Source organism: Dipteris shenzhenensis, chromosome 18 (assembly GCF_047967505.1).
Source record: "Dipteris shenzhenensis isolate YYH24624 ecotype China chromosome 18, Dip_SZ_1.0, whole genome shotgun sequence".
NCBI lineage: Eukaryota > Viridiplantae > Streptophyta > Polypodiopsida > Gleicheniales > Dipteridaceae > Dipteris > Dipteris shenzhenensis.
The window spans coordinates 38,467,105-38,706,734 of record NC_141613.1 but is presented as its reverse complement, the minus strand read 5'-3'; the positions used below and the strand labels follow the sequence as shown (position 1 = coordinate 38,706,734).

At 44.0% G+C, this 239,630-nt stretch overlaps 4 protein-coding genes across 7 annotated transcripts; 1 reads left to right on the top strand and 3 right to left on the bottom strand.

Moving 5' to 3' along the window:
* Positions 1–36,059: 36,059 nt before the first annotated feature.
* LOC147891206 (ATP binding microtubule motor family protein) lies at positions 36,060–154,926 on the bottom strand. The gene is made up of 19 exons (XM_087389717.1): positions 154,273–154,926; positions 154,005–154,186; positions 152,795–152,921; positions 152,454–152,548; positions 140,433–140,574; positions 125,611–125,676; positions 125,381–125,443; positions 125,034–125,084; positions 124,708–124,790; positions 124,343–124,442; positions 117,084–117,174; positions 116,725–116,939; positions 85,239–86,235; positions 83,850–83,935; positions 83,667–83,732; positions 50,035–50,195; positions 36,666–37,043; positions 36,429–36,504; positions 36,060–36,293 (listed from the first exon to the last, which is right to left on the bottom strand). The coding sequence occupies exons 1-19, from the start codon at positions 154,918–154,920 to the stop codon at positions 36,174–36,176; spliced, it is 3,747 nt and encodes a 1,248-aa protein (XP_087245843.1). The 5' UTR covers positions 154,921–154,926; the 3' UTR covers positions 36,060–36,173.
* Positions 154,927–166,953: 12,027 nt separating this feature from the next.
* CDC25 (Rhodanese/Cell cycle control phosphatase superfamily protein) lies at positions 166,954–180,737 on the top strand. Its single transcript, XM_087389844.1, has 4 exons — positions 166,954–167,170; positions 179,819–179,957; positions 180,037–180,199; positions 180,304–180,737. Exons 1-4 carry the CDS (start codon positions 167,085–167,087, stop codon positions 180,366–180,368), a joined length of 453 nt encoding a protein of 150 aa, XP_087245970.1. The 5' UTR covers positions 166,954–167,084; the 3' UTR covers positions 180,369–180,737.
* Positions 180,738–186,573: 5,836 nt separating this feature from the next.
* On the bottom strand, positions 186,574–189,138 carry LOC147891204 (ACT domain-containing protein ACR9-like). Of its 3 annotated transcripts, none has more exons than XM_087389638.1 (7): positions 188,989–189,138; positions 188,492–188,825; positions 188,193–188,405; positions 188,000–188,105; positions 187,569–187,908; positions 187,187–187,471; positions 186,574–186,877 (listed from the first exon to the last, which is right to left on the bottom strand). In XM_087389638.1, the coding sequence occupies exons 2-7, from the start codon at positions 188,664–188,666 to the stop codon at positions 186,734–186,736; spliced, it is 1,263 nt and encodes a 420-aa protein (XP_087245764.1). In that variant the 5' UTR covers positions 188,667–188,825; positions 188,989–189,138; the 3' UTR covers positions 186,574–186,733. The 3 variants fall into 3 exon arrangements, with proteins under 3 accessions (XP_087245764.1, XP_087245765.1, XP_087245763.1); XM_087389639.1 differs by having other exon boundaries at positions 188,492–188,753; XM_087389637.1 differs by having other exon boundaries at positions 188,492–189,138.
* A 13,353-nt stretch (positions 189,139–202,491) lies between these two features.
* On the bottom strand, positions 202,492–238,710 carry LOC147891203 (isocitrate dehydrogenase [NADP]). Of its 2 annotated transcripts, none has more exons than XM_087390067.1 (16): positions 238,569–238,710; positions 237,455–237,498; positions 237,256–237,365; positions 231,458–231,495; positions 231,271–231,348; positions 231,071–231,124; positions 230,871–230,972; positions 230,576–230,667; positions 230,381–230,484; positions 225,077–225,145; positions 224,864–224,979; positions 224,742–224,776; positions 206,620–206,762; positions 206,022–206,144; positions 205,841–205,936; positions 202,492–202,761 (listed from the first exon to the last, which is right to left on the bottom strand). In XM_087390067.1, exons 1-15 carry the CDS (start codon positions 238,615–238,617, stop codon positions 205,855–205,857), a joined length of 1,239 nt encoding a protein of 412 aa, XP_087246193.1. In that variant the 5' UTR covers positions 238,618–238,710; the 3' UTR covers positions 202,492–202,761; positions 205,841–205,854. The 2 variants fall into 2 exon arrangements, with proteins under 2 accessions (XP_087246193.1, XP_087246191.1); XM_087390065.1 differs by having other exon boundaries at positions 205,846–205,936.
* Between the last annotated feature and the right edge of the window lie 920 nt (positions 238,711–239,630).

Below are 239,630 nucleotides of genomic sequence, written 5' to 3'. Positions count from 1 at the left end.
AGAGATGTGGAGAGGAGACTTTTCAAGGCATACATTTTGTTTGAATATAATGAAAACACCGAAATGGAGAGGAAACAGAAATAGATTTGAAAATCCATAATCCAAAGAACAATAACATGAGAAAGAGAAGTAGACAATGTGGATCTGAAGTATAGGGCCCTCAGCTGTAGAATGCAATGTGGAGAGAGGCTGCAAGATAGACAACAGTGAGCAGGAATGAGGCTGCATTTCTCTAACTGTCCAGTCAAAAGCAGATGCTTTCCTTATCTACCTAACAAGAGACCCTTTCACACATAGAGGCAGTAACAAGTCTTTTGAATGTCTTGAATGCATCAGATAATAGATATGTTTATTGCAACGATGCCCGCCCCCGCACACAGGGATCTTCTATTAACCGTGTCCCATTCTTGCATGCATGGAACAAAAGCTATCTTTTAGGATGGTAGAAAGGCAAACAATTTGCAATGAGGTTGAGCTCATGTCGCTTGGAAGCAGAAGCAGAAATAGGATAGTGCAAGATTACAATTTTTTAAACATTGTGTTCATGTGGAAATGTTAGCATGTTTGTTGGAAAAGTTTCTACCCATCTCGTGTTGAAACTAAGCACTAACGATTTATGAAGGTAGGCTCCTAGATGTAGGCTCGCACTCACTAACATTCTGCTCCTAGGCCTGGCTCTTCTTCAACAGTGTAAGCTTCGATGGAAAGCACTCACCGAGTGACTAATTTTATAATGAACAAATCATCGTCCTACATTAGATACTGCCTTCAAGTCTCTCATGTCACCACTTAGATTGCATCTATGGTTGATAGTAGATTCTCGCATAACTAAGCGAGGACTGCACTCTTAACTCAGTTGATTGAACAAGGAGTATCGCATCACACTTTAGATGAATCACACTTGATTGGTGAACGGTACATACACTACAATGTAAAACAAATGAAAATGCTTAGAAATAAAGTCAGAAAAGTTCCGTAAACAACTCCATTAAACTGAAAAGGATCTCGCACAGATAATCAACGAGCTCAATGCATGTAGAGCAGCACTTGCAAACTTGGACTGTCAAAATCAAGACTCAGAAGACTGGTGGTCAACCTCCAAAAGTCCCGAAGGGAGTGTGAGTTTACTTTCCATTAAACGGAAGTGGGTAGCAACCTTGATAGAGAAGCTGAAGTTGAAAGAGGATGAGCAAATGAGACTAGAGTCCCAAGTTGATGAGGTTTGCCCACAGAACGTGATGCCCAATGATGACAATGAATTGAGGTGTTGAAGAATGTGATGTTTGGTTTATAATCCAACTAAGGGTCAGGAGCCTAGGGTGACCATTTTGGGTTATTGATATGTTGTTTTCATCTCATGGATATGAAATGACATTATTTGTAATGATGCTGCATGTGGCACTTGAGAGAAAAATGCCTCGTGCAAGTGAGTATTAAGATATCACCATGCAAATATTGGTGTATCACACTGTGTTTTCGAGAGGGTGATGGTGGGATTGGAGAGTGATGAAACTTGATTCAATTGAGTTCGAGTGTTAGGACCAAGAGTGTAGCTACAAGGCAAGAAGAAGTGGGATATTTTTAATAGCCTGATTGTTGTATCTTGTTGAGATCGTTTGGCTATTCCTCAGGGTCTCTCAAATATTGTTCATAGGCACTAGTACCTTCATCACTATAAATAAACTCCTCAGTGCCTAGACTCAAACCACTTCTTCTGTGTACTTAGCTTTGTATTGAGCTACCTCAAATTTCTATTTATCGGCCTGTCCTCTTGATTGTCAAGCTTGAGTGCTGAGAAAGGCACAAACTTTGTGGATCTTATGACATAAGCCTTACTCGCCTCGACCTGAAAGGCATTTGCTGCCCTATTCACCCTTTTGAGAAGTTCTTTTGTTGAATCCCCAGTCGGGTCTCCTCGTGTAATTTCATGATCAGATGAGTTGTCATTGGACTCAAAACTGTTAGATGAAACATCCTAATCTAGTTCTCTTTTCCAATGCTCACCTTGTTTGGTGGAGGGTAGAAGCTGTACTTTCTCATGCTGTGGAAGCCTCTCTTGGGAATCCTAGATTGATTATTGGAGGGAAGACACCAGCTTCTCCTCAGGGAAGGGGTCAGATTGTGTAAACTTGGACAACGGCGAGAAAGGGAAATCAGAGCTGAAATCATCATATTGCCTTGAAGAAGAACTGCTAAATGCTTGCATCATCAGAGATGCCGCTGCTTTGCTTGACCGTTTTTGGCTCATTCTCCTCACCGCGATGCTCCCTTGAGGAATGGACCAGGGATTGATCCTAAGGCAAAATCTGGAGTACAGCCCCGTTAGTTTGCCAGTCCTTGTACCTAATTTCTTTGAGAGTGCTAGTTGTAACAACCTGCGTGTATCTGATTGGATTGATTGCAATCAAGTGCCAATCGATTACCACCAGATAGCAACTCTATGGGCACCTTGAATGGCTCTGATGCTCACATATGTCAAGCTGTGTATCTCGAGCATCCTATGGCTCAAGAATCCAATGAGTTTCCTTTTGAGCTTGTCCAACTAGGTTGTTTTTTTAACTTCCATACTTTGGTGGCTCGGACCATATCCTCGACATTGTGATGTCGATTGGTTGCATATACTCCATCGTCTTTTCGTTGGGCATTTTGTAAGTAGCTCATTAAAACGGTTGAGTGGAAGCACATTGTCTTCAATAACCAGCATGCAGGCAATGAATGTGTCATCAATAAGATAAAATGCTCCTTGCAAGTGAGCTGCTTTTTTGTTTGGAAGAAACAAGTTGGCCAGCTCCATAATCGTTGCCTCACCCACGGATGGATTGTCATATTTCATCAAAATATCCAAGTTCAAGTTCTTGAGCATCCGTTGACCTCTTCGACCATACATGGGAAAGCATCAAGGGGCACTCCTTGAACAACAGACCAAAGAGATCAGTAGACCAAACAGCAGACCAAAGAGTGCCTGCGAAGCCAACAAATCAGATAAAGCATTCTTATCCCCACTGATGTAAGCGATCTTGACATGCTAAATCTTGAACACCAAGCTAGAGGCCTACCTCCAATAGTATCTCATAGCTCAATTTAGCACCTGATATTCTTCTCTCAATTGTCCCACCGCTCCCTCGTTCTTCGATCCCCTGGATGCACCATCGAATGACAGGACAACCCGTACTGCAATAATGTGGTGGAATGATAATGACATGCTTAATGAATCCATTTCTAAGCAGTTTTGAATCACACAAGTACAAGCAACACACGTTCTACTCACATAGAAAATGGAATTAGACAAGAGGCAACACATGCACTCAAAGTCAATCCACAGCCTCCCATTCTATGCTCATGGTTAGAGGCTAGGTTGAGAATAGCTAGATTTGATCTTATCTATATTTGTTTGCGTAGGAACAAGATTCCCTTTGAGCTCAAATTAATTGCACCGTATTATTCTTCCCCACATCAATGATCTTGATTGGTCCTTGCCATAGGCACTAGAACTTTCTTGGGAAGAATTCATATTGAGAATCGAAAAACAATACTATGTCCTTCACTTTGAATTCGAAGGTCATAGCCTTCTCATCATGATACGTTTTCTGTTTTTTTTTCTTGAGCTAGTGCACTCAAATACGCTCAGTCCCTATATTCATCTGCACGACCATTGACCTTGGGATTACAGGGAATTACCACTCAACGCACAATAGATAGGCTCTCCACGATCGCTTAGATCACTCGTTCATACAATGAGTACCTTGATCGGTGATTATGGATTTGGATCGACAAATGATTTTATCAACAATTGTTGGTTGTTACTGCTACTTTAGACCCCGAATCTTCACAGCTAGAGTGAACTTTTTTTTTTAAAACGAGAACTTTACAAAAGGTAAAAGCAAAGCTTGAGATTAAGAGTCGAGTCCGATTGTCTAACCTAGTAGCTTGTTGGCATGCATTACATGTCTTAATGTGTTCGGAGGTGCCTTCTACGAACCATAAGTCTTAAGTGATTAGACTAATAAGTCTTAAGTGATCAGACTATGAGTGTGACACTAAAAAAGTTTGAGTTAGCAGGTGCATAGTGTGTGCGTCTCTCAACTACAAGATGTGTGCGTCTCTCAACTACAAGATGATATTGCATGACTAATTTAGACTGGTTTCAAACTTCAAATCATAAAGTGAAAGATAAAAAAACATGTGGGATACAAGTTGGACAGATAGTGGCAAGAAACATGCCAAATATACCTATGATGCATTCCCAAACAATATTGTCTCCTATCTTGAGGGGAAGAGAGATTGCAACCTCGTTGATCAACCACATCATCCACTGTAGAAATACCCAAATGATACCTGAACAATGCCTTGCAAGGCTCGAGCTGAGCCTAGGGAGAATCAAACATTAAGCAAAGGGTGTTCCCTCGCTCAAGAGGGTGACCTAACCAATGTAAATGAACAAGTAGCTGGAATAGGTTGGGTAGAAAAAGGATAGCAATGAATACAACCATGCAAATGTCCAAAGATAACATCTGGAAAAGTAGAAGCCCAATTCAAAATAGTCATATGAGAAAACATTAGTGTCCATGGCTGACATTGCTCCAAAAAAGGTGGGCGACAGCATAGTCGTCCGTGTTAATGCATGAATGTGTAGGTTCAAGATATTCAATCCCCCATGCATCTTAGGTGAACAAAAACGTAAGGGATCTTGAGAAGACGAAATGCCTTATGGTCAAATTTGGTATGCGAAAGACATTCCATAGACTTGGATATAAGTCCAAAGGTAACCAGGGAATACGCAACAAATGAAACTACACATATGGCAACACACACGCATGCGCGCCCACACACACACACACACACACACACACTCATGCATGCATGCGCGCGTGCACACACACACACACAATCATGTTTGCACACATGTTCACGTGCTATAATTCATAGGTGTGGGTGTGATTGTGAGGTGATACTAATCCTTACGATAGCACCATACAAAAGAGATTGGTGGTTTGAATTTGACTTGATAGAGCATAGGTTAATCAATATTAATAAATGTGATTAAAAGATGGTGATTGGTGGCATTCAAAATGGATGTGTGTGTGTGTGTGTGTGTGTGTGTGTGTGTGTGTGTGTGTGTGTGTGTGTGTGTGTGTGTGTGTGTGTGTGTGTGTGTGTGTTGCGCACACGCTCGTGTGAGTGCATGCTTGTGTGTGTGCATGTGTGTGTATGTATGTGTGTGTGTGCGTGCATGCGTGCACATGCATGCATGTGTGTGTGTGTGTGTGTGCACATGCATGTCTGCGTGCGTGCATGGGTGTGTAGCCTGCCTTATTGGTCGTAGAGATATTTTTAAATAGTCAACAATCTCTCTAATCATGCTAGCTATTTATATGTGTGATTACTCAATACCCAATCAACGTCGAGTTGATGGTTACACCTTTTCTTTGGAGTATAGAGCAACACAATAGAACTAGTCATCGTCTCGCTAATTGTTACATTTGAGTGCTAACTAGATGCTAGCATGATCATCGCATGACTAGTGCGCTTGATATATGCAAGACAATTTCAATTCCTTCTATCTTTCTAGTTTGCCTTAAACTTCTTGTTGTTGCATAGGACATTGATCTCATGACTATGGCATGTGCTTGAAGATTTAGTGGCAATAATAGATCTATTGGTACAATGAATCCGTGATGATGAAAGAGGAGCATTGGATTTTTTTATCTATACACACATATAGACCTCTTGCTATGAACATGTTGGGTGATGAACATTTGTTTATGCAGATACTTAGAGGATTAGAGGTGGCCATGGTTCCATAGGAAAAACCAATCCAAGAGAAAGGGGCAACTGATATGTGGGGGATTAGTGACAATGAAGATATCTATGGGTATAATAAATACGTGGGATATGGGTGTAATAAATATACGATTCCCCATAATGACTATTTTGTACTTTGTTTGGTTGATAATAGGATGACAAAATGGAATTTGCTTCATGGTTAATGCACAAAGAGTATTGATTTTGGACATATATCTTTTCTTAATGGTAAACTATACTAGATAGAGATAGCTAGATCAAATTATATATTATGATATCTCTTTTATGTCTATTCTACATTGATGTAGATACATTGGCGGAGTAGTAGAACAATTATATGGATGAAAGCAGAGTGCCAGTTGCACAATATGGTGCATGACAACCTATCTAATAATTGCCCATGATTAGGATTGGTGTCTTGGGGAGACATCGCTAAGGAAGATGGTGGAGGCCTAATTATAATTAGCTAGTGTTGACTAAAGGGCTACAGTACCTTTGCAAATATACATTTAGGTAACCATTGTCTTTGACATATTAGTAGTCCGAGGGATTCGATGTCCTTTCTTTCTTTCTATGAGCTAGTGGATTATACATAATGATTACAATAGAGCTATATGTTAGTAGACCATATCAGCCAAGAGATTCAATGTCCTTTATTTCTATGAGCTAGTGTATATGATCCCCAAAAATTGAGGGATATGCACACACGATTGATATTCAGATGTTACGCATGACATGCTTTGATGATATTGCGACATATGCATCTATTCTTATTCTTATTCAAAGGAACATCTAGAAGCTGAATATTGATATGCCTCATGGTGTTCCTCCTACAAAGGCCACATATTTAACTAAATTTATAGTAATCACATGTGATGAGGTGACATCAATAACAAATGGAGCTTTGCATTGAAGCTACAATCCCACAATAAGAGATTTTTTGTCTAACTTATATGTTTTGTGGATGGTTGTATGCTAATGGAGCTCCTTCAATATCATTTGTATCATTCATACAATCTAATCACGATGGAACTCATTTCGTGGGTGTAAAATTGGTGGTTGAGGGTATAAAATTGATTGTTGTAGAGGATCCATAATTGAGACTCATTTCTTGGGTTGAATGGTAAGGTTGTCAAATCTTTTGTCAAAATGCTAAATTTTAAAAAAGCTAAGGCTATCGAGAAAGCTAGCCTACAAATACTAGGGTTACAAATGTTTATACAAGGTGAAAAAATGTGGTGGTGCTCCTAGGTGAGAAGGATTCAAACACCCTACTAGGAGGGGTAGATGTCAGAGATTGGTTGAGTCATATGTACAGGGCCAATGGAGAGAGACAACTGGCCATTGAATTGTCACCTACCTTGGGTCATCCATAATAATTGATAGTAGACATGGAGATACATGTGGATGTAGACATGATGATGATGGTAGTAGATTTTGTTCACTTGTTGAAGGATAGACATCTAGCTAAAATAGTGCTTTTTTAAATCTTAGCAGCTCCAAAGATCTATAACCCTTTTTGAGCATCAGTGCATTTTTGTGAAAAGCTCAAAAGAACATGATTAGACTCGCATCATTCATGTCCTTTTTTATTAGATGTATTGATATTAAAACTATATTTTTTACCAAGCATGTTTAATATGCAATATTGGAATCAAAATTGAGTATTTTTATGACTTCATTTTATCATGGAAGTTTCACAATAACATGAGTAACCTTGTTTATTTTCTTATGGATATTGTTTGTGCCACTGCATATATACAGTATATGTGCAATTTTGAAAGTGTATTAATAAGCAATAGAAACATGCCAGTACATGTGAAGTTGACATTGTTGGGTATGGTCTTCTAAGGTGGGAGCTTAAAAATGGGCTCAAATTGATACGAATGGCTTTTGTAACATTGACTTCATTTCTTTAAAAAACGAGCTCGTATTAGCTAAGATGCTAGAGGCTTAATTACAGCAAGATATTGTTGATCTACAAGGGTACACTACCTTTGTACATATACATTTAGATAACCATGTTTAGTAGACATATCATCCAAGGGATTTGATGTCGTTTCTTCTATGAGTTGGTGGATTATACATGATGATTATAGTAGACTTATGTGTTATTAGACCATATTGTCCAAGGGATTAAATGTTCTTTATTTTTGTGAGTCGCTGAAGATGGTCTCCAAGAATTGAGGGATATACACATATGACTGATATTCATTATTCGCTCATGATGTGCTTTGATTATATTAGGACATATGTGCATATTTTCTTATTCAATGGAACTTCTAGAAGCTAGTGAATTGAATACTAATATGGCTCATGATGTTCCTCCTACTAAGGCTACACATTTATCTCATTTTATAGTAATAATGTGACATCAATAGCAAGTGTATCTTTGCATTGAAGCTACAATAACATAGTAAGAGATTTTTGTTCTAACACAACTGTTTTGTGGATGGATGCATGTGAGTGGAGCTCCTTCAATATCATTCTGCATGTACTATACAATCTGGTCAAATATGATACTCATTGGCAACTTTCAAACTCTTTATACAACTTCATGCCATCAAATTCTATATGAGCCATGTTTTATCATGTCTTTTCTATGATTCTTGAGAATCCTTGTTGATTTGTCTACAAGTAAAAGATGGGTGTGTTGGAAGTCTTGCACATACACACATTTTGTGGTGGATGATGGAGAAGGCATATTTTCATGCTACTGAAATATGGTTGTGGAGGATGTAAAATTGGTTGTAGAGAATCCATAATTGAAATCATTTCCTAGGTTGAATGGCAAGGGTGTCAATTTTTTGGCCAAAACATTAAATTTAAAAAGGCTAGGACCATTGAGAAAGATAGCCTAGAAATATTAGACTTCAAATGTTTCCTCTACATAAGGTGGAAGAAGGGGTGGAGCTCCCAGGAGAGAGGGACTAGGGTGGGTAGATGTCAAAAGATCAGTTGAGTCATATGGTACAAGGACAATGGAAAGAGACAACCGTCCATTGGATTGTCACCTACTTGGGGCCATCCATAAGAATTGACAATAGACATGGAGATAGATGTGGCTATAGACATGATGATGATGGCATTATTGAGCATCCAACTAAAATAGTGCTTTTTAAAGCTTACTAGCTCTAAAGATCTCTAACCTTTTTAAGCATGTGTGCATCTTTTTGAAAAGTTCAAAGGAACATGATTAGACTCACATAATTAATGTCCTTTTCTATAACCCTATTTGAGGATTTTGGTATAAGACAATTTGTTTACCAAGCATGCCACACATGTAATATTGGAAGCAAAATTGAATGTTTTGATGACTTCACGTTATCATAGACATTTTGAAAAAACATGAGTAACTTTGTTTATTTGCTTAAAGATACTCTTTGTGCCACTATAGATATACACTACATGTGCAACAAATTTTATAAGTTTATCAATAAGCACTAGAAACATGCAGTTCAATGGTGTGACTTATACCTTTTTTATTGTGAATACAATATTTGTGTCAAAATGGCAAGGCAAGGAAAGTGGTTTGTTCTAAGGTGGCTCTAAAATCCAATATGGTTGGTCAATATACCAAATACCTTGGCATTTTTGAAGAAATTGAACTTTCTATTTACCTGTTGCAATTTGTTAAGGTGATAGAAGAAGATAATACTGCTTTTGGATGATTGGAAAATGGTTGTGTGTGTGGGACAAGCGTGAGATTTTTAAGTGCAAAATTCATTATGATGTCTATGTTGGATGGAGTATTTTTTTCAACAAATTTGATAAGAGAGATTTTCTACCTTTTGAAATGACTAGATTTATTAAAGTCATTGGCAATCAACCCTCAAAAGTATGCTACAATGGCATTTGTTTCTAGATTATTCCTATCATCTATGCTTGTAGCACCACCAAAGAGGCTACTTACCATATCCACAAATTGTTCAGACACTTTGTCAATAATGGATGTAATAGAAGATGCATTACTCATGTCGTATACAAGACAATAGGTACTGTAAACTTTCTTGGCATCAAGTTTGAACTTGTTGTAGAGTTATTACGATTGATTTAAAAGCTTTGTTTTGTGTGTTGGTAGGCACCATGGCCCATCCCTATAGGAGGTTTGGTGAACCTTGTGGGTCGTGGACTCATACTTGTGCGAGAGAACGTTTGGCGCACGCGCGCACACACACACACACACACACACACACACACACAGACCCACCCACACACACGCGTGTGTGTGTGTGTGTCTCCTTACTTAGGGTCCCCATACCGGACTAACACTATAAATTGTGTAACGTTCTTATTTGTGATGAGGATCCGACATAAGTGGATTAATGGGACTATATTGGATAATGATTAGGTTCGTAGCTACACTTTTGGAAAAGGATAACATGAACTACACTTTTAAAGACCCTTTGTTATGACATGTATTTATTTAGTCATTTGTGCATAGAGTGGGAAATACATGGCAGTTTGGTTATTAGAAGGAAGGGAATATATGAGGGAATGTTTATATATTAAGACTTCCCATACCACTTTGTTTTATGATCTTTATTGGCACTCTTATTTATATGACAAAAAAATCCATTGGAGATGAGGATAGATAGTATGATCCACACTTATATGGACCTCTTCTTATGGACTCCCAAAGCCACATTTGAATACAACAGGTAGAAGACAGTTGCCTAAATAGCACTTGTTTACCCTATAGTTAACATGATCTCACTGAATTTGATTGGATAGATTGGTCCTTACTATGAAGAATGCCGGACAGACAAGGGCAGCTCGCATGCATAAGAGTAGTCCATGCTGCTCCTTGTAAGTATAAACTCATGTCCCCATATGTAGGATCGCGTGCCCAACATTGAGAGGATTTTTTAGATGAGAAGACAAGTTTTGTTCATGTATTAAAAGCCCCAATAAGTTGGGAGAGGACCCAAAAAGGGGACCTCATATGATTGAGAGCCACATTTGAATGCAATGGGTAGAAGACAGTTACCTAAATAGTGCCCGTTTATACATGATCACTGAGCTTATGCTTACATTATAACACTTACCCTATATGCCTATGCTTATGCACTAATATGCTTATGCTTATGCGCTTATATGCCTACCCTTATATGATGAAGATTTCAAGTGTATCCTTCTTATAGATTGTGTGTGTGCTTATGCTCAATAATTTAAATGCTTATTACTTAATAGCTCAAGTGTATCCTTACACTTATATGTACATTGGATTATAGGTATTCTAGATAGTGTATGTTCTTATGCACATAAGAGTTCAAATGCTTAAGAGTTTAAGTGTATCCTCACATTTATATGAACATTTTCTTATGTACATATGTGTGTTCTGATGCTTATGTGCATTCTTATGTGCTTATGCTCTATTTGGTTATTCTTATACCTTTGCTTATTCTCAAGTGTATCCTTATGTTTGTATGTAATTGGCTTATGTTTAGATGCTTAAGAGCTCAATTCTATCCTTATTCTTATGCTGAAATGCTTAAGAGCATTATTATGTGCTTATGGGCTTAGTCAAATGTTCTTACTGTTTTGTTCAAAATACAAAATGCTTATGAACATGTTCAAATAGATTGTGTATGTGCTTATTCTTAAGAGTTTAAATGCTTATGTGTTCAAGAATCTGATGAAGCCTTCCTTCTTACAGATTCTATATGTGCTTATGCTCAAGAGTTTAAATGCTTAAGAGTTCAAGTGTATCCTTACACTTATATGTACATTTGATTCTAGTTATTCTTAATAGTGTATGTTCTTATGCATAAGAGCTCAAATGCTTAAGATATTCTTGTTATTCTTGTTTATATGTGTTCCGATGTGCATGCTCTATTTGATTGATCCCTATGCTTGTGTTGAAATGCTTTAGAGCATTCTTCTATGCTTATGGGCTTAGTCATGTGTTCTTATTGTTTTGTTCAAAAGATAAAATGCCTATGAACATGTTCTTATAGATTGTGTATGCGCTTATGCTCGAGTGTTTAAATGCTTATGTGTACATATAAGCATATAAATATATAAACATACAAACATATAAACATATGGACACATCAACATAAGAACATATAAACATATGACCATATGAACATATGAACATATGAACATATAGCATATAAACTTATGGCATGTAAACATATGTTTATATAAGCATATAAACATTTAAACATTTAATATAAAAGTCCTTGCCCTCTGGATCGAGTTCCTGAAACCATCATCGATAGCTTGGAGTGCGGTGATGGGGTGAAGAGTTTGGTCCTCCATCCATGCCTTCAGCACCTCTGCAAGTCTATCTCAAGTTGCGTCATCATGGGGCTATGGCTTAAGACAGAAGGAATCCTCATCATAAGGATCGCTCCATCAAGCGTTTGTTGGATGCCAGCAAGAGGTATGGTATGACAATGCTCACAATGTAGCGCAAGCTAGGGCTAAGGTGTCAATAACTAGAGTAGCATGGGAGGGTATAGTCGACAAGAATGGCATGGAGGATGATTGGATAGAGGCAAGGGTTGCTAAGAAGATGGAGAGATGAGAAGCGGGCAAAGACAAGAGACTAAGAGGGCAAGTGGAGCGTGTAGAGAAGAGGAGGGGTCTGCCCAACGTGGGCAAGATCTCCATTTACGATGAGGACACTTCTGAGGATGAGTGAATATTGTGTACTTTGGGTGCTATCTATAAAAACGTTTTCTTCATGGATCAAGGATATCCTTCTTTGTTTTGTTGTTTCATGCAAGGCTTAAGCTAGCTAATCCTAATGTTTAATGTATTTATGCATTATTGATTTTTTAAAGAAAAGGTTTCTTTTCAATTAGCATTCATTTCAATGCCACTACGTTGGCTCTTCATTATGGTTTTGAAATCATTATGACGGATATGAGTACGAGTACAAGAATAAAAACACTAACTTCATCGATTGAGGATGCCATGGTTGCTAATCTTACTTTGATATAATGATAGTAATTAGACTTATGAAGAGCAAATCATCACAATGTGATGTGGGTGGCCACTTGAGCTCATAGGGCCCGTGTCGTGTTGTAGTGATTTGAAAATGTTTTGGAGAAGATTGCAAATGTTTTGAAGAGCAAATCATCTCACAACACTTGTGAGCGATGACCACAAGTCTTTTTTACAAATGATGAGGTGCCTGAGGAAGAGGTGCTAGGGATAGCCATTGAAGATTTACAAATGACAAAAAAAAAAATGACTCCTGTATGGCCCTACTTGTTTGTCTCTCTTTATTAAGAGTAATGGAACACCCAAATCCCTGCCTGTATTCTCTCAACTCGTCCCTTGTAGTCCATGTTCTGGCAATCTGACACGTGTACACCCTTTAGCCACATGTGGAGGAAAATATCACACATGAGTTGGAGTGGATCAAGTCCAACAGTTAGGTGCACGCATGCCATTGGGAGCGAGCCACAAGACTCTTGGGGAAGCATGCACTAAATTTCGCATGGGTTTATCTCAAAGACCTAAAGAAGCTCTAGAGTGTTAGGGATAGGTCTGACATCTTCAAGGAATATCATGTTAAAGACATAATGGCATGTATGCATGTCTTCTTGAGCTGTGGTTACATCAATGAAGAAGAGTACAAATGCATACAATAGGACGTTGAGGAGGAGGCTGCAAGTGATCCACCTAGTAACAAGGAGGAGAGCGGAAGTACAAGTGACAGCAATGCAAAGCAATAGACAATTTTTGGATATACAGTTTGGCTTAATAAAGAATTTGGTTTCCTTTATCACTCTTCCAAAAGATTTTCCATTATTTATATATGGGATCCAAATGGCTCTTGTATTATCCTTGCCAATTGGGGCTATCCCATTGACTACTTCAAAACTAAGCCATTTGTGGCTCAAAACCTATAGGGTTTGGATGGGCCAGATCCATTAGCATGCTCAATGGCTGTTAACATGCCCCCCTTCTTGTTTTGCTGAGCCGCTCGGATCAACTGTGATGCAGTAGGTGGGTGGAGAGGACTATTTGTAGTATTGCATATAGCAGTCCAATTATTGTGGGGTGATCCATGTGAAATAAGCTCGATACTTCCACAAGTGGGTGGCATGCATGTCCTAGAATGTGCAAATGTGATGGCCATGGAGATTTGGACCCAAAGGTACACGCGTAAGTCTTGGAATTGGGAGGGGCTGATGTCAAGGTTGAAGACAATCTGGTTGTTGAGATTGTGAAGTTTATCACATCAATCGGACGACTGTGGGCAGCAGAGCAATAGGAGGATAAGTGGTTGAGGTGCACTATCACCGCGGGGATGGGTGCTAAGCCATAGGTATCATTGAATGACTGAAGGCAAAAGCAAAATCCTTCTTGAGTCACTTCCTTGGGGAAGTTGTACTTAGAGAAGCTATATATGATACTAGGATCTTTCTATTGGAGCTCCCAGAATTGAGCGCAGGAAACATCATCACTCCATGGGCATATAGAGGGGATGGACCCTACGTGCTACGATAGTAGTGCCAAAATTGCTTATTTTTTAAAAAGGGGGTTTGCCAACAGGATTGAAGGTTGGCGTCCATGCTAGCGAGGGGAATGGGCCCACCTGGAGCTAAGTGGTAGCCACCATGTGTGCGCTTCGGGTTGGCTCGCCTCTAATCGTTGAAGGAATGAGTGATAAACATAGTGAGGGAGAAAACTTTCATTATTTCATACAAGTGAAGGTGGGAGCCTTTGAGTTGTGCCTTCTAGTGATGCATGAGAGTGTTATTGGGTAAGTCTTGGAAGGATTGTAGGTCAGGCTGCCATTGTACATCTTCTAGACGATGAGGAGGGGGGCACTGGAGGAACATCATCATCCACATTTGGCATGGGGTTCTCCTCTGCATTCCCTACGGACGAAAGGTCAATCGGCCTGTGGACCAAAATTGCCACCGTAGCAATGTATTGAGTGCTTCATCTGGGAGGTCGATAGGAGCTTTGGAGGATATGGATTACGAGGTCCCGAGCTATGCAGTGCTAGTATTGGAGGCATTAGAGGAGTATTTGGGTTGGTTTGTGCAAGGAAGGGGAGGCAAAATGGGATTGGTGGGTTGCTAAGGGGGGTGGCTATAGTTTAGGGAGTAGAGGAGGTGGGGGGAATACTTGCTGCTCCACGGTGGAGGCCAATATTTATTGTATCTTCCCCTTGAAACATTTCCACGTCAATGGGGGCTTGGATTGTCGCTTTGCCTTCAGATTGACGCGGTTTGTGGCCTCGAGGAGTCTTTGTCTCACCAGGAATTCCCACAATTGCTAGTCCTCATATTGCTCCCTCAGTTGATTATTGAGTGGCTATAGAGTAGAGCGGCTTGGTGGGATCGCACTTGGATCAATTTTGAGTCCTTTGGGGTTAGCCACCACCATTGTCTCTTCTTTTGTTGGAACATCTCCTATGGCTTCTTTGTCAGCTAGCCCATATCCGATTGGTGGCTTCTGTTCCAACATGTGGTAAAGTATAGGCATGTAAAGCATTGGGTTGCCTAGGACATTGCCATGTGTCTTGAGGTCCTCCCTCATCTGAGTACCGAAATAATATGCCCAGTTGGTGAGCTGTGGATCTGCCAACCTTGCAAGGATGTTTGGCACTATAGATTGATGGTGGTTCGTGTGTTTGACCTGGGTCAACAACTCGAGCACTCTTGCCGATTTAACTAGTATGGGCACAGTGAGCTCTGAGAAGTGTGGGCATAGTGAGATCTTGCCAATTTAACCACCACTGTGGGCACTGTGAGCTCTAAGAAGTAGATGTGGCCCTTGCTTTTCTTCCTATCATAGTTGTAGATCTTCCCGAGGGTTCATGCTTCCCCCTTGGAAGTCTCATGAGCTTCCAAGTCCCTCATCCACGGGTCTTCGTCTTCCATGTGCTCTGGGTCAGGGTACCCCATGAAGACTATGGGTCCTAAGTCCGCAAAAATGCCCTTAGTCCCTTCCTGTGGCTCAGGGACTGGTTGTCGCTAGCCTCCCCTTTTCGTGGGCATGCTAGCAAAAGGGTTCTCCATTTTTGCCAAATCCGTTCGGCCTAACCGTCTAAACATGTTGGATATAGTCCCCCTTAATCTGGAGGCTACGGAAGGAGTAGGGGAATGAGATGGAGCTATGCTGGTGTAGGGGGCTTCGAAGGCCCTTGGGCTAGTGGGTTCTTGCATTTCCTCATTCAAGCTCTCAGTCTTGTCTAAACTAGAGGGATCACTACGTCGGGGCCCTAACCTAAGTGAGAGCTAGGAATCGAACTCCTCTATTGGAGCTGAACCAAAACTGGGGTGAAAGGTGGGCTGCGAGTATTTCGAAATGTTGTCCTCGGGCAAGTGCATGTATAAGATCCCTACAAAGGTACACCCTGCTTCAAACTCTGTTCTGTAATTCTTGTCAGAGAATCTATTCCCAAAGCTATCCCTCCAATCAGAGTTAGTTGTATGTCGATGAGTCGTAGGGATAGTCTTAAGGTGACAATTGGTGGGATAGCAGTTGACACGTGTCGATGAGTTGGGTTAAGGTTGGTATGCATCCGAGTCAATGGGTTAACATTAAAGCAAGGTGCAGTGGGATATTCAAGTTGGTAGGATGGAAATATGGCAATGGTCATAGGGTTAACTTTAAAGCAATGGGCGACATGATGGCTTGCCTCGGAGGGATACTAGAATGGCACCAGTCGAAGGGTTAACTGTATGTTGATGGGTCGTAGGGATAGTCTTAAGGCATTGGTCAATGCTTGTAAGGCTGGCGAGATAGAAAACCCTAACACATCATAAATAAGACAGCGGGTTACACAATTGACATGTGTCAGAGGTCGGTGGATAGAGCTAAGGTGACGGATTAGCAGGATAGCGAGCTAAGGTGATGGGTCATCGGGATAGGAATTATTGGGAAACACATTGTCACTGACTCCCTTCCGATGATTCCTAGTAGTTCTCCAATTTGTTCTAGGTATGTGCCTAAACTATCTACCACAAACAAAAAACATCACAAAATGAAAACTTTTGGCACACAAACAAGTGGTACAAGTTGGACTGTCAAGCACCCAAAACCACTTTGAAATTCCACTTCCAATCCACTCCTAATCTCCACTAACAAGGCCTAAGGATATGGGCAATGGGTTTTTTATGGGAGGAAGCTAAACAAACGCAAAAGCATACCTCATATCTCCCCAGCACAATGGCGCCAAAGATGTGTTGTCTGACGGAGACACACGTGTTGTGGGGATGCTAGAAATGTGATGACGGAGCTCCTCAGTCCCGTGCTACTCCTTGTGGGAGCATTGCATAGTAAATCCTTTACTTGTGTCACTCGAGTGCCTACCAGGTCATTGCAATGGGGTTTCCACCGAGAAGAAGTGGGTGAGAAAGAGAGAGGGGAGGAGGGAAGAAGGGAAGGGGATGAAGAAGGAGAAGAAGGTGAAGGGGGATCGTGGCAAACACCAAAGGCAAACAAGGAGAGCAAGTAAACCTCAACCTCAACACATGAGCAAGAAGAAAGCTTGTATTTCTCAAAGGTTGCATATAATAATGAAGACCAAAGTCAACCACTTGGCCTTTTACACATGTCACATTTTGAAGGGAGGGCCAACCTTATTCCTTGTATCATCCCCTCTCTTTTGTTACACTTACTTGGTTCCATATGGTGCCAAGGCATATACTGTTGAGAGACCAACTCAACATCATGTGATCATATGTGCATAGCAGTAACACATATAGAGTGCTATAAAGGAAAGGGTTAGATGCCCTAACCCTAACCCTAACCCTAAAAGGGTTTGTATATATTCTACATTTTCAACTAAATCTAGTGTACAGTTAGTCATTTGTGGTGTGCTCTCTAGCTGTGCCTTCTCTCCTCATCTCCACTCTTCTACTCTCCCCTCTTCATATTTTGTCATGGTATCAAAGCATGCTTATGCCTTCCGCTAAGGTGCCATTTCTTGTGAGAGAGATTAAGTGATTGCAAGGTTCTCTTGAGTGTTCTCCATTAGTGTTCGCTTCTGATAAGAGACCACCTTCCATTTCATTGAGAGTGATCTTCTTCAAGAGTTTGTGAGAAGTTCATGAGAGAAATTTCCTTGTGAGAGAGATAGAGAGTTCTTTGGGAGAGATTTCCTCTCTGTTATAAGAGAAAGAGAGATCTTCTTTCAGATCTATGTGTGCATTGTTCTCACTTCTACGAGCAACTAAAGCCTACAGCCTCCACCAAGCAAAGGCTCTAAGGCTCAATGAGCGACTCATCACCTCGACCGGCTCACACAAGAGCCTCTACAACAACAAACCTTTTATGATGACCTGCAAGCCTCTAATGCCTCTTATGACCTCCAAACTGGCTGTCGGACCAGTCCACGATTTCAAGCTAGCTTAAGTAGCCTTGCAAGAAACAACAAGCACAAGGCAACGGCCAACTATCTGTAGCATGAAAGAGCCTCACAACCCGCCTCTCAGCACCGACTATCTACAATAGGACCGCATAACAACAACTTTCGACTGGATGCTCGCAGGCACACCTAGCCTCAACGACTAAACGAGCGCCCTCCTAAACAACCGAGGTGGGCCTTCAACAACTTCTATCTCATGGCATTCAAGCGACCAGCCAATATTATCTTTAGCACCCATCAAAAAACCTCTCCTAAATGGCACCCGTGCAACCTCCAACAGCCGCCTTCCAGTCGACTTCTCCAGCCCAACGGCCATAACTCCTAAGCTCCCACGTTAAGACGAGATCCAACTAATGATCTGCCAAACGAGACTGCCGACTACTTCCATGAGACGGCTTCCCAAAGCCCATGCTCCACCAACCTCCTCTACTATCGATGACCCAAACTCTGTACCAAAGGCTCCCGGATCTTGGCTAAGGCTCAAGCCTCCCGACTCCATCTACAGGCAAGCAGCCTCAGCCTCCACGCCTCCGAGACTACAACGCTCCAGCTCCCGAGCTTCACACAGAATACAATGCCAGCCACTGGACGAGCCTCACCAGCACCTACGAGATTCTCTTCAAGGTGAGCAAAGGCTACGACTCCATAGCAGCTTCATAGAACGAGACTTCAGTGGGTCTCCAAGGTGCCATCTACTACGAGCTCTCGGTGGCCCATCTACTGCTCTCTCTCGTCCAACAGCTGCAAAGGATCGATGAACAGTGACCGCCTCCATAAGAAACTGCTCCCTCCATAGAAGCTCCTGGCTCACGACCTTCTGCAAAGCCGGCTGTACAACCCTGGCTCACGGGACTACAACGCATGCCCTCCGCACCTCTACAATGCCATATCTAAAATGGACGAACCCCGTCAGATTATTTTCGATTCTTTCCTACTACGGTTGTTTCTAGCCGGGGAGTCCTTAATGAAGTGTCCTCCCAGGCCACAAAGGAAACAGGAGTTGGGGATGTTTTTTGTAGAATACTTTCTGGATCAGCTCTACTCCTTCCCCATCTAGAACTTGGATGGCATTTGGCGGGTCTGTAGCTAGGTCCATTAGGACTCAAGCTTGGGGGTTTCCTCTTGGATTAATGAACCTTTCTGTTTCCAGGGCCAAGAATAGCAGACTTAGGCGAGCGCACAGCGTCTCAACTTGTGGGAAGAGGGAAAGCGGGAGGTCAGGGAATTCTACCCAAATTGGTGCTTTGGAAGGCAGAGGTTAGTTAGGGTTGAAGGTTGGTTCCCACATCTAGACAAACATCAGCTCTAACTCCTAATGGTCCATGAGCCCTTGTGCACTACCTTTGATGCCATTTTGGGCTTTTCAAAAAGAAAAACAATGTAATTGTTCCTTAGGAAGCGAACTCTAGTGACATTCAAACCTTTTCGAGACCAAAAATTCTTGAATAAGGCAGGTGATCGGGGACCGAGGATATATCCTACGAGCGTGCATGAACAGAGCCATTTCATGGTTTCATTCAGCATTCCGTGTGAACTTTCACCGTAGGAAGCTTACCTTTGACAGACCTAGGATTTGGTAGAGTTTTTTCAGCATCTCCTTTTGCAGAGGTGGCGATGGGGGGATTGCAGAAGATCCTCCTTGCTCTTTGAGAGAGCTACTCCCATGCCAACTGCTTCAGGGTCGTGGGGGGCTTTAAATAGGCTTCCACTGCCTCCTTGGAGAGCTCCCACATAGGTTCCTTTCGATGCCTTCAGCAAGGCTCGCCCTTTCTCAATCTACTGCATTGTCTGATGGGGGGGGTTCGATGAGTAGGACGTTTTTATGATTGAGCAACAAAAGAAACATCTTTCGTGTTTTGTAATCTGTTCGTGTCGTTCTAGAAAAGTGACAAAGTGGATATAGATTTTCGTTTGAAACATGTGATGAAATTAAACTTGGGTCCTCATGTAGATGAGATATTTCTTTAGTATTCATTTGCATAAGGACTTAGTGATTTTAATATAACCAAAATTTTGAAAATTACTTTAAGTATATATACTTTAAATCGATAGTATATTTATCTATTCTTGTAAGAAATGTATAGTAATATATTACCTTTTTTCAATTTTAAATAGAGACTTCTTTATATACAATGTTTGTGGTTGTATAGTTCTTATCAATGTTTCTTTCAATTGTTTGCTTTAAACTTGATTGATAACAACTTCGATATTATTTAGAGATGATGCACGTGAAAGAGCAACATATAGTTATCAATAAGAGAAGATTAGATTGTGCAAGTATAATCCTACTTTTTCTATTGTTTGTCCTTGGGATTTATGTATGGCATCCCATGAATTTGTTGACAAGAAAAGGAGTTCCTTTCCAATGGGGTGTGGAGCAACAGGAGTCTTTTCAGCAACTTAAGGAGGCCATGAGTAAGGGCCCAATATTGAAGCCCCTTGATTGGGGTCTCAAGACTTTTATGTAAATCCAAGTGTATCTTTGCATTCAGTTGGTGCTGTATTGCTACAAACAGGAGAGGCTGGTAGAATGCAACCCATCTATTAACCAGCCGACAACTTACAGAGATGGAAACAAGGTATGAAGAAATGGAGCAACAAGCTCTCTCTTTGGTGTTCTCAGTCAGAAAATTTCGCTCCTATTTATTACCTCGACCATTTTTCTTCCTTACCTCTCAGTTTGTATTAGCATATCTAGTTCGTAAGCCTAATCCAGCGGGGAGATTTGCAAAATGGTTATCAGAGCTTCAAGAGTTCTCTTTCTGTTTTGTCACTGAAAATACTGCTAGGTCCACTATGGCAGATTTGCTCACAGGACAGGAGGATCTGGGAGAAGAAAAGAAATGTAAGGAGAACATTAAAGATGAAATGGATACACCACCATCTTTTGTCTTGTATTTTGATGGGGCTTTTAGTCCTTCACACACCAACAAGGAGCGGGGGGGATGGTATTGATGAATTCTAAAGGTCGAGAAGTATGGGCTAGAGGACAAGATCTTCCAGGTATCACCACTAGCAATGCAGCTGAGTATAATGCTTTGATTCTTGGTTTGGAGAGTTGTCTTCAAAGTCAAGTTAAAGAATTGGAAGTAAGAGGAGATTCTCAGCTTATTATAAAGCAAATGCAAGGGCATTACAAGATAGAAGTCCTCATTTGAAGAGCTTAATTAAAAGGCTATGGCACTATGTAGTCAGTTTGATTTTTGCAAGTTTGTTCATATAAACAAAAAAGAAAATCAAAGGGCAGATGAGTTGGCTACTTAAGCCATTGTAGTACAAGACTAGGGGGTGGTTTCTTTGGTAGACACTGGATGGCCAGAACTGCAAGATGTTCAGCAATATGTGGAGGAAGGCATGTTTCCTCGAGGGTTAACTCCACAACAAAAGTAGAGATTGGTAAGGAAGGCTTGTCCCTATACTATTGTTGATGACATTCTTTATAAATTAGGAAAAGATAAGGTGCTCCGTCGGGTGGTCCATCCCATGGAGACTAGCAGAATCCTAGAAATGTGTCATGAATGCTCTGGTCATTTTGCTTCAGCAAGCACAACTAGGAGAATTCTTAATGCAAGTTACTTTTGGCCACGCCTCCATAAGGATGTATATGAATGGTGTCGAAGTTGTAAAGTATGCCAAAAGTTTGGAAGGCGACAGTTGATTCTTGGGCCCTTGAATCCTATTCCAGTATATGGACCATTTGAGAGGTGGGGGTTGGACTTTGTGGGACCACTCCCTCGCTCATCTCAAGGCAAGCATTATTTTATTGGTGGCCATAGATTATGCGACTCAGTGGGCAGAGGCCAAGGCCACAATCAATAGCAAGGCAAGCACAGTTGCAAAATTTCTCTTTGATCAAATTTGTTCACGCTTTGGTTGTCCTTTGGAAATTCTCACTGATGAAGGAACCTCTTTTAGAAATGAACTAATTGAAGATGTGGTGCATAAGCTAAAGATAAATCATAGCATGTCCATGCCATACTATCCCCAATGTAATGGCTTGGCTGAGAAAACAAATGGATTGTTGTGCAATTCAATGGGAAAGCTTGTAGACACCAAGAAAAGGCATTGGGATAGGCACTTGGTAGAAGTTTTATGGGCTTACAGAACCACACACAAGCTAGCTATTGGGTTTACACCATTCCAACTAGTGTATGGAATAGAAGCCATTTTGCCCATTGAATTGGAGATACATAGTCTTCGCACTGTTGTTGCAAGAAAAGAAGCACAAGAGGATGCCTATGCTCAACGCTTGGTACAGCTAGAAGCCTTGGATGAAGAATGCAGATTACATGCCTTACAAAACTTGGAAGCTTCTCAAAAAAGGCACAAGGCCCGTTTTGACACCAAATTACACAAGAAGAAAGATATTGCAAGAGATTTGGTCATGAGATTTGATAGCCATCTAGACTAGCAGAATCCTAGAAATGTGTCATGAATGCTCTGGTCATTTTGCTTCAGCAAGCACAACTAGGAGAATTCTTAATGCAAGTTACTTTTGGCCACGCCTCCATAAGGATGTATATGAATGGTGTCGAAGTTGTAAAGTATGCCAAAAGTTTGGAAGGCAACAGTTGATTCTTGGGCCCTTGAAGCCTATTCCAGTATATGGACCATTTGAGAGGTGGGGGTTGGACTTTGTGGGACCACTCCCTCGCTCATCTCAAGGCAAGCATTATTTATTGGTGGCCACAGATTATGCGACTCAGTGGGCAGAGGCTAAGGCCACAATCAATAGCAAGGCAAGCACAGTTGCAAAATTTCTCTTTGATCAAATTTGTTCACGCTTTGGTTGTCCTTTGGAAATTCTCACTGATGAAGGAACCTCTTTTAGAAATGAACTAATTGAAGATGTGGTGCATAAGCTAAAGATAAATCATAGCATGTCCACGCCATACTATCCCCAATGTAATGGCTTGGCTGAGAAAACAAATGGATTGTTGTGCAATTCAATGGGAAAGCTTGTAGACACCAAGAAAAGGCATTGGGATAGGCACTTGGTAGAAGTTTTATGGGCTTACAGAACCACACACAAGCTAGCTATTGGGTTTACACCATTCCAACTAGTGTATGGAATAGAAGCCATTTTGTCCATTGAATTGGAGATACATTTTGTTCGCACTGTTGTTGCAAGAAAAGAAGCACAAGAGGATGCCTATGCTCAACGCTTGGTACAGCTAGAAGCCTTGGATGAAGAATGCAGATTACATGCCTTACAAAACTTGGAAGCTTCTCAAAAAAGGCACAAGGCCCGTTTTGACACCAAATTACACAAGAAGAAAGATATTGCAAGAGATTTGGTCATGAGATTTGATAGCCATCTAGACAAGCAGCTAGACAAAAAGTTTATCGGCCGATGGGAGGGACCATATCAAGTCAACAAGAAGTTCACCAATGGAGCCTATTAGCTTCAAGATGTTAATGGCATGGTGATACCGGACGCACCAATGAGTATCGCCTTAAATTCTTCTATCCTTGACTACCTTGAGGGCTAGCAGACCCTCTCTGTCACTAGAAAGGATCTACTAGGGGGGGAAAGATGTGACGCCAAAAATTGATATTTTTTATTTGGCATTGGTATTGTTTTTCTCTATGTTTGAGTATCAAGTGATAGCCTAGCGGCTTTCACTTATTTCTATTTTCTAAGATATTGTATGGGATTGAGAGGATGAGTGGAATGGACCTTGGTATAGGGTGAGAGTTATTTGTGTATGGGATATTATGGGGTTTTTACAAAATAGGAAGAGTGAGTCATATAAAGAGGTGGGCTTATGTCCATGTGTTCCAATAATATAAGAGATCACATGCCAAGTGTGTGGAAGGCATGTGGAGGAGTGTGGAGTCAAGATGAATCCTTCTAGAATTCGTATGTGGAATAAGGAGGATGTGGACATATGGAAAAGAGAGGGTCCCTATGGGCTCCATGTGGGGAGACTCTTGACTTTCTCAATATTGTAAGAGTCCCGAGCATCTTTTGATGGGACACATGGCAAGAGCAAGAGTAGCCAAAAAGGACATGGATGGTGACATACGGGCTTATGTGATTGATGGGAAAAGAAATCTACAGGCAGCAATTGTAAATGGGTGAAGGAGGGTGACAAAATCTCTATAAAAGGAGTCCTCCTCTCCCTTGTTCATCATCTCTTCCACCATTAGGCCTCATGTTGTAGCTCTAGTCTCCTCAAGCCTCTTCCATGAGCCTTCTCTCCCTCTTGTAGATATTCTCTTATGTAGACTCTTGAGTCCATCTCTCTCTAGTTCATTCTCTCTCTATGAGTAGTCTTGGAGCTTCCGCTCCCTCTTGTATGTATGAAACCTCTTCTTCTTCCTTGTGTTTGTAATATTTTGAGTTGCATTGGAGTGGAGTCTCACTCTATTGGTAATGAAGGTCACTTCAGGCTCTCTCTCTTGAGTGTCTCTTCCCTTTTTCCATTGATTTCACTTCCAAAGTGCTCAAAAGTGTTGTCTATTCGGCCGCTCATTGCGCATACATGGTTTATCTATTTCCCAAGCCACAAAGGGAGCTCTTCCTTCCCTCCTAGGCAACCTCTATGGGACTTGGATCGTTGATGAAGTCTAAGCATGGAGAGTGTTTTGAGCTAATTGTAAAGGTATCTATGAAGGAGGTGCAATGTTTCCCCGGAGGTACATCGCTCTTCCAAGCTATAGCATAAGCCCACACTTTCCTAGTTGCATCATCAATGAATGTCACATAGTATTCAACCTCGCCTAATGACTGTGTAGGCATGGGACCACATACGGCTGAATGCACCAAATCAAGCCTTTTAAGCTCTTTTTTTTCCCTTCTTTTATGGGCTGATTTAATCTGCTTCCCATAGAGATAGTGCTCACAAAATTCAAAATCAGAAAAAGTCAAATGCGATACAAAACCCAAATGGCATGAGTTTCATTCCATTCTAGCTCATGTGCCCCAACCTGCAATGCCACAAAGAAGTACTTGGTTGCTCAGTGATTGCAAAAACATGATCAGACAACCCTAATACATGTAAGGGATACAAAGTCCCACACTTGGCACCCCTGGCCAAAACCATAGAGCCCTTTTGAATTTTCCAACTCTGAAAGCCAAAAGTGGTTTGAAAACTAGCATCATCTAGCTGACCTGCTGAAATAAGTCTCTTGGTCAACTTAGACACATGTCTCACATTTTTCAAAACAAATGTAGACCCATTTGCAAAAGAAAACTTTATGCCACCTGCTTCCACTATGTCACATGCATAGTTATTTCCAAGATGCACACAACCTGTCTTTCCATTGTCATAAGTGGAGAACCATTTCCTATGGGGAGTAACATGGAATGAAGCACCAGAATCCAAAATCCAATCTTGGGAATATGCATCATCTAAAGTGATGAGCAAGTGCGCTCCCTCTTGTATGTATGAAACCTCTTCTTCTTCCTTGTGTTTGTAATATTTTGAGTTGCATTGGAGTGGAGTCTCACTCTATTGGTAATGAAGGTCACTTCAGGCTCTCTCTCTTGAGTGTCTCTTCCCTTTTTCCATTGATTTCACTTCCAAAGTGCTCAAAAGTGTTGTCTATTCGGCTGCTCATTGCGCATACATGGTTTATCTATTTCCCAAGCCACAAAGGGAGCTCTTCCTTCCCTCCTAGGCAACCTCTATGGGACTTGGATCGTTGATGAAGTCTAAGCATGGAGAGTGTTTTGAGCTAATTGTAAAGGTATCTATGAAGGAGGTGCAATGTTTCCCCGGAGGTACATCGCTCTTCCAAGCTATAGCATAAGCCCACACTTTCCTAGTTGCATCATCAATGAATGTCACATAGTATTCAACCCTGCCTAATGACTGTGTAGGCATGGGACCACATACGGCTGAATGCACCAAATCAAGCCTTTTAAGCTCTGTTTTTTCCCTTCTTTTATGGGCTGATTTAATCTGCTTCCCATAGAGACAGTGCTCACAAAATTCAAAATCAGAAAAAGTCAAATGCGATACAAAACCCAAATGGCATGAGTTTCATTCCATTCTAGCTCATGTGCCCCAACCTGCAATGCCACAAAGAAGTACTTGGTTGCTCGGTGATTGCAAAAACATGACCAGACAACCCTAATACATGTAAGGGATACAAAGTCCCACACTTGGCACCCCTGGCCAAAACCATAGAGCCCTTTTGAATTTTCCAACTCTGAAAGCCAAAAGTGGTTTGAAAACTAGCATCATCTAGCTGACTTGCTGAAATAAGACTCTTGGTCAACTTAGACACATGTCTCACATTTTTCAAAACAAATGTAGACCCATTTGCAAAAGAAAACTTTATGCCACCTGCTTCCACTATGTCACATGCATAGTTATTTCCAAGATGCACACAACCTGTCTTTCCATTGTTATAAGTGGAGAACCATTTCCTATGGGGAGTAACATGGAATGAAGCACCAGAATCCAAAATCCAATCTTGGGAATATGCATCATCTGAAGTGGTGAGCAAGTATGTAGGTAGACTAGACATGAAGAGAATGTCATTGTCACTATCATCAGTGAGACTGCATTAATCTCCTCGATCTTCATTTTTCCTTTGTCCTCCCTTGGACTCTCTTTCTTCTTATTTACACCCCAATTTGCATTCTTTTTCTTATCCTTTTGCTCTCTTTTCAGTTGTAGTAATTCTTTTTATATGGCCCTTCTTGCCACAGTGGTAACACTCAATGTTTCGTGCCCTGGATTTGCTACGAGACTTCCCTCTTTCTTGGGACTTCCCCCTAAATTGTGATCTACCCCTTTGCACATTTAAGGCTGCATCCTGCTTGTTGCCATCCATCGACTTCCGTCTAATCTCCTCGGTCAACAAGCTACCCACAACATCATCAAACTTCAGTACTCCACTAGGTACAGAGTTACTAACAACTGTACGGAAGGTATCCCATGAGGATGGCAATGAACATAAGAGAAATATTGCCTTAGTGTCCGCATAAAAATTCATCTTCTGAGCATGAAGCTAGTTGAAAATAATATTGAATTCATTCAAGTGAGAAGCAATGGAGACCCCTTCCTTCATCTGCAGCTCAAACAACCTCTTCATGAGGTAAACTTTATTAGAGGCAGTTTCCTTCTCATAAGTGGCACACAATTTCTTCCACAAATCTTTTGTAGTCTGCTCATTTACTCTACTGTGAAATAAACTGACTCTATAATATGAAGTTTAATAGTAGACTTTGCTAATGCATCCAACTCATTCCAATCATCCTCACACATATCTGCAGGCTTAGCTTCAATCTCTGCCAAGGGTTTAATCTACTTCTTTTGAATAAGCACATCCCTTATTTGTTCTTTCCAGACAAAAAGTTTCTCCCATCAAACTTTTTAATGCTAAAAAACTCCTTTTCAGTCATGGAAGAGGATGCCATGATGCAAATGAAACAAAATCCCAAATGCTAGTGCCTGCAAAAGAGAAATCACACCAAATACGAGGTGCACCCAATATGTCTACTTTAATGAAGGATAGTGTCACCAAAACTCAAGGCTCAAAGAATCAAAATGCATCTGACTCATGTGCATATACTATGCATCCATATGAGCAAGTCTAGCCTAAAAGAAAATGTCAACCCACAATGACAAAACAATGGCAAATATAATGCCACTAAGAGCCAAATGCCTCAAGCATAAACACCATCCATGGGCATAAGCATCAATAATGTCTCATCCAAAAGATCATAGCACAACAAACCTGTGCATCCACTGCAATATGTCAAAGCTGTCTCTCAACATAAAATAGCATCTGTGTGCTAAACGTCCATCAATAAACATCGCACAAGGCAATCTGGGCCTATCAGCACATCCAACAAGGATCACAATGCATCCAAATGGCCTGTAAAGCATCCAATGCAACCCAATGCAAACCACGAATGAGTGCACATGGCTCAAACTGCAACTAGAGTGATCTGCATAAGATATATCAAAGAAATCACGGCCTTATGACAATGACCGCTAGTGAAAGTAGAACCTGGGATGTCTCAAAACATGGGTGTCACTGCATAATCGAACTCAACAAGACAATCTGAAAATATCTCTCTTCTACCATAACTCCAAAATCTCATCCAAGGATGCAGTAAGAGCCAGTCAACCCTTGCCTTTACTTGCAAAAATGAACCTTCGAAAACTTAACCTTAGCCAAAATGCCACATGGCAATCAATGAGAAGGTCTTGGAAACTTTGAGAAATTTCCTTCAAAGAGACGACGGAAAAACATAGAGACTCACAACTCCCTCGATTCTTCATGAAATGGTAAGCAGCTTTGTAAACATATGTCTCAGGCAGTCCCGGATCCAACAGGACAAACAGCTCTACAAATGGAGGCCCGGATGTTGAGATCCCACTCACACAGGAAATGGCGAAATGAAGACGTCGGACTAGACAGAGATTCACCACAGCTTCAAAAGTTCACAGAACTGGAAGCAACTTTTCACAACTCCCTCGATTCTTCATGAAATGGTAAGCAGCTTTGTAAACATATGTCTCAGGCAGTCCCGGATCCAACAGGACAAACAGCTCTACAAATGGAGGCCCGGATGTTGAGATCCCACTCACACAGGAAATGGCGAAATGAAGACGTCGGACTAGACAGAGATTCACCACAGCTTCAAAAGTTCACAGAACTGGAAGCAACTTTTCAAGTAGAAGTTTTGAACCACTCTGGATCCATTGAGAGTGTCAGAACTGCAAATGGTGGCCAGGATATGGAGATCCAATACACGAAATCCTTGCAAGAAATGAATTTCGTCACTTTTTGCAAGAGCTGTAACTTTTCACTGAGAACTCGGATGACAGATATGTTAAAAGTGAAAATGTAGCTCTCAATCTAATCTACAACTTCCTTGAAGAGTTCAAGTCAAAATTCTATCTCTAACTCTGGATATTTGCGCTACTACATATGTGTGTCTGAGAACATTTGCTTATATCTTGCGCCTTCAACTTTGCAAAAGCCAGCAGAACAAATGCCCAAGAGGATTTTTCCCCTTTCTCTCCAACTGCTATAGCAGCTCCAAAATCTGCAACTTCTCCGACTGAACAAGGATCTTTGGGATGCACCACTCTCTCTCCGGGCTAGAGGCTGCATCGGGCTGCTCATACTACTACTAGGCTCTGCTGCAAAGCTCTGAGGACACAACGGAAGCTGAGAGGGTGAGAGGGAGCTTGAGAGACACAAGTTTTGGTGGGTACAAAACACCCTTATCTTCTATTTCATCCATATATATATGTGTTTGAGTATTGTACATAACCGGGGTTAAGGTATAGTGACCTTTAACCCCCACACAAAGTAGATGCAATTTACGTGCAAATGCAAACCACATCTCTGCATGATGAGATTAGAAAATTGCAAAACACATTAGCATCCATAAAAGATACTCCCATGGGTCCAAGACTTTGTAAGAGAAAATTGCATCCAATGGAGGAAATATCCAAGAAAAGTGGTCACTCGAAGCATCAAGTAAGAGCTTGAAGGAGTGTTTTAGAACTCATGTCTATCCATGATGAACACTCTTGTATGTTGGCATAGAGAAGGAAAATCAAGAATTACAGGTAGCAACCCAAACATTAGATGCTAGATTGGGAGATAGCAAAGCACATGCAGTTTACTATAGATGCAAAACACATCTCTAAATGCTGAAATTTGGAAATTGCAAAAAAAAAAAAGTATTTATGAAAGATACTTCTACCCAATGGATGACATATCTAAGAAAAGTGATCACTAAAAATGTCAGGTGAGAGCGTGTAGGATTGTTTCAAAACTCATGTCTATCCATGATGAACACTCTCATGCGAAGGGGAAGTGTTTATTAATAAAAAAGGTAAATTCTGCTATACAACATTCCAAACTCTAAAATCAGAGATAACATCTGAGCCACTAAACAAAGTTGTGGAACAATTCAATGCGACTAATGCACATGGAGTCTATGACATTGCTTGGCATGCATAAGTACAAGCGCAAATCAGCTCATGTTTTAAAACTTTGAAAGAGCATGCCTTTCTATGGAAACTAAATTTAAATCCCCATTTCCAACACCAACCATTGTCAATAAGGCTCGGCACTCTCTCAATTTGGGTGTACTTGATTTAGTCAGTGAGTTGTAGCATGTACATAGTACATTAATTGTAAAAGGGAATGTTGGAGAATGTAAAGAACTAGAAATCACAGTCAACAACTTCTTTGTGATGGATTCTCAAAGAGTTGTTTAGGCCACGGTCAAGTTTTACAATGTCCCTATGGTGGAAGAATGCCATGGTTAACTAAAGATTATCCTAAAGCTTGATGAAGTGAGGTGGTCAAAGGTTAGATTTTAAAAGAGTCAGTTTGACATTTATCAATAGAATATTGGATTTTGAATTTCCCTTGATGATGCAAGGTAGCTCTTCATGCCATCAAAATAAGAGATTTGGTGGCTAGCTGCATTTTAAATAACACGAAAATTCAAATTTGAATTCAGTAATGGAAAAATGCTTAAAATATTTTGAAGTAAAATGTCATTTGGTTTTGCAAGTGTTGATTCAATTTTGAAGTGTTTCTTTAACAAAACTTATAAGACCATCCTCTTCTTGCATTCATAGCACTTCGCAATATCTGCTAAAAATATGGATTTGATTTGAGCAAGTAGAGGGATACTTCCCAAAAAAAAAAATCCAAAAAAGGATGTATGCATTTCCAAGAATTTCTCTAGAATTGATCTTTTGGTTAGAGCGCCCAAGATTTAACTTGATCAATTGTATAAACACTCATTATCAATTTGCATAGTCTTAAGTAAATACATAGATGTGCATTAATGATCCATCTATGCGATTTCATACAAGGCTTAAAATTTGAGTCATTCCATAGAATTAGGTGGTACATCATGAATCAAAGTATCCATCCTCCAAGCAACCTTATTGACAATATCCTTGATAGATTCCCACATACCATCTATCATACATGGATTCAAGATTTCTCCACCTTTCAAAAGTCTCAAATCAGATTCATGTGATACACTCAAATATTGGGATATTCTTGCTTTTGTCAAACCTGGAGATGAGTAATTTGGATTGTAAACAATTGACCTCATCTATTAAGCTGTGGTCATTCAACATGAGTCATATTTTTTAGCATGGAAACTCTTGTGGTGTACCTTTTTTAATTGTACTTTACAAAGATTAATAAAATGGAAATCTTACTCTTATGAAATAATCCACCAATGCAATAGTTTCAAAGCTAGCACACTTTGAGGATAAAGTTGTCTGTGTGTAATGTGAAAAAAATCCCAAAGGATTGGACCACTAATATGAAAAGCAACAAGATGCATTATTTTAACCATGTCCACCCATCCAAAAAATGAGCTAATAAGACCAATTTAAAATTAGAAAGGCATGCTTCAACAATGTAATGGAATTGTTATTCTTGTCGGAACTTTGACACTAGCATCTCCTATCCGAGATTGAATCACAAATATTCAAAGGTAAGCAAAAATCTTAGAAACTTCAATTTGTTTCCAAGTAACATAGCAAATGATCTCCTTTTAGTATTTTTTGATTTAATAACATTCTAATAATGTTGCTTTAAAAGGGTGACCTGAACTTGCTATTGCATACTGCTTTGATAAAATTGATGGCAATACAATCCAGATATGGGCATTATACAAGGAACTTTAATGATAGCAGGATAGGACTAGCAATTCTATGAACATTGCATTGCTATGAATATTACCACTAGTCCTCATGTAATGTTGAGCCTTCTGTCAACTTTTCATGAAGGGGAATTTCCATTTGTTCCAAGGTATTATCGATGAACAAAAATAGGGCCCCCTAATTGGTGAAAAATACCATTAGTCGCCGAGAAAGTAAGAGGGGTGAAAAGGAAGGGCTCATTAACCTAAGGCACATACAAAAATTAACAAAGTTTCTGGATAGGCATCAAAGGCTACCTTAAAATCTATCGTGGCCCTCCTCTCCATGTTTTTAACTCTCTCCCTCTCCCTGCTCTTCCATCTGCCTTGCTCTGGAGTGTCCCTGTTCTTCCATCTACCTCGCTTTGGAACGTCCATCCCCCTTTCACCAGAGCCTCCCACTCTTGATCCTCCCTTTAATCCTCCTCCCTCCACTTCCCCTTCTATTGCAATAGCCATATCTACGCTTCCCTTTCCGCTACCATAGCCATATTTGGCCTCTCCTCTATCACAACCCTCCCTTTTTCCGCTTGCCTTGCCATAAGCACAGCCCCTCACACCATACCCCTGTAGGTATGAAATAACCAAACGCATTTCTGCGGACCTTACATTGAGCCAATTTTATTAGGGAGACCTTGGTTGAAAAGTGCAAAAGTACTCCATGATTGGGGTAGAGAGGAGATGACTATTAAGACAGAAGGTCAAGATGTGTGTATACCGACCAATTCTTAAAAGATTCCGAGTTGTCATCCAAAGAATCTAGAACTTAAAGATCCATTTCTACAAGATGTTGAATCTCGATTAATGGAGTTGCATATCCTGCTTGTGGGTGAGATAGACATTTTTCAAGTAGTGCTAACATCAAGCAAAAATTGCGCGATGAACAGATTGCTAAACAAAAGGATCTTTTTTCGAGCAATTTTACGGAGGACATTGAGGGAGAAAGAGAGATGGTTGAAGTACCAATAACAATCACGTGTCTCGATGGAAGTGAGTAAATAGTTCCAGTACCTACACAAGAGTTGAATCTAGGAACACAGGATTCAAATCAGTATCACTATTAGATCCTTGGACTTCTAGATCCGTGTGGACACCTCTCCCTCGCAACAGTTTGCTCCTATGTTGGAGAGTACTAGGAGAAAGCTCCTCTTTTGGAGAACAACCACACTTGATCTCAATTCCAGGGTGATTGTTGTTAACTAGTACACTTGACCATGGCCTCATTTGTTTGCTCTTGTTGATGTCACTCTACGGAATGATTTACTCTACTCAAAAGGCCTATAAGGAACTTTTGCGAAGCAAGCTAGATTGTTCAACGGACAACAAAGCTAGGGTAGCTTGGGAGACTCTGATTCTTCCCATGCAAGAAGCAACCCTCACATCATTGATGCAAACTTGCAATGTAAGGCCTATGGAAAGAATTTGCCATTCATTGCATATAATCTTGTTCTCCTTCCAGGGGTGGGGATTGGATGGATAATACCAAGCAGATTTTATGTCAACTCATCTAAGGATTTCCTCCTCCCCTCTTATGGCTACCATCCTAAAAGCTTGGGATAGCTTCAAGAATACTCTTCGAAGTGTCCCCCCCTCTTCTAGAAGAGATTGATGGGCATCCTATCATGTGGAATGACAACATACTAATGAGCATGGCACACCCCTTGGTGTTTCTCACGATATGCAGTGGTCTAGATGGGAGAGAGAATTCGCCTTCTCATTGGGTACTTGGAGGGAATTCAAAAATCTTCCAAATGATCATAAGTTTCAACAAGTCATGAAGAGGAAACGAGAGGAGAATTGAGCACATTGATGTAGACCTACCCTTGGATTGGGCGGTTGCAAATGGCAAGCCTCATCATCATTAGTCTTGGCATGGGGCTTGTACAAGGTCAAGTATCTCACTTTTGGTCATAGGACTTCAATGAGGTTCAGATGTGTATGCCTTGGTTTTTTATGTTCACTCTAGGGACAAGTTGTTTAGGTCTAGGATGAGGATATCCTTGTGGACATTTCCTTTGAGCCAGATAGGATTTTGGGTCATGTGAAGCATAGTTTCTTGGCTTCAAGTTGGTTCCTAGACCCTAACCCAGATTACATTTCCTTGGGTTCATGGAGGATTTAGCTCTGGAGGTGTCCCCATAAAGTATCTACAGTGGGACCCAAGGAGTGAAAGTGGATTGATGCAAGAACCAAGGGAAGAGCCTCCCTTTCTTTTAGTACACAGTTGGTAGTGCCAACAAGTTTCAATTGAACCTTAAGGCTAGAAGTCCACCTTATTGGAAAAACCTTCAAATTTCTACTAACTTGTTTCCCCTACCCTTGAGAACCATTGATGTGACATTTCTCTACTATTGATGTGACATTTCCTTATAACCCTCTCTCATTTTCCCTTAAATCATTATGTCATGCATCATGGGAAAAATGTCCAAATTAGGCTCTTCCATTGTTTTCCCAAAATAGCCATCATTATTTCCCTCCTTTTTTCCCTCCATGACATAGGCCCCTAAGGAACATCTAACATTAAACATACCACACAATGACCCCAATAAAATTCTTATTATACTAGCGACCAAAGAAAGAAGCAAGATCACAAAGAACAAAGAAGACTTCCGATAGAAAACAATGCCACAGCTAGGCGCTAGCCGACACTTTCAACACTTCCTAACATGAGACTCCCGTTACATGCCAACTGACTTGCAGACAGACGTGGACAAAACTATGTAAAGGAAACACATACAACAAGGACCGTACTAAAACTTAAGACCAAAGGCAACTAAGAACAAATGAATGAGCCTTTAAGATAATGTGATGCCTGCAAGAAACAAAGAAACGCAAAGACAATCCATGCCATTCAAGCTCAAGGCTTGACCGGAATAGACGCAGGTCACAACAAAGAATAAAGTGTATGTTTATCTTTAGACGGGTTTACAAAGGAACAGTTATGAAATATAAAGCGATTTGTAGTTTTTGTACTACATCAACATAAACTAACTCTAAACATGCAAACAATCAAAACAAGAGCTAAATTGAAATACTAACAAGGGAAGATCCCATTCTAGGTTTTGTAAATTTTTGGCAAAGAAAGCACATCACTCGCATTTGCATATATTGTATGATGCTATTGTGATTTTTTAACCCAAATTTTATAACATTTTGGAGACAAAAGGGACCGTGGCCCTTAGTTGTATTGATTTGTATTCCCCCATTCTTGCTACTCTAGATTTCTTATTTGTGTCATCTGTGGATCCCAGTTATTAATTGGCCTTTGCTTTTATTTTTTTATCCGATATAATCAAAGATTCTCTTTATATCACATTTGATCCATGCTCCTATTTGCAACTAAACTACGTTCCAATCAAATTTGTATGATACATACATTTACATATCTCCCATAATTATGACACCTATATTAACGTATACAATTGTCTTTTTAGTTTGTTTCCAAGGTTTTATTCAAATTTCAACACCTCGTAGTGATTACCTTAAAATGGACACTGGAGACTTTGTGAAGTGCTTTCATACAAATTACAGTGTGCAAGTTGATGCTACTACAATCTAGCAGTGAGCATGACGTTTTAAAACTTCTGTCAAAGACGCTACTAGCATGTCAAGAGTTTAAATGTTTTATTTTTCCAAAATGCCCGTGCTCTACAAAAAATTCTTTCCTTTCCAATAGACACACCACCTTGCAATCAAGAATAAAATGGCCTCTTCAACCTTGTGTCACAAACTATATACGAACTAACTAAGACTTTAGTGGCAAAATTCAATAATATGCTATTGGCTCAAAAACCTAGTGTTCAACAAGAAATTATTTTCCTTCCAATATGAAGAACCAAGATCACTTCCTGCTCTATTCCTGTGGCAATCCTATCACTCATTTTCTTTCACTCCAGAGCAACTATACCTTCTTGGTTCTGTTGAACGCTTGCAAGCCTAACAAATTACATAATATATCTTCTAATTGCATTGGGAAGGCAGAACCAAATATCATCTAACTTAAACCTTCAGGAAAACTGACAACTATTATTCTCATTCAAATCACTTTGAGCTAGTTATCAACTAAGACAAGAAGGTGAGGCATGGCCTTCTGGACCTGCAATTTTTAATGAAGGTACTTTTCTCGAGAAAATAAAAAATGTAACCTTCTAAACCTGCAAGGTTGGACTAAGAAACACATAAGAAAATATTTCCTTAGGAAGCAATTCTTTTTATGGATTATAAATAAGTTTACATGCTGTACTGCAATGCACTGTGCCTTTTATTCAAGGAGAAAATTCAATGAAGTAAGCGGCCTTGGGTTGATTGACTAATTCTAGGTGGGTGTCCCAAACAGCTAAGGAAATAGCCAAGCATATGACACTAATCCTTATGACGTGTAAGGAGATATGCTAAGGCGGTTGCACTGCTTCCCATTAGCCTTGTGTCAACCTCTCCTCCAAAGGGACCTTTCAAAGGAGGACCACTTTCATCTTGCATATTCTGCATCAGAAGATCTGATATCAGCATCATAAATCACAATATCTTGGCCCGACTATTTCAAGTCTGCAGATACAACTAAAAGCCTTCACAATATCATGAACCGGAAGTATATTCTGAAAAGAATCTTATACATACATCCGTATACTCAAAATTGGAGCTTGTGTTGACATCATCATTCAATGAAAGAGACGACAGTGGATGCAGCTTTCTCCTGAATATAGAAAGGTGCAAGTACAATTCAGACAACATGCTGCAGCATGCCACAAACAGCTGAAACCGCTCATTTTAAAACATCAGGAGACATAAATCAGGCTTCCCTTATGTAAACATCACAAATACAACACCAAATTGTTCGGCATCAAAAGCATGTACCGTCTAGCTGACATTTGTTTGCTCTTATAAAGATGGAAACTTTCAATGTTTTCCTTGCCACCGTCTCGAACATCTGTCAAGCCGTTTGGTTCTAAATTTTCATCATTGATTGGAATCTTGACAGTTGTCTGCCTCTCAGGAGTTGACAAATCAATGCAATCCACATGCCCCAAACACTGCGCTCTTGCAGAAATCTTTGAGCTCTTTGAAAGGCCTTCCTCTTGATATCCAGCTCGAGCATGCCCGGCAGCTTCTCCAACAGTTCTTGCATGTATTATTGCATGAAACCATTTTCGTCTGGATGATATATTCTTTTCTGACAATGGCAACAATTCTCCATCAACGTTCATCTTGTTGGAAATCACAGCCAAACAGTATCTGCTTCAAAGATGCACCAACTGGTATAAGCACACTCCTGACAATATTAGAGACATTCAGTTATGGGTTTGATACCAAAGAGTTAAATCATTAGAAGTGTCGCTTAGAAAGAAATAGGAAAAGAGTTTAATGCTGTTTGTGAGTCACTATAAGGTTAGTGTTCTTAGAAATGAAGCGCATGAGTGAGGACGGGAAGAGGGGAGGTGTTTGAATCTATCCCCATGTACAACATCTTAGAAGACATGCATAACACAGCCAAAATAAATCTAAATTATCAACGGTGTTTGTCAAGTAAAGTTTCAAAAGGAAAAGAGCCTAAAACTAGATATAAATATGTATAAATACAACTATAAATATAAATATAAGCGTGTGTGTGCGCGCGTGCGCACGTGTGTGTGTGTACACACGCACGTGTGCGTCCATGCGCGGGTGCGTGGGTGGCTTATGAGGATACCTACAACATTACTTGATATCGTTCTTTCCAGAGTACCTTCTGTTGAAACTTTTGAAAACAATACAGATGTCCTACTACCACGTCATTCTTTGAATGGAGGCTAGGACCCGATGCAAGGCCCGCTCCCACTCATGTAAGAAATAGCGCCGGGTAAGTGCCTGCTCTTAAATGGCAGATTGCTCCTATATATGGTACCCACAATCCACTATGCCCAACCAACTTGCGTTTATGTAGGTGATTGTGCTTTCCACAAAGGTGGATCCACTGGGATGTTTACAAGCACAACGATGTCCAACCACTCCCTCATTAATCGACACTCAAACAAGCCCCATCAGCAGCTCCTTTGAAGAGGACTGAAGATCCCAGGCTCTCTCTTTCAGACGAGGTACTGCCATTATACAAATCTGGCAGGTAGAGGACGCCCTCCTACAAAATGGCTGGCCCTTTGGGAGGAAAAGGCCATCTAGAGAAAACAGTGCATAGTTGCAAGCCGACAACCTGAGGCGGAGACAGGCTCTCCAAGAGAGGGAGAGAGCCTCAAGCGCCATGTGGCTTCCATCGAAAGATTTGAGTGAGCAAGAGCTCTACCCTGAGTGGCTAGTAGATAGATATAGGTGTGATCGCCTGACCTTGCATGAGAATGAGGCCAAACAAGCTCCTCTCATGCTTGTTGGGTTCCACATGCCAATATTTTATTGTAGGCCCACACTCAAGAGTGCACATCTTCATAGTAGGGAGAGCGTCTCACAGCTTGCTGACTCAAGTGGAGTTCTTTAAACACATCCAGATGCCATCTTGCAGGTTGCCACCGATTTCTATGCCTCCCTTCTTACAACAAATCTTGACACTCGGGCCACAGATGATGCTAGAGTGGTTATTTGGCGACACTTACCTGGGTTGGTGACTGGAGATATGACGCTCTCACTTGATGCACCCTTCACCAACTTAGAGTTCAGGACTGCTCTCTTTGCCCTTCACAAGGGCAAGTGTCCTGGTTCAGATGGACTTACCCCCTTATTTTTTATTACTTTTTGGGATCAGATTGGGGATCACATTACTTCAGCCCTGCAGGGTGTTTGGGACTCAGGTGAAATGCCAGAATCACTTACGGAGGGCCTCACACATTTGATTCCGAAAGGGGGTTGCAGGAATTTAGTGTCTCAATGGAGACCGATTACCTTGCTGAGTACCTTGTATAAAATCTTAGCTAAAGCTATCAGCCTTCGTCTGTAGCCCTTTCTTCCATATCTTATTCATGATACGCAGATGGGATTTGTGCATGGCAGGAGCATCTTTGACAACATCTCATTTTGGGAGGCTTCGGATTGGGCCATGCATAATGGCCACAGGATGGCTATTCTACTCTTGGGCTTTGAGAAAGCTTATGACAAGGTAGACTGGGGCTTTCTAGAGGGCACAGTTATTCGCTTTGGTTTCTCAGATGCATGGATCAAAGGGGTTTCAACCCTCTACAAATCAGCCCACAGCCAGGTTCTTATTGGTGGAGTTAGAGGGGCAGGTTTGAGATTACCAAATCAATCTAGCAAGGATGCCCCTTAACCCCCTTTCTGTAGGAACAAAGTGGAGACACGTTGTGAACACAAGTGAGCAAGAGTCCACACACAAGAAAGCTCCAATAGAAATGTTCAAAATGAAATAATACAAGTACTTGGTATAGTACCCAAGTACTACTAGTTAACCATAGGGTTGACTTTATGCCTACAACACCATATCTTTGTAATGGCTTACAAATCCCCCCTCAAAGATATGGCTGAAAGTACCCTTGAAACGTCTCAGGTGTACCCTGCGGTACCTAAAGTACCACGGTTGCACAAATTCATCCAAATGGATATGCAACCTATGGGAGTACGTGAAAACAATGTCATTGTGAATCACTTCACAACCCCCCTTGACAATGTGAGAATGTCTCTGATCCCCAAGCCATGTCGATGTCGTAAGAAAAGATCTGTTGACAAGGCTTTGGTAAAGATATTCGCCACATTGTCCTCAGATGGACAATAGATGAGATCAGTGAAGCCATCAGAAATACAATCCCGTACATAATGATAATGATGTGTTTCATGCGAACATGAAAGACAGGATTGTTGGCTATGGCAATGCAACTCTGGCTGTCACAGAAGATAGAGTTTGCTTCGCCATCTTGTGCATGATGTAAGTCATGCAAAAGCTTCCTTAACCACATTAACCCCATAGTGGCTGAATTGGCAGCTTTGTACTCTACTTCACTGGAGAAAAGAGAGAGTCGCTCTTGCTTCTTACTGAGCCATGAGATACAGGCTGAACCCAATGAGAAGCAATAGCTAGTAGTGGATCATCTGTCATCAATGCCCCCTGACCAATAAACCACTCAGCTTTAGATCACAATTTGAAGCATAATGCAAGCCAAGAGAGAGAGTGCCATGGACATATCTGAGAACCCTCTTTGCTGTATTCCAATGTGTGATCGTGGGACAATGCATGAACTGGCTCAAAAGCCCTGTCGCGTAGGCAATATTAGGCCTTGTGGAGCATAGATATATCAAACTGCCAACCAACTGCCTCTACAAAGTGCCATCAAACTTTTCAACAGCATCATGCTTACTCAGCTTGAGTCCCTTTTCCAATGGAGTAGCCACAGGCTTACAGTTCTCCATCTTAAATTTCTGCAACAACCCCTTCGAATACTTTGTCTGTGACATAGAAATCCCATCATGGGTCTGCCAAAACCGCTTTGGCAGACCAAACGGGCTTTGTATTTCTCAACTATGCCATCTGAATGGCATTTCACCTTATAAATCCATTTCGTGCCAACCACATTTTTCCCAATGGGCGCATCAACCAAGTCCCATGTGGCATTCTTCTCAATGGATTTAATCTCAGCTTGTTGGAATATGAAGTCAAAGTGAGTCAAAAATGAGTCTAGGGGGTGTTTTATATTCTAGTGAGTCCTAGACATGCCACGTGTCATATTGGGAGATATCCCATAGACATTGTGACTTTCTAGAGTCTAGTGGCACACTATAAATTGTTGTACTTGTCTTGAGTCTTTAAATATCAGTCAACATCAAGCTTCATCTACATGTGAGTATTTTGGTTATTGCCTTGCACTTGAACTTTCTTGCCTGCTTTTCATCTTTCCATTCCGTTCCTAGTTTCTAGTACTAGATTGGTGCTCTCCCTACCACCATGTCTCTTCATTTGGTATCAAAGCCACCTCCAAGAGGTTGAGGTAAGAGGGTAGCCATGAAGCCGCCTTTCCTCCTGCTCATTGGAAGGTCCTCTCTTCCACTTGGAGGGCCAGCTTCCCACTCTCCCTTGAGCTCTTCTCTCCTCACCCTTAGCCTCTCCATGAGCTGATCTACATCGACATTCAAGCTGCCATTGAAAACTTTGGAGCTGATCTACTTTGGAGAAGAAGAGGCGACTGTTGGGCGACTTGTCTTCCTCAATTTTCAAAGTGGTTTCCTCCCGTTTTTTGTCATGAAGACTGTGTTTTGGGCTGGATGACTGCTCTTCTTCAAGTGTTCAGGCTCCTAGCTGCTGTTAGGGCAGGCGCCACCTCATATTGACGCTTCTCCAAGGTCGTTTTCACTTCAAAGAGCTGTTAGAACCAGCTGCCACACTGTTTTTCATGATTTCTGGTTTGGTTGAGGTCGTTTTTCAGATTCCGCCTTCATTTTTACAGTCGTCCACCTCTATTGCTGCTGGAAGACACTCTGAAGAGCAACTCCAGTGCTGAAATCTGGGAAAAACAGTCAAAACTCTGTTTTTTGCCCTAAAAATCGAATTTTGTAATTACAGCTAAAACTTTCAGTAATTTTTGGTGATTCTTACATATTTGACATCCTCTGCACTAGGGCTTTCATATTCTGAGAATAATTTTCAGAAAACCCTAATTTCCTGCTAAACCCTAATTTCCCAATTTTAGGGTTTTCTTGGATTTTAAAGTCCCTTGCATGTAATTCTTTTGGGGATTTTGCCAAAATCATGTATTTTGGCACATTCACTTGGCATTTTGCTCCCTTGATCAGTATTGCTCATCTTTGAGCCTCTCCTTCGACTTTAGTGACTCTCTGATCGGCACATTGAGAGTCATGACATGATCACCCTTGGTAGCTGCTTCTATGGCTTCATTGACACATCTTATGGGGCATCCTCACCATGCACTTCATCGACATTCTTCATCGACTCGGGATGTGCACACATGTGCAGGCAACTACTTGGGGTTCCACATGGGTTCTCTGCCCTTGCTATGCATAAAATGAATGAAATATGCCCGTGTCTAAGGGTACTCTGCCCTAGATTGTCCCCCAAAATGAATGAAATAAATCATGTGTGTTGAGTCAATAAAGGTACTCTGCCTTGGATAGTCCTCCTAAAATGATGTATTTCTTTTCTATTTTTGGTGTGGCTCCATGTCCCTCATTAGTCTTTGGAGCCAGGAGGGGATGTACTGTGGGAGCCATATGTTTTGGCTTTGATAGGTCTATTTGTTGGTGTATTGGTCTCCTAGACCTCTGAGTTGGTCATGCATCCATGCATGATGAGCCTCTGAGCCATGCTAGATGAGCTTTCTATGTTATGCTCACTAGCCTCTGAGCCAAGCTCACTTGCCTCTGAGATTGTGTGGGAACCATGTCTAGTTCTAGACCGTCAGTGCACAGTTTGATGACCGTCATTGTCATGTTCTATTCTTGGTTCCATTCCAGTAGTCTCTCACCTTGCCTTCATGGGGGGGTGTTGGAATATTAAGTCAAAGTGAGTCAAAAATGAGTCTAGGGGGTGTTTTATATTCTAGTGAGTCCTAGACATGACACGTGTCATATTGGGAGATATCCCATAGACACATTGTGACTTTCTAGAGTCTAGTGGCACACTATAAATTATTGTACTTGTCTTGAGTCTTTAAATATCAGTCAACATCAAGCTTCATCTACATGTGAGTATTTTGGTTATTGCCTTGCACTTGAACTTTCTTGCCTTTTCCATCCTGCTTTTCATCTTTCCATTCCGTTCCTAGTTTCTAGTGCTACATTGGTGCTCTCCCTACCACCATGTCTCTTCACAGCTTCCATAGCTTTCTGCCATGCCAGATTAAGCTGAGCATCCTTGAAGCTCTGAGGCCCATTTTCAGCTTCCATCACTGAGAACATCAAAGAAAAATTGACCTTTTTCTGATTTTTCTGAGTGCTGGTTTTCCCCAAAGTAGGCTGATCCTTAGCATCTTGAATGGTCAACCTTGCTCACTGTGATATAGATTTCTCTGTTGTACCACTTGGGGCTGCATCAACATCTTTAGTGGCCTCACAACGTTGATAATGCCTCCAAACATGAGGCTGTCTATTCTCATTAATTGGCTGCAAATCTGAAACATTTGAGGGAGAGCCATCCTCAACATGTGGCAAGCCATTTGAACTATGAGAAGTAGAAAGGGAAGCATCAAGAGACTCCATCTCATCATCCTCAAACTGGATGATGTCCAAAGGGGTGTCATCGTATGGTGGCAAGTCTGCACTAGCGGGCTACATGCACTCATTCTCAACAAAGAGAACATCTCTGCTGATTATTAACTTCCTGGTAGCGGGATTATACAGCCTAAATCCCCTGCTTTCAATGCTATACCCCACGAAAATGCATTTGACACTCTTGTCATCAAGCTTTGTCCGATCTGCATCTGGAACCAAAGCATATGCCACTGACCCAAAAACTCTGAAATGACTAACATTTGGCTTAAAGCCATACAAAGCCTCAAATGGAGTCACATTAACCAAAGCTTTGGTAGGGCATCTGTTCTGAATATAAGTGGCTGTCACAACTGCTTCTCCCCAAAAAGCCTTTGAGACTCTCTTGAATTTCAACATGCATCTCGTCATCTCCATGAGAGTACGATTCTTCCTCTCAGGGCATGTCAAGTGAAGTTTTTGCAAAAAAGAGACTTCTATTAAGTAAGAAAGAAACTCGCTAGAGCAAGCTCCGTGCGGAAATCACAGTTACGCTGAAACGTGTTTCAGAGCCCACAGCCAGGCCTGAAACGCCATTTTAGAGAAGCCCCGTTTTCTGAAACGCGTTTCAGGGTCTGAAACGTTTCAGGGTCTGAAACGTGTTTCAGGGTCTGAAACGTTTCAGGACCCTGAAACAGCTGGCTGAAACGTTTCAGCTAGTCTGAAACGTGTTTCAAAGCCCTGAAATGTGCTGTTTCAGACAACACAGGCTGCTAGGTCTCCAAAATCACGCGAAATCCACCGCCAGCCCCGTTTTTTGTCTTTTTGCTTTCGATTTTGGCCTCCTTCCACTCCTTCAGCCTCATACTCCCTCCATCCTCAAGGTTTTCCAGCCCTCCTTCAGCCCCATTCACTCCTTTCCTCTCCTTTCTCTCCTGCAGCTTGCTTCAGCCCTCCATCATCATCTACTCCCCTCCCTTACTGACGTGGCGTTTTCCCGTTTCAGCCCTCCCAGAAATTCCGAAACGTTTCCGTTTCCGTTTCCATTCCCCGTTTCCGTTTCCCCTAACTATGACAAAAATACAACATGCTAAGCATGTAATAAAAAACACCTCAGAAGAATGAGGTAGAAAGAAACCAAGGCTAAAGCTGAAAATAACAACTCAACCCTGTAGAAGTCTCAGCAAAGAAGGGAGAGTCTCTCCAATCTCTGAGAAAAGCAACTCTCCTGGAGGAGGCTACTCGAGAGGATCCCTGCATGGTCGCCCAAGTGGCCATCAGAGTGTGTACTGTATCTGTCCAAGTACTGGCCAAGATCTGAGAAGGGTGAACCTGAGAACCCTCCAAAGCCTCAGTGCATCTGGCTCTCCAAATGTGCCATGTTACAATGCTAGCTAAGATCTCCCATGGAGAGTCAACCGAGGAATGAGCAGCCCTGAAGAGAGTGGCCGAAACATCCTCTAGAGAGCACAACTCCACAAGGTGTCGTCGGATGTGAAGAGCCCAAGAGGAGTCATGTCTCTCAAAGAAAACCTGGGGCCTTGAAAGAGTGAGCCAAGCCACTCATCCCCAGGTCATATAGAAGGGGAGGCGAACAAAAGTGTTGAAAAGTCTTGCAATCCCCTTCCATATGATTCTCGCCTGTCTGCAATCCCAAAGTCGTGCTGTATTGTCTCCGAAGCAGAAAGGCAACGAGGGCAAGTAGGGTCAAGCCCGAACCTGGATCTCCAATGGTTCACTGCTATCCCACCATGAATAGAAAGCCAAAAGAAGAGAGTGATTTTTCTATTCCGGTGGGATTTCCAGAGCCTCTGCCAAAAAAATTTCTGCAAGTCAGCAGAAATCTGAAAGTTGTCCCAATGAGGAGCCCTGGTAGGCCTCCAACCCCTAGAGCTAAGCTGGAATTTCCTGCCATTACTAACCATGTAACAAAAGAAGGGCATGCCCTTCTCTCGGTGCCCTTCATCTATCCATTCCCATTCCCCAGGGTCCCACTGCAAAAACTTAATTGGGACACCTCCATAGAGCCACAGCCTCCATGAGCCCAGGGCAATGAGAAGCAGGTCAGGATCCAAGTACCACTGTGAAAGAAAGCCATGCTCCACGAAGCCCACTATCCTGACTGGCTGAAACGGTACCTCCGACAAGATATCTTTTGTGGATCTGGACAGCCTGCCCCTCGAAGAAACATCAAAGACTAAGGCATCCTCATGTGTGTCATGAAAAGCAATCACCTGTAAAGGAGCTCCCAATCTGGAAAATGCCCCCATCCAGGTGGAGCAAGAAATAGGCGTGTCATCTGTGTCCACCCAATCCAAGGGCAAGGCTGCATCAATCTGCTGGACTCTCCCTGCACTTCCTCTGAGATTAAGAACCATATGTGCATGTTGGTCTGCAGGAAGCTTCCTGAATGCTTTCCATGCTCCCACGGTAGAAGCAGGGCCCCTCTCCCATCTTGGCCACAGCATGTAAGGAGAAGCTCCAAGTGGTCTGCCATGCTCATCCAAAATACTGTCATTCCACATGATAGGCTGCCTATCAATCTCTTCATGGGTGGATGGGGGAATCCTGCGAAGTGTACTCCTGAAGCTGGCCCATGCTTTCAGGATAGCAACCATAAGAGGGGAAGAGGGAGATCTGAGGTGGGCTGTGGTGAAAACCCATCTGGTCCTATGTGTCCAATCCTCTCCTGAAGTGGGCGTGCGAGATTGTATGCATCTGATAAAGAAATCCTTCCAAGGCTCTTGCCCTGGCATAAGTCCTCTCACAACGACCTTGCAGAGTAAGGCTCTGCACTGTAGATCCGGGTCGATGATATTCAAACCCCCTTCTCTTGTAGGAAGAATCAAGGTCTCCCAAGCCACCCTGGCTGTAACATCAATTGTGCCATCTAGACCACTCCATAAAAAGTTTCGTATGGGCCTCTTAAGCTGAGTGATACAATCCCTAGAGTGGCACCAACAAGAGCAAACAAACCATGTTGTGGCTAGAAGAACCTGATTAACCACCACCACCCTGGAAGCCAAGTCAAGTTTGGCTGAGCTCCAGAAAAGGAGCTTTCTTCTCATGCTCTCCAACACCGGAGCAAACTGTTGTGAGGGAGAGATGCCCACCCCAACCTGGCAGCCCAAATATTTGACAGAGACAGCCCTCTGTACCCAAGTGAAGGCAATATCATTATCCCAATCCAGGGTGTCACCATCACAAATCCAAAAATCATTGGATTTATGCCAATTAATGTGTGCACCTGCAGCCGTGCAAAATAAATCCAATGCTGTCCAAAAGGAAGTGAGTGTCCTGGGGGTCGCATCCAAAAAAACAGCCGTGTCATCTGCCAGCTCACTATCCAGGAGCTCTTCTTCTCGGCGGATAGAAAGCCTCAGCCCATAAATATCAGCTTGAGATCTAAGGTCCGCCACAAACAGAAAAAGAAAAGGGGCAAGAGGACATCCCTGGTGGACTGATCTGGAAATCTGAAACCTATCCCCTCTTACCCCCCCAATGAGCACCTGGCTATGGGCTGATCTGTAGAGAGACGATACTCCTCTAATCCATGCATCTGAAAAACCAAAGTGGGATAGAGTACCCTCTAAAAAATCCCAGTCTACTCTGTCATAAGCTTTCTCAAAGTCCAAGAGTAGAATGGCCAATCTCTGGCGGCTCTGCATGGCCCATTCTGAGGCCTCCCAAAATGAGAAAATGTTATCAAATATGCTTCTGCCATGCACAAACTCTGTCTGCATGTCATGAATCAAATCTGGAAGAAAAACCTATAGCCGCAGAGTGATGGCTTCAAAAATTCCTGGAATGCATGTGGCATGTACTCTCCCCCTCTATCTGAGTTGAGTGTTCCAATCCTAGAATTGGTTTTATTCTCAGCCATAGCTTTGAACTCCTGAAACCAATAGAACACCTCAGATTTTTCCTTCATGAGAAAAAGCCATGTGAACCTAGAGAAGTCATCTATAAAGGTCACAAAGTACCTTGCTCCTCTATGCGTGGGAATAGTCATGGGGCCACATACATCACTGTGCACTATCTGCAACACTCCGGTTGCCTTGACCCAATTCTTGCCTTGTTTACTGAATGGCAAGCGATGCAATTTGCCAAGTGTACACCCCTCACACACTTCATTTGTTGGTTGCTATAATTTTGGCATTCCCTGAGTCATATTATTGTTGTACAAGTAGGACAATGCCCGGTGATGGACATGTCCAAACCTGGCATGCCATAAATCAGCCTGGGAAGTGTTTGCTACAGCCAATACCTTCTGATCATAAGGCTGAGCATCAAGCTTGGATAAGCCTTTGTCATATGTGCCTATTGCTACAACCTCATACCCTTTCTTTGGATCCTTGATCCTGCATTGGTTATCCTGAAATTCGACCAACATATGTGGATCATGGGCAATGTTTGAAACTGAAATCAGATTTTACCTCAAATCTGAAACATACCAAACATCTCGAATATACTTAACTTTCCCATTATCACACTGAATAGGAATGTGCCCAACTCCCAGGATGTCTTGAGAAGCATCATTGGCACAGGTAACCTGTCTGTCATGAACAGGTGTGATGCTCTCAAACCACTCCTGGCGAGGAGTCATGTGCTTAGTAGCACCACTATCGATATACCATGTATCACTTGCAACAAGGGAAGCATCCCTTGATTGATTTTCAACATTCAAATCCCCCCTGGCATCCATCTTCTCACTAAATGCAGCAAACACAAAATCTCTATCACCTTGGGCAAGATGAGCTTCACCATGTGCATCTGAAGCTTGAGTTTCAGTGGGGACAACAAAATTACTGCTAGAGCTGTCTCTTTGCCTTTTCTTTTCATTGGCTATCCTTTTCTGACACTCTGCGATGTAATGTCCTGGCTTCTTGCAATAGTTGCATTTGCCCTTTTTCTAATTTTTGCTTGAATTGCTTGCATTCCCCTCCTTGGGCTGAGTTGTATGGCTGTGTTTTGGCTCAAACTTTTTTTTTGAAATTTGCCCTTTCCACCCATGGCAAGCGCTTGCTCTCCTTGACGAGAGGCTTGGGCAAAATTTGAGCATCTCTCCTCTTCCTGCAACAAAAGCCCAACTAACTCATTGATTCCTACTTTAAGACTCTGCCTCAGCTAGTTGTTTTGCTCAGTTCTGCTCATATTTGTAAGTTTTTGGCCCCTATACGTCTTCTCACTGTCACCATAGTCCTAGTACTTTTTTTTTTTTTAATTTTGGATCTTGAACTCCAAACTTCGAGCTATTTAAAAAACCAGAAAGATACATGTATTAGAGCTCCTAGAGTTAATTTTCATTCCACCAAGAAGATGTAATGCATTGTAATTTGGCTAAGCATCATTGGAAGTACAAAAAATACATAAAGCTTAGCCTTGATAGAAGACAAATCCTAATTCAAGCGCCCCCCCCCCACCCCCCACCCCCCCGGGCGGTCGTGTCACATTTTCTCTAAACCTTAACTCTTGTGTGAGTTTTGAATGAGCTATGTTGTGAATTGTGCTTTCAAATGATCCATTTGAAAAATCCATTATTTTTTAATTCTTATATTTCCTTCCTGTACACCATTTTGTTTCCATATGTGTGGTTCTGATTGGCTTAGATTGTAGACTGTGGAGATTTCTATCCTAGTTGCAAGATGTCTTCAAAATATTTATCTTTGGCATGAAGAATTTTAGGAGCAACGGAAACACCTTTGGCTGGGTATTTTCTTCTGTTTGTTAAATTCATTTATTCAGTATAATGGTAATAGTTTTCTAGAATGTGCATTTTTCCTAGGGAGAGTTAGGGGCAGCTGCTTTTGTGTGGTCTTTCTTTGTTGAGAAAATGAGAGGGGAAAAGATGTACAAACTAGGCAAGACCATGAGTAAGCCTTTATTGAAGAGAAATAATCATATTGAGGAAGTGAAAGCATGCACTAGAGTGTGATGATCCCTACAGTTATGTATAAAATACTAGTGCAAAATTGGATTTTGGAAAACTTTGACAATATGGGAGTGCCATGTGGCAGATTGGCACTTATCTGTCACATACATGTAAACCACCTGTTCTTTCCCAGATAACAGTAACCTGCTGATCCGTAGAGCAAAATACCATTTCCAGTTCCTTTATTACTACTTTTTCTATGTACTTTGGTTGCACACATACAACTTTTGTTGTCACAATAGATTGTCCGAGCATCATTTTGTGAGATCTTAATCTTTTGTATTGAAAATCTTAACCATATGTTGATCCTTCCCACCACAAAAGGAGGCCTCAATATCATAGACCCAGACTTGCAGTGGAGGGCATTACTTTGCAAGTTTGTGGAAAGGGGACTTTTGCTTAGGCAAGAGCCTTGGAAAGATTTATTTATTCTAACCATTCAGGCATATACTCCTTCAGGCGGAGACTGGATGGGTAGCACCAAGTGGATTTTTACTTCAGCCCTCCTCAAGTCTCCTACGTCTCCTCTTATGGCTGCCATTCTAAAAGCTTGGAGGAGCTTCAGAAATACTCTTTGGAGAATTCCCTCTTTGGAGAACTCCCCTAGTTTCTCTGGAAGAGATTGATAGACAGCCGAAATCTTAACCACAATGCCCATGTCGGCTGCTTTCTGTTCACAATGCAATACTGTGTTGTTGCTTTTATGCTGCATTAAGTAAAAGCACTTGGACCATGAGAAAACGTATAAAGTTGCATGTTTGATATTAATACAGCCATGCAACTTAGTTGTATCATGTTGAGTATAGGCAATACCCAAATGTGGAGAGTCTTTCAACACCTCAAATATTTTGGTCCCTCCCTTTGTGATGGAGCATATATTTTGTCATCCATTAAACTTGCATGTTTGACATTAATACTTCATGTTGTGTGTAGACCATACCGAAGTGTGGAGAGCCTGTTAACATCCTCAAATGCTTTTTTGTTCCTCTCTTTTGTGATGGAGTCTAGAATTGTCAAAGTTGTGCTTATGCAGATTGTATTCTCAAGTGATTAACTTTATTAAACTAAATCACGTTAATGATTTTACATCAGAAAATTTATTTGACCAGTCAAAAGAACACATTGCAGGTCTAGAAATACAATCAAAGGCATCATTACACAAACCTTACACATATAAACCGTTGTGGTGAATATCTTTTCTTCAAATTATCGAGATCGAATGCATCCCCATTATCTACAAGTAGATTAGCAAGTCTCTGTTGTGTGGCTTCTTCAGGTTTCCATAGCTCATTTTCAAGTTCTTTGGCAGAAATCCCTAATAACACCTAAGCATTCAAGGATATGAACATGTGAGTTCCATGTGCATGCAAATGCTTAATCTCGCTATACCCATTAGAATAACCAAAACATAAATTTTCACATCAAATATCAAACATCCATTCACAACCAATTAATGCACTAACCATCATGTAAATTACTTACATAATGAAAGCAATGATTGCATTAATAGCCTTTATTGTAGAGATTTGCAATAGACAACAATTTTCTCTTGAAGAAATTATATCTAAGATGGGAGCTTATACTCTTCCGAAATTATTACTGGTGGCCAAAGGCCACTGATGCGAGGAGTCATGCCTACTGTGAGGTATGATGATGCAAGTGAGCAAAGTGGTACTGCCAAATGAAGGTACCATGGTGCAAGTAAGCATGGGGGAACGCGATGCTATCACCTATGCTTACGAAGGATCGGTAGACAAGTTTATATAGAGGTGGATCGAACACTAAAATAGATCATCAATCAAGTTAGAAGAAGGTGACAACATTCACCGAGGACCACTACAAGTTACTCCCACAGGCAAGCTCATAGCTCTAGCTTATTTTCCTCACATTTTGCTCTCCCCTCTTGGAACGATGATATCCTATTACAAGTGGCAATTCCTGTACAGTATGCCCTCTCTTCTTTAACCTCTCCTCTTCAAGTCACATCCTCTTCTCTTCAGGTCAAATCCACTAGAATCTTTCGTCTCTTCTCCCATTGGTGGTTTGTAGCATCGCCTAACTTCCATTGGTCGTTGGTCTATCCTATCTCCTAAGATATTGCTGACAAAGCTCAACTCGTTGATGCCCTTCAGATTCCTTGCATGCGCTGAAGGTCTATCGCTTGATGACACTCAAGTCCATCTTATGGTGTTAATAATTTTCCCATATGCAAGATTCTTTACATTGTCAACCCTCAAAACCGTATGATTACGTTCACGAATCTCACTATGCACAATTGTGGTACTTGAGCCTATTGTCATCGATGATCCCAAGCCCCATGTCATTTGATACTTGTCACTTAGTTGTTGGATGGGTTGCGATGGAAGGGGAGATGAAATGCAAGAGGGCAAGGAAGAAAAGGAGTGTACTTGAAAAATGGATCATGAGAAAGTACAATGGTAGCCAATACATGGCCCCACCAACTTAGAATTAAATGTCCTAAGTTTACCATTTCTAGTTATCCTAGCTGGGACCAATTGTCCTAACTAGCCTACAAGGCCATACTAGGGCAAAAGTCGTAACAAACCCCCCTCCATGGTATGGCTGAAGTATCTTGGATACATCTCAGGAATACCTGGAAACTAAATCATGGTTGCACGTGTTCATCCACGATTGTCACATGCACCCCTGCACCTGGGTGCAAGGTGACACTTGGCTACATCGACAAGCGCTGTACGTGATTTTGTCATATGTCGCAACACCATTGTGAGCCCTAATCCAGGGATAGTCCGGCACGAGCTATGTGGGTCAGTCTCTCAAGCCTTACATCAATACTTGTTCACGCATACTCACTAGAGAACTCGATAGATTAGAGTTTCCATTTTAGGGTGTTATGCTCAAGTCGAGGTAACATGACCTCGGAAGGGTCAGTAGACATTTTCTTTTAGAGGGCCGACTTTTATATTGTATTTGTTGTGTTTCAAGTAAACGATTAAAGGAATCAATGTCAAGGTCCTTGGCAAGAGCGACATGGCACAGACTAGACGAACCTAAGGTCGAGGACCTAGGTGCACCTAAATGTGTAAATTGCCGAGGGGCAAATGGAATTAATGTTTATCCCAAGAGAGGGGTAAAAGGGTGCATGTTAGGGCTTCTAGATTAGGACATGACCCAGTGCCCGCCCTTGTAACTTCTATCACGCCTGTGCTTGTTGGCTTGCGTTCAGTAGGTCTCCTGGGCTTTGGCAATGTGGTCCTTTACTGACTCCATGATCTGCTCATAGGTCTCTGTGATGCGTTTGGCTTCATATACCTTCTCAGATGTCTTGGTGAGAAAGGACTTGAACTTCTCGCCGAAAGTTGCCTCATAGGGAGTCCGACCCACGCTGGAAGAATGGGTGTCGTTCAAGATCCCTTGAACTAGGGGTAAGTACTGTTCCCAGCGGATTGAGCATCTGCAACATAGCATTTCAGAATTCTACAACGGATGAAAACTGCCGGAAAAACTGAGCTTGGTACCAAAGTTTCGAATAGGGCTCTCCAAAAATGACTAGTAAACTTGGAATCCTTGTTGAACACAATGATACAAGGCATGCCACACATCGAATACCACCATCTAAGAAATAAACGAGTTGTGTCATGTGCATCGATGGCACCTTTGCATGGAATTAGCATGACAAACTTGCTAAATCTGTCCACGATGGTCGGGCTCGTGATGTTCCCGGTACCAATAGCTGGTGAAAGGTCTATAACAAAATCCATGCTAATCTACTCAAAGGGTTGGTTCAGAATCTCGAGGGGCTTGAGTAATCCTGGTAGCTTCCCATGAGACACCTTCACTTGCTGGCACACCTGGCAATGAGACATTGATGAACATCACTGGCAAATGAGGCCAGAAAAACTTGCACTCTATCTTCTCGAGAGTGCTTGTGATGCCTCAGTGTCCACCTGCTGAAGAATCGTGCATATCATGGAGTATGGTGGCACAATATGAGGACAACACACAAAGTCGTCCTTTGAAGAATAACCACCCGTCATGTATAGCATAGTCACCTGGGCGTGCGTCCAGCAGGACTTTGTACCAAGGTGTCTGGAAATTTGCATCCGTATGGTACTGGTTGCGCATCTCCTCGATAGAAGACTCCTGGACTATGGAAATAGAGGTGACCATTCCTCCTCTTCTGCTAAGAGCATCTGCCACAACATTCTCTGATCCGAGCTGATACTCGATCATGCTGCCAAACTGCAAAAAAGTCTGGCTCCATCTGGGTTAGTCGATCAAACCACTGAGGGACGGCATGGTCTAAATCCACCACGAGGCCCGATGATCTGTGCAAGCTGTGAAATCCTAAACATAGAGAAAGTGTTTACATGTCTTGAGGGCATGGATGGCTGCACATAACTTCTTGTCATAAACAGAGTATCTGGTCTCTGCTAGAAGTAACTTATGTCCCTCGAATGTGATGGGGTGACCATTCTACTCCAGAACCGCTCCAATGGCAGAGTCGCTCGCATCGGCCCATACACCGAAAGGTTGATCCCATTGTGTCAATGCTAGGCACGGTGCTATAGTAATTGCCTCATTCAACTCGGTGAAGGACGAAAGAGCTGCTGGAGTAAAGGTGACAGGCTGTTTCCTAGCTTTTTACTCCTTGTAAAAGATCGGTGATAATGGGAACTGCAATTTTTGCCAAATCCTTGATATGCTTCCGGTAGGCCTAGCCAATGCCCATAAACATCGGAATCTCCTATGATGTGGTAGGCACATCCCACTCCACAATATCCTTCACCTTGGCTAGGTCCAGGCGAACACCTATCAGAGTGATGATGTACCTCAAATAATGTACCTCCTCCAAGAAAAAACTGCTTTTCTTGGCATTGATGTACAATTGTTGTCCTTCAAAAGTTGAAGAACCTACTCAACGTGCTTCACATGCTATGCTAGATCCTTCGAGAAAATCAAAATGTCATCGAGAAACACAACGACACTCTTACCAACCAACGATTTGAAGATTCGAAGCATCATACAGTTCAAGGACGCAGATGCCCCTGTGAGACCGCAGGGCATCACCACAAACTCATGCTAGGCTTTCTCTATGCCAAATGCCATCTTCTGAATATCCGGCTCATGAATCCGGATCTAATGGTACCCACTCTTCAAATCAATTTTTGAGAACATCTTGGCTTCGTTAAGGCGCTCCAAGATGTAGTCGATCCTTGGCATGGGGAGCCTGCTCTTGATGATAAGCTTGTTCAATGCGCAGTAATCCACACACATCCGAGCTGAATTGTCCTTCTTGACGAAGAGAATTGGAGCTACACACGATGAATTACTGGGGTGGATGAAGCCACTGCGTAACAACTGCTCTAACTGCTGCTCAAGCTCCTCCTCCATCGTCTTGCTGAGACGGTAAGGATGCTTGCTGGGAGGTGATGATCCACACAAAAGCTCAATACGATGCTCCTCTAGCCGGGTGGTAGGGCCAACTGGAGGCAAGCTCGATGTGAGGAAAATGTCCTGGTACTGTTGAAGCAAAGCTTCATGCTCGGGGCAAAGCTTCATGATCGGGGGTCCTAGCTGGAACTTTTGTATTGGTCGCATTGACATAGACAATGTATGTTTCTCCTCCCTTGCGAATCTCGCGTGCCATCTGGATTGCGGAAATCAAAGGGCGAGGCAAAGTGTCTTTAAGCCAATCGATGGACCTACCCCCGTGGTCTAGAATTTTGAGGTTAAAGTACGGGTATATGCCCATCCTCCTACCTTTAGAGTGGCGCTTGAGGCCATCTTATTGCTCTCTGCCTGCTGTCGTATGAATGCCCCATTTAGGGCGATGGTATTGGACGGGGTGAGAGTCAACTTGACTTAATGACCAACTTTGGTGGAAATGATGTCCTCGGAACTCCCTGAATCTGTGAGGATGAGGGCTTTATGGCCGCCGATCTGTCCGTAGAACTGGAACATGGTGGAAAATTGGTGAGAGTCCCCCTTCTGCTAATCTTAATCGATCTCCTCTATAACCACTGAGGTTGTCTTGGCCGACGTCAAAGCTGTGAAAGAACCACTTGACGTGGATCCAAATGCTTGTTGCTTCTTGAAATGTGGGCAATCCTACTTTTTGTGCTCCTGCTCATGGCAAAAAAAATAGCGGTTCACTTTGACATAGGTCGCTAGGGTGGCTGCGTCCAAATACCCTCCATAGCCGTTGCTGTCTTTTGTTGGCCAGTTCTTCTTACGTTGCCCCATGCTGGCCTTCTTTCCTACATCTATAGCGGCAGAACTCGAGGGCTTCTTACTTTTGACTTGCTTGGGTCCTTGACCCTTGTGCATGAACTCAAAGTTATGAGCAAGCTTGTATGCACACTCATAGTCCGGTGGCTGAAAACTACGAATGTACCACAGGATGTTTGTTGATCGCAGCCCATAAAGGAATTTGTTGAGCTTCTAATTTTTCTCCCGCTGCAACTGTACAAACACCTGCATGAATTTATTGGCATAATGATTCACTGACTCAGTGTCCCCCTGGCATAGCTCGTAGAATTGACTCTGGAGCCTGTCCAAGTACTACGGTGTCAGGAACCGTGATCGAAGATCTTTCACGAATTCCATCCAGCTGTAGAAACGTGTCTCCTTGTCTGCATCATAGTGGTCCTTTTGCCACTTGAGCCACCAGGTGACCGCCTTGCCTATGAGGTGCATGGATGCTAGGATGCACCGCTCATTGTCCTTCGTAGGCATCACTCAAAAGTAACTCTTGATTTGATTGAGCAAAAAAGTCAAAACTAAGGGTTCCTGCTTACCATCAGACCATGTGAAGTTGAGCTTTCTCGGAAAGGAAGGTTCGGCTGGCGGTGGAAGTCTGTCCTTTTCTCCCCCTGCTGGTCGGAGTAGAGAAATGAGAAGCTGCCGATCCCGTTCTTCCTTCTCTTCTTGAGTGGTACATTCGCAAAGCTCCTTGTCCTTTTAAGCCTCGCGGTCTCGGAGTTCCTTCGCATCTCGAGCCTCTCGATCGCGTTCGTCTTTTGCTTCCCGAGCTGCCCTTTCGACTTCTCGAGCTTCCCAATAGTGTTCGTCTTTTGCTTCCCGAGCTAGCCTTTCGTGTTCTTCTTTTGCTCCCGGTCGCGTTCTTTTGCCTCCCGAGCTAGCCTTTCATGCTCTCTGGCGGCCTACCCACGATCTTCCCACATCTCTTGAAGTTGGGTCATGCGGGTGAAGAGAGCCTCGAATTGTTGTTGCTGATCTGCATCATAGCCTGCAACATGGCTGTTATGGAAGACATGGGAGTGTTTGCAGGATTCTATGGTAGGGGTGGTGGTTGAGGCACTAAACCCTCCCCCCCTGTGTTGGACTACTCACTAGTGCTCATGGTGTCCTTACCGGATCTTGTTTGGACCGTAAACAATGGGGGTTGTCCCTGACTAAACGGAACCTCCTCACTCCTGGAAAAGAATTTTCCCCTCACACCGCAAGGTGCAAAGACCCACCGAGTCAGTCTTCGGCAACAAGTTCTATGTGATCCTGCAAGGGTTCTTCTTATGGGTTTATGATTCCTAGGAGGTTGTGATTGCTATATGCTTCAGTGAACTTTGTATTTTCGACAACTATTGATAGTTATTGGTACATGGTTTTTCTCGGTGTTTTCCAGTTATGATGATCTGAGTTTATGTTGGGATTGTGTTTCTTCTCGGTGTGTTTGCAAACGTAACTATGGTGTCAGTATAAAGGCATTTCCAGGTTGCTCTACCAGTCTCATCCCATTTTTTTTCTGCCATCATCCTGTTTTTTGCTCCTATGCGCGCTGTCCAATGCCATCATAGTTCTTTGTCTCAACTCCTCTTGAGACGGCATAGAATTAGGTTGCTGAAAGCATGCATGCCTGAATTTCTGTGTGTTTTTCTTCAATTCAACGTAAAGGCAACAAGTTGTTGCTAGCAGGAAATTCCGTAGACAGCACAGTAGAGGAGACAGAGTTTATTCATCTACGTGTGTATTTTTTTTCAAAATTCATGTTGGGCTCAAGCCGATTTTGTACAAGAAGAGCAGATCGGGAAGTCTCTCGAGCCGAGCGGATATAGATGGTCACCATCGTGCTGGGTTCTTTGTCAAGTGAGATGAACTGATCGTGGGCGCAAGTAGGCATGAAGTTCTACAAGATTCTGTCAAACCGGTTACAGTTGCTATCATAGTTCGCAATTGATCTACTAAAAAAAAACGTTGGTAGATGTAGAGAAGGGGTAGGGACAGATTTGAAGAAAGGGGAATAGAGGAGCAGAAGGGAGAGAGAGAGAGGGGAAGAGGGAGAGGAAAGGGTAGGAGAGAGAGAATGGGGTAGGAGAGAGAGGGAGAGATTGAGAGGGAGTAGGGAAGAGAGAGAGACTGAGTGAGCGTAGGCAGGAAGGAGGAAGGGAGAGTAGATAGGATTAGATGTCACATCAAAAAGTACATAGTAGTGGGTGGATGGAGACTTATATAGTCCCTCCACATTTTCCACCTAAAGGGCCTCTAACTTGGCCACTTTTTCCCCTTCATTACAGCCGCAAGCACTATATATGAATCAATCTATATATATAGCAATCTCGGCTAAAAATAGCCATCCAGCCCTATGCTATCCCATAACCCACGTTCACCTGCTATCCAACCCTAGGTACACCATGCACATGACAGCATCATGGATTTCAGGGATCACGTACTCCGAAACAAAGTCTACACCGAGTATCTTATCAAGTAGGAGGGACTCCTTGAGGATGAGAACTCATGGCAGCCAAAGAGCATTGTCCAAGACAATCCCTATCTCCTACCAGGCTGATTATTATTTGTTGTTTGCTGCACCGATTTAACAGCCCGCATATGAAATTTTGAGGGCAAAATCCTATGGCGCTATCTATAGCAGGTTTCTTGCTATATAGAGGGAGGGCCAGTGCTATTGTGGAGATCAGTTGAGCGCTCCTCAACTGATGGATGGGACTTGGACCCAGGCCGGGACTCTGGCCATCTACATGGCAGATCATAGGTGGTGTATCGAAGGTCCTCTAGACGGGCTTAGGTGGTATGGGATGCCTGGGTTAGATACGGGCCTATGGATGAGTCGCCCACGTGCTCGGGAGTGGTCGGGAGGATCGAGGCACCTGCGCTATGATTCTGGTTGGGATTCTAGGTCAGTGATCGGATCAGATCCTGCAGGGTCGTGTCATTTGGTATCAGAGCCGTCCTATCACAATTGAATTCAACGCGAGGTATGCAAAAAAGATGTCTTCCAGGTACGCTTTTTGAGATTGCTCTTGCAAATCTGAATTTCCGCTCATGTATGGGCTGAATTGTTGGCTGATGATGTGCGCTCATGATTGGGAGAGTTGTGGAAGAAATAGAAGTCCATACGGTGTGTGCTCTCTCTCAATTGCTACGTGTTTGGAAATCGAGATTCCATGAGAAGGGTAGGTGATGAGAAGACTTGATGTTTCAGCAAGAGATATGAGTATGTGTTGTTTCTGACCTATAACTTCCCACGCTTGGGTTGTTGATGTGATTGGCTGTGTGGGAAAGAGTAGGCTGGTTAGGGAAAGAATTCGCTCTAGGTTCTCAAGGATGAGATTCCTAGAGACCTAGATTTGTTGCAGTTGAGAAGTAGGAGGAAAGAGAGGGCGTTCGTAAGCCAGAGAACGGTTTGTCTAGGAAATTCAAGCATCGAGATAGGGGCGATATGATTGGGGGAAGGCACTTGGCTTTGGGAAGGAGCATATGGCCTGATTTTAGCGCGTTTTGGCTATTTTTGGCTGGCTGGAGAAAAGCGGGCCCAAATCTATTAAAAGCGAGACTGTTTTTGGTAAAAAAAAGCAGGTTGCTTTTTTGTTTTTCTCTAGCAAGGAAAGCACTTGCTCTAAATCAAGCACCCGCCCTAAATTCGCCTAGCTTTTGATGGCCCTTCTTGGCTATTTATATACCCGGGATTCCTCTCTCTCTCTCACTTCAGCACTTCAACGCATGAAGGCAAATTTCCCACCCTCTTTCTGTCTAAGATCAGCCTATCAGATTCCACCATCTTTCTTGCTATCCTCTACTCGCCTTCTTCCTTGATTCCACGCAGCACCAGATTCTCTCTTGGGAAGAGCACGTGTTTGGACACGGCTGTTTTTCTTCTAGTCCCTCTCCTGTGCGAGATATTTTCCAGCCATGGAAGGACATCAAAGTAATGAGACACCTACGTTGGATTACTGTTTTATTGAGATGGAGGACGAGGCTACATCGGAGATTATTCCTCGTAGACCTCATGACCTGCTACGAGAGATGGATTCCTTGATAGATGAACTCTAGGCAGCTCTTCACTACTATAAAACCCCTCAGTACCAAAAATATATTGAAGAAGGCTCATGCTGTTCTAAATGTAGACAACTTGTTTTAGAGTCTTTATACCACTTCCGAGTTATTGAGAAGCGATGAAGAGGTTGAAATCTTTAGTTTTGACCGACACCCAATTATTTTTGGCTCGACTCGATCTTTTGAACCATGTTTGGTTCAAGATGTTCCCCAATTTTGTATGAATTATGTTCTAAATTGTCTTGTTATTAAATTGACCAGGTTTTGGTTAATTTGGGTTTGATTTGTAACTAAGTGGCATTTATAATTTGTTTGGTTTTTTCAAATTATATAATGTTTATTTTTCTTGCATATATCTTGAAGTTTTTAAGATATATGGTACATTAATGGTGCCCGAGTATTTGTTACATATTAGACCGGATTTAACAAAGGCAATTGGATTTCCCTTTCTCGAATCTTGGTGCGTAGATTCCTGTTTGGTTTCTATTTGAAGTTTTGATCTCAATGTGATTGTGAGTTATGGCGTTTCTTCGAGTTACCGTTTGGACATATGAAGGTTCTTGTTGATTAGACCAAGATGAGTCTTGTTGGATACCTTCTTTGAATCATGTCCAAAGGCGGGGTCATTTTGATTCTCACTCTTTTGGCCCGAGGTCATGGATAGTCAGGATTCAAGAGTTGTTAGGGATGCTACCTACTGGTTTTCTTCTTTGACCTATTGGTTGGGGTATTGTAACACAAGGGGGTGATATAATCACATTAAGAAAAGCATTGAGAACGGATTTGCCACCCTAACTCAATCTGGGATCATCTGAGTTGAAGAGGGATTGGCTACCTGATTTACTCATATTGTCCACTGAGTTTTTTATTTGCAGTATACTTTGGTGGTATGGGACACTAAGGTATGTTACATTTAAGATCTCTGATGTGGTGGTATAATCCAGCGTGAAATAATACCCAAGGACCTCTAGGGTGAAGTACAAGTAGGCTGAATTGAATTAGGAGCAACCTGATTAGATTTTTTACGAGGGCTGACTAAGATTCTTTACCCTAAGAGAAGCCATGTATTTTTTGGGTTCAACCCAGGAGCTCCATAGTCTAGACTCAATCTTAGGGAGGGTTACCGCATCTCTTCTGATGATGGTCTGTCAGTGCCTTGTTTGGAACTTGATGTTCCTAGATAAGAGATCCTAAGAACTGGATGATCATGTGATCGGAGCGGTTTTGTTGTGCACAAGTTTATACAGGATATTCGATAGTGGATCTTGTTTTAAGAGATTTCGGATTGTATGTTTCCGTAGTCTTTGGATCACATAGGATGTTATTCCTATGATGGTTGACTATATTCATGTCTAGAACAGTACCATTGACTGGATATAGCCAACTGAATTTTTATTGATTCCTCATGTAGGGGCATTTCGAGGATAGATCAAGGGGACCATATCTTTGGTAAGGATTTTGCCCATTGATACTTCCATGAAGATTCTTCCATTATGAGTTATGAACGGATACCTAATTGTTATGCGATGGAAAGTCTGTCATGTATTTCAACCCAAGAATTTGAATTACAAGGGTAGTCTGTTGACGGATTTTCTGAATACTAAGTAATTCAAGAATTAGGGTTGATAGAAATTGCAACCCAAAAATTGACCTCGAGGGGTTCAATTGATGGGGTTGTTCGAACAATGATTCCTCGATCTCAACCTAAGATTTTGAGTTCAAGGATATTCAATAGATAAGGTTGATAGAATCATTTACCTTCAGGTACAGATTTTACCATGCTTGTGTACGGATATGTCAACGGAATTAACTCTGTGGATTCAGGCGTTACTTGATTTCTCGAGGAGACTACTCGACGATATGTAACCTTGTTTAGATTGAGAGATTTACTTTCCTTGGGTTGGTTATCACAGATTGTGGCTTTGGCCTTAGATTCTCTTTGATTTGAATCTCATGGAAAGTATAGCACACTCAAACTGTAGTCAGAGTATAGTTATTGGCATTGACTCATCTTCACAGAGAGTTTTCGGGCTTTTTGGTGAACTCAGGAGCGAGTTCTTAGACGGAGGGGAGTATGTCATGTGCATGGTGTACCTAGGGTTGGATAGCAGGTGAACGTGGGTTACGGGATAGCAATTCATATATAGTGCTCGCTTTATATGGAGGGAGCTATTCATAGCATTATGCTATCTATAGCGGGTTTCCTTCTATATAGAGGGAGGGCCAGTGCTATTGTGGAGATCAGTTGAGCGCTCCTCAACTGATGGATGGGACTTGGACCCAGGCCGCGACTCTGGCCATCTGCATGGCGGTTCATAGGTGGTGTATCGAAGGTCCTCTGGACGGGCTCAGGTGGTATGGGACGCCTGGGTTAGATACGGGCCTATGGATGAGTCGAGTTGTAGCCCACGTGCTCGGGGGTGGTCGGGAGGATCGAGGCACCTGCGATATGATTCTGTTTGGATTGAGGACGAGATTCTAGGTCATTGATAGGGTCAAATCCTACGGGGTCGTGTCAGATGCGCTCCGGAACATAGAGTATGTGGCCCTCCTCATCCATAGGTGGTAGCTCAGGAAAGACTTGGACATGCTGTCCGACATGTGGCTTCAGCAAGGACACATGGAAAACATTATGAATCCTGGAGGTCCTGGGCAGCTCCAACTCATACGCCACCTCGCCAACTTTACGGATGATTCTGTAGGGACCATAATACCTGTGAGCAAGCTTCGTGTTAATGTTACCCTTCAACAAGGCATAACGGTTCTTATGGAGGCGCAAGTACACATAATTCCCTTCTTCAAAAGACAGATACCTCTTGTGTTCATCCACATACTTCTTCTGCTTGGCTTGGGCATCTTGCATATTCTTTTTAGCCAATTGCAAAAGGGCATCCATACTCTCCAAGTCATTTCTTGCTTGCTGATTTTTCACAGCCATGTCTGCAACTAAAGATGGCATACCCACTGTGCATCCATACATAGCCTCAAATGGGCTCATGCCAATAGAGATGTGCTTGGTACTGTTGTAACAAAATTCAGCAAGTGCCAACCACTTATCCCAAGACTTCTGTGTGTCATGACAGAAATGCCTTAAATACTCCTCCAGCCATTTGTTCACCCTTTTTGACTGTCCATCCGTCTCAGGGTGGTAAGCAGTCCTAGGTGTAAGAACTACTGAAAATAATTCCTGCCAAAAGTGACCCATATTGCATCTCTGTCGCTGACTATCTCCCGAGAGAAACCATGATGCTTAAAAACATGCTCGATGAACTGCCAAGCAACCTGTGATGCTGAATAACGGGTCTTAGTGGGTATGAAATGGGCCTGCTTTGTCATTCTGTCAATCACCACAAAAATGCTATCCCATCCCCGCTCTGTGGAAGGCAACCCTGTGATGAAATCCATAGCAATACGAGGGGTTGTTGCAGCAATTTAAAATGGAGAACTATAAGCCAGTGGCTACTCCATTGGAAAAGGGACTCAAGCTGAGTAAGCATGATGCTGCTGAAACGTTGGATGGCACTTTGTACAGGCAGTTGGTTGGCAGTTTGATATATCTATGCTCCACACGGCCTGATATTGCCTACGCCGCAGGGCTTTTGAGCCAGTTCATGCATTGTCCCACGATCACACATTGGAATGCAGCAAAGAGGGTTCTCAGATATGTCCATGGCACTCTCTCTCTTGGCTTGCATTATGCTTCAGATTGTGATCTAGAGCTGAGTGGTTTCACCGACTCAGATTGGTCAGGGGACATTGATGACAGATGGTCCACTACTAGCTATTGCTTCTCATTGGGTTCAGCCTGTATCTCATGGCTCAGTAAGAAGCAAGAGCGAGCCTCTCTTTCCTCCAGTGAAGCAGAGTACAAAGCTGCAAATTCAGCCACTACGGAGTTAATGTGGTTAAGGAAGCTTTTGCATGACTTGCATCATGCAAAGGATGGCGAAGCAAACTCTATCTTCTGTGACAGCTAGAGTTGCATTGCCATAGCCAACAATCCTGTCTTTCATGCTCGCATGAAACACATTGAAAATCATTATCATTATGTACGGGATTGTATTTCTGATGGCTTCATTGATCTCATCTATTGTCCATCTGAGGACAATGTGGCGGATATCTTCACCAAAGCCCTGTCAACATATCTTTTCTTACGACATCAACATGGCTTGGGGATCAGAGACATTCTCACAATGTCAAGGGGGGTTGTGAAGTGATTCACAATGACATTGTTTTCATGTACTCCCATAGGTTGCATATCCATCTAGATGAATTTGTGCAACCATGGTACATCTAGATGAATTTGTGCAACCATGGTACTTTAGGTACTACAGGGTACATCTGAGATGTTTCCAGGGTACTTCTAGCCATATCTTTGAGGGGGGATTTGTAAAAAATTACAAAGATATGGTGTTGTAGGCATAAAGTCAACCCTATGGTTGACCAGTAGTACTTGGGTACTATATATACCAAGTACTTGTATTGTTTCATTTGAGCATTTCTATTGGAGCTTTCTTGTGTGTGCACTCTTGCTCACTTGTGTTCACAACCTGTCTGCACTTTGTTCCTACAGATTCATGGTATTCAGGAGGAATACATGCAGGATTCTAAGGCAGCTTCCATATTTGTGGAGTTACAGAGGCCATCGAGCCAGGGGCATGCTGAATTTAAGCTGCATAATGGGCTGTTGTGGTGCAAGGACAGAATTTATTTGGTACCAGATTCAAAGTACCAACTGCTGGTCTTACAGGAAATGCACTCATCTCCAATGGCAGGACATGCGGGTATTACTAAGACATATGAAAAGGTTAAACAAAGCTTTATCTGGGATGGCTTGTGGCGGGATGTAGTTAAATTTGTCAGCCTGCCAGCAAAATAAAGTGGACAGCCGGTTACCCACGGGTCTCTTGCAGCCATTACCTATTCCAGAAGGAAAATCGACTCACATTGCTATGGATTTCATCACAGGGTTGCCTTTCACAAAGCAGGGATGGACTGCACGGTTGGTCAACAGATCTCTTAGGCGACGCCAGCGAGGGACAATGTGTCAAAACAACTATGGAAGGAGCTGTGGACGTCAATTGTGGGATTCACGTCGGGTTCACCATGAGCGGTCATCGAGTCAATGTTGCCCTTTGGCTGGGCGACGGTGATGGCGAGGTTGGCTTTGTAAGCCCAATTAGAGTAGCCCTCTTGTAGTCCTGCGCCCTCTCGTTCAACACCAATCTACGAATCCTAAAACCATTAGCTCGATGTAGACGTTGATGTATCTCTTCTACAAGGAGCACAGTCTAGTCTTTCAATTGGACAACAGATAAAAAAGGGGCTCTGTTGTTCGTTGGTTTCTGGTGCCTTCTCTAGTTTCTGGTCGATGAAGCTAGGATGAAGCAATGGTGCCAGGGTCTTGTGCAAGGCCCAAGGAAAGTGCTCTAATACCAATGTAGAGAAGGGGTAGGGATGATTGTTTTCTCTCAAGGCCACTAATTGTTGTTCATCAAATCATGAGGAGATGACTATGGACAGAGGATACCCTAGCATGGTTGAGACTCGTAAAAGCAGTATAGGATTGGGGGAAGGGAATACATTCACTCTCCTAGATAAAAGAGGGTTAAGGAAAAAGTTTAGCATGGTGGACAAAAAGTTGCTTAAGGAAGAGGAAGAAAAAGAAGAAAGTGCAGCCAGCTCCAGTGAAAGTGAAGAAGAGAGTGAAACCGACGGCGAGATCACAGATTCAAGCAGAGATGAGGTGGGGATGATGTTCTTAGAAGAAGAAGAAAAAGGAAGTGAGGGGCTTGTTAGACACATGGAAGAGATGGAAAGAGGAGTATCGAGGAAATAGAGACATTCTTAGAGCCAAAGGCGGAGAGTCAATAAGATTTCATTTCAAAAATGCTTGATAGTGACTTGGCAGGTGGCAGGAATCTTAAAGGAAGATATTGGCTCAATTCCACGGCCTTCACATCACTTCAAATGAAGGAATCAAGGGGTTTCAAGGAGAGGATCTTAGAATAGAACTTAAAGAAGGAGCCAAACCAGTATGTCAGAGACTGAGGCCACTAAGCCGAGAACAGCAGGATGCCTTAAGGGAGGAGGTGGAGAAATTATTGAAGGCCAACTTCGTTTATCCAGTATCAGATTCCGAGTGGGTGAGCCCTATGGTAATAAGGAAGAAAAAGAATGGTGGCGGATCTGTATCGATTATAAACCACTTAATGCTAAAACAAAGACGGACCATTATCCACTACCTTAAGTTGATGAGATTCTTGATTCAGTGGCAGGCCACGAGCGTTACAAAATTTGTGATGGATATTCTGGCTACTTCCAGCTAAGGATAGCTCCTGAAGATTAGAAGAAAACTACCTTCATTACTCCATGGGGATGTTTTTGTTATCGTGTGCTCCCTTTCGGACTAAAGAATGGACCATCCCACTATGAGAGGAAGGCAAATTATGTGTTTGCTCCTTTTATAGGCAAGTTTGTTAAAGTTTTCATGGATGATATTTGAATATATTCCAACAGGATGTTGCATTGCACCAGGTTGGAGATGGCTCTAGCAAGGCTATACTCTCAAGGTGGTCAACTCAATCCTGGTAAGTGTTTTCTAGCTAGAAGGAAGATCAAATTGCTTGGGCACATGGTTTCGGAAAATGCTATTGAGCCTGATGATGACAAGGTAAAATCTTTACTTCTTTTGCCACCACCAGAGAATCTAAAGCAATTGTTGACGTTCATACAAAAAGTTAAGTACATGGGCAAGTTCATTTCTATGTCATCAGAATAGTTATACACTCTACAAAACAAGTGGCAAAACGGGAAAAATTGGAGTGGACTGAAGAATGTAATATTGTTTTTGAGAATGTGAAAAAAGTGCTATGTGAGATGTCATATGTACAGACTCCAAGATGGGATCAGATGTTTTATGTGAACCCATCAGCGGGGTTAGAGGCTTTTGGAGCAGTACTTCTTCAACAAGGAGATGGTAGCATGTATATGTGGCCAGTTTACTATGCAAGCAAGATAAAGACAGGAGCAAAAAGAGATTATGAAGAAGTAGAACAAATCATGGCGAGCCTAATCTTTGAATGCCGCAGATTCGGACATTACCTTTTGCCCATTATTCTTACATGTTATGGTTTTTTGCCTATGATGGTGCGTAATTCAAATCTATCCAAGCAGATGATGAAATGGATTATTGAGCTGCAGGAGTTTGAGTTCTCTTTTTTAGTGGAAGCTTCTACAAGGGCGAGCTTGGCAGACATCCTTACTTATCGGGAAGGACCAATACATGTGAGACAGGTAAAATCCAAAGAAGAAGGTAAGGAGATGAAAGATGATTTGGATGAATCTTATGTCATGTTCTTTGACGGTTCCTATCGAAGGGCTCATAATGAATCCTCTGGAGGAATTGTGATATGATCCTAGTGGTAAGAAAGTTTCACAGTGGAGTATCCAATTGAATGCAAAGAGTCACAATGAAGCTGAATATATGACTCTTGAAAAAGGGTTGAGTCTAGTCTTGGACATGGGAGTGAAGAGGATCAAAATCAGGGGTGATGCATTGCTTGTAGTAAGAAAAGTTCTTGGCATATGGCAGAACAAAAATCCCACATTGAAGCAGTTATGTAACAGGGTGAAGAGATTGTTGATTAAATTCCAGGCATGGACAATAAAGCACATAAGCTGGTATCTAGTATCTTTGTTGTTAAATCTGACTCTACTGTGTATCCGTAGGGAAACTTTGGAGAAAGAAGAAATCTTTTTTATGACAAATTTGGTGCCTCCACGGAGGATCGGTCTCCGGCCCGCCGGACCTTCAGTTCACAAGACCGGAATCATTGGTGGTTGATCATAGAAATCATCGCTTAGGATTTCCCAATGTTTCATGGGACACTGGGCAAGGATGCTGAAATTTTTTTGGGACAGTTGGAAATTACTTGGTTAAACAGGAATCAGCAAGACCCAACCTTCATGCTACGAATCTTTACTTACTGTGTGCAAGATGAAGCTAGGCGGTGGTTTTATGCCTATGAAGCTACTCAAGCGGCCTATAACCCACCAGTAGAGGTAACATTTGAATTAGCAAGGGACGCCTTCTAAAGCACTAACAGGGGGGTAAAAGACCCGGATAAACTGTGGCACAAAATACAGAATTTCGTGCAAAAAGGTCCCCTTGATTCATACATTCAGGATTTCATCCGCCTGTGGGATCGGTGGTGTGTGCCACTTAGGGAATGAGCAACCACCTTCCATGCTAAAAAATGAGAAATTCATTGTTGGACTCAGAAGCCCTCTACAAATAAAGCTGGAACTAAAGCCTGTAGCCACTTTCTAGGAAGCAGTTGATTTGGCAAAGGCAAAAGAGTGGAAAATGATCAGTTGACCATGGAAGTTCAGCAAATGTATAGAAGAGAGGAACAGCATTCTATGAATACTTTTGTCCCACACCCCCGCCTCCTAGCCATGTGTCCGAGGGAAGTATTGAGTACGGGGGGTCCCACACCCCCGCCTCCTAGCCACGCACATCTCCCCACTTCCCAAAAATAGCCGGCTGGGATAGTGGGGAGAGTCTCAAGTCTTCTTTTATATCCAAGGCCCCTCAAGAGTCACCATTATATATGGGATTTCTATCCCATTTCCACGTGTTTCATGCGGTTTGCCAAGGTCCTCTTAGCCCTTCTAATATTTACATATTTACCAAGGTGCCACCATGAGAGGGGTTAGGACCACATACCAAGGTCCATTTCTAACAATACCGAGAATGACAACTTGCGCAAGGAAATGCATGAGGTAGTGGACATGTTCAAGAATCTCAGTCTAAGTCTTTTGGGTGGAGCAGGAAGAGGACAAGGCAGAGGACCTAGACCACCATATCAGAATCCAGGGTACAGACAGGATCCAGGAGTAGTTAGAGGAGCAAATCAAAGGAGGTTTGAACCCTGTAACTATTTTAATTGCGGAGACTAGGGCCACACTAGTCCAAATTGTGATAAGGAGATATGTTCCCCTTACCAAGAAACTTAAACAATCGGGAAAATGTTTTTGGTATAGAAATAAAGGAAATGCTCGGAACAAGTGGTTTGATAGAGGAGGAAAAAGGGAAGGGTAAGATAGATGAAAATCAGCATGATGTTTCACCGATACTTCTAGAAGATCTTGAAGTGATGCCAGTGAATAGGGCAAGAGAGAAAGAACCAAAAAATGGGCATGGTGATACAAAAAGGGAAAAGCAGAAAGAGGGGGATTCTGCTATAGGTAAGAAGAAGCCAAGACCACAAAGGCACTTCCAAACAAGGAATTTACCACTTGGGTATATGCAAGGTTGTCCGAGGGGTATGCACCGTCGTGGCTCTTCATAAGGGCATGCTAAATTGCGCTAGAGTCAGTAGAGAATTCTGATCGAGGATGCCGCCAAGGAGTATCGTGTGCCTCTATTGCTGGAAGCCTTCATCTACTGCTGTTCTCTTCAACAAAAGAGCTCAGAAAGGTATCGGGCCTTGAATGATCATTTGTGTGGAGCTAGCTTCTTGGCGAGAAGAAAAGGTGAAATAATTGTGAAGGGAGGTTCCTCAAAGATCCACTCGAAGTGCTCCAAAGTGGGGGGGAAAGCTACAAGGCAAGTTGAACATTGAAAACAAGATCCAAGGTTCTATTCCAGTTCCAAGGCATCCAATCGGTCTTTGGCAACAAGTCCTTCTGATCCTACAAGGGATTCTCCTTACAAGTTCATGATTTCCAAGAGATTGTGATTAGCATATGCTTCGGTGCTCTGTATTTCCGACAACTATTTGTAGCTATCGGTATATGGTATTTCTCGGTGTTTCTAGTTTATGGTGATTTGAGTTTGTATTTGCTTGTTTGATGCAATGGCAATGACACACCGAATGGTAGTGATGCGTGATGTGGGAGCAAAGTTTTCCTCAAAGTCAATGCCTTGCTGCTACTTGCTAAGCATAGCCCTTGGCACCAAAGCGGGCTTTGTAGCAATGTACTCTGCCACCATCAGCTTTGGCTTCAACTTGTAAACCCACTTATTACCGATGGCATGCTTTCCAAGAGACAAGTCACACAAATCCCAAGTGCCATATTGGTGAATGGAACCCAATTCAGCTTTCATAGCATCCATCCACTCTTTGCTACCAAAAGCATCCTTATGGCATAAAGGCTCCTCAGTGCAAGTTGTCAATCAAAGCAACTGTAGAGATATATACAATGATATGGTGATGTAGGATAGACTAGGACTTAGTCTATTTTGGAGTTTTACTATGTTCTAGATTTTAGAGTTTTACTATGTTCTAGTACTTGGACTATATATACCAAGTACTTGTACTTCATTTGGTTGAACATTTAAGTTGGAGTTCACTTGTGCTCACTTCTTGTTCTCTTGTGATCACAATCCATCTCCATTATTGTTCCTACATGTGGTATCAGAGCCAATTGTTCCATCCGTGTTGCTTGCTCCCCGCATTCCCGCGGGCTCCTGTCACACTTCTATCGCGGAGAACAAGATCCTCTTGCTGGTTGGCTACTCTTTAGTTCACCCACAGCCACACAAAACAGTCCAGCAGCTGTTTTTTTAAGTTTCTGAGGTCCAATTTCGATGTTTTCTGAAGTTTTTGAGCTCCCCGCACACAAAGAAGACTGTCTCGCATCAGATTCGCCATATCCGTACAACTGTACGGATGCCATACCATAGTTTCCAGCCAAAATGGAAAAACGGGAAAAAACCAGGGAAACAGAGTTTCTGGGCCTGCCGAAATGGAAACAGAAGAAACGGCAATATGGTACAATTTACGTATAATTTATTTATTTAATACACAATACAATTATCAATAGAGTGCACATAATGCAATTATCTATACTTGAAGCATCATGCATGCTTCTATGATTCTAAATTCCTATGATGATTGATCTATCTAGTATCATCTATTATCCATGAATGATGCTTCAACAATCAACATCTGTCAAGAACTAAGTTCTAAGTCCTAACTTCTAACAAGTTTGAAGTTACAACAATCTGAAGTTTGAGACGGCGGTTGGAGAGGTGAGAGAAAGGATGGATGGAGAGGTAGAAGGAGGATGGAGAGGTAGAAGGAGTCAGAGGAGGATGAGAGGTAGAAGGAGGATGGAGAGGTAAGAGAGGAGAGGTAGTGAAGGGATGAAGACTTGACAGCACAGGCTGAGGATGGAGTGCAGCTGTCAGCCTGTAGGATGAAGAGGATGGAGAGCAAGTTGCAGCCTGTAGGGTGGAGAGTAACCTGCAAGATGGAGGGATGGAGAGGAGAGCAGGCTACGGGTGCCAGGGCCCAAGAATCAAAGATGGAGAGGCTGGAGAGCAGATGGATGGAGACCATCTACTATGGGAGGCAGCGGAAACGACGATAGAAGGCGACAGATCGGCAAAAAACGGTTTAATCAAAAGAGGGCCAAACCAGTTTATAAAACGGCCGTTTCTGGTAACTATGTGCAGCCGTACGAACGTCCGTACAACTGTATGGACCTGCACAAAGAGGTGTGCGCCGTTGCCAGGAGCCACAAAACTTTTTAGAATTCGATTTAGAGCTGTTTTCGGCATTTTTTGGACTTTTTCAATCATCCAGGCCTCCTGCAGTTGCTGCCCGGACCTGCAGTCCTACTTCAACTCATTGCCTCATCTCCCGTACCAGCCCCTACCTTCAACTCCGGCTTTTGCAAATTGTATTGCACGGGTGTCCTGCAAACTGGCATTCCACAGGTGTCTTGCATTTGGGGGCTATTTCAGCTCAGGTGTTGTGCATTTTAAGGCCCAGTGTTGGCTGAAGGAGCATGCACTTTTGGATGCCTATTGAGTGAGATATTGCTATCGCATTGTGAGCCATTGTTTGCTGAGATTCAAGCTGATTTTTTGGGGCAGAAGTACATTGCATTTGAGCCAAATTTTGGCTTGATTGCATTCTCTATCCCGGAAGGGATTGAGGTTTGAGCAGAATTTTTGGGGCAGATTTACTGCTATTTCAAAGCACCCTGAATGCCATTGCAGTGATTGCATAGCAGTCAATGGGTATTTCAGTTGTCCATTTGCTATCTTTTCCTTTGCAAGTACATTTGCATTTATTTTTTAGTTTGCAATCATGTCTCTCCATGAGTTTTTTTTTTTCTTTTGCAAAAAGGAGACTTCTATTAAGTAAGAAAGAAACTCGCTAGAGCAAGCTCTGTGCGAAAATACAACATGCTAAGCATGTAATGAAAACACCTCAGAGGAATGAGGTAGAAAGAAACCAAGGCTGAGGCTGAAAATGCCAACTCAACCTTGTAGAATTCTTAGCAAAGAAGGGAGAGTCTCTCCAATCTTTGAGAAAAGTAACTCTCCTGGAGGAGGCTACTCGAGATGATCCCTGCATGGTCGCCCAAATGGCCATCAAAGTGTGTACCGTATTTGTCCAAGTATTGACCAAGATCTGAGAAGGGTGAACCTGAGAACCCTCCAGAGCCTCAGTGCATCTGGCTCTCCAAATGTGCCATGCTGCAATGCTAGCTAAGATCTCCCATGGAGAGTCAACCGAGGAATGAGCAGCTCTAAAGAGAGTGGACGGAACATCCTCTAGAGAGCACGACTCCACAAGATCTCGTCGGATGTGAAGAGCCCAAGAGGAGTCATGTCTCTCAAAGAAGACCTGGGGCCTTGAAAGAGTGAGCCAAGCCACTAATCCCTAGGTCATGAAGAAGGGTAGGCGAACAAAAGTGCTGAAAAGTCTTGCAATACCCTTCCATATGATTCTCGCCTGTCTACAATCCCAAAGGCAGTGTTGTATTGTCTCCAAAGCAGAAAGGCAACGAGGGCAAGAAGGGTCAGCTCCGAACCTAGCCCTCCATTGGTTCACTGCTATCCCACCATGAATAGAAAGCCAAAAGAAGAGAGTGATTTTTCTATTCCAGTGGGATTTCCAGAGCCTTTGCCAAAAAAAATTCTGCAAGTCAGCAGAAATCTGAAAGTTCTCCCAATGATGAGCTATGGTAGGCCTCCAACCCCTACAGCTGAGCTGCAAAAACTTAATTCGGACACCTCCATAGAGCCACAGCCTCCATGAGCCCAGGGCGATGAGAAGCGGGTCAGGATCCAAGTACCACTGTGCGAGAGAGCCATGCTCCATGAAGCCCACTATCCGGACTGGCTGAAACGGTACCTCCAACAAGATATCATCTGTGGATTTGGACAGCCTGCCCCCCGAAGAAACATCAAAGACTAAGGCATCCTCATGAGTGTCACTAAAAGCAATCACCTGTAAAGGAGCTCAAAATCTAGAAAATGCCCCCATCCAGGTGGAGCAAGTAATAGGCATATCATCTGTGTCCATCCAATCCAAGGACAAGGCTACATCAATCTGTTGGACTCTCCCTGCACTCTCTCTGAGATTAAGAACCAACTGGGCCTGTCGATCTGCAGGAAGCTTCCTGAAGGCTTTCCATGCTCCCACAGTAGATGCAGGGCCCCTCTCCCATCTTAGCCACTGCATGTAAGGAGAAGCTCCAAGTGGTCTGCCATGCTCATCCAAAATACTATCGTTCCACATGATAGGCTGCCTTTCAATCTCTTCACAGGTGGAAGAGGGAATCCTGCGAACAGTACTCCTGAAGCTGGCCCATGCCTTCAGGATAGCAACCATAAGAGGGGAAGAGGGAGATCTGAGGTGGGCTGTGGTGAAAACCCATCTGATACTGTGTATCCAATCCTCTCCAGAGGTGGGCGTGCGAGACTGTATGCATCTGATAAAGAAATCCTTCCAAGGCTCTTGCCCTGAGGGCTCTGCACTGTAGATCCGGGTCGATGATATTCAAACCCCCTTCTCTTGTAGGAAGAATCAAGGTCTCCCAAGCCACCCTGGCTGTAACATCAGTTGTGCCATCTAGACCACTCCATAAAAAGTTTCGTACGGGCCTCTTAAGCTGATTGATACAATCCCTAGAGTGGCACCAACAAGAGCATACAAACCATGCTGTGGCTAGAAGAACCTGGTTAACCACCACCCTGGAAGCCAAGTCATGTTTGGCTGAGCTCCAAAAAAGGAGCTTTCTTTTTATACTCTCCAACACCGGAGCAAACTGTTGTGAAGGAGAGATGCCCACCCCAACCTGGCAGTCCAAATATCTGACAGAGACGCCCCTCTGTACCCAAGTGAAGCCAATACCATTACCCCAATCCGGGGTGTCATCATCGCAAATCCAGAAGCCATTGGATTTATGCCAATTAATGTGTGCACCTGCAGCCGTGCAAAATAAATCCAAGGCTGTCCGGAAGGAAGTGAGTGTCCTGGGGGAGGCATCCAAAAAAACAGCCGTGTCATCTGCCAACTCATTATCCAGGAGCTCTTCTTCCCGGCGGGTAGGAAGCCTCAGCCCATAAATATCAACTTGAGATCTAAGGTAGATACTCATAGCTTTCGCCACAAACAGAAAAAGAAAAGGGGCAAGAGGACATCCCTGGCGGACTGATCTGGAAATCTGAAATCTGTCCCCTCTTCCCCCCCCAATGAGCACCTGGCTATGGGCTGATCTGTAGAGAGAGGATACTCCTCTAATCCATGCATCTGAAAAACCAAAGCGAGATAGAGTACCCTCTAAAAAATCCCAGTCTACTTTGTCGTAGGCTTTCCCAAAGTCCAAGAGTAGAATGGCCAATCTCTGGCGGCTCTGCATGGCCTATTCTGAGGCCTCCCAAAATGAGAAAATATTATCAAAAATACTTCTGCAATGCACAAACCCTATCTGCGTGTCATGAATCAAATCTAGAAGAAAAACCTGTAGCCGCAGACTCATGACTTTCGCCAGAATCTTGTAACAAGTGCCCAATAGAGTGATGGGTCTCCATTGAGACACTAGATTCCTATTACCCCCCTTTGGGATGAGATGAATGAAATCATCTGTAAGTGAATCAGGCATCTCACCAGAGTCCCACACGCCCTGCAGGGCTGATGGAATGTGATCACCAATCTGCTCCCAAAAAGTAATAAAGAAGGAAGGGGTAAGTCCGTCTGAACCCTGGCACTTGCCCTTGTGAAGGGCAAGCAATGCAGTCTTGAATTCTGCATTGGTGAAGGTGCGTCTAGAGAACCATACATCTCATCCTTCACCAATACAGGGGTACACTGCCAAATAACTTCTCTGGCATCATCTATGGCCGGTGTGCCCGGATCTGCAGTAAGAAGGGATGCAAAAAATTCTGAGGCTATACGCATGACGACATTCGGATCTAACTGTAAAACCCGTCTGAGTCAACAAGCTACGAGACACTATCTCTACTATGTCTGGGCCCATGAGTAGAGAAGAAGTGAATCCAAAATGATTCCCGTGCATGAAAGGCATACTCTGCTCTCTGATCCAACAACGTCTGCATATGAGCCCTTGCTGCAACAAGACACTCCTGAATCCAAGCATCACTGCGCCTCTTCTGCTCTTTCCTCTGAAGGGATGCTAACTGCTGGCGTATACCAATCTCACGTCTGAGAATCTCACATCTCCTGGACTCAACGACTGTATGATAATAGTCACTAATTCCAGATATGGTTGCAACTACCTGAGATGGGCGGACAACTCCACCCTGTATGTGAGAAACCCAAATTTTAAAAAATCCTCCGTGAGGCTCTCCTCTGCATAAAAAGCATCTGGAATCTTGACACTGGCAGAGCGTCCTCTCCGATGAGGCTCAAAAATCTGCAATACCACTGGAAAATGATCTGAGGTGGAAACCCCAGTAGAAATGCATACAGATTAAGAGGGCTTTCCCAATTAATCGATCCTCCCACATGGGGTGAGTTGAGGCATCTTCCATGTGAGCAATGAGGTCACGTATTGATAATCATGTGTGACAGTACCTTGGCTCATTTTCCCATGTAAATCAAACCCCATATCCTAAGGCTAAGAGACCCCATGGCTCCATCCTACTTTTAAAATATACTCAAGCATCTAGGAGGACAAGTGGAGGGCTAGCACAACTTTTCCCGTTATTGAACTATTATCCCTTGGACTATACACAAGTACACTACATGAGCCCATCCAAATGGGAGGGTTGGTGGTCCAAGATTATTTGCCACCTCTAGGTCTCTCACCCATTTTATATTATGTCGCACACTGACCTTGAGACATATCTTACTGGAGGCCTGCATGGGATCTCTTAGGTGGAGGGGTCGCACATGGAGATCCTTGCCACCTCATCCACCTTTTACATCCTATCTAATTATTGCTATGGGCTATGCACACAAAACAACCATGGGTCCTCTTACATGGAAGGGTGGCACATGGACATGCCTTGCCATGCCAAACCTTGGGCCCTTAACACAAATTTCTATACTCCTAGTGCCACATACACACACATACTCATACATATCACATTTTCCTTCTATCAACATGCATGCACGCACATACACACACACAAATAGAATTTATTGGAAAGATTTTTATTTTATAATATTCCTAGACTTATGAAAGTTATGGCAAGATTACATAATGTAATTGTTAATGAGATTTTTAAATCAAGAAATAATTTAATAAATAAATGTTATGTACTTCTTAATGAGACTTTGCATTTGAGACATGTCTATGGATAAATATGTGTATCTTATAATACATAATTTATATATACTTATGCTTTGGTATGCTTTTATTTATATTCTTGTATGTATTGTACACACACACACACATATGTATACTTCCCCAGTTATGAATTATTCTTTTATGTACCCCCCGTGAAATCTCCCCTTACACTCTCTTTTTTAACCACCCCACACACCAAGCCCACTAATCCTCCCATACCTCGTCTAATCCCTTCTCAACCCATGCACTCATTAGCTCCTTACTCTGCGTGTGACTTAAACTTCACTTGAGACTTAAACATTTTTTAATTATCTAAGAATCCATATGGTTGTCTATATTCCAAGGTAAAGTGATAACAAGCCAGGGAAACGGGTATTACCTATCTACCCAAATGTAACTATGATGTTCTAACACCTAGTTTGTTTGGATGGTGGTAGATAAGTGGACACCGACCTTGGAACCTGGACTGCCTGAGGATTAGACATCATTTTTCAATATTGTGTTTGTTAAACTCAATATTATTAAAAATTCTTAATTTTGGTTGAAAATTTGCAAACTCTACTTGTTGCATTTTTCAACTTAGATGTCTCAAACATTTTTTCCTTATATGTTTCTATTCTTTTACTTTTTATCCAATTGATGGAATCAATTGTATGGCTCACTTATTGATGGAACCTTTTAATCTAAACACACACTTTGATTTCCCAACTAGCCTTGGTCGGGCTAGTGCCATACACTTAATTTACATCCATTGGATAATTCTTTAGCATGGATAATCCCTAGTCATTTTGTGATTTGCCTTAGTTTTTACTAACTTTTATATGTATTTGTAGAAGTTGTTTATGCATTTCCTATTGGCATCATTTTTTCATTTTGACACTTATCATACAGATCAACTTTTATTCACTTATTATCAGTAGGTGGGGACATATGGCTCTCTATAATTTCACTTGTGACTTAAATTTTTTTTAATTATCTAAGAATCCATATGGCTCTCTATATTCCTAGGTAAAGCAATAACAAGATGGGAAAAATAGGCATCACCTATCTACCCAAACATAACTATGATGTTCTGACACCTAGTTTGTTTGGATGGTGGTAGGTAAGTAAACCCCCGACCTCGGAACCTTGATTGCCTTCCTCTGTCAAGTGCCCAATCGTCTACATAAAATCTGTCAATACGTGCATGGATGGGCATATGTAATATCCTATTCGACCAAGAGAACAGTAGTGACTGTGGCATAACATGAAAGGCATCATCAAACCAAGTGTCCTTGCCACTGTACTGAAAGAGAAAGGCATCCCAGGCTGCCCTCTCCAAAGAGTGAATTCCACCCTTTGTCTGATGGCAATTCAACCATGTTGAAATCACCACCAAAAATCCAGGAATCTGCAATGGGGGCCCAAGAGAGTAGTTATTTCCAAAAGGAGATCCTCTCCCCTCTATTGTTGGGGGCATAAAGATTGAGAAGACAACTCTTACGCCCTCCAACCAAAATAATGATCCATTGAGCTCTAGAGGGGGAGATAATACCATGACCAACAACCAAGGGGAGAATAGAAGGAGAGACCGAAATGCAAGTACCTCCCCTTGTGCCCATAGCAGGCGACCAGAAGGTATGTCCTGAGTGCAGTTTGCCAGACTTAGCGCAATCACTGGCATCCAACTTGTATTCCTGGATAAAAAGGATATCAATAGCACCTCCAGTGACACCTGGATGAAGCTAATTCCGGATCAGCTGCCTACGGCAACGGTGTGGAATTCCGCCTAGACCCTGTATGTTCCAGCTGACTATCCTCATCGACGGGAGGATGCTGGATGGAAAGGCTTACCTGACCTAGTAGAGGAGACCAGCTTCCCCTAGGCCAAAACACTCCTGCTGAGGGCAAGAAACTCAACAGGTGAAAGGATCCCCACACCTGCTGAGGGGGAGGCCCTATCAAAAGGAATCCCAATGACCGGGACCCCTAAGGTGGAGGACACAAACTCATCCTCATCCATGAAAGTCGCTGAATCTGCCCGTGTCGAAAAAGAATTCCTGAGAAGCAAGTCTGGCCGAGGAGTGCGAAGAAGACCTGCACTCGTGGAAGATGGATGAGAAGGACCTGCCAGGCCTCTATCAAGAGAACTGGAGCTGGGGGTTGAGGAGGCCTGTGGCGGGGCTGAAGAGGGATCTGGAGTCCTCATCTGTGCATGCACTCCCTCGGTCGTCCTGATTGTGGTAGGAACAGTCTGTGGGGAAGAAGTATCGGAAGCCCCCTCGTGATCCGAAACCAAAGTGACTGGGGCATCTGAAGGCCTCTCCTGATGTGGAACTGCAGTGTCTAGGGCTGCAGCAACATCCATTTCTGGGGGCCTATATGTCTTTCCCAATACTACTCATGATGTATCTTCTCATGCATAGGGGGACCTAGTGGGAGTGGGGTGTAGGGACCTATATGTCTCGCCCAATACTAGTGATGATGTATCTTCTCAAAATGAAGCTTCTTTGTTAGTTGTAAAGTTGTAAAATAAGAGGTTCTATGTCTTTTTCTTGCTCACATATTTCACATATACACAAGTGTCAATTCTTAAGAGCTAGTAAACTAAAAAGTTCATGCTTTTTCTTGCTCACTTCAATGTTAACATGAGGGTACTTTTTGAGATTGTTTCATACACCCACATGGCCTAAGAACATAACTAAGCACTATGGAATGTATAAGGTTGAAGAGAATCAGAAGTTCATACAGTGGTGTCTTCCATATATCTTGAAAAAGATAGAAGAAATACCTTCCGTGCTCAAATTTGTTGGAATGCTACTCATAGATATAGCACATATATTTTATGGCTATACTAGACGTGAAGGATGGAAGCTAAAAGATATAGAACTGACACGCAAGCTTCTATTGGCATGGCGTATCATAATAGAGGAATCGGAGGGACCAAATTCATCACCCTTGGAACATGTTGCAGCAGGTAAGATTTCATTACTTCATATCTCTTAAATCAAAACTACTACTTAATATTTGACTAAATTGTAATGTGCATTTCATTGCCTTTGAATAGGAAATGTTGAGATGGATGGCATCTCTCTGAACCTGATCAAAGATCTCCTCGTGAGGTAAAGGAGCCGTTCTGATCGCTCTCCATCGTGGTACTGGGTGTGCTGCAGGCTTTGGGTGCCCTGCTATCCCTTGTGGTCCTAGGGTGCACGAAGCAGGGCGCCCTGCTGCTCCTGGTGGTCCTGAAGTGCATGGTATAGGGCGCTGGGGAGGTGTAGTCGGGGTAGTACGTGAAGGAGCCGCACCAGAAGACCTCTTGGGTCTTTTTCTCTTCCTTGGGCAGTCTCTAGCAAAGTGCCCAAGTGTCGTACAAATCCTGCATTGGTCCTGTGTACCTACGATCTCGACTCTCTGTCAAAAGTGAGAGCCCTCTGGACGCTGAAGCATAATGTGGTCATCTGAAATGTTAGGGTCAGAGACAATGACCCTAACTCGAGGCACCCCGTCCGCTCAAATTGCCTCTCCCGAGAAAGAAGGCATGTCAGGAAGGGGAGGGATCTCAGTGACCACTCCGAAAGTGGCTCCGATAGTACTAAGAAGTCGAAAGTAGACCTGAGGAAGACCAGGGAACCTGATGAATAGAGATGTGACCTGACTGTCCTCCTCTACCGGATCTAAGCCCAAGCTGTAGGGCAAAAGAAAAACTCTCCTCGAACCCAAGCCCAAAGGATTAGCTTTGAGAACAAGGGCTGTGGACTCATGGGAGTCAAAAACAACTTGGAAAAATCCTTGTCCCAAAAGTCGAATATCCCTGAGGTGTGGGGTGAGATCTCCTGGTAATGCTACCAGCATCCAGTCTCTAGCCTGTGATCTGGAAGGGTGTGAACCGAAGATGCGTGCGAAGAGCGATGTGGAGCCCTCGAGCTCTACATCTTTTTTGAGCTGCTGCAACTCGTCTTTTGAAAATGTGACGGTTCTCGCGGCCGGTGGGGGTGGACGAAGATTGGCTGAATGGGGATCCATTCGCCGATCGAAGTGAAAAGGCCGATTCAAACACTGTAATTACTCCGTCTGTGGAAATGCTGCCCATGACGCCCTGGAACAAGGACGCAAGAAGGGGAGGAAAAGTGGAGAGGGGAAAATAGAAGAGGGAGGCGAGTTGCGGGTAGGCAACAAAGGATTAGGAAGGGGGCGGAGGAGAGGGAGGGAGGGGCGCGGGGTAGGAAGGGGTGAAGGAGGGGGCGGGGGTGAAGGGGGGGGCCGGGAGGGGAGGAAAAAGGCAAGGGCAGAAGGCGGGGGGGGAGGGGGGAGCGATCGGGGGCAAAGGAGGGGGCGGGGGAGAGGGAGGGAGGGGGCGGGGGGGGAAGGAGAGGGGCGGGGGAAAGCAGGGGCAGCAGACGAGAGGGGAGGAGGGTGGCAGAAAGGGCAGGGGCAGGCGGGGGTGAAGGAGGGAGCGGGGGAGAGAGAGGGAGGAGCGAGGGGGGGCAGCAAGAGCAAGGGGGAGGAGGGGTAGAGGGCGGGTGGGTGAGGGGCAGCAAGAGAGGGCAGCGAGGGGAGAGGGAGAGGGCAGCGAGGGGGGGAAGGAGGGGGCAGCGAAGGAGGGCTGCGAGGGAGGGGAGAGGGCAGCGAGGGGGGGAAGGGAGAGGGAAGCGATGGAGAGGGCAGCGAGGGGGGGAAGGGAGAGGAGCTGCGAGGGAGGGGAGAGGGCAGCGAGGGGAGAGGGAGAGGGCAGCGAGGGGGGGGAAGGGAGGGGCAGCAAAGGAGGGCTGCAAGGGAGGGGAGAGGGCAGCGAGGGGGGGAGGGAGAGGGCAGCGATGGAGAGGGCAGCAAGGGGGGGAAGGGAGAGGGGGGGCTAGCAGGAGGAGGGTGAGGGAGGGGCAGCAGCTTCTCAATGAGAATTTTGGTTCTATGATTGAGGCAAATAAGTTGGATGGACCCAACTATGCTTTGTGGTCATTTATGCTTAAGAATATTTTGGTTGGAAAAGGCTTATGGGACATTGTGAATGGTGATGAGACTAGACCTTGAGACTAGACCTGTTGGATCTAGCATGACTGCATCTTCCACTTCTGGTACTACCACAAATGCTTCTATTACCGCTCAGGCTTCTATTACCACTCCCACAAAAGATTAGAAGAGGTTTGATCGCAGGGATGCCCAAGCTTTGTCTTTGATTGCATTGTCTGTGAAGACACACATTAAGTCCACTATCAAGTCTTGCAAGACTTCAAACGCAGCTTGGGATAGATTGAAAAGTATGTGGAATGTCAAGAATGAAGCAAAAAGCACTGCCTTGCACAATAAGCTTAATGACTTGTCCATGCAAGAAGGTCAGACTGTTTCAGTGCATGGGGTCGGGTGATGACATTATTCATCGTTTTGATTTTGACTCTACTGCTCATGACTTATGGGCTAAGTTTGAAGAATTGTTTGGCAACAAAATCATCAATTCAAAGGTATTCTTCAAACAGGAATTCTTCAAGCTGCAAATGAAGCATGAAGACTCTCTTCTTGCTCACTTGAATCATATGCAATTTCTTGTCACTCAGCTTGCTAGTCTGAAGGCCCCTGTAGGGGAAGATGATCAAGTTGTTGTGCTCCTCTCGAGCATTGAGGAAAATTCTAAGTACCGGGAGATCATACCAGCATTGTGTGTGACACAAATGGGTTATCATGATATGGTTGCTATGCTTATTGATCATGACAGACAGTATCTAGACACTCCAGACTCCACTGTACTGTACTCCAAGGACTGTACTCCAAGGGCAAAGGCAAAGGCAAATTCAAGCCTTTCAAATGCAATCATTGTGGAAAGCTTAGTCACACCGAGGATCGCTGCTTCCAGAAGCTTGCAAGCAACAACACAAGGATCATGTCAACTTGGTTGGGGCTGCAACAAGTGAAGACGAAGAAGAAGATGATGCTTCGACACCGACTCATGCTCTTACTACCAACATCAGAGATCTCTCTCTCTATTCAGAGCTCTATGTACCTGATGATCGGGACACTTTTATTATTCCTACAGCTTGATGTATTTAAGGGTCCTCTGCCCTAGGTGGTCTCCCTAAAATGATATGTATTGAGTGTTTGGTTTTTATTAAGTCTAAAGGTCCTCTGCCATGGATAGTCCTCCTAAAAAGATGTATTGGTTTTCCTATTTTTTTGGTGTGTGACTTCACCCCAATTTCCCGTTGTGAAGCCAAGGGGGTATGTACTGTGGAAGCCATATGTATTGTTATCAAGCTTGGTCGAGTTGCAAGATGTTGATGAATTCCTAGACCTATGAGCTGGTCATGCAGCCATGCTATAACGTGAGCCTCTAAGCATGTTGAGTCTCAAGCCATGAGAGTGCTTGGATCAACCTCTAAACACGGTCACACTTTAACCTCTGAGTTACATAGGGTGCACAGTTTGATGACTGTCATTGTCATGTTCTGTTCTTGGTTCCATTCCAGTAGTCTCTCACCTTGCCTTCATGGGGGGATGTTGGAATATGAAGCCAAAGTGAGTCTCAAATGAGTGTTCTAGGTGGTCTAGGTGTGGTTTTATAGTCTAGTGAGTCCTAGAGATGCCACGTGTCATATTGGGAGATATCCCATAGACATTGTGACTTTCTAGAGTCTAGTGGCACACACTATAGTGTTGTACTTGTTACTTGTCTATCACATCACATTCATTCAACATCAAGCTCTTTGGTATCATGTGAGTACTTGTCCATTGCTTTCATTTTCTTTCCATTTCATTTCCATTATGCTTGTTATCTTTCCTTTCCATTCCTAGTGTTAGCTTGCTTCTCTCCCTACCACTATGATCTTTCAGTCTGTGTACCAAATGGATGTCAAGACCGCCTTCCTCAATGGGGATCTCGAGGTGGAGGTCTATGTGCATCAGCCCCAAGGTTTTGTTGTTCAAGGACAAGAGCACAAGGTATGCAAGCTCAAGAAAGCCTTGTATGGGCTGAAGCAAGCGCCTCGTGCATGGTACCATAAGATACATCAATTTTTGTTGTGAGGAGGAGGAGGAGGCAGAGGTTGAGTCTCAGGATGAGGATGAGAATGAGCTTATTATTTGATCATATATGATATCATCCTCGATGTAGCCTTTTTTGGGTTTCAGCTTTCTTTTTGTTACTATGACATTTGGGCTTTGAAAGCTGAATTACAATTTATGAATCATGATTGGTTTCTTAAATATCATGAATCATGAATCATTTTTCCATTTTGTAACTTGTTATAGGATTTATAAATTACCCCACCTTGCGTAATTGAAATTTGCATTGTGTGATTGGTAACTGGTTGAACAATGAAACTTGAATCTCCAAAGTTCAAAGTTACAATCAATATTAATGGTACTAGGTAGAGCTATAGCTTATTGTGCACTTTTTTTGAAGGTAGAGCACTCTAAATGTGTGTATGCATTACTCTAAACCCCCTTTTGTAAACCCCCTTGATGACGTGGCATTTCCCCGTTTCACCCCCTCTCAAAAACCCCGAAACGTTTCCGTTTCCGTTTCCCCGTTTCCTGTAACTCTGACTCAAGCAGGCAACACGTAAACAATAGCACACAAATGACAATACTACATAAGAATGAAGAAAATTCCAAAATGCAGGAAAGCACTAGGGTAAGCCAAAGGATTTTTAGGGCGTCAACGCAAAGGCATTTCTTCGAGAAAGGCTCCTTTGCTCACATTGCAAATGTTTCACATTGCAAATGTTTTCATTTCATAAAAGAACCCCATTCCTCAAAGGTGACTTTAGTCTTTTTAAGCATTTCTTTCACACGCAAAATGCTATGTTATCACCTCCCTCCCTTATGAGAAATATCCATGCATCCACTAAGGATTCAATTTTAAAAATTTAATTCAGAGAGAATATATTGCTTTACCAAAGGCTCATTGAAAGAAAGCTTCCACAAAAAAAGGACTATTGAGAAGGCATCAACAAAGGGAGATGGACCTTTACCTCCAACTCAAGTCCAATTGGTCCCAACACCTCTGCAGTGTCCATTATATCTGAAGGAGGATCCTCCTAGAAAAATTTTCACTACAAAATTATGCACTTACTCACTAGCAAACATTAATGTATTTACAAGAAACACCTTTATACATCAAAAGTGAATTCCAACTTCTAACTATAAACACATACCTTTTGATTAATCCCATTCTCATTCATTACAGATAGGGCAAGCAATCTTCCTTTTTGTAAAAGGGAACTCTTTTTCCCTTCCAAACCTATTTGAGGCAATATCCACAAGCTTAAGAAAGATTCCACCAAAATGAGATTTTGGTCATAAAGCAGTCATAAATACTACAAGATTAGTGGCATCTACAAGCACATATACATTAAACCATTTATTCAATTCACAAAATAAGATAAGAAACACAAAGCAACAAATTTGATTTGAAATTTTTCATTTCTTCATTAACAAACACGAAACTACCTGAAAACTTACTATCTTTTATTGAAACCTCAACGATGAATTTGTCACATATAAGTGGCAACACCCAGCATGCTAGACAAAAATGGTACGAGCATTAGAGGTATTCGAGGTAGTAAACAAAAAAGGAACACCTTATAGAAGTTTTTAAGGTATGTTAGAGGTCTTTCAATCTTTTTGCTCAAGTAAAAGTTTAATTTATGGCGTGTTGCAAATAGCATTGGACAACCTATCTCATGAAGCTTTGCCATTGAGGCTAGGTAGGATTCACTATCTATGTGTGGACCCTCCAAAGGCCATACAAATGCTAGGATTCTACAGGCAACCTTTCTCCATCTATGTCTGCCTCTGACTGTTCTGGAGGCTTGTTACAAGGGGGGGTTTGGAGGTCCATGAGTGGCTAGGAGATCATGTGAGATTTGGACAGGAGACCTTTAATTCCCATTTGCACCAACAAACATCTGCAGTCTTTATTAAACATATGTGGTCTTCATTAGACATATCCGTATGGTATATGAGCCAAAAAAGAGTTCATGTTCGTCTACTGTATAATATCATACACCTCTTAAAAACACAATTAGATGTGTCATTTATACAGGCAGAGTTGGGCAACAGAAAACATACAAATATACATTCTCTCCCAGGTTCTAGCAGAATAGAAAACTAAATGCCCATGTTCATATCACTAATTAAACTTTGATTGCATGAAGAAATGTACTTCCCTCCAGCACTGTAATTCCACATTCCTACAACCACGTTATCAGGCATTTATCTCCGTTTATGCATTGAGTAGCCAAAAAACAGTTCATGTTCATCTACTGTATAATATCATAGACCTCTTAAATATAATTAGATGTGTCATTTATGCAGGCATATTTGGGCAATAGAAAACATAGAAATGTACACTTTCTCCCAGGTCGTAGCACAACTGAAAACTAAATGTGTATATTCATATCGCTAATTAAAATTGTTGATAGCATGAAGAAATGTAGTTACCTCCAGCACTGTCATTGAACATTCCTACAACCACATTATCAGGCATTTATTTCTGTTCATGCATTGAGTAGCCTTGTACAAACTGAACCTTAAAAACGTACCTGAATCAGAAAATTGAGCTTCTTGAGTGATTGACTTCCTGGTGATCTTCCCTGCTAAAGAGCTGATGGATTGTTCTGACTGCTGCACATGCTCAATATCTTTGGCACTTCTTGTGATTGCAGTTTCTTTAGAAGGATTGTTTTCAGAATTACAGCCTTCAATGTCATCCAAGCTTACATTGCACACATCTTGAATAATTGACTTCCTAGAGACCTCCCCTGCTGATAAGTTGATAACCTGTTCGGAGCGTTTCAAACATTGAAAATCTTTTTCAGTTCTCATGATTTCAGCTTCTCTGCCAGGATTATTTTCAGGAAGACCGTCTTCAACATTCTCCAAGCTTAGATTGCAGGCATCATCTGAACTTATGCAGCCAACAGAAGCAGCTTCTTGCACTTGCTGTAAGATCTCAACTGGCTTGTGATCTACTGGTAAATCCTGACCAACAGTTATGTGTGAATTTAACAGTGTTGCTTGCTGCAAAGCATCTGCATTCTGTATTTGCAAACTTGGCTGCTGCTGACATCCCCCCGCTGAGGGCAACAGACTTTGAGAGGGAACACCATTGAGATGTTTAAAAAGAAATTGAAGACCAAGGTCTGACTCTCTCTTCTCAGATGAGACTAAGCAGGCTGATGTTCTTACATTTTTCTCGTGAGCTTCAGCATAATCCATAGCTTCTTTAGCTGGCATCAATACCACTGGACTATTGTCTGCTTGCACTCCAGATAATTTTGAGTTGTCTAAAGCATATGTGTTCCCCTCATTGACTTGATCCGCATTTCCTTGTGAGTAAATGGGACTTCCTACCCTTTTGCTTCTATCCAACTCGTCCTTTGACCTAACACCATGACACTCTGTGGATGGAAAAGCACTTTTCACCTGCTGACTCAGAAGATTGTGCTCCATCAATTGTTCATTTCTATTAGATAGCTGTACAGCAGAAATACTGCAGTCTTCCATTCTAATGTCCATTTCCATACCTTGACTGTGATGCTGCACAAGATCAGCATATAGAAACTAGTCAATCCAGAATTTCAACAGGAAATCTCATGTTCTCATGATGCACAAAATTTAGGCATAATTATGTTGGTAAGAGAGAAAAAAAATTCCACAACAAGTCAGACTGTCAAGTAAGGCAGCACAAAATCTTGCTTTCTGCAAGTTCTTTGATTCTTATCATTTTTATTCAATAGCTGACCAACAAGTCAAATCCAGATATAAGAAAACTTCTACAGAATATGTTTGGTTGTGCTGTTCTGTTTTTTTTTTTGGCAAAAAAGGAGACTTCCATCAAGTAAGAAAGAAACTCGCTAGAGCAAGCTCTGTGCGAAAATACAACATGCTAAGCATGTGTTATTCTGTTATGACAGCGGCAGATTCATTAATATCCATGTAGTTCTTTACAGTAAGAAGTAATATATTCCATTCAAAACAAGCCATTACAGCAAAGGTGGGAGAGTAGTCTCCTCCCAAACCTTCGTCAAAACCCTAATACCAGAGGTGAAGAGATAACCCGATCCTAAACCTCTCATAACCTTACTAATGAGGTGGGACATAAAAGGCAATCCCAAGCCGCCATACAAATTTTGCAAAACAAAAAGACAAAAACCAAACAGAAACCAAAAAATTCTCAGGCTTGCAAAGGTGAGGCCTATTTTTTACCAACGAAACATGCCTACTTTTCTCCAATGCAAAAACTGGCCCAAAGCCATGAATCAAGGGAGCCAACCGATAGCTTGGAAGGGGAAACAGGAAGGCCAACTAGACACGGTAGAGAAGGGACATTTTTGGAGAAATCATAGTCAAAGAGTCTGTTCTAGTGTGTACTAGGAACTAGTTCATGAGTCTTTGTGTGAGAGAGTGACATGTGGCATCTTGGGAGTTATCCCATATACATATGGTACTTGAGTGTGTGTGTCCACTCTATATGAGTGTTGTACTTTCACTTGTCACATCAATCAACTCAAGTGGAGCTTTTGGTCATGTAAGTGATTTCCTTTGGCTCTTGCCTTTCTTTCCATTTCCATTTCCTTTCATTTCTATTTCAAGTTATGCTTCCTTCCTTCTAGCTCCCTTGCCTCCTTTCCACGTCCTTTCCGTTCCTTCAGACATGACCAACAGAGCCAGGCACAAAGGAAACGCTCTCATAGCTATCCGATGCATTGATGGGAGTGGCATGCCCTCCATTGTCAACAACCAAGGGGCTGATTGGCTAGAGTGAGAAAGCAGATTCTGTTGGAATATGAAGCCAAAGTGAGTCAAAAATGAGTGTACTAGGTGCCTAGGGGGTGTTTTATAGTCTAGTGAGTCCTATGGATGCCACGTGTCATATTGGGAGTTATCCCATATGCATAGGTGTTCATATGTGTGTGTGCGCTCTTATATAAGAGCTGTACTTGTCTAGTGTCACATCAATCAAGTATCAAGCTACAAGCTCTTTGGTCTACATGTGAGTACTCTCATTTTTGTTTATTGCTCTAGTCATTTCATTTCCATTTCATTATGTCTCCTTTTGAGTATCACTTCCTCTCCCTAGCCTACCCTCTCTCTCTCCCTCTTTCCACCATGTTCCTTCATGTGGTATCAGAGCCTCCCTTCCTACCTTCCCCTTCTTCTTGCTCTATCTAGAGGATGACAGAAGCCCGCAAATGCAAGCTCCCCTCTCCTCTAAGGTACAGCCTCCCTTCCCTTAACCTCGCCATGGTTCCTCGCCATCAAGTACTCCGGTGTCCTAGTGATTGCTCCTGGTCCTCGTTTATGACTTCAGCTCACTACCGCATCAGTTCGTGATTCTCCCTCAGCATTGGCGGACATTCCTTGTCAGTTGGTTGCCAAAAACTTGTTTTGGAGCAGTCCATCAGTTGCTTTTTGACCTTTTGAGGTCCGATTTTGACATTTTTTGACATTTTGGCACTGCCCAAATATAAACGACCCTGTCCCGCACCATTTCGAGGGGGAAATTTTTTTGATTTTTTGTCTATACAGATGTCCGTACGTCCGTACATCCGTACGGACCTCTATAGGCGGATGCGCACAGTTCCAAAAGTCCGTCTAACTTCTCAGAAGATGATTCCGAGCAGTTTTAGGAAACTTTTTGACATTTTTTGCTCAGATTTGGACTCCCGTGACCTCCACCAGTGATTTGAGCTTCCCGAGCTTACCCACAAGTCATTTCGACTGTATTGACACTCCAATACATTGACATGAGACTTCCGACAGCGGGGAATACTCTTTTCACACTTCGTCATCTCTGACATTGCGATATTGCGGTGTTTGACTATCTCGAACAGTCAAATATCATTTCTCTGATCTCGGTACACTTCGGTGACTACTTCAATTGGTGCGCCATCTCTGCTATTCATTGCCTCTACGTCAGTCGGTACAGGTAAAAGATTTTATCTTCGGACTGAACGATCGGAACAAGATGGAAGTTCGGGCTAAGTATGCGAACACGGTAGATGAAGCAATTGACATAGCCTTGAACTATGAGGATGCCAAAGAAAACAGGCCAAGTGGGTTTGTGCAGGTTAGGACTGAAGGGACATGTGGAGAGGGGAGCATCACTCTAACACTAGGAACGGAATGGAAAGATGGAAAGCATAATGAAAATGGTAAGAAAGTACAAGTGCAAGGCAATGATAACCAAAATACTCACATGTAGATAAAGCTTGATGTTGACTGATGTGATAGACAATAGACAAGTACAACACTATATAGTGTGCCACTAGACTTTAGAAAGTCACAATGTCTATGGGATATCTCCCAATATGACACGTGGCATGTCTAGGACTCACTAGACTATAAAACGACACCTAGACCACCTAGAACACTCATTTTAGACTCACTTTGGCTTCATATTCCAACACCCCCCCATGAAGGCAAGGTGAGAGACTACTGGAATGGAACCAAGAATAGAACATGACAATGACAATCATCAAACTGTGCACCCTATGTAACTCAGAGGCTAAAGTCTAAGCGTGTTTAGAGGTTGATCCAAGCACTCTCATGGCTTGAGACTCAACATGCTCAAAGGCTCACGTTAGCATGGCTACATGACCAGCTAGAAATACACCAACATCCTGGAACTCGGCCAGGCCTGATAACGAGACCTATCAAAGCCAATGCATATGGCTCCCACAGTACATCCCCCATGTTAGGAACACACGCACAAAATTAGGAAAACCAATACATCTTTTTAGGACTATCCAAGCCAGAGGACCTTTAGACTCAATGAAAACCAACCACTCAATACATATCATTTTAGGGGGACTACCCAGGGCAGGGGACCCCAAAATACATCAAGCTGTAGAGATAGATTTTAAAAAAATATCTCTTTGTATAAGAGATTTCCTCCGTAAAGTTGTTGCACATGTGTGTGCACATTCTTCTTGATATATGGGTGAATTCCGAGAAGAATGCCCCCTAAAGAAAGTGTCGATGAAGTCCATGGGAACAACTCGCAGAGTGATCACCGCATGACTCTCAAGGTGTTGAAGTGAGAGCCACCCAAAAGTCGATGTAGAGGCCTTAGGTACCATGAGCAATCGAAAAGTCGATCAATGTGAAGTACCTCAAGCACCGATCAAATAAGCAATCTCGGGGTGGAGGCTCAAATTTGAGCACTTATGCCCAAATGGGGCAAAGTTTCCAAGTGAATGGGCAAAATAGTGATAAATTTACATGAATGTGGAAATCCCCAAAAGATTTACATGCTAGGGGCTTCAATGGAGCTGAAGGGATGCAGAAATCAGAAAAGCCCTAAATTCTGCAAATTAGGGTTTAGCAGAAAATTAGGTTTCAAGAATTTTGGGGCTTTCCAAAAATTTTGAAGCAATGTGTTCCTTCAACAGTTAGGAACCTTCACACCATAGAAATCCTTGGAAATTTTAAAATCTAGGGTAGAAATTGGAGAAATTGAAAATTAGTGTGAGAAGCAGCTCGCCCGTGTTTCTCCAGTAGCAAGTCTATGTCTTCATGAGTAAAGAAAACACGCCCATCAATCCATCTTCATTTGCTGAAGAAGATAACGGATCATATTTCGCTGCACGAGCTCACGAAGATACCCATGGGAATCAACCTCTTGGAAGGGAAAGGGAAAGCAGGGCTAGGAACATAGCTCTGATACCACATGAAGGGACATGTGGAGAGGGGAGCATCACTCTAACACTAGGAACAGAATGGAAAGATGGAAAGCATAATGAAAATGGGAAGAAAGTACAAGTGCAAGGCAATGATAACCAAAATACTCACATGTAGATAAAGCTTGATGTTGACTGATGTGATAGACAATAGACAAGTACAACACTATATAGTGTGCCACTAGACTCTAGAAAGTCACAATGTCTATGGGATATCTCCCAATATGACACGTGGCATGCCTAGGACTCACTAGACTATAAAACCACACCTAGACCACTTAGAACACTCATTTTAGACTCACTTTGGCTTCATATTCCAACAAGGACTCTGTATGAGTACCCGAAGAAAACTGGGTTTAAGAAGAAGTGGGTTAGCAAAGGAAGTGCCTTACAGTCTAGTGGCCAAGCCAAGCAGGCGAAGCTAGTTGAGACTCCTTCTAAACCAAGTACCACCATTGGAGTGAAAAGAAAAGTAACACCAATGGTAGCCCGGGCTTGGACGAAGTCTTCTTTGACCCAATAGCAAAAAGAGAAAGCGAGGCGAGAAGATTTGTGTTTTGGAGCCTTCAGCCTCATCAATGGAAAGATTGTCCATGAAACAAGGATCGTCGGATAGCTGAGATGGTAGTCTCAGAATAATGGAGGAAAGTCCCAGAGCAGAATAGAAGCAGATTCAGCTAGCGGGATCTTCTCAGAGGTCAGTACCTGTTTTGTTATGTGTGTTTGTTGCTAAGCTAGTAAACAATGCACCTGATAATATCCTATCAAGCCCATAGCAACGGGGTATACAGCCTTTAACGAAACGGAGTTAATTAAGATGAAGAGGCAAGTAGCCATATCATGACGTCATTATGTTGTTTAACTCAGCGTCAACGCACAATGTGATTAACTCCAAGCTTATAAAGGCTGAAATTAAAGACTAGCCTATCTGACTATGCATATACAGTCAAGATGGCAGACAGAGGTTCAACTGAAGTATGGGACCAAAGGGTTACCCAATTGGAACATCGAATTCAGCACTATGCAGAGAAGCTTGATTTCAAAATAACAAAGCTTGCTCACACAAATATAACCCTGGGCAACAAGGCTTGGCATTCTAAGAAGAATCCAGCCATAGATTGAAAAAAGCACATTTATCAGTTCAAGATGAATGATGCGTTGTATGTCTTACGAGGTAAAAAGGATATACCTTAGGGACCGTTGGTTTCCATAATGGAAGTTCAAAAAACTCAAGAAGAGTTTTTTCGTTCAGCATAAGGTTGAACTGATCCCGGGGGCAGAACCTGTAAATAGACTCCCTATAGGTTAAGTTTTACCGAAGAAGAGAAGGTACGAAGACAACTGGAAGAATACCTCAAGCTGGGGACCGGGGCAGATTCAACCCAGTTTCTCACCTTTTGCTTCACCAATGATATTGAAGAAAAAGAAAGATGATACGTTCTGCCTCTGTATAGATTACAGAAAGTTGAATAATATCATTGTTAAGCACACGTATCCGATGGCTCGGATCAATGACTTGCTAGATGCATTACATGGGGCCATAATTTTTAGCAAGATAGATCTTAAGTGTGGCTACCATCAGATCCACATTAGAGCCGTGGATGTGCATAAGACCACTTTTAGAAGCAGGTTTGGACATTATGAGTTTTTGGTAATGCCGTTTGGACTTACCAATACTCCAGCTACATTTGTCATGCTTATGAACGATTTACTATGCCCGTATATCGGGAAGTTTGTAGTACATTTTATTGGCGACACTCTTGTTTTCAACAAAAGTATTGCTGAGCATCACGAACACTTGAGAATAGTGTCAGTACTTTGAGGAAAGCCAATCTGTATGTAAATAAAAAGAAAACTGTGCTGTGTATGGTAAGACTTGAATATTTAGGATTCATTATTACTCTTGAAGGAAATGGAAATGGATCCAAAGAAAGTGGCTGTGATACTGACTTGGCCTATCCCTCAGAGTTAAACCGCTTTGCGATCATTCTTGGGATTTGTCCAATTTTATCAAAAGCATATCAAAGGATATTCCGAGATAGTATCGCCATTGACTGATCTGACCTCAGATAAAGTATCTTTCATATGAGGACAGAATCAACAAGAAAGGTTTAACACCATAAAATAAGCTATGGTCTCAGGACCGGTGTTAAAAATAGTTGATCCCCAGAAACCTATCCTACTCTCCCTTATTCCTCCTCCTACTTCTCTCTCTCTCTCTCTCTCTCTCTCTCTCTCTCTCTCTCTCTCTCTCTCTATCCCCAGACACACGCTATACCAGATGACAGGTATCAGGAGGAGCACGAGGAGGTCAGAGCTCACACAGGACACATGCCTCCACCCTGTGGATGTACATATGAGATGGTTTGTAGACGCCGCAGGATCTTGTTACATAGGGGACGTACTCGCCGCTTCATCTCCAGACGATCCAGGATGATGGCAGCTTTTCGGAGGAGACTTACTCATGGAGATCTCGTCCCACCAGCCGCTCACCTCACTTTTGCTCAGATTTGTACTCTCATAGCAGGAGGCAGAGTCGATGGACAGGATTTTCAGTATTATTTTGGTTCTCAGACTCCGTGACACCTGGACTTGTATCTTTGCATTGACATATTGTACTCATCCCCCCATTTTGCACCCAGGGGCGGTTTCCTTGCATCTAGCTTACTTTGTATTTAGGCTCGGATTTGACATTATGTACTTTCACTTGCATTGTATTGCGTAGCACTTAGATGATATTCGACGATGCCTCTTCTTTGTGGCACGTTGATTTTGTGCTATCTTGTACGCAGAGTTCTTGATGTCCCATGGGCCCATTTTGGCCTTTAGTGGACAATAATACACTTTCTTTCTTTCTTTCTTTCTCTCTCTCTCTCTCTCTCTCTCTCTCTCTCTCTCTCTCTCTCTCTCTCTCTCTCTCTCTCTCTCTCTCTCTCTCTCTCTCTCTCTCTCTCTCTCTCTCTCTCTCTCTCTCTCTCTCTCTACCCCTTCCCGCTACCCCCTCCCGCTACCTCTACTACTCCCTCGCTACCCCTCTCGCTACCACTGCTACCCCCTCTGCTACCCCTCGCTAATCCCCCCCGCTACCTCTACTACCCCCTCGCTAACCCCCTCCACTACCCCCGCTACCTCCTTGCTACCCCCTCCGCTACCCCTCGGTACCCCCTCTGCTACCCCCCGCTACCCCTCGCTACCCCCTCTGCTACCCCCTCCACTACCCCCCCGCTACCCCTCTCTACCCCCTCCGCTATCCCCGCTACCCCTCTACTAGCCCCCCTCCCCGTTTTTCTTTTCCCCAAAAAAAAAAAAAAAAACCCTGCTCTTAGCTCTGACTTTTTAAATTTATATATATATATTTTAAAAAAGAGCAACTTCGACCTCCTGCAATCCCTTCTTTGCCCACTGCTGTTTCCCCCATAATGAAGGGAACGAGGAGATGAGGACAGGAGACTAGGCGGGAGACCCTTCGATCCAAATCTGCATACGCGTGGAGATGGGGAAGGGGAACGGTGACAAGGCGAAAACACAAAAGCAACTGAGTCTGGAGGACTTCAACAAACGCAGCAACCGGAGCGGTTTGACAGTGGACAACACCGCGGCCCAGAAGAAAGGGGCCCACCCAAAGCCCATGCCGCTCACCACATCCTCAACCTCTATGGTTACCACCACTATTTCACCACCATCATCCACCTCATCATCTACACCACCTCTCTCCTCGCCCTCTCCTGCATCATCATCACAGGTCTCCTCTCCAGTAGCCTCACCACTGGCCCCACTAGCCACGGCTCCACAGTACTTTCCCCTCATATCACCTCTACCTCTCAGTCAACCACCCTTCATCACCTCGTTCGGCCTCGCTACTCCTACATATCACTCCCCTGCCCAGATCATGCTGTCCCCACCCTCAGTACAACCTCAGCAACCCACCTTCATTCCAACCCCTCTCGAGATCCAGTTCCCACCTGGACTAGGATATCTTAGGCCCCCGCCAAATGCTTGGGACTCCCTATTGGCTGAGATACACAGCATCCGGGCCCGTCAAGCAAAGCTGACACATTACACCCAGGAGCAGAGGCCCGCATTATACACGAGCAGGGCACCCTTATCCAAGGACTCAGACACGACATCACACAGCTTTGCCTCAGATCAACGCCTGGAGGGACCCCAGTCACAGGCACAGATAGCCACGATACAGTCAGCTATAACAGAGACGACTAGATGGGTGGACGTGGCAAAACGGGAGCCCGCAAAGGCAACCGTTTCAGCCGCCATATAGGAGCAGCAACAGAGGGCTTCGAAGGCCCTCAACATCCGGATACGAGGGATCACGCGAGATAGGACCAGCACCTCTACGACGCCCCCATGGAGGAGGCGATCACCTTTGTGACCACCACCATGGGAGTCCCCAACCATGGCATAGAGGGAGCATGGCGTGTTGGGAGAGATCCCAACTGAGAGCAGCCCCTAGTCATTCGCTTCAGAGATTCACATGCTCGACTAGCGACACTCCGATGCCAAGCCTCTCTACGAGAGCATCCCACCTTGTCCATGGACGAGGATTTGACACCACTACAGATTGAGGAGCGACGAGTTCTTCTGCAGCATAGGATGTTGTCCACAAGGAGGAAAAATGGACCATGGTCCAAGATGGTAGGTTGTTGACCGGCACCCGTCGGGCTCCCACCCATACCTCCTACGGCGACGAGGCCTATGAGACTCACGTTTCCAAGACCCTAGACTGCACCATTTGGAACTGTAATGGTACCTTATGGTCAAACCTAGGGAACTTCTTGGAGTCTTATACAAGACGAGACCTAGTCTGTTACACGGAGACACACCAGAGCCCAGAGCGTCCACTACCGATAGTCAGTGGCTACACATGGGAGTCGGCCTTCAGGGATGAGACGAGGGATACAGGAGGAGTCCGAGGATCAGGCGGGGTTGCAATATTGTACAGGTCTTTCCTTGTTGGAGCCATCTCCATTGAGAGGAAGGACGCACACTCCCGATTCATGTGGATCCAGATCCGCTGACGCACAGACACCTGTGACCTTTTCATATCAATATGCTACTTCCCGACAGACACATCCCACTTTGCCAGAGTGGCACGAGAGGAGGATGAGACATCGCCATATGCACCCTTACATCAGGATATCCCAGACCTTTCAGCCCGCAGGGAAGTTCTCCTTGTTGGGGACTTCAACGCCAGGACAAGCACGTGCTAGGCACCACTCATGGACTTCCGAGACGACTCTATCATGCTACTAGACATGGACCTAGACGGAGCAGGTATGACCAGGACCTCATCGAACCAACACGGGCCTGTTACACCATATGGACATGCACTCCTTAATTTGGGCAGGATGCATGATCTCATCATCTACAACGGGCTCGACCTATGGCCCTCCTCAGGTGGTTTTACTTGCTTCCCACACGGGGGGGGCACTAGTGTAGTAGATTACATCATGGGATCCCCTACCTTCACTTCATGTATCACCGACTTCACCGTAGCACCACTCCCTCCAGGAGCAGATCACACATACCTATTCTTCACTATCGCCACCCCACGCTTAGCCACATCACGCACACCACATAGGAAGCACGACACCTACCACGACATACACTTTGATCACAGCCTCTCACCGGCCTACTCTGGACGCCTAAATAGACTCCTAACCTACATCAATCACATACCACTCATAGAGGACCGTGCTGCCTTGATTAGTCGCACACTCCATGAAACTGCCCTCCAAATCTTTCCCCACACCACACGGTCCACTAGACCACCACCTCTTGGTTCTGTACCCTGCAACAATTGGTACGATGCGGAGTGCAAGGCTTATCACCGCCGACAGCTCCAACTTGAAACCAGATGTCACCTCCCGAACACACCAAACACGGTACGCAAGTACCGACGTCTCGTACGTCGGAAGAAGCAAGCATTTCTTCGTCGAAATGAGGAGCTGCTGCACATCTTGTACAGCAGCAACTCTAAGGATTTTTTGCGGAGATTCCTTGAGCATAGGTCCCCATCACCCCTCACCGACACGAGAGTCTAGCACACGTATGCACACCATCTTTATGATGTCCCGCACCAGCCCACTCCAGATCTCATACACACACCTCGCCCCACCACTTGCACGTTGTTCACCAGAGGGGAGTCAAGGATGCGACATTGAAACTGCACAATGGCCGAGCTAAGGATCACGAGGGGCTATGCACTGAGTTTATCGCATATGGGATCGACACGTTAGCCCCGATCCTAGCAAAGCTATTCAATGACGCTATTTGCCTTGGCTTCCCCCGCACTTGGACACTCAACACCATCACCCCCATCCACAAGGCAGGGGATCCCATGGACCCGAGTAACTACAGGGCTATCATGACTGGACATGTGATGTCCAAGATCTATGCAGCGATGCATCGGTCAGCCTGTTCGCAGAGATGAGAGGGCTCAGAGCAGAGGGTCAGGCCGGTTTCAGGCGAGACCATGGGACTATGGATCACATACTCACACCCAGGAGTGTCATTAAGGAGGCCAGATCACGGAAGGAGAGGGTATATTGTTGCTTTGTGGACTTCCGCAAAGCCTTTGACACATTACCTCGAGCTCGTCTCATCACATGCCTATAGACACTCGGATTTGATCAGGAGATCATCTGGGCAGTCATGGCACTGTATGAGAGTCTCAGGCCGAGTTTGGACAGGCGCAAGTTGGACAGATGAGATCTTGAGTACCATAGGTGTCAAACAGGGTTGTCTCTTATAACCGACCCTGTTTGGCCTCTACATCGATGAGCTTGAGACTTTCATGGGGGCGTTCGGAGGGACCGGTTGCTCACTTGCCGAGATCATCATCAGGATTCTTCTTTATATGCAGATGATGTGGCACTCTTGTCGTCCACACCCGAGGGGCTCCAGCGACACCTAGATGCACTGCAGGCTTTTTGTTTATCCCATGATTTGGAGGTCAACCTTGGCAAGACCAAGGTCATGATCTTTAACCCCTCTCGAGAAAACATGCAACAGAAGCAGGTTACTTTTACTTTCGGTGGGTCACCAAATGAGATCGTATCCTCATACACTTACTTGAGGGTCATCTTCTCTAGCCCGATCTTCACGATGAGACCAGCGATGCAAGCCAGATTGAGCAGGGGATATGCCTCATTGGCTCGGCTAGAGAGACAATGCTTTCACTCCCACTTCCACGACCCTCGGACCAAGGCTCTTCTCTTCGACTCCTTGGTCCGACCAGCCGGTATGTATGGCAGCCCTTGTTGGGGGCCTAACATGTAAGAGATAGAGTGGACACGGGTGGAGTGCCTGCAGATCCTCATGCTCTCACGGATGATGCGGCCATGGTTGGCTCTCAATTCCTCCATGAGGTTGGCAGCAGAAGGAGACGAGCGATGCTGGTATGCACGGACTCACAGATGGTTTGTGAGACTAGGGTTCCACATCGATAGGATACCTCCTTTTCAGTATAGTTTAGATGCCCCTCTGATACTCCCACCCACCATCCAAATTGGGCCACACACCAACCAGGTCATTCGAGAGGATCTCCTGCAGCTACACACCTTTAGGACCTGGTTGGAGCCGAGGGAGCTTCCAGTGAGGCTAAGTTTCTACAGAGACTACTGTCTTCGTATTTCGGAGGAGGGATTCATTACACCACCGGGGTACACTGAGCTTCATATGCCTCACTCACTACGGATCTCCATTGGATAGTTTCGGGTATCATCACACCGCCTCCGCATAGAGAGCAGCAGAGCAGAGGGGATTCCTAGGGAGCATCGCTTATGCATATTGTGCGATTGTCAGGAGGTTGAGTTCGAGGAGCATTTTATTTTCAGGTGCCCAGTGTACTACGAGATCCGAGGTCGCTACCACTACCTCTTCAGAGACGGCTACGGGCTCCTTTCCAGATTCCTCACCTACCCAGATCAGAGCTCCACCCTTACTGTGATTTGTATCAGGTTTTCTTTCAGTCTCATAGACCCATCGGTCTTCCGAAAACTCTGATAAAATCTCTCTCTCTCTCTCTCTCTCTCTCTCTCTCTCTCTCTCTCTCTCTCTCTCTCTCTCTCTCTCTGACCAAAGATGCTTGGCTGCCTCATTTATGAGGCAATCAAACACCGAGAGCACCTACTTAGATTATAGAGACAGGAGCAGAGCACTCTGGTAGACTCTTCTCAGAGTATGATCACTGACTTTTTTCATCCGTACCATACCGACTCTCACCCCACAGGCCTCTCGCACGATCATGACCCAGAGACAGTGAAACGACAGATCCAACAAAGGACAGACACACAAATTACATTTGGGGACATCCCCTCCTTGTTCAGAGTTGGAGGATGACCGACAAGGGTCACAGTAGCCCTTGTCAGACGCACAACCATGGCCAGGAGACCGTGCATGACCGCGTCCACAAGCAGCTGGCAGCATTCTATCTATGACTTCATGCTACCACTCTCCCATCGTCCTGAGGTAAAAGGGGACGGGGGGCTATAGCCGCGATACTGAAATGGATTTCACTTTGTATTCTGATGATAGATATCGATGTTCATGATGGTATCACTGATGTTATTATGACTATGTAGCATTTAGGATTTAGCGTGGGTGTTGATGCTCGTTTAGTAGCTCCAGCCTTCAGCTTGTTTGTATCAAGTTTCTCATAGTCTCATAGACCCATTAGTCTTCCGAAGACTTTAATAAACTCTCTCCACCCCCTCCCCCCACCAAACCACCGGATGGCACCAAGATGGGATGAAATGGCTAGAATTATAGGATATAACAGTTGTTGATATGCCAAGGGATGCAATTGAGATCAAAGAGCTAGTGCAACAAAGGATGTTACACAAACTATGGCAGACCCGGGGGCAAAGATGCAGTTCTATAACCATGAACTTAATCCGATGGACAGCTATGGGATGCGAAAATACCTTGGGGAATACATATCAATGTTTAAAAGGCATCTAAGATGCAAAATAAGAACCAGCTCACATGGCCTAGAGGAGGAGAAGGGAAGGTGAGCAAGACCAAGGGTCCCAAGATAGGAAAGGTGTTGGAATATGAAGCCAAAGTGAGTCTAAAATGAGTATTCTAGGTGTGTTTTATAGTCTAGTGAGTCCTAGACATGCCACGTGTCATATTGGGAGTTATCACATATACACTATGGCTTTCTAGACTCTAGTGTCACACTATATAGTGTTGTACTTGTCTATTGTCTATTACATCAGTCAACATCAAGCTTTATATCATGTGAGTATTTTGGTTATCATTGCCTAGCACTTGTTCTTTCATTTTCTTTCCATTTTGTCTTTCCATTATGCTTTCCATATTTCCATTCCGTTCCTAGTTAGCTTGGCATTCTCCTACCGCCATGTCTCTTCATATGGTATCAGAGCCATGTTCCTAGCCCTGCTCTCTCTTTCCCTTTCCCTTCCAAGAGGTGAGGTGAGGGAGGCCAATGAAGCTACTCTAACTCCTCCTCCTTGGAAGGCTGCCCTCTTCTCTCCTTCCTTGAGCTCTCTTCTCCACGTCTACCACCTCTCTTCTCCTTCCTTCAGCTACATCTTTATGTGACTTGCAGACGATGTGACGCTTCTATCCGGAGCTAGACGCAGAATCACGGCTTTGTGTCTTCAACAAAGTTGTACTATAAATTTCGTTTCCTACATCAGTGCAATCCGAGTTTTCTATGAAAAGTTACAGCCCTTGCAAGAAGTGATGAAATTTGTTTCTGTGTGCGAATTTTGTTCTGGAGCTCAATGATTTGACAGCCCAAGCATGATGCAACCAGCTCAACGTGGAGCTGTCCATCCTCTTCATCGTTGACCTCTGCTCCAGCCCGCCATTTGCTCCTTCCGCCCGACATTCTATTGGAGCTGCTCCGAGCTTGATGTGAGCTCCAAACACTTCCCGACTTCTCTGATTACCGGCCGATTGTCCTTGGTGCCCGAGCTCCACTTTTGACCAACTCTCCGAAGGCTCATGACACCTCCAGCCTCTACTTCAATATCGATGACTCTCCCTTGGCCCTTTTCAGAGTCACTATGTGCGTGCTCCATCTAGCTACCCCATGGACTTCACCGACACATCTTTTGGGATATTCCTGCCTAGCGCTTCTTTGACATCGTCATCGTCTCGCAAGGATGTGCACACGTGCAGTGGCTACTTGGAGGACCTCTTATAATTTGAGATCTATTTTTATTACTACATACTTGATGTTATTTTGGGGTCCTCTACCTTGGGTAGTCCCCCTAAAATGATATGTATTGAGTGTTTGGTTTTCATTCAGTCTAAAGGTCCTTCTAAAGGTCCTCTGCCTTGGATAGTCCTCCTAAAAAGATGTATTGGTTTTTCTATTTTGGTGTGTGGCTTCCTAACATGTCATGTTATGAAGCCAAGGGGGGATGTACTGTGGGAGCCATATGTATTGGCTTTGATAGATCTCATTATCAGGCCTAGCCAAGTTCCAGGATGTTGGTGTATTCCTAGACCTATGAGCTGGTCATGTAGCCATGCTATAACGTCAGCCTCTGAGCATGTTGAGTCTCAAGCCATGAGAGTGCTCGGATCAACCTCTCAGCACGCTCAGACTTTAGCCTCCTCTGAGTTACATAGGGTGTACAGTGTGATGACCGTCTTTGTCATGTTCTGTTCTTGGTTCCATTCCAATAGTCCCTCACCTTAGACCATCATTGTCATGTTCTGTTCTTGGTTCCATTCCAGTAGTCTCTCACCTTGCCTTCGTGGGGGGGTGTTGGGATATGAAGCCAAAGTGAGTCTAAAATGAGTGTTCTAGGTGTGTTTTATAGTCTAGTAAGTCCTAGACATGCCACGTGTCATATTGGGAGTTATCCCATATACACTATGGCATTCTAGAGTTTAGTGTCACACTATTTAGTGTTGTACTTGTCTATTGTCTATTACATCAGTCAACATCAAGCTTTATATCATGTGAGTATTTTGGTTATCATTGCCTAGCACTTGTTCTTTCATTTTCTTTCCATTTTGCCTTTCCATTATGCTTTCCATATTCCTACGCATTCTCCTACCGCCATGTCTCTTCAAAAGGATATGCAAAATATGCCCCAAAGGGGACGGTGGAAAATGATCCACATGTACTCCTAAGATGTCGAGCCTATATACACATCATTCTATCCTCTTTCTCTAATCTGCCCCTACCCCTTTCCTACATTGGTATCCTTCCTAGGGCCTTATGCCTTCTTTCCATTTTCTCCTTCTTCCATACAGTACCTCATGCAAGCAGAACAAACTAGCAATGTCAAGCATCACTCCGCCGCCACATTAGCCGTCAGCACGCTCTCATCCAATCATAGCGTCAAGCAAATACTAGAGCGTCAGGTGTCAATCCAAGACTCAGCATCAAGCAAGCAAGGTGTCGACCAACTGCAAGACAAAAGACAAAGCAAGAGAACGACCACCTTCAACATCAATCGAAAATCTGCAGGAAACACATTAATCGTACGTAGCAACACAACACCTGACACAAACAGCCAGCATCAAGAAAATCTTGCAATAACAAACCCTGTACTAAGCCAATCCTAATGCAGATAGCTAGGGCCAAGTTACCTCATCAACTGTTCCCCTCGACTTTCCTCAAATGATATCTCACCATCGACTCTCCTCAAAGCAGAAGAAGTCTATATGCAGCTTGCAAAGGCTTATCCACCTCTCCGCCACACCCAATCCCAAGCCTTTCCGCCGTGGCACGTTGTGCCGTCACCGTCGCTCAACTACAGAACCTTAGAATTACTTTAATTAGGTTAGATTAGTTTAGATTTGTTAGGGTTAGGTTAGGTTAGTTTAGGTTTTAGTTAGGTTTAGTTACTCTAGTTTATGTTGGATTAGGTTTAGTTTAGTCAAAGCTAGGTTACTTGGGTTAATCTAACTAGGGTTAGGTTGAGTACTAGTAGGTTGTGTTAGGTTAGACTAACTAGGCATGACTCAAGTGTTCTAACTATCCTCATGGTCTTAGATTAGGCGTCCTAACTCTCTTAGGTCACTTAGGACCTTTCTCCCACCATCCAAAAAAACAAAAAGGCCTTCAAGCCTAGTTTTGCAAGGCTTTAGTAGCCCTTTACAAGGCTGTTCTCACCCCATTTGAGCTCCGTTTCAAGGCTTCTTAACTGATTTTTCACTAAAGCTTCTCCGGGTCGACACTTCCTGTGTCTTTGCATACAATATCAGGTCTTATTACTATAGCATATTTTACTTAGTCTACTTGCTTTCATCACACTGCGGTCCTACTCCCTTGTGGGGACAGTTATGCCTGTCAGATTGGGACTTTCTTGCAAGGAACTAGCCACGTTCGAGCTTCTGCTTTTCTTGTGACAGTTCACCAAGGCACCCAAGCATTTACCTCGTGTTAAGGAGCCATGCCTGGCAGTGATGAGGCTGCTCAACATGAGCAAGTGCCTTCCACAATGGGTACACCCAATAGTCGCAGAGATGTCCTTTCTCGGCCCATGTCTCCTACTACTCTCACCATATCTCCTACATCTCTGGATATACAAGCACTATTTCTTGAGGCACTCTCTTCCATGTTTCATGGTACATTTCTACCATTGGGGCAAGAAATTGGTCAGTAGATTGGCTAGCAGCTCAACCAAGTCGCCACATGTGTTACTAGACAAAGACAAGTAGCCTAAACCCCAGCATGGGGATCAATCGGACACATTGTCCGCACCACACGAAGGTTTTATGGCAGATGCTCGATGCAACACTGGATTTCAGTCCTTCAGATCCTTTCAATTGAGCAATCTGCTCCCTAGTATGGGGATTACCTTGGTGTCGACACATTCATCATACCACCAAGCACCTTTTTGTTGAACTTGCGGCCATCATCTGATTTACAGCTCTCTGCACCTTTGCAAATGGAGCCATCTATCTTGGGTCGACCCAACGGTGTGCATTCAATGAGTGCTCCTATGAGCAAAATTATTCTTTTTATCGCACCAGCCAACATGCCTAGAGTTGTTTTGGGTTCACATGGTAGTCCACAATAGTGAAAAAGAGGTCAATCCTCCTTTTAGCCTTTTAGTATGCAGTCATTGCATGAAGATACGATTGATGGGATTACACAGCCTAGGGTTCATGAACCAATTGTGGCGTCAATCAGTACTTATAGCCATACACATCACCTACATCAAACAGGTGGCTCTACATTCCACAGTGTTAGCTATGGACGATAGCCCGTGATTGATGATATGCTGTCCAAGACATTGCGCTGTTAATGTGCCTTGTCTTTAGACATCCGTGATGAGATCCCATTGCATGATTACGTGAACCTTAAGGTTGACGATCGCATACATTTGGGGGTGGATAATGCAAGAATTAATGTCAAGGATAAGCTCACAGTACACATGTTTAAAGGTGACACACGCACCCCCAATGAGCTAGAGAAATGGCTCACAAAGCTGGAAGATTACTTCCGCTTCTACCCCAAACAAGATGAGGAGCGAATTATCTTTTCCATGATACATTTACAAGATTATGCTCACACTTGTTCGTAGTACACGAGGGAATCTAAACAAAGGTCAAACATATGCCCAGAGTTTAAAAAGTTGATGGCCACTACATTTATATCCTCACTAGTACTAGAGCAATACTTAGAAGACTTTTATGCACTATCTCAAAAGGGCACGATAGAAGAGCATTTGCAGCAATTCTAGAGACTTTTCCTTTTTGTGCATGACATATCTGAGAAGGGACAGTTGCTGTGTTTATTCGCGGCTTGCATCCCACCTCTGATGTGAGGAAGTCTCACGAGCCTCAAACCATTGAGCGAGCTTCCAAGCTCATGGAGGTATTCAAGCCTAGTATGCAAACGAGTACAAGAATGCTATGGGCAGCATGCATTTGAGCTTTAAAAGAAAGCAAAGATGCTTGAATGGCATGCCTGCAAGGCTGCAGCTCCATTTTCCAGGTTCCCTACAATATCAAGTAGCAAAATGCCATATGCAAGGCCTTATAGGCACCTTGATGAGAAACCAGGAGGCAAGCCAAATGCTATAGTTAGCTGAAAATTCAAATATTAAACAGCAGACCAAAGCCATCATAGACAGCAAAAAGAGGGAAAATCAATGCTTCAAGTATGATGAGAAAAGGACTCCCGAGAGCATAGGGGATATGCAAAATACAAAATACTGGGACAGCCAAACTAAGCATGATCATTGAACTCTCTGATGATAAGGAGGAGTAGGGGGATGCTCCCGAGATCCTTGATGTGACTCATGATGAGGGAGATACTTGATGTGACTGATGAGGAGACAGATGGAGCACACAAGTTAAGACAAACTCCAGATGCCGAAGTCAAGAATGGTTATGAATTTCCCTTTGATCCAGGTGATACTATTCAGCTTGGTGGACATACCCATGACACATAGGGTTCAACCCAGCAAGAATATTCCATGTCATATGCTTAGAGTCTCTTTTGCCAGAATCATGATGTTATACTGTGACACAAAACTGGGGGTTTAGTCTCAAACCACGTATTGAAGAAGAAAGAGGAGATTGGGGCATTAAATGAAGCCTAGGCCCTAAAGAGACGATCACTCTCTATCTCCTCAAATCAAAACAAAGATATGAATCTCAAAGATGAGGTTGTACTGTAAGAGATTACAAAGATATGGTGTTGTAGGCATAAAGTCAACCCTATGGTTGACCAGTAGTACTTGGGTACTATATATACCAAGTACTTGTACTGTTTCATTTGAACATTTCTATTGCAGCTTTCTTGTGTGTGCACTCTTGCTCACTTGTGTTCACAACCTGTCTCCACTTTGTTCCTACATTAAGAGATTACAAAGACATGGTGTTGTAGGCATAAAGTCAACCCTATGGTTGACCAGTAGTACTTGGGTACTATATATACCAAGTACTTGTATTGTTTTATTTGAACATTTCTATTGGAGCTTTCTTGTGTGTGCACTCTAGCTCACTTGTGTTCACAACCTGTCTCCACTTTGTTCCTACATTTGGTATCAGAGCGCTTCCGTCTCTAGAGCCCATTCTCGCGCTTGCTTCCAGACTCCCGCAAGCTTCGTACTCCAATGCGCGTTCTTGGTTCTCACATTCAGCTCTCCAGCTTTTGCTTGAGGTAGCTCCAACAATCCAGCGGCTGTTTTTTGACCTTTTGAGGTCCGATTTCAACATTTTTTGAAATTTCAGAGCTGCCCGCATATAAACAAGCCTGTCCCGCACCATTTCAGTCAGGGGGAAAAAAAAATCTGCTTTTTTTTCGTCCGTACAGTCCGTACGCATCTGTCCGTACAGTTGCGCGATAATGCCGCGAGTCCGTACGACTTGTCTTGACCTGGTTTCCAGCCCATACGACTTGTTAGAAGGCGATTCGAGAAGTTTTCGGCTCTTTTTGGGCGTTTCTGCTCAGATCTAGACCTTTTTCAGCTCCAGTCTCTCCCCGGTGTGTTCCAGCAGCTCCAGGCGTCTCCATGCTTCTCCAAGCTCTTCTCTACACGTGTATTGTGTTCAGAAGTACTCCCAGCAGCTTCATTCAGTTCCAAACAGCTCACTTCAGCTCCTTTGTCATCTCTAGCTTGCCCACACAGCCAGTCGAATGTTTTGCAGGTGTTTCAGGCCAAGGTGCACTTTCAGTAAGTGTTTTGAGCTGTGTATTTCGCTTCGGGATTGTTTTTGCAGCCCATACTCTTGCACTCTCAGGTGCATTTGCAGATACTCTGCATTGTTGGGCACATTTGCAGTTACTTTACACTTGTGGATGCTTTTGAGCTCCGTTGGATGCATTTGAGCACTCGTGGGTGCGCTCTTTTAGATTTGGGTTGTGCATTTTCAGTTTGGGATTGCACTTCAGATTGCAACAGAGTGCATTGATTGGTTGATGCCATTTTTGCAGTGATTGCATTGTGCAGTCAGTGGGATTTCAGAGCAGCCAGTCGTACTTTGCATTTACAGCCAGTATTAGTTTGGGATTTGCAGGCACATTTGCCCCGCCAGTTGCACTTTTGGGACTTGCAGTTCTTTTTGCAAGTACATTTGTAGCTTGTGGGTATCCCATTTTGCATCATGTCGACTCTTTCAGACAGTTTTGGCAATTTGTTCAAGGGTGACAAGCTGGATGGACCAAACTATGCCTTGTGGTCATTCATGCTTAAGAACATCTTGGTTGATAAGGGCTTGTGGGATATTGTTAGTGGGGATGAAGTGAGGCCAGCAGGCTCATCTACATGCAGCACAGCTTCTTCGGGTTAGACTACATGCAGACAGCAAACTTCTACAGCCCCTCCTGCTAGTCCCATAGCATCGACGGAGGAGCAGAAGAAGTTTAACCGCCGCAGTGCCCAAGCGATAATTTTGATTGCCACAAATGTGAAGAGGCACATTATGACGACTATCAAGTCGTGCAAGGATGCAAAGGCAGCATGGGAAAGATTGGCAAACATGTATCATGTTAAGAATGAGGCAAGGGCCATTGCCTTGACAAATCAGCTCAAGGATCTCGAGATCCATGCTGAAATTCAAGAGAGTCTCAAAGGCTTTTTGGGGAGAAGCAGTTGTGACAGCCACTTATATTCAAAATAGATGCCCTACCAAAGCTTTGGTTAATGTGACTCCATTCGAGACTTTGTATGGCTTTAAGCCAAAGGTTAGTCATTTCAGAGTTTTTGGCTCAGTGGCATATGCTTTGGTTCCAGATGCACATCGGACAAAGCTTGATGACAAGAGTGTCAAATGCATTTTCGTGGGGTATAGCACTGAAAGCAGGGGATTTAGGCTTTATAATCCCGCTACCATAAAGGTAATAATCAGCAGAGATGTTATTTTTGCTGAAATGACTGCATGCAGCCCACTAGTGCAGACATGCCACCATACGATGGCACCCCTTTGGACATCATCCAATTTGAGGATGATGAGACGGAGTATCTTGATGCTTCCCCTTCTACTTCTCATAGTTTAGATGGCTTGCCACATGTTGAGGATGGCTCTCCCTCAAATCCACATGTTGAGGATGGATCTCCCTCAAATGTTTCAGATTTGCAGCCAATTAATGAGAATAGACAGCCTCATGTTTGGAGGCATTATCAACGTCGAGAGGCCACTAAAGATGTTGATGCAGCTCCGAGTGGTACAGCAAAGAAATCTATTCCACCTTGGGCAAGGTTGACCATTCAAGATGCTAAGGATCAGCCTACTTTGGGGAAAACCAGGGCCAGCACTCAGAAAAATCAGAAAAAGGTCAATTTTGCTTTGATGACCTCAGTGATGGAAGCTGAAAATGGGCCTCAGAGCTTCAAGGATGCTCAGCATAATCTGCAATGGTAGAAAGCTATGGAAGCTAAGATTAAATCCATTGAGAAGAATGCCACATGGGACTTGGTTGATGCGCCCATTAGGAAAAATGTGGTTGGCACAAAAGGTGAAATACCATTCAAATGGCACAGTTGAGAAATACAAAGCCCGTTTGGTTGCCAAGGGGTATGCACAAGAGGAGGGGATAGATTATGACAAGACTTTGGCTCCAGTGGCCAACATGACCACCATTCGTTCTGTCATCTCTCTTGCTGCGTTTTATGGTTGGTCAGTGTACCAGATGGATGTCAAGACCGCTTTCCTCAATGGAGATCTTAAAGAGGAGGTCTATGTACATCAGCCCCAAGGTTTTGAGGTGAAGGTGCATGGTATCAAAAGATACATCAGTTTTTGATGTCCCAAGGCTTCATAAAAACTCATACAGAACCAAATCTATATGTCTTGCAGCAAAAATCAGAATTGGTCATCTTGGTACTATATGTGGATGACATCATACTCACTGGCACTGATTTGCAACAAATTACAGCAGTGCAGTCCACTTTATGTCACAACTTTGACATGACAGATTTGGGCCTACGGCACTATTGTCTTGGCATTGAGTTTTGGCAGACCCATGATGGGATTTCTTTGTCACAGACAAAGTATTCGAAGGGGTTGTTGCAGAAATTTAAAATGGAGAACTGTAAGCCTGTGGCTACTCCATTGGAAAAGGGACTCAAGCTGAGTAAGCATGATACTGCTGAAAGTTTGATGGCACAACTTTGACATGATAGATTTGGGCCTATTGCACAACTTTGACATGACATGTTTGGGCCTATTGCACTATTGTCTTGGCATTGAGTTTTGGCAGACCGCTTTATGTCACAACTTTGACATGACAGATTTGGGCCTATTGCACTATTGTCTTGGCATTGAGTTTTGGCAGACCCATGATGGGGTTTCTATGTCACAAACAAAGTATTCGAAGGGGATGTTGCAGAAATTTAAAATGGAGAACTGTAAGCCTGTGGCTACTCCATTGGAAAAGGGACTCAAGCTGAGTAAGCATGATATTGCTGAAAAGTTTGATGGCACTTTGTACAGGCAGTTGGTTGGTAGTTTGATATATCTATGCTCCACACGGCCTGATATTGCCTACGCCACAGGGCTTTTGAGCCGGTTCATGCATTGTCCCACGATCACACATTGGAATGCAGCAAAGAGGGTTCTCAGATATGTCCATGGCACTCTCTCTCTTGGCTTGCATTATGCTTCAGATTGTGATCTAAAGCTGAGTGGTTTCACCGACTCAGATTGGTTAGGGGACATTGACGACAGACGGTCCACTACTGGCTATTGCTTCTCATTGGGTTCAGCCTGTATCTCATGGCTTAGTAAGAAGCAAGAGCGAGTCTCTCTTTCCTCCAGTGAAGTAGAGTACAAAGCTGCAAATTCAGCCACTACGGAGTTAATGTGGTTAAGGAAGCTTTTGCATGACTTGCATCATGCAAAGGATGGCGAAGCAAACTCTATCTTCTGTGACATCCAGAGTTGCATTGCCATAGCCAACAATCCTGTCTTTCATGCTCGCATGAAACACATTGAAAATCATTATCATTATGTACGGGATTGTATTTCTGATGACTTCATTGATCTCATCTATTGTCCATCTGAGGACAATGTGGCGGATATCTTCACCAAAGCTCTGTCAACAGATCTTTTCTTACGAAATCAACATGGCTTGGGATCACAGACATTCTCACAATGTCAAGGGGGGTTGTGAAGTGATTCACAATGGCATTGTTTTCATATACTCCCATAGGTTGCATATCCATCTGGATGAATTTGTGCAACCATGGTACTTTAGGTACTGCAGGGTAGACCTGAGATGTTTTCAGGGTACTTTCAGCCATATCTTTGAGGAGGAATTTGTAAGAGATCACAAAGATATGGTGTTGTAGGCATAAAGTCAACCCTATGGTTGACCAGTAGTACTTGGGTACTATATATAACAAGTACTTGTATTGTTTCATTTGAACATTTCTATTGAAGCTTTCTTGTGTGTGCACTCTTGCTCACTTGTGTTCACAACCTGTCTCCACTTTCGTCCTAGATGTACTCTAGCATCGGAAATAAGAAGGGCTGAGGGGAAGCATTTAGTTGAGCTAATCGATCAGGTCCAAAAGTAAGGGCGAGCCTTTCCTGAAAGAACATCTTGTGACTCAACTCAATGTGAACTGATTTACAAGGCATAAATTGATAAGGCTGATTTGGCTGAATTGGACGATTAGGAGGAAGCATTTCCAATAATATTTCAGTCAAACACTCTATTCGCATACCAAGGTATTTATAATTTATACGCATGGTATTTACAAATATTCACTCCACCCATACTCACATCCTGCACTATTATTACTTGCGTAGTCATCGTCAGACAATCACCAAGCCGTAATGGAGACTCGCTACCATCGCCACCAAAGCTGTCCCTCGCTACCAAAGCTTCTGAAAGATCATAGTAGTAGGGAGAGAAGCAAGCTAATACTAGGAATGGAAAGGAAAGATAACAAGCATAATGGATTTGAAATGGAAAGAAAATGAAAGCAATGGACAAGTACTCACATGATACCAAAGAGCTTGATGTTGACTGATATATTAGACAATAGACAAGTACAACACTATATAGTGTGCCACTAGACTCGAGAAAGTCACAATGTCTATGGGATATCTCACAATATGACACGTGGCATGTTTAGTGTTAGAAAATAACCCAACAGAGGGTACACACAGACTCATAGTAATGCCCAGGAGCTCACACAGTGTGCGTGTGGGTGTGGAATCACAAACTTGTTTACTTAATGTGCATAAAATAGGTGTGCAGACTCATCAATAGACAATGAACCAGCCAGATATAGAAGACACCAAAACTCGTATATTTCCGTCCAAAACTATGGACACAATACAAAAGAGATAGATCCAGAGTCCCACCAATGGTGTGGTCCTCTGATCTAACCACAAGGTCCTTCTCCTATCTGCTGGCAATCTCTAGACTCGAGTCCGCGTGCTCCACCTCGAGCGTCTGTAGACTTTCCGTCCAGAACGATCCTCTCCACCTTGCTGTCTGGAAACCAGCCTAGGTGGGCTGCCACTCAAGCTCAGTCTGCAGCTCCTTCAGGGTCACCTTCACCTTCTGTGCCCAAGGCTTGCCTTCTTGCTGCTCCTGTCTACTGTCAAAGGGCTGCTCCAGAGAATGTGATCACAACACCTTGCTGCCCTAGAAGACAGCCAAGGTCCAGCCTCTAGGAACTCAGTCTGCAGCTCACCTTCAACTCTCCTTCACAATGTGAGGCCCAAGGGAGTGGCTCCTGGCTGCTCCTGTCTGCTCCTTCTTTTGCTGAACTGTTGGATGATAAATGAGGGCTGGAGGCCCTCCTTTTATAGGCCCAGGGGCCTGTCATAAAAACCGACCAGCCAGCTTCATACTGGCCGACCAGTCTGCTGCTGGTCCAGCCCTTCAAGGGCTCACAAAACTAGGCCTTTATGGCCCACACTTTTAGGGCTTTTGGCCCTCCAATCTAGGCAAGGTCCCAGCCCTATATAAGGGCCCTAGCCAGGCCCTTTTAGGCTGCTGCTAGGCTCCCCTTTGCTGCTGCTGGAGACCCTGCTGCAGGCTGTATACCTGCCCATAGACCCCCACTATGCTGCGCTATTTCTTGGCTCCCTGATCTTTCCACGCGTGTGCGCCTCAGCTCCGTACTGTTCCGTACTGTTTCTGACGTCATCCGTGAGCTCATGGTCTCTTCTCTTGGGCCCCTACTGCTGTCCTCTGCTCCACCTTATGCTCCTGCAGATCAGCCAGGTACCCTCCTTCCTTGGGATACCCCACCAACCATGAATGCTCTAGATCTGTCCTAGATCCACATCCAAGTATTCTCTCTTTGCGCACATCCTGCCCTAGGTCTCCCTCCCCCACGCTCTCCTCATTTGGGGGCTTACAGATGGGGAGGTGACCTTTCCAACATTTGGGACTCACTAGACTATAAAACCACTCCTACACCACCTAGAACACTCATTTGAGACTCACTTTGGCTTCATATTCCAACACCCCCCAATGAAGGCAAGGTGAGAGACTACTGGAATGGAACCAAGAACAGAACATGACAATGACGGTCTAAGGTGAGGAACTATTGGAATGGAACCAAACATAGAACATGACAATGACGGTCATTAAAATGTGCACCCTATGTAACTCACAGGCTAAAGTCTGAGCGTGTTCAGAGGTTGATCCAAGCACTCACATGGCTTGAGACTCAACATGCTCAGAGGCTCAAGTTATAGCATGGCTACATGACCAGCTCATAGGTCTAGAAATACACCAACATCCTGGAACTCGACCAGGCCTGATAACGAGACCTATCAAAGCCAATACATGGCTCCCACAATACATTCCCCTCTAAACCTATCAAAGCCAATACATGGCTCCCACAGTACATCCCCCTTGGCTTCATAACAGGACATGTTAGGAAGCCACACACCAAAATAGGAAAACCAATACATCTTTTTAGGAGGACTATCCAAGACAAAGGACCTTTAGACTCAATGAAAATCAACCACTGAATACATATCATTTTAGGGGGACTACCCAAGGCAAAGGACCCCAAAATAACATCAAGTATGTAGTAATAAAAAATAGATCTCTTATGATAAGAGATGTCCTCCAAGTAGCCACTGCACATGTGTGCACATCCCTGCGAGTCGATGACGATGTCGATTAAGCGCTAGGTAGGAATGCCCGAAAATATGTGCCGGTGAAGTCCATGGAGTAGCTACATGGAGCACTCACATGATGACTCTCAAAATACCGGAAGGAAAGTCACCAATGTCGATAAGCCTTAGGTACCACAACCAATCGGGAAGTCAATCAATGCGAAGTACCTCAGACACGGATCGAATAAGCAATGTTGAAGAAGTCACTTGTTGATGTAGAGTGGTCTACATCAAGCTCGATGTAATGCACTAATCAGAGAGATCACTGTAGTGGGGTGTGTCGGAGTAGTATCGGAGAACCCACATTTAGCTCGGAAAGTCTTCACCAAAGTTTGGAGTAGTCACGTGAAGGAGTCACCGCAATGTAATGTCAAGAGCTCACATCAAGTGACGGGCAGAGAAGATAGAGGCAGCGTGGATAGCAAGTGTAACTATGGAAAGATCAGCTTGATAAGTTCTTCATAAGCTAGAGCAAAGTCTGGAACTTCTTCATGGCAGACAGAAGTAGAACAGCAACTCCAAGAGAAACTTATTCCACAAGTACTGTTCTTGCGAAGTCTCTTAGATATGTGCAAAATCAAGGTTGGAAAATATTAATTGTCACACTATCATTCCAAGCATGGAATGATGCTAGTGTTGAATGTCCCTGTGAATGAGGAGGAGCAATATTGGGATGCTCAACCAGTACTTTATTCCATATCTTTTGATGCATTGATGGGTGCCATTCGTGCCAAGACACTAAGACTGAAAGGTGACATCCAAGGTAGGATTGTTCACATACTTGTTGTCAACGGGAACGCACACAGTTTCTGTTAAAATTATCGCCATAGTTCATGGCAGTGACCAATGTATGACCAATAAGTGGGTTAGGGACACTTTTCCCTCATTAGAGGTTTTTCCCCTTAACCATTGTTAGTGGTTAGGATAAGGTTTTGTCACTTAGATAAAACCTTAGTCTAGTATGTTGTGATACCTTTTTCAATACAGTGTGTGATTGGCTCTCGCTCTCCTTTTCTCACATTTGTATCAGAGCCATCAATCGTCTGTACCAGCCAATCGCCCATACCTCTAGCCGTACTACCGTCACCTCCAGTCGTCCTGTACAAGTTGTCTAGCTGTACTGCTGTCAAGCCGTATGTACATGCAGCTCCACTGTACGTCGTACGTACCTGCAGCTCGCATCGTACACCGCCGTACGAACCTGCAGCTCCAGTGCCTTACAGTTCTGTCAACAGCTACCTTATGCCGTACACAGTACTCTTTTGTACAAGCATCGTACCTGCGTTAGTTCTTTCGTACACATGTGCCAACCCATATGTACATCTGCGACAGCCCACCATACCTATTCGTACCTACCGTACAAGTTTGTCGCACCTACTGTACAAGTTTGCCGTACCCGAGTTTGCCGTACCCATCCCCGTACAAGTTTGCCGTACCCGTCCCCGCACAAGTTTGCCATACATGTCCGTACAAGTCTGCCGTCATGTCCGTATAGGTTTATCATTGTCATACAAACTTGTGCTAGCTTTCGACCTGGTCATATCTTTGTTTGGTGGGACTTTGCTTCAGCTATACTTCAGGAGAAATTTGGGGCTTTTGCAGGCAATTGCAAAATCTGAGGCTTTCAATCAATTTGCCCTTTTTAAGTTGCAATTTCTCGCAAGCATTTGGATGCAATTTTGCCGTGTACAAGTTGTTTGGCATTTTTGCAAGCAATTTTGGACTCAAATGGAGTGACATTGCAGACAATTGCCATTTTTGCATTGTTATTTTGACACGTTTTGGGGTATTTGTAAGACATTCTGGTGGCATTTTCAGCCTTTGATTGACTAACTTTTGAGCAATGGGCAGCTTGCATCTATATCCCGGAAGGGATTTGTGTTGTGCACCTATAGATCCCAAAAAGGGATATTTCTTGTCACATTTGCTGCATTTTGTTTTCTTTGGCAGTTATGGCTCAAAACAATCCCAATGAAGTGTTTGGCGTCCTCACACAGGAGGATAAGTTGGATGGTACCAATTACTCTTTATGGAGTTTTATGGTACGCAACCTTTTAGTTGGTAAACATTTGTGGGATTATGTCACTGGGGATGAGACACGGCTAGAGAAAGTGGTTGCACCTGCCACTCCTCCTCAACAAGGTGGGAGGAAGGGGTAGAGGACAAGCTCAAGGGACAAGTGCTAAGTGCAGTGGCTGCTGTAGTTGTGCCTCCCACACTGGAACAAAAAACGTGGGATTCACGTGATGCACAAGCACTTTCAGTAATTTCTCTTTCTATCAAAAGGTTTATTATCCCGCACATTCGGTCATGCAAGACCTCAAAGGCAGCATGGGATATTTTAGAAAGTATGTTTGCAGCCCACAAAGATGCCAGGGTCTCTTTCCTGAAGCAAGAGTTATCACATACTCACAATGGATGAGGGTGACTCAATGTCTGATCACCTCACCAAGCTTCAAGACTTGAAAGAACAATTGTTGAATATAGATGAGATTATTCTTGGTTCAGAGATGATAACTACTACTCTGAATTCTCTTCCTAAGTCATATCTCAGATTTCACACCTCGCTGAATTTGTCATTGAGGGAGGTGGCAACCCTCTCACTTTTCACGAGCTGATAGGACTTCTGTTGCAAGAACAGAAAACCAAGAAGAACATGGCTTCACGGGCTGGCGAGCATGCCATGCTTTCGAAATTAAAGCCCAAAGAGAAGGGGTAGCATAAGCAACATGTAAATCAGCCTACACATCAGCATAAAGCTGTAGCCTTCTCACAAGGCTAAGAGTGATATAGAGAAGCCCAGGAAAAAGGGCATTTATCATTATTGCAAGAAGCCGGGTCACTACATAGGAGAATGCAAGAAAAGAATTGCCAAGGAAAAGAAAAAGGATTCAAGCATGGCTGTCACAGATCATGCAAATGATGGTAGTGATACTTCAGCCAACTTAGTGAAAGAAGACTATGCCTTTTTTACTTGCATTTCTGATTTTCACGTGGCTGCTGCTCCGGGCCAAGAGACAAGCCTAACTTTGGGACTTATCATATCAAAAGTCTACTTGAACCATAAGTCTACTTGAAGGTTGGAAGCCAATGTGTCCATAAGGACCAAGAGTGACCAAGAGTGATGCTGGGAGCTAGCACCACTAATTCCAAGTTTTGTAGGCCACGAGGTCATCACATGGCCCACTGGTTTGAGCAATTGGAGAGAGAGAAAGAGAGCAAGGCATCATGAACTCACAAGGAGCTTCACATGGAGGAGTTAAGGCAATGATCTCATACTCGTGAGAAATCATACAAGGAGGAGCTATACTGGCTAGGAGAAATCACATCAAGCGCATCTAAGGAATTTGAATGTCATAAGGCGTCAATGGATGAGTGGAGCTAGACCCCTAATTACTTTCCGAGTGCTAGCCCTCACGAGTATTGCAAGAGGCTCCTTGCTAGGTAATAGGCTCTTCCTCACACATAACACACAATTGAGAAATGAAGGTGGAGTCTCTACTATAAAGCAAAGCTAATATACAACTTTTAGGGGTTTTACCCTTTATTAAACCCAAGTGATATTGCACATACCCACATTCTTTATATCCTTATTTTCAAGCTACCTATTCCTTGTTTATTACAGTTAGCATGCACTATTTCCTTGCTCATACTCATTTTACAATTGCATTACCAGGCACACTATGCACACTAGCTCTAGATATGGAGTGTCTCACATACACTTCCACATTACCCCACACCATTTGTGGTTCCCCTTGAAAGCACACCTAATCCATGCAGTATTCCACCTCTCTCTCTGCACTGCCTCCAACAGCTCAGCCATTAGATATTTTGACTAGTAACCTCTCCTCCAGGAGATTAGGTAGTTGCTGCCTTACTTGAGGTCATTACCATATTCATCTCCTGCCTAAAAATTTGCACACTGAGGTCCAACATTTTTAAGCAGTGTTTCCATACAGGAAAAAAGAGCAAGCCCATAGAATTGCTGGCACAAGTCATACTGATACCATTGATTAGGTCATCAAAACCAGGAGCTGCCACAAAAGGAGAACAGTACAGTAGATAACTGTAGTAAAGTACATCCAACAATAGCTCTGTAAGGGGAATACAAAATACATGTCAATCCTATAGCATTACGATGAAATTCTGTCAGAAGTTATATTATGAAATACTCTATGCTGAGCTTCCGTTTATTTGGAATATATTACATGAAGCAATGAATAGCATCACCAAATGTTGTATTGCATAGAGACATAAGAATGAAACTTGAGACTTTTGAAAGTACCTCTAAGAATTTACAATGTTGCCGAAAAACTTCATCTAATCTCTTAGAAACAGCACCAGATATGCGAACGTAATCTTCCACCCTTTCATCACGAAGAACTTGATTGATCTCTGTCAAAACTCTTAATTTAAGTTCTTTTGCTGCATACAGATCCAAATGTCTGATATTATTGTCAGCATTAAGGCTTTCAATCTGTGAAGAAGGATAGAGAATGCCTGCCACAAAAGACAGATATGCAGTTTAGTCCAAAGACTATAACCAAAACTGTGTACTTCCATGACAACTCTTTCTGAAATCGATGAGTTTTGCAACTGCATTCTGCGAGCATATTGGCACGACATAGATTTATTAACACAAACCCAAAGAGAAGTCTTGGCTTTCTTTCATTGGAACAGTATTGTTCAGGACGCTGGCATCATTATCCATTTCTGCACTCTTCAGAGGGGCAACCTGGGCCACATTTCAGCACAGCAGAGTAACAAATGAACATCACATTAGCAGGAAATCCGGCCTTTCTGCCTATTCAATACTCAAATTTGTAGCCTCCGCATTTCGTGTATCAAGTATGTCTCTTAGCCAAGGGGCAGCAAAGAAAGAGTGTCTTCTATCTTGATTAGTTGTTTACACTGGTGGTGTTAATGACGCCTCTCCTACTCACCAGAAAACTCAAGAACAGGAACCAGCCAAAATCTCTGCTCTTAAAGACCGCACATGTAATTTCTCATTATTTTTACACAATTTCTTAGCAAGTCTTTGTCAAATACCAATTTTTGGGGAAGGGAGGGAGGAGAAGCAAGGAGGGGAAGGTGGGGGCACCAAGGAGGGGAGCAGGAAGGAGGGCAGCAGGAGCACAACTCCCCTCCCTCGCTGCTGCAGCTCCCCCTGCGCGCTGCCTCCTCCCCCCCTGCGCGCAGCCTCTTCCCTCCCCTCCCTCCTACCTGCTGCTCCCACCGCCTCCTCCCCCGACTCCCCTCCCTCGCTGCTGCAGCCCCCCCCTGCGTGCTGCCTCCTCCCCCTCGCGCGCAGCCTCTCCCCTCCCCTCCCACCTACCTGCTGCTCTCCCACCTCCTCCCTCCCCTCCTTGCTTCTCCTCCCTCCCCTCCCCCCTACCCCCCGCCTCCCCTCCGTCACTGCTGCAGCCTCCCCTTGCGCGCTGCCTCCTCCCCCGCACGCTGCCTCCTCCCTCCCCTTCCTCCTACCTGCTGCTCCCCCCGCCCTCCTCTCCCCCCCGCCCCCCCCCCTCTCTTCTCCACTCCTCCTCTCCTCTATCCCCCCCTCCTCTCCTCTCCCTCCTCCTTGCTGCCCCCCCTATCCCCTTGCTGATTCCTCCTCTGCTCATCCTCTCTCTCCCTCCTTCCTTTCACCCTCTCCCCTCATATGGAGTAGCCTATTCTCCGTTAGGGGTCTCCTGGGCTTCAGGAAAGCGGACGGAGTTCTTCCTTGCGTTTGAATCGGCCTTTTTCACCTCGATTGACGAATGGGTTCCCACTCAGTCAATCCCTTACCGCCCACACCAGCCGCGACAACCATCACTTTCTCAAAAGACGAGTTACGGCAGTTGCAAAAGGATTTGGAGCAAGAGTGTTCCACGACTCTCTTCGCACGCATTCATGGCTCCCACCCCTCCAGGTCACAAGCTAGAGATTGGATGCTTACGGCACTTCCCCAAGTAAGCTCGCCCCCCACCTTAAGGATGTTCGTTTGTTGGGACGACGTTTCTTTCAGGTGTGCCTAGATTCCCCGGACATCACGAGAGACCTGCTACAGGCCGGGTTTCTATTTCTAGGCTACAACAGGATTTTTTTGTTTCCCTTTCAACTGGTCTTTGACCCAGTTGAAGAGGACAAGCAGGGAGTTTCGGTTTTCATCAGGTTCCCTGGTCTCCCCTCAATTTATCACAGGCTTCTTTCACTTATTGGAGAGAGGTTTGGTGTGGTAGCAGAGATCCCCCCTCTTCCTGGCGAGCCCTCTTCGGTTGCTGAGGCGGTCAGGATGAATGGGGTACCCAGGGTTAGGGTCATTGTCCAGGACCCTAATATTTCAGATGACCACATCATGCTACAACGACACGATGGGTCCTTCTTCCACCAAAGATTTGAGGTTGCAGGTACGCAGGACCAGTGTAGGATTTGCAGATCCTCGGGGCACTTCGCCAGAGATTGCCCAAAGAAGAAAAACAGGCCCAGAAAGCAACCAGCGCGTAACAGATAGTACCAACTGCGGATGATTCTCGCGTGGTCAAGAAGAAATGCAGATGCACTGTGTTCTATTGTCTGCAGTGTAAGTGGTTCCGTCATGGCGTTAATTTAACATGTCACCATAGCGAAGGAGGCATGGACGGTCTTGAAAAATCAATACGAGACCACGAATCAGACACAGATTTAGAATCTAGAGACTCAACTCGCGAACGAGAAAATGTCTGAGTCTGAAGCGGCAGAGAAGTTCATCACTAGGGTGAAGAATCTACACGATCACATGACTGCAATTGGCATCACCATCACCAGCGAGAATCTAGCACGAAGGTGCACGGATTCTCCCACCAAAGTACGACGGTCTTGTTATAGCGCTGACTACACAGAACAGAACTAGCTTACGACAAAGAGCAGAAGCAGGACTTACCGCTCCACAGGCACCACCTCAGACACGGGCTCCCCCCCCTCCAAGGGCTACTCGAGTCCCCCCTGCACCCCGCACCACCTTTGGCGCACGGTGGGTTACGGTCGCGGTTAGGCCCTCTACTTCATATCACACATCCATCGCTTCAGAGGCTACCCCCTTGGAGCCTCGGGAGGAGCCTTCTTCCACTCCATCCGAGGATCACAAGCTGTACCTTCCTCAGCAACCCAGGTTGTTGGCACCTCATCCGCAACACTTCTTGATCAGGACTCAGTACAGGTGCCTCCTTCCGTGGATAGAGGGAAGGGGATCTTACATTCTATCCCTGCTTCGGTAGGAATCCTTCGCACACCCTCCCCAGGACTGGCTCAGCAGAACTCCTTTTCCGCTCTGGAGAACTTCTCTGACCTCCCAGATGATGATTTTGTACCGTCCACTTTCGGAGAGCCAGTTATCAGCATCCCTCTTGAGAGATCTTTCTCCCTCTCACCTGTGGACTTTCCTCCCCTTGGACCTCGTGTGTATGGCAGGAGGTCAGCTCCGGTTGAGGGTTCTTTTTCCGCCACCAGGTCAGGTAAGGTATTCCAACCCGCTTCCTCCCGTCGATAAGGATAGCCAGTTGGAATATACGGGGATTGAGCGGCATCCCTCATCGCCGTCGCAGACAGCTGATCAGGAATCAACTCCATCCAGGTGTTTCAGGTGGTTCCCTAGACATGGTTTTTCTTCAGGAACACAAACTGGATGTCAGAGATTGCTCCAAGTCAAGTAAGCTGCTTTCAGGCCGGACTTTTTGGCTTCCTGCCTTGGGAACCAGAGGAGGTACATGCATATCAGTTTCAGATTCTATTCTCCCTCTGATCATTGGACACGGTACCATAACCCCCTCCAGGGCCCAGTGGGTTTTAATTCTGATGGACGGACGTAAGGTTGGTTTCCTCAACCTCTATGCTCCGATCAACAGAGGGAACCGCGTTATGTTTTGGCAAGAGTTGCTCTCGTGGGCTGACATTGCAGATTCGTGGATTATTGGAGGTGACTTCAACATGGTTGAGCCACCTTCTGATAAGCAAGGAGGCAGAGAAGGTGGTATTCATTCCCTCGAGAGAGCAACTTGGGATGCCTTCTTGTTCAGGTTCAGTGGCAGAGATGTTTGGTCAGATGATGCATTTCATGTTCAGTCTTAGTCACTTTTGTTTTCATGGTCGAACCATAGGGTGCAGATGCCTATCCATGCCCGGATTGACAGATTCTATGTGGATGACTGGGCTCTTGATAGAGGGGGGACAGTTTGCATTGCACCTGATGTTTCCACTTCCGACCATTTTCCGGTAGTTTTGTCCATCACAGAGCCCCATCTGAGAGGACGGTCTCACAGTATCAAGATTCCCGATGCCTTATACACATATGAGACCCTCACAGAGCCAGTCTTGGAGATCTAGGTTTCTCACATGCAGGGGGGGTGGCCGGTCCTTCACATGTGGCCACAGCACTTGCTAGTATTAGCGACTTTTATCACTCCATTGCTACTGCTCGGCGAGGTGAGATACTCAGGCGGGAGATTGGTATATGCCGGCAGTTGGCAGCCTTGCAGAGGGAGGAGCAGAAACGACATTGCTTGATCAAAGAGCAGAGTATGCCTTCCATGCACGGGAGTCCTTTTGGGTACAGATGGCAAGGAGAGTCAATAAACACTTTTTCTCTACACTTGGTCCCAGACATAGTAGAGAGAGTGTCAGGCAGCTTATTGACTCTAACGGCGTTTTGCAATCTCATCCGGATACAGTCATACAGCTTTCTATGCCTCCCTTCTCTCCGCAGATCCTGACACACAAGCCAGAGATATGGCTAGAGATGAGATTTGGCAGAGTCTACCCGTGTTAGTCACACCAAAGATGATTTGCTCACTTGATGCACGCTTTAGAAACACAGAATGCAAGAGTGCTCTCTCCGCCCTTCATAAGGACAAATGCCCTGGTTCCGATGGTCTTACTCCTTTTTTTACAGCCTTTTGGGATATGATAGGTGATCATATTACTTCAGCCTTGCAGGGCATTTGCGACTCGGGTGAGATGCCTGACTCACTGACCGAGGGACTCATACACCTTATCCCAAAAGATGGCAACACGAATTTTGTATCCCACTGGAGACCCATCACTCTTTTGGGCACTCTGTACAAAATCCTGGCCAAGGCGATCAGCATCCGGTTGCAGCCCCTTCTTCCAGACCTTATCCATGATACTCAGACAGGCTTTGTGCATGGCAGGAGCATATTTGATAATATATTTTCCTTTTGGGAGGCCACAGAGTGGGCTATGCAGAGAGCGGGCAGAGGCTGGCAGTTCTACTCCTGGACTTTGAGAAAGCCCATGACAGAGTAGATTGGGATTTTCTTGAGGGCACTCTTCTAGGGTTTGGATTTTCAGATGCATGGATTAGAGGGGTGGCCTCCCTTTATAGATCAGCCCACAGCCAGGTTTTGATTGGAGGGGTAAGGGGTGACAGGTTTCAAATTTCCAGATCAGTTCGTCAGGGATGCCCTTTAGCCCCCTTCCTGTTTCTCTTTGTGGCAGAACCTATGAGTATCTTCCTTAGATCTCAGGCTGAGCTTTATGGGTTGACATTGCCCTTGAGACAGGAGCAGGAGCTTCTTGACTATGAGTTGGCTGATGACACTGCTATGTTTATTAAGGCCTCTTCGCAGTCACTTCATTCTTTCCGGACAGCCTTGGATATTTTTTGCTCAGCTACAAGGGCACACATCAATTGGCATAAATCCTTTGGCTTTTGGATCAGTGATGAGGACACTCCAGGCTGGGGAGTTGACATTGGCTTTTCTTGGATTCAGAGGGGTGTTCCTGTCAGGTATTTGGGATGCCGGGCATCTCTCCAGCACATCAGTTTGCCCCAGTTTTAGAAAGTATAAGGAAAAAGCTCCTTTTTTGGAGCTCAACCAAACTCGACCTTGCCTCTAGAGTTGTGGTAGTGAACCAAGTTCTTTTGGCCACCGTCTGGTTTGTGTGTTCTTGCTGGTACCGATCTAGGGATTGCATCACTCAGCTCATTAGACCAGTCAGAAATTTTCTTTGGAGTGGACTTGATGGCACGGCAGATGTTGCAGCGAGGGTGGCTTGGGAGACCATTATTCTCCCTACATGGGAAGGGGGACTTAATATCATTGACCCGGACTTGCAGTGCAGGGCATTGCTTTGTAAGGTCGTGGTGAGGGGACTCATGCCTGGGCAGGAACCTTGGAAGGATTTCTTTTTTGGACGCATTCAAGCTTGCACACCTACCTTAGGAGATGATTGGGTGGACAGCCCTCGCTGGATTTTTTCTTCCGCCTCTCTCAGGTCTCCTGCCTCTCCTCTCATGACTGCCATCCTCAAAGCTTGGGGGAGCTTCAGGAACACTCTTCAAAGGGTTTTGTCCTCTACCCTTGAAGAGATTGATAAGAAGCCGATCATTTGGAACGATAGTATACTTGATTAGCATGGCAGACCTCTGGGCACTTCCCATTATATGCAGTGGTCTGGATGGGAGAGAGGCCCCGCCTACACAGTAGGCACTTGGAAGGCTTTTATCAAGCTACCTAAGGACCAGAGACTACAGTCCGTGAGTCTACCTCAGATGGGTAGCACGTAGGATTCAGCAGATAGATGCAGCCATCCCGGTGGAATGGACAGCTGAGGTGCCTATTACTTCCACCACTTGGATGGGAGCTTTTTCGAGGACAGCAGTTCCTCTACACGTGATCGCTCTTCGAGGTTTCGGGGAAGATGCTTTGGTCTTTGACGTTGGGGATGGAGGTATACTCTCTAGATCCACGGATGATATTCTTCTAGAGGTTGCCTTTCAGCCTGTCAGGATTGCTGGTTTTGTGGACCATGGAGCGGGTTTGCAGTGGTACTTAGAGCCCGACCCTCTGCTCTTGGCCCTGGGATCCTAGAGGTTGTGGTTATATGAAGGTGCACCTATCAGATGCTTGCAGTGGGACCTAGGAGAGTGGGAGTGGATAGATCATGAGCATCGAGAGAGAGGGATTCCCTTCTTTCGTTTCACGGTTGGTAATGCCAGGAGATTTCAGCTGAGCAGTAGAGGTTGGATTCCCTCCAAAGCCCCCCATTGGGATAGCTTCTTCATCACCGCAGATTTGCGTAGGAATTTCTAGAGAAGGCTCTGAAAATCCCTCAGAAATAGAAAGATCACTCTTTTCTTTTGGCTTTCTATTCATTGAGGAATTGCAGTGAACCTGTGGAGATCACTATTTGGGGCTGATCCCACTTGCCCTCATTGTCATTCTGCAGAGGAGTCAGTGCGACATTGCCTTTGGGACTGCAATCAAGTGAGAATTGTTTGGAAAGGAGTTGCTCGGATACTCAGCATTTTTCATACTTCCCCTTTCTTCATGACTTGGGGCTCGGTCGCATGGTTATCCCTTACTGGGCCCCACGTGTTTTATGAGGGTGAGCCTTCTTCTTGGGCACTCTCGATCCGCCGACAGGAGATAGAGCCCTGCTCTCTTCAGGATGTACCACATATTCCTTTCAGAGCTTCACATGTTTCAGTGAACACCTCTTGGGAGATTTTGGCTAGCATTTCCTCTTGGCACATTTGGAGAGCCAGATGCACAGAGGCCTTGGATGACACCCAGGTACACCCATCACAGGTGTTCACGGGTATTTGGAGTGACACGGTTCACACTTTCATAGCCATATGGGCTAGCATGCAGAGCCCTTCACGGGCAGCCTCTTCTAGGAGGACTGTATTTCTTCAAGTTTGGAGGGGTTCTCCCTTTTTCTCGGAGGTTGCTACCGGATTGAGATGGCACTATCAGCCCCAATCCTTTCTTTTTGGCTCTTGAGCTTTTCATGCATTGCATGGTGTATCCCGTATTCCCGTATGGAGCTTGCTCTAACGGTTTTCTTTAATACTTAATAGAAGTCTCTTTTTTGCAAAAAAAAAAACCAATTTTTCATTACGGATTCTCCAAAATATATACCTTTCTTCGTTTGTTCGTGGGCTGTCTGTCTTCAGGCAATGAGCGCCTTCTTCTCTGCCTTGAATTATTGACGACATCTTGAAGAGGGACACCATTTAGCCTGCAAGTGTGAAATGCCTTAATAAGCTTTCTGCCAAGTTAAGTCACAGTGACTTGATAAAATTAGGGGATCTATTCTGTACAAGTGGAAAACCAGCATGAATAAATACATGCCCAGCAGAACGCATTTCTTTCTCTCTTCTTTTCAAGGAGGATATGAAGAAAAGAAACAGGAAAAGGGAAGGAAGGAAGGTAGACAAAACCAAGACAGGGGCAACACAGGTCATGTCAAAAGAGGGACCAAAGCCGGCAGATATGTTGATTACTTAATGTTTGAATAAGGAGCAGCCTGCCGTAGTACAAAAGCTGTATCCAGATAATCTTCGTCACATGGGCTCACATTTACTACCTGCAGCAGACAGTAGTTAGATTTTAATGACAAGCTTCGACCATAGGATATGCAACCAAATTTTTGCACAGGAAATATGTGGATACACCTTTATCAATAATGATTCCATGATTCTTGCAATAATTCCTGTTCCAGTGACTTGTGATACATTTCTCTGATGATGTGTACAAAAGAAAGTTAAAAAAACAACTATACTGCACCCAGACAAAACATTATGCTAGAAAATGAAGGTTTGCTTCTTACCAGTGTCATATTCCCTTTAGCTTCCATGTATGGTTTGATATATCTTGTGAGCTGCAAAAATGTACAGAAAGTCTGTCATATAGGCTGTCAATGCGCACATACACACGCACCCACACACACATATATGCATGTATGTATCAAGAAAAAAATATCGAAGAACAAAGGAAAGATAAGACTGGAATATATCGGAATTTGTATGAGATGTCAAACAAAGCTGAGCATAAAAAAGAAAAGCAAAAATAAGACAAACTTAGTAAGCAAAGCTACACTCATGTAATCATCAGTATTTCCTTCAGGAAAAAATGTTGAGGCAAGAATGGAACAAAGTAAAAGCCCAAGAGATCTACCATGGAGTATTGGAAGTGCTTTTGTAGTGCCTTCCTTGGATTCTTTTGATGTTCCAGCAGAGCCTGTACGTTTAGGGTGCAAAATCAACCCGCAAAGTAAACCACATCCCAATAGTTACATTTAATAGTCTACTTTATATCACTAAAATTGGAGGTAAAAAAAGTGAAGATGGCAAGTGAAAAGGTCAAAACAAAATCACAAAAACGTAGCAATAGGAGAAGAGCCATACTCGAAGGCATTGACCAAAGACCATTGATGTGTTATTGATGAAATTACTTTCACTGAGACGAATTCCCTGCATTACAGAAGCAAAAATTTATTAATAGCACTCTTTGATTTTGATCTTTCCGCTTGCACTCGTATAGAAATAATCTAAAAATCTTGGTTGTAAAGAACTTCAGCTCCAAGAGAATGATGGGCAGAATACGGGCACCAACTTGCGGGCAGCAGCTCCAAGAGAACAATAACACAATCATCACTGTGTAAAGGCCTAACATACAGCAAAATCTTTAGGGATCTCACTCACAAGGATGTAGACCCTTTACAACACACGTATCATTCTCTATATATACTGATAATAACTGCAGGAATATATACAAAGGTGTGATTTTGTGAATAATATGAACTGTACTAGATAGTCTAGGTATTACAGTTCGGTGTGATTTTGCTCTCCTTCTTGGAGACAGTGTTGGCTAATATCATTATCTGCATTTCACCCCCCAAAAAAAAGTGTGTATATATATATATATACATACATATACATATACATGTCTTAACCTGCAGGCGGATATTGAAAAAGCTTTTGACACTGTCATATGGGATATTATTGTAGAGGTCATGAGGCGGTTGGGCTTTGGTCCTAAGATGCAAAATGTTGTTTATTGGCTTTACGAAGATGGCACAGCTTCTTGTTTATTATCTGATGCCCTCTCTTCTTCTTGGTCTCTAGGCCGCTCTATCCGTCAGGCTGTCCTCTTAGTGCCCTTCTTTTTACTATTGCTACACATCCATTTTTGATGCATATGGCTGCTTTAGTTTCGCAGGGATGCTTGCATAGTGTTGATTTCCTGGAGGCACACCATTTGTGAGCCAGGCTTATGCAGAAAATTCCTTCTTAATCTCAAACTAAAATTCAACGGCTGCTCCCCGCTGCTCCTGCTGCCCTCCTTCCTGCTCCCCTCCTTTCTGCCCCCTCCCTCCCCTCCTTGCTTCTCCTCCCTCCCCTCCCCTCTACCTTCTGCTCCCCCTGCCTCCCCCCCGACTCCCCTCCCTCGCTGCTGCAGCCCACACGCGCTGCTGCAGCCCCCCCTGCGCGCTGCCTCCTCCCCCCCCGTGCGCAGCCCCTTCCCTCCCCTCCCTCCTACCTGCTGCTCCCCTCGCCTCCTCCCCCGACTCCCCTCCCTCGCTGCTGCAGCCCCCCCCTGCGCGCTGCCTCCTTCCCCCCGCGCGCAGCCTCTCCACTCCCCTCCCTCCTACCTGCTGCTCCCCCCGCCTCCTCCCTCCCCTCCTTGCTTCTCCTCCCTCCCCTCCCCCCTACCCCCCGCCTCCCCCCCGGCTCCCCTCCCTCGCTGCTGCAGCCCCCCCCATGCTGCTGCGGCCTCCCCTTGCGTGCTGCCTCCTCCCTCCTACCTGCTGTTCCCCCCTCCCCCCCCCCCCCCTCTCTCCTTCACTCCTCCTCTCCACTTTCCCCCCTCCTTTCCTCTCCCTCCTCCTTCCTGCCCCCCCTATCCCCTTGCTGATTCCTCCTCTACTCATCCTCTCTCTCCCTCCTTCCTTCCACCCTCTCCCCTCATCTGGAGTACCCTATTCTCCGTTAGGGGTCTCTTGGGCTTCCGGAAAGCGGACGGAGATCTTCCTTGCGTTTGAATCGACCCTTTCCACCTTGATTGACGAATGGGTTCCCACTCAGTCAATCCGTACTGCCCACATTGGCCGCGAGAACCATCACTTTCCCAAAAGACGAGCTACAGCAGTTGCGAAAGGATTTGGAGCATGAGTGTTCCACGACTCTCTTCGCACGCATTCATGGCTCCCACCCCTCCTGGTCACAAGCTAGAGATTGGATGCTTGCGGCACTTCCCCAGGAGCTCGCCCCCCAGCTTAAGGATGTTCGCTTGTTGGGATGAGCTTTCTTTCAGGTGTGCCTAGATTCCCCGGACGTCACGAGAGACCTGCTATAGGCCGGGTTTCTATTTCTAGGCTACAACAGGATTTTTTTGTTTCCCTTTCAACTGGGCTTTGACCCAATTGAAGAAGACAAGCAAGGAGTTTCTGTTTTCACCTCTTCCTAGCGAGCCCTCTTCGGCTGCTGAGGCGGTCAGGATGGATGGGGTACCCAGGGTTAGGGTCATTGTCCAAGACCCTAATATTTCAGATGACCACATCATGCTACAACGACACGATGGGTCCTTCTTCCACCAAAGATTTGAGGTTGCAGGACAGCAGGACCAGTGCAAGATTTGCAGATCCTCGGGGCACTTTGCCTGAGATTGCCCAAAGAAGAAAAAGAGGCCCAGAAAGCAACCAGCTTGTACTAGCTTACGACACAGAGCAGGAGCAGGACTTACCGCTCCACAGGCACCACCTCAGACACGGGCTCCCCACCTCCAAGGGCTACTCGAGTCCCTCCTGCACCCCGCACCACCTTTGGCCCACGGTGGGTTCCGGTCGCGGTTAGCCCTCTACTTCATATCACACATCCATCGCTTCGGAGCCTATGCCCTGGGAGCCTCGGGAGGAACTAGTGTTCAGGAGCCTTGTTTGACTCCACCCCAGGATCAGCCTGTACCTTCCTCAGCAGCCCAGGTTGTTGGCACCTCATCCGCAGCACTTCTTGATAAGGACTCAGTACAGGTGCCTCCTTCTGTGGATAGAGAGAAGGGGGTCTTACATTATATCCTTGCTTCGGTAGGAATCCTTCGCACCCCCTCCCCAGGACAGGCTAAGCGGAACTCCATTTCCACTCTAGAGAACTTCTCTAACCTCCCAGATGATGATTTTGTACCATCCACTTTCGGAGAGCCAGTTATCAGCATCCCTCTTGAGAGATCTTTCTCTCTCTCACCTATGGACTTTCCTCCCCTTGGACCTCGTGTGTATGGCAGGAGGTCAACTCCGGTTGAGGGTTCTTTTTCCGCCACCAGGTCAGGTAAGGTATTCCAACCTGCTTCCTCCCGTCGATGAGGATAGCCAGTTGGAATATACTGGGCGGCATCCCTCATCACCGTCGCAGACAGCTGATCAGGAATCAACTCCATCCAGGTGTTTCAGGTGGTTCCCTAGACATGCTTTTTCTTCAAGAACACAAACTGGATGTCAAAGATTGCTCCGAGTCAGGTAAGCTGCTTTCAGGCCGGACTTTTTGGCTTCCTGCCTTGGGAACCAGAGGAGGTACATGCATATCAGTTTCAGATTCTTCTCCCTCTGATCATTGGACACGGTACCATAACCCCCTCCACTGAGAGGACGGTCTCACAGAATCAGGATCCCCGATGCCTTATACACGGATGAGACCCTCACAGAGGCAGTCTTGGAGATCTGGGTTTCTCACATGCAAGGGGGGGTGGCCAGTCCCTCACATGTGGCCACAGCACTTGCCAGTATCAGCGACTTTTATCACTCCGTTGCTAGTGCTCGGCGAGGTTAGATACTCAGGCAAGACATTGATATCCACCGGCGGTTGGCACCCTTGCAGAGGGAGGAGCAAAAACGACCTTCTGATGCTTGGGTACAGGAGCGCCTTGCTATGGCAAGGGCTCACTTGCAGACATTGCTTGATCAGAGAGTAGAGTATGCCTTCCATGCACGGGAGTCCTTTTGGATACAGATGGGAGGGAGAGTCAATAAACACTTTTTCTCTACACTTGGTCCCAAACATAGTAGAGAGAGTGTCAGGCAGCTTATTGACTCTGACGGCGTTTTGCAATCTCATCCGGATACCGTCATGCACTTAGCGACAGCTTTCTATGCCTCCCTTCTTTCCGCAGATCCTGACACACAGGCCAGAAATGTGGCTAGAGATGAGATTTGGCAGAGTTTACCTGTGTTGGTCACACCAGAGATAATATGCTCCCTTGATGCACGCTTTACCAACACAGAATTCAAGAGTGCTCTATCCGCCCTTCATAAGGGCAAATGCCTAGTTCTGATGGTCTTACTCCTTTTTTTACAGCCTTTTGGGATATGATAGGTGATCATATTACTTCAGCCCTACAGGGCATTTGGGACTAGGGTGAGATGCCGAACTCATTGACCGAGGGACTCATACACCTTATCCCGAAAGATGGCAACAGGAATTTTGTATCCCATTGGAGACCCATCACTCTTTTGGGCACTCTGTACAAAATCCTGGCCAAGGCGATCAGCATCCGGTTGCAGCCCCTTCTTCCAGACCTTATCCATGATACTCAGACAGGCTTTGTGCATGGCAGGAGCATATTTGATAATATATTTTCCTGTTGGGAGGCCACAAAGTGGGCTATGCAGAGCGGGCAGAGGCTGGCAGTTCTACACCTGGACTTTGAGAAAGCCTATGACAGAGTAGATTGGGGTTTTCTTGAGGGCACTCTTCTACGGTTTAGATTTTCAGATGCATGGATTAGAGGGGTGGCCTCCCTTTACAAATCAGCCCACAACCAGGTTTTGATTGGAGAGGTAAGGGGTGACAGGTTTCAGATTTCCAGATCAGTTCATCAGGGATGCCCTTTAGCCCCCTTCCTCTTTCTCTTTGTGGCAGAACCTATGAGTATCTTCCTTAGATCTCAGGTTGAGCTTTATGGGTTGAGATTGCCCTTGAGACAGGAGCAGGAGCTTCTTGACTATGAGTTGGCTGATGACACTGCTATTTTTATTAAGGCCTCTTCGCAGTCACTTCATTCTTTCCGGACAGCCTTGGATATTTTTTGCTCAGCTACAGGGGCACACATCAATTGGCATAAATCCTTTGGCTTTTGGATCAGTGATGAGGACACTCCAGGCTGGGGAGTTGACATTGGCTTTTCTTGGATTCAGAGGGGTGTTCCTGTCAGGTATTTGGGATGCCAGGTAGGATTAAGCATCTCTCCAGCACATCAGTTTGCCCCAGTATTAGAAAGTATAAGGAAAAAGCTCCTTTTTTGGAGCTCAGCCAAACTCGACCTTGCCTCTAGAGTTGTGGTAGTGAACCAGGTTCTCTTGGCCACCGCCTGGTTTGTGTGTTCTTGCTGGTGCCGTCTAGGGATTGCATCACTCAGCTCATTAGACCAGTGAGGAATTTTCTTTGGAGTGGACTTGATGGCACGGTAGATGTTGCAGCGAGGGTGGCCTGGGAGACCATTATTCTCCCTACATGGGAAGGGGGACTTAATATCATTGACCCGGACTTGCAGTGCAGGGCATTGCTTTGTAAGGTGGTGGTGAGGGGACTCATGCCTGGGCAGGAACCTTGGAAGGATTTCTTTTTTGGACGCATTCAGGCTTGCACACCTACCTTAGGAGATGATCTGGTTATTCTCCGACTGGCATCTCCGACTGGCATTTTGAGAGTCACCATGTGAGTGCTCCGTGTAGTTGCCCCATGGACTTCACTGACATCTTTATTGGGGCATTCCTACGTAGTGCTTCATCAACATCTTCATCGACACACAGGAATGGGCACTCATATGTGACCAGGGAATGGCAGAAACTGAAGAACACATGGTAATGATATGCCCTTACTATACTCACATCCGGAAAGCATTTAGCTCTCTTCTCGAGGGACATAACAGACTGGCTGATATGCTACATAGCGGGTCACCCCCAGCTTTAGGAACGTTTGTCTATAAGCTTTTCAAGCACAGGAACTCACCTAAGACATAAAGGTAGTTTCTCTTAATACCCTCCCCTCCAAGGGAGGAGTCTTTGTGTACGAGGATTTTGTATTGCTCAGGTCCCATAGGTCGATTTTTGGTCTTCAGAGGACGATAATATATTCTTCTTCTTCTTCTTCTTCTTACTCAAAGAGATCTATTTTTATTATTCCTACAACTTGATGTATTTTGGGGTCCTCTGCCCTAGGTAGTCCCCCTAAAATGATATGTATTGAGTGTTTAGCTTTCATTCAGTCTAAAGGTCCTCTGCCTTGGATAGTCCTCCTAAAAAGATGTATTGGTTTTCCTATTTTGGTGTGTGGTTTCCTAACATGTCCTGCTATGAAGCCAAGGGGGGATGTACTGTGGGAGCCATATGTATTGGCTTTGATATCTGGCCTGGCCAAGTTTCAAGATGTTGGTGTATTCCTAGACCTATGAACTAGTCATGTAGCCATGCTATAACGTGAGTCTCTGAGCATGTTGAGTCTCAAGCCATGAGAGTGCTTTGATCAACCTCTGAACATGCTCAGATTTTAGCCTCTAAGTTACATGGGGTGCACAGTTTGATGACTGTCATTGTCATGTTCTATTCTTGGTTCCATTCCAATGGTCTCTCACCTTGCCTCTATGGGGGGGTGTCGGAATATGAAGCCAAACTGAGTCTAAAATGAGTATTCTAGGTGTGTTTTATAGTCTAGTGAGTCCTAGACATGCCACGTGTCATATTGGGAGTTATCCCATATACACTATGGCTTTCTAGAGTCTAGTGTCACACTATACATTGTTGTACTTGTCTATTGTCTATTACATCAGTCAACATGAAGCTCTTTGGTATCATGTGAGTACTTGTCCATTGCTTTCATTTCCTTTCCATTTCATTTCCATTATGCTTGTTATCTTTCCTTTCCATTCCTAGTGTTAGCTTGCTTCTCTCCCTACCACTATGATCTTTAATTTTTCTCATAAAGAAAAAATCTGAGGTGTTCTATTGGTTTCACGAGTTCAAAGCTATGGCTGAGAACCAAACCAATTCTAGAATTGCAACACTCAACTCAGATAGAGGTGCAGACTACATGTGACATGCGTTCGAGGGATTTTTGAAGCAGCATGGGATTAAACATCACTTGACATGCCCTTACACACCACAGCATAATCCACTCTCTAAGAAGAAGAATCGTACTCTCATGGAGATGACGAGATGCATGCTAAAATTGAAGAGTCTCAAAGGCTTTTTGGGGAGAAGCAATTGTGACAGCCACTTACATTGAGAACAGATGCCCTACCAAAGCTTTGGTTAATGTGACTTCATTTGAGGCTTTGTATGGCTTTAAGCCAAAGGTTAGTCATTTCAGAGTTTTTGGCTCAGTGGCATATGCTTTGGTTCCAGATGCACATCGGACAAAGCTTGATGATACAAGAGTGTCAAATGCATTTTCGTGGGGTATAGCACTGAAAGCAGGGGATTTAGGCTTTATAATCCGCTACCAACAAGGTAATAATCAGCTAAGATGTTCTCTTTGTTGAGAATGAGTGTATGCAGCCCGCTAGTGCAGACTTGCCACCATACGATGACACCCCATTGGACATCATCCAGTTTGAGGATGATGATCACATGGAGTCTCTTCATGCTTCCCCTTCTACCTCTCATAGTTCAGATGGCTTGCCACATGTTGAAGATGGTTCTCCCTCAAATGTTTCAGATTTGTAGCCAATTATTGAGAATAGACAGCCTCATGTTTGGAAACATTATCAACATCATGAGGCCACTAAAGATGTTGATGCAGCCCCAAGTGGTACAGCAGAGAAATCTATTCCACGACGTTGGGCAAGGTTGACCATTCAAGATGCTAAGGATCAGCCTATTTTGGAGAAAACCAGGGCCAACACTCAGAAAAATCAGAAAAAGGTCAATTTTGCTTTGATGACCTCAGTGATGGAAGCTGAAAATGAGCCTCAGAGTTTCAAGGATGCTCAGCATAATCCGGCATGGCAGAAAGCTATGGAAGCTGAGGTTAAATCCATTGAGAAGAATGCCACATGGGACTTGGTTGATGCGCCCATTGGGAAAAATGTGGTTGGCACGAAATGGATTTATAAGGTGAAATACCATTCACATGGCACAGTTGAGAAATACAAAGCCCGTTTGGTTACCAAGGGGTATGCACCAGAGGGGATAGATTATGAGGAGACTTTTGATCCAGTCACCAAGATGACCACCATTCATTCTGTCATCTCTCTTGCTGCGTTTTATGGTTGGTCAGTGTACCAGATGGATGTCAAGACCGCTTTCCTCAATGGAGATCTTAAAGAGGTCTATGCACATCAGCCCCAAGGTTTTGAGGTGAAGGGACAAGAGCACAAGGTATGCAAGCTCAGGAAAGCTCTATATGGGCTGAAGCAAGCACCTCGTGTGTGGTATCAGAAGATACATCAGTTTTTGATGTTACAGGGCTTCGTAAATACTCAAATCTGTATGTTCTGCAGCAAAAATCAGAATTGGTCATGTTGGTACTATATGTGGATGACATCATAGTCACTGGCAGTGATTTGCAGCAAATTACAGCAGTGCAGTCCACTTTATGTCACAACTTTGACATGACAGATTTGGGCCTATTGCATTATTGTCTTGGCATTGAGTTTTGGCAGACCCATGATGGGATTTCTATGTCACAGATAAAGTATTCGAAGGAGTTGTTGCAAAAATTTAAGATGGAGAGCTGTAAGCATGTGGCTACTCCATTCGGAAAGGGACTCAAGCTGATTGAGCATAATGCCACTGAAAAGTTTGATGGCACTTTGTACAAGCAGTTGGTTGGCAATTTGATATATCTATGCTCCACAAGGCCTGATATTGCCTACGCCACAAGGCTTTTGAGCCATCCCACGATCACACATTGGAATGCAGCAAAGAGGGTTCTCAGATATGTCCATGGCACTCTCTCTCTTGGCTTGCATTATGCTTCAGATTGTGATCTAAAGCTGAGTGTTTCACCGACTCAAATTGGTCAGGGGACATTGACGACAGACAGTCCACTACTGGCTATTGCTTCTCATTGGGTTCAGCCTGTATCTCATGGCTCGGTAAGAAGCAAGAACGAGTCTCTCTTTCCTCCAGTGAAGTAGAGTACAAAGCTGCAAATTTAGCCACTACGGAGTTAATGTGGTTAAGGAAGCTTTTGCATGACTTGCATCATGCACAGGATGGTGAAGCAAACTCTATCTTCTATGACAGCCAGAGTTGCATTGCCATAGTTAACAACCCTGTCTTTCATGCTCGCATGAAACACATTGAAAATCATTATCATTATGTATGAGATTGTATTTCTGATGGCTTCACTGATCTCATCTATTGTCCATCTGAGGACAAGGTGGCGGATATCTTCGCCAAAGCTTGGTCAACAGATCTTTTCTTACAACATCGACATGGCCTGGGGATCAGAGACATTCTCACAATGTCAAGGGGGGTTGTGAAGTGATTCACAATGACATTGTTTTCATGTACTCCCATAGGTTGCATATCCATCTGGATGAATTTGTGCAACCATGGTACTTTAGGTACTGCAGGGTACACTTGAGATGTTTCCAGGGTACTTTCAGCCATATCTTTGAGGGGGGATTTGTAAGAGATTACAAAGATATGGTGTTATAGGCATAAATTCAACCCTATGGTTGACCAGTAGTACTTGGGTACTAAATATACCAAGTACTTGTATTGTTTCATTTGAACATTTCTATTGGAGCTTTCTTGTGTGTGCACTCTTGCTCACTTGTGTTCACAACCTGTCTCCACTTTGTTCCTACATTTATAAGCTTAAATGGGGATTATTTGCGGGAGCTTATTTTGAATGCAAGTAGTTTGGGCACATGGCTTCGCAATGCCCTCTGGTTTTACACAAAATGCCTCCAGATGCTATGCATGTTCAAATGCATCCTAAGGATTCTCCTGGTTCTTCTGTGGTTAGAAAGAAGCTAAAGAAGCCTTCTATTGGAGTCCAAGATAAGGGAAAAGCTCCAGTTGTGTCAAATGGAAATGCCTCTTCTTCGATGCCTTCTACTTCTCATTGGAAAGTAAAGGAAAAAACTTTGCAACAAGCTTGGCAGAGTCCAAGAAAAACTGTGATAGCACAAAGACCTCTCCCTCCTAGTACATGGAATGGTTCATTTTCAAATGGTCAAACTCCTGAAGAAAATTCAGGAATTGGTATTACTTGGGCTGCTGTGACAACAAGTCGCACCCTCTTCCCTAAAGAGGAAATTACAGGTCTTTTGTCTTCTCCACAGACACTTGTATCTTCTCAGGGTCGGAGGCCGATCCTGAGATTGAAATGCTGACTTGATACTTTTGGTTCTCAGTCGTACATACTTTGTAAATATGTTGTCACATATAAATGTTTGATGTACAAGGTTTGAAATGCAGACTTGATACTTTTGGTTCTCAGTTGCACATACTTTGTAAATATGTTGTCACATATAAAATGTTTTATGTACAAGGTTTATGTGATCCCAAGAAATGGAAACTTGTTTGGGGCTATCTCAATCAATTAGCGCCTGACATAGTGGCATTGCAAGAGCATAAACAGCATATGTATGCTGGACACTTTGTTGAAACTTGTTTGGGGCTATCTCAATGAATTAGCGCCTGACATAGTGGCATTGCAGGAGCATAAACAGCATCTTGTCACAAACATCGGCCTTGGGCATGAGTGCCCATTTAGTGGCCCTACCCTTAGCTTTCATTGGATCTCGGTTTTTTTAAGTCTCATGGACCCTTAGGTCTTTCATATAGGTTAATAAAACTCTCTCTCTCTCTCTCTCTCTCTCTCATATTCGATGATGCCTCTTCTTGGGGGCACGTTGATTTTGTGCTATCTTGTATGCAGAGTTCTTGATGTCCCATGGGCCCATTTTGGCCTCTAGTGGACAATAATACACTTTCTTTCTTTCTTTCTTTCTCTCTCTCTCTCTCTCAGCACACAGTACCCTTGGCATGCACCATATGGAACTGTAATGGTACCCTATGGTCTGACCCTGGGAACTTCTCAGAGTCAAACACTGGACACGACATCGTTTTCTATACAGAAACACATCAGAGCCCTGAGCGCCCTCTCCCCTCGGTCAGTGGCTATACCTAGGAGTCAGTATTCCGTGAGGAGACCAGATATACTGGGGAGGTCCGAGGATCATCAGGCGGAGTTGCAGTACTCTTTCGTTCAGCACTCACGAGCTTGATATCCGTGGTTAGACGGGATGTCCATGCCCGTTACCTATGGCTCCGATTTCGACGCCCCTCCACACGCGACCTCTTTATTGCAGTCTGCTACTTTCCTCCTGAGACGTCACATTTCGCACGGATGCTACGTGAGGATATGGGGGTGTCCCCCCATTTAGATCTCTACTCAAACATTGTGGAGTTCTCCAGACGCGGAGAGGTCCTCCTAGTTGGGGATTTCAACACAAGGACAGGTGCACATCAGACATCACTCCTAGACTTCCACTCACGGTCCTATTACCTAAGATGGACACAGAGGACTCGGGCTTCCCCCGCTCCTTGGCCGACAGTCGCGCTCCCGTTATTGCGTATGGGCAGGCTCTTTTGGACCTTGGACGTATACATGATTTGGTCATCTACAATGGACTAGACCGGTGGCCTGCCTCCTCTGGTTTCACATGTTTCCCACATGGCGGAGGAGCCAATGTCGTCGACTACATTTTGGGATCCCTTGCTTTAGCCCCACAGATCACTGACTTCCGTACTGCACCCTTACCCCCAGGAGCCGACCACACTTACCTGTTCTTTCATATCCTGGCGCCTCGAGCCCCTCCCAGCCACACCCCGCACTACACTACCTATCATGATATACACTTTGATCATAACCTCTCACCTGATTACTCAGTCCACCTAGCCTCCCTCCTCAGACACATAGACACCATACCCTCTCTAGATCACCGAGCCGCCCTTATCACCCACTCCCTTCACAATGCAGCCCGCCACATTTTTCCTTCCACTACTCGGTCCACCCGCCCTCCACCCCTTGCAATAGCTGGTATGATGACGAGTGTAAGGCATTACGCCGCACACTCCGACTCACGACCCAGCGAAACGCTAGGGCCAACCCACATCTCACCAGGGATTATCCTCGACTAGTCCGTCGCAAGAAGCTAGCCTTCCTGCGCCAGAATGAGGATACGCTACTGAACATTCTGTTTAGTAGCAACTCCAAGGATTTCTGGAGGAAATTCCTAGAACGCCGATCCCCCTCCCCCCTCACAGACACTTCCCTCTGGCACTCCTACACACGTACACTCTATGATATCCCTGATCAGCCTCCTCCCGATCTCTCAGCCACCCCCCGCCCCACTTCTTGCACCCTCTTCACAACCCAGGGAGTCACCCACGCAGCGCTTAAGCTTCACAACGGCCCATGAGGGCCTATGCACAGAGTTTGTTGCCTATGGCATCAAAACTCTAGCCCCCATCCTGGCAACGCTGTTCAATGAAGCTGTCTGCCACGGGTTTCCTAGAGCCTGGACCCTGAACACTATCACACCCATCCACAAAGCAGGAGATCCCATGGATCCAGGGAATTACAGGACCATCATGATTGGACATGTTATGTCCAAGATCTATGCATCAGTGTTAGATGGCGAGGTCAGTGCTCGCGCAGAGGTATAGGGGCTCAGGGCATCCGGACAGGCCGCGGATCACTCGACTTACGATCACATTTTTACACTTAGAGGGATCATTGAGGAGGCCAGACACAGGAGACAGAGAGTATATTGTTGCTTTGTGGGCATTCGACACCGTTCCCCGCGCCGCTCGCCCGACTCGTCAGACGCCTGCAGGAGTTAGGCTACGACTCGGAGGTTATCTGGGCAGTAGTAGCTCTCTATGAGCGGGTGACGGGCCAGATCACGATTGGCACCAGCTGGACCCCAGAGATCACGAGCACCATCGGAGTCAAACAAGGATGTCCCTTGTCACCGACTCTATTTGACCTCTACATCGACGAGCTCGAGACCACCATCAGGACACTCGGAGGTGCAGGCTGCTGTCTTGCGGAGGCTGTCATCCAGATTCTCCTATACGCAGACAATGTAGTACTACTATCCTCTTCTGCTACTGGTTTTCAACGACACTTGGATGGACTTCAGGTCTTCTGTGATACACATGACTTGAAGGTCAACCTTGGGAAAACCAAGGTGATGATCTTCAACACTTCCAGACCCGCTATGCACCGAGAGCAGTTCCTCTTCGCCGGCAACCCTGTTGAGATAGTTGACTCTTACACATACTTGGGCGTTGTCTTCTCAGGCCCGATCTTCACGATGCGCCCAACCATGCAGGCCAGGATCAGCCGGGGCTACGCCGCTCTTGCCAGGCTCGAGCGACAATGCTACCACTCCCACTTCCAGGACCCACGGACCAAGTCTCTCCTTTTTTATTCTTTGGTCCGCCCAGCAAGCATGTACGGTAGCCCGTGGTGGGGAGCCGACCTCTCAGACACAGAGTGGCGAGCACCTACAGATACTGATGTTTGCTCGGATGATCCGTAGCAAACCATCGGTACCACACCAGATCATTCTAGCAGAGTTCGGCGACTCACCCCTACAGTTCGATGCAGCTTTCCAGGCTATCACTTATCTACACAGAGTCAGGGATTTCAGCTCCTCCGACGGTCACCTCCGCCTACCTTGGCTAGCCCTATCCTCCTCTATGGCCTTATCCGTTGATGGGGACCAGCGATGCTGGTATAGTCGTCTTTCCAGTTGGTTCACCGACTGGGCCTCGACTTAGACCGGTTGCCTCCTTTTCAGTACAACCTCGACGCTCCACCATCTCCCCTCTCCCCCACTGACCAGGAGGTCAACCGGCTCATTCGAGCGGATCTGCTCCAGCTCCACACCTAGCAGACATGGTTTCTTCACCCCGAGCTTCCTGTGAAGCTCGACTTCTACCGCCGACACTACCTCCAGATCTCACAGGAGGGCTTCATCACACCTCCGGGTTACACGCAGCTTCATCTACCACATGCGCTCCGGATCTCCCTCGGTCAGTTTAGGGTTTCGTCACACCGATTACGGATCGAGAGCAGACGCGCAGAGGGTATCCCACGAGAGGGGCGCCTTTGCCCACTTTGCGACTTGCAAGAGATCGAGTCGGAGGAGCACTTTGCTTTCAGATGTCCTATCTATTATGCCATTCGAGGCCGATACCACTGCCTCTTCCGCGACGGCGGCTCCCTCCCACACATGCTGCAGCTCCCGGATCAGCGATGCCTAGCCACTTTCTTACATGAGATGACTCGCCACCGAGATACCTCTCTCCGAGCACGGCGACACGCGCAGCACACACAGCGTGAGGACACCCAGCGGCCCATCACTTATTTCTTCCAGTCACAGGATACCTCTCCTCAGTCTAGCCGACGACGCGGATGTGAGAGAGAGCCAGAGCCAAGACAGTTGCGCCAGCGGACAGACTCACACATCCGGGTCCATGACATCTCGTCTCTGCTCTCTGCCCGCCCCACCGGGGTTACCGTTGCCCTCATCCACAGGGCCACCCGCCGCCCCCGACGACCCCGAGCTCGACTAGGCCGCGTGACGTCAGAGGCCAATCATCTATCGCAGGGTTTTTTCCGGCCTCCCATTTGACGGCCCCTCTATGATTGGTCTCTGACGATCACCACCTGCACATATATATTGTATCTCCCCCCTCTGCCCCATTTTTGGTGCCCCCCCCTTCTTTTTTGTATCATCTGGAGGTAGACACATATTTTTTGTATCAGGACTAGACACAACGTCCTTCATAACCTCTTTTTTTGCAGAAACGGTTGGCTGGCCCCCGCCACCGTTATGCTCATTGTATCAGTTATCTTTAGTCTCATAGACCTTCACAGTCTCCCGAAGACTTTAATAAACTTTCTTTCTTTCTTTCTTTCTCTCTCTCTCTCTCTCTCTCTCTCATTTTTGGGCCCCCGAGGACATTAATAGACTCTACTTCTACTTCTACTTCTCTCTCATTTGCACATGCTTGCAAACATAAGCATTCCTAGTCAATCATCCTTGCTTTAGTATTCTAACTCTAAAATTGCAAAAAGAACCAAGTAAAACCCAAATATGGTATTGACCAAAAGTCTAAACGTGAAAGTAGCTAAGCAACAAATTATAACCTTTGGAGAACATTTGTGTTTTTGCCATTGAGATTGAACAAAGCAACGCTAACCTGATTTCCTGTCTTCTTTACACTTTCAAATCCAGCCAAATCAGCAATTGTCAAAGTTACTTGTTTTGAATTGAGCATCATATCACCTTCTTTCTTTGACAGACCTTCAGAGATAGAAATGTTGATGATGCAATGAGATCGACTGCAATGAGATGAAGATAAGCATGCACTAGCTCATTAAATGGCTGAATTAACACTATGTTATATTTATACCTTCATAAGATTAGAAGATATACACTCTTATAAATTAAATCTTTTTTAAACACAAACGAAAGAACAATGACTAAAGAGAGAAAGAAAGAAAGAAAGATGTATTACTGTCTTCCTGAGGCCTCGAGGGCCTATGAGACAAAATACTATCACAAAGATAACCCATACAAGCCACTGTGGGCTGAAGCAGAGGGATCGCTAAGGCCCTTTGCTGAGTACTAAGCTAAACCAAACCCAAAATACAAGAAAACAAAACTAGTACTCAAGCTCAGAGTCAAAATACATAATGGCTCTCAAATGAGCTGGAGAAATCTCTTGTATTTGTGTCCGTCCGTCCTCGGGTTGTCTCTCTTGGCGGTGAGGGGCATGTTCTCCGTGATCTCTGTATCCAACGGGCCATGTCAATAGTGACACCTCTGATCGAGCGATCCGTCCCAAATATATCTGTGACAGGTTGAACCTCCATCATGCGTACCTGGTCCGTCTCTACATCATGTGTGGTTCTTGCATCTCTAGCTGCATCTCTCCTCATCGTTGCCTCATCCCTCTGGAGGGAGGAGGGAGGAGGAATTCTAATAAGGCATGAAACATCCCCAGATTGCTCAATTTTCGGAATGAGCCTTTAAACCGAGAGTTCTTAGACAAGGAAATTAACATAGGTATGATAAATCTAATCCCTAAAGGGGGTTCCAAGCTCAAGCTGAAAAATTGGAGGCCATTGACCATGCTTAACACGTGCTATAAGATTTTTGCTAAGGCTGTGGCGTTGGGACTCTAGCAAGTATGGATTAGAGAGGAACAAAAAGGGTTTATCAGAGGGAGGTTTATGGGAACGATTTGGAACTGGCAAAATAGGAAGTGCATAACATTAGTTATTTAAAAGTGGATTATGATAAAGCCTATGAGCCTATGATAAATTGGATTGGGGGTTCAGTATTAACTCCTTGCAGGATATAGGATTAGAACGCAAGTTTCAAAAGTTTGCAAAAGTGCTACTTGTCAAGGCTATTATCTGCAAAGGTTCAGTAAATGGGCTCATCTCGTACCCCTTTGCACCGAAGAGATCCATCAGGCAAGGTTGCCCTCTTTCCCCCTTGTTTGATACAGTTGTTGATGCACTAGGTTGGCTTATTTAGGACAAGGTGGATCGACAGCTTATCAAAGGCATAAAGATTGGCAATGAGAGACAAATTGTTTGCTGACAATTTATCGACAAAAATAATATCATGCCTCACAATAATCCGGTGTCTACTGGTAACACCATGCTCCGTGTGGAAGCGTTCTACTCAGCCTCAAGATTAGATTTTTGGGACTTAAAATAAACCTCCAAATCTCCTAGTGGAAAAGGGGAAGGATGCTCAAGAAATGGAAAATTTTAGACTTCTAGGTACTTCAATGGGATTACATCGCTCTATGAGAATGGGTCCCTCAAAGGATTAAAAATAAAATCAAAAAGTGGCAAGGTCTTCAACCAATGCTAGCCAAGATTAAGTTTTTTCTTAACCACTATGTTTATCCCTCCAATATTTACTTCACATCTTGTTGGTACCTGTCTAAGAAAACAATTTCTGCAAATCTGCATACAAGTGAAAATCCTCCTAGTGAGAGACACTAGAGAGCTTCCAACCCCTAACAATGAGCTGAAACCTCTTGGCATTACTAACAATGTAGTGGAAGAAAGGAAGGCACTTCTCATTATTTCCTGCACCGACCCACTCCCATTCTCCAATGCCCACTGCAAGTACTTTAAGGGGTACCCCCATAAAGCTCAATCCTCCATGAGACCAAGGGGATGTCCTCCGGATGGAGTTAAAACCAATCCTTAAGCCAAAAAGCACTGCTCCACATGCCCCTTAATCCTAACTGGCCGAAAAAAGCATCCACAACGATATCCTCATCCATGGACCTAGATAGCTTTCTTCCAGAGTACACACCAAAGACCAAGGCATCCTCATCTATATCTCCCCGAAGACCAATGAACTGGATGCATGTCCTCGAAAAAGTCCCCATCCATATAACACAGCCCTGTCTCTAATCTGTAAGGACAGAGTCCAAGGGTAAAGCTGCATCAAACTGCTAAATCCTCCTTCCACTTCCTTTGAGGTAGTCAACCATCTAATAACTGCATTTCTACAGAAGGATTCTGAAAGCCTTGCAAGAGCCCACAGAGGAAGTAGGGCCTCTCTCCCAACTGTACCAATGCATGTGACCAAAAACATCTAGGATTTGCCATGATTATCAAGAATCATATCATAACATTAAATACTCTCTTTAAAAAGGGGCTATTGCAACCCAATCCCACCTCATTCTCACACACTCGTATCAAAGCACATGAGTATTGTGTGTCTTTTTCCTATTTATAGTGCATGCATTCCGCTCGTAGAAGATAATAGGATAGAGAAAGAGGGAGTTAGTCATCTCACCTACTATATACCTTTGCAAGACTAGAATATATCCAATTGTACAAATTCAGACTTTTGATGTTCTAAAGTCATCTCACCTAGTCAATTGAAAGAGGGAGTTAGTCATCTCACCTACTACATTGGTATCAAACCTTCGTATTTTTCCTAAGAGTGTGAGGCACAGTTCTAGAAAGGCAATCTAGCTTACGATACAGACATGCTCTTGCAAATCGACCGTGAGTTCTAGAGAACCTTCAAAGCTCAGCATGGAAGAAGAGGCGGCTTCAACACAAGAGCCTTGCCACCAACAATAACACCAACAAAGCCACAAGCCACCATGATGCAAATGCAAAATCAGCAGTCCAAAAACCTCTTTGCCTACATACCACAAGTCCAAGAGCTAAGGGAAGACCAAGATCATCACGCCTAAGAAGTCAGAGAAGAATGCCTCCAAGCAACAAAGAAAGCTGTCAAGGAAGGACAGAGAAAAGCGCATCCAAGAAGCACAAGAAAAAAAGGAAAGGATCCAGCACTACTGCTTTCTCTGATCAAACCTCCTTCTTCACCTCTTAAGGCTGCCATTCTGAAAGCTTGGGACAGCTTCAGAGGTACACTTCGGAGAGTTACTCCTTTCTCTTGCGAAGAAATTGATAGCCAGCCCGTTATGTGGAAAGAAAACATACTTGATGAGCATGGCAAACCACTAGGCACTTCGCATTATATCCAATGGTCCAGATGGGAGAGGAGCCTTGCCTCCACTGTGGGGTCTGTTAGAATATGAAGCCAAAGTGAATCTAAAATGAGTGTTCTAGGTGGTCTAGGAGTGGTTTTATAGTCTAGTGAGTCCTAGACATGCCATATGTCATATTGGGAGATATCCCATAGACATTGTGACTTTCTAGAGTCTAGTGGCACACTATATAGTGTTGTACTTGTCTATTGTCTAGTATATCAGTCAACATCAAGCTCTTTGGTATCATGTGAGTACTTGTCCATTGCTTTCATTTTCTTTCAATTTCATTTCCATTATGCTCGTTATCTTTCCTTTCCATTCATAGTGTTAGCTTGCTTCTCTCCCTACCACTATGATCTTTCAGGGTCTTGGAAAGCTTTCAGAAAGCTTCCAGAGGATCAAAGAGTTTTATCGGTTGGTCATCTCAGAGGGAGTACAGAGAGGATTCAGCAGATTGATGCAGCCATACATGTGGAGTGGATGGATACAGATGACATGCCTATTACGCATTCCACTTGGTTGGGTGCTTTCACTAGGACAGGTATTCCTCTTCAAGTTATTACTTTGCAGAATGCACATGAGGATGCCCTAGTTTTTTATGTTCAATCTGGAGGGAGGCTATACATATCTTCAGATGATATCCTTCAAGGGGTTCCCTTCAAACCGGTCAGGATTGCAGGCTATATGGAGCATGATACAGATTCAAAGTGGTACTTGGATCCCGACCCTATTCTTTTGGCCCTGGGAGACTTTGGCTCTATGGAGTGTCCCCATCAGGTCCTTGCAATGGGACCCTGGGGAGTGGGATTGGATTGATGAAGGGCACTGAGAGAAGAGCATCCCCTTCTTTCGTTACAAAATGCCAAAAGATTTCAGCTTAGTTATAGACCTTGGAGGCCCTCCAGATCTCCTCATTGGGATAGCTTTCATATTTCTACACATGTGCGGAAAAACTTTTGGAGGAGACTCTGGAAATCCTCAGGAATAGAAAAAGCAGTCTATTCTTTTGGCTTTCTATTCACGGAGAGATTGCAGTGAACTTATGGAGGTCCAGGTTTCGGGCTGCTGACCCTACATGTCCTCATTGCCATTCTGCAGTTGAGTCAGTTCAGCATTGTGCTTGGGAGTGCAGACAGGCGAGGACAATCTGAAAGAGTGTTGCTAGGATCTTATGCACTTTCCATACATCACCCTTCTTCATGACTTGGGACTCAATTGCTTGGCTATCTCTTACAGGGCCTCAGGTCTTCTTCAAGGGACATGATTCAGATGGGGCTTTTTCTATTCGACAACACGTAGTAGAGTTATGTTCTCTCTAGGATGCTTTCAGAGCATGCTTCTATAGACACTTCATGGGAGATTCTGGCTAGTATTGCAGCATGATATATTTGGAGAGCCAGATGTACAAAGGCATTGGATGGTTGACCCCTCTCAGACATTGGCCAATATATGGATTGATACTATACATACCTTGAAGGCCATCTGGGTGAGCATGCAGGGGTCATCGAGAGCAGCCTCTGCTAGGAGGAACATTTTTTTCAGAGTATGGAGTGGATCGCCTTTCTTCTTTGATTCTACTTCAGGGTTGACATGGCATTTTCAGCCTCAACCCTGGTTATTTGCTAGCCCTTTCTAAGCTTTAGTTTTTCTCATGCATGGCATGGTACTCCTGCATTGAGCTTGCTCCTGCGGTTTTCTTTCATACTTAATAGAAGTATTTTTTTGCAAAACTGAACAATTCTCACAGATGCATTTTATTTCATCATTGAAATGTCCTGTTAAACTAGGGTGCGAAGAGTTCTAACCATGTATCCATAAGGGGGGTCGTTGCATATACATTCCCCTCAAGTTGGGAGAGAACCCTTTGTTCTCTTAGCTGTGGGAATCACAGCTCGTCAAGACTGCTGGATACTAGGCTGAGAATCACAATCCAATACTGTGTTCCATTCTGATCTGTTTGCTTATATGGTAGAATATGATCGGATGCAAAAGCCGGTACATCGGCTTCAGATGTTGCCCCAAAGGGCAAATTCTGTTCACAAGTTTGAGCTGATGGTGGCATAGTGTCATGGTCATCACAGAGAAAGCAAAATTGTGGGTGAGATCCGTGGAAATATTCCAAGCTGCAGCTCCTCCCCGTCTCCCTCAGCTCTCTCCCTCCCCTCCCTCAGCCCCCTCCCTCCCCTCAGCCTCCCCAACCCCCTCTCCTCCCCTCTCAGCCCTCTCTCCTCCCCTCTCAGCCCCCCATCCTCTCCTCTCAGCCCCCTGCCTTCCTCCCTCTCTTCCTGCCCCCCCCACTTCACCTTCTTCTCCCCGCCTTCCCCCTTCCTTCCCCAGCCCACCCCTTTGCCCTCCTCTCAATCCCCTCGCCTCCCCCTTCCTACCTCCGCCTACCCCCCCTTCTATCCCCCGCCTCCTCCCTACCTCCCGCCACCCCTCTCAACCCCCCCCCCGCCTCCCTCTCCTCTCTCTCACCCCCCCCCCTTCTTCCCTCGACCTGCTCCTCTACTCCAGCCCCCCCTTCAGCCTCTCCCGCCTCAGCCCCCCTCTTCCTCCCTACCTCCTCTCCTATCCCTACCCTCACCTATCCCTCCTCTTCAACCCTCCTTTCTCATCCCTTCCTCCCCCTCTGCCCTCCTGTCTTCCTTTTTCCCTCCTTTGCTCTCTTCTTAGCCTCTTCGAGAGAGATTGAGCTAATTTTTCTGTTTGAGTCAACCTTTCATCTCTGATTGACAAATGGCGCATTCAGTCAATCCTCATCCGCTTCCACCGGTCGCAAGAACGTGCACATTTCCAAAAGATGAGTTGCTGCAACTTCAAAAAGTCGTACACTTTTTACTTGCACCTATGGTTCTCACCCCTCAAGACCTCAAGCCAAAGATTGGATGCTTGTGGCATTACCCTCTGACCTCTCCCCTTGCCTTAAAGATGTTTGTTTATTGGGACGGGGTTTCTTCCAAGTGGTCTTTGATTCTCCAAAGCCTGCGAGCACAGTGCTCAAAGCCTCCCCATTGCAATTGGGTTATAGGAGAATCTTCTTGTCTCCCTTTAAGCTAGGTTTTGACCCTGTAGAAGAGGATAGTCACGGTACTCCACTCTTCATCAGGTTCCTCGAACTTCCTCAGGTCTACCATTGGCTTCTTGCTTTGATTGGTTGAGATCCCGCTCCTCTCTAATCTACCCTCATCAACAGCAAAGGCAGTCAAATCGGATGGGGTTTCTAGAGTCAGGGTTATCGTTGATGACCCTAACCTATCCGATGATCATATCATGCTCCAGCGCCCTAATGGTTCCTTTTTACAGCAGAGAGCTGAGATTGCAGGCAAACAGGACCACTGCAGGATCTATAGGACCTTTGGGCATTTCGCTAGGGATTTCCCAAGAAAGAAAAAGAGGCCCAAAAAGACTTCTAGTATGGCTTCTCCACGACCTCCTCAAATTACCCCCCCTCAGAGTGTTCCTCCTCTGGCATTGCCTCGGATTCCCATTGCTCCAATTGTCTCCCGTTGGCTGCTCCAGACACTGTCTTGATTGCGGCTCCTCTCCTAACCCTATTGCAGATCTTCATGGTCATGGTTCTTCCGAGCAGGCTCCTCCTTCATCCGCGCCTTCCCTCCTAGACAAAGGGAAAGGGTTGCACCCACCATCTCTCCAGTTTTGACTACAAGCATTTTACGTATCCCGACACCAAGTCTAAACTTCAAGAATTCCTTTTCCGCCCCGGCAGATCTAGCCGACTTCTAATAAGGAATTCATGTCTTCCACTTTTAGTGAGGCAGTGGTTGGTATTCCTTTCAATCCCAGGTTGGCTTCCTCTTCAAGTGGACGGATTCTTTCACCCGTAGATTTTCCTCCGCTAGGTTCTCTCTCTCATTCTTAGAGCAAGAGGTCTTCCCCCTCGAGAGGTTTGTTTCTGCCACTAGGTCAAGTAAGGCTTTCCATGCTACTTCCTCCCGCCGATGAGGATTGTTAGTTGAAACATAGAAGGCCTTAGTGGTATACCTCGAGTAAGGCGTTCCATGCTACTTCCTCTCATCGGTTAGTTGGAACATACAAGGCCTCAGTGGTATACTTCATCGCCACCGTAGGCAGCTTATCCGTACTCAGCTCCATCCAGGTGTTACAAGGGGCTCCATTGACATTATTTTCATTTAGGCGCACAAGCTGGATGTGCTACGTCAAGTAATTTGCTTTCAAGTCACACTTTTTGGTCACCTACCTTGAGTACTAGGGGTCAGACATGCATTTCAATTTCAGATTCTTTCCTCCCCCTAGTGATTGGACATGGTATCATTATTCCCTCCAAAACTCAATGGATCATTCTTTTGATTGGGGGACATAAGGTTGGTTTTCTCAATCTTTATGCCCCTAATAATCGAGGAAACCATGTCTTCTTTGGAAGGAACTTCTTTCTTGGGCCTCCACTGTTGCAGATTCATGAGTCATAGGAAGTGACTTCAACATGGGGAAGTTGCCTTCTGACAAGGAGGGAGGTAGGGAAGGAGGTATTCACTCCTTGGAGAGAGCAACTTGGGATGCCTTTTTGTTCCAGTTCAGTGGTGGCAGAGATGTTTGGTTAGATGATGCTTTTTACACTCCGTCACAGTCTCTCCAGTTCTCATGGTCGTACAAGAGACCTCAGATGCCCATCCATGCACGCATTAACAGGTTCTATGTTGACAATTGGGCTTTGGATAGAGGTGGTTTGATATGCATTGCTCCCCGTGGGTCTCTACTTTAGTCCACTTTCTAGTTGTGTTGATGGTTTTCGAGCCTCATAGAAGAGATCGCTCTGCCAGTCTCAAGATTCCAGATGCCTTATATGCAAAGGAGTACCTCACCAAGGCAGTTTAACAGATTTCAGTTTCTCATATGCAGGGCGGAGTGTCATACCCTTCACATGTGACAGCAACCCTCTATGATATTAGTGACTTTTATCATTCAGGCACTTGTACCAAAAGGCAAGAGATTCTCAAACAGGAACTTAGTCTTTGCTGTCGAAGAGCAAAAACGGCCATCATTTTGGATTCTTAGAGGCATGGATTAGAGGGCTATCTTCTTTGTACAAATCAGCCCACATCCAAGTACTTATCAAAGGAATCAGGATAGTGAGATTTCAGATTTCTAGATCAGTCCATTAGGGATGTCCTCTCGCCTTTTTTATTTTTCTCTTTGTGGTTAAAGCTATGAGCATTTTCTCATATCACAAGCAGATATTTTTGGGCTGAAGCTTCCCCTGAGACACAACAAGAAACTCACAGACTATGAGTTGGCAGATGACACTGTTGTTTGTTTCGATGCGACTCCTCAAACACTCGTTTCTTTCAAGGCAACCTTGGATTTGTTTTGTATTACAGCTCGTGCTCACATTAATTGGAAGAAATCCAATGGCTTTTGGATCACTGATGAGGACACTTCAAATTGGGGGGCTAATTTTGGTTTTACATGGATTCAAAGGGGTGCTCACATCAAATATCTAGGATTCCAGGTCGGTATGGGTATCTCTTCTTCATAGCAGTTTGCTCTAGTGTTGGAGAGCATCATGAGGAAACTCCTCTTTTGGAGTTCAGCCAAATTGGACCTGGCTTCCAAGATGGTGGTTGTTAACCAAGTTTTGTTGGCCACGGCATGGCATATTTTCTCTTGTTGGTGCAGCTCTAGGGATTGCATTACTCAACTCAAGAGCCTTATAAGGAATTTTTTGTGGAATGGGTAGATGGCACCGCAAATATTGTGGCCGAGGTGGCTTGGGAGACATTGATATCCTTCCCACAAAAGGAGGTCTCAATATCATAGTAAGGGGACTTTTGCCTAGGCAAGAGCCTTGGAAGGATTTCTTTATTCGAAGCATTCAGGCATGTATCCCTTCTTCAGGCGGAGACTGGGAGGATAGCACCAGGTGGATTAATACTTCAGCCCCCCTCGGGTCTCCTTCCTCTCCTCGTATGGCTGCCATTCCGAAATCTTGGAGCAGCTTCAAAAATACTCTTCATAGAATTCCCCCAATTTCTCTAGAAGAGATAGACAGCCGATCATGTGAAATGACAGCATACTCGATGAGCATGGGAGACCGCTAGGCCATTCACCTATATGTAGTGGTCGAGATGGGAGAGAGGCCTTGCCTCCTCTATAAAATCCTGAAAAGCTTTCAAAAAGCTTCCGGAGGACCGTAGAATGCAAGTAGTGAGTCATCTCATAGGAAGTGCAAGGAGGATTCAGCAAATCAATGCAACCATTCCAGTGGATTGGATTGAGACGGATGATATGCCTATTTCTTGTTCCGCTTGGATGGGAGCCTTCTCAAGTTTGGGCACTAGCAGATATTGCATTGTTCTCTCTTCGATAAAGCTTTTTGCTTTATAGTTTTTAGAAAATCCTCGTTTTTATAATGACAAGTCCAGAGAGAAAGAATATCCATCGAGAGTGAGGAAAGGACAAGAAAGGGAAAGGCCATTGTTGGAGAGGAAACACATGAGGAAACTATGGATTTGGGGAATGTGGATTAGGTTATTGGTAAAGAAGAAGCATGGATTACCGACCTCTACATAAAATCACAATAAGAAATAAGTATCCTGTACCTCGCATCAACGAGCTCTTTGATCAATTACAAGAGGCTAAATATTTTACTAATTTGATTCAAGATTGAGATATCACTAAGTGCGAACTAGAAAAGAGGATGTCCCTAAGACATCATTTTGTACTAGATATGGGCATTATCAACTTAAAATAATGCCATTTGGCTTTAAAAATGCTCAAGCAACTTTATGACAATTATGAACAATGTCTTGAGGCCATATTTAGGAAAATATGATGATATCCTTATCTATACTAAAACGAAGAAAAAAATGGGACATTTGAGAAAGTGTTCTAGTTGCTTAGAGATAACTTTCCTGCTAAAGAATCCAAGTGTAAAAGAAGCAAGGTACTTGGTACATATTATAAACCAAGAAGAGATTCGTATGGATCTTGAGAAGGTAAGGGCCATATTGGAATGGCCACATCCTATGAACCTAGAGGACTAGATTCATCCAAGACTATGCTAAAATTGATATTCCGATGATGGATCAACTTAAGGAGAAGGGAAGTATTTCATGGGATAAACCTCAAAAGAAGAGTTTGAAAAGTTAAGAGTAACTATAGCATCGGCATCGGCTCCTACCTTAAAGGTAGTGGATCCCATTTTGTGGTTGAAACAAATGCCAGTAATTTTGTTTCTAGGGCAATACTTTTACAAAAGGGTCAACCAATGGCTTTTGAAAGCAAAAAGTTAGACCGAGCTCAACAGAATTACTAGACATATGAGAAGGAGTTATATGCTATACTTTATGCTTTAGAGAAATCGAGGCACTATTTGTATGGTGCCAAGTTTGAGATCATTTTTCATCAAGAAAGTATCAAATGGATTAGCAATTGGCCAAAATTTAAAGGAAGAAAAGCTAGGTGGGCTGAAATAATACAAGAAGTTTGATATCCAATTGACATATCGGAATGGGAAATTTAAAAGTTGGTAGTAGCAGAGTTTCCTAAGCCGAAAGCCAATGGTAACAAATTGAGTTTTACTCAATTCCAAAATAAGTCCTTAAAAGGAAAAGGTGAATTTACCCTCACTTTTCTAAAATATGGAAAGCAACTATGAGGAGGGATCCAACAAATGGAGGAGCTCTCGTTGAGGACTCACATGGAAACGGTGACACACCACTCCTTGGTGATAAAGGAATCAAGTGAGAGCCTATAGTATTGAAGATGGCTAACTATTATGTGTAGGGGATAATTATGACAGTAGGCACTAAATTCTTTTCGAGTGTCATGATAGTCCAAGTGTTGGAGACCCGGGAATTCAGAAGACGTATGTGCCTCTGAATGTTTGGAGCATCAATAAAGGTCCTCTGCCTTGCATTGTCCTCTTAAAATGATGTATTTTCTCTTATATATTTGGTGTGTGACTCCATGTTCCTCTCCTCTTGGACAATTTGCAGTACGAGGTTATTTGGTTGAGTTATGCTCTCTGGATGTTGTCCCCTCCTCTCATTATAGACCTATACATGCCTCAGTGGACACATGCTGAGAGATTATAGCAAGCATTTCAGCCTGGCATATCTAGAGCTCCAAATGCACAAAGGCACTTGATGGTTCCAAGGTCCACCCTTCTCACACTGTAGCCAATATTTGGAAAGACTGTACACACTTTGATGGTCATTTTGTCAAGGGCTGCTTCTGCCAAGATGACTCTTTTCCTCGAGGACTGGACAGGCTCCTCGGTTGCCATCACAAGTTTGAGGTGGCACTTTCAGCCTTAGCCCTGGATCTTTGCCAGGCAATCTGTTGAGTAGGGCTTGACACTCTCTCATGCCACACATGGTGTACGCTTGCCTTGGGCACATCTCTTGGGGCTTTCTTCATAGAAGTTGTTTTCATGAAAAAAGGGGAAAAAAACAGAAAGAAGTCGTGAAATCTATAAACACTAACGATCACTGAAAATGGTGAAATGCATTGCACAGACAAAAGTTTAAAAAAATTGCACTGACACTAAGAAAGGCTGCGCATCAATAGTAGTTCGTAAACCATCTTTAGTCTTTTCCATGCAAATCAAAATGAACCAATACTAGTTTGTAAACCATCTTTAGTCTTTTTCATGTGGATCAAAATCAACCAATACTAGCTTCTAAACCATATTACCTGGATTGATCATTTGCTGCCGTACTGGCAGTGGTCCTCCTTTGTAAACCATTGAAAATAATGGCATCTGCTTCTTTAATTGTAGATGCAATAGCCTGTATCCTTGTATATAGTGTAGATATCCAGAGTTCAAGCAGGCACATGAACAAAAAACATATTCAACCAAGCGTGGTGTGAATAACTGACGTGGCACAGTCGATTTCTGTTATCTGAGCTTCAATCTCAAATGTTTTCCATTGTTGTTTTTTTTGTACGTGTAATTCAATTTTAGTATTAACTTGATACAGTCTACTACGGTTCTGTAACTGCAGCAAACAATTATAGAGTTGCCTTCATTTTACCTTGCGCAAACCCTTCAATTTTGATTGCTGCAAGCTAAGCTCTATTCCATCTTGCAACAAGTCTAATATCTTTTCACTCCGGCTTCCTTGCTCTGAATATATTTCAAACATAGAGAGAATAATTTTCCTGCAAAAAACATCAACGAAGCCAATATTATGATCCAAGCATAGGTGCTTCAACGAAGCAAGATTATGTCTTTCAGACTATATGTAGCTACTCTAAATAACGGGTTGCTTTTCTTCAATCCTCGGGAGCTGCCATGTGCCCTCCCTAGAAGGAAATGTACTAGCTGGTTCTTTTGCTGTCCCATAGACCTGTTGGTCTCCCATGGACATTAATAGACTCTCTCTCTATATATACATATATACATGTGTATATGTATATGTATATATATATATATACATATGTATATACATGTATATATACATATATGTATGTATATGTATATATACATATATACATATGTATGTATGTATATACATATATACATATATATATATACATACATACATATATATATGTATGTATGTATATATATATACATATGTATATGTATACATATACATATACATATGTATATGTACATATACATACATATATACATATACATATGTATATATGTATATGTATATGTATATGTACATGTATATGTATCTGTATCAACAACATATAGAGATACATATACATATATATGTATATGTATCTCTATATGTTGTTGATACAGATACATGTATATGTACATGTACATATACATATATGTATATGCACATGTATATGTACATGTACATATACATATATGTATATGTACATGTACATGTATATGTATCTGTATCAACAACATATAGAGATACATATACATACATATACATGTACATATACATATATGTATATGTATATGTACATGTAGAGATACATATACATATATATGTATATGTATCTCTATATGTACATGTATATGTATCTGTATCAACAACATATAGAGATACATATACATATATATGTATATGTATCTCTATATGTTGTTGATACAGATACATATACATGTACATATATGTACATATGTATATGTATATGTATATGTACATATACATATACATACATATGTGTATATGTATACATATACACATATATATCTCACATACACAAGAACGCATGATTTCTTTTTTTTTAAGCATGATAAAAATGGTAGCTAAGAGGAGGTTTCTTGACCTGGACCCATCTGCATCGAGCAAAAATCTCAAGCTTCGTGGAAGTAAGCCAAGGTCTTTTGGATTTCCCAGCATAGTGTAAGTTTTACCAGCACTAGTAGGCCCCATTGCAACTACCAGCGAGCTTTCTCCTTTGAGCAAGTCCCTTAGTCGAGGAACAAGAATTGCACCGAACACGTCTTCCTACAGGAAAGTACATATTAATTTTGTGTCACTGATCCAGCCTGTTGTCTAATTTGGCTAAGTTTCTTGCATGAAAAGGCCGTAACCTGAGAAGATTCTGGACCGAAAACTTGAGAGAACCCATCAAATACTTCTTCTTTGGACTTTCGAGGCCCTGCATATGATGTAGGAGCTACGAGAGTAACACGGGTAGAACCCTGCGTGCAAAGACATACAGCAGGCCCAATTGAAGCGTCTACGGCTGACGTAGCCATTGCTGCCTGTCCTCGCCTAGCTTCGGCCAATTTGAGAGTCTTAGAGTGGTCGTCCGTCTTCCTCGCATGTTTGAGAGACCTCTCGATTCGGGCAGGTCGAATGCGGAGGAAAAGATGTAGTTTCTCAGTGAAGCTTGTCTTATTCTGCTTTGCGGGGATGTCATCGTTAAGACTATCCAAGGTTGCAGATTTCTGTGTATCAAAAGCAACCTCCAGGTTGACAGGTTTATCGCCCGGCAAACCAAAATTATCTGGCAACTCGGACTCACAGGGAACAGAAGGGATTTCTTCCTCTTCGAATTTTCTACTGTTGTGTTTTGCAGCTGACAGCGAGTAGTTGAGAGCTCTTGCTCGTTTGACGACGGATTTGCACTCAGTAAGAGGACCTTTCGTAAAATCTTTCTCAGAGGAAGACATCTTGGCTTTCCTTGGGGGGTTTCTTCTGATGGTGGTTGGCGTGAGTAGGCCTGCTGTCGCCATGATCGGACAAGATACAGCTTGCTTCAAGACAATTGCCCTCCAATTCCTCCGCCCCCCCCTCTCTCTCTCTCTCTCTCTCTCTCTCTCTCTCTCTGACAATTGCCCTCCAAACAATCTTGTTCCTCCGCTCCCCCCCCGCTTCTCTCTCTCTCTCTCTCTCTCTCTCTCTCTCTCTCTCTCTCTCTGCGACAATTGCCCTCCAAACAATCTTGTTCCTCCGCCCCCCCCCCCCCCCTCTCTCTCTCTCTCTCTCTCTCTCTCTCTGTCTCTCTCTCAGAGACACCCACACACAAAATTGACCTCCAAACAATCTTGTTCCTCTCTCTGTCTCTCGGGTTGGCTTTGCCGAATGCAGTTCTCAGATCATATTGCTAGTTCGCCAATTGAATTTGTAATCGGTTCTCAGATCATATTCCCCAATTGAATTGGAGCTTGCTCTAAATTCCCACCTCTAAACGGCAATTGTTGAGAAGGGAGCATTTTGAACTGAAATCTTTGGCGGGACTTTCGTTCAACTTCCAACCTTAGCCTTTTAGTCACACTTAGGGGTTGACTTACATTTACATTTTACAATGAAAGACTCTCATACCTATATTGCTGGCACTAGAGACATGGGAACATGAGGGGCACTAGATCTCAGATATTAAGGGGAGATGAATGTAGCTTTGACAATGAGTACACTCTTTCTCACCTTACAACTTCGTAGCAAGCAAGGATGGTCAAAGGGTCCCTTGAATAACCATCTTGTACACGGAGGGAAGTAAAGAAGAATGATCTAAATTCATGCCTTAGCCTCCTAGCCATATGCCTAGACCACCTAGTGCATCTACAAAGAACCAATAGTCACCTAAACACTTTGACCTACAAGTTTCAAAGCAAGGCCTCCAAGACTTTGATTATCTACAATGCATCTACAACACCCACTCAAATGACTACAAAGTAGCCTTAACGCACAAATCTAGCAATCAAGATTCAAAGACCAAGTCCAAAAAACAAAGCTTCAATGACAATATGACACTAGAAGTAAATTAAATTTAATAGTAGAATGGAAGATGCCAAAGCAACAAGAAATGATTCTACATTAGTAACGACCCAAACACAACCAAATTATATAGCTACAAAAAATCAATACGTTAGAAAATGGAGTCAAGATGACTCAGTTTGGTGTGTTCTAGTGTGAGTTCTAGTCTAGTGTGTCCTATGGATGCCATGTGTCACTTTGGCAGCTATCCCATATGCATTGGTGTTCATATGTGTGTGTGAGTGTGCTCTATATAAGAGCTGTACTTGTCTAGTGTCAAATCAATCAAGTGTCAAGCCTACAAGCTCTTTGGTAGGCATGTAAGTATTTTAATTTTGTTCATCACCCTTGCTATTTCATTTCCATTTCATTATGTCTCTCTTTGAGTATCATGATCTCTCTCCCTACCCTACCCTCTCTTTCTCTCTCCCTCTCCACCATGCACCTTCATGTGGTATCAGAGCCTCCTTTCCTACCTTTCCCTTCTCCATGCTCAATCTAGAGGATGAGGGAAGCCCGCAAATGAAAGCCATCCTCTCCTCCACGATTGAGCTCCCTTCCACTCCTTTCTCCCCATCTTGTTCTTTTCTCACCCTTAGCCTCTCCATGAGCTGCTCTTCTTCGACAAATTCAAGCTTGGGGGAGCTACTCCCATTGGTGAAGCTGCTTGTCTTGGAGCTCTTCATCACGAAAACTTCACTCTAGACACCTTTTTCAGCAAGTTCGTGGCCTCTCTACCAACGGCCACACTGTTTTGGACGATTTAGGGTTTGGTTGAGGTCATTTTCCAGATGTCGCCTTTACCTCTACAGTCGCCTACCTCTATTATTGCTCCTGGACAACACTCTAAACTGCAAATCCAATGCTGAAATATGAGAAAAACAGTCAAAACTGTGTTTTTAACCTAAAAGCCGAGTTTTGAAATTCCAGGTTGGATACTTAGTATTTTTGGGGACTTTCATGATCAAAGGTCTCTTGAGTGTTCCTAGGACACTTTCCTACAATAATTTTTTTAAAGCCCTAAAATTTTAAAAACCCTAATCTTTGACAAAAACCCTAATTTTTAGAATTTAGGGCTTTTTTAAATTTTGCAGTCCTTAGGCATAATTGAAGCCTCTGACATGTAAATTTTTTGGGGATTTCCCAAAATTGATGTAATCTCATTGGTACATTCATTTGGACATTTTGCCTCCTTGGCATAATTGCTCAAATTTGAGGCTCTACTTCGATCTTGGTGACTCACATCTCGACATTTTGAGAGTCATCATGTGATTGCTCCTTGTAGCTGCTCCCATGGTCGACATAAACATATCATTCGGAACATTCTCGCCATATTCTTCACCGACATCTTCTTCGGATCAAGATGTGCACTCTTTATGGGTTCTCTGTCCTTGCTATGTATAAAATGAAATAAACATATTTTTATTTCCTATGATTGTGGTCAATAAAGGTTCTCTACCTTGAGTAGTGCCTCTAAAAGGAATGTTTGAGTAAAGATTCTCAGCCTTGGATAGTTCTCCTAAAATGATGTATTGATTTTATATTTGTCATGTGTGGGTCCATGTCCCTCATTAGTCCCTGGAGCCAAGAGACAAATGTACTATGGGAGCCATGTATTGGCTTTAATAGGTCTATTTATTAGGCTTGGCATGTGAGTTCCAGGATGTTGGTGTATTGGTCTCCTAGACCTCTTAGTTGGTCATGCATCCATGCATGATGAGCCTCTGAGCCATGCTAGGTGAGCCTCTAAGTCTATACCATGCTTAGTAGCCTCTGAGCCATGCTTACTTTCCTTTGAGTTAGCATGGGAGCCATGTCTAGTTCTAGATCGTCATTGCACAGTTCGATGACCGTCATTGTCATGTTCTTGGTTCCGTTCCAGTAGTCACTCACCTTTCCTCCATGGGGGGGTGTTAGTAAATGGAGTCAAGATGAGTCAGTTTGGTGTGTTCTAGTGTGAGTTCTAGTCTAGTGTGTCCTATGGATGCGGCATGTCACTTTGGGAGTTATCCCATATGCATTGGTGTTCATATGTGTGTCTATACTCTATATAAAAGCTGTACTCACATTCCATGCTTGACCACACCTTCACCCTATGGTCCATCGTGGAGGAGGCAAGATCAAGACCCCAAGAAGTCTATGCTTGCTTTGTAGACTTTTAAAAGGCCTTTGACATTGTCCCACGATACACATGTGATAAGGAGACTCTAGGAGATGCAGATCCCATGAGACATGATTTGGGTGTGATGAGCTTATATCAGTTAGTCAAACGGAGAGTAGTCTTGTTAACATGGCAAGACAAGGTGATGTGCCAATTTTGTTGTGTGTCATCTTGCGTGCTATCTACACATGATCTAGGTTGTGAAGATTGTGGACATGGCTTAGGTTGTGAAGACTATGGAGAAAGGAAGATGATGTTGAGGATGTGGAGCTTAATGGCAGCGACCATGACTTAGAGATAATGAACTTTGTGGAGGCATGGAGATTATCAGCTGTGGTGCCTCTGAGTCTTTCACAAATGCCTACTCATGGCTTTTCTCTATTGCATTTGACCATGTCAAAGCTTTTCCACATCAATGAATGCTATGTTATGGGTTGTTTTGTTGATTTGCACTTGGTTGCCTCTACCTATCATGCCTTTACTTCTTTGTAGAGCGATGCTTCTCATGAGTCTATGTTTCCTGCATGTTGCTATGAGTCATTACAGATCCACCGAGAAGAAGGGGGTGAGAAAGAAAGAGGGGAGGGGGAGGGAAGAACGGAAGGGGATGGAGAAGGAGAAGAAGGTGAAGGGGGGTCATGGCAAACACCAAAGGCAAACAAGGAGAGCAAGCAAATCTCAATCTCCACACATGAGCAAGAAGAAAGCTTGTATTTCTCAAAGGTTGCATACAACAATGAAGACCAAAGCCAACCACTTGGACTTTTATACATGTCACCTTTTGAAGGGAGGGCCAACCCTATTCCTTGTATCAGCCTCTCTCTTTTATTACACTTACTTGGGCCCATATGGCGCCAATGCACATACTCATTCTCTCAACCTTCTCTCTGTCTTCAAATGGCTCTTATGTTATCGTGGCTATATATATGTCTATTACATTGAAAGTTGAAATTGTGAAATGGTTAAGATGTGACACACAAGCATAATGTCCAAAAGGTAAGCAATATATGATTACAATGTAGAAGTGATAAGGTTTAAGGACTTTTGCTAAGCGAATCCACATCTTTTTGGGTTTTGACACAAAAACCGGATGTTTATACGGCCGATGATTCTAATGTCTACACGGCACAAGGTTCAAGTTGAAATGCTTTTTGATACAAAAAAAATTTACGAATTACACACACGTGCCACAAGCTTAAAGTTTTAATGCTTCTCCATGCTCAATTGTTTTTGAGTGTGGTGGTTATGTTGCTACGTTGTGCACTCCGATGCTTGTGGACTTTTTTCTCACACATTATAATGGTTGCAATTTTGTAGGATGGGAACCTTTATTTAAGCGAACCTCCAGGTACGCACACAACATATATATATATATATAGAGAGAGAGAGAGAGAGAGAGAGAGAGGGGGGGGGGGGAGAGGGAGAGAGAGGGGGAGAGAGAGAGAGAGGGGGGGGGAGAGAAAGAGAGAGAGAGAGAGAGAGAGAGAGAGAGAGAGAGAGAGAGAGAGAGATTAATGTCCACGGGAGGCCTCACGGGCCTATGGGACAAAGTACACAGAAAAGCAAACTCATACAAGCCTCAGTGGGCTGAAGCAAAGGGTATGCTAGGACCCTTGCTGAGTACTAATCTATGCTAACAGAATCATAATCATTTAAAAAAAAGGTCAACTACAACTGTAGAATGGGCCATATCAATCAATCTATCTAGGCGTTGGGACGAAACCAAAGTCTGGTACAGTGATGGCTCTCTAGTGGGCTGCAAAGATGTCTTGTATCTACATCTATCGAGCTATCTCGTGCTGCGGTGGGGGACACGGTCTCTTTGCTCTCTGGACTCTCTGGGCTATGTTTAGGGTGACCCCTCATCTCTGTCAGTCTCCCTTGAGGAAAGCTGTGATAGGTCGGACCTCAATAGAGTGTAAGCTAGGGGCTCTCTGTCACACATGTGGCCTCTGCCCCCCTCTCTTGATGGTATTGTGCCGGCTGCTCATCTAGACTGCTCTCACATCGGCTAGCTCCTCCTCCTCCACTCCACTGTGTCCTAGGGCTTACTCAAATGTATAGAAGTATGTGACGCGTCGCTGTGCCCGGTCACCCTCTATGTCCTGTAGTGGTCTAACCACCCCCTGCTGCTCTCTGATCTGTCGTAGAAGCGTCTCCCTGTGTCACCGCATCTCTATCAGATAAAGTCCGATACATGCCTAGTCATGGAAATGGATCAGTCATGACAAAGGACCAAACCCACCCCTCTAAGTAGAGATAGCGGTAGCGTCCCCGAATCTCGTAGTAGGGCAAGGGCAAACACAAAGAAAATGCTCCTCTATCTTAACCGCCCCTAGCGTACATAGCGTGCAGACCCGCTGCTCTCTGGGTAAATCGTTGCTCTCCCTGCCTCGATCCTCAGCTAGTGGGATGAAACCCCCATCTGACCAATGGCAATCCTCAGTGCATGGGAGACTCCTCTATCCTTGAGATACTGGGTTTGATGATGAATCCCTCCTCTTATACTCTCAAAAAGTGGTCGCGACGATAAAATTGGGTCTTGGTGGGGAGCTCCTGGTCTTCCCCTCAAGTCCGGGATATGTGAAGCTGGAGGAGGTCTAACTGTATGTGATACAGTTGATCTCATCTCGCGGGATCGACTTAGGAGGTGCATCCATGCTGTACTAAAAGGGGGGAAGCATGTCCATCTGGATACTGTGCCTGGCAAGCCATGTAGATATGTGTGCATACCATGTGTCTGCCCTGCTATCTGCAAGTCGTTTGGATGACTCTAGGGCCAATCTCGAAAGTCTCCAATGGGGTAAGTCCCAGACTCTGTGGATGAAAGTCATTGTTTGAAAGATGGCATCAACCTGGAGAGGTGTCGTGGCGGCAAACTATGCCTGTACTATCTCATGTAGAACTGAGGGCTTACATCGGATCATCCTGGATCCCATCGTCACCTATAGCCGCTCGAAGCTCCTCTAGTCTATCATCGGAAGATCGCACCCTCAGAAAGGTGCCACATACATGACAATCGGCTGCACTAGTGTGTCGAAAAGCCAGCCCTTCGTCGGTGGATCTTGGAAGTGTGCCTGGAAACACTGCCGCTCTAGTTTAGCCAAAGCACTACATCGTGTGAGCCGTGCTTGGGCTACATGTTTCATCATGAAGATGGGTTGTGTGAAGACTGCTCCCAAATATGTGTATGACTGCACTATCTCCATTGGCTCATCACGATAGGTGAAACTAAGTCGATTAGTAACTACTCGTGAGGTGTTGAAGATCATAACCTTAGTTTTCCCAAGGTAAACCGTCAGATCTCTCTCTGCAAAACACCTCTAATGCCTCCAAATCTCTCTGCAGCCCCTCCGCTGAAGAGGATATAAGGACTATATCATCAGCATGTAACAATATCTGTATGAGGAGATCCCCTAGTAATGAGCCCTCACCACCTAGGCGATCTATGAAAGATGTGATCTCTTCAATGTAGAGTCCAAAGAGAGTCGGTGAGAGAGGGCAGCCCTGCTCTCGACCCAATCCGATAGACCATGGATCCTGCCTCTGGTTGACTCATATAAGCTCATCACACCCCAAATCAACATCTCCTGTAGTCTCCTGATCATGCGGGATTGTGGAACAGTGTCAAAAGCCTTTCGAAAATCTACGAAGCATGTGTAGACTCTCTTATGTCTGGACCTCGCCTCCTCAATGATAGCCCTCTGAGTGAAAATGTGGTCTAGAGTAGAGTGTTGCCTCCTGAATCCTACCTGCCCTAGTGCTCGCTGCCCCCATGCCTCTGTATGACTGTTGATCTCTCTCTCTAGTACCGGTCCATAGATCTTGGCCAGTGTGTGGCCAATCATGAGGGTGCGATAGTTCCCGGTGTCCATGAAGTCTCCTACTTTGTGTATCGGTACGATAGTAGTGGTGCTCCATGTTGGTGGGAAGCCATGACAAACTGCAAGGTTAAACGTATGTGCAAGGATTGGTGCTAGGATCTCTTGCCCATGTGCGAAGTGCTTTGTTCGAAGGCCCTCATGATCCTGTGCTTTCCGGTTGTGGAGCCGGAAGTGCAACCCACACATTGCGTAGTGAATAGATGACAAGTGGTGGGCCTGGGCATAGAGGATATGTCTAGCAGTGTCTTCCTCTGAACATCATATAGGGAGCATGCATAAGTGTGCCACACGCCCGGATCAGTGATGGAGATGGGTGGCTTCCCCTCAAAGAGGAATCCCCACCCAGTGGTTGGGTCTCCCCCACGAAATGATTTGATGATCTCATCCATCCTATGTGTGAGGAAGGCTCGTCACTTGCGGCGTGTCAACCATTGAAAGATCTTGTGTGCCTCATGTGACGTCAACTGACCCAAGGCTCGCTCCCATGTGAGGTGGGCTCGCATCTCTCTGCACTCATCATCAAACCAGGGGTTTTGAGGCATCTTCCCATCTCCTACCCGTGAAGATCGGGTCGTAGGAAAGAATCTGGTGGCAGCATCCTGTATCACTGTGGGAAGGGTGGATGAGGCGTGGTCGAGGTCTAAATCAGCCTCCAATAAGGCCGGAAGCTCTCTGGCTAAGTGACACACATACACTGGATCAAGGGCACGATCAAAGTGGATTTGGGTACGGGTAGCGGTAAGAACTCTCCTTGTGCCTGGTGCAATAGCAAGAACATCGAAGGCCAGATATGAGTGGTCAACTCCAAGTGGCGGGGGGGAGTATGGTGAGGTCATGTATCCGTGAGACAAAAGCCAAAGGGCCCAATAGGTAGTCCATTGTGCTAGTCCCGCCTCCATGTGGGAAGCATGTGAATCCCTCAAATGATGGCCATCTCTGAAGGCCATTGTAGATGATGAGGTCGTGGACAGCTCCCAACTCAAGCAGGTGTCACCCGTATGCTGTCACATGTGAAGTATCTGCGGAAAGTCTCTGAATCCCAAGTTCTACAACATCGAACTCTTGCATCATGTGGGGGTCTCTCTCACATGTGAAGTCACAAGTAAGCCCACTTGCCTATCCCTCGTCCTTGCATTGTAATACTCCAGAAGGAGGGTGTCTCCCTGTTTGGAGAACTCTATAATATCATAATGTATGGTCTCATAAGGACTGTGCCCCTCTGTGTGACATCATGGGCATATGATGATGTGAGTGGAGGGAAATAGCATACTGTAATGAAGATCAATCGGGCATCTAGTAGCTGCACTCATATCCACATGTGACGTGCATGTTCCTCTCTCCGTACCATAGATATGAGTGGTCTCAAGTGTGTTTTGAAAAGGACAGCTACACCTCCAGAGCCTCGTACTCCATTGTCTCTCCTCATTTCTCTCCTATGAGTAGACTCCCAGATGTATCCTGTCACTGTGGGCAGCCCTCTCTCTGGGCTCTCATATGTCTCAGTGTAGAAGATTGTCTCTGCCTGTGTATATCTCCGAGAAGCCACCTGGGTCAGACCTAAGTGTACCATTACAATTCCATACAACCATACTCAGCTTGTTTTGTGCACTCTTCTCTCGGGTCCGACACCGTCATAGTTCACCCTCTTCCTTCTCCCCTTCTTCCTTGTCCCCTCTATCAACTCTTTCTCGAATAATCACTTTGCCATCCTTGTAGACAGCCCATTTCCCTACTTCCCTTGTTGCCATGACCTGTGTCATGCCTTCTTTTCTATGTTCCTGCTATAGAAGGGTGAGGTCATCATCCAAGTAGATCTTGGTCCCCTTCAAGGATGCTCGCATGCTCATAAGGTTGGATCTATCAATTGCAGTCTGAAGTTTCAGCACTAACGGTCTTGTTCGTATCTCCCTCTTCCCGACCCTCCAAGCTGCTTCACATGTGAGGTTGACTCCCATCTTTGCAAATAGGGCTTGAGCATCTTTGGGGTGTCTCCCACTATGAAACCTCTAACTAGAACATTCATTGCTTTACTAGACCGTCTCTTCTTTTCCTCTAGTGTCTCAGAGATGAATTCTTTTTTGGGAGCTGCTGATACCTTTTTAACAACTTCTGTCCATTCAAGCATCACTTCTTTCCCCTTGTTGAGCTGTTGTGCAAATTCAGCATGCTTACCATTCATGGTAGTCTGCATGGCCTCCATCTCTTTCTTAAGAGCTGAGAGAGAGAGAGAGAGAGAGAGAGAGAGAGAGAGAGAGAGAGAGAGAGAGAGAGAGGGAGGGAGGGAGGGAGGGAGGGAGGGAGGGAGAGAGAGAGAGAGAAAGAGAGAGAGAGAGAGAGAGAGAGAGAGAGAGAGAGCGTGTGTATGTGTGTGTTGCAATGTGATAGCACTTCTTATACGAAAAAGCAACATCTCAGTAAACTTTAGAGGTCTTAGGAATAGGGATGCTATGTGCAAAGAATCCCTCCTTGTTTGGTATATGGCATCCCCGACATCAGTGCCTGCATCCGAGGCACACCAATGCAAAGGCAAGTGGTGGATCGAGGGAGACGTACCTTTGTTGGATCCATTGCACAAGGCATGTGAAGATGTGCACATGTCCCATATGCAAGGGTTCAACACTTTACAATGGGAGAAAGTTGCCAAAGCGACTTCCCCACCATGACGTTTAAGACAGTGTCTCATCACAAGAGGGCTCTTGGTAGCATGATAAAGCCCAATGAATGGAGTTGGTGGACAGAACCCCATTCCTTGTGCATGCAATGTATGCATTGTGTGTTTTGACCTTTATGTTAACCTCGAAATTGTTTTGCAGGTAGTGATGTAGCTTTGGTCCTGATGACCTTCAATCTCAAAATATTATGACTCTGCAGGTAGTGATGTAGCTTTGGTCCTGATGACCTTCGAGAATGTCAATCTCAAAATATTATGGCTTCTGTGAACCCTCCTAAGACTGGCAAGGGTAGTAGGCCACAGAAGCAAAAAGGCACCCACTACCATGGCTGCACTTTCCATTTCTCTATTTTCCAACTCTGTCTATTTGAAGACGTGGCATCGATCACCTACTTTCAGATGCAGCATGTGGACAAAACTAGACACATAGCCCATGGGTCAAGTTATGACGGACTGACGTGTCATTTGCTCCATGGCTTTGGTGGCAAATGAAGTCATGGGTTCTCACGATGCTAGCAAGGGGTTTCACTCCATAGGAAGTGTGGGATTAACACATCAAAGACTTCCATCAACGTCTGCAAGGTTATCCAAGTGCATTGGTCCTACGCGATGATTTTTTGATGATCTGAGACATACACAACATTGCAAAGAAGCTGGACTCGACTACCACGCTGACGATGCTGTTAGTGGGAGGATTTGGGCTGTGACTAACCAGGAGCACGTGTTCATCTATAATGAGCAGGATATTTCAAATGAAAGACCGTTCATCTTGGGCATCCAAACAAGATGGCAAATGGATATGTTGCAAGTGTATTGGAAGTGTAGCCAGGTGCAACTTGCATTAAAGGTTGCGCTTTTACAGATACTCTCTTGGTCAACCTTGCAAAGCCTCTAGGAGAGTGGAACTCTTATTTGTAAAATGGACCCTTTTCACTTAGAAGAGATGATGAATGAATTTACGAATGTCAAAATCTACTACTACAAGCCGTTGTTCACAAAGAAGTTATACATTTATAGATAGAGAGACCTTTTAACTTTCCACATCATGGGTTTTACCTAGAGGCCAAAACATGAAAAGTTTTATGGAGATTGGAAATTGCAAAAATAAATCTCTTAGGTAATTTTGAAAAATTGAAATCATTGTACATAATTTGCCAATTTTATAACAACAAGGCTACAAGCATGTTTAATGCCAACGACTATCCTCTCAAGATTTGAATGAGCTACAGAACTCTTGTCGGGCATTACCACCACTAGCATCCTAATAGTGCACCGACTCAATTCATCTCTAGTAGAGTGAGCATTGTAAATAATATGATGAAGGTTTTATGTTTCCTTGAATGGGAAAAGTGCAAAGAAAAGAGTAAGCACTTGATGAGGTAAAATGGCTCTTTGACTGTAGATTAGATTGCATGAATGTACCATGTGGGATCTTTGATGATTTGATGGATTATACCATTGGCCTACTCCCTCCCCACAACTTCTTGCTTGTGGCAATGCCTTTACAACACTGATATGGATACATGGTGCAAGGAGGAGGAGAAAAAGCTGGTAAGATGAACCTTAAACCACATGCATTATGTTGTTTCATAAGCAAGAATGTTAAGGTAAGTCAAAGCCTCCATTCCTTGAGGAGTCCGTGAGAGGGTTTGCAAGTGCATAAATGCACACTAAGGGGGAAAAAGCGCAGAGAAGCAAAAATAAAAATTTAAGAGTCATTCCTACCAAGGAGAGGCTATTGTGGACGTAGCAGTAGCAATTAGGAGGCCAATTAAGATGCTAGGGTGGAAGGTCATGAAGATAATTGTGGGATTGCTTAAACTTGGTTTCTCAACCTGCATGGGTCAGCTTCTAGCAAGGCCTGGCTAGGGATTATCTCATCTCATGACACATCATCTACGATGCAAGCATCAACTAAAGAAAGGGAGGAAATAGTCAAGTGAGCAGGGCAAAGTAGTTTTAGAGCCTGGTCATGCGAAGAGGGCGGGTTGCAAACTAGGTTGGATGCCAGATTTCAAGTTGATTTTCACACGTCGTAAAAAGCCTGGTTGTTGCTCCAGAGCAGATGCTAGCAGGAAAACTTGCCTTGAAAGGGATAGGGTGGTTTGCAAATCACCCAAGGCTCTTAGGCTGGGTTCCCACCACCCGATGGCCATCGATGGTGTGAAGGGCTACCGTTCTAGTGGCCCAAGAGGAGGACGGGCCTAGACACAGACACGAAAGTTTTGTGTGTGGCCCTATGATGGCTGCCCACTCCATGGCCAACTCTGCCAACAACTGGTACATGATTGGCCCATTCCATGTCCTCCAAGGCTTCCATGTCCTCCAAGCGCTAAACCAAACACAAGTTGGTGACGAACCGGATGACTGGTGTGAACTCAGACAACATGAAAACCCAACGATTTAGGGCTTCTCTGGTTTTTGGCCATGGCCTCCCGCTCCCTTGCTTACCTTACTTCAGCAGAGCTCGTCCGCCTGCAGCCCTCCCCGAAGCTCGCTATCATCGATGTCAGGTTGATTTCCTTTTTTCTTAAGTCTAATGCACAGCTCCTTCAATTTCGGTGTTATTCTTTCTCTGCATGGTGCCATTTCGAACCCTCATTGTCTTTCGCGATTAGTTTTTCGTAGATCCAGTCTTATTACACTGTATGTTTGAGAATGATGTCGATCAGTTTCCGGAACTTCTCTTATTTTTGCGTACCAATGGTTGCAATGAAATATAATACTTTACTAGAGGTTTAATTTGATCACATAGGTACGTAAAGTGTGTCTGCTCCCTCTGTTGCGTTTCCTTACCGAAAGGAAGTTCCAACTTGCCTAAGTCAGCCTGTAGTCTTAAACAATGTGTGCAGTGAAGGTTATACACACACAAGTGGTGTATAGATCGATTGAGATTTTGTGGAGAACTAAACGCAGTCTAGGCCACCTGAAAGCATACGAGATTCATCCAAAAGTCCCCATCTATCTCACAAATTCTGCATATGGATGCAAAGATGGAGGAGATCCTGGCCATGCGAATGATCGTTGAGGTGATGCGTGGGTTATTAGATGAAGTGATATGCATAGTATTGGGAGTCCTCTACAGCCTTTATAGCCTGCCCTCTTAGGCATAGATGGAGAGGATGGTTAGCGACATTGAGACAATTGAGCCACAAGCACGTGGAGAGCCATCCATACCAAGGAGAATTTTAACCACAACTATGGCCACGAGGAACTGTGGGTGGATGTAGCCGTGGCAGATGAGGGAAATCAAGATGCAACATCTGGTGGACGTAGCAGCAATAGATGAGGCAAATTAAGATGCCATGCTTGAAGATCGTGAAGATATGTTGGAAACTCACCACTGCAAAAGTTTTTCAACTTGCATTAATTTACTTATGGGACGCTTGATTTAGTGTTAATCGTGCATGGCTCAGTCAAAACTCGGGAGTTGACTTACTGCTTGTGGGCCGCTTGTGAGATGGATGAGCAACGGTCATAGGATCGTCATCCCATGTGAGTGTGCTCGCTGTAAGCGTGTTGCCTATTTCGCAAAGCATGATGGGATTGCCTATCCCAAGCCATAATACACAAAGACTGATTGGAAAAGAAAGCTTAGCTGGGGTAAAGTGTAACAGAGGTTCAACTAAATCTGTTATTTGCTAGGAATAGAAGAATTAGCAGGAAACACAGAAATGGAGGTAAAGGAGAAGGTCTCTCTTACTTGGAAGAGGGCAAGGGAGCTGATGATCATCAGCTCCCTTGATGTCTGACTAGCATTGCCAGGGCTGTCCTTTGCTTGTACAGCCTATGGGCTGAAGCTTAGGAGGTACAAGCACTCAAAGAAAGAAGGGTACTTGTATTAGTGTTGAATGAGAATGCCGTACAGCTGAAGCCCCTTTATATATTCTTGGAAAGTGGGCCAGCAACACCATTGCTTATGGGATTAGTACAACAGGCTGCCAGCTTGAAAGAGGAGTACTCTGGCCTGGCGTGAACAGGGAGGGCTTCAATTCAGCTCAGTAATTCTCGGAACTGCTGCACAATACTGTCAGGCTGTCATGTGGATTCCTCCTTTGGTAACCCTTCCACTTGATGTAGTACTCAACCAACACCTTGTAGCCCAATATCCTTGCTGGAATATACTCTATATGGCCAGATTCATCCATCGGAGGCAACTCTGTGGCAACTAGAGTTTCTGCCCAATATCCTTGCTGGAATATACTCTATATGGCCAGATTCATCCATCGGAGGCAACTCTGTGGCAACTAGAGTTTCTGCCCCTACATGCTTCTTCAGCAAGGATACATGGAATACATTATGAATTCTGGTGGCAGGAGGCAGGTCTAGCTGGTAGGCCAAGTCACCAACACTCCTTAGAATTGTATAGTGGCCATAAAATCTGTGGGTCAGCTTGGTGTAGTGTTCCCCTTCAATGAGGCATACTTGTGTGGATGCAGCCTGAGGTATACCCACTCTCACTCCTCAAATTTCACATGCCTTCTTTTCTGGTCTGCATATTTCTTCATTCTGGATGGTGCCCTGAGAAGGTTATCCTTGGCCAGCTTAGAATGGCTTGCATTAAGTACACTTCATCCCATGCATGCTGATTGAGAAAAATGTGATCTTTGATGGTGAAAGGGAATTGGACCTGGCATCCATATAATGCTTCAAATGGAGACATGCCAATAGAGGTGCGCTTTGTGGAATTGTAGCAATATTCTGCCAAAACACAACCACCTATCCCAAGACTTTTGTGTTTCAAAACAAAAGTCTCTCAGATACTCTTCTACCCACTTATTAACCCTTTCTGATTCGCCATCTGATTGGGGTGATATGCTGTGCTAGGGGCTAATTGTGTCCCGATTTGGGAGAAGCGCTCCTTCCAAAAACACTCAGAAATGTTGCATCCCTATCAGTCACAATCTCTAGTGGAAGGCCATGCAACTTGAATGTATTCGCCACAAAGTGGTTGGCCACTTGTGAGGAAGTATAAGTGGTCTTGGTAGGAATGAAGTGGGCTGTCTTGGTCATCCTACCCACAACCACAAAGATACTATTCCATCCCTTGGCTGTGGTGGGCAGACCTGTGATAAAACCCATGCTGATGTGTGTCCACTTGCCCTCAGGGATGGGTAGGGGATGTAAAAGACCTGCAGGATGAGTGTTCTCAGTCCTATTTTGCTGGCAATGCTCACAACTCTTGACATACTTCATTACATCCTTCCACAAACCTTTCCAATAGGAGCTTTGCTTAACCCTTTCATAGGTCTTGCCTAGCCAAATGTGTCCTGCCATAGGAGAGCTATGCAACTCAGCCAAGATCTGATTTTTAATTGAAGAATGAGGAACCAAATAGACCCTATCCAAGTATCAAAGGAGTCCATTCTTTAAGGCATATTGTGGATAGGCCATACAAGAGGGATCATGAAGAGCCATAAAGATAGCAGCTTATTGGCATGACCACGACCTAGAAAATGCATCCGCCACCACATTCTCTTTTCCCTTCTTATATTCAATGTCAAAGTCATAGCCTTGAACAAATTCCAGCCACCTCCTTTGCCTTGGGGTAAGAAGTGGCTGCCATATAAGTAATGGTGCGATATCTTAATGGCATGTAAAATGGCAAGCATTTCCTTATCATGAGTGGGGAAAATAAACTCCTTATCACTCAGGTTCCGAATTTCATATGCAATGACAACATGGCCCTGTTTTAGAACAGCCCCTATGCCCTTTCCACTAGCATCAGCCTCAATGAAGAAAGGTTTTGAAAAATCTGGGCATGTCAAAATGGGTGCTGTTATGAGAGCTTCCTTGAGATGATTGAAGGCTGCTTGGGCAGATGGACTCCATGTAAAAGCTCCTTTCTTAAACAAATCTGTCAGTGCTGCAGTTATCTTGGCATAATGTCTAATGAATCTCCATGTAAAAGCTCCTTTCTTAAACAAATCTGTCAGTGCTGCAGCTATCTTGGCATAATGTCTAATGAATCTTCTATAAAAGGAGGTTAAGCCAAGGAAGCCCCTGAGCTGAGTGAGTGTAGAAGGTGTTGGCCATTGTTTAACCACCTGCACTTTAGTTGGATGAACTGAGATACCCTTGGATGAGATACTCCACCCTTTGTGCCATGAAAGAACACTTGGAAGGTTTGGCATAAAACTGGTGCATCCTGAGAATCTCCAAATCTTAGCAACATGCTGCAAGTGCTCTTCCTTACTCCTGCTGTGTATAAGTATATCATCAAAGAACACAAGCACAAACTTGAAAAGGTAAGGTCCCAAAATCTGGTTCATCAAATACTGGAAGGTAGCAGGGGCATTAGTGAGCCGAAAGGGCATCACTTTGAGCTGATAATGTCCTCGTTCAGTCCTGAAGGCAGTTTTACTCTCATCTCCTTCCTTGATCCTTATTTGATGAAACCCGGACCTGAGGTCTATCTTTGAGAAATATTTGGATCCCTTGAGCTCATCTAATAAGTCATCCACCTTGGGAATTGGGAACCTGTTTTTGATAGTCATTTTGTTCAGCTCTCTATAATCAATGCACAATCTGAAAGTCCCATCCTTTTTCTTCACAGACAGCGGAGGCAAATGGGGATTGGCTATGGGTGATGAAGCCCCTATCCATCAGTTCCTGAATTTGAGTGGCAACCTCATCCTTTTCTGCTTTGGACAGCTTGTAGGGAGCCTTCTTGACAGGTCTAGAGCCTTCCTCCAAATAAATGGCATGGTCCACATCTCTCTTAAGGGGAAGGCCAGGATGGGGGTCCTTGAATATGTCTTTGCACTGCTGTAACAGCTCCAGCATGTCCACATCCTCCACCTTGAAGTGTTTTCCAGATTTCTGGGCACTTCCAGGTTCCAACTTTTAGACAAATAGGCTGACCTCTTCTTGAGGAGTCTCTTGACTTGCTTAGCTGTCACCATCTGTAATTTTTGAGCGTGAATTCCAGACAGACAAACCTCCTTGCCCATGTCTAGGAAAGTCATGCTCATATCCGGCACCTTCCTAGAGTCTTGAGCTAGTCACAGACAAGTATAATGTCTATAGGTCCCAGATTCAAGGCAAGAGATCAATAGTACATGAGTATTCTGAGGAGAGATTAATTGCAACTTCAAGACAGATTCTCTAACTAGTGGTAAAGGTGCTATCAGCTACTTCAACCTTTAAGCTTTGAGGCAGCTTTAAAGAATGGGTAGACTTAGAGTTTATAAAGCTATGGGAGCTTCCACTATCCACTAGAATGTAGGCATCTCTGCCCCTTGGCCCTTGATCTCGAAGGTGGTAGGGATGCTCACACCCTTTAAAGCATGGGTAGATATGGCATACAACTCTGGCTGGGAGTCCCATAGAACCTTCTCCTCACTGACAGTCCCATTGCCTTCAGCTTCCGTGCAAGGTTCATAGCAATCAAAAGAATCCTCATGATAGGAGCTGTGCCTTTCCACTGCTGCCAATGAATTCTGAACCAACCGAGGAGAGCAAGGCATCAAATTCCTGGTCATGGCTCTAAGTTCACCATGATTGAAGCCTCCAGGGTTGAACACAGTTCTCATCGTCCACCTCATCATCCCTTGAGGTGTCCTGTGCACAATCATGGAATTCCTCTGCATCTTCAGATTCTTCCTCAGATTCTGAAGCCTCAATAATCATACTTAGCTGGCTTTACATGCCTTGTTGTCCGCACTCCAATTCTCCCCACATTTGAAACAGAGCCCCTTCTTCCTCCTTCCATCCATTAGAGAGTGGGAGAATTGCTTATGAGCCTCCTTCCTATCCTTATCATTTTCTGGGAGTCTACCCTCAGATTTAGATTCCTTGCCAAGAATATTAGCCTTTGAAACCAAGATATTTATGAATTTTTGATTTGGCAAAATATGGGGTCATTTCTTCCCAATTCCATAGATTTTCCTGCCTTTGTACAACCAAGGAGTCTTTTATCACTCATTGTAATACACAAGAGGTATAATCCAAGAAAAATAATGAAAAAGGTATGCACAATCTGAGATATGCAGTCTTTTATCTATGGTTATGGGCCTTAGGCATGTTTAGAATGATTGAACATAAGTTGAAAACAAAAAGCGGGGAGCTGAACAGCCCATTTTTCTTTTAATATTCCACATATGACAAAGAATTAGCCATTGTGGTTCATGCCCTTAAACTCTGGAAGCACTATCTTATAGGCTCGCAGTAAACTCTCGTCTAGAACACTGTTTTGAGCAGAAAATCACGGTTCACTTTTTAGATGCATTGTTTGGACTCAAATGCACTGTTTGAACAGGAAATGCTCTGCCAAAACACTGTATTGGAGCTCTGTAGAATCACTGCTTAGAGAAGTTCAATCTGACATCAAATATCAACTGGCCATGTGGCAAATCCTCAGTATTTGCCCCAATTTTTAAGGGTTCAATTATTAATGTATGCTGCAATTTAGGGTTAGGCACGATAGAATCGAGCAGGATAGGATGTAGAATTGAAAAGGCCAATTTTTGGGGTCTGTAGGTAGAGAAAAAAATCCTAATTGTACCTGTTGGAACAAATTTCGAAGCAAATGGCAGGGCAAATGAGCTCCAATCAAGTACAGGTGCTCCCCTAGCTGAGGCAACTTCATGGTGTAGGTAGCTGCAAAACAGTAGATCTGCCAGCGGCACTGTTACTTGAGGATTTCAAGCTCAATTCTGGGAGTTTCTCTGAACACGTGGCAGAACAGAATCCAGGGCACTTTCCGCGATGAATTTTTGCACAGAGGTGGCCCTTGGGCTCAAGATAGGATTTCAGAGCGGAATGATAAAAATTTGACCATGAAATCCCAAGGAAGTGCTCTGATATCAACTGAAACAGAGGTTCAACTAAATTTGCTATCTGCTAGTAGTTTAGGGGACTAGAATAGCTCGGAGTAGCAAGAATTGGCAGGAAAAACAGAAATGGAGGGTAAAGGAGAAGGCCTTTCTTACTTGGAAGAGGGCAAGGGATCACCGGCTCCCTTGATGGCTGACTAGCATTGCTAGGACTGTCCTCCTTTGCTTGTGCAGCCTGTGGGCTGAAACCTAGGAGGTACATACACTCAATGAAGGAATCGTACATATGTGATTGAGTGAAATAGTTGTGTTTTTCTTAGGGTTTGTACCATCATTTGGCATTTGATATGAGCATGCATGGATCTTAGACTATTGAGTGAGCTGTAGAGCTCGCCAAGGTTTTCAGCCCGAGTACGTCGATAAATACCACCAAATATGGGCAGCACGGAAGCAAAAACCACATGGAGGTTGAAAAGGAGCCCAAGATGCTTTAATGGCATGACAAGAACCTCCCATCTCCCAAGTATTTGACAAGTACAAGGAGTGAAAAATCCCTGATGTTGAGCTTTGTCAGAGAAGCGCAGTGGAATAATTCTTAGCACTCAAAATCCCTCAGGATCTTAGCAAACACTTACTGAAATAAATCAGAGAAAAGACAGCAAACAGAGAAGAATAGTGATGTTTCAAACTTGTTCCAAGTGGTGCCTACCTGTCCTATCCAGGTATGCGTACACACTCTAGTGCCATGACCCCTGTCCTCCTCATTTAGGGGCTCACAGGTAGTCCATGAAACTCCAATAGAGCCATATGGACCTCTTTGGCACTAAGAGTCATGCTGTACCAAGAAAACTAGAAATAAAAAATTATTTCAAGGCTATCATGGACAACAGAGTGAAGTCACAATGGGAAATGGACCCTGAGCATAGGGATGTGTGCAAGATGAGGAACACTAGGACAGCCAAGCTTAGGATGTATAGTAGAGCTATAAAACGAGGAAGAAAAGTTTGCGAAGCCCTTGAGATCCTTGATGTCACTCATGAGGAGGCATACATGAGGCCTGGGATGCAAGGGTTCAGATTGACAGGACACGATCACCCGCTTGGGTTGCGAGGATGCTGACTCTCATACGATTGCACCTTGCATGAGACTTGTTTGCCTTGGATATGGGACCAATTGGTATAGTTCTAGGTTATAATTGGATGACATCTTTGGGAGAGTTTGTGTGGGTTTGAATGCCATTGCTCTTTGTTTCTTACACAAATGCAAGGCAGCTACACTGCAGTGTCTCACGGATTGCAATGAAATTTAAGGGAATTAAGAAACAAAATGCTCTATATGCATGATAGTGGGCCAATATCATGTATGTCCTAATCCCTCGTAAAGGATGTTGACACGTACCAGGTACTTCAGAGTTTCATAATCCAAAGTGTGGAGCCTCAAGGCCCATTTTCTTTTTAGTTCTCAGGTTTGTTATATTTTTTGGAGGTCATCTACTCTTAGGTACCTGTTTAATTACAGTTTTTTCCACTTCCCCCCTCCTAGAGTAAAGAACCTTCTGTTAATGCTTGAAAATACAACCATAAAGAAACATAAGTAGTCCTTGAGGCACTGATCATAGGAAACATAGAGAAAAGGAAACAGCCTGTTCTAGAGAATCGAGCTCACTACCTAGGGAATCTCTGAAACAGGGGCTAACAACCATGTCACCAGCATCCAGAGCCTGTGGCCATGCTAGACTGGCAGGCAGCCAGCCAGCTCAGCAGCAGTCCACGATGGCAGCGACGTGGCCTGCCACACAGGCAACCACGTTAGCAGCAGTTGCCGCATGGGACTGCCATGTAGTCAACCAGCAGATGCAGAGGCACAGTGCAGGAGCCAGTCGCAGGCTGCCATGTGGCAACACTGACGTCAGCAGTGCCACGTGGGAGGATCGGTTGCCACATCAGCAAGTCGGCCCACCAGTAGCAGGTTGGTGGACCGGAGCAGCCCAGTCGGTCAGCAAACAGGAGTTGGTTGGTCAGTTTGAGGCCCAAGGGGGCCTATAAAAGCCAGCCCCCTTGGCCCTCACTTCTCATCCGCTCCTTAGGCCTTCAGCCGTCAGAGCAGCAGAGCCAGCTTCCCCGCAGCAGACCAGCAGGGTGCCTTAGCCTCTCCAGGGATCTAGTGAGGATTCACCTCCTTTAGTTAGCTTAGTCTTTCAAGCTTGCAGTTGAGGGTTTCAGCTCCTCCATACAGTTGTATTCAGCCCTTTGGGCATTCATACATTTCAGTTATATATTCTTCTTCGAGGTCTGCTACATTTCTCTCCCTTTGATTCTCTCAATCACATCCACAATATCACTTTGTGTATTGAGTGCATCATCTTACAGCTGCAGTTAGTATTGACTAGGAGAGAGAGTGAGGATAGTCTGGGTTTCAGCTCCTCCATACAGTTGTATTCAGCCCTTTGGGCATTCATACATTTCAGTTATATATTCCTCTTCGAGGTCCGCTACATTTCTCTCCCTCTGATTCTCTCAATCACATCCACAATATCACTTTGTGTATTGAGTGCATCATCTTACAGCTGCAGTTAGTATTGACTAGGAGAGAGAGTGAGGATAGTCTATCTCCTGCGACATTGGTATCAAGGCTTCAGATTCTTTCCTAAGACAGAGGGGTTTCTAGGGGTATCTATTTTTATATTTTGTCCCTACCCCGGACTAGTGGTAGTACCATACTCAATTAGCCGCTCCCTCCCTTACTCCATCGCACATCGGGCCGGCTCCCGTCTTCACCTATAGGTCTTGACACCTTGCAACATGCAGTAAAGAGGGGGGAATTTTTTCCCCAGGAATCAGGAGGTTCAGGTTAGTCAGGGACAGCCCCCATCGTTTTATGGTCGAGACAAGATCTGGTAAGGACACCATGAGCACCATTGAGGAGTCCAACACAGGGGAAGGGTTCAGTGCCTCAACCACCACCACCACCACCCCAACACCACAGAATCCTGTAGACACTTCCATGTCTGCCATGACAGCCATGTTGCAGGCTATGATGCAGATGTAGCAACAACAGTTCGAGGTTCTCTTTACCCGCATGACCTAGCTTCAGGAGATGCGGGAAGATCGTGAGCAGGCCGCTAGAGAGTGCGAAAGACTAGCCCGGGAGGCAAAAGAAGAATGCGATTGGGAGGCTCGGGAAGTAAAAGAAGAACGCGATTGGGAAGTTGAAAGGGCAGATCGGGAAGCAAAAGACGAACGCGAAAGAGAGGCTCGGGAAGCCAATGAACTTTGGGACCGCAAGGCTCAGGAGGCCAAGGAGCTCCAAGAACGTACCACGAAGAGATGGGATCGGCAGCTTCTCATTTCTCTGCTCCGACTGGTGGGGGGAGACATGGAGAGACTTCCGCCCCCTGCCAAGCCCTCTTCCGCGGGAAGCTCTGAATGTTTATGGTTTTCAACCTTATGAGTGACTATCATGAGATTGAAACTGCACCATGTTGTGTTTTTAGAGGATGAGTTTGGGCATGTTCTTGGATTCACACACACACACACACACACACACACACACACACACACATATTTTTTATAGTGAAAACTTTTGATTGATTATATTACAAGAGTAGCGACCTCAAAAACGAGGCAGCCAAAAGTACATCAACTGAAAATCTCAATGTATGCTAGATATACATCATGATCTATGCAGTGTGTTTGCAAGCAATCAAAGAAGGATTGTTGCAAAGAACACTAAAAAAAGCCAAACAAGGAAAATTTGGGATCACCAAAGACTTGATAGTTCGTGTATGTCCATAAAGTCGAGAGTGCCCAATAGCGAACCCAAACAAAGAAAAGATGAAACTTTGGTCTGGGTGGATGAAAACCAAAGAGCCAGAAAGACTTCCCAAAAGGAACAGTCGGGAATCTCGCTTGCAGGTGCTGCCGAAGAAAATCAATGAACTCACGAGAACATGGACAAAACCAGAATAAATGAGGCATAGTCTCTTGAGAACTCAAGCGTTTGTGGCAACGTGCAGGAGCAATATGTCTACCAGCCAACATTTGTCCAGATGGAAAAATGCCCAGAAGCACTCGCCAGAAGAAAACCTATTGCCGAAGAGGAGTTTTGTAGGCCCAAAGCTGCTGTAATCTCTTTCTCCACCACTTGGTTAGGCGATGCATTCGCCAAATAGAATTGCCTTTCTCTGAAATAGAAAAGACTATGACTTTCCCACGGGCCTTCCCTCGGGGTATTTCACTGAAGAATTGGTAAACTCGAACTCCACTTTTTCAAAAGTGCCAGAGCTTTAAAGCCATTAGTATCAAAGGTTGTAAACACCTTCCCTAAATCAAGTCGAGGTAACTACTGCATCATAGCCACGGCGTAGGCTCCCACTAAAATCAATCGTAGAGGTCGCGATTTCTCCCACCTACCAAAGACGACTCACCTCTCCTGCCTAAGGAGGAAGCTTTCGCCAAAGAAAGTTTGAGAGAATTTTGCATACGCGGTAAGTAATTCGGACATCCACAAAAGTAAAAAGAAAGACTGGATTCTCGAAGAGACTTCATACCAAGCACAAGCACTTGGGCGTACCTTGAGCCAAGCAAGAACAACATTACTTACTCCCTCGAGCTTGAGCTGTCAACACCAAGGGAAGCAGTCCACACGCACCAAGTACGGCACCAACCTTTGTTGTTGTCATTTTGCATGGGTTTGTTTTCTTTATACAAACTTTCCAATGCGAAAGGTTTTGCAAATCCTGTTGTTTTCTTTATTGGACCCTTGAAAAAACATGTTGCCAGGGAAGCGGAACGAAAGATGGGCGGGTTCATCGAATTTTCTTCATCAATTCGGGCCTCCTATTATATAATTCTCTCCGAACGATGCAGACGCGATTTCTGTTGAGGTAGACAAATCCAATAAGAAATAGGGGATAGATTGAATTGTCATCATTTTCATATGGACAGTGTGCCATTTTTCTGAAGAGGAGAAGAGGTAAAGAAACTGAAATATGTATAGAGCAACTAAAGAAAAAAGTGTGAAGGGCTGGACAGGAGAAAGGTAAGTTTGCAAGAGGTCACGGAAAGGGCATAGACAGCTAGAGAAAAAAGGAGGGAGGGAGGAGTAAACTCAGGGGCAGAATCCCATGAAGAAGCTGCACAGAAGGACCCACAAACTGTACGGCTGGATGCAAGATATTGTACGGAATCTTAGCGTATGTCTGGCTTCCAGGAAACTGTACGGCTGGAAGCAGGAAATCTGTACGGAAATGTAGACAGGGCTTGTACAGAACTTACAGATGACCTGTACGAAATGTATGGACGCAGACGATCTGTACGGACGTACGGAGGCCAACCTGTACGGAACTGCCACACGGGGCCCGTGCAGACGTACGGACAGCGTACAGGCATTGAGGGAAAGCTGTACGGGCACCGTACAAATGTACGGACGGGAGGGGGAGGCTGTACGGAGTCCTTGACGGGGCTGAACGGGCAGAGGTCGCTCCTCTCTCTCTCTCTCTCTCTCACACACACACACACACACACACACTCACACACATATGAGGTGAGGAAACTTCTCTATGCAATGGTTGTGGCTGAATGAGTATGCTGGTTCTAGCGTTTGGTCAGGCTAATTTCTGCAGAATTGATCAACATTGCGAGGCTTGTTGGTGCTGGCCTTTGGCATCGCTGATTTCTGAAGCTTCAACAAATGTTTAGCATGTTGGGCTGTGTATAAAATGTACACATACTAACCTTCTGGTGTGTTATGTAGCTGGATGCTAATCCTCGAATTAGTGGACTTAATTCTGCAGGGTTAGGGGACCCTGGGACTAAGGGAAGCAGGCTAACGTGGGTCTAGAGGACTTAGACTGGCCAGTTGGCTATATTTAGCTAGGGTGCTTTTTGGAAAGCAAGATGCTCTTCTATAAGTGTGGCCAAGGTTATTGGGCTGGCACTCTATTGTGTTGACACCACTGGAAGGTCTGGTCTGGATCATGAGCCTAGACTCCTGCCTACTACATGGTGGATCACGAGATACTATGCTGAATGGTATGGGATGCTGGAGCTATGGGCATAGCCTTGTGGTAGTCTGATATCTAGCCCACGCGCTTTGGGGGTGGCAATGAGTTGAGTTGCTTGCTGATCTTTATTTAGTTTTCCTGATTGTGTTTGGACTGTGTTTAGGGTTAGATCTAGTGGCAAGGTGCTGATGCCAATCTGCTTACCAGGCATGGGAAAGTTATGGAGTAAAATTTCAGTGGACCCTTGTGAAAATTGCATATGTTTTTTTTGTTCATTTGGGACCAAATCCTGGCTTTTCACTAATATATATGCAATCTTACTCAGATAGCAATGGCAGCAGATATGTAACTAGTTTGACTCTTGTTTGTCCTGTAAGCAGGGATGAAGAAAGAAGTTACGATGGGCACATTGCAGGCTCGTGGCACTTTGCAAGCGACATGTTTGAGGAGCAACTCCCAGCCTTAGTGGAGAAAATTAAGGACCATGAGACCGTTATTTTTCACTGCGCCAAAAGTCAGGTTGCATGTCTATGATTATGCTGCCACCTTTATGGTTAATGAATCGCTACTAGGATCTGCTTAACCTCCTAATTTCCAGGTACGAGGACCAACTTGTGCACGGAGATTAACAGACCATATATCAACTCTGACAACCAACAATCTCAAGGATTTTCCCAAGATTTATATCCTCGAACGAGGTTTTAATGGATGGGCAGGAGCAGGGCAACCTGTCTGTCATTGTTCGGAGGCTACCTGCAAAGGTTCTAAATCCTCTTAAGTGACTGCATAAGTTTTACTGACGGAGTGAAGTATTTGAGGCCATTTACTGTTGAGCTTTAATAGCCGTAGTTCTATTCTCAAACAGGAGTCATCCGCAAGGCTCGTGCGTCTTATATTCAAAGGACACTGCGAATTCTGTGTTTGCGCTGACTGTGTATCAAGAGTAACGGATGCTATTGAATGATTGGTGCTTCCACATAGTTGTGGAGAGTAATCTTTGCGAATAAGCTGCCTGATCTTTGGTTAAAGCAGACTGAAGAATTCTCAAATCTCAACAATACTGAAAACAGATGGGACACTGGTTCTTTGCAAAAATATCAACAGTAATTTCGCTATCATTTATACTTCTCGACTGCTGGTATATCAAATTTGTTTTTGCACTATTTTGACCAAGTAAATCATAGGAGACTGAACTGTACTGTATTAAGTTTCATTTTTTTTAAAAAGGGATCTTGGGAGGTACAGATTGGGAAAAGGGGAAGATGCCGAAGCATGGGTTTGATGCTTGATGCAGGAAAATTATGAAAATTAATTATTCTGAATTTTTCCGATGCTACATGTAAAGGTATTTACACCAAGGTTTGAGTGCTTTTTCAAGGAAACAGGTACTTTTCTCTGCTGTCAATTTATTCCTATATTCGCGAGAGGACCCTTCTTGTTCACAGGAAAAATGATAACGAGCAGAACAATGTATATTTTTTAATAGAAAGTATTGGGTGAGTCTACTGGATTGGCAAAAAAATGGCATTTTCCTCCTGCATTAAGAAAGTAGATACTTGGGAGCGCTGCCTAAGATATAGACATGAATTTGATTTTACTTCTAATCACGGACAGCATGCGTGAGCATCCTATTGCCTAACTGTAATTGCTTGAATGGTAGATCAGGAAGAAGCATGAGAGAATTCACAAAAATCTGTGGATCATTGGAAACAATTATTTTGTCTGTTGGATTGCATAGCACACATCATGTTGGATTTAAAGTTTAGAGGTGGGTTTACAGTTTGCATACACATCACCTTTTCCTTGTGATAGTGGAACAAAGATTTGCCTCAGGTTGAACCTTTAGCTCGCTAGTATGCCTGCAACCCCAACCCCAACCCCCCCCTCCCCCCGCCCCCCCCCCCGTTTGCATACACATAACCTTTTCCTTGTGATAGTGGAACAAAGATTTGCCTCAAGTTGAATCTTTAGCTCGCTAGTATGCATGCAACCCCAACCCCAACCCCCCCCTCCCCCTTCCCCCCCCCCAAGCTAAAGAATGCATGCAACCCCAACCCCAACCCCAACCCCCCCCCTCCCCCTCCCCCCCCCCCCCCCCCCCCTCGCCCCCAGCCTTCCCCTCCCCCCCCCACTTTTTTTTTGTAAATCCAGTGCAGTATATTTATATTCTCATAAATTTACAAGATGGGAAGTCTCCAAAATGGAGAGTATCCCAGAGATCAGAAACATAAAAAGAAAAGCTCTATGCAAGAAGCATGTATATCACCCTCATGGCAGGCATCATATAAGGATTGTTGCAATGAGGCTCAGAAAGATTGATATGACTTGTGAATTTGTCGACCCATGTATGCCCAATTATGCTCACTCCAGATTGTCCAAAGAGCCCAATATCTCACCCATGAGAGAAATAGTGAGTATTGAGACAAAGACCGCATAAATCTGTCAAATAACCAAAAATGTTTCCCAAATCTGTGACTCGGGAAACGCAGTCGAAGATGATCTGAAATTCTCCCAAGGAGGTTCCTAGAACCCGGGCAGTGCCAAAGCAAACGAGGGACAATCTCTGAAGGAGCTTAACATCGTAAACATGTGGATGGTGCAATGTGACATTTGGCAAGTGTGATTCCCACTGATAATGTGCCCGTCATGCATCTCTAAAGAAAAAGTCTTTGTTTCAAAGGCATTTTACACTTCCATAATATGTGGAGATTCTTTCGTCACCATGAGGGGCTTCCTGATATGCCACAGAGTATTAGCATATTACTGAATCCATGGAGTTGGCTGAAGAAGCCTGTAGGCTTTGATGGAGGTCAAAGTAGGCAGATTACAAGATGAGAGCATGTAGCAGAGGGTTGCAATTGCCAATCCATAAGCCTGTCTGTGCCAGCCATAGGAGGAACAGGTAGAAAAGGAAGTAACAAATCAACAATTTTCATTCATATCGACCTATGATGCATTCCCAATGCATAGGAAGCAGTGACCTGAGGAAAAGATAAGACATAACCTTGATCATCTACCACATCATTGATGTATCTAATTCGCAATTTCATGAGATTATATGCCCGAACTGGTTCCTGTAAAGCAAGTGGAATGTCAAAGATGGCACTCCAATGAATACTTTCTTTTCTCATTGAATTTGTTCCCGAGCGATTATCGGGAGCCCATTTGACCTTAGAAATTACCTGTTTCCAATCAAGTATCAGAGCAGTAGAGAAAGGACAGCCAGGTATCTTCCCTACAAATCTCCCAATGACAACCTCCCAAGGATCAGTAGTCCAATGGCCATAAGTAGATGTCCTCATGTTGATACACATGGATGTTATCATACAAGTCCATGGTTGTTGTTGACGGAAGAAAGTATGGAGCATAGTAATCTTCCTTGCTAGTACATGATATCTTATATTGAGAACATTCAGTCCACCATGCATCCTTGGAGAGCACACCATTTCCATCTTCATTAGTCTCAATGCTTTCACAGCAGTTTTTGTCTTCCATAACAGCTCCATAGCTTGAGACATAAAGGCTGAAATATCTCTGGAGGACCAATGTAGCAAAGGCAAAAAGAACTGAACATAGGACATTACGATAGACTATACTATTCTGAGCCTAACATCTAGTGGCCAAGTAGAGATTTTCCAATATTCCAGTTTATGCTGAAGTCTTTGGAAGATCCATTTTAACTGTTGCTTCCTGGTGATATGCCATCCTATAGGATATCCCAAATGCCTGACGACATCTTTGGAATGGACTACCTGACCTGGCCAGAGAATAGAATGCCAGTCACATTGTTTCATGGGGAGCAATTTAGATTTGTCAAAATTAACATGCAATCCCGCTGCTGATCCATACAATGATAGTGTGGTCATAAGCATGTGAACTTCCCGAGGAGAGTTCTGTGGCATAAAGAAGGAATCATCAGCATATGCTTGTGCAAAAAAAGATGCAACCTCAGGGATTTTAAGACCAATCATCTGTCCTGTGTTTGTAAGATGATCAAGATACATCAAGAGGGGATGGGTCGCAATGGCATAGAAGAGAGCACTAAGAGGGCAGCCCTGTCTAACTGATCTAGCCAATGTCCATGACCGAGATAGATGACCCCCAAGAATGCACTGAGAAGTAGAGCCAGAATAAAGCCAATAAATAGCATTTGCTATCTTGGGACCAAAGCCCAACTTTGTCGTGATTTGAGAGATAAAGTCCCATTGAACAGTGTCAAATGCCTTAGCAATATCTACTTGCAATATGAGCACATCTAGCATATTCAATTGCAGTCAATGCATTGGAGATATTGTCATGGATTTGTCTTCGCGGCACAAACCCATACTGATGAGGATGAAGGCCCGCATTCAGTATCCCATGAAGCCTATACACAATCATTTTGGAAATGAGTTTGTAAACTACAGGCATCAAAGTAATAGGCCTCCAATCTGACATATGATCACACACTTTTTTTTGGGGGTCAACTCTCTCTCTCTCTATCTCTCTCTCTCTCTCTATATATATATATATATATGTGACATGCACACATGCACATTTTTGGCATGCACGCACACACTCAAACATGGTAAAATATTGGTATAACTAAAAAGGGAAGCACATTGTACCTAGGCTCATTGTAGCATGGGTGAAAACATATGCTCTCGCGTGTGCACGTGCACATTTTTGGGGTAAAAGCATGCGCGTGTGCCCACACACTCAAACATGGTAAAATATTGGTATAATTGAAAAGGGAAGCACATTGGATCTAGGCCCATTGCCCTATAATATTAGTGATGCATTCCAAAAAAAAAAAAAGAACTTGGTATGCAATAGTCTTCCCAATTGTGCGAAGACGAAGGGATGAAGAAAGAAAGAAGTCGGCTTTCTTTTGGAAGTTGAAGGGTTTTTTTCATGACCCCTCATATTCCAATTGGTGTATGTGAGGGAGTTTTCCCACCCTCCATGGTAAAGGTTGGGGACATATTGCAAAAGGGATACTCTAAGAAATGGGCAGATGAGGTCACTACCTACCAATCATGTCACGGTTTTGTCAGAATGTAAGGTTGGCATTGATGTGCTTGGTGTTGTATTAAAGCTATGTTATCCTTGGATCATGTGGTTAATATGATGATGCATTAATATATGATGGCGGATTGTGTATATGATCATGCGAGTGGGTCGTAACATGATGCATAGCAAGGGATTGATCGTGTATGCTATAATTGGAGTCACCTAGAAAGCTTTGTGTGGATGAGCATCTATTCTACGGCGTTCATACGAGAACTAGTGTTCATCGTCAAAAGTTATGGTGGCCTCCTCTTGGGTGGAGTAGGAGCCAAGCCAAATTCCAACTTGATTGCGAGGTTCAACTTCTTGTAGCACTAAAAGTATACAAAATACGTGCTAAAATCTCTCCCTAGCTTTACTAATGCAAAGTGGAATCCGAATAACAAGCATGAAGTTACAAGAAGAAATAAGGATCTACATGATACAGATTATGGGGATTTTGCCGTATGCTTATAGAGCTATCCATATCCGTGATTACATACTAGAGGCTATCGTTATCTATTCACGTGATTTCACTACGACAGATTATGTATATGCTCCTTTGATCATAGGATTGAGACCATGCGTGGTACTTTGACTATGTATAAGAAACTGTTTTAAAACCACAAATTGTGTATATGATGGACTTTGTATATGCTTCTTTGATCTTAGGACTAATCCTTGATTGTGACGAGTTCACCAGATCTTCATTTTAAAGTTAAGTACATATTCTTGACAATTTGTGTCATTACCTGTCGATTCATGATAGTGAAACGAGATAAAGCTCACTTCTATATTGTAATCTTGTATATGAAATTTCACTACATAGGTTATGTTGGGTATGTTGGCCCTTCTTAGAGATACATAATACTCCAACTAGTATTAAAACATGTTTCAACTAGTATTGAAACATGTAGAACTACGTCTACTATCAAATCAATCACAACCATTTGGAGGCATTTAGAAAAATGCAATTTATCCTTTTTATGAATGTCGTAAAACCCCTTATAAGTATAATAGAACCATTTGCACATGAATAATTATTTTCCATTGATTATGTATAAGAAACTGTTTTAAAACCACAAATTGTGTATATGATGGACTTTGTATATGCTTCTTTGATCTTAGGACGAATCCTTGATTGTGACGATTTCACCAGGTCTTCATTTTAAAGTTAAGTACATATTCTTGACATTTTGTGTCATTACCTGTCGATTCATGATAGTGAAACAAGATAAAGCTCACTTCTATATTGCAATCTTGTATATGAAATTTCACCACAGGTTATGTGTGTGCCCTTCTTAGAGATACATAATACTCCAACTAGTATTAAAACATGTTTCAACTAGTATTGAAACATGTAGAACTACGTCTAATATCAAATCAATCACAACCATTTGGAGGCATTTAGAAAAATGCCATTTATTCTTTTTATGAATTTCGTAAAACCCCTTGTAAGTATAATAGAACCATTTGCACATGAATAATTATTTTCCATTAGATTATCCATTGATTATGTATAAGAAACTATTTTAAAACCACAAATTGTGTATATGATGGACTTTGTATATGCTTCTTTGATCTTAGGACTAATCCTTGATTGTGACGATTTCACCAGGTCTTCATTTTAAAGTTAAGTACATATTCTTGACATTTTGTGTCATTACCTGTCGATTCATGATAGTGAAACGAGATAAAGCTCACTTCTATATTGCAATCTTGTATATGAAATTTCGCCACATAGGTTATGTTGGGTATGTGTGCCCTACTTAGAGATACATAATACTCCAACTAGTATTAAAACATGTTTCAACTAATATTGAAACATGTAGAACTACGTCTAATATCAAATCAATCACAACCATTTGGAGGCATTTAGAAAAATGCAATTTATCCTTTTTATGAATTTCGTAAAACCCCTTATAAGTATAATAGAACCATTTGCACATGAATAATTATTTTCCAATAGATTATCCATTGGAAGAGTTGGGGAAAGGGTGTGCAAAAATGCCAAATATTTCCTTTATGACTCTTATATAAACAACAGAGTAAAGGGATAATATATAAGAGTAAACTCATAAAAGATGTTTAAATTTTGTATGGATGGTTTTGCAAGGCCATCACTAGGCTAGTGTCCCTTAAAATTTTTGGAAGCATAATTGTGCCCCATTTGCCTCAAACTCAATATTATTTGCAAGATAGGCAAATGGCTTGTTGGGTTAATGTCTTTCATGATTTAGCTATCATTCAAAGTAGGACAAAACTGTTCAACCCAGTAGAACATTCTTTACCCTTTCTGCAATATAGCTCCTAGTACGACTACTTGTGAGTGTTGCCTCGGGTTGCTCTGCCAACAAGAACTTATAAACTTCCCAATGTCTATCACCATGGTGAAGCTTTGTAATGTCAGCCTGCAAAGAAGCAGCATGTTAGAAGAAAATTCAATCCACGTGTAAGCACTTGAATACCATAATAAGGTGACCACTCCACTCGAGGCGAGTTATGAGATATTGGTGTTACGGTAGCTATACTTCACCCTGTAGATTTGCTCAAGCTTGGGACCCCAAAGGATGCCCGAGTCTAGTGGAAGACATGAGGAGGGCTAAGGGTGGAGTTGACCCCTGAATGTATATCCTTTTCATGTGCATGACATACTAGCTATTCATTTGAATGCACAAAGTTTGACTCAAATGTCACACTATGTCATGAGGAAAGCTTACCTTGAAGATGCTGATTTCCAACATTCTCAAGGCCAGAGAGACATCATACAATACTCGAGGGCGAGGCGTCCTACTCATCTCCAAGGGTGTGGCAACCAATAGTTGTGTCTCAGGACCTCTATTGACAAATATTACTCTCACTGGAGCACTAACATCAGACTTGAGGCGTTCAAGTAGAGCATTCTGCTTCTGTGGATCACTCAGCTTGCTTCCATCTCCTTGCAATATGAAAAGATCACAATCTCCAATTCCCTTTGGTGTTGTGCAAAGACGGGCGTAGGCAACCTGTTCTTTTGCCACAGGATGTTAGCGTAATGGCATATAACAATAATTTGCAAACCAGCAGAACAGCACAGTTGCCATATATATCCTATAATCCTACCTGAATATTTAGATCCTTCAATGTCCTCATGCAATCGTACAGGAGACCCTTCCGGTCCCTAAAAACAATCTGTAGGAGTGAGTGCCCAGGACTAAGATGATTGTCTATGTTGACAGAGAGCTCGCCCAGGTTATTACACATAGAATCCATTTTAGAAAATGATCTTTCACAAAACAAATCATCAGCGACAGTGGGAGGCAGGCTGGAACTTGGCACGCTGTCGAGAACAGAAGTGTCAGGACATGCTGGATGGAGTTCACAGATGAAACAGGAATCCCCTAAAACAGCTCGCAGAATGTCGCAGACATCCTCTCGTTTACTTTTGTTCAGTAGGGTGTTCCTGGAAACAATCGGCCATAGAGGCAATATGTATTTCTTAGTCACTCCGACGGAGTTCATTGTTACAGATGACGCAGATAATTGGCAATTACCTGGCATCGATGAGATAGAACAGGTTAATAGCTCTGCCGTCGGGACTTATCGTCACGTTAAACTTGAGGACTTCAAGATCTAGCTCCCAAATCGTCTGTGTAAGATCTGCAGAAAGGGTCGGTCGTCAACACTCCATCAAAGGAAATTGACAAGAGCCAGACTCCCAGAAATGTGGTTAAAAAACATCCATACCGTTTAGCAATCCCGTTCGGTCTCCCGAGCAGGCCTGCAGTAGATAAACGCGATTGGGCAGGGAAATAGGCGGCAGCAAGAGGGGAGCTGGACTGGAGGGACAGGCTAACACAAGGCGTTTCTTCAACAAGGCCCATTGGATGGAGCGAGCAGAGCCCAATATGGGGCTGACCCAAAACAGCATAAAGCACCATCTACCATCTGTAGAGAAATCTGCGTGTGGAGAGGAATCAATCAGGATATGGAAGTTCATCAATCATAGAAACGACAATCCATAGAGAGACTGAGATTTCTTTCACCTCCACGAGCAACATGGAGACCGAATTCGAGGAGTGTTCGAGCAAAATCGCAGGCGAGGCCAAGCCGGTCTGGGCAGTTGATAGTGATGAGAGTGGGATCGCCAGGCTTGTTGCCGAGTCGGACGGCCACAAAATCCTCAGACAGTGTGCCCATATTAGCACCTCGGCTTCCCATTGCCAATGCCAATGCCAATGGCGTGAGGTTGAATCAGCTGTGATTATCGTGCAATGCTGCAATGTCGAATCATTGCCGTGCAGCTCCCTGATGATCAGTGATTGTGAGCTCCCCGATGAACGCTTTTCTCCATTGCAGTAACGATTCGCTGACAGGAAACTATTTGCAAATTGCCCAACCTCATGAATGAGATTAACAGATTCTGGTGCAGCTGTCTAATGAATGATGTTTTGATTGCAGTGGAGACGAAGGAAACTGCTGGCAAATTGCCCTCGCCCTCGCGATGAGTAATCGATTAACAGCTAGATTCTGGTGCAGCTACCTGATGACTGAGATTTTTTCGATTATGATCTTTTGATTGCAGTGACGATGAAGCTGTAATCGATTAACAGATTCTGGTGCAGCTGCCTGATGAATGATTTTTCGATTCGGAAACTATTGGCCTCTGCTGATTCTTGTAATTCCCTGGAAGCTCATGAGGCTCCTGGCTCATCGACATGTATCATCAGAATATTCCCCGAATCCCACTCATTGCTACAGTCACCCTCAATCATCACTTGCCACTCATTCACCGTTCAATTTTCTCAACCAATTACGGGGTTTCCAATATTTGAAGATTTTTCTTGAGATTTGCAAAATTTTTAGCTCAAATATAAACAAAATTGCTTAAAATTCTTGCACATTTTACCAATTGAGAAACTACTTTTTGCACGTGAAATTGAAAATATTGCACGTTCACATTCATTGTATATAGTTTGCAGGTTCTCTCCACATTGCACTCGCTAATCATCAATGCAATGGAAGCACCACCTGTGACCCTCCTTTTTCTCAATCTTGGTCACTAGCTTGTCATTGGCCGAAAATTCCTATCTAAAAGTATATATATCATAAAAATGAAAACGAAAATTCATTGCACTCGCTAATCATCAATGCAATGGAAGCACCACCTATGACCCTCCTTTTTCTAATGAACATCAATCTTGGTCACCAGCTTGTCATTGGCCCAAAATTCCTATCTAAAAGTACATATATCATAAAAATCAGAATGAAAATTCATCTGACAAATTCTTTTTTAAGCGTTGGTAAATGAAAAAGACGATACCAGATGACGATGGTATCGTTGTCAATTATTGTCCATGGTTCATAGTCCATGCGCAAAGTAGCCAAGGATTTGCAATTGCAAGTGGCATTAATAGATGAACCTCCAATTCCCATGGTATAATGGCCATGGGAAATCATGAGTGTTCTTAAACTCCCTCCAAGGGAAAATCAAGCAATGATTCTACAATAAGTTTGCAAAATGAGGAAGAAAGGGACATAGCTCCGTTGATTTTGCTGCTCACTCTTGCAACTTCAACATCATCTTCATCTTAACTTTCTCATCTAGAGCCACTACAAATAAATCCAATAAGGCTCAAGAATTTGTTTTAGGGTACCAATAAGGCTCCCAAATATCTAAAAACATCATCCCAAAGAATCCATTTCACTGCACATTTATTTTCTAGGGAATTCAATCCTCACTTGGCAGTCAAATTGCATAGGTTATGAATGCTATCCAAGATCTCACAAAAGAAACTAATTGCATGTAAGTCCATCTACTTTCCTCTCTTAGAGATAGTTGTGTCATCTACAAACACTTATAATAATTAAAGGGCCAAAAACATTGTATTAGTAATTCTGGTACAATCCCAATATTTGGGGAAAATGAAATGGGGAGAGAGCACCTAACATTCTCTCATTTCAAGATCCCCTCTGATATGCCTCTCATCTTGGCTCAAGCACATTGATTTCATTCATTTTGGGAATATCTTTGTTTTGTATACTTTGGCTCTTTGGTTTTGTTATTTTAGACAATGTATCTATTGCTTCGTTAATTCTGGGAATGATGCGTAGTATCCTTATTTTTATCTCATTAATTTGTTTTATTGAGAAAATTTGTTATATGTTCATTTTGGAATTGAGCTTTTCTCACATGTAGTAAAGTCCAAATTGGGTTCTTGAAAGTGAAAATACTAAAGGATTTAATGATGAATTTAGAAAATTGATTCGAATTTTCTTTGAATTTAACATGTTATAGGTGCATTAGTGTAAACCCTTAGGTGGAACCTCTTAATGTAAGGCAAAGACTTGGTAATGGATGTTATTACCCAAGGTCGGTTTTAAAATTGACCTTGGTGAAACATCACTTTTTGGGAGCCAAGGGTCTCCTAAGAGAGCTAGGAGGATGAATGATGCTACCAAAGTCAGTTTTAAAAGTGTCCTTGGTTCCACCTCCAAGCAAGAGACAACCTTGCTGATGGTGGAGGTCAGTTTTAAAACCGAACTTGTGACAAATCTAATGTTTCCCCTAATGACTTTTAATATACTAATTATTAACTAAGCAATCATTAGTGACAAAAAAGCAACCGTTTGAAATTGAACCTGAAGAATTGGCTATCCTAATCTTGCAGCCCTGAAAGGGGGGTATTAGTGTGGTAGGATCCCACACCCATCTGGTTCGAGTCCTCCGATTCACAAACATAGGTGTGGAGAAGTGGACTCTGGAACTATCCGATGCGATGATGGAATATCAGGAGTACCAAATGATGGACGAGTGGATGGAACCATAGGGGATGGACTTGTGGCTCACCCATGGTGCGTCATCGTATTTTCATCTTGGCTTCTCTCTAGTGAGGCTGGTTGGGGGATCATGCTTAGCCATAGGAGTGATAGTTTGCCACCTGAGGTTTACTCACCCAGTCTCAATACTGGATGCTCCAGCAATGTGCCAACTTATTTGGTGTAGATTTTTCTTTCATGATGTACTGGGCATGGAAGGTAGGGATTGAGCCAATGGTGGCGACCTCAATTTGCCAGCACATGGATACATATTATTCTCCCTCCAAACCTTCTATAAAATCGTAGAGATCTAGTTTCCTGGAGTAGCATCCCGCATATAGGCAAGCCTTGTTCTCTACTGTCCCATCCTCATCAGCTTGAATTTGGTCAATTGGAATGTGCATGGGCTTCATGACTGTGCATGATCAAACTTGTCCCTCCCAGTGGTCCCAAATGTGTTCCAGGAATGATGAAGTTGATGGTTCTTGCTTCAAAAAAAATTATATGCTCCCAAACATCTCAAAATCTATTTCAAGCAATATTTTGTAGAAAACTATTGATATACTAAGAGTGGAAAAGACTAATTTCTCATGAAATTTCTTACAAAACAAACAAATATTTCAACGTTTTCAAACCATGTAATAAAACAAAACAACACAACTACACAAAATGAACTACGAACTAACTATTTCTTCAAAGTTGCATCATTAACAAACAAATCTCGTCATGATCACTGTGTTGCATTGTTCCAAAGATTATATCACCTGAACCTCCATACAAGCTATTTGGATGGACCCCAAACCTTCACAAATGGTTCAAAATCATGTTCCCTTACAGATTACAACAGGGAAAGTGACTAGTATTGAGAGATGGGCAAAAGAAAGATTGATTTTCATGCATCAGCAACAATTGCAATGCCAGAAAGTCAATCTTCTTTGATCCTTTCTCAAAGCATCTCATCCAATAGCTCCTTCTAAGCTCCAAACTCCCTACATCATTCATGGTTTGCTCAGAGCATTGATTTCCTTGTCTTCCTAAATGAAATGATTTCAGATCATGGGAGAATCTCAGATGAGAGAGGAAGTGGCGAGATTTGAAGGAGAAGCACCCAAAATAGAGAAAGGAGAAGGTAGGTTGAATCTCATTCAAAAATCATGAAAGTTTTGAAAGAATGAGAGTGAAATGCGAGGGAATGCAGGTAGAGAAGAGAAGTGACAAGATTTTGGTATGACAGTCCATCCCATGAGAGGGAGAATAGAGAAAGAAGCTTCCCACTCATGAGCCAACAAGAAATTTGAAAAGAGGACTGGAGCAAAGAAAAATTTGAAATGGTGCTCAAAAATGAGGGGGAAGGAAGAGGAATGAGAGAGAATGAAAGGAGTGTGGTAGTTGGATGGGAGGATTTGGTTTCAAGTCAAATGGTACAAGTTTAATTGAGAAACTCGGTTTCTCAGTTTGGTTACAGTTAAAAAACGTGATGGGAGAGTTGAGGTAGCAAGTGGGTGCTCCACATCATTGTTTGGGCCATTGAATAAAGAAATAGAGAAGTCAGGCCACTTCCAATACTATATTGCCCTTCACTAGCCAATATTCTATTGGGTTTTATTCACCTTATTCTTCTATGTCACTAGCCCAAGGGCTCCCTTATAGGGCCCTTTTTGAGTCCAAATTTTTTGTAATGTAATAGGTTCCCTACCTGTTGATTCTGACTCTTCTTTGCCATATAAGGACATGTTGTCATCCTCCTTCATTTGTTGTACATTGGGGTCCTCTTCAAACATCCATTGCATTAGGGTGGATCCATCCATTAAAGGGCATGGCACACCTTCTTCATCTACCCTTTCATGTATTTGCAAGGCTTTTTAGGCTCGAGTGGTTATCTCATGTCTTGGATGAATAGTATCAGCACTCTTGCTTGCCTTGAGCCTCTGCTCACATTCCTCTTGGCACTTGCGTACTAATTTTTGTGCCTCGGTGAGACATTGTTTCCCCATCCATGGGTTGGGATATTCATTGTGAGCCTGAGGTGTTGTGGCTTGGCCATGGGCTGAGGCCCTTATTGTTCCCTCATTTGCCTCACGCAGGTGCTTGTTGCTGCTACCATTTGAGAAAGTACCATTAGAGGAAGATGATGTTGCTAGGGAGGCCTTGTCTTCATCCAACCCACCTTGGATGATGACCTTATTGTATCCCTTCCCAATCTTCATTGCACCCTTGGTGCTTACTCATGCTGATTCAGTTGCCTAGGCTATGATGTGCTAGGTTTATCCCTTTTGGCTTGTTTGTGAAGCTCTTTGTTAAGGGCTTTAGCTTGCAACCTCATGATTACATTCAAGGATATTGATGACACTTGGCTGCTCTCAACACTTAACAAGTTAATGCTTGTGGAATTAGCTTCTTAATCTCAAGATCATGTGTTCATTGGCGCAATTGAGGCCCCAATTCTAGGTTGAGTCTACCTCGATGCGAGATCAAGGGGTGGCAAATTGCAAAATGGGGTTTATTTCAATGCATTTTGCATGCAAATTTTATCATTTACTGATGCTCAAAAGGCTGACTAAGGTGCCGATCAAAAGGCATAGCAGAAAGAAGCAGACCCCAAGGAGCAGCACACCCAAGATGAGGAATCCGAGCAGAGGAAGGAACATGAGCAAGCTAAGGAGCACTAAGGGGAGGTTATGGATTTGTAACTCACATCTGACCACCTTGCAGTAGCCAATGGATCATGGCACCAAGGGGACGGATGTGGACTACATGATGTGAGGATGTGGATCAAGGACATCCATAAGGAGAGATGTGGATTAGAGGATCCCACAAGTGTTGACTATATTAAAGGCTCTCTCTATATAAGAAGCCTATCATGTATTGTTGATTATACATATTGCCATAGATTGAGTGTTTCCCACTTGGTGTCTTTCTCCTCATGTTTTTCCATGGTTTGATCCTTCGTGATCTTTATGCTCATTGAGTGGTAGATTAGGCTAGTATGAGCACTTTGACACAGGTTGGGTACACCCCAACCTGTTGCTCAAGCAACAAGTTGGGGGTGCACCCCACCCCAGCCTGTTGAGTGAGAAATAAGTTGGGGGTACATCCAACCTGCTGCTCAAAGCACTAAAAAATGTGATTTGAGCAATAGGTTGGATGCACCCCAATTGGAGGTTTGCTTATTATTTTTTAATAAAAATCATATTTATATTTATATTTGTTTTAAAAAAATAGTATATGAATAAATTATTATTTTTAAAAAATATATAATATTATTTATTATATTAAAATATTATTATACTATATGATAATATTAATATTTTTAATATTATAAATGATGTTATGCATTTTTTTAGAATAAAATATTATTTTAGATTTTAGAAATCATATATAATATTAGATTATTATTATTTTTAGTATTAATATTTATTATTTTATGAAATAGTATTTCAATTGTAATAATATAATTTTATTAATGTAATTTGATTATACTTTTTTTAAAAAAGCCCAAACTAAAACAAGTTGTTATGTATGCAACAAGTTAGTTGGAAGGTGCTGCATACGCAACAGGTTGCGAAGATATTCACCTGTTGTAGCATTTGGAAAATTTTGTGAATTCGAGCAGCAAGTTGAAATGAAGAGAGAACAATGAAGAGTTAAGGAATGAGGAAAACAAATGAAAATTATGATATTTATACTTATCCTCAAGAAATCCCTAAACTTTTCCTAACCCTAACTATCTCATATATGTTTTATATAATTATCTCATATATCTTAAACTCATATAAACTTGCCCTAACCCTAATTATCTCATATATCTTATACTTATCCTCTAAAATTCTCTAAACTTGCTCTAACCGTAATTATCTCATTCTCTTCACTTTTCAAATCTCCACAGACAACCTCCTCCTCCTTCTTGGTAATCCCTCCCTCCCTCCTTTTCCCTCTCCCCCTCCCCTCCTCCTCCCCTTTCACCTCCCCTCCTCCTCCTCTCTCGCCTCCCCTCCTCCTCCCTTCTCTCCGCCACTCACTCGAGTCCCCTTTCCCTCCTCCTTCGGCCACAGTCGCCGATTCCACTCCCCTCCTCCTCCTTCGGGCCGCCGTCGCCTTCGACTCCTCCTCTCTCCTTGCTTCCCGCCTACTCCTCATCCTACTTCTCCTGCTCCTCCTCCTCCTCCTCCTCCTCCTCCACCCCTCTTCTTCTCCCTCCTCGCGATGGCGGTAGGGCAACGGTAGGGCAGCAAGGCAGCGGTAGGGCAGCAAGGCAGCGGTAGGGCAGCAAGGCGGCATGGCATGGGGTAGTGCGAGACGTAGCCGCACGGAGCAACGCAAGTTGGCGGCAAGGGACAACCCCCCCTTCCAACTAAAGGAACGTGTGGCAAGCTATCTCTAGGAAAGGAAAGGAAAGACTGCAAGCATAATGGAAATGAACTCAAATGGAAGTAGGCAATAGCAAAGAACCAAAATACTCACATGTAGATAGCTTGAGGTTGACTGATATGAAAAGACTCAAGACTAGTACAAGCCTATATACTGTGAGCCTCTAGACTCTAGAAAGTCACAATGCATATGGGATAATCTCCCATATGACACGTGGCACTGTCTAGGACTCACTAGACTATAAAATAAGTCCTAGGGACCTAGGACACACAAATACACTCACTTTGACTTCATATTCCAACATCCCCCCATGAAGGAAAGGTGAGGGACTACTGGAATGAAGCCAAGAACAGAACATGACAATGATGGAATCTACTGCTCTGTGCACCCCAAGTAGCTCATAGGCTCAAATGAAGCATGGCTACCTGACCAACACATTGGTCTAAGGAATGAACCAACATCCTGGAACTCAGCTAGGCCTGATAGAGAGACCCATCAAAGCCAATAGAAAGGCTCCCACAATACATCCCCCCTGGCTTCATAATAGGACTTGGTAGGAAGCCACAGACCACTCATAAAGGAAATAAAAAATCATTTTAGGAGGACTATCTAAGGCTGAGAACCTTTATTGACTCAAGGACACAAGACTCATTATTACATGCATTTGTGGGGGACTACCCAGGGCAGTGTACCCAAGCATACATAGAATAGATTAGAAACAAAAGTCCCGATCATCAGGTACATAGACCTCTGAATGGAGAGAGAGATCTCTGATGTCGGGAGTGAGAGCATGAGTCAGTGTTGAAGCATCATCTTCTTCTTCATCTTCACTTGTTGCAGCCCCAACCAAGTTGGCATGATCTTTGTTTTGTTGCTTAGCAAGCTTCTTGAAGCAATAATCCTCGGGGTGACCAAGCTTCCCATAGTGATTGCATTTGAAAGGCTTGAATTTGCCTTTGCCCTTAGAGTACAGTGCATTGGAGTTCGGAGTGTCTGCATACCATCTTTCATGATCAATGAGCATAGTAACCATAGGCTCATAACCCATTTGTGTCATACACAATGCTGGTATGATCTCCCAGTACTTAGAAAGAAATTTCATAGCTCGAGACAAGCATAGAAACTTGATCATCTTCCCCTACAAGGGCCTTCAGACTAGCAAGCTGAGTGACAAGGGATTCCATATGATTCAAGTGAGCAAGAAGAGAGTCTTCATGCTTCGTTTGTAGCTTGAAGAATTCCTGTCTTAGGAATACCTTTGAATTGATGACTTTGTTGCCAAACAATCCTTCAAACTTAGCCATAATTTGTGAGCAGTGGAATCAAAATCAAAATGATGAATAACTTCATCACCCAACCCCAAACCAATGAGAGAAGAGCTGTCATTCAGATTCTCCCAATGTGCAATTTTCTTTTCACCTAATTGTGGCCTTTTCTCCTTGCCACTAACAATATGCCACACTCCATCTTTCATAAGTACAAGATGCATCTTTGTTTGCCATGTAGGGAAGTTCTTACCAAAAAACTTCTCGAACGAAATGATAAAGACTCCATGGCTGGAAAAGAGTAGAAATGCAAGTGTAATTATGGAAAGATCACCTTGGTAAGTTCTACATGAGCTGGAGCAGGTCTGGAGCTTCTTCATGGAAGTGGAGCAAAAATTTGTAGGCAAAAGTAGGACATGGCGGGCAAAAACTCTAAAATCAGCAACAGCTCTAAGAGAACAAGCGGCATTAACATACGGGCACCATCTTGCGGGGCAAAAGGAGCAAATGGCAAGCTAGAGCAGAGGTCAACAATGAAGAGGATGGACAGCTCCACATTGAGCTGGTTGCTTCATGCTTGGCCTATCAAATCATTGAGCTCAAGAACAAAATCCACGCGCATAAACAAATTTTGTCACTTCTTGCAGGAGCTATAGCTTTTCACAAAAAACTCGGATTGCAATGATGTAAAAACAAAATTTGTAGTACTCAAGGTCCTCTACAATGTTCCTGCAGACACAAAGCTGTGATTCTACTTCCAGATCAGGGCAGAAGCATCACATTATCCGCAGGTCATAGAAAGAGCAACAGAAACAGCACCACTCCAAGACGTCTTTGTAGCTAAAGGAAGGAGAAGAGAGGTGGCAGATTATGGCGTAGTGAAGAGAGGCAGTGATTGATGTAGATCAGCTCCTCCAAAAGCTCCAAACAATGCTGAGGCTAAGGGAGGGGAAAGTGAATAAGAAGGAGAATAAATGAGTGCCTTCGAAGGGGGAGAAGGGAGAGTAGCGCCATTGGCCCCCCTCACCTCATCCTCTTGGAAGGGAAAGGGAAAGAGAGAGCAGGGCTAGGAACATAGCTTTGATACCACATGAAGGAACATGTGGCAAGCTATCTCTAGGAAAGGAAAGGAAAGGTTGCAAGCATAATGGAAATGAACTCAAATGGAAGTAGACAATAGCAATGAACCAAAATACTCACATGTAGATAGCTTGATGTTTGGCTAATATGAAAAGACTCAAGACTAGTACAAGACTATATAGTGTGATCTCTAGACTCTAGAAAGTCACAATGCATATGGGATAATCTCCCATATGACACATGGCACTATCTAAGACTCACTAGACTATAAAATAAGTCCTAGGGACCTAGGACACACAAATACACTCACTTTGACTTCATAATCCAACACCAACCTGCTACGACTACAGCAGGTTGGGAGGGAGGGGGGAGGTGTTAACCTAATCCCCCCCCCCCATCCTGCTACGCATACAGCAGGTTGGGGGGAGGGGAGATTAACCTAATTAAACCCCCCCCTCTTAACCTGCAACAAGTTGGGAGGGGGGTTTAATATTAATTTAAAAAACCCTCACAACCTACTACGCACACAACAGGTTGGGAGGGGGTAAGTTATGTTAATAATTCCCCCTCCCTCTTTTTTTTTTAAAAAAATAAATAAGTTAAAAAATTTTCCCCCTTTTCTTTTTTTTTAATTTAAATTTGATTAATTTAAGTTTAGTTAAGTTGATTTTTTAATTATTTAAATGTTTTTATTAAGATAAAATAAGTTCTAATGTAACCAGATATAAAATTTTTTGGAATAAGTTCTAATTTAACCAGATATGAATTTGCAAGAAATCATGGCAATTAGCAAGGATGTATACCATATTGTAGGAGATGTCGAATCAGGAATTAATAGTCTTAAAGAATGGATTGTTGATCAATCAGCAAGGAGAGATGCCATAATTCGAGAAGGCTCTCCATTGACACAGATGGAGAGAGACGAATCTAATTCGCAGAGGCAAGCAGAGAGGGAGAAAACTCTGAAGATAGGAGAGAGCGAAACACTTTTACAGAATATGACAAAAGCATGACAAGATATGGTAGACTTCTTAACCTTCGTTATCACAATACTCGGTATGGACGATTTGATGCGGATGCTGAAGAAACGATAAGGGCCCTACAAGGAAATTATCAACAAACAATCTTTGAGTGCTTGAATTTCTTCCTTAGTTGTAATTATATTGAGGATACTGACGTGGAGTTAGTGGAAGAGTGGGTTGCTAAGCAGATAAGAGAGACTAATGATGATTCCTCTAGTGTGGTCTCAACCTGTGTGGCATTATATCTTGACCTTTGTGGTCTTGGCCTGTGTGGCCAGTAATAGTAAAGTTGATAATCTTATTTTGTATTCTTTGCACAAGCCTAGTGGGGCTGAGCAAATCATATTAGAATTTCTAATATAGTTTGTTTTGAGTTGCAAATTCTCATCAAGTGTGGCTCTTATGGCTCTATAATGTTATATCCATTGTTTATTAATTTGACTTTATACTTAAGGGTGTATTTCTACACAAAGACGATGTATATGTACATCACCTTTCTAAGAGAATTGGTCAATCTATTAATGTTCTAAAGAAATGATAGAAAGTAGAATGTTCATGGAAAGTTTTTGACCCTATAGCATAATTTTAGTAATCTTAAAAAATGATAGAAGTATATAACTTTGGTTTTTAAAGTTAGCTTTTAAAACTACATTTAGAGTGTATTTGGGATTTTGGACTTTTCTTTAGTCAAGTTTTGAAATTGGACTTTACACAAGTTCAAAATTTTTGAATAGTGTGTTTTTGGCTTTCGACATCATCTTGGTTGTTACTTACAATGCACCAATAGACACAATGTTCAAGCTAAGCATCTTCTCCTCTATGTCTAAGGCATAGCCTTCTTTGACCTCAAGACATTTGGGCTTGTAATCCTTTTAGATTGTGCTCTTCCTACCCTTCCAATTCATGAAGTACTTTGGCACCCCTTAGCCATGGTCATCCCAACAACATCAGGTATCCTCGTTTGCTCTCCATCTTGACCATAACGAAGGTCACAATGAAGTAGCAAACATCTTTTAGCGTGCCCATGGGCATACCCAGCCTCTATCTTCCATCCAAATCTTGAATGACGAGGGCTTAAGGCTCTCTAGCTTTAGCCTCTTTGAGACTTTGTCCCAGATATGTTCACCCCCTAGCCTCCATCCCTCACTCCCTTTATCGTGTGGTTTTGGACCTTGATGTTGATCACATGTACTTCTTCATCTCATAATGTTATATCAGTCACCTCAATTGTTGATGCAAGGGGTGTGACTGTGAGGTGTTGGTCCATCATTGGAATCTGGAAGAACTTTGTATAGAGGGGAGAAACTTTCATCAATTAGCCGATCAGCTCACATAACTCCTTCCAAACTGTGTTGATTTGTGTCTACTCCACCAGTTGTTTGGCTTTGTCTTCATTCAAGGGTGCATTGCCCTCATTTGTACACTTTGCCCATCGGTCACTCTTTGGTTGCTAAGTGGTGCCTTTTGCTTTAGCTCGTGGATAATCTTCATTGATGCCTTTGTTTTCTCCTCCCAACGGAATTCCTGCTCTCTTCGCTTCTTCGGTTTAGAGCTAGTCCTTTTGATCTTGTAGCCACTGTTGTGTTAACTTTCATTATCACCAAGCCTGCCTTAGGTATGCGGTCGTCTTCATCACATGCCTTTAGCACTTCAAGATGATTCTTTAACAACAGCTGGAATTTGCTCTTTTGACCTTAGAAGAAGCATGTAGTGTTGTTGCTCTTTGGTCTTTTGCTAGAATTTCTCAGCCCTTGCTCAACGTTGTGGACATGTGCTATTTGCTTTTGCTTCTTGTACAAATAATCTTTGATTACGTGGCTTGGAAGAGTGCATATCTTGCACCAGCTACCTAATTGGAACCCATTTGTCGTATGACCTTTGATTTTGCATTTTTGGCACCATTCTATGCATTTTCTATGTTTCCTTGAATAGGCAAACCTCCATTGGGTTACCAACTAGAAGAGACGAGATCTTCCTAACGGGGTCTTCCTTGAGGCATCCAACATGCCAATAAATTTGGGCACTGTGCCTCTCATCAACCCCCATATTTTCCTAGCCACTACATGACTGAGCCTCACTTTCCATTTAGCATAGTTGGTTTTGGTTCCCAAACTCAATAAAATGCAAAATAAGTCATGGCAAGGTGAAGATCCCTAAAGCCTTTTCACTATGATTGCAATTATTGCAAGCCTCTTCAAGTTCATTGCACACATCCTCAATTGAAGTAACCTTTCTTTTTTATAGCAAAGGACTTCACCTTCAATCATCTTCTCGGAGTAGATCTCTTGAGTATGTGACTAGCTTTGCCACCAAGGATGTTTACCGCCTTGGCTTTAATAACATGTTGGAAAACACACCTAGATTTGTCTAGAATATGGCAAAGCTAATACAACATGCAGATGTATGAATGTCCTATTCTCCAATTGAGAAAATAAGACGCCTAAATGCAAAAGATTTGCCAAAGTACCTAGAGTTGTCTAGAATATAGCAAAGCAATACATGTAGATGTATGAATGTCCTAATCTCCAATTGAGAAAGTAAGACATCTAAAATGCAAAACATTTCCTAAAGTACAGCTTTGCAAATCTTGCTTTAAACTATGGCACTTAGAGGAAGAGATAGATAGAAAACACTCTCAAAACTAGAAAGAAAAGAGAGAGAGAGAGAGTACGTAGATGTTCTGCCAACAATAGGTCTCTTAAAGACATAGAATTATGTATAAAACAAGCAACAATAATATCTTCACAAGAGCAAGCTATAGTGAGGTGAGAGACCACCTTGAACTATGCATGCTACACTCTCTAATTCACATGTCCCCAAATAGCCGTATCCTCTCTAACTGGCTTCAATACCTACTTCTAGTTTAGCTTGCCTAGTGCTTTATCTTGATTTGTGCTCTCCTTTCAACTCAGGGTATGCACCAAGATCTTTCCAAGTACAAGAAGAGGTCTTCTTTTGCATAAACTGGCTATGAGATCTCTACTATTACATGCAACCACTCCTCTACTCTCCAAGTCATTGGTTTGTGCATTGGAGTAGGCTAGAATGCCGAGTGTATTGAACCTTAGAATGGATGTTTCAAGGATTTAATGAAGGCCAAAAGCAAAGGCTTGGACCAAAGAGTGAAGTGAGCAAATGGAGCTACCGATCAAAGAGTAAATTGTTAAAAGGAAAAGCAGCAAGCAAGTCCTACCCATGAACATTGTGTACCGGATGTCAAGTGCCCAATAGATGGCACCATGTGACAAGGCAAAGCGATAGGGCCCTAATTGTTAGAAGCTTGTGGTGGATGTCACAACATAGGGTCCACAAAGCTCAAATGTGCCAGGAGGATCTGATACAATGTAATGGCACCTACTCCTTTGACTGGTAGGTGGAAACGATTGTAGATGTATTGGGTAGTACCTCAAATATTTCAGCAAATTTGCTACTCATAAGGTAGCTGTAAGATGGACACATTGTACAAGATCGTTACTAAATTGTAGCTGGAAATGAAACAAAATGAGCTGCTTTTTTAAATTGGGATCTGTCAAAAAGTGTTCTGAAACAATATCTTGACCTGCAATCAAATAGTCAGAGCCATACACTCCAGGAACAGCCCTTGTACTGGGAAATCAGAGGTAAACTGTGTTCTTTCATCAGTGCCTTTTATTTTAAGGACATGACAAATGGCTTGGAAATCATTCCAGAAAACACTAGCACATCTGCTTCAAGACTTCTCTTATCAAAATTGTTGGGACTCTTCAAAACACAGACGAGCATCTGCCAAAAAGAAACAAAAACAAAAGCCATTAGTCTATACCCTTCATTGATGCATACAGTGTTGAAAAAGAAGGAAATTCAATCTCAACAACCTTGCAAATCACCATCCATCACAAGGCACGCAATGGCAATTCCCTAGTACTAAAAAATCATAACATATTAGCGTACCTGCTCCCTGTAACCGTAATGGACACAGTCAAATGTGCACACAAACTGCCAGCTTAAGGAGTAGTCAGAGAAGAAAGAGGCTTATTTTTCTATTTGCTCCTGTTGCCAGTAAGTCACAGGTCATTGATGGGAGGCTTAATTAATGAGGCATACAGACCTGTGTAGTTGCATAGCTTTCCACTAATCTCAATATAAATCTCTCATTGTCAGGTATTTGAAACATGGATCGTAATTATTTTTTTTGTTCTTAAGTTTGGCAGATCTCCAAACGCAAGTGCTATGGCATAATCAAAAACATCCCCCCAGCAAAGAAGGCTTTTGTGTTTTGGGCAGGAAGGAGGTGTTTTTGGAGGCAGGGAGGGGGGCGGACCTGATCCCAGAAGCACATCACAAGGGCTTTCTCCATGCTCACTCAGGCACCTAAATTTTGCATAATTATACACCATTTCCATTCATATACAGGAGTTTGATGCTACAGAAGAGAGTGGGAAATTTTAGTCACAATGTCCCTTGGGCCACTGCCACTTCATTACTTGAGATTACTGACTTCCACAATACGAAGGTCTGTATTTGCCACCAGTGCTGAAGTAATGCTCATGTTGTCACCAGTGCCGAAGTAAAAGCTATGATCTAGTTTGAGAGAGAGAGAGAGAGAGTTTTGGGGTTAGAGAAATGCAGACGACATCAGATTGGATCCCTGTACCCATTGAGGGCCCCCTTCCCCAAATAGGAAAGAATTTGTTTTATAACCTGTAAATACAAAACACTCCTCCAGAGTGCATGGAGAAATAGAGACGACACCAAATTGGGGTCCCTGGGTCCCCTTCCCCAAATAGGGAAGAATTTGCTTTAAACTGGGAGAACCGGTAAATACAAAACACTCCTTGAGAGCACACGAAAATACGACTCTGAGGATGACACAAAAGACAGAGAGCTGACCCTTGAATGCCTGAGAAACAGACCAGCCACGACCAAGGCCCAATGCTGCCCACACTATCAATGTCGACCACTATGCAAGGCTATCAAAGAGTAAAGTGCTGTCCATTGCATGCAATACTGCGCCGGGGCTGGAGAGGATGGCTGAAGGCTGGAGGAACTGAGTTGTAGGGGCCTGTTTTGGGCCAACCCACCAGCCCTAGCTGGCCGACCAGCCAGTCGGCTGGTTAGCTGGCTGGTTGGGTTCAAATCCCTCAGCTGACCAGGGGGTGAAGAGGCAGCCTATAAATACCCGCCTTCCCCTGACAATTCTGCATGCCTGGGGTTGCCATTTCGGGCCCCTTCTGGGGCTCCTACCCTGGCTGCTCCTGCCCTATTCCATAGGCCAGCTTTTGGGGGCCCTTACGAGATCCTATCATAGACTAAGACCTAGACCTAACTAAACCCTAATATGGAAACACTAACCTACTGAGTTCTCGAGTGGGTACAAGTGAACATGGACTCGTCCTACAGCTTGAGAGGCTGACCTATGTAGCTCGTGCCTAACTGTCCCTGGACTAGGGCTCACAAAGGGGTCACGACATACGACAAAATCACCTATTTGATGGATCTACTAGCACTTGTCAATGTAGCCAGGTGTCACCTTGCACCCAAGTGCAGGGGTGCATCATCAAGACTACCATGATGGTCATCCAAACCATGTCCATGAAAATAGATATATTTTGAAGTTCTGCACACATATAACCCAAATAAGTGTAAAATAATACAGAAGGTTTTGAATCAGCACTTCGACAAATGACGAGGATACCTTAAGCAAAAAGATGGAAATGCATGGTAATAGCGCCGACTACAGGAAGAAAGGGTGCAACATCCAAACTACCTAGCGATTGAGTAAGTGTGCTGAGTCCAGACAGATTTATCTCAATGTTCACAAATGAACAAAGTCAATACTAGTGCTTAGAATAAGCCCTGGCATGATGTATCTGTAAGTTAACAAAGATAATACTACGGCTTCCACTTGGCCCCTTACATCCACATTTTATTGTCAAGATCTTCCTTGGAGGAGCGATGTCATGTCCTTGTCATTTCCATGCTGCTTTGTACTTCTATATAGCCAAACACTCTAAACATTGTCTGCTTGGCATCTCTGCCCTTTCCCTTACATCAAGAATCCTTTGTTCTTCATGTGGAAGAGTATGTGTCTCAATGAACCCATAACTCCTGTTTATATTTCGATTTCAAGTGACTGCTTCTTTGGCCAGCTCACATAAGAGGATGCAATTGGCATTTTAGGAGTGCTAGCATTGTGAACAGTCCACAGTAATTAGGAGAAAATCTAGAAGACCCACCAGTGTTTAGACTTTGGAAGCAGAAGGTATATTTAAAAGACGTTCTCACCAACCTGAATCTCAATTTTCCTTTTATGCAGGTAGACACCCTATTGGCTGAGACAGGTATGATACCTCTTGAAGGGGAAGCATTGTGCCGATTCATGGCCTACCTCAACAAGGTGGAGAAGATGGATGCCAATACCATACCACACAAGGCAATGAAAGGTACACAAATCACTGGAAGGCACTAAGAGGGGATGGAATAATGAGGCATAACGGCTGCTGATATACTCGTAGATGCATATGAAATCAGGGAGCTCGTGACACCAAAAACGCTATAGAATGTATGGCAAGACCCAAGGGCAAAAATGCAGTTTTACAAACAGGAAACTAATCCGATGGACAGCTATGGAATGCAAAAATACCTCGGGAAAAGCATTTCAATGTTTACAAGGCATCTAATATGCAAAATGAGAACCAGCTAATAGATGAAGCTTTTATCATTTGCTATCAAACCACACTAATCGCATTCCCTAGCTCACTCATGGACAAATAGCAAAAAGATTGGGCAAGAATCTTCCAATAACATTATCTATATCCCCCATGTAGATGGCTCAGTTGACCAGAATTGACCAAGAGCAGACCTTACAATTCAACATTATGCTGAGAGTCTTTGAATCAAGTCTTCAGCAACGGCATCAATAAATTCTTCAGTGTTCAAGTATTGCTGCCTAGATAATCTGCATAGCAAATATGTGTATTAGATGTAGAATTCACAAAACTCGGTAAATAAGCCAAGAGCAGCAAAGTCCGTTAAGGCCTTACTTAGAACCATGAGTTAAGAGGGCAAGGTCCTTGGTCATTTTCCCAGATTCAACTGTTCCCACACAAGCAGCTTCCAGCTTTTCAGAAAACTCCTTCAGTCGGGCATTTCCATCCAGCTTAGCCCTGCACAATATCAAGGACCCAAGACAATCATTGGCAGCCACCCAATCTATACAGAAGTCTCATGAATCTATACAGAATATCAAGGACCCAAGCCAATCATCTGGCAGCCACCCAATCTACACAGAAGTCTCAGAAGGCCACAGAAATTTTTGAGCGCATATAAAATCGGAAGCAAATACAAAAACAGGTCCTTCATTCACTCTCAATTCTCCCCCCAAAAAAAGAAAGAGTTGAGAAATGAGCCATTTCGAATTTCAATAAGTCATGTGTTTACAATCAGCATTGTCCTTTGTGCACGTCAATGCATGCACAACAGAAAAAAGACCATAATACTGATCTGTAGGATCCAGGCAGGTCAGACTACAAAATAGCTAGCATCCTTCATTAGTGCATAACAGTTTATGGGCAATCATAGGTAGATGAAGTGCGTTTATTGGATATCGATAGGAAAAATAAAAGTGGTATGGTGATTTACCTGTGGGCAAGGCCACGTGTCCAGGCAAAGATGGAAGCAATACTATTGGTGCTTGTTTCTCCACCCTTTTGGTGAACCCTGTAGTGTCGAGTAACAGTTCCATGTGCAGCCTCTGACTCAATCGTCTTGCCATCAGGCGCAACCTGATCCAATTCCTAGATTTTCAGTAATCTAAAATTTGAGAGTTAATTAAAAGGCAAAACCAATCGCATTGAAGTATGTTCAAGTAACTGCAAACAAACGAGAGCAAACAAGCCAAGGGATAACCAGGTTGTATTTATTATTTGTTAAATCAGAATATCATTAAACTTCCCCTAGGAGTTCTTTTGGTTCTCTCCAAGGTTCTAGAATTTCAACGTATTCAAAACCATGGATTTCCGCAAAAGCCTTTCAAATTGTACCACAAGCCCGATTATTTACTTGATGGAGGGTACAATCATGATGTCATCTGGGCAGTTTGGACAACATATGAGCAGTATCAAGCAGAGTCAAGACTTCGAGGGGGTGGATAGAGTAGATAATGATCACGATTGGGGTCAAACAAGGTTGTCCATTGTCACAGACCTTGTTGGCCTATACATCAACGAGCTCACGTCCTTCATCACGACTCTTGCAAGTTCTCCCCTAGCTAGCTCCTTGATTCCGATTCTACCATACACTTATGACATGGTCCTACTCTTCTCCTCGGCTGAGGATCTCCAGCGGCATTTGAACACACTCTAGTCTTTCTGCAAGACACATCATTTGAAGGTCAACTTGGATAAAGCCAAGGTCATGATTCAACACATCCCGAGCAGCCATGCACAGAGAGCAATTTACCTTTAATAGGGCTCGAACGCGGAGAGTATTGTATCCTATACATACCTACGGTTCTCTTTCCAGGCCCAATCTTCACAATGCGACCAACTATGCAAGCTCATTTGAGCAAAGGATATGCTGCACTAGCCAAAATCTAGCGTCAATGCTTACACTCACATTTTAAGGACCCGAGAACCAAGTCTCTTCTCTTTGACTCACTAGTACACCCAAGGGGGAAGTATGGTTGTCCCTTCTGGGGGACAGACTTATCTGAGATAGATTTCCGTATAGAGAGACTTCAAGTTCTACTTCTTGCTCAGATGATCTGTAGCAAGCCATTGGTCCCACATCAGATCATACTAGAGTATGGGCCTACCCCTCTATAGCTTGATGCATTCTTCCAAGCATCCATTTATCTCCAAAGGGTTAGGTACTTTGGTACCATGACATTTGGAGGGCACAAGGCCCAGATCACTAGCCTTGACTTCATCTATGGCATTGAAGGCAGAGGGGGATCTGAGGAGCTGGTATGCTCGGACACGCAGATGGTTTGCAAGCTTGGGACTACAGATGAACAGACTAACAATGTTTCAAAATAGTCTTGAGGCTCCATCCATTGCGATGACCTGTCAGGAGGTGAACTAGGTCATCACAGAGGATCTCTCGTAGCTCCACACCTACAGGACCTGGGAAGCACCTACTGAGCTTTCAAGTAAACTCGGCTTCTACAGATCTCGGCTTTCAATGCTTACGGATCTTGAAGGAGGAGCGCTACACCCAGATTCATCTCCTAGATGAGTTCCAGAAATCTTCCCACATGCTATGAGTTGCGACAAAATGGGCAAAGGGCATCCACATGAGAGACGGATATGTACTTTATGTGATGCAAGAGATCGAGACAACGGATCACTTTGCATTTAGATGCCCTAGGTACTATGAGATTCCTGGGGGACATCATTGTCTTTTCAATAGCATTTTTTGCCTACTCAGAAAGTTCCTAGCACAATCGTGATCACCAACATGTGGCCACTCTCCCTCTTGAGACCCAAAGACAGAGAGATCAACTGGTACAAGCACAAAGGAGGGACTGACCAAGCCTAGTCAGAGCACGATCACGGATTTTTTCTTTGATGACCCAAGGCAGGGACAACAGGAGACCAGATGTAGCAAAGAGAGAGAGAGAGAGAGAGAGAGAGAGAGCAAGACTCGACAAACCCAACCCCAGGTTGACACTCACACGAGGACTGTAGACATATCCTCTCTTTTCGACGTGGGAAGATAGACCAATGGAGTGATGATAACACTTGTTAGACAGCGGGCTACCTCACAGAGACTACAGTTGAGGGATGGTTTGGACAAGCCATGCCTTTCTTCTTCGACGCCAGTCCTCACCAGATCCAAAGCCCTCAATCATCCAGTGGAGTTGGTCCCACAGACAACATACATAGGTCCAACCACTCGATTGGACAGCTGAACAATTGGTAGGCGCCTAGGGGGCTCCACCTTGGTGTCCCCCTTTTGGGTTTCTCTCACGGTGACAATGCGATGTATTACTTTTTCACATCACAGACACCAGCCTTGGGTATGGGTGCTTCTGTAGTGGCCCCTCATTTATCTTTCATGTATCTAGGTTTTTTCAATCTTTCATAGATGTTAATTTAGAGGCCCCACCCTTATCTTTTAAACCCTTTTGTCTTTCATAGATGTTAATAAACTCCCTCCCTCCCTCCCTCCTAGGTTTTTTTTTTCAGTCTAATAAACCCTTTTGTCTTTCATAGATATTAATAAACTCCCTCCCTCCCTCTCTCTCTCTCTTCCCTCCCTCCCTCCCTCCTCCCTCCCTCTCTCTCTTCCCTCTCTCCCCCTCTCTCTCTCTCTCTCTCTCTCTCTCTCTCTCTCTCTCTTCAATGCACGGATAAGAAATAGACAGGTGGGCCTACTTGACTCCTCAGAGGATGACAGAGACCCACACATAGTCCCAGAACTAGATGTAGCTGAGCTTGGGATAGTAAGGCATTCTGCACATACCCCACACGTGACAGGGTATGGATGACATCTGCTTAAACTGGGGGCAATCCACGACCTGATCATCTTTAATGGCCTTCACAGATGGCCATCTTCTAGGAGACTCACTTGCTTCCCACATGGTGGTGGATCTAGTACAGTGGACTATCTACTATGCCCACTAGACTTTGTCTCACGGATACACGACTTCGCCAACCCCCCCCCCCGCCCCCTCCGAGCTGATCACTCATACTTGACCTTCAATATCGCCACCACCACGCCAATCACAGGGAGAGCTCCCCCCGCGTCCCCACGCACTCAGATCCACTTTAACCGTGCTCTTGACCCAGTATACATGAGCCATCTAGCCAGGGAGCTCCCAACTATACTTGGAGATGACATTGACCTCACCAGCCCCTCCGACACCCTTGTCTCAGTGGTACATGACGCTGCTATCAGATCTTCTCCCACGACCCAATCCAGGCAGGCCAGAGATGGGAAGATGCCTCAAAACCCTTGGTTCGAAGACAAGTGTAGAGAGGCGAGAGCCCACTTCCCACTTCACACAACAACACACCTTGAGTCATCTGACGCCACCTAAAGCACAGATGATCTATCAACGACTGACTCGCTTTGCTCACACATAGGATGGATGAGATTGTTAGATCGTTCCAAGGAGGAGACCCGACCACTAGATGGGGATTTCTATGAAAGGGGAAGCCACCTATCCCCATTTCTCACCTAGATGTGTGGTAAACATATGCATGCTCCCTCTATGATGCCTAGATGCAGACACCGCCAGATATGTCCTCCACGCCTAGGCCCGCCACCTGTCATATGTTCACCACACAGAATGTACGGGCTGCACTTCGCCGTCTACACAATCGGAGAGCACAGGACCACGAGGGCCTCCGGACTGAGCACTTTTGCACATGAACAGGAGGTCCTAGCCCCAATCCTAGCACAGATGTTCAACTAGGCTGTTTGTCACGGATTTCCACCTTCTTGGAGTACCACCACTATTGTACCGATACACAAAGCCAGGGACCCTATGGAGACGAGGAGCTATCAGACCCTTATGATTGGCCACACTCTGGCCAAGATTTATGGATCAGTTCTAGAGAGGGAACTCAGCAATCATACAAAGGCTCGGGGGCAACGGGCACTAGGACAGGCAGGATTCTGGAGACAACACTCTACCCTAGATCACATCTTCACTTTGAGGGCTATCATTGAGAAGGCAAGGTCTACACACCAAAAAGTATACACATGCTTTGTAGAATTTCGGAAGGCTTTTGACACTGTTCCACGATCCCACATGATTAAGAGGTTACAAGATCTACAGATTCTAGAGACGCTAATATTGGGGGTGATGAGCCAATATGAGTCAGTCAGAGGCCGAGTTCGTGTCCCAGGAGGCCTATCGGATTGGGTCGAGAGTACGATTGGAGTGAAGCAGGGATGCCCCCTCTCACCGACTCTCTTCGGGCTGTACATTGATGAGATCACCTCTTTCATAGACTGCCTAGGGGGCGAAGGATCACCACTGGCCGATCTCATAATACAGATATTACTATACGTTGATGACATAGTCCTCATCTCATCCTCAACGGAGGGGCTGCAGAGACACTTGGAGGCCCTACAGGTGTTCTGTAGAGAGAGAGACATGACAGTCAACCTTGGGAAGACCAAGGTTATGGTCTTCAACACCTCACATGCAGTAATCCGACGACTCAATTTCAGTTATCGAACCGAGCCAATGGAGATAGTGCAATCATACACATATTTGGGAGCAATCTCCACAAGACCCCTTTTCACTATGCCACATGCAGCCCAGGCACGACTCACACGGGGACAGGGTGCTCTGGCCCGATTGGAGAGACAATGTTTCCAGGCACACTTCCTGGCTTTCGATACGCTAGGGCAACCGATTGCCATGTATGCAGCACCTTCTGGAGACTGGGGATGTGATCTACTAATAGCAATGTGGAAGACATTTGAGCGGTTACAGGTGACCATGGGATCTAGGATGATTTAGAGCAAGCCCTCTTGTCTCGCATGAGATAGTACAAGCATTGTTCGCCATGACACCACTATAGATTGATGCCATCTTTCAGATAGTGACTTTCATCCATAGAGTATGGGACTTACCCCATTGAAGACTACCGAGGCTAGCTCTGGAGTCATCCAAACGACTAGCTGAGCGTGGGGCAGACGCATGGTATGCACATATATCCGCATGGTTTGCCAGACACGCAATTCAGATGGACAAGCTCCCCTCCTTTCAATATAGTTTGGATGCACCCTCTAAGTCGATCCTGCGAGACGAGACTAACCGTATCATACGGTTAGATCTTCTCCAGCTCCACACGTCTCAAGCTTGGGGGGGAGATCAGGAGCTGCCCACCAAGACACAATTCTACCGTGACAATTTCTTAAATGCCTCAAAGGAGGGATTCATCATCAGACCCCTATATCTCGAGGACAGAAGAGTCTCATATGCGATGAGGATCGCCATTGGGCAGATGTGGGTTTCATCCCATCAACTGAGGATTGAGACAAGGAGAGCAGCACGTATACCTAGAGAGCAACGTACCTGCATGCTATGCACACTGGGAGTGGTTGAGACAGAGGAACACTTTCTTTGCACCTGCCCAACCTACTACGAGATCCAAGGACAATACCATTGCCTCTATCAGGATGGAAGTGGCTTCGGCCCACTATCATGCTTGATCCATTTCCATGACCAGGTCTGCATTGGGCTCTACCTGCTTGAGATGCACTGACACAGGGAGACCTTGCTACGACAGATCTGAGAGTAGCAAGAAGCGATCACACCACAGGATGCAGAGGCCGACCACAGACAATGACACGCCATAGATTTTTATGCATTCGAGTTAGCTCCACGACACAGTGGGGTGAAGGAGGAGAAGCTAGCTGCTATGCGGGCAGTCTGGATTACTGAGAGAGGACTGCAGAGGCCATCCACAACACGGAACCCACCCAAAGCACACTCAATTGAGGTTCCGCCTATCACCGCTCTGAACATAGCTCAACGGGTTTCAAGATCGAGGAGACCACGCCCCCCTCTAATGCCACAGTATGAGACAACCAAACAGACTCAGATTCGAGACATTTTCACCACTCATAGACGAGCCACCACAATGCCCGGTTTTGGTTTCTGAGTTTCCAGTCCAATTCCAGTTCTCAGCCTGCTCCCAATAGCAGATAGCACACGATATGATATATTTCTTGTACTTGTTTTTGTTTGAGCCATTGAGCTCTTTTTATTTCAGCACAGTACTCAGCAAAGGGTCACTTTGGTGAGTATGAGTTTTTCTCTTTGGTGTCACTTTGTCCCATAGGCCCTCGAGGCCTTCTGTGGACGTCTCTCTCTCTCTCTCTCTCTCTCTCTCTCTCTCTGTGGCCACACATTGGCCAAGATCTATGGATCAATGATAGAGGGAGAGCTCAACTCTTACACAAAGGCACATGGGCAGTGAGCTTTGGGACAAGCTGGTTGGAGGTAGCATTCCATACTTGACCACATCTTCACCCTATAGGCTGTCATCGAGTAGGTAAGTTCTAGATCGTAGGAGATTCTAGGAGATACAATCGCAAGAGACATGAAGACATGCACTGGAGGGGTGATGAGCCCATATGAGTGAGTCAAAGGGAGAGTACAGGCCCTTGGAGGCTTGTCAGATTGGATTGAGAGCACGTTCGGAGTGAAGCGAGGATGCCCCCTCTCATGGACACTCTTCATGCTCCACATTGATGAGACCGCAACTTTCATTGATCACCTAGGAGGGGAGGAATCCTTTGTTGCTGATCTAATGATACACATACTGATGTAAGCACACAACATAATCCTCATTTCCTCTTCAACGATAGGCCTCCAGAGACACCTAGAGGCTCTAGAGGTATTTTGCAGAGAGAGAGACTTGGCAGTCAACCTTGGCAAGACCAAGGTTATGATCTTCAACACCTCACGGGTAGTACTTCATCGACACAGCTTCACTTACCGAGGAGAGCCGATTGTGAGTGTACACTCATACACCTATCTACGCGCAGTCTCTTCGTACTAATTAGAGCAACAATGTGTCCATGCACACTTCCAAGAACTTCCCGACGAATGGATGGCTATTTGATACACTTGTGAGGCTGACAGCCATATATGCAATACCATTCTGGGGGAGTGACCTATCGGTGACCGAGTGACGGAGATTCAAAAGGCTGCAAGGTGATTAAGAAATATAAGATAATTCAAAGTAAGCCCTCTATTCTTCATCACATCGTACAAGCAAGGTTCGCCATGACACCACTCTAACTTGATGCCGTCTTCCAAATAGTGACATATATCCACAAGGTTTGGGCCTTGCCTAGCTAGAGACTATAGAGGGTGGCACTAGAGTCATCTAGACAGCTAGCCGAGAGCGCGGTTCGCACAGCTTGGTACGCATGCAATCCAGATAGTGTGCTAGTTAGGATATTTAGATGGACTGCCTCCCCCTTCCAGTACAGCTTGGATGCCCTACCGCTCTAGATCTCAGAGATGGAGATCAACCATATTACAAAGTTGGATCTACTCTAGATCTACACATCGCAGAAAAAAAATTTTGGGGGGGGGGGGGGGGGGGGATTCCCACCAAGATCAAGTTCTACTGCCACCATTTGCTAGGAGTATCCAAGGATGGGGTGATTATCAGACCCCAATATCTGAGGGCCGACGGGTCTCACACTTTTTTTTGTGAGAAGAAATATTTTATTGCTATAAAATAATTACATTCATAGTTACTTCAAAGTGAAGTAACTACTACTCAACTGAAAATCTCAGTATAAGCCCTATATACATCATGATCAATCAAATGAGTCTGGCAACAATCATAGAATGATTGTTGCAGAGATCGTTTGAAAAAAACAAAGGATGAAAAAAGAGGATCACCAAAGACTCTATGATTTCTGTCCACCCATAGAGTCCACAATGCCCAGTAGCGCACCCAATCAAAAAATAAATCAAAACCCTGTCTAGTTGGATGAACTCCAAACAACCAGAAGAACCTGCCAAAAGTAACAATAGGAAATCTCGCTCGAAGCCTTTGCTGTCGAATGAGAGCGAGGAAATCACAAGTGTGTGGACAGTGCCAGAAGATGTGAAGCACAAATTCAGCAGAATGTAGACATCTGTGGCAAACAGCCGGATCAATATGTCTATACGCAAGTAACTACCCAGATGGAAAAATGCCAAGTAGGACTCGCCAAAAGAAAAGATGTTGCCTGAGAGGGACTTTATAATGCCAAAGGAGATGCAGCCACTTTCTCTACCACTGTAGTGGGCGATCCATATGCCAAACAGAATTTACTCTGTCAGAAATCCAAGGCGGAAGTAATAACACTTTATATAGAGAAGGCACTGTGATATGTGAAAGCTTCAAAGGACGGGCTGAAGGGGAAGACGAATGTAGAGTCCAATCCTCAAGCCTATTCTGAAGTTCCAAACGAGGTACCAGCAAGAACGGTTGGAGCATTTCTGAAATTTGATGCCATAAAGGACGATAATGAGCTCCCAAACCATATTTGCTAGCAGCCATAGAAAAAGATAAAAGAGTGGCATCATCCTGAAGTACATCTGCCACAGAAGAAATGCCTTTGAAAGAGAGAAAATAAGAACGCCTGGGTTCTTGTATGGCCAAAGGAGGGTGAAATACTTTGGACCAATAAATATTTTCAGCCCTCAAAGAATTTCCCGACAAAGAATCCTTGCCATTCCATTCCAAGTGGGATAAAATATGCTTCCAATCAAGAAGCAAACGAGAGACAAAAGGGCAGCCTCTGATCTTGCCTTGAATAGAGCCAAATAGGAAATCCCACTGTGTAGGTTGCCAATGCCCAAAAGCAGAAGTATCAATGCAATAAAAGAGAGCGGATCATGAAAGTCCAAGGCTGATTCCCTTGCATAAACTGCAACATCATTTTCCCCCTGTGAGCAAGTATATGCATTTGAATATTGAGTATGTTCAGTCCCCCATGCATCTTTGGAGAGCAGAGACGATGCATAGAGAGTAATCTGAGACTTTTCTTGCCATTTTTTGAGTACCAGAAAATTTCCATGACAGCAGACATAAAGGAAACCAAATCTGCCTTAGTAAACATGATGAGAGGCAGATAGAATTGTATGTATGCTATCAAAATGGATTGCGTTATTCGCAAACGAACATGTAATGGCCAAGTTGCAAGCTTTCAATATTCAAGTTTTGCCCTCAACTTTGTGAGCACCCAATCAGTTTGTTGAGAACGAGTAAGCCCCCAACCTAGAGGATAGCCAAGATGTCGAATCAATTGAGAAGTTGGAATAATTTCCCCAGGCCACAAAAGACTATGCCAGTCTTTAGCATGCAACGGCAATAATTTTGATTTCTGAAAATTGACACGAAGACCAACAGCCAAACAATATGTAGAAAGAGCCTGCATAATCATGGAGAGATCGCTCTGAGTATTTTTCGGAGTGAAGAAAGAATCATCAGCATATGCTTGAGCGATCATGCTACAGCTGCCACGAATTTCCAATCCGTGCAACATGCCAATGTCCAAAAGGTGGTCCATATATTGAAGCATGGGATGAGTGGCTATGGCAAAAAGTAAAGCACTGAGGGGGCATCCTTGCCGAACAGAACAACCAAGAGTCCACGTTGTAGAAATATCCACTGAAAGTATGCAGGCAGCTTAACTATCTTGATATAGCCAATTGATAACCTGCTGCATTTTTGTGCCAAATCCCAATGCCTGCATAGTTAATGAAATAAAGTCCCACTTAACAGTATCAAGGCTTTGGTAATATCAACTTGCAATAGCAAAACATCCTACTACATATATTTGGCATATTCGATTCCAACATAAGCAGTAGCAATGTTATCTATGATATGCCTACACGGAACAAAACCATATTGCGCAGGATGCAACCCATCATGTAAATAACCTTTTAGCCGATCAACAATCATTTTGGTAGTGACTTTGTAAATCACTAGCATAAGCGTGATAGGCCTCCAATCAGCCAAAGATTCACAAATTTGCTTTTTTGGAAGGAGTTTAACAAGACCTCTCTTCCATGTGTCTGGCATTTTCTGATTTTTTCCAAAGCTTCAGTAGTGGAAATAATAGGAGAAACATGCTATAAAAGTAAATTTCTTGCAGACAAAACCTGTTTCGAGGGAGGATCTGCAAAACCAAACTGCTGAGAGAAATTATGTACACAAACAGAAGCAAGCTGTGACCGTGATGTAGTCCATGAACCATCAGGCAGAAGCACCCTGCAAATGTTTGATTTTAATCTCTTCTGATGCAAGCTTTTAAAAAATTGTTTGGAAGAGTAGCCTTTATTTGTAAAAGCTCTTTGTCTTACTCTAGTCTCCCATTTAGCCAGTTTCCTGTGATCATTGATTTGAAGACAATGTCTGGCTTGGCATAGTCTTGTTTACTCATGCAAGGACAATGGACGAAGATGGCTGAGTTCAGTGAGGTCTTCACAAGTCAATTTGGCCTGAGCAACAGTTTCTCTCAGAGTCTTCATGTAATACTTGCCATAACCTCTAATTACAACTTGCATTTTGGAAACAAAAGAATCCCATGCATTATCAATATCAAAATGGCTCTGAGAAGACAGAGAGAGATGCTTCAGTAACCATGGCCTTGAAAATAACACATTGAGGCTTGCCATCGTACAGATGCGCGTCTCGTCCCATCAGCTAAGGATCAAGGCGAGAGCCACAGGCACGCCTAAAGAGTAGAGGATATGCAGGCTATGCACACTGGTAGAGGTAGAGATAGAGTATTTCCTATGCAATTGCCCAGACTACTATGAGATCTGAGGGGCTATACCACCGTCTCTTTTAGGAGAGACACTGTTTTGGGCCAGCACAAGGAACAGATTGCCAATTGAGGAAGGCGATGGCACGGTATTGAAACAGCAACGAAAGCACTTTCGAGTGATCCACTTTCATGATTGGTCTCGATACGGCAGCACATAGAGACTTTATTGTAGCAAGGAATCAGACAGCACGAGGTGACACTACCACAGGAGGCTGACCGTGTGTAGCGACATGTCACTGACTTCTAGTGCTTTCAAGTCAGCCCCAGGACATCGTGGAGTACTAGAGGAGATAGCCAACATGAGGACAACATGGACCAGCAAGAAGACCAAGGATACAGAGACCAAACACGATGCATAGGTTGGCGAGAGCACGCACGATGGAGGTCCAGCCGATCCAAGCTCTACTCAAAGGAGACCATCCAAGCCGAGGCGTCACTCTTGATATGGCCCACCGGGTATAGAGATCATGAAGACCATGACACCCCCAACGGCAAAAGACGACCCAACAACAAATACAAGGCATCTTCGCAGCCCACAAGAGAGCCACAGCACCTGGCACATGTATACTCAGTACTAGTTTTTCAGTACTAGCTTTGAGTACTAGTTTTGAGGTTGGAGTTTTCGTAGCAGAGCACGCAGCAAGGGCCTTAGTGAGCCCTTTGGTTTATACCTAGATGAATCCAGGAACATTACCAAACTCATCCTCTAAAAACACAACATAATGCACTTTCAATCTCATGATAGTCACTCATAAGATTGAAAACCATAAACTCCATCACGCATAGCAAGGACTAGCTACTATGACATCCCCACTGACGTCATCAACGCCCAACAGTGGGTGTAGACCATAGTATAAAAGTATGCTCTCACAGAGACAAATCCACACACCCACACATACTTGAGCATCCATTTATACAAAGTCTTCGTACTGAGTTTCTGTCGGCACTCCGGAGGTGAAGGGCAAACTCAGCCATGAAAAAGGCTAGCACTAAAGGAGAAGGCTAATCAAAAAGTAGTCCAAATCTCTTTATTCAAGCTACAACTGCTTGTGAAGTCTAAACAATTTCATTTTAGTCTCTCCCAAGTGAGCATCTAAATCTAAATCTAAATCTAGCTGATAGGGAAACACACCATTTAAGATAGAAAGAATTATCGCAATACCAGCAGGCCACAACTTGGACGAAAACTTCACAAGGTGAAATTTGCATGTCCGCTAATACTGCCGAAGCATATACCTAGATGAATACAAGAACATTCCCAAACTCATCCTCTAAAAACGCGACATAGTGCAGTTTCAATTTCACGATAGTCACTCATAAGATTGGAAACCATAAACTCCATCACGCATAGAAGGGACTAGCTACTACTTAGTGAGCCCTTTTGTCGGTGTGTGCTTCCCCACGAGACACAATCCATTCTTGAAGAGGCACACGCTGGCATAGGTGGAGGGCATATGGCCTCAGATGCTACTGCTCGGAAGATCATGCATGCGGGGTTCTGGTGGCCCAAGCTCTTCCGCGACTACCATGGCTGTCCTGTTGAGTTGATGAGTGATTCCTAAATGACACCATTGCTGCACTGGTTCACCTACTACAAATAGTTCACAAATTTTCATCTCTCTATTACCCACGTGCCAATGGTCTAGCTGAGAGCTCAAATCGCACAATGTGTGGGATCATGCATCGTCTTTGCCTAAGTTCTTTAGCAAATTGGGATGACATACTTCCAACTGTTTTATTGAGTTGCCCTTGGATTGTACTTTGTCTCATAGGCCCACGAGGCCTTCGAAAGATGTAATACATCTCTCTCTCTCTCTCTCTCTCTCTCTCTCTCTCTCTCTCATGGCAGATTTTCGGAGGAGATTGCTCCATGGAGACTTGGCACCGCCAGCAGCCCATTTGACACTTGCCCAGATCTTCACACTCATGGCAGGAGGCATGGTCGATGGCCATGACTTCCATCATTTCTTTGGATCACAGACCCCTTAGGGAAGACGATGTTCCTCATATTTCATATTTTACATTTTGTATCTAGGCATTTTTGGTACTCTATTTCATTTCATTTTGTATCTAGGATTTTTGTAGCCATTTTTGGCATCTTAGCGGTATTACGATGAGGCCACCTAGTTGGCGCATCGTTGATGATGTATTTTCCTTTCGGATGATTTTGTGTCCCATAGGCCATGTATGGCCTTCCGTGGACCTTTAATAAAATTTCTTTCTTTCTTTCTTTCTTTCTCTCTCTCTCTCTCTCGACACTAATGCAGATGTTGGAATGGTCACCTCCCCATCTGTAAGCCCCCACATGAGGAGAGCATGGGAGAGGGAGACCTAGGGCAGAAGATGCCCAGAGAAGAGAGGGAGGGGGCTGCCACATGGGCAGCACCTCACAGCCAATAGAGGAGGATCCATGAAGGAACAGTACGGGAGAGCAGCGTCTCTAAGTACGGGTGATGACGCATGGCTGTACGGGACTGTGCAGATCCTTGGAGGCACGATGACATCAGCAGCGTGCGCCAACCTGTACAGCTGCAGTACAGCTGCATGGCGGGGTCTGTGGGCAGGTATGAAGCCTGCAAGGGCATCTCCAGCAGCAACAAAAGGGCAGCCTAGCAGCAGCCCAAAAGGGGCCTGGCTAGGGCCCTTATATAGGGTCTGAAAAAAAGCCCCAACCAGGTCGGTTTTACAGACTGGGGGGGGGGGGGGGCGCAGACTGGTCGGCCCAAACAGATGAGCCAGTGGGCCCATTTAGGGCTGGCTGGTCGGTTGGTTCAAGGGGGCCTTGAGCCCTATAAAAGGAGAGGCCCTGGGCCTCATTTCACATCCAGCAGAGCAGCTTTGGGAGGAGCAGAAAGGAGCAGCGCATCCACCATCCTTGGGCCTCTACACAGGAAGTGAAGGAGAGAGGTGTTGCTGCAGACTTACCTCCAGGAAGAGGCTGAACCTAGACAATCTTCTAGGGAAGAAGGTTGCTGAGATCAACATCCCTTGAAGCAGCCCTCAGGACAGCAGACAGGAGCAGCAAAGGGGGAGCCTTAGGCCTACATTCAGGAGGACAAGGTGACCTAGGAGAAGCTGCAGACTGAGCTAGAGGTGCTGCCCACCTAGGCTGGCTTCCGGACAGCAAGGTGGAAGGGATCTAGACACAGAGTCTACATATGCTCGAGGTGGAGCACGCGGGCTCAGAGATCTAGAAGTGTCAGGCTTGTAGTAGAAGGACCTTTTGGTATTGTATCATGTCCTACTTTGTGGACGGACGGAAATATAAAGAGTTGCTTCTATATTTGTTCCTGAGCATTGTCTATTTACTGGCTTCCACATCTTTGCGCATTAAGTTAAGAAGTTTGTGATTCCACACCCCACATCACACTGTGTAAGCTCCTGGGCATTGCTATCAGTGTTCCGCTGTGCGTACCCTCTGTTGGGTCATTTCTAACAGCAGATACAGGGGGGGAATGGATGCTCTCTTGTTGGCACTCTGATCCACATATTGATGTATGCAAATGACATGGCACTTTTGTCTCCTTCAACAAAGGGGCTCCAGAGACACCTTGACGCACAACAGTCTTTTGTGAGTCTCATGATTTGAAGGTCAACCTTGGTAAAACCAAGGTTATGATCTTCAATACATCTCAAGCCGTCATGCACCAGGAGCGGTTCACGTTTGATGGTCACATGTTGATAATGCATCTCTCTCTCTCTCTCTCTCTCTCTCTCTCTCTCTCTCCCCCCTTTTTACCAAGGATGACCTTCAATACATCTCGAGCCATCATGCACCAGGAGCAGTTCAAGTTTGATGGGTCACCTGTTGATAATACATCTCTCTCTCTCTCTCTCTCTCTCTCTCTCTCTCTCTCTCTCTCTCTCTCTCTCTCTCTCACATCGATTTTTCATTGTGATCTAGAGGAAGCAATATAAGCCCGTCGCCCCTCCCTCCCATCGCCCGTCACCTAGCCTCCCAACCTCCCACAATGGCTTGTATGAGTTACCCTTGGATTTTACTTTGTCTCATAGGCCCGTGAGGCCTTCGGAAGATGTAATACATCTCTCTCTCTCTCTCTCTCTCTCTCTCTCTCTCTCTCTACAATCTTGACGCACTACAATCTTTTTGTGAGTCTCATCATTTGAAGGTCAACCTTGGTAAAACCAAGGTTACGATCTTCAATACATCTCGAGCCGTCATGCACCAAGAGCAATTCATGTTTGATGGGTCACATGTCGATATAGTTTCATCATATACGTATCTGGGGATTGTCTTCTCCGGACCCATCTTCACTATGAGACCCGCGATGCAGGCCCGCCTGGGTAGGGGATACGCTTCATTCGACAAACTAGAGAGATGGTGCTTTCGCTTGCACTTTCAGGATCCACGGACCAAGGGGCTGCTTTTTGACTCCTTGGTCTGCCCACCGGGGATGTATGGGAGCCCTTGTTGGGGGCCAAACTTGTCGAATACAGAGTGGGCTCGTGTGGAGCAGCTATAGGTTCTCATGCTGTCGTGGATGATTCGCGGTAAGCCGTCCATTCCTCACCAGATCATTCAAGCTGAGTTTGGGTCATCCCCATAATAGTTGCATGCTGCATTTCAGGTCATCATGTATCTGCACCGAGTCAGGGAGTACGAGGATTATACTTTTGGGCGCAGCAGACCACCTTGGCTAGCTTGGTCCTCCTCTATGGCACTTTCAACAAGGGGGACCAGAGATGCTGGTATGCACGCACTGAGAGATGGTTTGAGCGACTAGGGCTCCACATGGATAGACTCCCTCCCTTCCAGTACAGTATGGATGCTCTGTTTTCTCCCCTCCTATCACACGAGGTCAACCAAGTAGTCCGCTCTCTTGCAGCTACACACATTCCGGATCTGTTGGGACCGAGCGAACTCCTAGTGAGGCTCAACTTCTACAGAGATCACTACTTGCACATCACAGAGGAGGGTTTCATTGACCCACTAGGATATACGCAGATCCACCTACCCCACTCACTGAGAATCTCTAGTAGGAAGTTCTGGGTCTCTTCACATAGATTTCGTATTGAGAGCGGCAGAGCAGAGGGCATACCCAGGGAGAGGCACATATGCACATTATGTGACATGCAGGAGGTTGAGACAAAGGAGCACTTCATCTTCAGGTCCCCTGTTTACTACGAGATTTGAGGGTGTTTCTACTGCCTCTTCAAAGATAGCTTTGGGGATTTGTCTTGATTCCTCTCCTACCCAAACTAGAGATGTTTGGCGGGCTTCATCCATGAGGTAATCAGGCACCGCGAGAGGATACTTGGATCACGAAGACAGGAGCAGACTTCTTCCTTGGCAGATATTTCTCTATCACGGAATTCTTCCTGCTAGATCACATGGGCACCCACAAGACGAGGCTTTGACATGATCGCGATCCAGAGCCAGTAACCCGACAGCTCAAACAAAGGGTTGACGCGCAAATTACACTTGGGGACATCCCCTCTCTATTCAAAGTTGGAGCCTGACCAACAGGGGTTATTGTGGCCCTTGTTAGACGCATAGCTATGACAAGGAGACGTCACAGAGCCGCACCCGTGAGCGGTTAGCCGACAGCACTCTATCGCCGATTTCATCCACCCTGATGTCCTAATGACGATGACGATGAGGTTGATTTGTAGTCGACCACCGACATGACTATGTTGTACTTAGTACTATCATTTTGCATTTTTGCATTCTGCACTCTGCATTGGTGTGGATGCTCGTTTAGTAGCTCCACCCTCACAGCTCGTTTGTACCAGGTTTTTCACAGTCTCATAGACCCATTGGTCTTCCGAAGACTTTAATAAACTCTCTCTCTCTCTCTCTCTCTCTCTCTCTCTCTCTCTCAATATATAAAGGGATCTAATGTGCAAAATCAAAACAAGTTCACATGATGTAGAGGTGGAGAGGGGCAAGTGGGCAAGACCCCAAATCCCCAGAGAAGGAAGGATCTGCAAAATCTGTCCCACAAGGGAAGTAGAAGATGAGCAGCATGTACTCCTAAAATGTAGATCATACACACACATCAGAGAAGGCTATGGGGACAGAAGAGATAACTTGAAAATCTGCTAAAGCAACGAGCCAAAAAACCAGGGATCTACTTAAAAGAAATTTTGGAACACCACAACAAGGTACTAGGGCTGGCACACAAGCTAGCTCAACAAGTACTCACCACATAGCAAGTTCGTAATACCTACTTTTACCCGATGTAAGGGATCACTATTAGTTAATAGTGATCGCTAGTCCCAGAGATCCTGAAGGGTCTCGCACAGACTTTAATAGAATCACATCATATCATATCATCTCTCTCTCTCTCTCTCTCTTCCCCCCCCCCCCCCCTCCTCATAAACCATGGTGTAATTTTTCACATCAACTTTTCCATAAGAGCTACATGTCAAAATAGGTGTAATGTTCTTTAGGCCCTCTCCATTGTTATGGGCCTCGACCCATGGGTCTAACCTAAAGGTGTCTAAAGCCTACCATTGATTAGGGGCCACTAGACCCATATGGTTGTCGTAGCCCCGATTTGTTCATGAGCAACCTTATTAAAATTTAATAAGCCTCCTATGATCTACACAAGGGCCTAGGTCCCAATGTTCTCATGCACACATGTCAGCCAGGGTTGTAATAGACATAAGAGGCGAAGAAGCGACACGTGTAGTAAAGGCGCAAAGGTATGAGACTCTAAGACTCTTAAATTTTAGAGACGTAAGAAGCATGATTTATGTTTCTATTTTTTGTTTTTTCAAAGGAAGGGGAGTAGATTTATATGTACTCTTCAGAAATATAACCATCATTGATCAGCCTGCACTATAGAAAGTTAAATTGACTTGAGACATGAGAACTAAGGACAAAGAAGTTTAACACTTAGTATATATTAGAACTCTGAATACAATCGAGAGCTGATATATCACATATGATATGTCTCATAACTCATCACATAAATTGAGAACTTGAATGTGGATGCGCATGAGAGCATACCAATATACAAGCCATGTCCATGTTTCCAAAGATTGGGAGTCTTGACTACACAAGATTTGAAATTGCTTTGACCTACATTCTTGTAAATCCTACCCCCTCTCAAAAAATTTATCTTCTTAAAGGACCCCCGGCGACACCAAATGTCTCTAATGTGTCTAATGCCCCTTATTGTGAGGAGGGCACTTTGGATTCAACAATGATGTCATCCACTAATTAATCTCCACGTCCATTGTACGCATGCACTTTTATAGAAGTATTACTAATTGATTTATATATTCATCATTCATAAACTTATTGTGATTTGAAATGTAAAACTCGGGGCCATTGCGAATAATAGACAATGTGCAAAATAAAATTAAGGCAGATAATTCATTTTCTAGAGTATTTGCTGACGGTTTGATGATAGGGATCAATATTCTGTATTAATAGACCCAATGCATTTCGATTCTAGGAATTTGCAAATAAAATACGGACTTACGAGCACTGATGTCATCAATCCAAGAGATCCAAAACCTGTTCATTAAAGAAGCTATTGTCAAACACAATTGTATAAGAGATAAACAACCTCCAACATAGTGCTTTTTGATCAAATTTGTTCACCTTGAGCAAGAAAATCACTCTGCACATCACCATCATAGTTTTTGCAAGCCCATACATATCCACCTTCGCTCTTCACGGCATAGGCCACCATATCATCGATAAGTCTATGTTCATACCTGCACGGCTTCATAATTAGCCAAACCAGTCATGCAAACAATGCAAACCATGGCACTAAGAATTGAGAATCCAGCCCTAACCTCAGTTATTACTCACCAAATACCAGCTTCCTCATATTTGGACTTCCATCCGGCCTCATACACCTCTTGGAAAATATCTTTGAACCTATTGCATCCAAGGCACTAATTTACTAAACCACAAACCACTATGTAAGAAGCTACATGCCAAAAAGTAGTTTCCAAATCTCCACATAATATCTACTACATAAGGCAACCACACGAAACACATGCATATACTTTTCTAGAAAAAAGTGGACAATTGTTAAGGGGAAGAGAGAAGGAATGGATGATCGTTAGGGAAGAGAAACTAGACTCAATCTAGGTTTCATTTCCTTTCTCTTCTTTACTCCTTCAATAGTAAAGATACCAAAGCAAGAAAGGTCCCAAAACGGTTCTATTCAAAAAGAACTTGTCAAGAATAGAATCAAAGTTGATTGAAAAGCAAAGACCTTTCTAAACTATAATGATGATAGAAAACCAAGAATCTAGTGCTTTGTGCTTCCAAGAGACTACAAAAATCGACCACAAGGAATTTAAAGTTTAAAGACGTTTAGCATGTTGACTCAACGTTTCCATCTAAACACAAGCGACACGCTTTGTTACAATTCAACCATAAGCTTCAAACTCAAACTTCACCTTTGCATTGTTCAAACTACATTCTATGATGGCCCTACGTTCATCTATGCGAAAGAATATAACTTGAACTTACCAATACGATAGGTCTTATAACGTTTCACACTCATCCCATTAGGAAATATGTAGTCATACGATGTCACATCTCTATATTGAGAAAAACAATCTCACTTCATCTTTGTCATGTGCACGGACTGGTATTCGACGTGTACTGGGTACACAAGACTAGCTCAGGTAGCTCGGGAGGCTTAGAGCTAGGCAGGCTTTATTCTCAGGTTGAGTGGCAAGGGTACGAACCAGTTAGAGGTCTTCGCTATTTTTGGCACATGGAGCCCGAGTCTATATAAGGGGCCCAGAGGTTCAGTCCTCAGAGAGCCGATGGGAGCAAGTCTTGTTCCCAGGTGCTAGGTCTAATCCTCGATTGAGTCGCAGATGCACGCCTACTTCATAGCGTAGCCCAAGACCCAACAACAGATCCCAGGCTTCACAACGCCACCTGGTGGTATGGGACACCAAGCTGGTTAGGATCTGGTTGGGAGTTTGTGCTAGTAGCTCAACTCGTGGCTCGAAGGGGACATCTCCTAATTCGGGATCGCATCCCGTAGATGTCATGGTTGGGTGGTGAGCAGCCTACTCAGTTTCCTCACGTTTGATGTGTTCTTGTGTTTGCTTGCAGATGAGACGTTTCAGGAGTGCTGGGGTTGTGTCAGTTGGTATCAGAGCCAACTCCTAAGGTAGGAACTTCTGTTGCGAGAATTTTGGACGATTTTTTTTTCTCCAGGTATGCCCTAATTTCGAAATTCATGTTCATTACTCTGCAAGTGCTTGATTGGTTCATCGGTCAAGGGAAGTGGTTTTAGATTAGGGAAAGAAGGTAGGAGAAGGCAGAGAGTGAGTGAATTCGACATTGAGCTGAGGCGCTAGGTGAGAGAGAGAGTTAGGAGTAACTTGGAGGGGCAGAGAGCGATTGCAAGGGAGCATGATTGCCGGAGAGAAGCATTGGTAGGAGAGAAGCGATGGGCTGAGGGGGAGCCTTCGTTGAACCCAGGTACGGCAAGATGAGCAGTGACCATGAGGGCATCAAGGGCTGGAGCAGTTCGCAGCCAAGGAGGGAGTCGAGGGGTGAGCCATAGGTTGGAGCAGCGCAAGCAAAGCTGCGTGAATTCAGGGGGGGGCCTGGATGCTAAAAAAAGCACTACACCTCCAAGTTAGAAGGGGGGAGCTTTCTTAGAGGCTGAGCCCTCTAAAAGCATCGCTCCCCTACTCTAGAACTTATTGCAGTAGCAGCTCCTCCCCTACGGGCAGATTTGTGTGCAAGCCTCTACCCCTCCACATCCCCCTCCCGATTTCCCCCTCTGGTTCCGCCTACTGCAGACCTCCGTATGAGACAGCAAGGAGCTCAGCTCCTGGATTGACAGCCTCTGCCAGCCCCTTCTCCTTTTGTCCAGCCAGCCCTCTTTCTCTCATCCCCCCTGTTTCGTCAGCTTTTCTCTCTGTTCCAGCCTCCCAGTTTTGAGACCACTTGGTACTTCTCTTCTCTCAGCCTACTTTCTTCATCAGATCCGATTCAGTTATGGCTGATTCTGTAGACCCCGAGCTTGCGATGGGAGACCAGGATATCAACTACCATGCGGAGGATGGCCAGGGTCTATACCATGATCTGATTACGAAGAAAACCTTCAGTGAATTCACCACTGCTCTTGATGAAAAGTTTGAGCAGGTTTAACACGAATCAAACGGGGTTGACACAGCAACTCCAAGGGATTCACACTAACTCACACTTTTGACTAGCACTGTTCACGCGCTCACACATGTGGATGCCATGGCCTCAGTGTTAGGTCCGAACATCACTCTAGATCCTTTTCCCCGAGATCAGAAGTCTCGTACCAAGGAGGTTGTTGACACTTGGTTGCACAAGTGGCAAGTATACTTCCAGTTTCACCCTTACCCGGATGACAAGAAAATACAGCTTGTAGCAGGGTTTATGTCAGGAAAGGCTTTATTGTGGTGGAAGGAACTCCGACCAAAGCCTAAAACATGGCTAGAATTTGAAGGGGTCTTCAAGAAAGAGTTTCTAGGAGGAGGAAGATTACGATATCGTAGGCAAGCTAAAAGCTCTCGATATGTCCAAGCTGAATCTGACTTTCGAGGTTTATCCTCAGAGGTTTTGGGATTTGCAGACCATAGCTACAAAGATGGATCCAATGACCTTGTTAGGTTTCTTTGTGGATAGTTTGCCTGACTCGTACAAGTTACAAATCAAGAACAACAAGTGTACCACTTTGCAGGAGACCAAATTACGCGCGCATCTATGATGATACCATGGCCAGCGCAAAGGGAACCACAGTTACCGACACGGGTGGGAAGAACAAGAGGAAGTTCTTCCAGTCTACCACTGGTACCGGGGAGTCGAAGTCTATAGACGCCTCCAAGAAACATTCGACTCAAGCGAAAAATGGTCGTGCCTGTTTCCTTCGTACATTGAAGTTAAAGAAAGAGGGACGTACCATGGCCAGCGCAAAGGGAACCACAGTTGCTGACACGGGTGGGAAGAACAAGAGGAAGTTCTTCCAATCTACCATTGGTACCGGGGAGTCGAAGTCTATAGACAACGCCTCCAAGAAACATTCGACTCAGGCGAAGCATGGTAGAGCCTGTTTCCTTCGTACATTGAAGTTAAAGAAAGAGGGACGTTGCTTCATATGCAAGGAGCGGGGCCACACAAGGAATGATTGTCCTAAGCGCAAGAACCACATGCAAGTGCCGGGACCAAAGCTTAAGGGACCGAAGCTCCATGCGGGTCCAAGTACCAAAGCTAAGGGAGCTAATCAAGTTTCGACGACAAGTATTTCTGTAAATGTCATTACCTACCCACTTTCTTGTAATTGCACTTTTAATAATTCGTTATTTAGTTCCCATGATCTTTTCTGAGTTTATGGAGAAGTTAGGGACCAAAGAGTTCACATTCTCTTTGACCCGGGCAACTCTCACAACTTCGTTAATTACAAACTTGTGCAGAAGATGGGGCTGTCCACGATACCTAGCGATCACACCTACGAGGTGCACCTTCCAGCTGGGAAGCAGTTTTGGGATCGCAAGATTGAAGCACTTTCTATCTGGATTCAAGACTACACAGCTGCTCTTACGTGCTATGTCATGCACTTGGAACATGTGGACTTGTTAATCGGAATAGATGGTAGCTTGGGGAGGCTTAGAGCTAGGCAGGCTTGATTCTCGGGTTGAGTGGCAAGGGTACAAACCAGTTAGAGGTCTTCGCTATTTTTGGCGCATGGGGCCCGAGTCTATATAAGGGGCCCAGAGGTTCAGTTCTCAGAAAGCCAATGGGAGCAAGTCTCGTTCCCAGGTCTGATCTTGGATTGAGTCGCAGATGCGCGCTTGCTTCATAGCGTAGCAACAGGCCCAGCAACAGATCCTAGGCTTCACAGCGCCACCTAGTGGTATGGGACACCAGGCTGGTTAGGATCTGGTTGGGAGTTCGTGCCAGTAGCTCAGCTCATGGCTCAGAGGGGACATCTCCTAATTCGGGATCGCATCCCGTAGATGTCATGGTTGGGTGGTGAGCAACCTGCTCAGTTTCCTCACGTTTGGTGTGTTCTTGTGTTTGCTTGCAGATCAGAGGTTTCAGGAGTGCTGGGGTGGTGTCAATCTTCCATCAAGTTCTCTTCCTTTGAGGCTCCCACAAAATGCAGGAGGACACATATAAACTGCTAGAGCAAAAAATCCTACAGAAATGGCAAGATCACAAATCCTTCATAAGACAATCACATGAACACTATCACAAGGCTTGATGGATCTATGCATCACCCTGGTGCATTGACCCTCCCATTATATGAACTATTAGAGCCTCCATCTGCAACATCAAATAACCGCTAGGTTCACCACCATAGCTGAGCCTATTTTGCACATTTGAGGGTGAGACCGAAACCGCCATATAGGCTGAAGACCTCATCTGATAAGAACTGCTGCAACTGACACAAACTGCACAAGCCATCATCAGGCCACACGTGAGATAGATACCACACAAACAATGTGTGCCACATCATGTGGCCATCATCAGGCCACACGTGGGGAGATGGACTAACACACACACAACATGTACCACAATCTACTAACCATATACCTTAATTAGGCAGCCAGCACACATGTGGACTCAGGTACATCAACACTAGTTGTTATTGTAGATCACCAACACCACACGCTGCGATAAATGATAATAGCAAACGTACCACCACCTCTGTAACAGCCTCTGAAACTTTCAGCAGATGCCCATCATCTGAGCACTTGCACAACTACGCATTACAAACTAGGCAAATTGTTTAAGTGTCTTGCATCCCAGACAATACAATCTACACCAATCACCTAACTTGTCACAATACACATCAATGGATGTGATGATATGGCACGTTTTCCAGCTGTACAGAGCAGACTGATCTGTGAAGGGAGGCTAGCACTGAATAAAAATTTTAATCAAATGCAGTCTTTAGAATCTAATCCATTCACAGCCATGGTTTTTTTATTTTGAGTGTGGGCACTCACTTGGATGTACCGATCGAAAGGTAGCTGGGTGGGTAAACTAACATCGCAGCATGAACAAAATAGCTTAACTAAACCCAGCCACATAATGATGCGTTTGTGCATGGCACGAGAAAGGTCAAAACTGGGAAGTGAGAAAATAATGAAAGTTTACCTTCCGTCATATTTTTTCAATATGGTATTTTTTGTGCTTAGATAGAGAGGCCACTTCTTCTCAAATGCTGTAGTCATGGAAGCTTCAGCAAAACTACGAATGGACTGCACAACAATTCATGATCATCAAACGTGTCTTTGATCATCACAAGCCCTACCAGTAGAATAGTCACGTTGCAATAAATCAGAACCTAACCTCATCCGTGTTGTACATACTCAAAGCCACTCCACCTGCTCCCTCAAAATCAAACACCTCAAATTCCTCTGCCTCACCCCCTTTTGCAGGAACTGCACAATGCACCATGTTATAGTCAATCAACAATGTTTGTAGTTCCTCAACATTAACCAACCAAATTCTGATTGCAGAAATTCGCATGCATTTATAGCAATAAGAAACTCTTTAATCATATAACGACATGATTTGCAATTGTACAGAATTTTTTATGGACCATTCTGAATGATACAAACTACTCAAACCATGGAAAGCTTACCAAACACCAACTTCAACTTCCCAGGCCCCTTGATGACAGTATCCGTTGCTCTATACTGATCCCCAAATGCATGCCTTCCAATGCAGATAGGCTTTGTCCAGCCTGCACATCGAAACATACAGCTCATCCAATGCAAGCGCAATGCCCAATAGTTTAACAATCAACATTTATGAATTTGGAATCGAGAAATATCCTCCTACCAGGAACAAGTCGAGGAACATTCTTACAAATAATAGGCTCCCTGAACACAGTACCTGAAACAATAAAACACAAAGCATCTATCAGCCCACTGGAAAATTACTTGCTAAGACTAAAAAGTCTACTTAAGAACATCTGTTCCCCACAAATTAACAGGTACCGAGCATAGACAAATCCAAAAAATAGCTCGTTAATTGTGTACCATTAAGAATGTTTCGAATGGTGCCATTGGGGCTTTTCCACATGTACTTCAAGCCAAACTCCTTCACTCGGGCTTCATCTACATGAATATAAGAAAGTTTACAAAAGTCAACATAACTACTACTTGGCTTCACTTGGAACAAGAGTTGATAAACAATCGATTTGTTTTCCAAAGTAGCAAAACAAACCAGGAGTAATAGTGGCACATTTGATAGCAACATTGTACCTGCCACAAAAATCCACCAAGAACCCAAGCTAAAGTTTAGAGTTTGTCAAGCAGAGGAGAGGAAGAATACACTTCAAAACACTTGGCAAGAAGGACTTGGTTGACCACCAAAGCTGTCCTTGCATGCACGATTTCAGTTTTACTCCAACATAGAGCTTGCGGCAAACACAGAGGGGGGATGGGAAGGGAGGGAGGAGCAAGTGGAGGAGCAAGGGAGGGAGGGAGGAGCAAGGCCGGAGGGCTGAGGGAGGGGGTGGAGAGGAGTAGTCTAGATCATGGGACAGCAGGCAACCTGTCGTCTTTTACTCAGGCTAACAAGCATATGCATTGGAAGATTAAGCCTAGATTATTTGGACACTTCTAAGTTCTAGGTATGGCACATTGCGTCAATGTTAGTAGTCAATGTTAGTGCTTTCCTAGAGGATACATCAGGAAGCCAAGCGCGTAGTGCACAACTTCCTATGGGCACATTCAAAGAGAGATATGGGGATCATTCACCTGAAAATACAAAGCCGAGCCCTTTGGGCAAGCTTATTGTAAAAGTATCACTCCAGGGTTGAAGCCATGGAATCTCTACTACAACAGGGTCTACTCAGAAAGACCCCGAGAATAGGGGGACACTGGCAACATTCACACACGTGGGTTTTCAGGGATGCCCCAGGAAGGGATGAGAGTTTGATGAAGTTTTGGCGACACTTATTGGCAGGTCTCATTCAGGCCAGCCTACAGTATAGAGATCTTATTCGACACCCACAGTTCTGTGATCAGGAGGTTTTCATGCTTGGTCGCATGACTCATATCAACTGGGCACAATGGGACACTGGCATCCACCAGATATTTAGCACATGGACCAGCCTTCTGCAGCAGCAACAGGAGCGCCTACATGTATTGGCACATATGAGAGGGACAGGATGCAGCATTGAGGAGATCAATGTACCAAACGAGGGTATGTAGATGCCATTGAGAACCATTGGACAGGCCAGTTCTCCAGACACAGTCCTCTGCAGAGACCGTTTCATGGCCTATAAGAACAGGTGGTGCGAGGCTGGGGTACATGCCCTAACTGATATTCTTCAATATAGATTCAAAAAGGGCCCTTCATTTTGAGTCCTCTATAGTTCTCAGTGACCTCATGGATGACCAAGTTTTTGACTCCCTTCAATGGCAAACGATTATAGTAGTGGGATGGGTGGGAACGTGATGGGCCATTGACCCCAGACTGGGCAGGGAGTACTACGCCCAATGGAGGCTCTGGGTCTAGGAGTGCCTCCACTTGAGAGAGTAACAACAGGACTTAGTCCAGTGGTTTTGGCCTCTTGGGTAAGGTAATCTGAGAGGACAGTGGCATACAGCGCCCGAGCTGGTATACATCTACAGCTAGCTACCTCCCCCTGGATCCCCTCACGACTAGTTGGAGCAACAAGTGCCATATGAGGTATTTATCAAGTTCTGTTCTTAGCTGTGGACCAGCCTTCTATCAAGGATTTTGGTTAGTGGCCCTTACGAGCAATCTAGGAGCAAGCTAGCAGGAGTCCAGAGAGACTGCGGAGCAGTGTCAGTGTTTCTGCAAGGTATGGCTCATAGGGAGTCTTTAATTAAAGAATCCATTGGTTATATAGTCCACCACACTGGTTGTTGGCACCTGCTTCCAAGGTGCCCTAGGCAGGTTGCAGGACAGCCATCTTTCTCAGTGCCACACATGCATTTAAGTTTCTAACTCTTTCTATCATTTTCGAAGTTCTAATAGAAGGTTGTGGAGATGAAATCTTGAAATTTTTGAGACATCCAAAGCTTTATGCGTCTGGAACAAAGTACTCAACGAAATGCATTACAGCTAACTCCAACAGGCAGAGATGTGTAATGGCTGATTGTCTGACTCAATTAAAGAAATCATTGAGACTATTTCCGCATGTTCTCATCACATGCATGAACTCACAAGAATTGGAACCACAATATTTAGAAATGTCTGACAGATCATTTTGTAAATGATGGAAACAGTAGAGACAACTGCAAAGTAGCAATGTCCAAATACAACTCTATCCTTTCCAATTTTCTAGAGCACTTCCACAACATAGCTTTCAAAATCCTGGTATACAAACACTGCCAGCTCAACATAGTTACCCTATGCCTGCAAGCCCAGAAGCTCAATATACATCAAAATTAACTCATAAGCCATAAATTTTTAGGTGAGAAGTTTGAGACCAGAACCACAAATGGCAAAATCTCAAAAACATGCAGAATTATGAACTGTCACTCATTACTTGTATCTACTGACTACCGTGTCTCTGCTTTAGTTGTACACGTCGAGACTAATCTGAAAAGACTGCTGAAGCCTTGGCACAATATTATCCAGATAATGCACTTATTACATAACTTAATTTGTTCAAGATCTCAATAGTAATCTGTAGACTCTCAGGATCTCTCATTTTGTTCAAGATCTGAAGAATCTTAGGCAACGCCAAGTCAAGAATTGAAGACACTAGACATCATTTCCAGGCACAGAAAATAAGGGAGAAGATCTAAAACTGAGGAGCTCCCTCCCCACAGTGGAAAGAATTTCCTCCTGTGCTCATTGATCAATAGAGCTAACACCGCAAATCAATAGAGGATGAATGGTGAAGAAGTCTAAGTTAAAATACAGAATCTAGATCATATTGACCTTTGGACAAATACAGCTCACGAATCCCAACTGTTGATAGCCATTAGGAAAAGCAAAGCTCACAGGTCCCTAAGTGAGGAGGTGTCAGATGTTAAAATATTGAGCTCAATAATGAAGACAATCCAACATGTTCAAACAAAGCAAACGTCACAATAATTGAGGTCTAAACCCACGAAAATCATTGGATATACATAACAAGAATGGCTCAACTGGCTAACCTATTCACCTTTATGGTGAAGGTCTCTTTTTGAATCTCAAAGCCGTGAATGAAGTATGACCAAAAAAAGGCTATGTCAGCATCCCTTGGAAGACCTTGTTTACAACAAGTATTTGTCAGCATAGAGAGCATAATTCTATAACTTCTCTTCAAAAAACACTGATAAATTTGTCCTTACAGGGTGTAGAATAAGCTCATTTACTAAACATATTGGACTGGATGGTCAAGGGGAGATAATGGCTCATCTTCATCCCGCCCATATTGGTCGTCACCCAATTCCTCCATTAGTTTGGTCTCACCTACATAATGGGTATCATCTAATTCATCCATTAGTTGTGGCCTACAAGGGCCAATTCACCTATGCATTTGTGTAGGGATAAAATCCAAAGATATACAAAAGGACTCCGAAATCGCGAAGGCAGATTTCTGGGGCCTCTATTGATGCTGGGGTGCGCAAGCTTGGGGAGCAAACAGGATTAGATACCCTGGTAGTACATGCCATAAACGATGAGAGTTTGTCCTTGGTCTACGGATCAGAGGTTCGGCTAACGCATTAAACACTCCACTCGGGGAGTTTGGTCGCAAGACTGAAATGGGGCTTGCACAAGCCGCAGAGCCATTTATTTTTGGTTTTGGAAATTCACATTGATTTGTTCAAACAGGGCAATCCCAGATACACATTCTATCTTTTTAAGCTACGCTTAAGAGAGCCTTTCATTTTGCTCTCACTTGGAGAGGGTGACCCCCAAAGAAAATGAGGATTAGAAGTCAATACCTCCCCTCAGATAAGCCTTATCACTGGGGTAGAGAGCATTATGTTGCTCCTACATGGGGGCACATTAGTTATTAGAAAAAAAAGGTGCCACTAGAGGGAACAACTACAAGGGTGCCCCACATGCCCTCACGTCATAATAATGCTCCTAAAACGGGGCCACAATATTTACATATATTCTTTAAAGGTGCCATTGGAGGGAGCCTCATCCCACGGCGCCACACTTGTCCTCCACCTCACCTCGTAATATCCCTATCCCTCTCTCAAGCCCTTTCTTTTTTTCCCACATATTATAGGTTATCCCCTTGCCTCCCCCCTTGAAGTTCCTCCTTTCTCTCCGATGTGTGGTAGATTCTCACCCCCTTCATTAATGCCCCCCTCTCATTATCCCCCCACCCTCACTTCAATGATACCCCTCCTCACATTAGAGTGATTGTTCCCTCCCCTCACTCTCTTCACCCCTTCTCTTGCCTCCCTAACTAATTAATAGGAATTTATGACATAGGGGGACAAAATTTGGCATTGTTAACTAAGTACCTTCTATTGGAGGGAGCCTCATCCCACAGTGCCACACTTGTCCTCCACCTCGTAATATCCCTATCCCTCTCTCAAGCCCTTTCTTTTTTTCCCACATATTATAGGTTATCCCCTTGCCCCCCCCCCCCCCCTATTGAAGTTCCTCCTTTCTCTCCAATGTGTGGTAGATTCTCACCCCCTTCATTAATGCCCCCCCTCTCATTATCCCCCCACCCTCACTTCAATGATACCCCTCCTCACATTAGAGTGATTGTTACCTCCCCTCACTCTCTTCACCCCTTCTCTTGCCTCCCTAACTAATTAATAGGAATTTATGACACAGGGGGACAAAAATTGGCATTGTTAACTAAGTACCTTCCATTCCTGCTTGATTGATCTGACTTAGATTTCACTACTATAAATCAAACATAGAAAATTGGTTCTAAGAGAGTATACTCCATAACAAAGACGTGCTATCCATACATTCAAGTGCACACTTTTCTCTCTTTAAATCATTTAAATGCTGAGTAACTAAGGGAACAAATTTGGCATTGTTAACTAACTGCTTGGTTGATCTGACTTAGATTTCACTACTATGCATCAAACATAGAAAATTGGTTCTAAGAGAGTACACTCCACCCAAGGCGCGTGCTATCCATATATGATATACTCCACTTCAATTGATCACTTTTCTCTCCTTAAATCATTTAAATGCTAGGACTTTTTAGGCTCCAATATTGATCTGCCAAGCTCACACCTAGGCAATACGACTAGTGGCATGACTATTATTACTCTTGCAATTATATTAGGTCTTTGCATGAAGACATGGTGCATAGTGCCATCGAAACAAAGCAATTAAACATGCTCAGTTATGTCTTTTCAAGAAGTGGAATGAACCACGATAGAGCTTTTTTTTTTAAATATCTTAGGTGTAGAAATTTATAGGGTTATGGCAATGGAATCTAAGACTATAGATCCTTTCAATTTAAATAAAGGTTCTGAAATTATAGAACGTATCAAGATTCGAGGATACCTAGTCAACTAAGCTTTAGAGGACCATTAGGAGATTAAACAGTAACATTGCAAACTACTGAGTAATTAAATGACACTCCAAACGTGTTCCAAACTCTTACGTGCATGAATGCTAGAATAGGTTGTCACGCAATATGCAAGCATATAGTTCAAGCCTTGCTTTAATGTGGTGAGGTAATGCGATTTGGTAAGTTGTCTAAGGAGAAGAAAGCAGAAGAATCATTCCCTGATACAAGCAAATACATTTTTTGATGCATTGTAAAGTACATGTAGCAATATTACAATGCTTTGCGTCCAAAACATCTGAAAAACCCTCCAATAACAATCGACAACAAGTTATCCAAAAGAATCGCAATCTCCTGTGCAAGGGTTTGATGCATAGTTAAGGACACCTAATAATTAGCCATTCTGTCATACTCACAACTGAAATACTAGGCATGGAAAACAAGTTAAAAGGGACACTCATTATAAACCAGACACAAAAAAAGCTAGAAAATAAACTAATGCAGCCACAAATTGATGATAAAGGGATAAATTCCATTAGCAATGCCAATAGATGATTACTTTAACGTGGCCAAAGCTGACTCCGTAGTCACTCGATCGTCTGTGGCGTCTCTAGTTTCCAGCCCGAGATCAAAATATTTGATGTCCAAATCTAGAAATGGCAAAATTAACTGCACATACCTCCACGTGATCAACACTCATAATAAAGGATTACAACAAAAGACAAGCAAAAGACTTCTTTCCCTTTATATATACGTACCTTGTCCTTGATCATTTTCCAGATTACCCTCGTCATTTCATCCCCTGCATCGAGTACCATTCAAAAAATGAACACCTCCAAACAAAAAAACGCACGAGAAGCAACAGTTCAAGCCTCCTGTATCTCAAGTCCTTCAAAAATACAGGCCCATTCCAGATAGGAACATTTTAAATCTACATCAAATTTTTAATGTCCTTTCGGCGGGATGCGCTCAAAAGCTCGTTTTCAAGCCTGTTTTAGAGAGAGTGTGAGAGACAGACTGAGGGCTCAGCGGCATAAATGCTCGCCTGCAGACAAGAGAGAAGAGACCTGAAAATGGCGCTTTCCTCCACTTTGAAAAGGAGAACTGAAGGATGGCAGATGAGATGTGTTAAGATATTCAGGAACACAAGATCCACACAGCCCAACAACCCAAGCATTGCTTATATCCTTAGCGTACCAAAAAATTCAGATCTCACACGTAAATGTAACTGTCGCAAGACAAAAACATGGAACAGTTTTAGAATCGCTGAACAGCTGAAGTGATCGTCTGATACGTACGCAACACTGTCGCAAGTAACTGTAGAATTCACTGTCTAAGTGGAGATCAACAAATGAGAAGATTTTAGAATCGATAAACAGCTGAAATGGACCATATTTCCAGCGCGGACTAAATACAAATTGTCCTAACAGCAGACTGACGTGCGCAAAGTGCGCGTGGCCAACTGGTGAGGCGGCAATCATGCTCTAGAAGCTCCTGTGTAGCGTTGTAGACGCATAGGGGTGAGATGAATCCCAGGTTTAAGGAACAAACTCTAGCGGTCGAATCCATTGATTCCCGTAGCAAAGGGTAATTCACCGGAAATAAAATTAGTAAATCCAGGCTGCCGGGCTTGCGCTGATGCTGTGTAAGCGGAGAATTCACCCGGTAAATTTGCAGCATCCATTGAGGGGAGGCAGGGGACGGGATCCAAGGCAGAGCAGCAGCATGGGGAGCGTGCAAAAAGGCTGTCAAAACAGAGCAGCATCGGAAGAGAGCAAAGAGGAGCGAGGGAGGCTGAAAAGGCAACAAATCAAAGCGGAGGCGATGGGGAGAGTGAAGGAGGGAGAAAAGAGCAGATCGGGAAGTGGTTACCGTCCATTTCGACGATGGGGAGGTCGACCTTGATTTTTGGGAAGGCCATGGCGGAGGAGAAGAAGGTAGGGTTGAGGGGGAAGAGGAAGAAACGATGAAGAAAAAGAAGAAGAAGAAGAAGAAGAAGCAGCTGCTTTTAAGACTCGTCCACAGAAGCTCTGAACTCGTTTTCTCTCTACTCTCATACTGTACACATAGAAGATGACCACGTCACCCTCCACGTGTCCCCCCCCCATTGCTCCCCACCCCCTCCGCTTCCCCTCCCCTTGCCCCAATCACCTCCCTCCCCCACCGCCAGCTGGCGCCCCTCCACGTCAGCCCGCTTTTGTTCAACCTTGTGTGCCCTCTTGTTGTTTTGTTGGGTAGCCTTTTAGCAATCGTTCTCATTCTCTAAAGCAGAAATTTGGAATTTTTAGGATTAATTTGCTTCTACACTAGAATGCTTGGCCAGCTAGGTCGGCAGCAACTAAGTATATGGGCTATTTTAAGTAGCCATTATAGGCCATTTATCTAACAGCTTAGAATGTGCCACACGGCTTTGTAGGATTTTTGGTTTTCATAAAATGCTCTAGTGTTGGCCAAGTAAATAGGTGTGATGCTTTGATTGGCTACCGTCACGTGGGAGCTAAGTGCACTACCCGGTTTGAGACGAGTCTGGCAGTAATGAGCATTCAAGACTTAGGCCCCCTCGTTTTTCTTGTTCATTCCATCTCTCCCTCCATTCACTACCTCCTTTGTTTTACATTTTGGGCAAGCCTTATGAAATGACAATTTCATTCATTTCTTTCACTTGTTTGTCCTTGCATTCTTCATTTTGAAAGATCAAATCGGTTTTGTGGGTTTTATTTTGCCTCTAAAACTAAAAATAGGCGCTACTACTTTGTGAAGTTTTTAGGGAAGGCCTCGTGAATGCTATTCATCTTTTTTCACTTTTCTTTTTTGCATGAAAAAGAAAATAAATGTACAAAAAGTTAATAGCTCTATATGAGCTACTACGCAGGTGCCTTCTATAACGCCTAGCGAACTACAGACATGTCCGAGAGCTCCTAGGCTAATATATCC

What these genes read in the sequence shown, in the direction of transcription:
- LOC147891206 (XM_087389717.1), bottom strand. Translation starts at nt 154,920, where the DNA reads ATGGCGACAGCAGGCCTACTCACGCCAACCACCATCAGAAGAAACCCC. An exon ending in CTCGATGCAGATGGGTCCAG is followed by an intron (nt 152,922 to 154,004) that starts GTCAAGAAACCT and finishes TGTTTTTTGCAG; the next exon opens with GAAAATTATTCTCTCTATGT. An exon ending in GCTCCTTATTCAAACATTAA is followed by an intron (nt 124,443 to 124,707) that starts GTAATCAACATA and finishes TCACACTTGCAG; the next exon opens with GCTAAATGGTGTCCCTCTTC.
- CDC25 (XM_087389844.1), top strand. Translation starts at nt 167,085, where the DNA reads ATGGCCTCCCGCTCCCTTGCTTACCTTACTTCAGCAGAGCTCGTCCGC. An exon ending in CTCGCTATCATCGATGTCAG is followed by an intron (nt 167,171 to 179,818) that starts GTTGATTTCCTT and finishes TCCTGTAAGCAG; the next exon opens with GGATGAAGAAAGAAGTTACG. An exon ending in TTCACTGCGCCAAAAGTCAG is followed by an intron (nt 179,958 to 180,036) that starts GTTGCATGTCTA and finishes CCTAATTTCCAG; the next exon opens with GTACGAGGACCAACTTGTGC.
- LOC147891204 (XM_087389637.1), bottom strand. Translation starts at nt 188,666, where the DNA reads ATGGGAAGCCGAGGTGCTAATATGGGCACACTGTCTGAGGATTTTGTG. An exon ending in CCGAACGGGATTGCTAAACG is followed by an intron (nt 188,106 to 188,192) that starts GTATGGATGTTT and finishes CCCTTTCTGCAG; the next exon opens with ATCTTACACAGACGATTTGG. An exon ending in TTCTATCTCATCGATGCCAG is followed by an intron (nt 187,909 to 187,999) that starts GTAATTGCCAAT and finishes GATTGTTTCCAG; the next exon opens with GAACACCCTACTGAACAAAA.
- LOC147891203 (XM_087390067.1), bottom strand. Translation starts at nt 238,617, where the DNA reads ATGGCCTTCCCAAAAATCAAGGTCGACCTCCCCATCGTCGAAATGGAC. An exon ending in GGAAAATGATCAAGGACAAG is followed by an intron (nt 237,366 to 237,454) that starts GTACGTATATAT and finishes AGGTATGTGCAG; the next exon opens with TTAATTTTGCCATTTCTAGA. An exon ending in TGTTCCTCGACTTGTTCCTG is followed by an intron (nt 230,973 to 231,070) that starts GTAGGAGGATAT and finishes TTCGATGTGCAG; the next exon opens with GCTGGACAAAGCCTATCTGC.